At 38.6% G+C, this 250,289-nt stretch overlaps 5 protein-coding genes, 1 long non-coding RNA gene and 1 other non-coding gene across 50 annotated transcripts; 4 read left to right on the forward strand and 3 right to left on the reverse strand.

Annotated features, from left to right (window-relative positions):
• Nucleotides 1–374: 374 nt before the first annotated feature.
• CCDC88A (coiled-coil and HOOK domain protein 88A) lies at nt 375–119,192 on the forward strand. 8 transcript variants are annotated; one of them, XM_086326828.1, is made up of 33 exons: nt 375–1,220; nt 1,317–1,417; nt 30,446–30,554; nt 36,071–36,140; nt 38,486–38,544; nt 41,196–41,279; nt 42,804–42,944; nt 47,954–48,126; nt 58,064–58,145; nt 60,106–60,264; nt 62,052–62,198; nt 62,786–62,930; nt 67,499–67,683; nt 73,555–73,692; nt 75,154–76,224; nt 77,519–77,646; nt 79,307–79,445; nt 82,763–82,924; nt 89,811–89,972; nt 91,395–91,672; nt 91,909–92,052; nt 94,691–94,877; nt 99,677–99,822; nt 100,942–101,034; nt 101,163–101,377; nt 104,892–104,975; nt 105,946–106,149; nt 106,742–106,813; nt 107,806–107,886; nt 110,033–110,292; nt 110,496–110,958; nt 115,386–115,486; nt 116,201–119,192. In XM_086326828.1, the coding sequence occupies exons 1-32, from the start codon at nt 1,158–1,160 to the stop codon at nt 115,448–115,450; spliced, it is 5,610 nt and encodes a 1,869-aa protein (XP_086182954.1). In that variant the 5' UTR covers nt 375–1,157; the 3' UTR covers nt 115,451–115,486; nt 116,201–119,192. The 8 variants fall into 8 exon arrangements, with proteins under 8 accessions (XP_086182954.1, XP_086182955.1, XP_086182956.1 ...); XM_086326829.1 differs by having other exon boundaries at nt 110,036–110,292; XM_086326830.1 differs by lacking the exon at nt 104,892–104,975.
• Nucleotides 119,193–121,206: 2,014 nt separating this feature from the next.
• Nucleotides 121,207–124,418, reverse strand: LOC147363296 (prolyl-tRNA synthetase associated domain-containing protein 1). Its single transcript, XM_086326833.1, has 2 exons — nt 123,288–124,418; nt 121,207–121,726 (listed from the first exon to the last, which is right to left on the reverse strand). The coding sequence occupies exons 1-2, from the start codon at nt 123,654–123,656 to the stop codon at nt 121,295–121,297; spliced, it is 801 nt and encodes a 266-aa protein (XP_086182959.1). The 5' UTR covers nt 123,657–124,418; the 3' UTR covers nt 121,207–121,294.
• Nucleotides 124,419–133,083: 8,665 nt separating this feature from the next.
• Nucleotides 133,084–155,770, forward strand: MTIF2 (mitochondrial translational initiation factor 2). Of its 7 annotated transcripts, none has more exons than XM_086326834.1 (15): nt 133,084–133,281; nt 133,707–133,797; nt 135,581–135,806; nt 136,166–136,277; nt 136,899–137,070; nt 137,545–137,705; nt 138,628–138,804; nt 144,767–144,906; nt 147,639–147,763; nt 149,131–149,335; nt 149,657–149,909; nt 150,543–150,683; nt 152,570–152,734; nt 154,689–154,829; nt 155,551–155,770. In XM_086326834.1, the coding sequence occupies exons 3-15, from the start codon at nt 135,588–135,590 to the stop codon at nt 155,721–155,723; spliced, it is 2,184 nt and encodes a 727-aa protein (XP_086182960.1). In that variant the 5' UTR covers nt 133,084–133,281; nt 133,707–133,797; nt 135,581–135,587; the 3' UTR covers nt 155,724–155,770. The 7 variants fall into 7 exon arrangements, with proteins under 7 accessions (XP_086182960.1, XP_086182963.1, XP_086182966.1 ...); XM_086326837.1 differs by having other exon boundaries at nt 133,109–133,238; XM_086326838.1 differs by having other exon boundaries at nt 133,168–133,281; nt 133,707–133,876.
• An 858-nt stretch (nt 155,771–156,628) lies between these two features.
• Nucleotides 156,629–158,664, reverse strand: RPS27A (ribosomal protein S27a). The gene is made up of 5 exons (XM_086326863.1): nt 158,602–158,664; nt 158,154–158,208; nt 157,720–157,805; nt 157,214–157,345; nt 156,629–156,817 (listed from the first exon to the last, which is right to left on the reverse strand). Exons 1-5 carry the CDS (start codon nt 158,647–158,649, stop codon nt 156,668–156,670), a joined length of 471 nt encoding a protein of 156 aa, XP_086182989.1. The 5' UTR covers nt 158,650–158,664; the 3' UTR covers nt 156,629–156,667.
• Nucleotides 158,665–159,129: 465 nt separating this feature from the next.
• Nucleotides 159,130–193,722, forward strand: CLHC1 (clathrin heavy chain linker domain containing 1). Of its 26 annotated transcripts, none has more exons than XM_086326846.1 (12): nt 159,130–159,454; nt 162,172–162,364; nt 166,758–166,945; nt 168,891–169,024; nt 169,394–169,595; nt 169,706–169,818; nt 170,167–170,251; nt 172,437–172,543; nt 177,782–177,956; nt 188,280–188,482; nt 191,876–192,055; nt 193,393–193,722. In XM_086326846.1, the coding sequence occupies exons 2-12, from the start codon at nt 162,188–162,190 to the stop codon at nt 193,587–193,589; spliced, it is 1,761 nt and encodes a 586-aa protein (XP_086182972.1). In that variant the 5' UTR covers nt 159,130–159,454; nt 162,172–162,187; the 3' UTR covers nt 193,590–193,722. The 26 variants fall into 26 exon arrangements, 18 of the variants coding, with proteins under 18 accessions (XP_086182972.1, XP_086182970.1, XP_086182971.1 ...); XM_086326844.1 differs by having other exon boundaries at nt 159,130–159,239; nt 162,108–162,364; XM_086326845.1 differs by having other exon boundaries at nt 159,130–159,239.
• On the reverse strand, nt 177,300–177,372 carry TRNAE-CUC (transfer RNA glutamic acid (anticodon CUC)). The gene has a single exon. It is a non-coding gene; the product is annotated as a tRNA-Glu (tRNA).
• A 2,239-nt stretch (nt 193,723–195,961) lies between the features above and the next one.
• On the forward strand, nt 195,962–249,014 carry LOC147363301 (uncharacterized). Of its 6 annotated transcripts, XR_015136900.1 has the most exons (5): nt 207,575–207,712; nt 241,634–241,760; nt 242,412–242,761; nt 248,276–248,351; nt 248,462–249,014. It is a non-coding gene; the product is annotated as an uncharacterized LOC147363301 (long non-coding RNA). The 6 variants fall into 6 exon arrangements; XR_015136905.1 differs by lacking the exons at nt 207,575–207,712; nt 241,634–241,760; nt 242,412–242,761 and adding an exon at nt 195,962–196,098; XR_015136903.1 differs by lacking the exons at nt 207,575–207,712; nt 241,634–241,760; nt 242,412–242,761 and adding an exon at nt 204,711–204,848.
• Nucleotides 249,015–250,289: the final 1,275 nt, after the last annotated feature.

Consider the following 250,289-nt stretch of genomic DNA (forward strand, 5'->3'; position numbering starts at 1 on the left):
AGGCATGAGCAAGCGAGCAGACCGACCCCTTCCTCTCCCTTTCCCATCCCCGCCCCCCAGGCCCTGGCAACCATCCTGGGCGCGAGCGAGGAGCCGGCCACCGCAGCAGCTGCAGCGAGCGCGCGTCCACGCCGCGCCCGCCGCTAGGATCTGGGCGGCGGCGGGGCCGGCCCGGGGTCGCGCGTACTCGGGAGCGCGCTCATGCAGCGGTTTTCTTCTCCCACAATCCAGAGGCTTGCGGCGCGGGAGGGGCGGGGAGTCGGCGGAAGGATATGGCCGCGGAGGGAGCTGCACGCTCCCTTTGACGGCTGGCTGGAGGCACTAGTTTGAGCGGCAAGGAGCGGGGTGTGATGCGGCACTGCGGTTCTGAGGCCGTTACTCCGGCTCCTCTAGAGAGGGCGGAGGAGGAGGCTGGAGCTCGGCGGTGATTTTGTGCCAGGGCTTCCCAGAGGCGCACTGAAAAGGCTGGCGGGGCTCGGGAAGCTGGGGGGTTAGGGACACTGATTCAAGCCCCCACCCCCCGGGAGGGGAAGGGGGCAGGCGGCGAGGCTCCAAGCGGTTGAGAGATGGTGTGTGCTCGGGGGGAAGGAGCGAGCGCTGCCTGTCGTTGGTGAGGGGCTGCAGGCAGGGAAAGCTCCGTGGGTCAAAGCTGTTCCATGCCCACTGGTGGGTGGAACGTGTTGAGCGGAACACTGAGGTCTAGCCTGGCGGCCGCTCGGACCCCTTAACGTGGTATCTAACGTGGGATTTCATTTAGCCCACTGTGGGATTAATTCGTTGGGGGCAGCCTCGCTGTTCTGGCTCCTCCAGGAGGAGCTGGGCAACCTTGACGGGCTTTTTGTCTTGCTGCTCCAGCCCCTTCTCCCTTCCTCCTCCTCCAGATGCCTTTTCTCTGCCCCTCCTCGCCCGGTACAGACATTTCCAGCGCAGGCTGCCGCTCGTGGCTGCTGTCGAAGCCACTTTTCGGGATTTCGATTCGTTTCCCTCTGGGGTGTTTTTTGAGGAGGGAGAGTTTTTCTCCCCTCCACGATGGGATTTTCTTCCCGTGCCAAAGTGGACTTTCATTGATTTCTACTTACTTCTTCAACGTTTAGTGACCAATTCTCTAGGCGTTTTTTTGTGGTGGTTCCTTTTTTTTCAAGTACATTCTCTGTAAAATGGAGAACGAGGTTTTTACTCCCCTTCTGGAGCAGTTCATGACCAGCCCCTTGGTCACTTGGGTAAGTGGGGTGTTATTTGTTGCATATTTTGCTGCATTATTTGTGGCTGCAGAGATGGAGGTGGGCGTTCGTGTCGTAATGATCATTCTGTTCTAGGTTAAAACGTTTGGACCTCTGGCTGCAGGAAATGGGACCAACCTGGATGAATATGTGGCTTTGGTGGATGGGGTATTCTTGAACCAAGTCATGCTTCAAATGTAAGTGCTCTGTTTTTTCTTTCTAGGCAGCTTTTTTTTTTTTTTTTAATTGCATACTGTGAACTTAGAGACTGTGTTTTAAGATCTTTGGTCAGAAAAATTCAGGTGGTTTAAGAACTGCACCTTGAAAGGTGATAATCTTACGTGCCCACCACATTTATCACAAGCCAGTAATTATACCTGTTAAAATTGTGGAACTTTAATTTTTCATTCTGCAAATCATGTATTGTCACTTACTGTCTTCAGTGCTGAAATCCAAACCACATTGTGGCCTTTTTGATAATTTGGTAAAATGAGGAGAATTAGAATAGTTTCCTGAGGTGGGGGGCTGGGGGGGGAGAGCGTTTACTGTAAAGTTATGTGCATTTGGTACAGAATGTTTCTTATTAACCTTTGTGTCTAAAAATAAATGGCTCAAATTTTGAAACTGGTGAAGTAACAGATTTCAGAGAAAAGAATTTCAAATAGCAGTTCTGATTGGTGAAGACTTGCTGTAGGAAGTAATTTAAATGCATCTAATAACTAAAGTCTGATTAGATGATTGTGTGAATTATTTGATTAATATTTGGGAAATCATTTTAAGGTGTTCTTAGAGCTTGTTTTGAAATGCAGGTGATTGAAATCTTGATGACAATTAGCTAATGATTTAGTAGGCAAATCTTTGTTTTTTATATTTATAATGTTAGCTTTAAATTAAGTAGAAAAGTGTTTCTGAGGTGGCAGTTGAATATCGAAATCACATTGGTAGCTGGATCAATGAAATAAAAACTCTATTTTTATCATAGATATTGTAGCATTAGGTGCATTCTTAGCACATCAGTGTAGTGAGTATTACAGCTGTGCTCAAAATTATGTGTATTAGCCTTATTTCTCTTGAATACTACCTGATTACAAGAGTAGTTTGAAACTTTCTATTTTAAGATATTCTTTGTGTTAGATATGTGGGGAATTTAGTGCATTATTAGTAAATGTTACCAGAGAATAAGTCTACTGTTAATAGAATAATACCCTAACATAAAAGTGATCAATTCTGTATATTTTTGATATTAGTTTTCTCTTTAGATTTTTCTACTTAAAAGAAGGTATAGTGAAATCCATAAATAACTGTTCCACTTGTAACTTCAGTCTGTGTACTCAGAGTCTTGTAGTCTGTATGCTCAGAGACTTTGCTGTTTTTCATATATGTGTTGATCCTACAGCAAAGTATTATACTACTACATGTTTCCAAAAGTGTTTTTTTTTGTATAGGCACCCAAAGAAATATGTTATCTGAATGTATTTTTTTTTTCTTAAGAAAGGAAAAGGGAATGTGGACATAATTATTTCCAGGGATAATAAATATATTTTGGGCAGCTTTCCCATGGAAGTATCTTTAATCTTTGAAATATCCCTCTATTTCCCAAGCAAAATGGTAGAATAATTAAACCAACTTCTATTTTAGGGAACACAAGTGACAGGAAGGGTAGCCATTACAGTAGATACTCAGAACTTGTTCCCCTGTGTCTCTTTTCTTATTTGTTTTTAGACAGATTTTGAGTTTGTATGTTGAACCCTAAAAAAACAGGTGTGCTCGTAAATGTAGGAAAATACATTAGTTTTCCCCTTTAATGGTTTTTATTTGAATGATTCTTTTTCCAAAAAATAGTAGATTTTTTTTGAAGCCAGAATAGTTAGCCGAGGTGCTAAAAACAGACACTTTAGCTTGTTTCCACTTTGGGTACAGTTTTATACTTAAAATATATATGTGTGTGTATATTTTGAAGTAATGGTGTTCCAAAATAGTGGTTGCCAGGTTGTTTTTTTTTGGGAAGACTAGCTTCATTCCAAACCTCAAATCTGCTTCTGTTTTTAATTCCACCTTTTAGTTTCTTTAAAAGTTTTTTCGGTGTCCTAATTCTGTTCTGAATGACCTGTATAAATTAAAGGAAAAGAAAATTAAGAAAAAAAGAAAGACATATGTTTTAGTTTTTTTAAAAGTGTCTTATGAGATCAGCACAAATTTATTGTAATTTATTACCTAATTATTTACCCCATAGGGCAACAAAATACACATTGTTTTAAGCTATATTTTGTTAATTTTGAAATCATTAAGATTTCTACTGAGCACTTTGCTCAAATTAACTTTTGATATATTATATTAAATTGTCAGTTGAAATTGTGCCTAGTAAGTTAACCTAAAAATAATTTCTAGATTAAGTTTGGTTATAGAATTTGTGGGTGAGAACTGTTTGTAAATGCAGCATATGGATTTTTGTGTGTGTGTGATGTTTCTTGTGCTTGGAGTTCATTGAGCTTCTTGGATCTGTGGTTTTATAGTTTTTATCAAATTTGGAAAAAATCTGGCCATTATTTCTTAAGTATATATGTATATATGTCTTTTCTTTGCCCCCTTTCCTCCTCTTGGAAGTCCAGTTACATGTAAATCAGGGTACTTGATGTTTGTTGATATACCATTCAGTTTTCTTTTCAGTCTTTTTCTGTTTCACTTTGGGTAATCTTGCTAAATTCATTAATCCTTTTTTTCTGTAATGTTTAATCTGCTGTTAGTCCCATCCAGTGTGTTTTTCATTTTAGAAACTGTAGTTCCAGCTCCAAAAATTCAGTCTTTTTTATATTTTCCATGTTTATAGATTTCATGTTTTGTCTTTTCTATAGCTTCTTGAACATAGAGAATACAGTAATAACTGGCTTAATGTTCATGTCTTCTAATGTTGTCTGTGCCGTTTCTTGGTTGGTTTTGATTGATTTTTCTTCTCACTATGGATTGTACTTCTTTTTGCATACCTGGTAATTTTTTATTAGATGCCAGACATTTGAAATTTTACTTTGTTGTTGGGTGCAGGATTTTTTTGCATCTCATTAAAAATATTTTTGAGCTTTGTTTTGGAATGCAGTTAAGTTACTTGGAAACAGTGGTCTTTTTAGATCTTGCTTTTAAGTTGTGTTAGGCATCACCACTTTGCTTTGTTGCACTGTTGAGGCAAAACCCTTGTGAGTACTCTGGCAGTGGGAACGGGACCTAGTCCTGACTTTTGTGCGCTCTGGGTGGTGTTCCCTCTAATCCTTTTTAGTGGTTCTTTCACTGTCCCTGGATGGTTTCTTCACACACATGTACTGGTAAGTACTCAGCTAAAGACTTGAAGGATAACCTGTGCAGATCTCTGGATCTTTCTGAGCAGCTCTCTCTTAGGTGCTCTGCTGTGTATATGAAGGTCACCTTGCTGTCCCCAGACTAAGTTCTGTGTCCTGGATTCAGGGAGACCACTGTGCTCTGCCTCTGTTCCCCATTCCTGTTCTGCGGCCTAGAAACTCTTTCAAGGCAATAAACTGGTACAATGGTAGGATTTGTTTTGTATGTTTCCCATCTATGAAGGATCTACTGTTCTTTGTTGCCTGATGTCCATTGTTTTCAAAAATGCTTCGTATGTTTTGTGTCCTTCCCCACCACCCCCGCAGTTGTTTCAGGCAGGAGGGTAAGTTTGGTTCCTTTAATTTCATCTTGGCCAGATATGAAAATCTGTTTATATCTTTAAAACCTGTCTTGTATTCCTGCTTTCAGATGTGACAGAATTTTATTATAGGATCCTTATGGTAGAATTTTTTTTTTTTTCATCTAAAGAGTAAGAATATTCATTAATTTAGTGACTTCTGGATTTGCCATTTTTGACCCAGAATTTGAAAGTAAAGAGTGGACCTCTTCATTGTAGTTTATGACTCTGCCTTATAATTTCGGAGTCTGTTCACTGGTTTGGGATTCACTGTATTCAGAGATGAATCCTGAATTTCATTGAGTAGCTCCTTGAATCAAAGAATCTCTGTAAGAGCCTGTGACAAGGCATCAGTCCTCTAACTAATGGGAAGAGGAAGCTATTTAGAGATCTGTAATGATGGCCAGCTCTTCTGCATGCTGCAGGGCATTTTCCTACTTCAACCAGATGAAATCTTTTTTCTTCAGTGCTAGTTATCAGACATAGGGCTTGGTGACAGTGAAGTGGAAATAATCATTTTCCTGTTTGAGATGTCATGCAGTTTTGCAGCCAATTTAGGATATTACTTGCTGTGAATTTTTAAGGTATTTGTGACATTGTAGTTGATTTCATTAATTTTAGTCATACTACCTAAGCAATTGAAAATATGGTTATGTTAGGGTTTTAAGTACTGAAAAGTTGTTAATAGTGTCAAAACCATATTTGGAAATTCTGTGATTCAACCCCATTAGATAGACCCCTACAGAAATCTGTACTTGAATTATGTAGTAATTGTGATATACTTGTTTATGGCATTTCTTCTTTTAGAAATCTTGAATTTGAAGGGATTTTAGAAATCATCTACCATGAAAATCATTCTTACATGACACATGGTCATCCAATTTCTGCTTAAGTATTTCCCGAGAAGCAGCTTCATAAAGTATACGTAAAGAAGGCATTAAATAGAGGAAGTTGACTGAGAAATCTTCCTTCATTCTACTAGTGCTTAAGATTCAAAAATACAGTGTGCTGACTTTATGACTAAGTAACCGCCAGATGTCTAATAAATTACATGTTTTCTTACCAAGTATGGCATTGACTCTGAATTTTGGTATGGTCTCTCACACAGGTTTTGTTCAGTTTTGTTTTTGTTTTGACTTCTTTAAGAACATACTCATGATATAGTCAGAGTTGCTCTCTTACTACCTGGTTTTTGATTTACCTCCCAAATATTTCTCAGATGTGTCCTTGACTTGGCTTAATGCAATAGCCCCTGACTGGTTTTCTTACCTTTGGCTTGCCCCCCTTCAAGTTGTCTCCTCATGTAATCATGGGAAATTTTTTAACACGCAGATTTTATCATGTCGCTCCCATCTTTAAGATGGCTCAGCATCCTTCTTCTGCCTTCAGAGTAAACATGTTACTTGAATGTCTAGACTCCTTTGAGATCTGGCTGCTGCCCGATTCTCTGTTTTTATCTTTGCATAGTACCAGTCTTCAGTGCATGCCCTAAGATTGAGCAAACTTAGAGTTCCCAAAGATAAGCGGTGTTCTCACATGTCTCTGTGCCTTTCTATACACATTTCCCTTCCTTAGAACACACTCTACCTCCTTACTAGTGCTTTCTTTAGCTTTGCAGCCATTCCTGGGCCCATCTGAGGCTTAGCACTCCTTGTGCTTCCGTAGGACCCTATTTTTACCTTGGTAATAGCAGTTTTTGGTATGCTAGACTCTACTGACTAACCTGTGTCTTGGTACCAAAGACTATATCTTTTATATCTCTGTTCCTAACACAGTGCTTGATACACAGTAGGTTCTTGATACACTTATCTTGAATGAATGAATAATAGGCTGTGTGGTGAAGTGGAATGAATTTGGGCTTTGCATCAGATGGACTTGGTTTCATGTCACCATACCTGCCTGTTCATGTTTCCTCAAACAAGTCATGATCTTTCACAGCTCAGTTTTGTATGATCTCTATTGGTGTCATCTCACTTAAATTCTCAGTTTTCTCATTTATAAGCAGGATAGAAAGAGAATCATAGTGTTATTATAAGAATCAAATAGGATGGTTTGTGCACAATGCTTAGCATATAGCGAGTGCTAAGTAGATGTTAGCTGTTGAAATCTTTTATTTCTATTATAATAATAACTGTCTTCTAGACTTCCCTTCCTCCCCCCCGACTTTTTTTTTGTGCCAGCAAATTCCTACTCATCCTTTAACATGCTGAGAAGCCCCTTGGCAGAGTTAATTGCCCTCTCCTATGTGATTCCTTAGCTACCTTTACTAAATTGTTAAATTGTTGTTACTACTAGACAGTTAGCATTTAGAGGCTAGAGATTTAGTGTTACGAATCACCAGCACTTAGCATAGTGCCTGGCATGTGTCACCAGCATGTAGCATAGATTGGTACATCTAAGTTTTCAGTAAATGTCAAAGGAATGAATGCACGCTTTGTAATTTTATTAATTGTCAGAATTTTGAGGACACTCTCTAGTTTTAGTGTTGTACAATTTTGTTTTACTTTTTAGTTTGTCTCCCTTTTTTCCCTAAGTTAAAAAAAATTATTTGTTTTTGGCTTTCTAGGTCTTCCTTGCTGCCCTGGTTTTTCTTGAGTTGTGGAGAGCGGGGGCTAGTCTCTGGTTGTGGTGCCTGGACTTCTTATTGCAGTGGTTTCTCTTCTGGCGGAGCGCAGACCCTGGGGTGTGCTGGCTTCAGTAGTCACGGTTCCTGGGCTCTCAAGCACTGGCTCCGTAGTCGTGCTACACTGATTCTTTACCACTGAGTCACCAGGGAAGCCCTTTAGTTTGTCTTCCATTTCTCCTTGCTTTTGTTTCCCCTCTGTCCCCTTATTTATTTTAATTACCTTTATTGGAGTTTTTCCCCACCTATGTTATGTCTTGCTGAGGTGAGGTGGTAAGAACAAGTCATAGTTGGTGATTTTGTATGGTATTAGAATATAGAGAGCCTTCAGTTTGTGTTACAGTAACTTTCTTGTTGATGTTCAACATACTGAGATTTTTTTTGTCCACAGCTCAACAGTAAAAATTCAAATTAATAATTTGTGGAATTTAGAATTCATAAACTCACAGTTTTGTATCTGAAGAGGTGAATCTCAACCTCCTATCACCATCCCTGACTCTGGCACCACAAAGAGGTCTCTGTGCATGCCTGTGGACATCTTGCATGTACCTGAGATCCAGGCTCTTGTACGCCCTCTTCCAAACAGCTACTCCTTGGCCCAAGGATGTATACATGTGTAGCATTGAACACATGCTCAGAACAGATGGGAAAAGAGGCCTGTGCAGGTGCTGAAATTGGGTTCAGTTCAGTCGCTCAGTCGTGTCTGACTCTTTGCGACCCCACGAATCGCAGCACACCAAGCCTCCCTGTCCATCACCAACTCCTGGAGTTCACTCAAACTCACGTCCATCGAGTCAGTGATGCCATCCAGCCATCTCATCCTCTGTCGTCCCCTTCTCCTCCTGCCCCCAGTCCCTCCCAGCATCAGAGTCTTTTCCAATGAGTCAACTCTTCGCGTGAGGTGGCCAAAGTACTGGAGTTTCAGCTTTAGCATCATTCCTTCCAAAGAACACCCAGGACTGATCTCCTTTAGAATGGACTGGTTGGATCTTCTTACAGTCCAAGGGACTCTCAAGAGTCTTCTCCAACACCACAGTTCAAAAGCATCAATTCTTCGGCGCTCAGCCTTCTTCACAGTCCAACTCTCACATCCATACATGACCACTGGAAAAACCATAGCCTTGACTAGACGAACCTTTGTTGGCAAAGTAATGTCTCTGCTTTTCAATATGCTATCTAGGTTGGTCATAACTTTGCTTCCAAGGAGTAAGCGTCTTTTAATTTCATGGCTGTAATCACCATCTGCAGTGATTTTGGAGCCCAAAAAAATAAAGTCTGACACTGTTTCCACTGTTCCCCATCTATTTGCCGTGAAGTGATGGGACCAGATGCGATGATCTTCGTTTTCTGAATGTTGAGCTTTAAGCCAACTTTTTCACTCTCCTCTTTCACTTTCATCAAGATGCTTTTTTGTTCCTCTTCACTTTCTGCCATAAGGGTGGTGTCATCTGCATATCTGAGGTTATTTATATTTCTCCTGGCAATCTTGATTCCAGCTTATGCTTCTTCCAGCTCAGCGTTTCTCATGATGTACTCTGCATATAAGTTAAATAAGCAGGGTGACAATATACAGCCTTGACGTACTCCTTTTCCTAATTGGAACCAGTCTGTTGTTCCATGTCCAGTTCTAACTGTTGCTTCCTGATCTGCATACAGATTTCTCAAGAGGCAGGTCAGGTGATCTGGTATTCCCATCTCCTTCAGAATTTTCCACAGTTTATTGTGATCTACACAGTCAAAGGCTTTGGCATAGTCAATAAAGCAGAAATAGATGTTTTTTGGAACTCTCATGCTTTTTCCATGATCCAGCAGATGTTGGGAATTTGATCTCTGGTTCCTCTGCCTTTTCTAAAACCAGCTTGAACATCTGGAAGTTCACGGTTCACGTATTGCTGAAGCCTGGCTTGGAGAATTTTGAGCATTATTTTACTAGCGTGTGAGATGAGTGCAATTAGGTTAGAGGTATTTTAATAAGAAATTCCATAGTTCCAGATAAATGGGAGTAAGAAGTGGTGGTGTAGAGGTTTGTCTTCTTGTTTTCATGGACTTCTTGCCCAGTGGTGAGGGGCGTGTCCTGAGGAGGGCCACAGTGCCACTCTGGACAGAGACCTCTTTTGCCAGGATCTATAAACATAGTGAAAAGGATAAAAGGGATGGTTCATTCAGAGATCAGTTCATTCATTTAATAGCAAAGTCTGTATGACAAACTATCTGATAGGTGTTTGGGATGTGATGCTGAGTAAGATACAGTCTTTTGCCCAGTAGTAACGGAGACGACATGTAAACAAATTGCAGTGTGACATACGTGCCATGTAGTGGAATTATGTTCTTGGTACAGTGTTGGCACAGAGAGGTAATCATTTACATTGAGTAGGAGCAGTGAAGTGAATAGAAGTGACAAATAGTGGCGGTAAGAGGGAGGATGTTTTAAATAAAATAACATGAAACATGAAAATGTGAATAAAAATGGTGGCATTGGGGAACTGTAGGATATTTTATGTGGCCAGAGCAGAGATTGTATGCTTCTTGCACATGGGAAATGAATTTGAAGAGGTGGAGAGTGGCAAGCTGTCCTTAAGAAGCCGCATTGAGAGTATCAAGTGTTTTCCTGGAGAGATGAATATTTGTTCAGGTCCTCTCCAGAGAAACGGAACTGACAAGATTGTGTCTTCGTGAGTGTGTCTGTATGTGTATGTGTGTACATGTGTGTGGAGAGAGAGAGAGAGATGTATAATAGATTTATTTTAAAGAATTGGCTCAGGAGATTGTGGAGGCTTAGTCTGAAATCTAATGGAATGGGCCTGCGTGAACTCAGGGAAGAAATGCACTAAGTTCAAAGGCAATTTTCTAGCAGAAAGTTCTGTTTGTTCCATTAAGGTCTTCAAATGGTTGGACAGTGTCCATCCACATTATGGAGGATAATCTGCTCTACTTAAAATCAGTTGACTTAACATGTTAATCTTGTCCAGAAAACACCTTCACAAAACATGCAGAATAGTATTTGACCAAATATCTGGGCACTGTGTGTTCCAGCCAAGTTAACATATATAATTAGCCATCATAACTAGTGTTTCTTTAACCAGGTCCACAGGTATTCTTGGGAATCTTTAGAAATTTTAACTTTTTTGTTTCCATGTCATTAATTTAAATTCTTTTTCAAGTGGTAATAATAAAGCATTTCTTTTACAGTAGTTATTCCCTACTGAAAGTTGTTTTTTTTTTAATCATAGATTTTAAATTAGTTTCTTCAGTGACATTTTTCAGACAGGCGCCTAAGACTCTTAGGATGTCTATGGACAGATACTCAGAGATTCTTGATAATTTATTTCTTTAAAATGTGTCATTCACTACTTTACTTATCTTGAAAAGCATTAATATAAACTAAAGAACATTGGAGTAATTAAGCAGATAGCATTTGCATATTAGAAGGACTGAGTCTCAGGCCAGAACAGAGATAGAAACCACATTGATGTAGAAATGATATGGAAGAGAGAGAATGCTGATGTGATGGGACTGGGCTACCAGTTTGGTATGGAGAATGAGAAAGTGATGTGTTTAAGATGATTATCAAGCTTTTTGCTTGGGTGGAGAATGGATGGTAGAGGGGCTTCCCTGGTGGTGCTGTGTTAAGAATTCATCTTGCAGTGCATGGAATGTGGGTTTAACCCAGGGATCCAAGATCTCACATGCAACTAAGTCTACATGCCATAATAAGACCTGATGCAGCTATATAAACAGATATTAAAAAAAAAGAATGGATGATAGTGGTAGTGCCTTTTGTAAGTAAGGCATTATGAAAAGTTAAGGGGACGGAAAGTGTGGAAAATAATTTTATTTTGGAATGTCTGGTGAACAATGAGAAATATCTTGTGGGCAGGTGGATATACATAGGTTTGTGCTCAGGAGAAAGGCTTAGAATAGAGATAGAAATACGGGAATTAGCTTTTAAGTTTGTAATAGAAATTAAGGACATGATGTCAAAAAATAAACAGAAGGGCCAATGACATGTCCTAGGAAGCAGCAACATTTAAAGGCTGGAAGTTAGAGGAAAGTGGAAAATTTCACAAGGCTGCTGGGAGGAAATCACAAAGGGAGTCAGTTAAAAATGAATACAAGTATTGTCTTGCAGGGTTGATGGCTTATTTGAGATTTGGAAACCACACATTTTAGCAAGCCAGTCAGCATGGTTGAGTTCAGTGATGCTTAGCACTCAGAAACTGACCCAGAAGATCTGGGGAGTTTATTCAAAATTAGGGATTGATTCAGATATGTGGAGTAGGAACATTTTCAGGTGAGAAGTGAAATGAATAGAATGTGAGCATTAAAGTGAGTAGGGAAGTGTTAGGGGAGGTTGATAGAGTTTGCAGTAATGAAGAGTTGGTTAGAAGGAGTGAAGAAGTGAGACAGAGTGGTGTGTGCTGTTGAGGTCAGAGGGGACTTTTGGAATTTGAGCTTTTGGAGGTTGCAATTGTGAGTGGTCATTTAGAGCCAAACTTACACCGTAGTAATGGGTGAATAAAATAAAATAGAGTGAAGGTAACTAAAGTTGAAAAGGAACTTATTTGCTTATTCTTTATGAAGCTATGGTCTCTTGATCACCATTAGAGGTAGGCAAAAGTATTTTGAATTAAAAAAGAAAGCTGGATAATAAATAGCTCATTTTAACAATGTTACAATGTAAGAAAATTTTAATAGTAGGGAAAGAAGACCAGTATTGGAAATTTTATTAGCATAACCCTTGTATTAAAAATCAAACTTTGTGGAATATCTAATAGTTTTTTGGGAATTTTTTTTAAATGATGTATTCTTAATGTGACTTACTTTCCTAGTGATAGCCAGAAAAAAATTTGAACTTCACATTACCATTGACAACATGACTGTTGCCTTTCCCTCGCGTGGTAAAGGACCAAGGATGATGGCTTAGGTTTTAGGTGTTGAGTTCTAGTCCTTGGTAAGATCTGGATTATTTATTATAAAGTGGTAGTGGATAAGACCTGGTGGGCTGCAGTCCATGGGGTCGCTAGGAGTCGGACATGACTGAGCGACTTCACTTTCATGCATTGGAGAAGGAAATGGCAACCCACTCCAGTGTTCCTGCTCCCCCAGGGACGGGGGAGCCTGGTGGGCTGCCGTCTCTGGGGTCGCACAGAGTCGGACACGACTGAAGCGACTTAGCAGTGGATAAGAAGTGAAGAAAGACCACTGGAGGCAATACTCCAATCCTTCTTATTTTTTTGTAAGATTAAGCAAAATTTTATTTTGCATTATTTCTGAGAGTGTATTTTTTTAAGTATAGTTGATTAACATTATGTTAGTTTCAGGTATGCAGCATAATGATTCAGTATTTGCATATACTGTAAAATGATCACAGAAGTCCAGTGAACATTCATCACTATTGAGTCCATTTTTGCTGAGACTGGTTATGAAAGGGTAAATCACAGTAAAATCCTAGTTGATTTGAATGTTCAGTGAAAATGGAGTGTTGTTTACTTATAATTGAATGCTAATTTCATTTTCTCCAACTCTTTGTTTAAAATCTTGGCAAATGAATTAAACTGTATTTCTACCTCTGTAAATATATTGTATATGTGATGATTCAAAATCTTGCAATATCTCATTTTATTGTTTTAAAGTTAAGTATTTGTGTTAAGTATTGAATGTATATAACTGATGTAGATGAGTGGTGAATGATCCCAAGCATGTGCTTGAAAACAAATCTCTTGTTAGTAGTTTTTTCTCTTTCTTTCTTTAGTTTTCATGAGTTTTATGTTTCTTTTCAGTGAGAGAGTGTGTGTGTATTAGCAGGTTTGGATTAGGAACAAACCTAAAAGAGTAGGGAACCCTACTGTTCATATATATAAGCTAGAAGTTTGGTTTAGCTTCTTGAGTTATGGATAGTCAGGGAAACCTAAATAGGGAGGAAGCTAGATTTGATTCAAATCTTGTAGAATGATTGGACTTGATAGCCATAGATGAGAGGAGGGTGTTTTAAAGTAGGGAAGCAGCTTGAGGGAAAAGTATATTATGTATATTTATTAACTGGAAGGTGGTGAGGGGACTAGCCTTAGCAGAAAATCCAATTTGGGGAACCATAGTAGGCCAGGTTATAGAAAACCTGAAAATTCACTAGTTATGAATTAAACTGCATATACAGTCATTGAAGAGCCATTTAAAATTCCTCATTAGGGGATTAAAAGTAATACTTGAGGAAAATCACTTTGGCATTAATTGGCAGCACAGACTGAGGAAGGAATTCATTTGTTTATTCAGTTTATTGAGTATATACTATTTATAGTATTACAAGTACTGAGAATTACACCAGTGAATTAATGGAGGTTAAGTGAAGTCACTCAGTCGTGTCCAACTCTTTGCGACCCCATGGACTGTAACCTACCAGGCTCCTCTGTCCATGGGATTCTCCAGGCAAGAAATACTGGAGTGTGTTGCCATTTCCTTCTCCAGCGGATCTTCCCGACCCAGGGATTAAACCCTGGTCTCCTGCCTTGCAGGCAGACGCTTTAACCTCTGAGCCACCAGGGAAGCCCCAATAATAGTGCTTGAGGAATAGGTAAGGAAGATAGACGGGTAGTAATGATGTCATTTATGCTTTTGGTGTTGAGGTCCTTGATCAGGGTGAGGTGTATGACTAGAGAAGAAGGAGCAAATTCAAGAATTACTGCAGAAGAATTCATGGAATTCTAGTTACAGTGTGTGAAAAGGAAGAATGAAAGATGATGCGAAGATTAAAGTTGAGCAGACTATATTTAAAATTATGTGCTTATAAGAAAAATGATGTGAAGTTTGAATACTTAATTTTGCTGAAGAAATAAAGATACTTTTATTTTTCATAGCTTGCAACTAAAAACATTTAAATGTGTGAGATAGTGGTGTGTTTAGACAATGAGGCCTAATTTTGTATGAGAAATATTTCAATTGCTATGTGTCTGTGCTCTTGTTTAAATTCTCATTACTATCATTTAGTGCATATTTTGTTTATGAATTTATTTTGTTAAACAGTTTTAGGATGTGTTATTACAGTTCTTTTGGGCTTTTAGAATGCTTTAAAGTGTACATTTATAGGATATAGCTTATCTAGGAGATTAAACAATCCCCTGAAAATCAGGTTGCTTTGTTTTGTTTTTTTCTATTGTGCTGTTCACCTTTCTTGACCAAGAAACTCTCCTTTTGCAGTTTTAACTGTTTAGAACTTAGCTATCTTTATGACATACATCTGGTAATTGTAAGGATTTAAAGTTTTGTCTCTGCTAATAGAGGTTAAAACAGTGCTTCAGAGTTTAGGTAGTGCTGTCTTCAAATTTTTCTGTTATCTGAGAATATTTGTATATTACACATTATTCTGAAGACATAGGCTATTACACAGTTATTTACTCTGGTCTTTTTTGCATAGTTCTCCAGAGGTTTTTTTGTTCTTAATTCTATTTTAAAAATGAAAGTCTTAAATTTATAGAGAAATTAAATTCCGTATTTATTGAATATTGTATGTTTTTCCTCTGAACATCCCATTATCCCTCAACTTTGCTGTTCCTAGGCACTTTTAAAATATTCTGAAATCTTAAGTCATATGTTCCTCTATTAAAAACTAGTGATCCGTATTTATGAAATTGGAGGTCCTGGAACAGTTTACTCCTCCCATTTGTAGACCATCTTGCCTATTAATAATTTCTTACCTCCCTATTTGTGCTTTTCTTCTTACTTGGTTTTCAGTTGATCACATCTTTTTCAATACTGTGCTTGTCATATGTGTGGCTGTTTTTTCCCCTTCTGTTTTACTTCTTTTTACTGTATTTTTTCTTTCATTTCAGTCTGTCCTTACCAGTGCCTTTTTAAAAGGCATCTATTGTTTTGCCTTTAATTAGTGGACTTATAAAGAAGTTAGCTTGTGATTCTTTTGGATCAGTTTTATGGTATACTGAAAAGGGCATATATTAAACCAGTATCATTTAGTAGAATTCTGCTCTTAATAGAATTCATATTCTTAGAGTTATCCCTAGAGTTATGGGAACTATTTTTGTTTAATATTAGAGAAACTGATGATGAAAAGGCATTTTCTTGTCAAATTTTAAAACTTCTTACTTGAGGTAAGTTTCTCTGACTGTGTATTTTAGTTCATCAATTAGAAGAGATTGTACTTTGGAAAATACTTTTTAAAGTTTTTCCTTATTTTAGAGGGCTTTATTACTTCTCAAAAATGACAATGATACATGTCATTGATAATTAATCAGATGAACTATTTAAATTACCCTAGGAGAATTTATGGACTTCAGGTTAAGTATCTTTAGTGAATTGATAGTGTGGGAGTGAAAGCCATGCTAGTTAATAAGTTGGTCACTGATCGAGGAAAATACCTAACTGCACATCAGCTCTGGAGAAGGCAATGGCACCCCACTCCAGTACTCTTGCCTAGAAAATCCCGTGGATGGAGGAGCCTGGTAGGCTGCAGTTCATGGGGTTGCGAAGAGTCGGACACGACTGAGCGACTTCCCTTTCACTTTTCACTTTCATGCATTGGAGAAGGAAATGGCAACCCACTCCAGTATTCTTGCTTGGAGAATCCCATGGACGGGGGAGCCTGGTGGGCTGCCATCTATGGGATCGCACAGAGTCGGACACGACTGAAGCGACTTAGCAGCAGCAGCAGCAGCACATCAACTCAGTTTGAGATTTCTTGAGTCTCTAGGGTAACTGGATCTGGAGTATATACTACCCTGGAATACTGATTTAGACCGACACCTGTGACCCTTTCTTAAGGCTTAAGGGCAGTGGATGAAAGTTCCACCACTGGTCGGTGATGCCCCTTGGTACTATATAAACAATTTTTGTTTCAGTGACTCGCCATGTGGTTGATCACTGAGTACATGAAGATTCTGTTACTTTATGAAGGCACTGATACTAAGTCCTCAGAGTTCCATAGTCAAGAACAGAAGTTGATTAGCCTAACACAGTAGTCTCAAAGTGAGACCAGCAGATAGCTGGGAGTCTCTCTGGTTGTCTCTCAAGTCAGAATTATTTTCATAATAATATTAAGATATCATTTGCCTTTCTTGCCTGTGTTGCAAAAGCAATAATGGCAGAAGAGCAAAAGTGGGTAAAACTCCTCACATCTTAGCATGAACAGTGAAGTAGCACCAGATTTTGCTGGTAGTCATATTTTCCACACTATATACTTATATATGTACTTATAGTCTTCACACTATGTACTTGCAGTTAAAAAGAAATCCAGCTTTACTTTAAAATGTCTTGATAAAGTAAAATTTACCTTGTTTAGTCTTGACTCTTGAGTGTGTGTCTTTTTTACATTCTGAAGGACAAAATGGGAAGTACGCCTGAAACACTTTTGTTGTATAATAGGGTATGATGATTATTTCAAGAAAAAATACTCATGATTTTTTGAGTTTCAAGGCGGAGCAAGTCTCTGTTTTGTGGAACGCTGTTTTTACTTGAGAGAATGACTGATGGGCAAACTATAGTTATTCAAGCTTGCTGCTACTGCTACTTCGCTTCAGTCGTGTCCGACTCTGTACGACCCCATAGACGGCAGCCCACCAGGCTCGCCCTGGGAGGGCGTCCCTGGGATTCTCCAGGCAAGAACACTGGAGTGGGTTGCCATTTCCTTCTCCAATGCATGAAAGTGAAAAGTGAAAGTGAAGTCTCTCAGTCGTGTCCGACTCCTAGCAACCCCATGGACTGCAGCCCACCAGGCCCCTCCATCCATGGGATTTGCCAGGCAAGAGTACTGGAGTGGGGTGCCATTGCCTTCTCCATATTCAAGCTTGAGTTCTCTGCAAACACTTTCTCAAAAATGAATAAAGTGAGCCTATCACTTCAAGGAAGATATCTCATACTATGTGTTGTCGGTGATAAGACTGAATTATAGAAATCATGAACTTGGTAGCTTCAATATTTAGACTTTTCTGGTGAGATTGGAGGTGATAATAGTGTAATTTTAAAATACTGAATAATAAAATGTGCAATGTTTGGAAGATCTGTGTAACTCAGTGAAAACAGAATTTTCAAAATGACCGGTGCTTGGTAAGAAATCATGCATATGTAAAAGATCCATTCAACATGTCAGATAAACCAGTAGATTTTAATGTTATAACAGCAAGACAAGTTCATTGATAAGGGCTTGAATTCCAGATTGTGTCCAACCTTTAAAAAAAGTAATATTTCACTGAGTTCTGATAGTATCAAAGAAGAATATCAGTAATTATCTGAAAGGGCTATTAAAGTACTCTTCCTTTTTCTGATTGCATGTTTGTGTAAGGTCAACTTTTTTCATATATTTAGAGCAAAATAATGTGTCACAACACGTTGAATGTAGAAGTGGATTTAAGAATTCAGATGTCTTCTACTAAGCCAAACATTAAAGAGACTTGAAATTTACAAAGTTATGAAAGAATGTCATTCCCTACTAAAAATTTTTTACTGTTTTTGAAAAGAATATCTACTTGTCGTAAAAATGCTCTTTTATGTTAACATTCAGTGAGTTTGTTATTTTTAGATAGACTAACAAATTATTTTTTACTTCTTAATTTTAATATCTAATATAGTAAAATATAGATAGATATAACACATAAATAAGAGCTCCTTAGAGTTATCAATAATTTTTAGGAGTGGAAAAGACATCTTCAGACCGAAAAGTTAGAAAACTGCTAACCTAGTATTTGAAGAGCTCATGTTGTCTCATTCTAACAAGTAAGGGGTGTATCTTTAGTCATTTTATACAATTCAGATAAAACCAGAGTTAAGTGTATTGTAGTTTTATTCTCTTTGGGTCCATTTTCGATTTTTAAATCAGAGCATTAATTCTGTTTGTTAAGGGAAGATTATGCTGTACTGCTAGCTCAGTCTTGGGCTAACTAGAAAATGTCAGATATTTCTTCAACTTTTGAATCTTAAATTCTCTATCTTAAATTATGAAAGTGTTTTAATACATGAAGATGGTTGGGGCTATGTCCATAATCTCAATGCGGTAATTGTGTGTCATATACCTCTTTAAGAATGAATGTTTAGTCATTGTGAAGATCAAATTAGTTAAAATGTGAAAATGTTTTATAGATATATAAAAGATTATATTAATACTACATTTTATTATTGGCCATCATGCATTATGATTGAGTTTGTGAGAAGGGGGAGATGCTAAGGTGAAGGGATACATTCTTTTTTAAAACCACTTAGTTCCCTGATACCTTACTACTTGGATAACCCTAAATGTGATGATATTTTTCCAGTTAATATTTCATAAAGCTATCATTCTGGTATATGTACATTTGAAATTAGATATGCAAATTAGTTATTTCAGAATGTTTCAAGATGACATGTAAATACTATTCATTTATGTTTTATGTGATATATCTCAAAATTAAAAAAAAAAAAAAGCCCTGTGTACAACTATCCTTAAATTAGAATGGCGTTGTCAAAAACATGGGCACATGTAGTTGTTAGGCACCAACACTAAACAGATGGTCCAAGAGGATCCATAACAGGTTTGCAGTCTGGGTAGAAGAGCATAAAGCCATTAAAACTATCAGATTTCTCTTTTTTCATAGATAATAGTCAATGAATAAATAAAGATATAATCCTTCGTTACATAAGGACCAAATCTTAGAATATTAGTTGCAGAATTGCTAACTTTTCCTTCCTCTTTTACTCTAATTTAAAAATTACTATATGCAGTGACAGATAATACTATAGCCTATTTATTGAAATTAATGTATCTTGTCATAAGTAGGTCATTTATAAATGTGAAATTGCTTGAGGCAGTCTTTTACTGCCATGTTGCATTTAACTTGTGGCTGGACAGATTTGAGCTATATTTATATTGCTAGGCTATTTGCCTCTCTCAATTTTCATCTTATAAGAGGAAATAGTTTGAAATTATGTTGACTTAGAGAAAGCTGTGTATGATTAGAAAGGTACTTCCTCACATATTATGTGTGTATCATTCAATAGCTCATCTTTTATTTTCGAAAAAGCTTTTTTCAAAGATAGTCTTTTTTTTTAAGGTGTGCCTTCAAAAACTTAAACAAACCTTCATTAATTATGACTCTTTCTGAATTAATCTTTGTTTAGCATTTTAAGTATTAAACATGAAGAAAAACAGGATTTTAGAATACTGAATAGACTACAGTTTCTTTTTAGAGATTTCTGGACTTATAGTAAGTATGTTTAAATTGCTACACTGTGACCCCTGTATCCTGTAAAGAAATAAACCTTAAAATATTTTCTTATGTTTATGCATAGTATCACACATCTTGTGACTCTGAATCTCTAGCATTGAGTGCCACGTCTTTGACCTCATATTTTTCCTACAAGTAAATAAAAAAGCTTCATGAAACAGCATTTTTTGTGTCGTTTCCCTCTTTAAAAGAATGTTCTACATGGTTAAAAGAATTAGTTAATACCAAAAGGTTCACAGTGAAAAACTATAATCTCTGCCCTAACTTAGCCACATTTAATTTCTGTTCCCCAGAGTAAAACTTTTAACTTTTTTTAAAAAGTAGTTTCCTTGTCTCTTAGCCCTGAATGTAGTGAGAATATACCTGTCCTAGTATTTCTTTTTATTTTTTTTACCCTAGTATTTCTTGATTTATCCCTTTCAGACAGTATCTACTAACTTCCTGATAATGGTAGGTGAGATTTTAGCTTTTTTTATGTCCCATCTGTTTGTTTTCTTACACTAGCCTTCTAATTTATTGCAAGTTAAATCAGTAATCAATATTCATATGTAATGTTTCCTTCAGAGCCAGGTAGCGTATCCTTATTATATTTTTATTCTTTTTAAAAAAATACTTCTTTTCCTAAAGTTACTAATTTTCTTAAATTGCATTATTTTCAGTAGATCCATCCTTAAATGTTTAATAGCTTTTCATGGGAATTGAGATTAAGACTTTTCAGGCAATTTCACCTGAGAGAAGTCCTCTCACATAAAGAGATGACGTTCTTGGGGTCAAGAGGCCTGTTTTCAGGGTCCTAACATATGTCAGTATGACCCTAACTCAAATTAAGCATGAATCAAATGGGAAACCCAAGCCTTGTAATTGAAAGTTTATTGGCTTTCACTCCATGCCTAGAGTGCTTAGCAGTTACCCCCGTCTCCAATTCAGAATTTTATGGGTGGACTGTGATGCAATATCCAATGATTCTAAAGCAGTAGGAACTTTCCAGTTCTGATTGATTACTAAAATAACTCCCCAGAGGTACAGTGTAGATTAGAAACTGAAATTGAGGTCTTGAGTACCTAGGTATCAGCCAGTTCTTACCAAAGAATTGCACTATTCTATTGAAATTGCTCATGAGTCTACTAGATCTACTATATCTAGTATCTTGTAGGATCTACTAATTATCTAGAAATCCCCTCAAACCCCATGTTAATCATAGCAAATATCTATAAACATAAAGCAACTAGAAAACTTTCATTCCCCTGTCTTTTAAGACCCTTGTTGAAAGTGAGGTTAATTTTAGGTGTTGAAGTACTTTCTGTAAATTTTTCAAAATACATTCTCTAACATATCTTAATTGCATATTTCCTATTTTCCTAGATTTCTAAAATAATTTCATCTGCTATGCTTAGTGTATAAAAACTGGACAGTTCCTGCTCTTTATATTCAAAATTGTTTTAATTGTTATACACAGTCTTTCTCAGAGGCTGAAGAAACGATACAGAACTTACATATTTTTTTCTGCAAAACTTTCTTAAAAGAATTTGAGCAAACCAAAATTCTAAATTCTTAAAACTTGCTAATTCTTAGAGAAGAGCTTTATGCAAAGGAGACTATAGGCCTTTCTGGCAATTTAATAAATTTTGAAATATCATACGAGTAATGTTGGACATAAAATTTTAATAGAAACTTTAAGACTTAAGTTTAAAAAGCACTCTAAGAACGCAGAGAAACTTGGTAACAACTCTGTGGAGGTAAAGATAATATTTACATTATAAAATTAGTTAAAGAGAATGAAATCACATGTGTTTATTGGAATATTATGCATCTATTCCAAAGTATAATCTGAATTATGTATTGTCATGTAACAGTGGGCTTGTACTGTAAATTTGTGGGATTTTTGGTTTACGTACCTCTTCAGTAGAACTACTAAAATAGAATTTCTTAAATATTTTTCATGTGAATTAAATACCTAGATTTTTAAATAAAATAGTACTGTAATGAACTGGAGAGGGGAAGGAAATGAATCTTCTTTAGTTTAATTAATCACTATGAAAACAATCAGGAATATGCTCAAACAAAACAAAAAAGCAATGATTTATTGTACACATGGATTTTATAGATGACATTGCCGAAACCATTTTCTATTGGTATTGTCTTTGTTTTCTTGAGTAAGAGAAAAGATTGAAAGAGAGTAAAGGGAAGAATCTATGAGAGCCTAGGCAAATCACTACTTTGGACTTCAATTTTCTGATTTATAGTGAAACTAGATAATCTCTAAAGTATTTTGGGGGTCTAAATGTTATCATTTAGGGGATAGTTATAGGTGAGAGGTAATTTAAGAGAATTCAAATACAGAATAAGGAAAATAGGAATAAAACATGGAAGAAGACTAGAGAGAAAAGATACTTACTGAATGTCTGTGATTACAAATGAAATTTATGTACCTGTAGTATACCTAACATTTTTACTAGAGTTATTCCTACAGTCTTTTCCCAATTACAAATGTACTTTTCTCTACAGTGATAGCTTGACTAAACTAAGCCCTTATACATTAAGTAATAATATAGCTACAGTATGTATGTATAGTATGTAACTTACTGACAAAAAGTATACCAAGTTAGTTACATAAAACAGGATTTTCCCTTCAGCTGTCTGAATTTTTAACCATGACCTGACCTTACTGCTGTTTATCTTTTGTCTGCCATGACACATAATCTGACTTCTGCAATATAGTCTCCTTATTTTTGAGGGTAGCTAGTTCTGGTTGGTACCTTTACCTAAGAGATCTACTTTTCCACTTATACACCCATTTGCTTTGGGCTATTCATTGTTCATAATTAGCTTTAAGTATAAGACAGTCACAAGTCAGATTTATCTTACTTTTCTATTAGTCTTAATTGTTCTGTATGTCTCAAATTGTAGTTTAGAACTGTGTTCTTCAACTGATCTTTGGGACACAAACCTTAGTAGGGAGTGTCTATTCAAGTCTGCCAAATGACTTTAGCTTGGAGAATGTCATCTCGTAACTCTTAATAGTAAGCAACAATTTTTAAAACTCTTTGCTTGCCATACATCAACATGAATCCACCACGGTTATACACGTGTTCCCCATCCTGAACCCCACCAATACATATTGTAATTAGCTTCCAATTAAATAAATTTATATTAAAAAAAACCTCTTTGCTTGGTCTCAGATCATTTATTGTTTTTATCTATTCAAACATTTGCTTAGGATATATGCTGATTTTAGAGAATAATAAGATAATGTCCCTGCTGTCAGGGAGCTTACATTCTGGTGAGAAAGTAAAAGGCATGAAGGCAATTAGTATTGGAAGACCTATAATAGAATGGAGAAGGCACTGGCACGCCACTCCAGTACTGTTGCCTTGAAAATCCCATGGGTGGAGGAGCCTGGAAGGCTGCAGTCCATGGGGTCGCTGAGGGTCGGACACGACTGAGTGACTTCACTTTCACTTTTCACTTTCATGCATTGGAGAAGGAAATGGCAACCCACTCCAGTGTTCTTGCCTGGAGAATCCCAGGGACAGGGGAGCCTGGTGGGCTTCCGTCTATGGGGTCGCACAGAGTCGGACACGACTGAAGTGACTTAGCAGCATGATAGAATGATGTACCAAACATGGGAACAGTAGTTACACTATGGGGTGGGGCTGATGGAGTAATAGTCTAGGATTGTGAGGACAATTCAGTGTTAAAGATGTAACAATGTAATATTCACTACATTAACACATTAAATGAGAAGAATCACATGGAAGTAGATGTTTGAGAAATTCACCAGTTAAGATAGTAAATAGGATTAGGAGGAACCTTAATTTGAAGGAGGGTGTTGATCAGAAAATGACGGTGAACATTAGGTATTTATGGCAAAACATTAAAAGCAGTCTCATGAAATTTGAGAAAAAAATAAGGATAGCTCTTATCTCCATTATTATTTGTTAATACAGTAAGTAAAAAACAGAAATGAGATATACAATTGGAAAGGAGATAAATTGTCATTTACTTAATATTTTTTCAGCTAGAACATCCAAGAAAATGAACTGAATCAACTAAATTTTAAAAGGTGGTTAATCAGAAGTGTTATATACAAAAACTACAGTTTTCCTGTTACACACTAGCAGTGACCAAGAAGACAGTGTGATAGAAAACAAATCCATTTCACACACAAGAACCCAAGGAAAAAAGCCTACTTAAATATGTAAATACCATTCTGCATAAATTTAGAAATTTTACTAATATGAATGTATCAAATTCATTTTATTAATAAAATCACAATAAATCTCAACAAGCTTTTCATAGAATCTTAATAAATATCCTAAAACTCATAGAAAAGAGCAGCAAGCGTGACTAAGCAGGACAATTTACAAAACAAAAACAAAGGAGAAGGACTTGCTCTAACAGAATCAAGATGGCAATAAAGCCATAGTAATATTTAAAGGGTTTTGATGGCACAGGAATAGACAGATGGGTTAAAGAAACAGAATACATGCCAAAAGTATAGCTACACTTACATGGAAATCTAGTATAATCATAGAGATCAGTGGAAAACAATAAGCTCTTTAGTAATTGGTGTTGGGATAATTGATTATCAATATGTAAAAATTATAAACTACATTCTAGAGAACCTGTAAGAGCAGGTTTTCTAAAGGATTTCTAAAGATAAGAGAAATTTCTAAAGGATTTTCACCAACAAACAGGATTTCTAAAGATAAGAGAAATACACAAAAATTGACTGTATTTACATATCAGTAGTAATCTACTAGCAAATGTATTTTTAAAAATTACATTCACATTAACAGCAAAAACTGGAAGGAATTTATGAATATAGCTAATAAAAGCCCTTCCTAGAGAAAATTAAAAAGTGGTTTTGTAGTAAAAATTTTTAGTAAAAATTAAAAGTGGATCATATCAATGGATATGATCTCAAAGCACAGCAAAAAAAGCAAAAATAGGCAATTAGGACTACAGTAAGCTAAAAAATTTATGCATAATTAAGGAAACAGTCAACAAAATGAAAAGGCAATCTATGATAGTTGTAAAAGAAGTTATATACTAATAGATTATGATCACTGATAATTATGGGGAATCATAAGTGTATACTGATATAAACATACATAAATTGAAGATAGATGTAAATCAGATTATTGACATAGTTTCAAAGTATGCACAAAATAATTTCAAAAGGAAAATAGTGACTATCATGGAGAAAACTGGCAGATACCAATTTAATCAAGTGATAAAAGTAAATATTATCAGTAATGGGATAAAGTGAAATCATGTACCTCCTCTTAGCATGCACTGAGAACATCAGAGCATCTCTCCTGCATTTCTCCTGTCAAAGATGTAACCTGAACTTACTTATGAGCAGTATACAATTTAATCAGACAAACCCAATTGAAGGACATTCTATAAAAAATTGGCCTATAACTGGCCTATAACTTTTTAAAGTACATAGGTCATGAATTTCAAGGAAAGATAGAAACTGTTCCAACTGAAAGGGACTGAAGATTGTAATTCAGAATACTGAATGCAAAGTGTGGTTTTGAGCTAGATCCTTTTCCTATAAATCCATTCATAATTGGAGCAAATTTTAATGGATTCTAAAGATTGGATGATAGTAATTATATGATTGTTAATTTCCCAATTTTGATAGTTACATGTGTTTGTACAAGATAAATACTAAAATCTTTGTAGACTCTTGGGTATCAGGCCATCAGTTTATTCTCAAGTGGTTTAGGAAAAAAACTGTACTGTCCATGCAACTTTTTTGTTAATCTGTTGCCCCTTAGCTCCTTTAGTCTTCTTTGTTCATTTCAGGTGTTTTTTTTTTTTTTTTTCCTGTGTTTTTGGAATTTTTTTGTGTGTGTATGTCTTCAAATTCACTGATCTTTTGTAATAGTTTCTTATCTTCTATTACAGAAATACAGTAAAATTTTCATTTCAGATATTATATTTTTTAGCCTTAGAAGTTCCATTTGGGTTTTTAAAAATAGTTAACTTTTTTTTCACATAGTGTTTATTTTTTAAAAGTTCTTTAGTATATTCATAGTAGCTCTTCTGAAATCCTTGTTTGCTGTTTCCATGGTCTCTTAATTTCTGGGTCTGTTTCTGTTAACTGTTTCCATTTTCTTTCCTGTTCACAAATCACAGTATTTATTTATTTGTTTTGCTTCTTTGCATGTCTAGTAATTTTTTACTTTATGTTGGACATTGTGATTATTACATGGTGGTGTCTAGATCTTGTTCTTTAAGCAGTGATGAAGTTTGTTTTGGCAGGTTTTCAAGTTACTTGCAATCAGCTTGATCCTTTCTTTTCTCTTCTTTTTTTTCTTGCCACACCACATGGCATGCGGGATCTGAGTTCCCTGACCAGGGTTCAGTCCTTTGTCCCTTGTAGTGGAAGTTCAGATTCCTAACCACTGGACTGCCTGAGAATTCCCAGCTTGAGCCTTTCAATGCTTGTTTGCAAAGCTTTCTAAGGAGCTTCTGGAATAGCTTTTACTCAACTGCTAGTTTAGTTGCAAGATATGATTCTCCTGAGGACTCTACTGATGCTCTAGGTATTTATTCTGAGTGGTCAGAACTTAAATTTCTCTCTGCACTCTGTGAGCTTTGGGTTTTATCAAGTTTCCAGCTTTTCTGTACTTGTCCTCTGCTCAGCCTCCTGGAGTTTTAGGGTACATTTGTACAACTTAGTATTTAGTCAAAATCTTAAGGGCATATTTTGGGAGTTCTTTGTCTGTATAGCTTCCTTGTCTCTGGTTTTCTTTTCTGAAAATTTCAGTTTTTTAATTCCCCTAAACTTTGTCTCCCTGAGTTCAGGGAGACGTGGGCTACCCTTCCTTGTGTCTCATTCTGGAAAGTACTTACTGTTTCATTAGAGAGAGCTTTGCTAGAGATTATAGTCTTGTATTATTTGCTGTCCAAAGTCTGAAATTAGTTACTGTATGTTTTGTCCAGTTTCTAATTCTTTATGGCAGAGGGCAAATTTGGTGCTAACTGTTCCTCCCTATATGATGTTTTAGCTGAGTTTTAATTGTATTATTTTCTCATCTAGTACTATGGGCAATCTCAGTGTACACAGTTGAGCTGATCCAGTATCAGGGATTGACAGTGTAAATGTGATAAAAAAACAGAAGGATTAGTGTTGAGAGTGCTGGCAAGAGAATAGTTGAAGTAAAGCAGTAGTTCTCACAGTACAGTTTGAGGGTCCTTTCAGAGAGTCCACAGGCTCTGTCTACTTTTAACTGTCTGTGTGATGCTGATTTCTTTTTGTATATATATATAATTTTTTATTGATTTATTTTTGGCTGTGCTGGGTCTTTGGTGCTGCATGGACTTTTCTCTAGTTGCAGTGAGTGGGCTTCTTACTATCTTGGTTTATCTTGTAGCAGAGCAGGGGCTCCAGGCACACGGGCTTCAGTGGTTGCAGCACACGGGCTCAGTGTTGCAATTCCAGGGCTCTGGAGTGCAAGCTCAGTAGTTGTGGCACACGGGCTTAGTTGCTCTGCAGCATGTGGGATCTTCCCGTACCAGGGATTGAACCCATGTCTCCTGCTTTGACAGGCGAATTCTTTACCACTGAGCCACTGGGGAAGCCCCTTATTTCTTCATATACATGAACCAAAATAACAGAAACAGTAGATGGAATGCAGAAGCAAAGATGAACATCAGCCCTCCCCTTTTTTAACATTAAGCTAGATATTAAAGAGATATGTAAAAATAGTAAAACAGTGCCAGTCCTCTCAATAAAATTTTTTTGGTTTGGTGTTTATAAGCATGTAATGGGTTTATTTTGTTTTTTAATGAGTCAATAAGTAAACAAATGTGAAATTTTCTGTTTTATTTTCTGATATGGTAAATATTGATAAATGTAACCCACAAAAGAATTGCTGAAATAAAGCACCATAGAGTGCTATCTAGGGAAGGAACTGAAGGCATCAGGAGTACAATAGACTGTGTAAAAAAGGGAAGGATTAAGGAATGAGAAGTGTTTGTTCAATTCCTATTCTCTACTGGGTTAGTGTCAGTCTTCTCTGCATTCTCCTGTGGAGGTACCTGCACTTAAAGTCTGTAATCATGGGTTAATACTCTGTCCCAGCAACTTCTTAGATTTCTGCTTTATGATATTCTGCACTCAGCCCTTGCATAGGGACATTTCACCTGGCAATGTCATTTTCTAGCTTGACCTCCTTGTCCTAATGAGGAACTAGATCTTCACTAATGTTCTGGCATTAACTTATACCCTTCTGTTCTAGTACCACCCCTTTTACTTAAATTTCCTATTCTTTAAAAAAAAAAAAACAACTTTAATTAAAAATTTTTATTTTCTTCACCTTTATTGACATATAGTTGACAAAATTGTAATTATTTAAAGTGTACGTAGTGGTGGCTTTATGTATGTGTACATGTGAGTGGATTCCCACCATCTAATTAATTAATACATCCATCACCTCACATTTTTAACTGTGTGTCAGAACATTTAAGTTCCACACTCTCAGCAAATTTCAATTATTTAATATAGTGGTTACCATGTTTTTCATTACATCTTCAGGCCTTATTCATCTTATAGCTGAAATTTTATACCCTTTTACCAACCTCTCCCTCTCTCCACCCAACTCTCCCATCCCCAGATGCTGGCAAGTGTTTTTCTACTATTTCTATGAATTTGACATTCTTTTAAAAATTATTTTATTTATTTTAATTGGAGGATAATTTCTTTACAGTATTGTGAAGGTTTTTGCCATACATCGACATGAGTCAGCCACGGGTATACATGTGTCCCCCGATCCCGAACCCTGCTCGAACCTCCCTCCTCACCCTGTCCCTCCAGGTTGTCCCAGAGCACTGGCTTTGGGTGCCCTGTTTCATGCATCTAACTTGGCACTGGTCATCTGTTTTACATATGGTAATATACACGTTCCATTGTTACTCTCCCAAATCATCCCACCCTTGCCTTCTCCCAGAGTCCAAAAGTCTGTTCTTTACATCTGTGTCTCTTTTGCTGCCCTGCATGTAGGATCATTGTTACTGTCTTTCTAAATTCCGTATATATGTGGATTTGTGTTTCTCATTCTGACTTACTTCACTCTGTATGAGTTTGACTTTTTTTTTTTATTTCACATATAAAGAAGAACATACAGTATTTTTCCATCTCTTTCTAGGTTATTTCACTTAGCATGACCCCCTCAAGTTTCATCCATATTTTCGCAAATGGAAGGATTTCCTTCTTTCTCATGTCTGAATAATATTCTGTCTGTGTGCATGCTAAGTCACCTCAGTCTTGTCCGACTCTTTGCGACCACGTGAACCATAGCCCACCAGGCTCCTCTGTCCATGGGATTCTCCTGGCAAGAATACTGGAGTGGGGTGCTGTGTCCTCCTCCAGGGGATCTTCCTGACCCTTGGATTGAAGCTGTGTCTCTTAAGTCTCCTGCATTGGCAGGCAGGCTCTTTACCACTAGTACCACCTAGGAAGTCCCTCTATCTGTGTATGTACCTGTGTGTGTCTGTATGTGTATTTCGTATGTTTTGAATCCACTTATCTATTGTAGGACATTTGGGTTGTTTCTATATCTTGGCTATTGTAAATAATGCTGCAGTGAATATAGGAGCACCATTATCTCTTTGAGATCTTGTTTTTATTCCTTTGTTTTTTATACCCAGAAATGGGATCGCTAGATCATATGTAGTTCTGTTTTTAAGTTTTTGAGGAACTTTCACAGTGGTTGCATGAGTGTATTCTCAAAAGCAGTGCACAAGGGGTCATTTTCTCCACATCCTTACCTACCCTTATCCCTTTTCTTTTAATAACTGTGATTCCAACAGGTATGAGGTAATACTTCTTTGTAGTTCCGATTTGCATTTTACTGATTCTTGACCATCTGTATGGTGTTTTTTTTTTTTTGAAAAATGCCTGTTCAGTTCCTCTGCCTATTTTAAAATCATTTTCACTAGTGAGGTGTATAAATACTTTGTATATTTTGAACATTAACCCCATTAAATAAATGATTTGTACATATTTTCTCCCATTCAATTATGTACCTTATCATTTTTTCTGTATCCTTTGCTGTCCAGAAGCTTTTTAGTATGATGTAGTCACACCTGTTTATTTTTGCTTTTATTGCCTTTGCTTTTGGTGTCATTGAATTTCTTTCTTAACCATGTCCTACCTTTTATTCATTTTCAGCTTATGCTACTTTACAATCATTCATTCCTATGCTTTTATTAAATCTACAAAGTTTATCCAAGATGAAAGTGATATCTTGTGTCATGACTTCACTCTTTAATTTCTCTGGGACATTGCCTGCTCAAGTATAGTCCTCGTTTGCCACTGAGAAGATACAACATTTATTATTAGTCTAAATTTACATTATTGATTTAAATAGATTTATTTTGGGTAGTGGAAGTATATATATTCAAAGGAGATAAAATGTTATTAATTTCAAGAAAGATGAAGAGACAAAATGAGAATGAAGTGCAACATCTGACTTATATTTTACCACTGTCTCTGAAATATCAGATGCATTTATATTAATTAAAACCACAGGATACATGTCAAAATAATCATGTGTCCTTTTGGATCATCTGTCAATGAAGATGAATACACAGTTTGTTTATAGAAAAAATGTATTTTTTGATTATTTTTAGTCATCTATAAATTAATAGGTATATTTCAATATAATTTTTAAAGTATTCCTTTTTTTATTTCTTACAGTAATCCTAAATCAGAGAGTCAGAGAGTAAATAAAAAAGTCAACAATGATGCTTCACTTAGAATTCATAATCTGTCCATTTTGGTGAGACAGATAAAATTTTATTACCAGGTAAGTAGTTCTTTTTTTAATCTAATATTTTAATAACTGCTTTCATAATCACATTTTTGTGTTGCTATTAGTCACCTAATATATACTAAAGGCTTATTATATACCAGGTATTGGTCTATTTGTTGCAGGTAGAGTAGTCATAACAGTTTGTTTCTTATGCAGTGTTAAAGATACAAACATGTACTTCATAATTATCAAATTTACAAATAATTATTCTATGATTTTTTAAATTTCCTGATAATTTGTATAGTGAAACACTTTAGGTGCAAATCAGTTTAGCATTGTTTTATTATTCTGGAGAAATTACACTGTTTATAATTGTTTCTACATGTTTTTCTATATACTGCTTTAAAATTTTTCACCCTACTTCTGTTTTTTTTGGAAACTGCTCTTGAAATTGTACTTTTTATTCTTTTCATAGCAAAGGCCAAAAGTAATCAGTAGCTTACTCTTTTTATGCAATAGTATTATGACCGTAGTTCAGTTCAGTTTCAGTTCAGTCGCTGAGTCGTGTATGACTCTTTGCGACTCCATGAACCACAGCACACCAGGCCTCCCTGTTCATCACCAACCCCCTGAGTCCACAAAACCCATGTGCATTGAGTTGGTGATGCCATCCAACCATCTCATCCTCTGTCGTCCCCTTCCCCTCCTGCCCTCAATCTTTCCTAGCATCAGGGTCTTTTCTAATGAATTGGCTCTTTGCATCAGGTGACCAAAGTATTGGAACTTCAGCTTCAGCATCAGTCTTTCCAATGAATATTCAGAATTGATTTCCTTTAGGACTATTTTGATTTCCTTGCAGTCCAAGGGACTCTCAAGAGTCTTCTCCAACACCACAGTTCAAAAGCATCAATTCTTCAGCACTCAGCTTTCTTTATAGTCCAACTCTCACATCCATACATGACCACTGGAAAAACCATAGCCTTGACTAGACGGACCTTTGTTGGCAAAGTAATGTCTCTGCTTTTTAATATACAGTCTAGGTTGGTCATAATTTTCCTTCCAAGGAGTAAGCGTCTTTTAATTTCATGGATACAATCACCATCTGCATTGATTTTGGAGCCCAGAAAAATCAAGTCAGCCACTGTTTCCACTGTTTCCCCATCTATTTCCCATGAAGTGATGGGACCGGATGCTATCATCTTAGTTTTCTGAATGTTGAGCTTTAAGCCAACTTTTTCAGTCTCCACTTTCACTTTCATCAAGAGGCTTTTTAGTTCTTCTTCACTTTCTGCCATAAGGGTGGTGTCATCTGCATATCTGAGGTTATTGATATTTCTCCCGGCAGTCTTGATTCCAGCTTGTGCTTCCTCCAGCCCAGTGTTTCTGCATATAAGTTAAATAAGCAGGGTGACAATATACAGCCTTGACGTCCTCCTTTTCCTATTTGGAACCAGTCTGTTGTTCCATGTCCAGTTCTAACTGTTGCTTCCTGACCTGCATACAGGTTTCTCAAGAGGCAGGTAAGGTGGTCTGGTATTCCCATCTCTTAAAGAATTTTCCACAGTTTATTGGGATCCACATAGTCAAAGGCTTTGGCATAGTCAATAAAGCAGAAATAGATGTTTTTCTGGAACTCTCTTGCTCTTTTGATGATCCAGCAGATGTTGGGAATTTGATCTCTGGTTCCTCTGCCTTTTCTAAAACTAGCTTGAACATCTGGAAGTTCACGGTTCACGTATTGCTGAAGCCTGGCTTGGAGAATTTTGAGCATTACTTTACTAGTGTGTGAGATGAGTGCAATTGTGCGGTAGTTTGAGCATTCTTTGGCATTGCCTTTCTTTGGGACTGGAATGAAAACTGACTTTTTCCAGTCCTGTGGCCACTGCTGAGTTTTCCAAATGTGCTGGCATATTGAGTGCAGCCCTTTCACAGCATCATCTTTCAGGATTTGAAATAGCTCAACTGGAATTCCATCACCTCCACTAGCTTTGTTCGTAGGGATGCTTCTTAAGGCCCACTTGACTTCACATTCCAGGATGTCTGGCTCTAGGTGAGTGATCACACCATCATGACTATCTTGGTCGTGAAGATCTTTTTTGTACAGTTTCTGTGTATTCTTGGCACCTCTTCTTAATATCTTCTGTTAGGTCCATACCATTTCTGTCCTTTATCGAGCCCATCTTTGCATGAAATGTTCCCTTGGTATCTCTAATTTTCTTGAAGAGATCTCTAATCTTTCCTGTTCTATTGTTTTCCTCTATTTGTTTGCATTGATCGCTGAAGAAGGCTTTCTTATCTCTCCTTGCTATTCTTTGAAACTCTGCATTCAAAGGGGTATATCTTTCCTTTTCTCCTTTGCTTTTCACTTCTCTTCTTTTCACAGCCATTTGTAAGGCCTCCTCAGACAGCCATTTTGCTTTTTTGCATTTTCTTGGGGTTGGTCTTGATTCCTGCTCCTGTACAATGTCACGAACCTCCATCAGTTCATCAGGCACTCTGTCTATCAGATCTAGTCCCTTAAATCTATTTCTCACTTCCACTGTATAATCATAAGGGATTGATTTAGGTCATACCTGAATGGTCTAGTGGTTTTCCTCACTTTCTTCAATTTAAGTCTGAATTTGGCAGTAAGGAGTTCATGATCTGAGCCATAGTCAGCTCCTGGTCTTGTTTTTGCTGACTGTATAGAGCTTCTCCATCTTTGGCTGCCAAGAATATAATCAGTGTGATTTTGGTGTGGATATCACCATTTGGTGATATCCACGTGTAGAGTCTTCTCTTGTGTTGTTGGAAGGGGGTGTTTGCTATAACCAGTGCGTTCTCTTGGCAGAACTCTATTAGGCTTTTCCCTGCTTCATTCTGTACTCCAAAGCCAAATTTGCCTGTTACTCCAGGTGTTTCTTGACTTCCTACTTTTGCATTCCAGTCCCCTGTAATGAAAAGGACATCTTTTTTGAGTGTTAGTTCTAGAAGGTCTTGTCGGTCTTCATAGAACCGTTCAACTTCAGCTTCCTCAGCGTTACTGGTTGGGGCATAGACTTGGATTACTGTGATATTGAATGGTTTGCTTTGGAAACAAACAGATCATTCTGTCGTTTTTGAGATTGCATCCAAGTACTGCATTTCTTTTTTGTTGACTCTTTTGTTGACTATAATGGCTAATCCATTTCTTCTGAGGGATTCCTGCCCGCAGTAGTAGATATAATGGTCATCTGAGTTAAATTCACCCATTCCAGTCCATCTTAGTTTGCTGATTCCTAGATTGTTGATGTTCACTCTTGCCATCTCCTGTTTGACCACTTCCAATTTGCCTTATTTCAGCCATTCCCTGTTAGAGTTTTTAAGCTCTTCTTGTCTTGTATTTTAGTTCTTTTAAAACCCCATTAATTAAATATTAAGCATACTGTTAAATAAATCAAGTCAGTGTTCTTTCTGATCCAGTCACATAGTTTCCTTTTTTCCTCTACATGGTTTTCTGTTGTATCTCAGATCTGCCCTGATAACTGCTTTCTTCCTGAATGAAGTACATCCTTTAGTTGTTTGTGTGGAAAAGGCTTGTTGATAGTAATGTTTATCAGTGTTTGTCTGAAAATGCATTTCTTTCATCCTTGTTCTGAAAAGATAGTTTCATTGGGTATGTAGTGATTGGTTAATAATTACTTTTCTCTCAGTGCTTTTGTGGGTTTTTACCTTCTCCCTCTAAAAGAACAAAAAGAATTCTGAAACTATATACTCAACAAAATCATAAAAAATGAGAAAAAAATAAGAACAAGGAAACTAAAAATTACAATTAATTTGACATTTATTTAAGTCCATTTAGCTGTTATATACTTGGCTATAGCATATTTATCTTGAGATAACTTGCTTTTAACTTGAAAATTCACTTATTAAATACTCCCAAACTCAGTAGTATCTGTTGGAGTAAGTGATTATAGCAGTTTTTGACACTTATTTTTAATATTCTTAACAATATTTACATAATATTTTAACTGTATTCTTTATTGTGTTCAGCATATACTAAATATGTACTTTAAATGTGTGCATATTTTTGGTGTTAGTTTTTTTAAGAACTAGTGAATACTGAAGAAAAAATTTTATAACTTTCTCATACATATCTGTAACAAATTATAGATAAAAGATCAATTCTAACTAGCCTCTGGTATCATGCTGTTCTCTGGCTATAAGAAAACGCTTGTAGATCACACAGTTTTTTAAAAGCAATACAAATTAGGTTTTCATGGTTATTTGCTTCTTTGTCATAGTATTAAAGTAAAGAATGATTCCAAAAGAAATAATTATTTCTTTTCTATTATTTTCTGAGGAAAAAATTATTCCTCAGCAGCTAATATGTCTGTGTAGTGAAAGCCCAGTAGTTAAGCACTTATTAGTATTTAATATTGCAAAGATTCAGTATTACCACATTACAGTGATCAATCTGTAGTCTCTTTCTTCCCAGACTCTTTGTAGTGTGTCATTGTTGGTGGTTGTAATGGTAGACATGGTGTGTTCTTTCATTTGCTCAAAGAACAGAAGATGCATCCTGGGTATATAAATAAAATGAGTAATTCGGAAGCATTCAGTTCTTTCTGAATCATTCTCTACCATCAAAATTTGTATATATTCTTGTCATAAAAAGTTTGACAGAAGTCAAAGGGAGTGAAACATCTGTTTTTGATAGGAGATAAATAATGATTCGCTGAGGAAGAATCATTCACTTTTTTGAAAATGATCATAAGATAGGATTTTTAATGAACTAACTGGCTTTCTTAATTTTACTATCAGTTGTTTTTTTAGTTCTCTTAGAAGTAGTAAAAAATAAAACAACAAAAAGTACACATACTTGAATTTTTATTGAAGAAGCTTGTTTAATTATCTTATACCTAAAATTCAGTTCAACTTGGACATTTTTGTTTTATGGACATCTAATATTATAATTTTAGTTATTTAAGTCATTAACTTATAGTTACAACAGATTTAAGACTTTAGTTACCTTTTTTTCACATTTTGTAAGCTTTTTAATTGCAGTATACCAGTGTAGGTATCAGAGAAGGCAATGGCGACCCACTCCAGTACTCTTGCCTGGAAAATCCCATGGATGGAGGAGCCTGGTAGGCTGCAGTCCATGGGGTCGCAAAGAGTTGGACACAACTGAGCGACTTCACTTTAACTTTTCACTTTCATGCATTGGAGAAGGAAATGGCAACCCACTCTAGTGTTCTTGCCTGGAGAATTCCATGGACTGGGGAGCCTGGTGGGCTGCAGTCTATGGGGTCGCGAAGAGTCAGACACAACTGAGCGACTTCACTTTCACTTTTCACTTTCATGCTTTGGAGAAGGAAATGGCAATCCACTCTAGTGTTCTTGCCTGGAGAATTCCATGGATGGGGGAGCCTGGTGGGCTGCCGTCTATGGGATCGCACAGAGTCGGACGCGACTGGAGCAACTTAGCAGCAGCAGCAGCAGTGTAGGTATAGCATGCCTAAGAGATGTGCAAATGGTAAGTTATAGCTTGTTGAGTAATAACCCTGTCAGCTTTACTCATACGCCAGCCTTTGTGTATCTTTTTATAGGAGACTTTGCAGCAGTTGATCATGATGTCATTGCCAAATGTCTTAATCATTGGCAAAAATCCCTTTTCTGGTAAGTATTAAAATTAGCATAATTTGATAATAAAGATAATACCATCTTTGTGTAGTGTTGTAATGCTTACTAAGATCTTGATTATTTCCATTAACACACTACGTTTTTCATCAGTCTGTAGGGAAAGTTGGAGGTGATAATCCATTCTGTATAGAGAAAATGAACAGAATATTTGTAAGTTGTAGCAGAATCAGACAAGCATAACTAAGCATTGACCTACCAAATTGATACTTTTCTGTGATGATTTTTAGTGCCTTAAAGATAAGTATGGAAGATAAGTACAGTAGTTAAAAGCTTAGAAAAATATAAGCTTTGAAAAGAAGTGATTTAGAAGTGACTTCTAGGATTCTGTTCACTCTGTTCCGGGTGTTTGCTTTGGGCTTCCCAGGTGGCGCTGGTGGTAAAGAACATGTCTGTCAATGCTGGAGATATAAGATATGAGGGTTTGATCACTGGGTGGAAAAGATGCCCTGGAGAAGGAAAGGTAGCCCACTCTAATATTCTTGCCTGGAGAATCCCATGGACAGAGGAGCCGGGTGGACTACAGTCCATAGAATTGCAGAGTTGGACATGACTAATTAGCACACACGCACCATTGCCAGAGTTGTTTGAATCTAAGGTTTTACTGATTAATTCCCAAGTGGTGCTAGTAGTAAACAATCCACCTGCCGAAGCAAGAGAAGAGTTCTATTCCTGGGTTGGGAAGGTCCCCTGGAGGAGGAAATGGTAACCCAGTCCAATATTCTTACCTGGAAAATCCCATGGACAGAGGAGCCTGGCAGGCTATAGTTCATGGGGCCACAAAGAGCTGGACATGACTGAGCATGCATACACATTTTCTAATTTATATTAAACTACTTTTGAATGGAAAAAAGATGAGAAATAGTTTCTTAGATCATTTAAATTATTTTCTTCAAAGTTTCTTCCCTTTACCAGATTTTAATTGTGACATGTTCAGGGTTTTAATTTTTGAACAATTGGGAAAATTAACAGCTACCTAACAGTTTCAACAAAGGACTTAATTCTTACAGGCTACATGTAACCCAAATAAAGTATATCTTCTCCAGTTCCGACCTTCAGTCAAAACAAAGATAAAACCAAAATAAAAACTAAATGCAAGCAGCTGGTTTTGTTGAGGAAACTACCCATTAAATGGGGGTGAATTAGGAGGTTATGTGCTCTTTCAAGACATTCTGGAATGTTTAAATATACAAATAAAAAATGAAAAAGTGTTGTATGTAGAATGAAATTGTTTTCAATTCCACATATATTTAGGATTTACTTACCAAGTTAGAGGGACCAGGAATATAAAGAAAATGGTTTATGTTCTGGAGGATCTTGTGTTTTGGTGGGTGATAAACAGATTACTGGGTCATGTAATAATTAATGCAAAATAGATGTAAAAATGTTAAGACTTATAAAATATGGAGCTATTGATTATTCTTAAAGTTGGCAAATTAGTGAGGGTTGGAGACCACTGGTATTTGGGTCAAGGAAGACTACACAGAGATGTAAGAGCTGTGCATATTATTGTGATTAGTAAGTAGTTCATTAGAGGAGAGGGGTAGCGACGAAAGACAGGCAGAGGGAGTAACAGAAGTTATGGCAGTGGCATGTGTATTTATGTATATTTAGGGAAGGGTGATTATAGCTAAGAAGGTTTCATGGAGAGTAGGAGGAATTATTTGAAAAGAAAATTTGGACTGACTTGTAGACAGATTGGCTTGATGGTGAAATTCTGGAGTGACTCAGTATTTTAAGAAAATTTGGATTGAATACTGTTGGACAGTGAATATACTTTCCAGCTCTGTTACAGACCATTACTTTTATCCTGCTTGTTATATACCTTTATTTTACCAGCCTCACTGTAACTGACATTTAAGATTTTGATTCTGATGACTCTACATAATGGAAAAGCCATTTAAATTTTATAGGTAGATGAATCATATAAGGTAGGTGTTTCAGAAAAAAAAGCCAGTAGGCCTAAAAGAAGCCAAACTTATTCGGGACCATTTTGGCTGACTCTGGCATGTCTCTATAGCAGCAGTTCTTAATTTGGTATCCTGTTGTAACATAATAATTTATGGAGAAGTAGTGGATTTACAGTTAGCATCCTTTATCACATAGAGCTTTGAAAGCTTTTTTATCTGTACTGCAGCCTTTCAAATTTGAGATCCTTGCACATTTCTTCTGCTGTTACGATATTGTGCACATAAAGAGCTGCTCTTTTGAATTCACTGTACTTAGAAACTTAATTCCTTGATCAAGTTGTGAATACCATTCTACCACTATCACAAAGTTGAACTTAAGTAAAATGTTGTACCTAGTAATTATTTTCATTTCAGAACAAGGCACAGAAGAAGTTAAAAAATTGCTTTTGCTTTTACTGGGTTGTGCAGTTCAGGTAAGTTAAAATATTTCATATTTTTATTTTAATAAGTTTTTGTAAATTTTTGAGGCTCTACTTTCTGAAAGACTTAAAGGATGGGCCTTTGCTGTTCAGAGTCCATGTTAGAAATTTTAACATATCTGTGTAAGCTAAGGAGATTCTGAAGAAAAACACTTTTTGTTACTTTATTTCAAATTTATTTATAAATTTGTCATATATGTCAAATATGACACTATTTGTCAGATAGTCATATATGATAGCATAAATTATGTTTATGTTAATTTAATTCTTTTAATTTAATTAAAATTAATTTTTTACAAAATACTGAGGCTTTTAAAGACCCCAGGCTTGACAGGTTCCCTAAAGGTACCCTGAAAACCTCTCCCAAAACATCCTTATGACTTATATGTGTATGTGTTATTGAAGGGAAGAGGAGTGATGATCAAAAGGCAGAAATTATGAAGTCTCAATCATCTGCTGTCTTAGAAGTTAGTTACTGTAATAGAAATCTCTTCAGTGCCCATAACACTTTAAGAACTGTATATAAAGAAAAAAGAGCTTAATTTTAGTGGAAAAAGTTTGCTAATGCTTATTTAGTCTTCATGTGAGTCTTTATAATTGGAAGTAAAACTATTTGTAGTTCTGTTTTTAACACCAGACTTTCTATGCTCTAGAACTGGACTGTCAGTAGAATAGCCACTAGCCACATGTTGCTGTTTAAGCTTAAATTAATTACAGTTAAATAAAATTACAATCTCAATTGCTCATTTGCACTAGTTACATTTCAATACTCAGCCATAGGTAGCTCTTGAGTACTGTGTAGGACAACGCTGATTTTCTGATTTTTCAGTTTCAAAATTTCTGTCTTCTCATTCTGTTTTCCATCTTGGTACTCCTTTCTAGCCTTCAAGAACCTATCAACTTCATCCTATATTCTTTAAGAAAGTCTAGCCTGTTTATTCTTTAAGAAAGTCTAGCCTTCTTAAAACTTCTAAAGTTTGAATAGAGGTGAGATTTAGTACAAATTTTAGGTATTTTAAGGGTAAAGGAAGAATTCTCATTGATTTGTGTTGAGATTGTGTTAAAGGGTGAGCTTTTAAAGATAGTATAAATATAAACAGTGGCTCTAGGACTTAGAAAAGGGAACTGTAGTGTATGTTTAATTTAAACCTAAATCAGCCAGATGTATGGCAGTTGAATTATGACTCTTCATGGAGTCATAGTTATTATAACCCTGCCATTTAATGTATGCTCATTGGCTCAAACTATTTATTGGGCAACACTTTTGGAAGCATAAAATTTAAAAATTGGGGTTACCATACCTAAAAAGTTATTTTATATATGCTACAAAGGTACTATCTGAAAGTCATTCTTAATTGTTCTCACTATGCCTGTCAGATATTAGTCAGTAGACCAAAAATCTTGCTTTTAAACCTGGTAATTTTTATCACATGTTCCCCAAAACTCTGACTTCCTCGTTACAACTGAAAACTTTACATTTCTTGTAATTTAATTTTAAATATTTTTGTATTATCCTATTAATTTTGTTTTTATAGGATGAGGAACTTTCTGCACTGATAGAAATGTGCTTAATTAAGTTAAATTGTGTGGCAATAGAAATAGAATATTATAATGTAATATGTAGAGTATAAATCAGAACCTTACTAAGTTTCTTATTGACCAAAGACCCAGTTTTTCTTTTTTGAGTTTAGTGCCTTCTAGTGAGTTCAGTAATTGGCCCAAAAGATGCAACTAAGCTAGACAAGGCAGTGCTGTCTATTTTGTATGCACTTCTCATTTGATAGCTGTAAAAATACAGTTACACAAACAGTTGGATTACAGTATAAGAGATGTCGAGGGAAGACAGAATAAAACAGTAAGATGCATGTTAAGCTCTTATTCAGTACTGATTGGAAAGGAAAAGATAAGGTTTGCATTATAACATTTTTAGTTTATATCAAGATTTTTTTAACGTACAATGAAGAATTGCTGCCTTTATTCCACTTGCTACATGTGTACTTGTATATACATTCTTAAATTTTGCCCCAGTAACTTTTTGTTAGAAACAGATCAAATATTTATTGTATTATCTTACATGTTTTGAACTGGGCCACAAAAAGAGATTTCTTTCATTGAGACTGATAGGATAAAGATGTGAGAATGAATTGTAAGCTTGAAGTAAAAATTGCTTAGAATTTTTTTTTCCAAGAAGAAAGGCTGTGTTGTTTGATGACAGCCAAAGACTGACTGAGCATTTTGGCTATATTCCGAATTCTGCCACTGACTCACTGTGTTTTTTGGCAAGTAACTTATCCTCCCTGAAACAAGTTCTTGATTCTTTATTTCTCTGTTTGTAAAGTTAGCATAATAATATTGTACTGACCTCACATGAGTTGTGTAATGATTACCTGCTTTAGAACTTTTCAGCATACAAGTAATATGGATTTTCAGTACCTTAGTTTTTAAATAAATATTTCTAAATTTTAATCTTTTTATTAGGTAAGTATATTAGAGAGATCATTTAAATGCAAAACAAAACCCTCATTGTGCTGTTTAAACCCTCATTGTAGCCAAGCTTTTTAGCCTAATGAGTTTTTACTTATTTACAACATATTAACAACTACACCCTATAAAGTATGAGTGATTGTTCTATTCATTTCCCTTAGTGTCAGAAAAAAGAAGAATTTATTGAAAGAATTCAAGGTTTAGATTTTGATACGAAAGCAGCAGTTGCCGCACATATTCAAGAGGTAATAATCTGTATAAAATGTTTATGTGTTTTTTATGAAGCTCATCATACATTATATTTGTGTATCTCCCCAAATACTTAAAGTCATAACTTAAGCAAGAATAAATAAAAATCAAATATAGATGCACTCTGCTTTTAGGCAAATCATCCTCTTTTCTTTAGACATAGCTTCTTAAGTGAATCATCTATAATGGCACAGTGCTGACTACAGATGTACTGTTGACTTTATCCATAGGGATATAGGCAGAAAGTGCTATCTGAGGAATGTATATTTCTTTGTTAGACAGCATAGCATGCATGATATAGTGAATGGAAACAGCATAAAGTGGATCACTGGCTGTAATTCAAATTAAAATGAGCTAAGGTAATGTATTATGTCACTCCAGTGATTTTGTTTTAATGAATGGGCACAGCAGAATTTCTATTCAAGATATTGCTTGAATTATAAATACATTAGTGATTTGTAACATCCATGTAAAAGCTAAATATAGGACATAATGTGCAATGTCAAATAATTGAAGTTAATATTTGTTAAGTTTTTTTTTTAAGCTGTTTCTGCTTTTTTAAAAGCTATTTCTGCATCTTCTTGTCTTGGGCTTTTAATCTTGTATACTTATTAGTTTTTAGAACTACAGTGTGTTAAATTTTACATGTTGATTAGAGAGAACTAAGGAAATGGAAGGGGGAAGAGTTGTATTTAAATAATCTCTATTTAAATCACTTTGTGTTCCATATGTTATCTTTTCTGTTAGTTAATGTCCATAGAACTCTGCTTTCTTGTCAGTAATATGGTCAACAGTAAGCATATTAGTACATAACAAGATACAGTTTTGTTGGTAGTTTCCCTTTATATATATGTTTCCATTAGCTTTGTGATTTGTATTTTATTTTGAATAAATGTTGAGTGCCACACGTTACTGAATTTGCCACCATTCTTGAAAGTGTTATTTTTCTGTTTATTGTGAAAATTAAAGCAAAATATCAGAATCACAGTGAGAAATGGAAAACAAGAAATAAGTATTTCACTTATATAACTTCTCCATTCTTTTAAAAATCTTTATTAGGAGTCCTTTTCTCCTAAGGTGCTATGATAGTGTCACCTCAGAAACTGTAAAAACTTTGCTTTTCAAGAATAAAATTGCAATAATATTATATAGTATAGGATTAGAAAAAACTTTTGCTTTTGATTTCAGTTACAATTAATTTAGTCTTATCTAAGGAAATGATCAATTGATTCTATTAAAGCAGTTGACAGAAATAATAGTATTACCTTTCCTTAGGAATGCCTTGAATTAAATCTTATTTTTTAGTTAGAAGGTAAAAATAAATTCATTTAAAGACTATATTTAGTGAAAATAATTTTTAGTAGAAGCTTTTTCAGCATTCGTTAATTTGAAATGTTTTTATACATGTTTACTTTTCATATTTTTATTATATGGGATATATAATATTTAACCTAATGTACTAAAATTTATTTTTAAGTATTAACTATTTAAAAGTTGTTTATTTTGGTTGCTTTCTAAAGGTAACCCATAATCAGGAAAATGTGTTTGATCTACAATGGATGGAAGTGACTGATATGTCTCAGGAGGAAATAGAACCACTCTTGAAAAATATGGTATTGCATCTAAAAAGGCTTATAGATGAGAGAGATGAACATTCAGAGGTTTGTAAATTTCTTTTTGTATATTACGAAAGTTTCCTTTCCAAAAAACTTCAGAGATTTTTGAGAATTGATAGTCTGTCTCTTAGGGACAGGTAATAAGGTGCTGTATGTCTTTTGTGTAACACAGGAACCAGAAAGGATGCATAAGAGCCCCGAAGTGCTAGTAAACATACTGCAATTAGATTTTATTTTCCCCTTCCTTTTAAATTACTCTGATTTTGTTCTTCTGTGTTTTTTTAAAAACTCATCCCTATAGTTCTGGCAACAAGTATGAAACCAGAGTTCTGGAAAAAGTATAAAACTAAAAATATCGTTGATGTAAGTGGAAAAACCATTGCTTTTTCAAAGTTTAAGAATTTGATTAAGGTTAATTTTGTAGTTTCATTGCCACATTTTGAGACTGTAAAAAATGTGTTAATAAAAGGAGAATAACAGGTGTTCTGAATAAAATGTCCCACAAAAGTTCTCAAATTTTTGTAGCAATTTAATGAGGTGTGATTTTTAAAAAAGAATTATTATAAGCTCTTTTAAGAAAGTACTTTGCTTTTAAAAGGAGTAAAATTGCACCAGACTTTTTGGTTGTATTCTTTGAGAGCAGTTTATAATTTTTAGAGAAGTCTAGACGTTAGTGCATGTGGTGGTGAGTAATATTTTCTTAATAGCAGACCAAAATACTCTGTCATTCTGGAGATTGTAAAACTTTGATCAGTTGTTCAATTTACATGAGAGAAACAGATTTGAGTTTATTTATGGAGAATTTGATTAGTCTTGGGACTAATGAAAGACTATATAGGAGAAATTTCTAGAGATGCTTTTGGAATAAAAAGCTTTCTCATTGCTCTATAAAATATATTCCTTTCTGATGGGAATTTTTAGCTTTTCTTATGGCTTTAAAAGAGAAGAATATATAGGAAATAAAGAAACGTTTTTTAAAGCAACAGCTAAATTTTTAAAAAATTTAAGACAGTGAGACCAAAGGAAGAAAAGAATTGAGTTTCAAAACATTCCTAGAATATATGAAACCACCTACCCTGAGATACTCAGATCACTTTATTTTCAGTCAGTCTTGAACCATATGCTGTATCTTCTTTTTTATATTAGTAATCTTTTTACTGTTTTAGTAAAACCACTTTCAGTATGTATCCTGGCGGGCAGTAGTACTCACACTGGGAGTTCAAGTGGGTATCCTAGCACTCAAATCCTCCACTTGCTGGCATAGCCAGAATTGGGCAGCCACAGGCTATCCACGGGGGGTGCTCCCCCTTGTCAGAACAGAGAGCCCTTTCCTCTGTTTTTATTGAACTTTTGTCATCATTTGTTTCACTTTGATGTAGAAAGTATAATTTGGTCACATTGTTTTTAATTATACTTTTTTTTCCTTAATGCTATGAAACAAGGATCTCTTCAGTCATCTTTTGAAAGTGAAAGTGGCTCAGTTGTGTCAGACTCTTTGTAACCCTGTGGACTGTAGCCTGCCAGGCTCCTCTGTCCATGGAATTCTCCAGACCAGAATACTGGAGTGGGTAGCTGTTCCCTTCTCCAAGGGATCTTCCCAACCCAGGGTTTGAACCTGGGTCTCCTGCACTGCAGGCGGGTTCTTTACCATCTGAGCCGCCAGGGAAGCCCAAGAGTACTGCAGTGGGTAGCATGTCCTCCAGCAGCATTTTCCCAGGCCAGGATCTTCTTTGACTAAACTCCAGCAGGATCGTCTCCTTTTACTAAAAACTAGGTATTTATTGTCACTGTTTAGGCCAAGCTTTGTATTGTAGATTTATTGTGTACTTAATTTTAGTACATCTACACAATAATCTCATTTTATAGATGAAGATTCTAAAGTTCAGAGAGGTTAGGTGACTTGCCCATTCTAACTCCAACACTTGTGATCCTGACCTTTATAATACCTTTGCCTAAATCTCTGCTCTGATACTTTTCCTTAATGATGAATTCTGTAATTATCGTCACCTGAAATTTTTAGCCTTGTTGTATCATATGTTCATTCTTCAACGTATATTGATAAATACCTACTTTTTGTAAGAACTTTTACTAGAGTATGTGAGAGCAACAGACTTTCAAAGAAGAACCAAAGATGGTTACAGTCTAATAGAGAAATTATTTTAATAAGTGAGTTAACTGTAATAAAAGTTGGTAAGTGACAAGTACCGAAAAAGAGACATGGATCTAAATGTTGTACTATGTGTGTGTGTTAGTCGCTCAGTCGTGTCCGCCTCTTTGCGACCCCATGGACTGTATCCCGCCAGGCCTCTCTGTCCATTGAATTCTCCAGGCAAGAATTCTAGAGTGGGTTGCCATTTCCTTCTCCGAAATGTTGTACTATAGGAATTTAAAGAAGAAAGATTACTTGCAACTGGTAGTGGAATACCTAAGATTGGAAGGATCAGAGAAAGCTTTTCAGAAATTAAAAGTATGCCTTAATAACATTTCCTATCAGACTTTTGAAAATGTTTGGAGTTCTTGAGCTCAAGAAACTACCACTATTAGAGAAAAGGCAAAATGGAAAGTACCTCTGGGTACTCTCTTAATTCTTAACACTAGGTTTCTTTCTTTTTATTTTATTTATTTATTTATTTTTATTTTATTTATTTTAGTTGGAGGCTCATTACTTTATAATATTGTAGTGGTTTTTGCCATACAGTGATATGAATCAGCCATGGATTTACATGTGTTCCCCATCCTGAACCCCTCTCCCACCTCCCTACCCATGGTTTCTTTCTTTTTAAAAAATATTTTGCATCCATAGATCTTTTGTGCTCTGTTTGTTTTCAACTGGAAATTGTTGATATACTTTAATTTTACCACCTGCTAATTTCAAATATAATATGTATCTTCAGTACTTTTCTTGAGTTTTCTGTTTTGTGAATAATTTGGTTAAATATTTTTGAGCAGCTTTTTGTATTCACTACTCTGCTGGATAACATCAGGGATACAAAGGAAGTATAAGGAAGGTGGTATCTGATTTATTTTAAAAAAGCACATTGTAAATGAAAAATAAGGTGGCATGTAATTAAGTACTAGTTTCTGTATGAAACAGATATTTAGTAATTACTATATGCAGATACTGATGGTTCACAGGTAAAGAATTTGCCTGCAAATGCTGGAGACATGGGAGACGCAAGTTCAGTTGCTGGGTCAGAAAGATCCCCTGGAGGAGGAAATGGCAACCCACTCCAGTATTCTTGCCTGAAAAAATCCCATGAACAGAGGAGCCTAGCGAGCTACAGTCCAGAGTCACAAAGAATCAGACATGACTGAGCACAGACACACACACATGTATGCAGGTTCTTTTGTTAAAGACAAGAGATGTTATAAGGCAATATTAAAGATAATTGAGACAGTAAGAAAATAGGCAAATAAAAGCTGACTCCGTGAAGTTCGAGCTTGGGCTGCTGTGGAAATTAGTAACACTATTCACAGAGGCAGTGGAGTTGGGCTGGACATACTAAGTAGTAGATAGACAAGATGAAGTAGTGTCAGTGAGCAAACCATCCTTTGAAACGTAACATTGAAAGAGAAATAGAAGGATAATAAAGGGGAAAATGTGACTTTTTTCCCTTCCCTAGATAGTAGAAACTTGTATGTCTTTGAAGAACAAGGAGAAAAAAGCAATAGGAAGAGAGAAACTGAAAATGTTACAGAAGTAAGGAATATGTGTTGGGAATAAGAGATGCATAAAAATGGAGGAATTTATTGCAGGTGGTTCTGTTTCTTTGACAAATTGAAGGAGAGTTCATTTGTTGGAAGTAATGATAGCAGTTTGTAGTTGAGGGCTTATGTAGAGAAAAGGGAATATATTTACATCTGCCTTTATGGGAAAATTTTGCCAGGAAACGATCAAGATTTTCAGTGAAAGAATTGATGGACATTGGAAAGAGCTTAATTGAAAGTGGATGACAACTTCTGTAGTAGGGCTGTAATTTATTTGTTTAGTTTTTTTAGAGTTCTTTATCACCTTGGAACAGGAATAGAAAAATTGATAGTAGGTAAGGAAAATGACATAGCATTTTAAGTCAGACTTGAATTTGAATTTGTGTTATATTCGTGTGTAACTTTAAGTTATTTAATCTATATGTGCCTCAGTTTCCTTAGGTCTAAAATAGATGTACAGCCTCTGTTGCCAATTATAGTATTGGATGGGATCTTGTTGGATCTAGCTAGGAGTTCTATAAATATTTTTTCCCTTTTGTTTTTTCCCCGAAGAGTGAACAAACCATAGTCAAAGAGTGACATAGTAGTGTTAAATTAGAAAGTAAGGGTGACATTTAACAGCCTAATTGCAGTTTCAGGCCAAATAGGAACTCTAGAGTAGCCAATAATAATCTGTTTGACTGGGCAGAAGGGGAGAGTTGAGTGAGTGGAGGTTCAGGCATAGGAATGGTGATACAGGAGTAATGTTCTAGTAAAGAAGGCTAAGGAACTATATTTTTTATTTTTTAAACTTGAAATTAGCCTCTTGTGCTACTGGTTACTCTATTGGACAGAACAGTTACAGACATACTAATCCTGAGTTAATTCCTTTACTGTGTCAACAGATCTTCTATGCCTTTCCAACAGTTACTATTTGTTCTACATGTTTTACCACAATTTATTAATTTTTGTTAGAACACTGGGAAGGGAAAAAAGTATTGTCTTGTTTTTGTGTTATCTACTAAATAACTCAACCATGTACTGTTGAATGAAACTTTTTTAAAAAATGACAGCTAAATATGTCAAAGTTAAGGGACTTACCTGGCGGTGCTGTCTTTAAGTCACCATTCAAGGGGTGTGGGTTTGATCCCTGCTTGGGGAACTAAGATCCCACGTGCTGTGTGGCATAGTCAAAAAACAAAAAGTTCACCATTAATGATGAAGATATTAAATAAATAAGACATTTTTGACCAATGCATTCTTTCTGATATTGTAGTATAACACTTAGAATTAGTGACTAGTGTTGTGTATCTGGTTCTCTGATACGTAAAACACTAAAAGGACTTCTGTGGTCTCTGTCTCCTTAGACTATTGTAGAGCTCTCTGAAGAGCGGGATGGTCTTCATTTTCTACCCCACGCCTCTTCATCTGCACAGTCACCTTGTGGTTCTCCAGGCATGAAGCGAACGGAAAGTCGGCAGCATCTGTCAGTGGAGCTGGCAGATGCTAAGGCCAAGATAAGAAGGCTTAGGCAGGAATTGTAAGTTGCTACTTGTCAAGGCTTGTTGAATTTATATGGTTGCAAAGGTGACCTAATGCAATGTTTTTAGGCTTATGAAATTGCGTGGTTCCCAGTTGCTAGGCTGTGTCACAGTTTTCAGTAGTATTTGTCAAAATGAAGACACTATCAAAGTTTTCTTAATGCTAAATCTTATCAACTTAAAGGATGACCTTTATCCTGTATCTATGTACTTCCTATTCTTCTAGTGTTAGGATGTCCTTTCTTTTATAAAATAATGTTTTTCCTTTGCAAATTAAGGTCTGCTTAATTTTTTTTATTTTTTCATTCCATGAAATCCAAAATACAACCACTGATACAAATGGTTAAGTTTAGCTTTTTCAAAATTAATGTTATAAAATGAATTTTTGGTGTACAGTATTACAGAAAAATAATTTTGTGTATCTTCTGCATGGAGTAATTGAAATGCCTGAGTCACATACCTAAAAATGGTAAATACTCAGATTGGTTAGTGCTGATAAAATTAATATATTTATTTAACTTTCAAAAATCATTACAGGAAAATCAGTATAAATGTCACATTGGTGAATAACTTGTAAAGACCCAACCAGTCTCTGCTGGAGATTTTTTTATATTGCACTTTAAAAAACAAAGGAGTTGTGTGTTATAGGCTTTTTCTTTCCTTGTTTTTTTCATTTTTTGGGGGGGATTTGTTTTCTTGGAATTTAGGCTTTGGGGTGTAGATTTTAAATTTAAAACCACCATATAGCAATTAAGTTTATTGACTGTTTAAAGCAGTTAGTTTTAAGAAAGTGGTTGAATGTGCAAGGTAGAAAAAATATACAGTCCATAGGAAAATTTGAAAACAAGAAAATACAGCTTTCATTGTGAATGTCTGCGGTATTATGTATCTGTTGAAGTGAATACGCCCAAGATATTCTATAAACAGCTGCACCATGAAAATTAGGGAAGAGATTGCTGTTATTAGTTTGACTGGCAGTTAATGGATAGCCTAAACAGTGAACACTAGTTCGTTCCATATAATTTAGCACAATCTTCTTCAGTCTTTAGATAAAGCATGCAATTAGAACTACAGTGATGGCTGTGAATTCATTTAACATTTTGCACTGTATTAAAATTTGATTTTAAAATAAAATTTACTTGAGCATAGTGTTATTAAAATTCCAGACAATTTAAAGAGATTAGTAAAATTTGGTCTCATGCTGACTGGAAAATATAAATGAATATTTTTAATGAATAAATAAATATCCCAGATATAGCAAGTTTTCTCAGTAACTAGCATTACATCAAATACCATCTATATCGTTTGCTGTCCTTTGAAAGTCTGTTCCTTCATGGGTTTATTCTGTTAACATCTGTTTTAAGTGTTTTTGTTGGGATAGATCTTTACTAAAGTGATGGAAGTGTGGAATCATGGTAGATAAAAATAGTTTAGGTTGCCTTATACCTAATGGAAATAAATAATTGTAATAAGAACATGCAGATTGATAGCATACTTGTGGGTGGTACATCATAATATAATTGCTTTCGATTTATTACACTTTCGGTTAATTACACTTTCGAGTAAAAGTGTAATTTGGAATTTGGATGGAAGAAGAAGTAATTCCTTATAAATTTCACTTTTATGCAATAGTTTACACTATCAGATGCTTCCTTTAATAATTCTCTTTGTCTATTGGATCCAGTGTTTCCAAAGAGTTTTTTACTCATGCAAATTATTTTTTTTTTAGGAAAAAACAGCTTTATTGAAATATAATTCATATATCAGAAAATTGAACCTTTTAAAGCATGCAATTCAGTGCTTTTTAGTTTATTCTTAGAGTTGTTCAATCATCCCATGCCATCTAATATTTTTTTTCTTTTTTTTAATTTTATTTAATTTTTAAACTTTACATAATTGTATTAGTTTTGCCAAATATCAAAATGAATCCACCACAGGTATACATGTGTTCCCCATCCTGAACCCTCCTCCCTCCCCCCTCCCCATACCATCCCTCTGGGTCGTCCCAGTGCACTAGCCCCAAGCATCCAGTATCGTGCATCGAACCTGGACTGGCATTTCATTTTATACATGATATTTTACATGTTTCAATACCATTCTCTCAAATCTTCCCACCCTCTCTCTCTCTCCCACAGAGTCCATAAGACTGTTCTATACAACACTGTCTCTTTTGCTGTCTCGTACACAGGGTTATTGTTACCATCTTTCTAAATTCCATATATATGCGTTAGTATACTGTATTGGTGTTTTTCCTTCTGGCTTACTTCACTCTGAATAATAGGCTCCAGTTTCATCCACCTCATTAGAACTGATTCAAATATATTCTTTTTAATGGCTGAGTAATACTCCATTGTGTATATGTACCATAGCTTTCTTATCCATTCATCTGCTGATGGGCATCTAGGTTGCTTCCATGTCCTGGCTATTATAAACAGTGCTGCGATGAACATTGGGGTACACGTGTCTCTTTCCCTTCTGGTTCCCTCAGTGTGTATGCCCAGCAGTGGGATTGCTGGATCATAAGGCAGTTCTATTTCCAGTTTTTTAAGGAATCTCCACACTGTTCTCCATAGTGGCTGTACTAGTTTGCATTCCCACCAACAGTGTAAGAGGATTCCCTTTTCTCCACACCCTCTCCAGCATTTATTATTTGTAGACTTTTGGATCGCAGCCATTCTGACTGATGTGAAATGGTACCTCATAGTGGTTTTGATTTGCATTTCTCTGATAATGAGTGATGTTGAGCATCTTTTCATGTGTTTGTTAGCCATCTGTATGTCTTCTTTGGAGAAATGTCTATTTAGTTCTTTGGCCCATTTTTTGATTGGGTCATTTATTTTTCTGGAATTGAGCTGTAGGAGTTGCTTGTATATTTTTGAGATTAGTTGTTTGTCAGTTGCTTCATTTGCTATTATTTTCTCCCATTCTGAACCATGCCATCTAATATTAAGACATTTTCATCACCCCAGAAAGAAACTGCATACCCATCAACAGTCACTGCATCACCTTTGGCCTTTGGCTCCTCAAAACCACTAATATACTTCCTATTTCTATAGATTTGTCTGTTCTAGACATTTCATATATATAAATGGACTCATACATTATGTGACCTTTTATTTCTGGCTTCTTTCACTTAGCATAATGTTGTCAAGATTCGTCCATGTTGTACGATATAGCAGTACTTCATTCCTTTTGATGGTTGAATAATACTCTCTTTTATGGACATTCTACATTTTGATTACTCATTTATGAGTTGATGGACGTTTGGATTGTATTCTACTTTTTGGCTATTTAAATAATACTCCTATGAACATTCATGTGTGTTCATTTGTATAGACACATATTTTCATTTCTCTTGGGTATTTACTGAGTTGTGGAAATTCTTGGTCATATAGTAGCTCTGTGTTTAACCTTTCGCGGAACTGTCAAACTATTTGGCTGTACCATTTTACATCACCACCAGCAAAGTATGAGGCCTCTAGTGTCTCTGCATCCTCAGCAATACATGTTATTATACGCCCTTTTATTACAACCATAGATTTGATTTGCATTTCCATGACTAATAATGTTGAGTCTCTTTTCATGTGCTTATTGGCCGTTTGTATATCTTCTTTGGAGAGATGTTTATTCAGTTCCTTTGCCCATTTTTTTTTTTTTTTTTGCCCATTTCTAAGTTGAATTTTGAGATAAACTTTTAATCAGTTCAGTTCAGTCACTCAGTCGTGTCTGACTCTTTGCGACCCCATGGACCACAACATGCCAGGCCTTCTGGTCCATCATGAAATTACATGAAAACTGGAGGGATATTAGAAATCTGTATACCCCACAGTTGAGAGTAAGTGAATTTTATTCACTTTTGACTTGGGGGAGAAAAGGGAGTGGTGTCAGGAAAAGTTCATAGAGATAGTAACATTTCACCTGATGTTAGGCATTAAGTAAGTTGAAAAGGCTCAGATGGGTAGAAGCAGAAGAAACAGCAGCAATAGAATATGAAGAGGGACAAGGGGAAATGAAGCTGAAAATGATGGAGTGGATAAGTAGAATGTCATGTATGCAGTGCTGAGAAATTTGAATATTAAACAGTGTGGGCCAACTGAAGATTTTTTTTTTGTATGGGAGAGCACTTTAAAAACAGATTTCTGTTTTAATAAAGATATATCAACCTAGTAGTTGACCTTTAGTGAGTATTCAAATTGGAAAAATAAATTCTGGTGTCATTGTAAAGATAGATTGAAGGACAGTCCAGGCAAGAAGTGGTTTGGGCCTGATCCAGGGTTTTAATGATGAGGTTGAAGAGGAGGTGTTAACGAAGAAATTGGGGTCTTCAGTATAATTCCTAGTTTCCTGTAAGTAGCGTTTGTCTAGATGGTGATGCCGTTCATTCAGACAGGGAACATAAGAGAGAGGAATACTATTAAGGTAAAAGACAAGTTTGGTTTTGACATATTTAGTTTGAGGTGCCTTTGAAATACTTCTGTGGAGATGATCAACTAGATAATTGACTATCTTGCCCATGATGCAGAGTAGAGATTTCAGATCATTAGTATACTCGTGCAGAATAATATATGCAGCAACATGTAAGTCCTAATTGAAACCTTTGGAATGGATCAGACTGCCCACGAGCATGAAGAATGTGAAGGATGTAATCTGAAGAATACAAATATTAGAAAGGTGCTTAAGTGATTCAAGGTAGATGTCACCATTTATTACCCACATTACTCAGTTTCTTCATATACAAAATAACAGGTAGAGCAAATGATTAAGTGCATGAGCTTTAGAGGCACTCTAAAATGTGAATCCTGGCTCTCAACACTTCCTAACTGAGTGACTGCGGCCAAGTTACAGAAACTCTAAGGCTATTCAGTTTCCTAGACTGTTAAATAGGAATAATATTAGTGCTTACTGTAGGGTTGTTGTGTGAGGTAAATATGTAAGTAAACAGTGTGTATTACATAAGCGCTCAACAAAGGTAAGCTGCAATCATGAGCTACTACTTCTTTAGAGTTCTTGTGAGGATTAAGTGCTTGGCAGAGTATAAAATGCATAGCACAAGTGTGTGGCACAGATAATGAGAACTTGATAATTGTTAGCCAAAAGATAGGCACAAAACATGAAATCAGCAAAAGAATCAGAGAATTAGTATGTTGAGAACTAGAAAAATCCTGAGTGTAGAGTCATGGAAACCAAAGGAGAAGCATATTAAGAAGAGTGGCATGAACTGCATTAAGTTTCTCAAAGATCTGAAAATAATGTGTTGGATTCGGCAATAGGTGACTGACTGACTGTGATAAATAGTGTCAGTGGGAAGATGTGAATGGAAGCCTCATCACTGTAGATAGAATGGTCAAATGGGTGCAAAAAGGGATTATTTTATTAGTAAGTGTAGATCCTTCTGGGTAACACTTTTGGAAATTCCAGTAATTAAAGTCATACTTCACAAACTCCAAAGTGAATTTCAGATGGATTAAAGAGCTAAATGTAAAACACAGAATAATGATGAAGAAACTAGTCTAGATGGTGCTGCTGCTGCTGCTGCTAAGTCCCTTCAGTTGTATCCAACTCTATGCGACCCCATAGACAGCAGCTCACCAGGCTCCCCCGTCCCTGGGATTCTCCAGGGAAGAACACCGGAGTGGGTTGCCATTTCCTTCTCCAATGCATGAAAGTGAAAAGTGAAAGTGAAGTCGCTCAGTTGTGTCCGACTCTTAGCAATCCCATGGACTGCAGCCCACCAGGCTCCTCTGTCTATGGGATTTTCCAGGTGAAAGTACTGGAGTGGGGTGTCATTGCCTTCTCCAAGTTTAGATGAGTACGTGTTAATATACTCTTGGTGGGGAAGAATTTTGCACAAAAGTGGTTGCTCTGTTTATATTTTTTAAAATGTTAAATATGTAAACATCCAGAAAAAAATAAGTGTATTAAAAGCATTAGAATATTCCTCAAACAGTTAAATATAGAATTTTTATATAATCTAGCAATTCCACACCTATGTATATCCCACTAAAATTGAAAACAGGAACTCAAACATATACTGGCATGCCATTGTTCACTGAAGCATTATTTCCAATAGCTAAAGAGTAGAAACAACCCAATGGGCATGAACAGATGGACAGATAAACAAAATGTGCTTGTGGGCACACAGTGGATTATTCAGTTCAGTTCAGTCGCTCAGTCGTGTCCGACTCTTTGTGACCCCATGAATTGCAGCACGCCAGGCCTCCCTGTCCATTACCAGCTCCTGGAGTTTACTCAAACTCATGTCCATTGAGTCGGTGATGCCGTCCAGCCATCTCATCCTCTGTCGTCCCTTTCTCCTCCTGCCCCCAATCCCTCCCAGCATCAGAGTCTTTTCCAATGAGTCAACTCTTCGCGTGAGGTAGCCAAAGTATTGGAGTTTCAGCTTTAGCATCAGTCCTTCCAATGAACACCCAGGACTTTTCTCCTTTAGAATGGACTGGTTGGATCTCCTTGCAGTCCAAGGGACTCTAGAGTCTTCTCCAACACCACAGTTCAAAAGCATCAATTCTTCGGCGCTCAGCTTTCTTCACAGTCCAACTCTCACATCCATACATGACCACTGGAAAAACCATAGCCTTGATTAGACGGACCTTTGTTGGCAAAGTAATGTCTCTGCTTTTGAAGATGTCATCTAGCTTGGTCACAACTTTCCTTCCAAGGAGTAAGTATCTTTTAATTTCATGGCTGCAGTCACCATCTACAGTGATTTTGGAGCCCAGAAAAATAGTCAGCCACTGTTTCCCCATCTATTTGCCATGAAGTGATGGGACCCGATGCCATGATTTCAGTTTTCTGAAGTTGAGCTTTAAGCCAACTTTTCACTCTCCTCTTTCACTTTCATCAAGAGGCTCTTTAGTTCTTCTTCACTTTCTGCCGTAAGCGTGGTATCATCTGCATATCTGAGGTTATTGATTTTCTCCTGGCAATCTTGATTCCAGCTTGTGCTTCCTCCAGCCCAGAGTTTCTCATGATGTACTCTGCATAGAAGTTAAATAAGCAGGGTGACAATATACAGCCTTGACATCCTCCTTTTCCTATTTGGAACCAGTCTGTTGTTCCATGTCCAGTTCTAACTGTTGCTTCCTAACTTGCATACAGGTTTCTCAAGAGGCAGGTCAGGTGGTCTGGTATTCCTATCCCTTAAAGAATTTTCCACAGTTTCTTGTGATCCACATAGCCAAAGGCTTTGGCATAGTCAATAAAGCAGAAATAGATGTTTTTCTGGAACTGTCTTGCTTTTTCCATGATCTAGCGGATGTTGGCAATTTGATCTCTGGTTCCTCTGCCTTTTCTAAAACCAGCTTGAACATGTGGAAGTTCACGGTTCACGTATTGCTGAAGCCTGGCTTGGAGAATTTTTAGCATTACTTTACTAGCGTGTGAGATGAGTGGATTATTATTCAGCCATAAAAAATGAAATTTTGATATGCTGCTGCAACATGGATGAGCCATGGAATGAGCCATAAGATGAGCCATCTCAGCTTGCTAAGTGAGATAAGCCAGATAAAAGGATAAATTTGAATAATTCCACTTAAATGAAATATATTTTATGGGCAAATTGAGAGAGATAGAAAATAAATTGGAGAGTTATTGCTTAATGAGTATAGAATTTCTGAATAGGATGAGGAAAAACTTTTGGGAATAAGTAGGGGTGATAGTTTAACATTGTAAAATTAATTAAGGCTTCTGAACTGTACATTTAAAACTAACCATTTTAAAACGGTTAAATTTTTAACCATTCTCTGAGCACCATTCTCCACCTGAGTGGAGGCCTTAGTTCTGCAGAAAAGCTCAAAGATATTGTTACATATATTCCTTGAGGAAGAACCAGAACCCTGCTTTATTGCTGGACTGTTGTTTCTCAGCTGCTCCTCCTCTGTTTCTGCATTCCCTTCCTTCCGTGAGTAGCAGCTGTTTGAATCTGCCCTTTAGATCTCAGGGAGTCTGAAGGCTGAATGAAGTCTATTTCCTACAAAGAAGAAATGGGGGACGAAAAAGATTTGTACCTGGAAGGACCTGCCAGAGTCTTGCTCAGTTTCGTCTGTAGTATGTCATCTGCAGATAGTGACAGTTTTTATTCCTCCTTTAAATTGGCATTCCTTTTCTTTTTCTTGTCTAATTGCTGTGGCTGGGACTATGTTGAATAAAAGTGCCAAGAGTGGGCATTGTTTTTTGTTCCTGATCTTAATGGAAATGTGTTCAGCTTTTCACTGTTGAGTCTGATGTTAGTTCTGGGTTTGTTGGATATAGTTTATTATTCTCTGTGCCCACTTTCTGCAGAGTTTTTTTTTTTTAATCATAAATGAGTATTGAGTTTTGTGAAAAGCTTTTTCTGCACCTACTGAGATGATCGTATGGTTTTTATTAATCAGTTTGTTAATGTGGTGTTCAGAAAGATGCATGTACCCCAGTGTTCATAGTAGCATTATTTATACTTGCCATGATATGGAAGCAACCTAAGTGTCCATCAACAGATGATTAGATTAAGAAGATGTCTAGAAAATATATATATATAGAGAGAGAGAGAGAGAGAGAGAGAATGGTATGCTACTCAGTCATAAAAAGGATAAAATTTGCTATTTTAAAAACATGGAACTTCTCTGGTGGTCCAGTTGTTAAGAATCTGCCTTGAAATCTAGGGGACACAAGTTTGATCCCTGGTCAGGGAACTAAGATCCCACATGCCACAGAGCAGCTAAGCCTGTGCACTGCAGCTACTTAGCTCCTGCACTCCAGAGCCCTCAGGCCACAACTAGAGAGCCTGCACAATGGAATGAAGATCCCTCGTGCAGCAGCTAAGACTCAACACAGCCAAATGAATAAAACAACACTGATGGACTTGGAGGTTGTTATCCTAAGTAAAATAAATCAGACAAGGACAAATGCTGTATGATGCCAATTATATGTGGAATCTAAAAAATAAAACTACTGAATGTAACAAGAAAAACAGATTTTTAGATACAGGAAGCAGGTGATTACTGGTGGGAAGAGGGAGTGGAGAGGGGCAATATAGAGGTAGAGGATTAAAGGTAAAACTTATGTATAAAATAAGCTATATTTATTTATGTATAAAATAAGGATATGTCGTACAATGCAGGAAATATAGCTAATATTTTATGGAGTATAACTTTTAAAAATTGTGAATCACAATAACCTGTAGCTTATATAACATTGTGTATCAGCTGTACTTCAATAAAAATTTTCTCTGTGAAAAAACTTAAATATAAGCACATATGAGATGTCAAAAGCAGATTGTTCTACATAATGAACATTTATTTTTTATTATTTAAGAACAGAAGGTGGACAGTAGAGATAATGAGTGGAGACTTATTTCGAGGAGCTTGGCTCTAAAGGAGAGATAGAAAATGGGAGTTAGAACACAGTGTAAAAAGAAAAAAGTGTTACAGGAGAAATACAAAAGTGTCCAGACTTCAGGGTAGAAACTAATAGAGTCAAAGATTTTACATATCTGTGTGGCACTGTATTATTTTCCTTAGGTCATTGTAAATATTGAAAATAGTCTGGAGACCCTTAAAGTCTCAGACCCAGCTAGTATTGCCTTGCTTAAGAACTCTTCCAGCTGATTTGTCTGTGACAATACAGAGAGGGAGAGAGAGTAAGGAGATGGGAATCAGGAAATGACAGAAGAGATGAAGAAAAAGAAGCTACATTATGAACTATGAGGACATTAATCATTGAGGTTATTAGCATTTGGAGAACTTTAAGGGTGAGTCTGATGACATCCAACCATATAAATTCTTAATACCAATTTCTTTGTCTTTTTCCCCAGCTTGAGGTCATGACCAATATTATGTTAAATTAGATATTTAATAATAATAGTATATTTGTATTAGTTCAGATGATCATAGTTTTCAAAGCACAAAGTTTTTTATTTAATAAATATTTTTTGCATTTCAGGGAGGAAAAGACTGAACAATTGTTGGACTGTAAACAAGAACTAGAGCAAATGGAAATAGAGCTAAAAAGGCTGCAGCAAGAGGTTTGTACCTGGAACTTTCATTATATAATATCAATTGGAAATTGAGTTTTCTCCTTATAATTTACAACATTTGCCTTACTGCTTACTGAGGTTTAATGAAATATAATGACTTTTTCAGTGTTTCTGTCTTTAGAAATGCCAGAGCCAAAACTAGAAATCAAAACTGGAAAGAACTTTGGAGTTTTCTTTTTTCTCTATCAGTGTGCTATTCAAACCTTGCTGAGATTTCAGGGAACCTCTTAGGACTAGGACAGTTCCAGGTTTCCCTTTTTTATGTATTGGCTTCTGTGGACTTGACAGCTGGAACACCTCTACTGCTAAACTGTGCTGCTTATGTATGTTTCCCTAAGTCTCTGCTCTCTTACGGTGCTTTATGTTAACTTCCATAGAATAGAATGCATTTTAATTTTTCTCTTTTTCTACCATGTAGATCCTACACTTTTTAAAATGTCTTTATTTTTTCTGAAGTTTTGTGTTTTTTCATTATGAACTAAGACTATTTAAGAATTTGCTTCTTTTAATTACTCTGTAATGTTTTGTTTTCATTTGAAGGTAGTGCAAGAGGTCTTCTTTAAGCCATAAATGATAGATTGGGATAAGGCTGGAAAATTCTTTCTTGTCCTTACTTCCCCTAAGCCGCCATTTTAAATTCCAGGGTTGCTTCAGTTGTGGGATCATAAACCTGGGACCTTTCTAGGTGAATGAATCTAGGGATCATAACCTTTAGTTTTAGATATGCTGTGGCTGCTGTTCACTGCTTGGTAGCAGGGTTTTTTGTGTTCCATCTAAAACAGTGATTCTCAATCTTTTTTTGTCTCAAGACCCTTCTTTACTCTTAAAAATTAATGAGGATTATTTAATGTGAATTCCCTTTACTGGAATTTACTATATTTGAAATTTAAACTAGTAATTTAAAAATATTTATTAATTCATTTGAAAATAATACTCAGCCCATTCCATGTTAACATAAAAATTGTATGGCAACTAAATAACCATTATTTTCCAAAACAACAAAAAAATTAGAAGCATAGTAATCTTTTATATTTTTGCAAATCTCTTTATTTAATGCCTCCCTTAATTGAAGACTACCAGATTCTCATATCTGTTTCTGCATTCAGTCTGTTAAGTTAATAACATGCCATCTGTGTAGCCTCTGGAAAGTTCCACTGTACCCTCATGAGAGAATGAGAGTGAAACAGCAAGTACAGTCTTAGTATTATTATGAAAATAGTTTTGACCTGATGAACTCCCCAGAAGGCTTTCAGGGACCGACAAATGTCTCTGGATCATGCTTCAATTATAGTTATTCAAAGGATTGCAAGAGGACTTTTTAAAGTTTGTATTTTAATATTTATTTCAAATGATGTAGAGGTGTATACTAATCATATGCAAGTAATCATTCATGTGGAAGTATTTAAAAACTTAGCAGGATTTTGGTAACATATCTGGATAGAAACATTTCTCTAAAGTAACTAATGATCAATTTTTGTAGTAGTTTGCCTCGTCTGTATTTTTACTATCTTATATTTTGAAGTTAGCTTTTAACCTTAAATTCGTTGCAAACAGTTATGTTAAGAGATTTACTTAATTTAAAATGTCCTGAGTATTTTTTACAATCTTAGTAGTGAACATTATATATAAAAACTTGTATGTATGCATGTGTTTTTATATTTGTATAGAAGTGTATATTTTTAAAATACTTCTTACTCTTGGTTTAAAAAAAAAGACTTTATATATCTGCATTAAAAAAAATAAGGTATAATATTTATACCAGAAAATTCACACTTTTAGCAGTCTGTTTCCTTAACCACTCAGCTTCCTCATCCCATAAAAATTCACACTTTTAAAGGACAGAAATAATTGGGGCTTTTTTGTAAATTCATCAGATTGCACAACCTAAGCATTATCAATTTGAAAATAAAGAATAATATTTTAAATATTAGTATGTGTTTATATTTAGAACATGAATTTGCTTTCGGATGCTCGTTCTGCAAGAATGTATCGAGATGAATTAGATGCACTTCGGGAGAAGGCCGTCAGAGTTGATAAGCTTGAAAGTGAAGTCAGCAGATACAAAGAGAGACTACATGATATTGAATTTTATAAGGCAAGAGTTGAGGTATGTTGCATAATTTAAACAATTCACAATTTTTTTCTTGAAAAGTGTTACAATTTTTCAAAATGCATTTAAAATGCATTTTAATAAATGTAAAGAACTCTTGAAACATTGAGCAAACTGTAATACCATCAGGTGATTAACACTGAGCAAACTGTAATACCATCAGGTGATTACTTTATGATAGATCAGCATATTGTTTAGACTTGTCAAAAGGAATTTTTGGTCGCTACTCATTGGAGGTTTTATTTCATTCCTTTGTTTAATTAGCATTACAGGTAGGGAAGACTTGGAAGTTAAAATAAAGTATATATGCCTCTCCTAATTTTAAATTCATGCCTAGAAGTGAATGCTTCTGATTGCTGCTCAACTCAGACTACTAAATTAGGATCAATGAAAGCAAAATCAGTATCTGTCTTCCTCTTCTCCTCTCTCTTCCTTCACCTCCCCAATGTCAGTTGTCTCTTTATATGAACAAGTTCGAAGAAAAGCAATTTTTATTATTTAATGGTTGCAATTCTATGTAACATAAAGTTGAATTTGATAGCAAGAATTTGAAAATCTTTGCTTCTTGCGTTCTTTTTTCCTTTCTCAGTGATTTCTTCTTTGTAAATAGAGGAGATTTTCATCAGTTTCAGTATGGGGATATGAAAGAAGGAGTTTGCAATATCAAGTGAAAACATTGTAAGAGAAAGTTAAAACTTAGCCTGAATGTTACCAGAAAATAGACCCAATAGAGTGCAAGGACAAGCTGCTTGTTAATTCTTTTAATACTTTTTTAAATGGGTGCATGTGTAGGACTATTCAAGGGTCCTCATGTGTGCCATTGTTTTAATATACTTTTGCTTGACCAGCTTATAAACGGTAGGCATATAACTTAGCAATATAGATTTGTGAATATGTCTTCAAAACATACATAGGAATTTTAAGAGGTTTATGCAAAGTATTTTTTGATAAAGCCTTGGTTTATGATTTACTTGAATATTGATTGTAGTCTTGGTATTTTACTCAAAACCCCAAACTCTTCACTTTCAAGTAGAGAGAAACTTAAATCTATTTTATTAAATAAATTAAGCCCCAGTTCTATGTAGATTTGCATCTTAAAAATCTAGACTACTTATATGAGTTCCTTATCCTTGTGACTTAGGAATTTAAATATACCCTGACAATTTCATGTGAAATTATAGTAGTAGTACACATCCTAATATAGGTGCTGAGTATTTGTTTACACAATTTTTTAATTAATTTATTTTTTATTGAAGGATAATTGCTTTACAGAATTTTGCTGTTTTCTGTCAAACCTCAACATGAATCAGTCATAAGTTCAGTTCAGTTTAGTCACTCAGTCGTGTCCGACTCTTTGCGACACGCAAAGGAATCGCACCACGCCAGGCCTCCCTGTCCATCACCAACTCCTGGAGTTCACTCAGACTCATGTCCATCGAGTCGGTGGTGCCATCCAGCCATCTCATCCTCTGTCGTCCCCTTCTCCTCCTGCCCCCAATCCCTCCCAGCATCAGAGTCTTTTCCAATGAGTCAACTCTACACATATATCCCCTCCCTTTTGAAACTTCCATCTCCCTCCCCTGTTTACATAATAATTTAAATTCTGGGAAATAAAATAAAACCAACTATATTTGTTACTCAGTACCTTTACTCTTGCATAGACCTGTTGATAAAGATAGCTTAATGTCTTTATTTTTTAAAAAAGAATTTTTATGTTTCAGAACTTTAAAAATTCTCATATTAACATATTTGTGACCAATAATGCCTACTTGAAATTTTTATAGGAATTAAAAGAAGACAATCAAGTTTTATTGGAAACAAAAACCATGTTGGAAGACCAATTAGAAGGAACTCGAGCTCGTTCTGATAAATTGCATGAATTAGAAAAAGAGAATTTACAACTGAAAGCTAAACTGCATGATATGGAAATGGTAAGTGTATAAGGTAGATCCATTACATAGCTTCTAAGTAAAAATTCTAAGATTCATCTGATTTCCCTATAGTGATAAGGATGGCTAGTGTCCTTAAGGTCTTAACAGAAAAGTGAGAACTAAATAAATTAGATGCTCCTGATTTTATGTAAGTTCAGGAGTAGTAGAAATTTCTGCCTTTATTACAAAGGGGTATTATTTATTAATTTTTCTACTTCTTTTCAGAAAACCCTAATAAGCTATTGTTAAACATTTTTTTAGACTATAGAAATACAACTATCGCTAAAATTTAGCATTGGATTGGAAGTCATTTGTTATGTGACTAGAACAATATAATGACTATGAAGAAGTGTTTTCAGTGTCCCCAAAAATCACTTTAAAAGGAGGTCAGACAACTGATCAGTTGAATGACCAGCAATAATAATTATAATTATTATCAAGAGCTTCAAATTGTAAAAATTTTAAGGAACTCAAAATTTAACTCATACAGTTTCTGATAATTGAAAGTTATAAAGTAATACAATATCAGCTTGAAATTGTACAGTTTCTTAGCTTTCTTTTCTCTCCCTACTCTGCCAATAAAAAAGGAACGTGATATGGATAGAAAAAAGATTGAAGAACTAATGGAAGAAAATATGACTTTGGAAATGGCACAGAAGCAAAGTATGGACGAATCATTACATCTTGGCTGGGAACTGGAACAAATATCTAGAACTAGTGAACTTTCTGAAGGTATTTCTGATACTGTTTTATTTAAATGGATGAATGAATAAATCACATTTATGCTTACATTTTTGGATATTTTCTTACTGTTCTTTATTTTCCTTGAGTGGAAATGTCTCAAAAGACCAGATATCTCCCTAGATAGGATTTCACCAAAGAATATATTAATTTCCACAATTCTGAGTTTTATCCTTTTCTCTGCGTGTCTTACAGCTCAACTTTGAGTGCAGTAACAGATTTGATCCATTGTTTAGGCACTATTTCATGTTAATATCCCAAGAAGTGGGGGTATCAGTTTATTAATGTATTTTGAGAGATATAATCATCTACTAAATAGAACAGAAGAGTCATATTTACTGGTCAACCTGTTCTTTGACTGTAGACAAACCTAAATAGGACATCAGAATGTAATGGGAATATTCTTTGGTGAATATGTAGCCAGAATAAAGCAACTGAAGGATCTTTACAGTTAACTTTCATCCATATGTGTCATCGCCATTTTAGGATTATACTTACCAGTTGCTCAAGCCCACTTATACTTGGGAGGTAATAAAAGACCTCAGATAAATATTTAACTTTTGGCTCTATGTCTCTGCCTCCACATTAACTTGTTCTCTTTATTAAAGCTGGACACACACATAGAATGTGGCCTTTTGTGTTAAAACTTTATTGAAATTATACCCCAGTCACATTTATTTGAATTAGACTGGTTCCCTAATTCCTCAGTTACCCAGTATTTATGTTATTATACCTATTTTATTGTACCAGGCTCTAAGAGCTTATAGCTTGGTGCTTAAAAATGGTAACTTCTGCAGATGACTTGTCATATTTATTACTGTTCAGTTCAGTTCAGTCGCTCAGTAGTGTTCGACTCTTTGCAACCCCATGAATCGCAGCACGCCAGGCCTCCCTGTTCATAACCAACACCCGGAGTTCACTCAGACTCACGTCCATCAAGTCAGTGATGCCATCCAGCCATCTCATCCTCTGTCGTCCCCTTCTCCTCCTGCCCCCAATCCCTCCCAGCATCAGAGTCTTTTCCAATGAGTCAACTCTTCGCATGAGGTGGCCAAAGTACTGGAGTTTCAGCTTTAGCATCATTCCTTCCAAAGAACACCCAGGGCTGATCTCCTTTAGAATAGGCTTTTCCTAATTTTACACTTGGGAACCTAATTCCAAGTTCTAGGACCTCATGTAAATTGACTTGATAGTAAGTGATGATATTCAGCCAGTGAACTTGCCAAGAGGTGTTACATAAAACATTTGTGGAACTTTTTAATTGTATTCCATGTGAATGGAGTTACAAAGAAAACAATTCAGATTTAAATGTTTTCTACTGCGTTCAATATGCCAACAAATTTGGAAAACTCAGCAGTGGCCACAGGACTGGAAAAGGTCCATTTTCATTCCAGTCCCAAAGAAAGGCAATGCCAAAGATTGCTCAAACTACCGCACAATTGCACTCATCTCACACGGTAGAAAAGTAATGCTCAAAATTCTCCAAGCCAGGCTTCAGCAGTACGTGAACTGTGAACTTCCAGATGTTCAAGCTGGTTTTAGAAAAGGCAGAGGAACCAGAGATCAAGTTGCCAACATCCTCTGGATCATGGAAAAAGCAAGAGAGTTCAGAAAAACATCTATTTCTGCTTTATTGACTATGCCAAAGCCTTTGACTGTGTGGATCACAAGAAACTGAGGAAAATTCTGAAGGAGATGGGAATACCAGACCACCTCACCTGCCTCTTGTGAAACCTGTATGCAAGTTAGGAAGCAACAGTTAGAACTGAACATGGAACAACACACTGGTTCCAAATAGGAAAAGGAGGACGTCAAGGCTGTATATTGTCACCCTGCTTATTTAATTTCTATGCAGAGTACATCATGAGAAACTCTGGGCTGGAGGAAGCACAAGCTGGAATCAAGATTGCTGGGAGAAAATCAATAACCTCAGATATCCAGATGATACCACCCTTATGGCAGAAAGTGAAGAAGAACTAAAGAGCCTCTTGATGAAAGTGAAAGAGAAGAGTGAAAAGTTGGCTTAAAGCTCAACTTCAGAAAACTAAGATCATGGCATCCGGTCCCATCACTTCATGGCAAATAGATGGGGAAACAGTGGCTGACTATTTTTCTGGTCTCCAAAATCACTGTAGATGGTGATTGCAGCCATGAAATTAAAAGACGCTTACTCCTTGGAAAGAAAGTTATGACCAACCTAGACAGCATATTAAAAAGCAGAGACATTACTTTGTCAACAAAGGTCCATCTAATCAAGGCTATGGTTTTTCCAGTGGTCATGTATGGATGTGAGAGTTGGACTGTGAAGAAAGCTGAGTGCCAAAGAATTGATACTTTTGACCTGTGGTGTTGGAGAAGACTCTTTAAAGTCCCTTGGACTGCAAGGAGATCCAACCAGTCCATCCTAACGGAGATCAGTCCTGGGTGTTCTTTGGTAGGACTGATGCTGAAGCCAAAACTCCAATACTTCAGCCACCTCATGTGAAGAGCTGACTCATTAGAAAAGACCCTGATGCTAGGAAAGATTGAGGGCAGGAGGAGAAGGGGACGACAGAGGATGAGATGGTTGGATGGCATTACCGACTCAATGGACATGGGTTTGGTGGACTCCAGGAGTTGGTGATGGACACGGAGGCCTGGCATGGTGTGGTTCATGGGGTTCATGTGGTTCAATGAGTTGGACACGACTGAGCAACTGTACTGAACTACTCAAGTAGTTAAAATTACACTGTTAGGAGTTTTCTCGGCTGTTAGGTAGGGACAGTAATAGTAAGGACTATCTGGTTGGGTTGTTGTGAGGGTTGAATTTGTTAATGAAGCTCTTTAGAACACCTTGTAAATAGCATTTGAGTCTTTTATTATTATTATATCAGTTTTGCTGCAGTCATAGAACAGAATATTAGTATAGTGTAGTTTTTTTTTTAACTATACAAGGAACTTTCTAGAAAATTTGTTGAATGTGAAAAATGTAAAGGAAATCAAAGTCATTAATAATTTCTTGACTTTTACATTTCACAAAATTTGCTTCTAGAATTTTTCTACACACACATTTATTTTATATATCATCATCAGTGTTTATGTACAGTCAGGGTTCCTTTTTTCGTCCAAAATATAACACAGACATTCTCCCATGTTAAAAATGTGTTGTATGCATCCTTTTTATTCTCTGTAGGATGGCTTGAAGTTTCTTTGAAGCACGTAGTATTGAAAGTTTTATTAAGGCATATCATGTTTTGTAGCCTAATCTTGTTTAATTGAAATGAGTTTTACTTAAGAAGACATGGACAACTAATAACATTTATGAAGTCAGTGACTATCTATGATACCAGCTTTTAATAAAAGATTAAGAGTGTGTGCTGACTAGAACAAAAACTTGAAATAAGAATTAAGGCTTTCTTAAATCCTAGGAGATATTTTACTCTATCTGATTTTTAAAAAAGAACATATAACTTGTGGGGATACATGGTTTGTGTGTGTGTGTGTGTGTTTGGTTTTTATGATGGAGGATTTCAAACATACACAAAGTAGACAGACCTAGAAATGCCCTCCTGTATTTCTGTTCATTTCCTTTCCTGAAATCTAGGATTTCAAAATAAACTCTAAGTGTCATATTTCTTTTGTGAATCCTAATATATCTTCAAAATATTTAATGAGTCTGTCATACAGTTATTAGAAAATAATTATTTTTGGCTTACTGGAAAACGTTTCCAGAAGTTGAAACTGAGTTTTCTTATATTAAAAAAAATAATTCCAAAAGCTGCTTAGAAAGATGATTTCCATTGGCAAAATGGACTGCATGTTGCTCTTTATACTTAATTAGCTAGATCCTTCATTTAGAGAAAGACTTTTTTGAAGTGACCTGTGTATAGTACTGTCTCGCCTTTCTCAGAATCAGATTGGGAGTTTTTTTCCCCTTCAAACTGTTTTTCTTTTTTAATCTTTGAAGGTGTGGCATAGAATATGCTTTATACTTATTTGAGTCACACAGTGACTCTGTTAGATACACAGGATAGTAACTATATTTGGTCCAAGTAACCTAAGATTCATTGAGGTTAAAGTTGCTTTCTCATGGAATTAGGACTAAAAGTCTAGTCACTTCAGTCTAAATTTTGTACTTTTTTTCCCACTAGAATGCTTGTGGATGCGTATATGTGTGTGTATGCTAAGTCGCTTCAGTTGTGTCTGACTCTTTGCGACCCTATGGACTGTAACCAGGCTCCTCTGTTCATGGGATTCTCCAGGCAAGAATACTGGAGTGGGTTGCCATTTCCTTCTCCAGGGCATCTTCCCGACCCAGGGACTGAACCCTCATCTCCTGCGTCTCCTGCATTGCAGGCGGGTTCTTTACCACTTTACCAGGAAAGCCCCCACTTCTGAATGCTTTAGAATTTAAAGATTTACCTGTATTTATCTCTCTTTTTTCATTGTGTCTATCTTGTATAACTTTATTAATTTTTTATAAAGTTAAGGATCAGATGATTTAGTGTATTTACACTAAATATTTTAAATAGTGAAGAGTAAGCATAGTTTTACCAGTGTCATATTTTTCAATATTACAGCACCACAAAAATCCTTGGGCCATGAGGTGAATGAATTGACATCAAGTAGATTGTTGAAGTTGGAGATGGAAAATCAGAGTTTGACAAAAACTGTAGAAGAGCTTCGGAGTACTATGGATTCTGCTGAAGGCACCACCTCCAAAATCCTGAAAATTGAAAAAGAAAATCAAAGACTAAGTAAGAAGGTATAAAAATTAATTTTCAATATAATGTAAAAAAGATATATGTAAAAGTATAAATAAATAGTGTTTAGATAGAACATTTATTTTACAACTTTTATTGTACCCTCAATATTATTTTAACTGATTATATAGATTTCAAACTTATATAAATATGAAGTGAATGCATTCTTAGACTCAACAGTTATTATCTCACAACTAATCTTACTTCTACCCTTGATACTCTCCGTGCAACCACCAGATAATTTTGAAGTGAGTCCTAGACATGGTAGTGTTTTACCAATAAATATCTCTGTATAAATTTCTAAAAAGGAATTTTAAAAAAGAACAGTGATGATATCACACTTAAAAAATTATAGCTTTTGATCAGCAGATGCTTGGGGCTGGTGCACTGGGACGACCCAGAGGGATGGTATGGGGAGGGAGGAGGGTTCAGGATGGGGAACACATGTATGTATACCTGTGGCGGATTCATTTTGGTATATGGCAAAACCAATACAATATTGTAAAGTTAAAATAAAATAAAATTTAAAAAAATTTTTTAATATTTTTTGAATATAAGTATATTCAAATATTTTTTAAATATAAATCCAAATAAGATTGGTATGTTCAATCTGTTGATGTGTCCCTTAAGTCTGTTTTAGTCTATAGATTTACTCTTGTTTCCTAGTAGTTTTTCTGTTGAAGAAAGTGATGTTTGTAGTCATAGAAAATCATTGGTTTAGATCCCTTAATTAATCAGAGGGTACAAAATCCTGATATTATATCATCCGTTCTTTATTTGGTAGCTAGAGTGTTTCTGTAAGGAAAACTTTTTTTTAAAAAAAATACTGGGTTAAAAATAAACCACTGTTAGTTACTTGGAGGAACAACTCTTAGGGTGGGTTAAGTGGGATGAATGTTTGATTCTTGTCCTTAATTTACCAGTTTCCTAGTAATTAATTGGTTCTCTCATATCCTCCTGAGATAATTATTGAGTTTGTTGTGGTGTCATAATAAACTCACAAATTTAAAAATATTTGATGTATTTTAATACATTGTATTTTTCTTACCCTCCCAACTCTTTTTAAGCCGCTACCTGAATCCTTATGACATGACCTAAGCACTCCTGGAGAGCTTCCTTGCTTTCTGCTGTGACAGCGTGTTCTAGGTTCTTTTGAAACATTCCTGCTTCAGACCTGGACACAGCCATTTCTCTAAAAAGCCCTTCTTTCTTTTAGTCAACAGTGGTATTTAGAGGCCACAGTTTAGGGATTATGAAACCTGAATTTAAGTAGACTTTGAAAAGAAATAACAAGCATACCTTATTTTCTTGCATAATACTTTTATCGCACTCACAGGTAATTGCTGTTGTTGTTTTTTACAACTTGAAAGTTTGAGGCAACCCTGCTTCAAACAAGTCTCTCAGCACTATTTTTCTAATAGCGTTTGCTATTACTTCATGTCTCTGTGTCACATTTTGGTGATTCTCACAATATTTCAAACTCTTTCATTGTTATTGTATTTGTTATGGTGATCTCTGTCAGAAATCCCATGGATGGAGGAACCTGGTAGGCTGCAGTCCATGGGGTCGCTAAGAGTCAGACATGACTGAGCGACTTCGCTTTCACTTTTCACTTTCATGCATTGGAGAAGGAAATGGCAACCCACTCCAGTGTTCTTGCCTGGAGAATCCCAGGGACAGGGGACCCTGGTGGCTGCCGTCTATGGGGTCACACAGAGTCAGACACGACTGAAGTGACTTAGCATAGCATAGCATAGCATGGTGATCTCTGTCAATGATCTTTGATGTTAGTATTTTAATTGTGTTTGGGTGGCATAGACTGCACCCATATAAGACAGTGAACTTAATCAAGTGATGTGGTGTTCCAGCTTCTCCACTGACTGGTGATTTCCCCATCTCTCTCCCTCTCCTTGTACCTCCCTATTCCCTGAGACACAACAGTATTGAAATTAGCAACTAATAACCCTAGAGTGACCTGTATGTGTTCAAGTGAAAGGAGTAGTTGCACATCTCTCACTCTCACAATCGGATCACAAGCTAGAAATGATTAAGAACAGTGAGGAAGGAGTATTGAAAGCTGAGATAGGCTGAAAGGTAGGCTGCCTACACCAGTCAGCCAAGATGTGCATGCAGAGAGGTTCTTGAGTTAAAAGTACTTTCAGTGAACTTTGAATGATAGGAAAATGAGAGAGCATTATTGCTGATATGGAGAAGGTCTTAGTGGTCTGGATAGAAGACATGCCAGCCATAGCATTCCTTTAAGCCAAAGCCTAATCCAGAGCTAGGCCCTCTCTTCAATTCTGTGAAGGCTGAGAGAGGTGAGGAAGCTTCAGAAGAAAACTTTTAATCTTTTAGAGGTTGGTTTGTGAGGTTGAAGGAGAGAGGTTTCCGTAACATAAAAGTACAACATGTACTAATGTAGAAGCTGTATTTAGTTTTCCAGAAGATACAATTACGGTGACTACACTAAACTAGATTTTTAGTGTAGACAAACGACCTTCTATTGGAACAAGATTCCATCTAGGACTTCATAGCTGGAAGAGTTTAATTAATGCCTAGGTTCAAAGCTTCAAAGGACAGGTTTCTTCCCTGGTGGTCCCAGTGGCTAAGACTCCACACTCCCAATGCAGGGGGCCTAGGCTTGATTCCTGGTCAGGGAACTAGATCCCGCATGCCACAGCTAAAGATCCCGCATGCCACAACTAAGACCTGGCATAGCCAAGTAAATAATTTTTTCTTCTTTAAAGGACAGGCTGACTCTCTTGTTAGAGGCTAATGAAGCTGGTGACTTGAAGTCAGTGGTCATTTACAATTTCAAAAATCCTAGGGCCCTTAAGAATTCTGCTTAATCTGTTCTCTATACTTACTTTCCCTGTACTCTCTTGATGGAACAACAAAGCCTGGATGACAACATATCTGTTTACAGTATGGCTTATTGACTATTCTAAGCCCACTTGTGAGGTCTACTGCTCAAACAAAAATTTCTTTCAAAATATGACTGCTCATTGACAGTGTACCTGATCCCCAAGAGCTCTGTTAGAGACTTAGGATTGAGATTCATGTTGTTCCGTGCTTACTAACACAATATCCATTCTGTGGCCCATAGATTAAAGAGTAAGTTGACTTTGAAGTCTTACTCTTTATTTTGTAAGGCTGTAGCTGCCATCAAAAGTGATTCCTCTGATGGATCTGGGCAAAGTCAGTTGAAAACCTTCTGAAAAGAACTTAGCAGTCTAGATGCCATTAAGAACATTCGTGATTCATGGGAAGAGTTAAAAATAACGTTAACAGGTGTTTGGAAGAAGTTGATTCTACCCCTCATGGATGACTTAGAGGCTTCAGTGGAGGAAGTAATTGCAGATGTGGAGGAATTAGCAAGAGAACCAGAACTAGAAATGGAGCTTGAAGATATGATTGATTTGTTGCAATCTCATGATACAGCTATAAATGGATTAGGAGTTACTTCTTGTGCATGAGTAAAGAAAGTTTCTTGAGACAGAGTCTACTGTTAAAGATGTTGTGGAGATGGTTGAAATATCAACAGAGGACTTAGAATATTACATAAAGCTGATAAAACAGTGGCTGTGTTTAAGAGAAGTGACTCCAATTTTGAAAAAAAAAGTTTTTGTAGCCTTGCATGCTACAGAGAAATTGTTCATGAAAGAAAGAGTCAGCTGACAGAGCAGACTTTATTGTTTTATTTTAAGAAATTACATAGCCATCCCAGCCTTCAGCAACCACTACCCTGATCAGTCAGCAGCCATCAACATCTAGGCAAGACACTCCCCCAACAAGATTAAAACTTGCTGAAGGCTCAGGTGATGGTTAACTTTTTTTTAGCAGTGAATTTTTAATGAAGGTATGTACATTGTTTTTTTAGACATAATGGTATGGCACACTTAATAGACTACAGTGTGGGATAAACATAGATTTTAGAATATTCATTTGACTCATTTAATTGCGATACTTACTTTATTGCAGTGGTCTGGATCCAAACTTGCAATATCTCTGAGATACTCTTATTTTCCTGTTGTGGGACAGTTAGACCAAGTAATTTATTTGTGCATATCTTTCTACCTACACAAACACATACACACAGTATCAGTTCAGTTCAGTCGCTCAGTTGTGTCTGATTCTTTGCAACCCCATGAATTGCAGCACACCAGGCCTCCCTGTCCATCACCATCTCCCGGAGTTCACTCAGACTCACGTCCATCAAGTTAGTGATGCCATCCAGCCATCTCATCCTCTGTCGTCCCCTTCTCCTCCTGCCCCCAATCCCTCCCAGCATCAGAGTCTTTTCCAATGAGTCAGCTCTTCGCATGAGGTGGCCAAAGTACTGGAGTCGTATTATAAAGACGTACATGATATTTTTATCTTGAATACCCTCCATCATGTATACCCTTCAAAATGTGCTTTCACTTTTGTTTCCAGTTCTTGGTCGCTGAAAAATATGCTGTAATAAATATTCTTCTACATGTGTCAGCCATGTCTAGTTTTTCCTTTGGATTCTCGGTTTCTAGATTTGGTTATGAAAATCTGCCTAGTTTTTAGACCAGTAGCTTTGAATAGGAAGGTATTCATCACAGTAACCTTCAGCACTTATTAAGATATGGATTGCTGAGCCTCATGCCCAGAGTTTCTAATGTGGTAGGGCTATGGTGGATAAGAATTCTCATTTCCAAGAAGTTCCTAGGTGAGACTCATCCTGCTATTGTGGAACCATGCCATGAGAACCACTGCCTTAGATAATGCAGATAGACATTTTGATTTCCTTGAAATATTTTTTGTCTTTTAAAACATTCTTTGCATCATCTTTAATTCATTAACCAAATAAGCATTTCACAATGAATATAGTGTTAAAATAGAAGTGGCCATTTAGAACTTGGAGTGGTTTTATTTTTGCCGCCACTATAAATCTGGAATTTTGATTTTGAAATTAACTTTAAAGTCTAATTAGTAAATTAGTGATTCCAGCAGTTTTTGATTAATTCTTTGTATATCTTTTGTAAACTGAATGTTTCATTTGAATTCCATTAATACAGGAAATGAGTTTAATTAAATAAATACTGTCCATATATTTCAGTATGTAATGTGAGAACCAGATTAGTTATTAATAGCTTACAGGTTCCTGATTGTGTAAACTTAATGTGAATTATTGAATAAGATTTGTGACTTTATGCTTTTGAGATATTAATATTACTTCTTAGAGTTTCTTACTGTTGTTACAAGGATTTAGGTAATATTTAAACGTGAAGTGGAATGTTTTATATGCCTTAATCTTTCTTTCTTTTTTTGTTTTTGGTTACCTGGTTTGAATATGTTATATAATAATGGGGAAATCACTAGTATGGCATATTTTGAAGTTGAATTTGCTTTTTCATACTTGTTAACCTCATACTTTGCTAGAGTTTTGCTCAAATCTTTTTTTCTCTAGTAGTCTCCTTTTTTTCTCTTTTTAACCCAAGTTCCTTCTCGTCTCATTTTCTCATCTTTTCCTTCTTGTGCACTAAATTCCTTGACTAATTAAATTTGCGTTTTACAAATCCAAGGGAGTTTTTTCAGTATGTTTTGTGTATTCTTCATGTGGCATGTGTGTATGTATGCAATTGTATTTGTGTTTGTGTTTAGAAGTGGAAATTTGCCTTCAGAGATGCAGAGGACAAGAAAGATAATCATGTCTGTATATTTTAGATAGCTGCTAAAATTATCTTGAAATACTACTTGAATTTTTCTATGAAATTCTTAAATTTCACTATTTGAGTATTAAAATTGTTTTCTACCCTTTATTCAGTGATTAGCTTTTGTTTTTACATGCTTCCACTATTTTGAAATACTAATGATATATTTTTTTGTGATTTCATTTTCACCAGGTTGAAATCCTTGAAAATGAGATTATTCAAGAAAAGCAAAGTCTTCAGAATTGTCAGAATTTAAGCAAGGATCTAATGAAGGAAAAAGCTCAGCTTGAAAAAACGATTGAAACACTTCGAGAAAATTCAGAGAGACAGGTTCATAAATTTTTTTATTAAGCAACATATCTTAAAACTTATTAACAAAAGTTATTTTAAAGTTTGTGCAAGTAAAATCTTCATAATAACATTAAATGAAATATTTTAGAAATTTTTAGATTTTAAAGTGACTATAGTTTTACCTCATTTTCTATCCCATGCATTGTTGAAAAGTTGAAGAGAAAACTTAGAATTTTTTAAATTGTCAGTGTGCTTAATAATTATCTGATATAAAATTTCATGGTACCTGTGCATGAATTGGTTTTCAAGTGTCAGTGGAATGAGACTGCAGATATTAAAGGCCCCGAATGAAATTGGGATGAAGTGCAGCTCTACTCTGATCCCACTGAAGTGGTGGCAGCAACTGTTCTGTATATTTTCATACTTGCTCTCAAGTTTTATTGGTCATTCACATGTTATGCTTGAAGAAACTGAGAATCAAATAGATTAAATAACTGGCTGTTTTAAAATTTCTAATTTTTAGAAGTAAAATTATTTACTTCTAAATATTATCGAGCTATAGCCCTCAAAGTGAAAGTGTTAGTTGCTCAGTCATGTCCAACTCTTTGTGACCCTGTAGACTGTAGCCTGCCAGGTTCCTCTGTCCATGGGATTTTCCAGGCAAGAATACTGGAGTGGGCTGCCATCTACTTCTCCAGGGGATCTTCCCGACCCAGGGATTGAACCATGTCTCCTGCATTGCAGGGGAGACTCTCTACCATCTGAACCCCAGGGTTAGTCCTTAGGTCACCTGTAAAAATACGCATTTCCATAGAGCTATGGAACAAAAATTCTAGAGCTAAGCATGAATCTCTATTTTTACAAGTTTCTCGGAATTGATTGTTTAACACACTGAATTTTAAGAACCTTTACCATTATAATAGACCATACTATAAATTGGATGTTTTAGTTTTTAAATGTACCAGGGATATTGTTATTTTGATGTTTCCAAATTAGAATTCTTTTAGGAAATGAATACACACAAATACACACACACACATATATATACACACACATCTACACATAGAATAGAGCAAATACTGTATTTACTGAGGTCTTCCTGTATATATGCATTGTGAAATTTTTTGAATGAATGTAAAAACATGTATCTTCAAGGAGATATGTGTATACATTTCATCTAGACTCATATTTGAATTTGAAACATATCACCACTATATAATCTGAAGATCATTTTGGTTAATATTCATCTCTGTTAACCATTTCTATACATTTCGGACTCCCTAAAGATATGAAATTTAAAGACCTGGCAGTACATGTACGTGGTCATCTCTCAGTAAATATTTGTCAGAATTGAAATTAAAATAGACAATTTTAGCACCTTTTTATGATCTGATTTCCCTGCTAGTTTTTGGAGGAGGAAAACTATGTAATTTTAAAATATTTAGTTCATGTTCCATTAAGTTTTAAATTTTCTTCTTTTTTTTTTTTTTACTAAATTAGATTAAAATATTAGAACAGGAAAATGAACATCTGAATCAAACTGTGTCCTCCTTAAGGCAGCGCTCCCAGATAAGTGCTGAAGCAAGGGTGAAAGACATTGAAAAAGAAAACAAAATTCTCCATGAATCTATCAAAGAAACAAGTAGCAAGCTAAGCAAGACTGAATTTGAAAAAAGGCAAATCAGAAAAGAATTGGAACATTATAAAGAAAAAGGAGAAAGAGCAGAAGAACTTGAAAATGAGTTGCATCATCTTGAAAAAGAAAATGAACTGTTACAGAAAAAGATAACCAATTTAAAAATTACTTGTGAAAAAATTGAGGCCTTAGAACAAGAAAATTCAGAGCTAGAAAGAGAAAATAGGAAGTTTAAAAAAACACTGGATAGCTTTAAAAACCTCACTTTTCAGTTGGAATCCCTGGAAAAAGAGAATTCCCAGCTTGATGAGGAAAACTTAGAACTTCGAAGGAGTGTGGAATCTTTGAAGTGTGCAAGCATGAAGATGGCTCAGCTACAACTAGAGAATAAAGAACTGGAAAGTGAAAAAGAACAACTTAAGAAAGGTTTAGAGCTCATGAAAGCATCTTTCAAGAAAACAGAACGCTTAGAAGTTAGTTATCAGGGTTTAGATACAGAAAATCAAAGGCTACAGAAAGCTCTTGAAAACAGCAATAAAAAAATCCAACAATTGGAAAGTGAGCTACAGGACTTAGAGATGGAAAATCAAACATTGCAGAAAAACCTAGAAGAGTTAAAAATATCTAGCAAAAGACTAGAACAGCTGGAAAAAGAAAATAAATCATTAGAGCAAGAGACTTCTCAACTGGAAAAGGATAAAAAACAACTGGAGAAGGAAAATAAGAGACTCCGGCAACAAGCAGAAATAAAAGATACCACATTAGAAGAAAATAATGTGAAAATTGGAAATTTGGAAAAAGAAAACAAAACCCTTTTCAAAGAGATTGGTATTTATAAAGAATCCTGCATTCGTCTGAAAGAATTAGAGAAAGAAAATAAAGAGCTTGTGAAAAGAGCAACTATTGATATAAAAACTTTGGTTACATTACGAGAGGTAAGTATAGTTAATTAAATTTCACACAAATTTTTAAATTTTTTAAATTTAGAACTTCTTTAAGCTTTATTATGGTAATTTGTATAATCTATTTATGGTTCAAAGTAGAAATTTAGAATTAAAAAGCTTCTAAGTTTCCCACTTCTGTTAAACTAAGAAGTGAATGCAAATTGTATTTTTTAAGAAATTATAGTAATAAGTTATCCATGTAATATCTGACTTATTTCTTATAATTTTACATGTTTGTTTCAAAGTAATATTAAAATATATGATCAAAACTTACTGAATGTGATAATTGCTGGTTATTGAATATTAGCTATGTGCCAAATACTGGATAATTTTTACAACCAATCCTTTATTTCTGTTATCTCCATTAGATTAGAAAACTGAGGTTCAGAGACATTAAGTAACTTATTTAAGAACAAAATGGTAGATTTGGATTTCTGGATTCAAATCTAGATCTTTCAGATTTCAAAGTCCCTTGGATTTTGACTGAGAGAATATAAGCAAGAGAATGCAAATCAGGTCAGCACTGAACAATTGGTAGTTGGTTGGATCTGTGTATCATGAAGAATTCTAAAATTTATAGGAGTAGATTGGCAATAAATGGTTGGTGTAGCTCAGAAGAGAGCAAATAGTGTTTATTTGCTATCCCTGTGCTCTACTATATATGATAACCTTTTAAGTTCAATTTAAAAAAACTTAGCATTCTGGCAGATGCTTGCACTGGGAAATCTGCCTTTCTGCTAAAGAGACATTGAAAAGGAATCATTATTATCCTTTTTCTTTTTCCTTTCTGTTCTACAATCCTACACACATGAACAATAGGTTCCTGGTCCCCACATCTCTAAGAATTCCCCCTAGTTATTCAGATCAATGTCTTAGGCCTTTTCCACTGGGAGAGGTGTGCTTGGGATGGGAGAAGGGTGTTGTATCCAACGTATATTCATGAAAGAAATATGCACTAAAGTTCTAGTTTAGTATGAAAAGTTAATGGATATGTGTTGTTTCCCCCACACTTTTCAAACCTAAGATGTGTAATCACAAGTACGAGTTTCTCCTTTTAGTTTTTAACATTAAAAAGTTAAAAAGTATTAGCAAAATAGAAGAAGGAAAACATTACTGGGTTATAATTTTTTTGCTTGACTATTTTTTATTGATAAAAAGTTCAGCAACAGCCTTTCTGTCTTTCCTGGTTTAAATTTTGTGTATTCCTGGATGAAATCTTGGCTGAATTTCTTGGATGTTTATGTTCACAACACTTATGTGAGTTTTGCATTACTTTTAAAATAAGGATTTGGTGAGTGAAAAATTGAAGACTCAACAAATGAACAATGATCTTGAAAAATTAACTCATGAGCTTGAGAAGATAGGGTTAAATAAAGAGCGACTCTTACATGATGAGCAAAGTACTGATGACCGGTGAGTATTAAGTCTATCTGAAGAACTGTGGAAGTCATTTATTTTGCTCAAGCATTAATTTTGAGACTGTGGAGCAATTAAGGCAGAAAAATAATGTAGAAAACTAGGGCTTAACAAACAATAAAAAATTAACTTATATACACTTTAATTTGAAAATATTCAGTACAGGCTTGAAGAGAATTTCTATTCTTCCATGGTAAATACAGTCTATCAGTTAATTAGATTTTCAAGTAGTCTACTGTTTAGCGTCCAGTTGGCCACATGATTCCAGCTGGAATAGAAGTGTGTATTGTTAAGAATATTGTTATACACTAGATTTTATTTCATTAGAATTTTTGTAATTATATAATTTGTATTTTGTTGCCTATCCATCATTACTGTTCTAGTAAGTATTTATATTTTATAATAAATAAATGTATGTGGGAAAAAATTAATGCAGATTGTATTTATTGGCAAGAATTTATTCTTACCATTGTGGAATATATAGTCTAATTGTGGACTTGAATGTATAAATGTAGCAAAGTGAATTTAGTGGTAGAGTTGAAAACAGTGCCCTTTGATCACTTTTGTCTTTCCCTTTGTAACAGTTTGTTGTCCTGTGCCTTCTCTCTCAATATAGTTTCCTAGAGTTAGGTTCTTAGGCCTCTTATCCATTCCATGAGCATTCTATCCATCATCTCAGCTTACATGCATATTATTCCCTGCTTACTGAACATCTCTACCTGGACAGTCAGAACTCAGGCATCACAAATTTAATACATCCAGAGTCATACACATTACATGCTTTAAAATTGTTTGTTGACTCAAGCCAATATCAAAGTGAGATTTTTTTTCTCTGTTGTCAATGAACTTAAAATCTAATTGAGCAGAAAATATATGCGCACAAATTAATTACAATAAGAGGCAGAATATGATAGAATTTCTCATATATGTACTTCAGGTTTTTATTTGGTTTAGTCATTGAGGTTCTCAGGTGTAAGAAATAGATTAATCTGTAATTCCTAGTTTGTGGTTCCCTCTCAGAGTATGTTCATGGACATCCTTTTTATAAAGAAAAAAATCTTAATATAAATATTCATGAACCCATCAGAAAGATAACTAAAATATTAACACTCAAACCTATCTGCCCCTTTCTGTTCTATTACCAGTATCTTGACTCTTTACTATGTTGTCCCCCCTCTTTATTTTTAATATTCTGCAAGTTCTCCATGCCCTAAAGGTAGTCTTCAGAGTGCTTTAAGTCTTAACTATTCATATGTACTTGTGTAAATATATTATATATTAATATCATAGACAAATGCTTAATAATGTGCTTAATCCATCCACTTACTCTTCCTGTAGATTCTATTCTTATGAAACTAAAAGAAATATTTTGAGACTAAGATCCTCCAGATGCCTTTTTGTAGCATTAATTTTTGCTTTTGACAACCTAGACTGTAATCTGGAGCTGTATACTCAGGGCTTTTTTGTTTTTTTCTCATTACCAGGAATAGTTAAAAAGGCAGAGTAGGCAGGAAGAACAAAATAATTTAATTTGCTTCTTTTTTTAAAAAAGATTATTTTATAAGGCTTATTTATGTATCAGTATCTAATCATAAATTATCTTTAAAAATAATTTTCTGACCTCCAGTAATGAACTCTTTTTATACTTGGATAATAGATACAAACTTCTGGAATCAAAATTAGAATCCACTCTAAAGAAGTCTCTTGAAATAAAAGAAGAAAAAATTGCTGCTTTAGAAGCTCGACTAGAAGAGTCCACAAATTACAACCAGCAGTTGCGCCAAGAACTAAAAACAGTAAGTGATTTTCTTGGAAAGAATTTTGATTGTCAACTTTTTCTCTTTTTTGCACTGCTCAGCTTGTGGGATCTTAGTTCACTGACCAGGGATTAAACCTGGGACCCAGCAGTGAAAGCACCGAGTCCTAACCACTGGACCACCAGGGAATTCCCTGTCAGATATTTGGACAGAAAAGTATAAAGTAGAAAATGAAACATAAAATTTTATTACTGTTTTGTCCATTTCTTTTTCTTAAATTTCTAAAATTTTCTGTATTATGTAGTTTATAACAAACTATTTTGTCTATATGCTATAATTTATTCAATCTTATTTTATGTATGAATGTCCCTCAGTATGTATGACGACACATATTGGAATTGTGAGAGTGGAATGGGGAAGAGGCAGACTTACTTCATTGGGAAAAGCTCTCAATGTGATTTTGACACTTCACTGTCACTCTTTTCCTATTGAGATTCCAGGTAAAAGTTTGATTAAAAAAAAAGTATGGGTGTGAGGATAGCAAGTAGAGGCAAGCAGTATGTGTGGTATAAGAGAGCCCTTGATCTAAAAAATTTGAGGTCTTTTCTAAATTTTTTAATTGTGTTATTTGGAATTATTCAGTGAAATATGTGAGGTAGGGGCTACTGTCTGTTTTCCCTATGTGAATGAATTGAAATTGAAGGGACTTGCCCATTCTATAGGGTTAGTATTTGGCAGATTGGTAGAATCATGTTCTGCCTTTTACTCCCTTTTATTAGCTCTGTAGTCATACCTGGAGTGGTTTTACAGTCAACCAAACATTCAGGCTGACAAGCTTATTATAGGCCACATTTAGAACCATTCAGTTCAGAGCACTATAGGAAGTATAAGCTAATAGTAGGGCACAATCTGGTGTCCCTCTTCACATATTTGTCTGAGAGTCATCTTCTCACTAGATGATAGTTCAGACGCAAGAAGACAAGATTCACATTGGGTAAGTGTGAAAGCTGCTCTGGCTTTGGGACGTCATGCTTAATACCAGTCATCATCCCTTGCAGCATCTCCAAATGCATGGATTTAAGATCTTCACAGTCTTAAGATTTAAGAGTTCCTACACTCAGAGAAGTCCAAAGATGTAGCTTCTTATTAGGTATTTATAGTTCTTGTACAAATACAGTTTACCCATCAGAAGTCATTTTTCTTGACTGGTAGCATGGAACATTGTAGTTTTATCAGGTTTCCAGAGAAAGTTACTCAAAGGTTAATTTCTCATACAGGAGAGGAAAAGGATTGGTTCCTCATTTGCACATCATTGCTGGTGTTTGTCTCAGACATTAACACAGAACATTTTTTTTACAGAAGGAATTTTAGAACTTTGTTTAGTCAGCATAAGTGTTGTCTAAAAAAAATATAAAGTAAAACTTGTTACCACATTTCATTAATCATCTTTCTTTTTCTGAATTTTTGCCCTTTATGCAGTATCACTATATTGCAAATAAAGTCAATTTCATGAAGCTACTAAGCCAGAAAATAAATGGGTTTAAGTATGGATTGGTATATGATGTGTTTCAAGTCTAAAAGTTAGAGACTGTCTTCCACTTTCAGCCATTTGGAAGTGGAAGATTTCCAAATTATTATTATTGGACTAGTTTTCTGCCATAAACATGCATTCAACTGAAATTGCACTGTTCTAGTTTTTAATATATGATTGATTAATTATACTGTTCTAGTTGTTTCATAGTTAACATAGACTATGAAAGCTAAATATGAGTAATAAGTATAAAGTAAACATTAAAATAGTATGACAAAGAAGTATAACTAAAATGCCAGCAAAGGAGATTACATAGAATCGAAAAATCCAACTAAAAGCAGAAAAAGAAAAAAGAGAGAACAAACTACAGGTTGGACAAATGGAAAATAAATAGCAAGATAGCAGTTTTAAACCAAACCATGTCAGTCATCACATTAAATGTAAATGGTCTGTACATCCCAATTAAAAGGCATTTAATTTATTTAAATTAATAAATTAGATAAGAAGGCAACACCCACCTGTACACTGCCTCTGAAAAACCCTGATGGAAAATGTCATTTTCAATATGAACATAAATTAAAGATTCTGATTAATGATATATAAGGTAAAGGACCATTTTTGAAACTTAACAGAACAGTGGACTGAAAATGAGAAGTTCTGAATTTTATTCTCACATCCCCTTCTTTATAATGACATATGTCCGTAACTCTTACAAGCCTTGAAAAAAGAGCCTGTGAGAAATTAATGTAAAATAGACTGGAAATTATGTTATCCATCTATATTTTAGGGTGTCAGAAGTATTTTTTTTTAAAGTGGAAAATCAGGATCTCAGAACATATGTTCAATCATTTGCCAAGATTTAAGTGACACTCTATCTGGGCATCTTATTTTCTGTAATCTCAAATTATTGTCTAACTCAGTAGTAGTAGCAAAGTTTGAGCCATAAAGCTTTCTTGAGGTTGCATTAGACATTGAATTATTTTAAACATCTATATACTTGTCTTGATAGAAAGTTTGGGTTTAAGTTAGAAATTTATGATAATCATTTCCTAGGAAAAACTAGTAATTCAGTATAACAATAATTTAAATTGAAGAGAGCAATTTAGTTAATCATTAATTTTGGATGATGACCAATTTGTTAGTTTTGAGTTTGCTCTGTTAAAGTAGGATTTGGTTATAATCATACCAGAGAACCCTGAATAAGATATATCCTTGGATTATTCACTCTTTATAAAATGAATAATAGTAATTTTATGTGGGTCAATATCTGTATAAAGAAGTCATTTATTTATTAACAGGTCATTCTGGGCAACATAATCCTTTTAAAAAGACCATACATAGATAGATACTTCCTCAGCTTCAGTTATTCTTTTTAAGGGAAATTAATATATGTGTCAAGTTTTTGTTCTTGACATGGGGATCTCTGAAATCTCTAAACCAATTATAAACAGCTCTAAAAACAATTGTTAGTACTTAGCAACAAGTCTATATTCATCTATTCTTCAGTGATATTTTCATCATAAGCAACAGGATCTGAAATTACAAAATAATAGCAACATGACACTTAAGCAGGGTATATTAATATTTCTAGAGGAAAACATTTGCACTTTACAATGCATAAATTGTGATAATGATAATAATGGTAATTGTATATATTATTATATTTTTAAATAAACTGTCTCTCACATTCACCAGACCGTTGTGGAGTTTAATTATGATAAATATAACCTTGGTGGTATGTTTTCTCCCTTTTTAAATAAATGAAAACAATGTTATAAATCAACTATACTTCAATTTTAAAAGATATTTTAAAATAAAATTTTAGGTGAAAAAGAATTATGAGGCTCTCAAACAGAGACAGGATGAGGAAAGAATGGTTCAGAGCTCTCCTCCAGCTGCTGGTGAAGACAAGTGGGAGCGAGAAAGTCAAGAAACAACTAGAGAGCTTCTGAAAGTTAAAGACAGATTAATTGAAGTTGAAAGAAATGTAAGTATTTTAGAAGGAATAAAGTTTTTTAGAAGTCAAGGATCACTGAATATATAACAGAGTTTATCTAATCTGGTTTTGTAGTTTTGTTCATTTTATACTTTCTTGATCAGTTTGTTTCATAGTATTAAGTATAGTATTAAGACAAGAACAGTTTAATATTCTTTTCTTCATCATCGTCATGTAAGCACATCAGCAAGCTTTGTCAACTCTGTCATGTAAATAGAATGCAAACTCATCTATTTCTCTCTGTCTCTGGTGCTAACACTCTAGTCTAAGTTACCCTTATCCCTCATCTGGACTTTTAAAAAAGAGTATCACCCTAACCGGCCTGCCCCTTTCACTTCTCGCCCAAACTGACCCATTCTCAATGTAGTAACCTAGAGTTTTTTTAAATAATTTGTGAGGTTTTTTATTTATTTATTTTTGGCTGCACTGGGTCTTTGTTGCTGCTCACGGGCTTTCTCTAGTTGCAGAGTGGGAGCTGCTCTAGATGCGGCGTGTGGGCTTCTCACTGCGGTGGTGTCTCTTGTGGAGCATGGGCTCTAGGGCTTGCAGGCTTCAGTAGTTGCTGCACATGGGTTTAGTAGTTGCTGCACGTGGGCTTAGTAGCCTGTGGCATGTGGGAACTTCCCAAACCCGGGAGCAAACCAGTGTCCCCTGCATTGCAGCAAGGTGGATTCTTAACCACTGGACCACCAAGGAAACCCTAGAGTTATTTTTAAAACATAATCCAGGTCATGTCATTTTCCTACTTAAAATCTTCAGTGGTTTCCCATTTTATTAATAATGAAATCCCTGGTGACTCAGAAGTAAAGAATAGGCCTGCAGTGCAGGAGACCCAGGTTCAATCCCTGGGTCGGGAAGATCCCCTGGGGAAGGGAATGACTACCAACTCCATGGACAGAGGAGCCTGGCGGGCTACATACAGTCCATGGGATCGCGAAGTCGGACACAAAGTTAGTTAAACTAACACTTTAACTTTCACTTCCATACTTTTTACTATATCCATAAGATCCTATTTGACATTGCCCTGCCTGTATCTCTAGCCTTATACCATATTAGTCTTCTACTTACCTTGTTTATTAATCTGAGGATAATATTGGTATCTGTTAATATGTGGAAAACAGAACAGTGACTGGTACTTAATAAGCAAATTAATTCTAGTCATATTGGCGTTTTCTGTTTATTCCTCTTTCATGGCCTTTCTGTTTGCTTGCCCTAGCTGGAACACGTGACAGGCTTCTGTCAACATTCAGGTCTCACATAACATGTCATCTGTAGGGGGTTTTCCCTGACCCCTTCTCCACTGAAGCAGTTGTCCCCAACCTAAAACCATTTACTCTCACACCACTGCCTTGCTTAGTTTCTTCATGGAACTTTTTACCAGTTAATTTTTTGTATTCACTGATTTACTATTTGACTATAAAAAAGCTCCCTGAATGCAGGTAGCTTGTCTTTCTTTTACATCACTGTGCCTTCTCTGTGTAAAACAGTGCTTGGTAGATAGCAGATTTTTAATAAATATGTACCGAGTGAATTTATTAAATATTTACTGTAGAAAATAATTCAGCAACCATTTTCAAAGATGAGTGAGCCTAAAGAACTTAATGTGCTAACAAGTAAAAGAGTTGTGGTTCAGTTCAGTTCAATTCAGTTGCTCAGTCATGTCCGACTCTTCACAACCCCATGGACCACAGCACGCTAGGCCTCCCTGTCCAACACCAGCTCCCAGAGTTTACTCAAACTCGTCTCCATGGAGTCGGTGATGCCATCTAACTATCTCATCCTCTGTCATCTCCTTCTCCTCCTGCCTTCAGTCTTTCCCAGCATCAGGGTCTTTTCAAATGAATCAGCTCTTTGCATCAGGTGGCCGAAGTATTGGAGTTTCAGCTTCAACATCAGTCCTTCCATTGAACATTCAGGACTGATCTCCTTTAGGATGGACAGGTTGGATCACCTTGCAGTCCAAGGGACTCTCAAGAGTCTTCTCCAACAACACAGTTCAAAAGCATCAATTCTTCGGTGCTCAGCTTTCTTTATAGTCCAACTCTCACATCCATACATGACTACTGGAAAAACCATAGCCTTGATGAGATGGACCTTAGTGGACAAAGTAATGTCTCTGCTTTTTAATATGCTGTCTAGGTTGGTCATAACTTTCCTTCCAAGGAGCAAGCATCTTTTAATTTCATGGCTGCAATCACCATCTGCAGTGATTCTGCAGAAAGAAATAAAGTCAGCCACTGTTTCCAGTTTCCCCGTCTATTTGCCACGAAGTGATGGACGGATGCCATGATTTTAGTTTTCTGAATGTTGAGCGTTAAGCCAACTTTGGTTTTATTGTTTTCTAATTTGTTTATTGAAAACTAAGCCATGAAGACAAAAGTTAATCTCTTACACTACTAATTTCTACTTTTTCATCCAAAAATAATCACTGAAAACTGTTTTATATTTCCAGAAAATGTTTGTGAGGTATCTATTTATAAGAGTTTTATTTCTTTTACAGATTTACATTTTTGAGACCTTATTTCCATTTTTCAATTATTTTATCTTAGATCTATTTTAGCACATACAGAGCTATATAATTTTATTTAATGACCGCATACTGTTCCATTGTGTATATATTACCATAATTGATTTAAATAAATTCCATATCAGTGGACATTCAAGTTATTTTTCAGATTTTGCTGCTGTGAAAATCCATGTTATAACATGTTTCTCCATCCTAATTCTCTTCTATTATGTCCAACTCTTTGTGACCCTATGGACCTTATCCAGCCGAATACTGGAATGGGTTGTTATTTCCTCCTCCAGGGGAATCCCTTGCTCATCCAGGGATTGAATCCCCATCTCTTAAGTCTCCTACATTGGCAGGCGGGTTCTTTACCACTAGTGCCACCTGGGAACCCCTAACATGTTCTGCATGCTAAGTTGCTTCAGCTGAGTCCGACTTTGCAGCCCTATGGACTACAGCCCTCCAGGCACCTCTGTCTGTCAGATTCTCCATGCAAGAATACTGGCTGCTGCTGCTGCTAAGTCACTTCAGTCGTGTCCAACTCTGTGCAACCCTGTAGACGGCAGCCCACCAGGCTCCCCTGTCCCTGGGATTCTCCAGGCAAGAACACTGGAGTGGGTTGCCATTTCCTTCTCCAGTGCATGAAAGTGAAAAGTGAAAGTGAAGTCACTCAGTTGTGTCTGACCCTCAGCGACCCCACGGACTGCAGCCTATCAGGCTGCTCCGTCCATGGGACTTTCCAGGCAAGAGTACTGGAGTGGGTTGCCATTGCCTTCTCCAAACTGCTGGGGGTTGCCATTCCCTCCTTCAGAGGATCTTCCGGACCAAGGGATCAAACCCGAGTCTCTTAATATATCTCTTGCATTGGCAGGTGGATTCTTTACCACTACCACCACCTTGAAAGCCCTAACTTTCTTGGACCCACAGCATGTGAGGTCTTAGTTCCCCAACCAGGGATCGAGCCTGCACCCCCTACATTGGGCTGGCAGAGTCTTAACAGTGGACCGCCAGGGAACGTCCTAGGGTAGTAAATTGCTGACAGTAGAACTAATAGGCCAAAGAGCATATCTAGAGAGAGATTTCTGTGTGTGTATTTAATTTTAATTGATAAACTGTTGTAAAAGCTTTTCAAAAAAGTGAATTTTCAGTTCCACTAATAGAATATCTGTTATTCCAGATTGACATTGGGTATTCCCAACCTTGTAATTTCTATTTAAGTGATAGAAAATATTTTAATTTGTGTGTTTTAAATTATTAGTGAGCTATTTTATATCCTTTTTTGTATTTATCAGCTACATATAAAAATTCATGTTTCATTATTCAGTCATATATATTTATCTATCAATCACCTGGATTAAAAATTAATTTCAGAAAACTTGGTGTGTTATATTCTATAAGATGAATCTCTTTTCCCACTTACTTCATCTGTAAATTTCCACTGGGGAGAAATTACCTGGTTGACATATTGTACTCATTTAGATAATGGGTTTATAAAGATGGCTACCCTATATTAGACTGGTAATTTTTGCTGATTTGCTAGTACATATGTTTGTTAACTTCATCATTTTCCATTGTAAACCTTCTCTTGTTCTTAGATACCCTATCTACTCTCAGTTATCTCTTCCATTCATTATAGACTATAGGAGTTTTTCATATTAAGGATACCCAGACTCATTAGAGCTTGTACATTTTGGTTTCTGAAGAGCTGAACTATAACAGTATAAGTGAATATACTTATATATCTCACATATATAAGTGGAAAATGGTGCACCTTTTTGTTATATCAGAATGGTATGTAAGAAAGTGCTACACTCAATATGCCAGCAAATTTGGAAAACTCAGCAGTGGCCACAGGACTGGAAAAGGTCAGTTTTCATTCCAATCCCAAAGAAAGGCAATGCCAAAGAATGCTCAAACTACCACACAGTTGCACTCATCTCACACGGTAGAAAAGTAATGCTCAAAATTCTCCAAGCCAGGCTTCAGCAGTACGTGAACTGTGAAATTCCAGATGTTCAAGCTGGTTTTAGAAAAGGCAGAGGAACCAGAGATCAAATTCCCAACATCCACTGGATCATCGAAAAGCAAGAGCGTTCTAGAAAAACATCTATTTCTGCTTTATTGACTATGCCAAAGCCTTTGACTGTGTGGATCACAATAAACTCTGGAAAATTCTGAAGGAGATGGGAATACCAGACCACCTGACCTGCCTCTTGAGAAACCTGTATGCAGATCAGGAAGCAACAGTTAGAGCTGGACATGGAACAACACACTGGTTCCAAATAGGAAAAGGAGTACGTCAAGGCTGTATATTGTCACCCTGCTTATTTAACTTATATGCAGAGTACATCATGAGAAATGCTGGGCTGCAAGAAACACAAGCTGGAATCAAGATTGCTGGGAGAAATATCAATCACCTCAGATATGCAGATGACACCACCCTTATGGCAGAAAGTGAAGAGGAATGAAAAAGCCTCTTGATGAAAGTAAAAGAGGAGAGTGAAAAAGTTGGCTTAAAGCTCAACATTCAGAAAACGAAGATCATGGCGTCCAGTCCCATCACTTCATGGGAAATAGATGGGGAAACAGTGGGAACAGTATCAGACTTTATTTTTGGGGGCTCTAAAATCACTGCAGATGGTGACTGCAGCCATGAAATTAAAAGACACTTACTCCTTGGAAGGAAAGTTATGACCAACCTAGATAGCATATTCAAAAGCAGAGACACTACTTTGCCAACAAAGGTCTGTCTAGTCAAGGCTATGGTTTTTCCAGTGGTCATGTATGGATGTGAGAGTTGGACTGTGAAGAAGGCTGAGCACCGAAGAATTGATGCTTTTTAACTGTGGTGTTGGAGAAGACTCTTGAGAGTCCCTTGGACTGCAAGGAGATCCAACCAGTCCATTCTGAAGGAGATCAGCCCTGGGTTTTGTTTGGAAGGACTGATGCTGAAGCTAAAACTCCAGTACTTGGGCCACCTCATGTGAAGAGTTGACTCATTGGAAAAGACTGATGCTGGGAGGGATTGGCGGCAGGAGAAAAAGGGGATGACAGAGGATGAGATGGCTGGATGGCATCACTGACTCGATGGACATGAGTTTGAGTGAATTCCGGGAGTTGATAATGGACAGGGAGGCCTGGCGTGCTGTGATTCATGGGGTCTCAAAGAGTCGGACACGACTGAGCAGCTTAACTGACTGACTGAACTGATCCCATATTATTTTTCTAGTGTAAACTTTTTTTACCCTTTGTGATCAGATGAACAAAAGAGAAGTACAATGTCAACATTTATTTTAAAGCATTTTTCTTTCTCACCTTTGATTTTATAGTATAATATCAATTAATTCATGATTGAACTTTTATACTGTGACATGTAGTATATATAACTTGAAAGCCTATAAAGTGAATGTTGTCATTGTCCAATAATATAAAATAATGATAAAGATATCTGTTGTGATTCAGTTGTAATCTTTTTTGTATGTTGCAATATATATAAATTCTGGCCTTGTATATTAAAGTTTTATTTTGATTTTCTAGACGATTCTTTGTTTATATTTTTTGATGCTAATTTTTAAATGAGTTTTTATTTAGAAATAATCCTGAGAATATAATATTTAAAACAAACATCACATTTTAAATATAATGATTTGCATGGCAGTTCAGCCATTTAATTATAAAATTGAAATATGATCCTATATATTAGGAAAATTGAAAATAGTATGTTTTATTTGGATTCATTCCAGAAGTCATATAGCTAAAACAGTTGTAGTAAGTGTGTTCTACCATGAAAAAAAAAACACTGGAGAAAAGTATGTAACATCTGTTAGGTCTATTATGTACTAAATTTTTTAAACAGATGGTTAAGATTGTTCCTGCCTCTCTTCTAAATAATTGTGTTTGTAAAACACTTAATTTTGCTGCTACCCCAGGGACCGCTACATATTTGTGTATGTGTACATGGGTATTTGCCTCTGGGGAGTTAGCAGAAGGTTCACTGTCTCTTGGCTAGACACAGCCCTGTTTGCTCCGGGCACTTTTGAGTAGCATAAAAATCACAGAACTGACAATCCCATTCTAGTTTTTTTTGTTAATAAATATACTTATAATGGAATATGTTGTTCTTTGGACATTATAAAACAGGCAGAACACAGAGACAATAGTATTAAGGTTTTAGTATTGCTTTCTTTCCTAGATTAAGTATCTTTTTACAATTTGGGTTACAGGGGAAATGTCTTGTCTTTTTCTCTTTTAAGGTTGTTGAGATTTTTTGGATTAGCATGGTAATGAACACTTGTATAACATTCTAGTATCTGTTAAACAGAAATATGTTTGATGCTTTTATTTTTAATATGTTTTTTCTTTATTCAGAATGCTACACTGCAAGCAGAGAAGCAAGCATTGAAAACTCAACTGAAACAACTTGAAACACAGAACAATAATTTGCAGGCTCAGATTCTTGCACTTCAGAGGCAGACAGTATCATTACAGGAGCAGAATACCACTCTTCAAACACAGAACGCCAAGCTTCAGGTTGTAATGTAACATTGTGGGGATATGCAACAAAACTCTTGAATTATGGTTTAAAATAAGGATGAATAGACATAAGCTAACATTTTTTCTTAGTGAGTGAATTTAACAATTAGTTGAAGATAAAGTATTTTTATATAGTACTATGCCAAATTTTTGGATATCAGCATTTTGAAAATGTCAGAGTGTCTAAAGTAATAAATTTACTCATTAAATAAAAATAATTTTATTTACATTGACTTTATGGCCTTTCACCCATTTCAACAAGTTAATTATAATTAATCAGGTAGAAACCCTTGTTTAAAGTATTATTGTAACATATCAGTTAGGTTATTGGAAAATAACAGCATGAGAATTTTGTCTTTAGACTTACCCTTAATTCAAAGGATCCATCTTGCAATTAATACTACTAGTGTCTTTTCAGGGAGAAGGCAATGGCACCCCACTCCAGCACTCTTGCCTGGAAAATCCCATGGAGGAGGAGCCTGGTAGGCTGCAGTCCATGGGGTCGCTAATAGTCGGACACGACTGAGCGACTTCACTTTCACTTTTCACTTTCATGCATTGGAGAAGGAAATGGCAACCCACTCCAGTGTTCTTGCCTGGAGAATCCCAGGGACTAGGGAGCCTGCTGGGCTGCCGTTTATGGGGTCGCACAGAGTCGGACACGACTGAAGTGACTTAGCAGCAGTAGCAGCAGCAGTGTCTTTTCAAATAGAGCAGTCAGGTAGGGGAAAGTACAACTCTCTGAAACCTCTTAAAAAGTGGAGTTGTTCCCCCTCTGAATCCAAAAGTTCTTTCTATAACTCTTTTCCAAATGAAAAAGAATATACTGATTTGATTTAGTTGTTCAGTTGCTAAGTTGTGTGTGACTCTTTTGTGACCCCCATGGACTGTAGCCTACCAGGTGCCTCTGTCCATGGGATTTATCAGGCAAGAATACTGCAGTGGGTTGCCATTTCCTTTTCCAAGGGATCTTCTGAACCCAGGGATTGAACCCATGTCTCCTGCATTTCTTACATTGACAGGTGGATACTTTACCACTGAGCCTCCTGGAAAGCCCTGGTTTAATTTAGACTTGAGAAAATTACCAGTTGAGTTTCACAAGTAGTTTTTCAGCTCTATCAACTGTCAGTCAACTTCTAGAAAATGATAAACTGGCATTTAAAATTTTTTACTCTTATGGGGTTTTTGCTAATCACCTTCATTTAAAATAATCAATTCAAAAAATATGTAACACCTACCAAAAATCAAAATTAAATGGTAGTCTACCTTTTTGGGATCTAAAATCCAAATTTTCTTAGTATAATATGAATATATCTGCTGTGATTTATTTAGTGCTTCCTAAAGTTAACATTCTTTTATTGTAAAAGAATTATAAATAAACTATTTTTCTGATGTCTGATACAGTATACATTCTTGTAGGTTGAAAATTCCACCCTTAATTCCCAAAGTACCTCACTTATGAACCAGAATGCACAACTCCTAATCCAGCAGTCTTCCTTAGAAAATGAAAATGAATCTGTAATCAAAGAGCGAGAAGATCTGAAATCTCTCTATGATTCTCTGGTCAAAGATCATGAAAAGCTGGAACTCCTACATGAACGGCAGGCTTCAGAATATGAGACTCTGATTGCTAAACATGGAACTCTAAAGTCTGCCCACAAAAATCTTGAGGTGGAACATAAAGACCTTGAAGATCGGTAATTTATCATCTTTTCTTGTGTTGTTACCTTAAAACCAATTTAAGAAAACAATTTGAATTGAATAATGTAATAAATTTCATATGTTAAACAGATCTGAGATAATTTATATAGGAAATGTATATAAACTTACATGCTTTATGTGATATTTATTAAATTAAGTCATTTCCATTATTTCTAAAATTTTTTTTTCTAAAGAAATATTATAAACCAAATGCATAACATTTTTTTTCCAGTTACAATCAGTTACTAAAACAGAAAGGACAGTTGGAAGATTTGGAAAAAACACTGAAAGTAGAACAAGAAAAAATGCTGCTTAAAAACAAAAACCATGAGACTGTAGCTGCAGAATTCAAGAAGCTTTGTGGTGAAAATGATAGGTAATAAATATGTATATATATATAATTTTGTATTCATTATATCCAACGGGTATGTTACCCCTTTGCAGTACTACCCGTAACTTAGAATTTTTAAAAAAGACACCAGGGTAATACATAAATTACCCAACAGCATCATTTAGCTAGTTATAAGTGATTCAGACAAGAGTGTGGGTCTTGAACTTTCTCTGATTGTTTCTCTTTTGATTTATTCAAATACTTAAGTTTTTAAGGCACAGTATATAACAAAATTTCTGTATGTTGATTGCATTTGTATACTTTATTGAGACAGAATGTAGTGAAACCTGACTCTCTATATCTTTCTTTCTGCTAGTCTGGTATCATAATTCTTGTCTTTCAGAGTTGCTACAAGTGAGTGGCCTTGTCATTTTCTAGCTAACTCGTTTTGTAGTCTTATTTTTAACTGTCTTACATATTAATAAGCTCATATTACCATGGGGCAGTTATTTTTTAATTTGAAGCCTTGGCAAAATCAAAACTTGTCAACTGGTGATCAGCCTACTCCATAAGGGTACATTTTCAAAAAATTTTTAGAAGCCTTTGAAAAATTTGAACAATCTGAACATTTGTTTACTGTATTTACATTGCCCTAGTGAAAGTGCTAAAAGCACACAAAATTCAAATGGGTATCATTCAGTATTTATCCTATTATGAATTTAATGCAGTTTATTTTTAGAATTAAACATCTATTTCCTTTCTTTTATTAAAAAAAAAATCCCTAAACTTCTCGAGCCATTTTCATACTCTGTAGTTTTTAATTTAGTTGTTACAAATAGAAATTCTGTACTGATGGATTTGAACTTAATAATCTTAACACCAAGCTAGAATCAAGGAGCATGTATTTGTATATTATAAACAATGAAAGACCAAATTGTGACAAGTTATAGGATACAAGGACACAGTTGTTGTTATTATTACAGGTAGAACATTGGGGAATGCATTTACTGTGGAAATCCCATCTTGAACCTAACCTTTTTTCTTGTTGGAATTCAAAACAAACTGGGGCAGCTTGTGAACTTGAGTAGACCTTCCAGAATCTAATTGTATATGTAAATGATGAGTCTCCAGAGAAGGAACTCAACCTAACTGACAAGAAGAATTTGAGCTTGATGAATTTGATTGCAGTTCACCCAATATGCAGTCTTGGAGGGGAAGAATGGTCTTGAGTAGAGTATTTTCTGTGTCTCAGTACTTTGGTTTCTTACCCAGCTTTTGTGCACTCATGGCTGTGTCCTCAGGAAAGAAAATGCTTCAAGTAAAACCTGGAAGAACTCTTTCACAAATAAAAGATATTTGTGGAGACTTAATCTAAAGAACAATAGTTTATTCATTTCTCTAAATCACCTAAGTTTTAATCTTAGATAATGCCAAGACAAGAAAGCTTCTTACATATACTAGGTTATCTTGGCATCTTTGGAATTATGTTATCTGAATTGCATTTCTGTGTTAATGTTCTCAGCTTTGAGGGACAGTGTAAAAAAAACTCTCTTAAAGAGCTGATTTTAGTATCTGCCTTTGGGATGATATTGAGGACATTGTATATTCTTTTTATATCTCCCTCAAAGTATTAAGTAGTTATCTGTATGCCTCTGTGAGGTTTACACAGCTGTCACACACATGGTATGCATTCATACATGGATTCAGCCTGCTAATGGAGCGTTTATGGGATGTTTCTGGTGTTGCCATTTTACTTTTTTACCAAGTCTTATTTTTTTAATGTATTATTTTGTTATTTATAATTATTATAAACAGACTCAAATCCTTTAGGAAATGAGTTGAAATAAATTATTAGATAGTTGTGAGCAAATATCTTGCTGAGAAAAAGTTTGTTTGGCTTTCTCTACCTTGTATGAGTTCCAGATCTTAATGCCGTTAAGATCAAGGTTGGTAAACTACAGCTAACTTAGCAGGCCATATCTAGACTGCAGCCTGCTTTGTATAGCTCCCAAACAAAGAACAGTTTTTAACACCTTAAAATGTGATGGGGAACAAAAAAGAAGAGCACGCTATAGATAGCATGCAACCCATAAAGCCTACGGTATTTATTACTCTGTGGTCCTTTACAGAAAAAATATGCTGATCTCTCTCTTAGAGGTCAGTGGACCTTGTTCTAAAGATGTAATAGTAGAAAGGACAGATAAGGCTATAGTTTGATTTTTTTAAAAAATCCAAAATTTGTCATTAGTAATTGAGGACTGCATAAATATGAATAATTTGCAGAAATCTCAATTACTAGAATTTTGATTTTAGTATGTATATCTTAGTTATCTGGCAACAGATTGATAGGTTACCATCTCTCATACTGGATTGATTATTTGATCTGATTTTTCTTTATTTTTCATGTTGAATTATAGAATCTTTGAATTCTCTAGGTTAATTAATACTGGATTGGTTATTTTCTCCTTTGTCCTTTAAGCTAAATATTTTCTGATTAATGCTTAAAATTTTTTTAATTTAGTTTTTACAGACTTGGAACTGATTCTAGATGAGTTTAGTCACTGGCAAGAGAATCTTTTCTATTCTTTAAGTATGTCTAAATGTGATTTACAGGAGTTTCACATTGTGTAAATTACAATGAAAGCTATGAAGACAGTCTTTCTATCATGATTTCCAATTATAGGTTGAATCATACATATAATCAGCTTTTAAAAGAGACTGAAGTTTTACAAACTGACCATAAAAACTTGAAAAGTCTTCTAAATAATTCGAAACTGGAACAAACAAGATTAGAAGCGGAATTTTCAAAGTTAAAGGAACAGTACCAACAATTGGACATCACATCCACCAAGCTAAATAACCAGTGTGAGGTGAGCTTAACAAATTTAATTGCCGTTTCCTTCCTTTAGGCATTAAGACTAGCCTAAAAAGGTAAACCATCATAATGACAGTAGCAGTACGTTTAATGTTTAATGAGATATTTCTAAAAAAACTAGGGATAATTTAAATTCACAAATAATTTAGAAAAACCTCCTTCTTCCTTCTTTAATTTCAACATTTTTTACTATTAAACTCATATGTTCACATACTTGGACAAATTAACCCTTGTTTAATGAAAAAATGTTTACTGACCACTTGGCATGTAAACCAAAAAGGGAAAAATCTCTTCCTTTGTGGAATTTATATTCTGGTGGAAGGAAGTAGACAATAAATATAATGCATAGTGAAAATATATAGTGTTTCAGTGTTTTGTTACATATGGCTGTATAGCAATTTACCCCAAAATACAGTGGTATATATGAGTGCTCCCATAGCTAGTGGGTCAGCATTTGGACAGGTACATTGGGGCCAGTCTGTCTCCTCCACTTAAATGTGGGCCCTCAGCTGAAAGATTTGAAAGGCTAATTGCATGTTTGGTGGTTGATGCTGGCCATCAGCTGAAAGCGTCAGTCTCCTCTTCTTGTGATCTCTCCCCATGGACTGGTTTGGGCTTTCCAACACCATGGTGAGAACCAGACAGAAGGCATCTCTGTGTTAATGATCAAGCCCCAGAAGTCATGCAGCATCATTTCCCCTGCATTCTAGTCATTGAGGCAGAGTCCCATCCAGGTTAAAGGGAAAGAGAGACTCAGCCTCTTGATGGTGAATGGCAAGATTCTGGAAGAGCACATGGACTGGAAATACTGCTGTAACCATTTTGAAAATTAGTCTGCAACACATATAGTATGTTACAAGATAAAAGTTATGTACAAGTAAAAATGGAGAGAGGTAAAAGGGGATGAGGACTGCCGGAATAGATGAGGAATACAAATTGCAATTTTAACTAGGCATCACTGAACAAAGATTTGAAGGAGATTAGTGTATTGTTTGAAGAAGACAATGGCACCCCACTCCAGTACTCTTGCCTGGAAAATCCCATGGATGGAAGAGCCTGGTAGGCTGCAGTCCATGAGGTCGCAAAGAGTCGGATACGACTAAGCGAATTTACTTCACTTTCTGTAAATCTATTACTTCTATTATATTTTATTTAGATTTCACTTTCACTTTTCACTTTCATGCATTGGAGAAGGAAATGGCAACCCACTCCAGTGTTCTTGCCTGGAGAATCCCAGGGACGGGGGAGCCTGGTGGGCTGCCGTCTATGGGGTCGCACAGAGTCGGATACGACTAAAGCGACTTAGCAGTAGCAGCAGCAGTGTGTTGTTATGTGGACATTGAGGAAGGAACCTTCCAGGCAGTCAGCCCACACAGTTAATCTAGACCAGAGGAATCCTGGTGTGTTTGAGGAACACTCAAGGAAGCTAGTGTGGCTGGAGTAGAATGAGCAAACGAGGAGAGTGGGAGGAGATGAGCTTGGAGATATTCCTGGGCCAGATACATTGCCCTATGTATGTGTTGTTCTCAGTTTTGTCCAACTCTTTACAACCCCCTGGGCTGTAGGCCACCAAGCTCCTCTGCCCATGAAATTTTCCATGCAAGAATACTGGGGTGGGTTGCCATCTCCTACTCCAAGGGATATTCCTGACCCAGGGATCATACCTGCATCTCTTGTTCTCTTGCAGTGGCAGGCAGATTCTTTACCACCACTGCACCACAGGGGAAGCCCATGTTGCCTTATAGGCCATTGTAAAATACTTTTCTGAGTAAAACAGGGGAGCTATTGGGAAATAGCTATTGGGAAATATAGAACAGAAGTGACATCTGCCTTATGTATACAGTTGTGCTCTTAACATGATTCTGGGCTTCTTCCTATGATGAGTTGATAATGTGATAGAAATTTTGAAATAGAAAAAGAATTCTGAAAGCCTTAAATATTATAATTCTTACATTTTGTGATTGGTCTTTAAATCGTTAAAGTTTTGAGTATAGCTTAACATCTGAATTTCTTGAAACTTAGAAAATCAGCACTTAAGCAAAACCCTTAAATAGAATTAGGAATAGACTGAAGAAAAAAAAAGGAATAGACTGTAGCAGAAAATAATACTTAAAAGCTTTTTGTCTGAAATCACAAACTAATGGAAGGAAAAATTAGTTTGATATCATATATATTTAATTATGCAGCAAAGTTCAGAAATTATGGAACCTTCATTCTGCTTGTGATTTATAAAATCTAAATAAAATATAATAGAGGTCATAGATTTACAGAAAGTGAAGTAAATTTGCTCAGTCGTATCTGACTCTTTGCAACCCCATGGACTGTAGCCTACCAGGCTCCTCCGTCCATGGGATTTTCCAGGCAAGAGTACTGGAGTGGGTTGCCATTTCCTTCTCCAGGAGATCTTCCCAACCCAGGGATCAAACCCGGGTCTCCCGCATTGTAGGCAGACGCTTTACCATCTGAGCCACCAGGGAAGTCCAGACTTACAGAAAACATGACAAACAAGGACTGAGATCCTGCATGCTACACAACATGGCCAGAAAGAAAAAAGGAACGTGACAAATCCACTTTCCCGGAAACAACAGAATGGGAAGAAGATATAAAAAGAACCACTTTTAGGGCTCTGGAACTCAATCAGAGACATAAATTGAGAAGAATTAAAGAAAAACTACTCAGCTTTTGGTAGGAATTGCAGTTTATTTTGTGACTTCTCCCATTCTGAGTCTTCTCCTCCCCTTTCTCCATAACTGGGAGTTCAGTCAAGAGGCATGCCTTGAAACCAGCAGCTTTGCTACTGGAGGATTGTCAAAGGCTAACTCAGGTAGCCTGAAACACTGCATGGGGCAAATCACAGATGAACAGACTACTCAGAAATTTAACATGGGAGATCCAGAGAATGAGACAGCTAGCCATAATTGGTCTTGGTAAGATCCTGCATGTCACTGGTGGTCTCAAAGACCGCTCAAGAGAAATTAGAAAGGGCCCTGACTACCTTATGATTGTCCCAACAATCAACCCACCCTTGGCTAGGGATTAAGTCATATAATAAAGTGATTTGAAGGGAATGGAAAAATGAATCCATAGTATTGGAGACTTCTCTATGGGAAGTGTGGTAATTGGAAGAGCACTCAACAGATGTTTCTGGAATACAATTGATGTGCTGTTTCTTGATCTGAGTACTGGTTCACTCTTGAGTTCACTTTATGGTAATTCACTGAGCTGTATGTACACTTAAAATTTGTTCTTTTTTCTATATATCTTTTATGAGTTGTCTGCTGATACAGTAATGCTGTGTAAGAAACATAGAACCTCAGTGGTAAGAGACTGAACATTTACTTTTGCTCTTGAGTCTCTGGGTCAGCTGAGCAGATGTGCTGGTCTGCATTGATGTGTGGTCCAAGATCAGTAGATCTTAGTAGGGCTTGTTTATGTATCTGCAGTGAGCCAGCATGCGCCTTTCGAGCTGGCTGGTCTAAGGTGGCCCCAACTGGTGTAACTTTTCTGTGCCATGTGTGGTCTCTCATCCTTCAAGAGGATTCCAGGAGCCTGAGTGGAAACACATAAACCTTTTGAGGCGTGGGCTTGGAACTATCACACCATCGCTTCTGCCTCCTTCCCTTAGCCAAAGGGATTCCCAAGTCAAGAAGAGACGAAGTATTAATAGATTTCGCTTCTTGATAGGAAAAGTAAGAAGTCACAGCACAAGAGGGTACAGGGAGGAAAACTGCATTCAATTTTGCAGTGAATCTACCACATGTGTTACGTTTCAATTTAACAACATATAGATAAATAAAACGGCACAGTATTGACAGTTGTTAGATCTAGATGGCTATTTATGCATATTCATAGTATTATACTATTTGCTTATTTCTACCTTCTGAAAGTTTTCAGGTTTTTGTCTTTTTTTTTTGTTTGTTTTGAGAAGGGGTTGTTGTTGGCTTTTTTAAAAAAAAATACAGAGCTCTAAAAAAAAATCCAAACTTGCTGAATTCTAATGCTAGAACTCAGAAATCTTTATTATAAAAATATATTCTACAAGTGATATTAAATTTTGATAATCATTGCTTTGGGCTTTCTGACTTCTGCTGGAACCTCTGGCCTGAGACATATTTCTAGTTTCTGCTAACTACAGAGAAGCAGCTCAATCATGCTGGCAGCCTAACTGCCGGTAATAATCAGTAATATGACCACCCATTTACAATATTACCTGACTCCCTTGGTTCAAGCCATAAAAATTATACACAAACTTTTGAGGTTTCTTGACAACAATGGTTAGAGGAAGAATGTGGTAAAGTACCTACTGTGTGTCATAGGCATGACACCAGCTACTTCACATATATTATTTAATCCTTGCAACAGTCTTGGGGGATGAGAGTTGTTATCTTCAGTTTATAGATGGGTGGAGTAGTTAAGATTTAGAGAATTACTAATTTGTTTAGCATTTTATAGCTATTTAAACAGAAGGCCAGAGATATGTATCTAGCTTTGAACTCTTAAGTCAAAACGGTTGTAAAGACAGCAATGGTTTTGGAAGTAGATAGCTTACTATATGTTAAACCCAGTGTTTCTGAGAATTAAGAAAACATAAATGTCTAGCACATAACCCAGTAGTTTAGATGTCATTATTACTAAAATAATCACTAATTCTAATCAAAGGACAACCATCTGATTGTTCACTGGCAGAAGACTTAAAACTTTGTGAAGTACTTTATATTTTTCAGATGCTTTGGGGGATTTGTGTCAAATGTAAATGTTGGTATTTTAAAAAATAAATGTTTGTGTTTGAAACAGTTGCTAAGCCAACTTAAAGGAAATTTAGAAGAAGAAAATCGACATCTACTAGATCAAATTCAGACATTAATGCTACAGAACAGAACACTATTGGAGCAGAATATGGAAAGCAAGGATCTTTTCCATGTTGAACAAAGACAGTACATGTAGGTACCAAATAATTTTTCACTCTGAAATATTACTCAGGTGGCAGAGAGAATGCAATGTTAATTTTTCCTAATTTTCAACATTATTATTTCAGTATATTTTAATGGTTATGTTCTGGGCAGTATACTAATAACCAGAAATACTAAAATGAAAACATATAGATCCAGCTCTTAATGATCTATTAATATAAAACAAGAAGTAAAAATAATTTCTATAATGAAGGTATGTTATAGGAAGCCATAGAAATACAGCAAATAGAGGGGCAGAAGTACCTTAGCTTGCAAGAGAAGCTGGACTTTGTAAAGATGATTGAGCTGAGACTTAAAGATTCAGTAGGATTTTGCCTGAGGAGGCATAACAGGCCAAGAGAGCAGCAAATGCAGAGACAAAAGAGGTGTAATGAAACTGTATTATGATTATGATATATGGTCTAAAAGTTAATTTGTCATACTGGAGCAAAATTGTGGAAGGAGGTGTAGCAGAGAAGTGGCTAAACACTCAGGAGCCACTTTACAAAGGTTTTTCTTTGCTGTACAGAGAACTTGCTGAAAAATTTGAGCAGGGATAATATAATCAGATTTGTGCTGTTTGTTTAAATCACTGATGACATTAGAGTATAGATTGAAGGTTTTAAGAATTAGAGACAAGGAATAAGTTTTAAGGTTGTTGAAATAATCTAGTGAAAAATAATTCACAAGCAGTGGTAGTTAAGATCAAGTACAAGAGAGATGTGAAACAATCGACAGAGCTTGATTATTAGTAAATTGTGGTGAAGCTAGTGTATTTATGCATATAATGTTGTTTAATAACTTTAGAAAGATGTTGAGAGAATTCTTTTGTCATGATAATATTGTAATATAGATGATTTCCTTCAGACAAATAAATCCTGTTGAAAATTGAGATTCTAAGTCCTATATCCTTTTATTTAAGTAAGTTGTAAATTAAAAGACAATGAAAAACTTGAAAACAGTTCTGTTGTTACTCCCTATTAAATTCTTAGTTGTCAACTATGGTATCTGTATTTCTTTGTGTTTTGGGGAGAAGTTAGATTATAGAATCCAAATAATATTCATAACTGTACAAAATATGATGTCCTAAATGTAACTTTATTTTTATAGTGATAAGTTAAATGAATTAAGACGACAAAAGGAGAAATTAGAAGAGAAAATTATGGATCAATACAAATTTTATGACCCATCTCCTCCTAGAAGGTACTATTATCCAGTTGGGGTTTTTTTTTTTTTTTTTTCCATTTTGAGGGAAAAAAAGATTCTGATTTTGAGAGGGATTTATATGCTGAATTTTAAACTGATAAGACTTTTAAAAATTACTTTATTAGGAGAGGCAACTGGATTACTCTAAAAATGAGAAAATTGATAAAGTCTAAGAAAGACGTTAATCGGGAACGACAGAAATCACTAACTTTAACACCAACCCGCTCAGACTCCAGTGAAGGATTTCTTCAACTCCCCCATCAAGATAGTCAAGATAGTTCTTCAGTAGGTTCAAACTCTTTAGAAGATGGCCAAACTTTGGGGACCAAGAAAAGCAGCAGTGAGTGCTTAAACTCTTTAAACATTTGTGATCTCTAGAATTGATTTAGACTCCTTACTAAAGATTTCTTTTAAATAGCTTCCACAGTCCTTTGGGATAATGTCTGATGAATGCATTTCTTTTTAACTTCATATGATTTTAAAATTCATTGCATACTGCAGTACTGCATAGCCACGTTATTTTCTTTATTGTGTATTTAGAGAAATACAAAGAGATACCATCATTTGACCAGGAAGGTAAAATAGTATAGAAAGAACAGTGAAATGAGAGCCAGAATACCCCTGCCACTTGCTAGTTCTGTTAATGTGGGCAGGGCTTTTACTTTTGTGTCCTACTTCACAGGGCAATTATGAGGAGCAACTGAGAAATATTCATAAGATTTCATTTTCATAATTATTTGTAACTAAATAGAGTAATAAGGCTTTTTAGAATGAGGTTTTAATCATACTTTGATGGTATCAAATTGGAAAAAAGTTACATTGAGGGGGAGGAAGCAAAGAAAAATAGCTATGAATTGGAAGAGAATGTTTTTCAATGATTTAGAAATAATTGAAGGTTATAAAAGTTATTGAGGGATTGCTTGGTAAAGGTTCAGTTAAAATGGATTTGGAGATACAAGTTTTTGTATAAACTTGTGATTTAATTTTTTTAATTACAAATGTTGAAGTGTAATATCATAATGTGACTTCCACAATTAATACTCTCTTGATTTCATTACTAGTGTGTTTAGCTAAACATTAAGAGCAAAGTAAAAGCCTAAAGAAGAATATTTTAAGAGAAAAGAATCCAGTGGTAGGCCCTTTGAAGATATAGGAGAATTTGACTACTAGCAATGTTCTTATAACATATGTAAACAGGATATTTTGAATCCACTCACACCCTCACCAGAATCACTAAATTTAAAAGCATATATATGTGTGTATGTTTATACATAAGATGTATGTACAAGATAGATACTATATATATGTATACATTTGTATGTAATAATATATACATTTCAATATTACTCTTTAGAAGTAAATAGCAGGCAAAAGCAGCCACTACTTCTCCCAGGGATAGACTCTGTATGGGCAGCTCTCAAAACACTCAAAAAACTGTATAGACATGGTTTTGTCCTCAGGGGAATTATCTCTGAAAAGACAGTGTTTTAGAGTGTAAGAGATTAGACATTCATTATAGGCTGTATTTAAGAATACAGCTATAGCACCCTAAGAACTAGAATCCACAAGTAAGCAACAAAAAATCATACACGTACATGAGTACCATATTCATACATGCACACATACAAACGTGTTTGTGTTATAAGAAAGTGGTTTAGTTCTATCTGTTCTCATAAAATTAGTCTGGTTTAGATCAAGTTTTCCCTAAAAAGGTGCCAGATGATTCAATTTTATCTACTACCTTTGCATATAAAACATGTTTGTGTTATAAGAAAGTGGTTTAGTTCTATCTGTTCTCATAAGATTAGTCTGGTTTAGATCAAGTTTTCCCTAAAAAGGTGCCAGATGATTCAATTTTATCTACTACCTTTGGATATAAAATATCTGGCATCTGATTTAATGAGAAATGGTCATGGGTATATATAATTTTTTTAATTAAAGGAAGATAATTCAAGTAGGAGAATATATATAAGAAAGGTACAACAGTCTTTTTTAAGGTCATCTTAAATTCTCAGTCTGTCATTCCTTCATACTCTATGCTGGAAACATCCAGAGTAAAAATCAGAAGGAAGTAATACTCTTCTTTCCAGCAGTTATTCAGTTTTAGAATTTTAAAAATAAGCAGAAAACCCCACCATTCTAATGTTCCCATAATTTCAATATAGTTTGGGAAGCGAACATTGTATGTCTACAAACTAATTGCCATAAGAATGATCACTTTCCACCACTGGCAAATATAAAACTCCTCTTATCCTTTCCATTTGGAAGAGTGTCAGTAAAGCAGTCTATGGAAAACAGTTGAAAACAGAAAAAGAAAGTAGCTAAACAAGACATGTGCATGTTGCAACCATTCAGCTTTGTTTTAGCTAAGTGTCCATTTTTACATTGCTTTCAGTTCATTTCTTTTTAATCATTGAAAACAGCTGTGTTTTCCGAGCTAGAAACAAAAAGTTTAAATGAGTCATGACTATTCTTAATAGCAATCAAATAAGTAAGTTAAAAAGCTGTATGTCTGCATTCTCCTTAATGAGTGATACTTGTCAGTTTGTCAAAAGAGCTTCTTATTATTTATAAGATAAGAGCAAACCGTAAGAAAGAGCCTAGTTATTAAGGCTGTATGCAATATGCTTTTAAATCTTAATGTGAGTTTTTTCCCTGCCTCTTAAATTGCAGCTCCAAAGAGGTATAATAATATTTTCCATTAAAATCTTATTAAAGTATAGCTTAAGAATGTTACTCTAGTGAACATTTAAATTTTTATGTTAATGACTCCTACTGTAGTTATAATCCTAATTTTCATTCATATATTGATAATTTCCCTGTGTCGTGCTATGATTGTTTTAAATACACTGACTCCCAAAGCCCTTCAAAATATCTAAAAATGTTATAAATACATAATTTTCTATCATTTTTGCTTGCTTTTTAGGATGCCTCCTTATTTTTTAGGCTATCAGAGCTTAAAAGCTACTATCAAAATACTTCTGTTTTTTCTTCCAGCCAATCTTTTGCAAAATGAAATTAATATAATTGCTCATGCCATCTTTTGAAAGATTTGTCTTAGAAGAATATATATTTCTGTGGTGCTTCTAAATAATGCATCAGAGTTCAGTTTAAACCAAGAAGTAGTTTCCTATTTTCTTTGTTAACATTTAAAGAAATAATGAGAGTTTTAAAAGTTTCTTTAGGTTATTTTAGACATCCTGGAACACCTTAGTTTTTGTTGAGGTATTTTGCTAAAATACAGGATGTACATTTTCCTAAATTATTTTTTTCCAAAATAAAACCTTATAATTTAAAAAGTTAAAGAAAATGGGGACTTCCTGGTGGTCCAGTGGTTCAGACTCCATGTGCTTCCACTGTAGGCAGCACAGGTGCGATCCTTGGTTGGGGAATGAAGATCCCACATGCCACTTGGCATGACAGAAAGCAGAGTTAAAACAGAGGCGTGAAAAGCCTTCTACATTTTCATCACATACGCTCCCTGGTCCACCAAGAGTGGCCCTAGTAATATAGGTCTATCTGTCTTTACAACTTAACTAGAAAAATTGTTCCTTCAGTAAGTAGTTCTTATCATTTCCTGTATTTATAGGACTTCAGTCAGTCCAGGTTTTCTAAGTATATGTTTTTCACCATTGTCTTCAGTGCTTTCCCAAGTATTTTAAAGTATCAAAGTACATATTTCATATTTCATAATCACTCAGCAGCACGAGAATAATAGCTGTAGTGTAGCTTACATAGCTGAAACTCAGACATTCATTTCTGTCCTTAATTTCAACATTTAACTCCCATCTGTTCTTCTCCCTTTTTTCTTTCATTTTTCTGTTTCTGTTTTTTCTCATGCTCTGACATTAAAGTGGTTGCACTGAAAAGACTGCCCTTTTTGAGGAACAGACCGAAGGATAAAGACAAAATGAAGGCCTGCTACCGTCGTTCCATGTGTAAGACTTTATGACAGTTCAGCTTCTTTCAAATGACTACACTGGCTTCCATTACTAATTTTCACTAACCATTCTCTGGACTGTGCCAATTTTCTTATTTTGCAAAGTGCAGTCTTCCTGTAACCCATGGAGCTGGAAGAATTTTTTTTTTCAAAACTGGCACTGAATCTGCATTATATGTATGTTCATTTATACATATACATGCATATGTTTAGTCATACATGTAATATACTTATAAATTTCCAGTGCTTTCTAAAAGTTGGCAGAAAAAAAACTTTAATTTTATATGCCATAAAGATTTCTTCCCAAAGAAATTTGCTTAAAGAAAATATAACAAAACCTTTAGCATTAGGTATTTATTTTCTTAATGAACTAGGATTAAATAAATAAATAAAATGGCCTGTAATCCTTGAAAATGTTTGTCATTCTTTATATACTGATACTCTGGTTTTTCTTTTTTTAAGTGGAATGGGTAATTAATCGCATTAAATGTCTGTCACTGGATATCCTCTCTTTCAGGTTTTTATTGACTGGTATACTTATTTGATTCATAAAATGAATAATTTCTTCAGTAACCTGCTCTGACCAAGGACTCTTTATCATTTTCAGTAGTGATGCTGTAAAGAATTGCTCTCCATCTTACCTTTATTCATTCCATTTTTGTCACCACAAAACCACATTTTGAAGGCTTCTAATTACATTGCACATCACTGCTCAAAAGGCAGTTGTACTGAGTAAAATTCCTTTTCCTACCTCTAAAGGGGGTGGAGGGTGATAAAATTATTTACTGAAGTTTATCAAGCTTTGGCCTCCTCATTTCATACAGCTAAATGCATGTCGTAATTCAAATGACCTTGTGGTTAGTTTTTTATTTCACTTACATTAATCCATAGACAATAATCAATACAAAACAGAAATAAGAGCAAGTACATTAACCATGCTGATTCATTTGCTTTTATTTGCATCCCAGCCATGAATGACCTGGTGCAGTCCATGGTCCTAGCAGGAGGACAGTGGACAGGTAGTACTGAGAATTTGGAGGTTCCTGATGATATTTCAACGGGTAAAAGGAGAAAAGAATTGGGAGCTATGGCCTTCTCTACTACAGCCATCAACTTTTCAACTGTCAACTCTTCTACAGGCTTCAGATCCAAGCAGTTGGTTAATAATAAAGGTATAGGCCGTCTGCTATTTGCACTGTGGTGTAACTGTTGGCAACAGGAATTTTTATTTGACTTTCGATGTTTACTTTTTTTGACAGCAGCAACCTGAAATAATTATCAAAACAGTCTGGATTTAATCTGAGAGAATTTTCAAATCATTTCAAAAATTTAAAACATCATACAGATAACTACATCTTTCCTAGGTCTTTCATAATAAACAGCTAATGAACTAACAAGAAATGGAAATGTAAACCAAGTAAAAGAAAGAAAAGGAGAGAGTGATAGAAGCTTTAAAACAAACAAACAAAAAACCTAGAAACACTACAACATCAGGGAACCACACAGAACAACCCAGGCTCTTGCTTCACTTTGCAGGGTCACAGGGAGGTTGTTTCAGTGCTTCTGGTATTTTCCTTAAGCAAGTCAACTCACATCAGAGTTACTCTGTTTCTTACTCCTATTCCAGTTTCTGATTGAGTATATGAAATATGTTAAATCAAGATGCACTGTACATGATTTAAAAATTTCCATATTCTGCATAAATAAAATGTTACAATTTTTTTTGTTAAAAAAATTTTATATCCATTCTACTATTTTACATAGATACTACATCCTTTGAAGACGTAAGTCCACAAGGTATTAGTGATGATTCTAGTACGGGATCAAGAGTTCATGGTAAGATATGAACTTTATTTAGCAAGTACATATTACATACAGAATGAGAATGCTAAGACTCTTGCATTGACCTCATGAATGTGGCATTGCCAGCAAGCATGTTTTCTCTAACCTGCATCTCATAGCTCCTTCTGCCATTTCTTCAAACCTAATACTCCCTTTTTCCTTTTATAAGGTTATTACTTCATCTAAATAGTCTGTGTCTACTTTAGTCAAGGTCATATATAAAGTATGTCTACACAATGCTTAAAGGTAATTTTGTTGCCATTTTGGCATAAAGTTATTAGAGATAATTTCATATTTCGTTTTAAAAATACTTACTCTGGTAAAGGACAGACTCTAAGAAACCACATTTTCTGCAGTGTTGAGCATTTCAGTTTTTAGTTTCTGACTGGAACGTCTTCTCTTACCAAACTAAATTATTAACCAAAAAAAAAAAAAGGAAAAGGAATGAATTTATATGTAAAGAAATACGTTAAAGAAATTTCATATGTGAGCAGGATTTTAGGAAGCAGGGTGGGCCGTGTTAACGGTGCAGTTGTTTCCCTTGTATGGATAGGAATACAAGACATTAACTCTGCAGATGCTTATATTCCTCCTGTTCGTGGCATCTCTGCAATGTGCAGGGTTCCTTGTCTGATCTTTTGTGACCTAATCACTAGCTTTTTTTTTTTCCTTTGGGGACATGTCATTCTGTTCAACTACAACAGTCCTGTTATCCGTCTAGAAATCCATTTCCAAATGTATTATTCACTTTATCTTCTTTTGTTTGAATCTCAGCTGTTGTCTCAGAAGTGTCCTGTTCTCAATTGTTTAACTGAACTATCTGGAAATGCCTTTGCTCGCTAGTCTATAAGACTCAACTCTCTGTGGGCATGCTCAGTCTGTGAAAGTATGCATGATTGCTTCCTCAAAGCATTCTGTAATCAGAATGTAAAGTTCAGTGTCTTCAGCTGCAAGTTTTATCACTGTCTCCTGATTTTTTCATTTAGCTTCGAGACCAGCCAGCCTTGATAGTGGCAGAACATCCACTAGCAATAGCAATAATAATGCTTCACTCCATGAAGTCAAAGGTATGCTGTAGGTAAATTTACTAATATGCTCCATCCATTTCCAGATTTGTGAAAAAGTGGGAAATTGATTAAGTTTCTGGGTAAAATGAAATCCAAATCATCTGTGTTTGGAACATAGTTCCTTGGAATATTTTATGCTTTTCACATTGTAATACAAATGTATTTCAATGTGTACAAATGTAAAAACAGGAGCAGTTATTTTAGTTTCCATTTTTCATCTTCACAGGTAAAATCTTTTTCTTGTTATCTTTCTATTTCAAAAGTATCTGTAAGTTCTTACTTTCTTACATTTTGTCTTTGTCATGAAAATGGTTGGCCTTAATTTTCTCATGATACTTGTACACTGAACTCACAGAAAATGTTTTAGAAATACTTTTAGCTTTGTTTATCCACGAAATAAGGAGGAATATATTTTTTTAATTTGAGAAGACAATTGTGTTTGTGTGAGTGTAACAAGTGCCAAATGGATGCATATATCTCATATAAAGAAGAAATTAGTTCAAGATACCTTTTTAATGTGCATTCCAAGCTGAAATTTTATGTGAATGTCTGGAAGTATCAACTGATACCTTTTTTCTTAAAGGTATACTGCCTACTCAAATTCTGGAATTATTTAATAGATTATAAAAGTTTGTTAAAGTAGTTATTTTCTACAGAATTGTTAAATTATAATGAGTGCATTTGTTCTATTGCTTTTCTGTATTATAGAATAATTTTGTCTCAGTTATAATTTTAATAGTTGCAATGATCTGAAAATCTGATTTCAAGTGATTATTTTTTCATGTTTATAATCATGTTCTTATATCCTTTAGAAAAATATTACCTGAAGTGTGAAGAAGCCTTTTCTGATTTGAAATTTTAAGAAAATTTTTTTCCTACAAAATGTTACATAGTTTGAGCCAAAATCTTTCATGACCTACTTTATTCTCTGTGATTAGGAAACCGTGGAAAGTTGCGTTTTCCATCTTGATGCTTCTACACAGTTTGCGATTGATCAAAATGAATAAGCACTTTTAAGGAATAGCATAAACTTTGGGGAGCTTTTTTCCAGAACTAGTAACTTGCATTCTTTATCATTGTTCAGCCTCAACTGAGTGTTTAAAGCTATCATACTGACAGTGGAAAGCAGGGAGAATCAGATTTTTCAGACATTAAATAAAGAATGAGATACTACATACTTGATTTTTACTGGAATTTTCTAAGTTAATTATGTCGTGTCTCCATTTGACTTTCCTTAGATGCTTGCTATTTAAATTTTAAAAAATTTTCTTAAGATTATTTTTTTACTTTTTATTGTTGGTTGGAGGATAATGGCTTTACAGTGTTGTGTTGGTTTCTGCCATACATCAGCATGAATCGGCCATAGATAGACATACGTTCGTTCCCTCCCTCTTGAATCTCCCTTCCACCTTCCACCCCTCTAGGTTATCACACTCTTTAAGGTTATTCATTTAGAATGAACAGAGAAGCCTTCAAATAAGGAACATAGACTTCATAGAAAGTCAAAGAATTAGAATTATTAGTGTTTGGTTTTAACATTCTCAATTTAAAATTCATATAATCATATTTTGGGCTTCCCTGGTGGCTCAGTGGTAAAGAATCTGCCTGCCAATCCAGGAGATCTAAAGGTCAAGAAGATCCCTTAGAGAAGGAAATGGCAGCCCACTTCAGAATTCTTGCCTGGAAACCCCATGGAGAGAGGAACCTGGTGGGCTACAGTCCATGGGGTCACAAAAGAGTCAGACGTGACTTCCTGACTAAAACAACAACAAAATTTTTTTTAACAATTATAAGGTGTTTTACAGTTTTTTAACCTGAAATTTTAAAAATGTATTACTGCCTTGTTTATTGATTCATTTACTCATCAAATGTATTGAGTGCCTGATGTATATGTTCAGGTTCTGGGTCTGGTGGTGAAAGCAAGTGTTTGCCCTTGTGGAGCTTACAGTATTTGTCATCGTGACAAATAAGGAAGCGTGCTGTGGTAGACAGTTTTTAGACTGATGAAAGATTAACGTATTTCTGAATAAAGCTTGGAAAGTCATTTTGGCTATTCATAAGAATCCAGTCAATAAATTATCAGAACTTACATAGTATTAATCCTGTGTCTATTATTGAACTTTTAACACACCATTTACTCTTAAAGCAGGTGCAGTTAATATCCAGAGCAGGCCACCAAGCCACAGCAGTGGGGAATTCAGCCTGCTTCATGAGCACGAGGCGTGGTCCAGCAGCGGTAGCAGTCCAGTCCAGTACTTGAAAAGACAGACCAGATCAAGCCCAGCGCTCCAGCACAGAACTCAAGAGAGTCGGGCACATCATAAGACCAAAACTGGTTCCCCTGGAAGTGAAGTTGTTACTCTACAACAGTTTTTGGAAGAAAGCAACAAGCTTACCTCAATGCAGGTTGGTTTTATCTATGGTGACCTTAATTTAAATGGACACTATAAGTTAAATTTCTATGGTTGAACTTTAGAGCCTTTTTTTTTTTTTTAAAGTTAAGGAGTGTTTAGAGACATTAGCAATTTTTTATAGTCTACCATATCAGGAAAGCAAAAGTATGGCTGTATTCACTAATCTGCTTTGATTTTTATTTTTATTTTTAACAGCTAAAGCCCTCAAGTCAAGAGAATCTTTTAGATGAAGTAATGAAAAGTTTGTCTGTCTCTTCTGACTTTTTGGGAAAAAACAAACCAGTTAGCTGTGGTCTGGCCAGGTCAGTAAGTGGAAAAACTCCAGGAGACTTCCATGATAGACGGACAACTAAGCCTGAACAGTTTGTGAGATCTGGTCCTCAGAAGGCTGAAGATGCCTGTTTCATGAGTTCTTCAGGAAAGCCTACACGAGGCGCTCAAGGAAAGATAAAATTAATAAAAGAAACTTCTCTGTCACGACAATCAAAAGATAGTAATCCCTATGCCACTTTACCTCGTGCAAGCAGTGTTATCTCTACTGCCGAAGGAACTACTCGAAGGACAAGCATCCATGACTTTTTGACCAAGGACAGTAGACTACCTATGTCAGTTGATTCACCACCAGCTACTGCTGATAGCAGCATCACTGCGACATCTAGTGAGTACTGTTTACACCAGTGGTCCTCTCATACACTTCACAGTCCGACATCTGCTCTAGGTTCTCAAGCACAAAATTATTTAGCTACAGACAAGCCCCAGTCTCCACATACCCAGGCCAGAAACTCAAGAACTGAAAGGTCACATCTTCTAAATCAAACTTTTGCCATGATTAATATGTCTAATGATGCATTTGGAAGATCAGCTACAGATAGCCTAGAATCCTTTACTGTGGCTCATCCAGCTCAGCCATTTTTATCCCTGAATACAGAATTAGTTAGTAACATAAGTGGGTTACCTCCCAGACCAGTCACCAGAGTAACTGACCAGGCTTCTGCTTCTTTGGAAAAAACCGCTCAGAAAGATAATGAGCAGTTTTCTGATCATCAGAGCCACGGTAGCATTAATCCACAATCCTCTGTAGACAATAGTAATCTTACCACTCCTGCATGCCTCTATCCTGATGACACAGAAGCTGCATTGTTGGTTTCTGAGGATAATCAAACGGTTTGGTATGAATATGGTTGTGTATGATCAAACCTGCACAATGTAATACTGGTGTCATTTGATACACACTATGCTTCTCTAATCTGATTTGAAGAGCTGCTGTTGAAAAGAATCATTTGACTAGGTTTATATTTTTATTTTTAAGTTGTGGCATAGTGTTCAAGTGTACATTGTGGCATGTATATAAATACGATTATGTAACCACAGCAAAGCCTGCATGAACTATTAATTACATTGTACATTTTCTGCATGACTTCAAGAACCTTAACAATACATGCTCCTCTTTCACATTTCTTGTCCCCAGTAAGAGATTGTTACTTTGATACCTGGAAGCATGTTAAAATGGTTGCATGCTATAATTACTAAGAAGGCATTTCCAAGTCACATTTGTTGATTCCAAAAAAGAATGCTCATTGTCCCTTTTGCTCCCCTTTCCCTCTCTCCCTCTCTCTTGTCCTTTCCTTTTTTTCCCCAAAACGTGCAATTCATATTGTACATGTACAGTATTAGTAAGGAAAATATGTTAAAAAGATGTCATTTTCTTTTCCCATTTAATTTTGCCTTCTGCCCTGCTGTTTTATTTTCAAAGAAATAGTTAATAAGTCAACACTTTACATAAAAAATATTAACTACTGCCCATATTTATAAAATTGTTCAGATTTAAAATGTTGTTAGTACTCATAAATTTAGTGTAATTTGAAAAAAAAAAAAAAACATTGAATTTAAATGTGACTTATACAGTGACAAGGAGCATTTATAGTCTATTTCTTCCCTGCACTTTTCTTCATTTGATAAACAGAAGAGTTCAAGTACTATCTTTCTTTCAGGATGACTTTTTTACTTGGAATCAGTTAACACAGTAGTTTTTTCAGGGTTTTTTTTACTGTAGAATCAAAGAGAAATAAAGCAAATCATACTCAGTGTGTGGGAAATTTGCATTTTTACTTCTCTTTTAAAAGGGTAGCAAGTTTACTGAGTAGTGAAGATTGTTACTTAAATAATTCTATAATTTATTGCTAAGTTACATATGTCCTAAAAACAGAATTTTCTAAAATGAGTACATTGTGCTAAAATAAAATGTAAAATTAGTGTTTATAACCATATAAACAAACAGACATGTTTCTAGTAGAAAAAATTTTAAAACTAAGAATAATTGCACCCTCTTAGCTAAAAAATAATCATAAAAGATAGAGAAAATATTTGCTAACTCTGATTCATGTCATAAACTTTAAAATTATCTTCCTGTGGTCATAGCATTTTAAAACAGAATCAGCCAAAATTGAGTTTCTAACTTCCAGAATAAAACAACAAAAAAGAAAGCCCCAAGAAACCCATAACCCTGACTCACTCACTTCTGGAGAAGTATACCTTAGCTCTATCTCTGAAATGTTTTTGCTCTCTTGATTCAGCCTAAATATCACTGACAGTAATGCAGCCTGGCATCTAGAAAAAATGATTTGAAATGTAACTTAATAAACAAGGAGAAAATTATTATTTTACATGTGTTGTTATAGTAAATTTTTTTTTTTTTTTTGCCCGTTTTTGTTTTTACTGGAGGCTCAGGTGGCACATGACAGTTCATAAAATGGCTTCAGAGGTAGGGGGAGCAGGGAAACAAAAAATAAACTGGGGTGGGAAAGAAAAACAACCAGGAGGAGGGAAGAGCTGGCTGGTTCCTTCTCAGCCTGATTTAGGGGAGGGAGTTGATGCCTCTGAACAATAAGGATGGATCCCTTCCTTCAACCCTTGGTAAGGGAGAAAGGAGAAAAAAAAAAAAGCAAAAGGCTGTTGCTTTGGCCCTCCTGAGTCTCAAGGAATGGGGGGAAAAGCCGGTGTTTTTATAGTAAATTATTATTGTTATTCATTGGGCCAGAGAAAGTTTCTAAAGAATCTTTGCTTAATGAAATGTGTGACCCGGGAATTCGCCGGCAGTCCAGTGGTTAGGACTCTGCAAGTTTCGCTGCTGAGGACCTGTGTTCAATCCCTGGTCACAGAATTAAGACCCTGCAAGCCTCACAGCACGGGCAAACATTTTTTTTAAAAAAAAGGAAACGAAAAGAAGGAAATTTGTATCCTTTGTAAATTGCCCTATTCTCTTGTACTTACACAAGATCATTTCAGGCCTAGGCCCCTTCTGTTTATATCTTTGACCATACTTCTTTTCTCACAGCCAGCTCTTACTAAAAATGCTTCCAATGTGTTGGTTTCACTTCAGATCGAATAAATCTTTCGCCTTTTACTTAAAAAAAAAAAAAAAAAAAGCTTCCAGTGCAGATCATCAAATAAACAATCAGAAATTTTCTTATTTTTAGTACCACTTTAATATATTTTATCTACATGAAAACATCAATCCATGTATCGCTTATTTCACAATTAGTCCTAACATTTAAAATATTTTTGGTGTCCCTTTTCTTTCTTCATAACCTGATAATAAGAATTTTTAAAAAGATTATTTATTAAAATACATTGAGAAATTATATGCTACTATATGGTAAACACTGATTATTTTACAATGTTAGAGTTATAGGAAAGAAGCATTTCTAACCCAGATGACTGTAGTAACATATACAGCATGTTTTCCAAAAGAACATATACGTTGTGCATGTAAGACAGAGAGAGACATACCATGTCCATGTGTCTTGAGGACTGTCAGAGAGTATAGGTGATATTTCCTCCAGAAACTGTCACCAGGTGTAAGGTCATAAAATTCCCTTAAAACACTATTTTACCAGTGTTTCTTGATAGCACTTGAAATCACATTTTTAGCAGTGATAAGAGCCTTAGAAATTGTATAGAGCTAGTGTTTCCCAAACTCTTAAAAAAATCAACATAATACCTTCTATAAATGAAATCTTACAAGATGCCCCAATTAAAAAAAAAAAGTTATTTTCCAATCAAAGTGAAGCAGCTCTGACTCGGTTGAATAACTGTACTTTTTTCGAGACAGCTCCATATTCTCCAACTTCACAGAGGATTACAGGCATACCTCGTTTTACTGTGCTTTCTTACACTTCACAAATATTGTGGGGTTTTTTCCCAACAAACTGAAGGTTTGTGGCAGTTCTGTCAGACAAGCCTATCAGTGCCAGTATTCCAACAGTATTTGCTCACTTCATGTCTCTGTCACATTTTGGGAGTTCTCAGAATATTTCTAACTTTCTCATTATTGTTATATTTGTTATGGTGATCGGTGATCTTTGATGTTACTATTGCAAAAAAAATTATGATTTTGCTAAAGGCTCAGATAATGGATAGCTCTTTTTAGCAATAAAGTATTTTGTACTTAGATATGTACATTGTTACTTACATGCATTGGGAAACTAAAAATTCATGTGACTCGCTTTATTGCAAAATTCACTTTATTATAGTAGTCTGGAACCAAACCTGCCATTATCTCCGAGGTATGCCTGTATTAGTACCCTAATTTTAGATGAAATTGAGTAGCTTTCATACTCCTGGCTTAGGTTTCTAGAAATGATACCCTTATTATTTGTGGCATTGTAAATTCATGTTAGGCTTTGGGTCCCCTTTGACCAGAGTAGTTATAACTCTAACAGTGTAAGTAGATATATTTTCCTACAAAGTAAGCCTCAAGGCCTGGTTTTCTTATTAAACAATACAAATATTTCATTGTTGATGTTTCTGCTGCTGCATGCAAGATGATTTTTTACTTTAAAACTATATGTGACCATTTAGTAAATAAACATCATAAACCTATCAGACACCAAGAGGGCATTATTATTTATAGCTTTTAAAACATGTAAATCAGTCTTTAAGTAGAGATGTCTATCAGATTAATAACATTTCCAGAATTAGATTCTTTCTCCTTGCCCTTCACAATGAGAGCTCTTTAGTTTCTTATCTTCATGAATTGTATGTTTAGCTTTTCATTAAATAACATGAAATGCTTTTCTCCTGCAGATGTGGACAAAGTACAAGAAAACAGAAATTCAAAAAGCAGGTCTAGGGAACAACAAAGCTCCTAATTCTATAACCCCACTACATGACATGTGGGCCAAGTGGTGAGTTTCTTGCTTAAAATGTAAATGAGATTAATCTCATTTATACAAACTAACTGCATTAAGTATAAGAACAAGTGCACATTGCATTAACAGATGTAAATATTGCTTGCTTCATTCATGATTTTCTGTCTGTCTGATTAGTAAATCGAAATTACGTGATTCCTCAAAGCTTTTGGCCATCAGTGCACGCTCAGTTGTGTCCGACTCTTTGCAACCCCATGGACTGTAGCCCACCAGGCTCCTCTGTCCATGGAATTTTCCAGGCAAGAATACTGGAGTGGGTTGCCTTGCCCTTCTCCAGGGGATCGTCCCAACATAGGATCAAATCCGGGTCTCCCGCATTGCAGGCAGATTCTTTACCATTCGAGCTACCCGGGAAGCCCTTTAGTGCAGGAAAACAATCTTTAAAAATATTTTTCCCCTCAATTTAAATTTGATTTTACTAATGAATAATGTTTTAGAAATTACTTTTTCAGTTTAAAATCTTTCTAGTAGGAATATAACTTCTGTGCAATGTTCTTGGTAATTGAGGAGAATAAATTAAATGTCTTTTCTATGAAGAGCTGCTTAGACAAATTCTCTGACTCTGTCACTCTTATCCCTGTAAAAGTATCTGGTGCATGCTGTTCTTTTAGTGGTTGCTCTGTATTTTATATCTCTTATCTTCAAACTTTTCTTATATTTTCTTTCTTTCTACTTTCCAACTAAATACAGAGAGAAAAGTGTCCTTCAGTTTCTCAGTGTGAAGCCTTTATTTCTGAAGTAACAAGACACCCAACTATAGGAATCATTTTTTAAAATCTTTAAGGAGACTTAACAATCCTTCGTGACTAGAGCAGGAAAGAAATACAAACCTTCATTCCTTCCTTGAATCAAGGAGCACTACTGGAGTCAACTGCCAAAATTTTTAGAAGGTTTTTATGACTTATTATGTACATTGTACTGTTAAGATCTACTGAATAAAGCATGTTCTCTCGCTAAGGACCAAGTGTTTTAAGGGTTCAAGAAGTACTCCAAGAACAATATACTTCTTTCATCATTTGTTTATGAATTTATCCATGTTTGCTTAATGCTTCTGCTAAGTAGTAGCCTAAGTCTAGCCATTTATATTTAGTTGTGTAAACCTAAATTAAATGCTGTAGTATGCTGTGGAATGTACTATATATCAAGATACAGAGAACATTGTTTAGGCATGTCAGAGCCTTATTTGGTTAGCAGACTGCATGTGTTGGTATTCTCTTATTTTTAAGCCGATTATTTTGATGCACTGCAAAAGAAACTCAGTTTATGAAATAACTGAAAAATCCATGATAGGAGTTATAAAAAAATTTACAATGATATTAATATTTCCATATTCCCTGCTAAGAAACACTAAGTAATTCATTCACACATGGATCCAAGGTAATTAGAATGTGTTTTTCTGAAACGTTTTTTTTAGTAAGGTGGTTTTCTAGAAAAAGACATTCCCAAGATAAAGCTATTGTGTTTGAATTCATTTCCCTTCTTTAGTGTTGGGTTATGTATGTACGTTTTTTTTAACTTGAGAGCTGACTGTTGCTTAAGAAGTTTTCTTATGGCAAAAATAATGTAAATAATTTACTACGATCCTCATTTTGCCAGGAACTCATTTATTATTAAGGTTATCACTTATTAATACGAATTTTTGGTTTTGTCCTTTATAAGACTACATTAAAGTTGGTAACTGTTATCAGTACTTTTGAAATATTTGTATGCATTTGTTTTACATTTGAGAGAAGCACAAAAAAGTAAATTTAGTTAACCCAGGGAAACATCAATTTTTTTGTAGTTCCAATTTTCTATCACAGTTTTATTTTCTTATGAAATCAAAAATTGCATTGATACATATTAATGCAAATTCATTATTTAACATAAATATATGCATAATCTTAAAGGTCTGAAATGAGAAAGATACTGATTTTTTAATTTTAACAATGTACTTCTTAGGCTCTCACTACCAGCTCTAAAAATCTTTTTGGAATAATTCCATAGTGTGTGGTTTATGAACTGTGTGTTTCATCACTAACCTAGTAGCCATGAGAAATGTGTCTCCCTCTCCCCCTCCTTCCTCATGCCCTTCTCTTTTTTTCCCCTCTTTGGTAGGCCAGTAACAGTGTTGTGTTCATAGTCTACTTTCAGAAAGACCATTAATGAAAAGAAATACGGCATGTATAGTTGAAAAGAAACTGAAATGGAAGTTGGGTTTTGCCACCAAATAATGCTGTAAAGTTAAATCACTTTTAAATTCTTGGATGAAAGGTGCTATGTAAATATAAATACAAAGGATTCTTACTAAGATACAAATATTGCACAACAGACATATTTAAAACCTATTCTCTAGACTGTGAAACATGTCTCCATCATGATTTCCTATATTCAAGTATCAGATTGATAATGGGCATCGTGGCAGTCTAGAGATGTCTGCATGTAAAAACTGTAAATTCATTTTTAGGTGGATAAATTGAGAGTAAATATAGAAATTATGTTTTAGCTAAATACAATAAGTGTGTAACTTAGATTTATATTAACTAGCATCTAATTTGCACAACTAGGACACATCCCAGGACATTTGCTTCAAGTTGAAATTTAATGAGTAGGAGGTAGTCCAGTGAGGGTGTGTGACACCACAGCTTGATCTCTCCAGGACACTAATATCCTAAAACAGAGACCCTGCTGACTGAAGCAACACATTATTGCTTCAGTTAGAAAATGCTTAAGGGTAGCCTGTAAAGGGCTGACTCAGAAAATGCAGCAAGACAACCAAGAGAACACTTGAGACTGCAAAAAGTAGGCATATTCTCAAATCACATTGATCACCTTTTTCATACCATTTCAAGAAAGGACTAGATAACCACATGAGTATTTTACCATTTCCAAAACATAGCGTCAGAAGCAAACTTAGTAGGAAGTCATGCTTTTTCCTTAAACTACTTCTGCCAAACAAAACCATGTAGCCAACTAGAAAGTACAATAACTGGGGCCACTTTCCTGACTGGCGCCTGACATGATTTTAATTATCTGGCTCTAATCCCCCTTGGAAACTAAAGAATTTATATACAGGGTAATAGCTTCGGCCCAGAGCTCCGATAAAGTGCTTCAGATCTGGCAATGTGGAAATGTTCAGTCCAAGTTTTTGAACTGGTGGTTACCAAAGAGTTCACGAAACAGGTTTGTATGTAGCACCTTTCATGCAAGGCATGGTAAGAGCCTATTTAAAAATCACTGTGCATATTACAGAATTGCAGCCACCTCACAAATGAAGTATTACAGCCTGTACTGTCTTAACAGTTTATGTCAGGAAGTGAAAAAGATATTGTACCAAATCTGGAATTACAATGAGGAGTAATAATGTATGCTAAATAACTTTTGTACTTTAAGTTACTTTTTTGAGAAAAGTGAAGTTTTGTGGGTTTTTTTTCCTGCTACTCTTAGTCCTGACATGTTTTTTTCTTTAAGCCTTGAATGAATAATACAGACGGAGCCCATTTTATAATATAAACCTTGATGTACAAGTTGAGATATGTGGACAACAGTGAAAATGCCTTAAAAGGAATGCTTATGGATAAAGTTGCACTTATAACACCCTTTAACAAAACCTGATTTTAAATTGTCTTTCTTTTCTAAGGGTTCTCTCTTTCAGTGTTTGCCATTGTACTTAAACTGTTATTAAATACCAAATCAAATAATACAAGAGCTGTAACATTTCCTTTAAAATAACGCTACTGAGAAATCTGGAGTTAAATGGCAAAATGTTTATTACTTGGCTATATTAAAGCCACAGTTGATAACAAAAAATCCAGTTCATAACAAAAAAGACTCCATCATTTGGCTGATCTTTTTTCAAAAACATTTTTCATTTTAGTTTTTAACTTTTATTTCTCCTAAAAAAATTAAGTTGGTTTAACATTCACTTATCAAACTGGTATGAGATGATTTTTATAACAAGTGGTTAGCAATCGTAACATATAATTTAACCAAGTATTATTCTTTCCTTTCTCTTTGCCCTAGAAAACCAATTTTCAGACATAATTTTGTTTACCTCTGTTCTAATCGCTTTGGGATGAGTATGAGAGGTTTTGGGAGAAAGAGAAGAGTCTATTAGTTTTGTCAATCCCAGAAGTGTCATTACAATAATAGATTATACACATCAGTCTCTTTTCATTTTCACATAGACTTTGGGAGGCATAATGTTAAGATAAGAGATGACTTGTGTCATTGGGCAGGTCAGTCTTTCTGGGCCTATTTTCACTCTAAGGTGAGAATAGTTAGACCAGTGTCCTGAGGTCCTCAGTGTCTTTGATTCTATTCAGTAAACCTTCATTTTATATTCAAAGCAACCTAAATTTCCTCTTTCTTAGAGATATAATACCAAGTAGGCAAAAACCAGTGTAGCATCTCAGAATGTTTTCATTGATGGAAGATATTCCTTACTAACTCATCTAACTTACTAACTCACTCATCTATATTTTATAAAAATTCTGCCATCAGTAGACTTGTAGTCTCTAACCACATATGTTGAAAAATGACAAGTTTTACCTTTGCCTTTCAGTAATGCAAATTGGTACAAATTAAATACAATTTCTCTACCAGAGGCAATTACTGCATGTTCAGTCTTAGGAAGAAACGTTTCTCTGTCAAATATCCGATTGTACTAAAGGAAATGAGAATTTTCCTAAGTCCTCTAGGCTGTTTTGTAGCCTACTCAGACCCTCAATTAGGGTCTTATTTGAGTTTAAGAGAGGTGAAAAAGTATATTAATTTTCCTCACTGTTTTTGAACTAGCTTCTATATGGCAACTGACAATACCTAATCCTGGGTTCTTACACATTTTTGTTTATATGTGTATAAAATTTATCTTACACTTTTTAGATGCATAGTTGAAAAATGAGTCAATTTAATATAGCCTAAAGGACAGAAGAAACTTGTTCAAGCATGTTCAAATTTCTAACCTCTGAACAAAGACTAAACAAATCCTTCTTAATGGCCTCTGTATGTTCTGCTCCTGAGTTAAAATGTAATTTCATTAGTATAATGATTATGGCATATTTTCTATCCCTACTTTGAGGGTTTTTCTAGATTAAGATATTCTAAAGATAGAATTTTATTTAAAAAATTAGCTTATTTTTTCACTGGGGAAAAGCATTGGTTTAAAAACAAACACTCAGTAACAGAAAGGTTTTCCCTTGCCCCCTTGTTTAATTATACTGCTGGGAAATTCTTATTCCTTAATCCTCATTCCCTCGAGATAACTACTATTTACAATTTAATGTCTTCCCGTATTATTTTTTATTTTTTCCCCTGTATGTACACTATCACATGTATAATTTTACATATGCTATTTTTGCAACTTGCTTTTTTTCAAGTATAATAAGATGTAAGACAGTTAATCTTAGATAAATAATCTTAGTTTTGATGTTAATTTATTCTTTTTTGGCCACCCTGCTGCGTGCGGGAATCTCAGTTCCTATGACCAGGCACTGAACCTGGGCCAGGCAGTGAAAGCCTGGATTCCTAACCACAAGGCAACCAGGGAACTCCTGATATTAATGAAGGCATTCTTCTAATAAGTAGTAGCCATGGGGATGGGGAGGGTGGAACCTCTGGCCTGACTAAAGCTACCTCAATATATTAAAAAAAAAAAAAAGAACTTTAAGATGAGATAGTCTTTCTCAAATAGTTCAGGTAGTCACCAAACCGAGTGCTAGATATATCTTCCCACTTTTAATGCTTTTTATAATTACAAGTAAGAAAAACAGCTTTCAGAAATAAATACTCTGAACTTCAGCCCAATTAGTTTTTATCAAAGTTTAATATTATGGGATCATGTCCTGTGTTCTTCACAAATGTGAGAAAGTCTTCAGGGCTCAATCCCATGGTTGCAGCATTGGTCATTGGATGAAAGTACACCTTTTCATGTCCACCTTCCAAAAAGGCAGAATCCAGAACAAACTTCACATCTCCATCATCACAGAAGAGTGCCAATGGGGTGGCACAACCTTGGCCAACTTTCAGTTTTTCTAGCATGGCTGCTTCATCAGCAAACCGCAGGTTTCCACTCCCAACACCTAACTGCTTGGCGAGATCATTTAAATTAATTTGTCTATCATGAAGAACTGTCACCAGCCAATAGCCTTTTTTCTTTTTGTCCTTAAGAAATAAGTTCTTACTGTGTGCTCCTTTCAAATGCTGGATATGAGGCATCATTTCTTCAACTGTAAACACCTGTAAAATACCACATGAGAAGTTTAACATGCATGTACACTGCAAACATACAATTATATATACATTGCTTGCTGGGTCTAAACAGCGAGGTTAGGGAGTACTCGGTGTCCTGGATATTACTGGTAGCAACCCATTCCCAGCCTGCTGCTACTGCTGCTAAGTCGCTTCAGTCGTGTCTGACTCTGTGTGACCACACAGACAGCAGCCCACCAGGCTCCCCTGTCCCTGGGATTCTCCAGGCAAGAGTACTAGAGTGGGGTGCCATTGCCTTCTCTGATTCCCAGCGTATTATCAAATAATTATATCTCATCTCGGACCTCAAGTAGTTTCTCTTGGGCCAGTTCTCCATTCCAATATGCTGGCTAAACCTTCACATTTCTAAAATGCTATTTTTGTTTTTCCTTTAGACTTTTAGTCGAGTTTATAGCAGCCCTCACAACACTGTAAATCAACTGTACTCCAATGAAAAGGCGGGGGGGGGGGGGGGGGTTATAGCAGCCCAGACTCCTATTCCTTGGCATTCCATCCAGACCTAAGTACAATCTCCACTCTATAAAATATAACTAGAGATGGACTGAGGGCAGGGAATGAGAGCCTGGACTAATATAAAAAGAACATCAGAAAAGCTGGCAATATGCACAGTAAAAAGGGAGAGAGTATCGACCATAAGGGAGGCAAAAGGGTCAAAGAAAATAATAGTTTTGATGAATTTCTCTACCCTTTGAAGATTATCACCGTTATCTAGCTAGTTATCAGGAGCTGTTACTCAAAAGTTAGGCAAAAACTGTATCTTCCCAACACTCAAGTTATATACTGGCTACGTGAGATACTTGAAAAAACAAAAAATCTCCATCAATCAACTGAATCGTTAAAAGATACCAAACTCTTAACCTTGGTGTCCCGCATGCTTCATAGCCACTGCAGAAACGTTTTACTGCTTGGCAACTTACATACCCAGGCCAGTTTGAGATGCAGAAGTTCTCAATATGTTGCACTGCTACTGCTAAGTCACTTCAGTCATGTCCGACTCTGTGCGACCCCATGGACAGCAGCCCACCAGGCTCCCCCGTCCCTGGGATTCTCCAGTCAAGAACACTGGAGTGGGTTGCCATTTCCTTCTCCAATGCATGAAAATGAAAAGGGAAAGTGAAGTCGCTCAGTCGTATCCGACTCTCAGCGACCCCATAAACTGCAGCCTACCAGGCTCCTCCATCCATGGGGTTTTCCAGGCAAGAGTACTGGAGTGGGGTGCCATTGCCTTCTCCAAATACGTTGCACTAGTTCCCAAAATTTAAAAAAAAAAAAATCGCTCCAAAAGGAAAACAGGTTTTTTCATAATAACAGCAGAGTCCAAGTGGAGATGCACTCAATGGTGCATTCAGATCCCTCTCTACTCTGGATTCCGGGAAATGCCTTAGGAACGGACTTTCTTTCGTGGTACAGTGACACACCACCCCCCGCCCTCCCCCGCCCCGGGACGTCTAGTCTCAGCGGCTCCGCCTCGCAGACGCTGCAGTAGAGCCCACTCCCTCCCGGGGTAGTCCTAGCGGGAGCGTCTCACCTCCGGGTGCTCCACGACCTCTGTGCGGATGGCCAGGGCGGCGAGCCGCTGCTCCAGCGCCGCCCGCAACTCAGCCCCTGCCATGCCGTCCTCGTGGCGGTGGCTAGAGACCGGGCAGAGGAACTGGGCGTGGCTTCCCGCGGACCGCCCACTGCAGGCCGAGGCGGAAGTTCCTGGAGGGACAGGGGCGGTGCCGGAAATCCAGCGCCGGCGTTTTCTGCAGGCGAGGTTGCACAGTGTTCGCTCGGCATCCACCGTTTGTTCCTGAGGTTCGTCCGAGTCCGCAAGGACATCCTTCCTCAGACATGTAGTGTCCTTAGCCCGCGTCCCACAAGAGGGAGGCGCCTGCATTCTCACAGCCCTCTCCATATCCGCCGCAGGTTTCCTAAATCCAGCATGTCTTCGGTTTAAATAGATTTAAACCTAACAACTCAACTTAAGGAATGTTGAGGGAGTGATTCATTGAATGTGGTCTCGGGTTTACCCAGGAAGCAGACTGAGGGAAAGTCTCCTTATCCCTTCTGCCTGGGATATGGAATGTACATTCTACCCACTGTTCTGAGCTAGGTGCTACTTGAAGGATGCAGCCTTGAGAGAGTAATGTGTCATTGAAACCTTCTGGACTCTACGGAAGTGAGGCCCCCTTCGCCCCTTAAGGCCTCTATGTAAATTCTTAAGATGCTGGCAAGTGGATGCCCAAGACAAACCACCAATATAAGTTCCTTTTATTATTACTTATTAAAACTGCCACCTACCAATGAGGAATGCCTTGCCTCTTCATTCTTTCCTTGCCCTTCTGGGGGGTGGGGTCTCTGGGTGTGTGTGTGTGCAGTGGTTTCACCTGGGGAACTTCCTGAGGTTGTGGACCAACAAGGAGAGAAAGGGCCAGAATCTCTATCCTTTTGACTATCTTTTTCAGAGGCATTTTTTCCTGCCTCTTGGTGGGGTGTTTTCCACTATCCTGCAAAACCCTCACTCCCCACCTTGAATGAGGCCTGAAATTCCACTGAGTTTCATTTATGAGTTTAGATTAAGCTTCTAATTGTTACCAAAACTGTTGCCCCAGAATCATACCCCTACCCCTCTCTTGAATGGAAACCAGGTGCTCTTATCTGAAGTTTTGGGAGGAAGCTGCAAAGCAAAAAGCAGGGACTTGGTTAGATCCAATTAGGCACTAGATGGTTGAAGATTTAACTTCCAGTAGACCTAGAGCCTCATTATATAGTCAGTGTAATACCATAGCATGCTAAATGATACACCCATAAGTGCAATGATAGTTGACAGTTGCCATGACAACAACCAGAAAAGGGTTATAAAGACCAAAAAGGAGAGTTATATCAGTGCCAGGTCCAAACCACACTCCTCAGATAAGTCATGAAAATTCCTCTCACTCTTTCCAGTTCCCTCCCTTCTATCTCGACCCTCCTATATAAATAGTGTCTCCCCTTGAATTGGGTTGATTTGTACACAAGATTCTCCATTCTTTAGCCATTGAATAAAGCTTGTGCTGTTCCAGTCTTAGCATAGGATTTATTATTAGCTGTGCAAATCTGATCAGGAAAAAAACCTTCCTGACTGGGACAAGGGTTCTTGGCTGGGGCTAGAACCCAAACACAAGCCACGTATACCAATTCAGTAATAGAATCTGAGCTAAACTGTAGCTATTCCTGCTACAGGAATAGCTGCTAAGTAACATCAGTCGTGTCCGACTCTGTGCAACCCCATAGACAGCGGCCCACCAGGCTCTCCCATCCCTGGGATTCTCCAGGCAAGAACACGGGAGTGGGTTACCATCTCCTTCTCCAATGCATGAAAGTGAAAAGTGAAAGTGAAGTCGCTCAGTCGTGTCTGACTCTTAGCGACCCCATGGACTGCAGCCTACCAGGCTCCCCCATCCATGGGATTTTCCAGGCAAGAGTATTCCTAGGGACATTTAACTCTAGAAGGAATATATTTATGGCATCTCTGGGGTGCAAATGGAAGGCCTGGAGAAGAATGCTCTTAAGAAGATAGTACAGAGTTCAGTTGTCTTGCCATATGCACAGGTCTGAATCCATGAATTCAACCAACAATAGATGGGGGGAAAAAAATTCTAGTAAGTTCCAAAAGCCAAAACTTCAATTTGCCACACACTAGCAACTGTTTAGGAGAAGGCAATGGCACCCCACTCCAGTACTCTTGACTGGAAAATCCCATGGATGGAGGAGCCTGGTAGGCTACAGTCCATGGGGTCACTAAGAGTCAGACACAACTGAGCGACTTCACTTTCACTTTTCACTTTCATGCATTGGAGAAGGAGATGGCAACCCACTCCAGTGTTCTTGCCTGGAGAATCCCAGGGACGGGGGAGCCTGGTGGGCTGCCGTCTATGGGGTCTCGCAGAGTCGGACACGACTGAAGCGACTTAGCGGCAACTGTTTACATAGTTACAATGTATTAGATATTATTTAGAGATTATTTAAAGTATACAGGAGGATGTGTGTAGGTCATGTGCAAACACTGCACCATTTTATATAAGGAACTTCAGCAACTACAAATTTTGGTGTCTGTGGGGGATCCTTGGAACTAACCCCCCTTGGATACCAAAGGTGGACTATATCTGAGTCCTCCCCCACAGGACAGCCTCAGAGTTAGCTGTGAAAGAGAAAATCAGAGCCAACTTCATAATTCACCCAGAATTAGCCCTGGACAGTGCAATTTTGAAAGTTCTCAGTTTAACCAACCTCTTAAAATTATTATGCCATATCTTCCTTCAAACAGTCCATCCAGTTCTTTGATCCTTGATTATGGAACCAACAGGCATCATCTGCTCGTGGCCACCTAAATTCAGATCAACAGCAAAAGAAATGTACCACATTAAAGAGTATTTAGAAAACTTAGATAAGGGGAAAGGGATCACTCAGAACATTTTTTCCATGTTTATTATTTTATTTCCGCTTTTGTGAGTTAGCTCTGTTTCTGTCTTGGCTCATTTAGCTATGGAGTGAATGTTAATGGCTTTCACATTGGTTTATGTGAGCTCTTTAAATAATCAAGTTGTGTGTCTTTCATTTGTCCTATATACTCCAAATATCATATATACTTTTTCCATTAAAGAAGAGGTTCCCCCCACCACCACCACCATGTACCTTTCAGGGATCATAGTTCCCCAACCAAGGATCAAACTGGGCCACCTGGCAGTGAAAGCCCAGGGAATTCAAGAGGGGATTTTTTTTAGTTTGGTTTTACCTACAGATGTTACTTATTTTTGTGTAACCAAATGTGTTTTTTTTTTTTGTTATTCTGATTTAAGTATAGAAAGCTAACCTCTAGCGATAGAATATGCAATCTATTTTTTTTATTCTCTTAGAAATACTCTTTAATTCATTTAAATTTTACTTTGGTGTGGTGAGGCTTATTTTTTTCACTATGTTCTCTCAGAATAAAAATGGAAAGCATCATAATACCAAGGACCACATATATGCTGCTGCTGGTAAGTCGCTTCAGTCGTGTCCGACTCTGTGTGACCCCATAAGACGGCAGCCCACCAGGCTCCCCCGTCCCTGGGATTCTCCAGGCAAGAACACTGGAGTGGGTTGCCATTTCCTTCTCCAATGCATGAAAGAGAAAAGTGAAAGTGAAGTTGCTCAGTCGTGTCCAACTTTTAGCAACCCCATGGACTGCAGCCTACCAGGCTCCTCCGTCCATGGATTTTCCAGGCAAGAGTACTGGAGTGGGGTGCCATTGCCTTCTCCACCACATATATGAAGATGTGGCATATCCCAAATTATTGTCCTTAAATATTTGAAGACTTTCAAGAATACCCAAATTCAATCATGGAGACCTGAGCATTGAAAGAAGGGGAAAAAGAAGAATTGAAAGAAGAATTGAAATCTAAGAATAATCGTAGCTAAGAAATGTGAATCATGAGCCAGAATGGCTATCATCAAAAAATCTACAAACAATAAATACTAGAGGGGATGTGAACAGAAGAGAAGCTTCCAGCACTGTTGGTGGGACTGTAAATTGGTACAGCCACTATGGAGCACATATGGAGGTTTCTTAAAAAACTAAAAACAGAGCTACCATATGACCCTGCAGTCCCACTTGTGGGCATATATCTGGAGAAAAACATGATCCAAAAAGACATATGTACCCCAATGTTCATTGCAACACTGTTTGCAGTAACCAAGAAATGGAGGCAATGTAAATGTCCATCAATGGAGAAATGGATAAAGAAGATGTGTGTATATATATATATATATATATATATATATATATATATATATAATGGAATATTACTCAGCTGTTAAAAAGAATGAAATAATGCCATATTGCAGCAACATGGATGGATATCAGGTCAGTTGCTCAGTCGTGTCTGACTCTTTGCGACCCCATGAACTGCAGCACACCAGGCCTCCCTGTCCATCACCAACTCCTGGAGTCCACCCAAACCCATATCCATTGAGTCGGTGATGCCATCCAACCATCTCATCCTCTGTTGTCCCCTTCTCCTCCTGCCCTCAATCTTTCCCAGCATCAGGGTCTTTTCAAATGAGTCAGCTCTTCGCATCAGGTGGCCAAAGTATTGGAGTTTCAGCTTCAACATCAGTCCTTCCAGAGAACACCCAGGACTGATCTTTAGGATGGACTGGTTGGATCTCCTTGCAGTCCAAGGGACTCTCAAGAGTCTTCTCCAACACCACAGTTCAAAAGCATCAATTCTTTGGCACTCAGCTCTCTTCACAGTCCAACTCTCACATCCATACATGACCACTGGAAAAACCATAGCCTTGACTAGATGGACCTTTGTTGGCAAAGTAATGTCTCTGCTTTTGAATATGCTATCTAGGTTGGTCATAACTTTCCTTCCAAGGAGTAAGCGTCTTTTAATTTCATGGCTGCAGTCACCATCTGCAGTGATTTTGGAGCCCCAAAAAATAAAGTCAGCCACTGTTTCCCCACCTATTTGCCATGAAGTAAGATGGGGAAACAGTGGAAACAGTGTCAGACTTTATTTTGAGGGGATCCAAAATCACTGCAGATGGTGACTGCAGCCATGAAATTAAAAGACGCTTACTCCTTGAAAGGAAAGTTATGACCAACCTAGATAGCATATTCCAAAGCAGGGACATTACTTTGACAACAAAGATCCGTCTAGTCAAGGCTATGGTTTTTCCTGTGTTCATGTATGGATGTAAGAGTTGGACTGTGAAGAAGGCTGAGCGCCGAAGAATCGATGCTTTTGAACTGTGGTGTTGGAGAAGACTCTTGAGAGTCCCTTGGCCTGCAAGGAGATCCAACCAATCCATTCTGAAGGAGATCAGCCCTGGGATTTCTTTGGAAGGAATGATGCTAAAGCTGAAACTCCAGTACTTTGGCCACCTGATGTGAAGAGTTGACTCATTGGAAAAGACTCTGATGCTGGGAGGGATTGGGGGCAGGAGGAGAAGGGGACGACAGAGAATTAGATGGCTGGATGGCATCACTGACTTGAAGGACGTGAGTGTGAGTGAACTCCAGGAGTTGGTGATGGACAGGGAGGCCTGGTGTGCTGCGATTCATGGGGTCGCAAAGAGTCGGACACGACTGAGCAACTGAACTGACTGACTGAATGGGACCAGATGCCATGATCTTCGTTTTCTGAATGTTGAGCTTTAAGCCCACTTTTTCACTCTCCTCTTTCACTTTCATCAAGAGACTCTTTAGTTCTTCTTCACTTTCTGCCATAAGGGTGGTGTCATCTACATATCTGAGGTTATTGATATTTCTCCCTGCAATCTTGATTCCAGCTTGTGCTTCTTCCAGCCCAGTGTTTCTCATGATGTACTCTGCATATAAGTTAAATAAGCATGGTGACAATATACAGCCTTGACATACTCCTTAACCTGTTTGGAACCAGTCTGTTGTTCCATAGCGAGTGTCATACCGAGTGGAGTCAGAGAAGAAAAAATATCACATGACATCTATTATATGTGGAATCTAAAAAGAAAGGATACAAATGAACTTACAAAACAGAAACAGATTCACAGACCTTGAGATCAAGCTTATGGTTGCCGGGGGAAGGATGGAGAGCAGGGACAGTCAGGGAGTTTGGAATGAACATGTATACACTGCTATGTTTAAAATGGATAACCAACAAGGATCTATTGTATAGCACAGGGAACTCTGCTCAGTGTTGTGTGGCAGCCTAGATGAGAGGGGAGTTTGGGTGAGAATGGGTACATGTATATGCATGTCTGAGTCCCTTTACCATTCACCTGAAATTATCATAACATTGTTTGTTAATCGGCTATACCCCAATACAAAATAGAGGTTTTTTAAAAAAGAAATATGAGTCATGTACAAAAGTAAGGAAACAATTAACCAAGAATAAGGTCTGCATGACAGCTACAAAAGAGAAACACAAAGAGCAAAATTGATAATGCCATCCAGCACATTGTCTAGACAAGGAATTGTTCTGACCTGGAAATCTCTTTAGAAATGAACTGCCATCCATCAGTTATGCAAGGTGTGAAGCCCTCCCCCCACCCCACTGACAATCCATCACAATTCAGTTTCTTAAATCCTTCTACTCTAACCACTTCCATCACTCTAACCCAAACTACTATCTCTCCTGGTCTACACTAATGTTCTCTTAATTATACTCTGTGCTGTGTGCTGTGCTTAGTCACTCAGTCATGTCTGACTCCTGGTAACCCCATGGGCTGTAGCCTGCCAGCCTCCTCTGTTCATGAGGATTCCAGGCAAGAATACTGAAATGGGTTGCAATGCCCTTCTCCAGGGAATCTTCTCAATCCAGGGATTGAACACAGGTCTTCTTCTTTGCAGGCAGATTCTTTACTGTCTGAACCACCAGGGAAGCCGTAATTACAGTCTACCTGTGGTGTGATGACCAGGTATCCTGCTCCAAACATGTCTTACAACCAAGGATTTTTATTATAAAATGGAGCTAAATCTGTCTATGGTAAAAGAACCTTATATCACTGTTTAGAAACTATCCTGACCCAAATTCATGCATATTTATTTATCAAACATACATGTCAGCATTGAATTAAATAGAAAAGAAATGCTATCCTTTGCATGGTCCCTTCTTCTTAAAGTAAATACAGTCTCAAATTTACATTAGAAAGAACATCAGACATTAAATCAATATTATCATCATGAACTTGAGCTAGACGTCTAGTCAGAGAACTTGAATATGAAATGTCATGATGCTGGGAGAGGGGTTTAGTCGCTAAGTCATGTCCTTCTCTTTGTGACCCTATGGAGTGTAGCCTGCCAGGCTCCTCTGTTCGTGGGATTTTCCAGGCAAGAATACTGGAGTGGGTTGCCATTTCCTTCTCCAGGGAATCTTCCCAACCCAGGGATCAAACCCATGTCTGCTGCATTGGCAGGCGGATTTTTTGCCACTGAGCCACCAAGGAAGCCCAGGAGAGGGTAGCATCTGATAAATGCAGGTGACTGAACTGTTTTACAAAGGGGGAAAATTTATAAAGAAATCTTTTTAGGGAATTCCCTGGTGATCCAGTGGTTGGGACTCTGGGCTTTCACTGCAGGGGTCTTGGGTTTGGTCTGTGGTTTGGGAGCTAAGATCCTGCAAGTTGAGTGTCAAAATCAAAAAATTTTCAAAATTGTTTTTTCAAATAAATTTTAATTTGCAAAGATAGTAGATAGTTCCTGACTGTCCTTCACTCAGTTTCCTCTAATGTTAACATATTGTGATATGTTTGTGACAATTAAGAAATTAACACTGAGGTATTACAATTAACTACAGATTTTATTTAGATTTCACAAGTTTTTCCACTAGTGTGCTTTTGTGTTCCTGGACTCTATACAGGACCCCACATTGTATTCAGTCATTACGTTTCCTTATTCTTCAGATCTGTCATACTTTCCTTGTCTTTCTTTTTCATGCCCTTGACAACTTTGAAGAATTCTGCTCAGATATTTTGTAGAATGCTCTTTAATTTTGGTTGTCTGATGTTTCCCCCATGATTGTAGTACGGTTTTGGGTTTTGGGGACAAATATTACAGAGATGTAGTGTCCTTATCACATCATTTCAGGGGGTATGTGATATCAACATGACATTACTGATGTTTACCTTGATCAGTTGGTTAAGGTGGTGTCTGCCAGATTTCTCTGTTATGAAGGTACTATTTTTCCTTTCCATATTCTGTTCTTTGGAAGCAAGTCATTAAGTCCAGGCCACACCCAAGGGATTGGAGGTGGGAACTAAGCTTTAACTCATAGTTGAAGTTAATAAACATGGAATTATTCTATAAGGAGGATTTCTCCCTGTCCCTCATTTGTTATTTTGAGTTATAGTCTAATAACTCCATTATTTCGTTGTTCAGAAGTTTCCAGCTTTGACTTTTTCAGGTTGGTGCCTATTTAACTGCCCTCATTCTATTTCCTTTCTCATTTCCTTCCTTCCTTGCTCCTTCCAATTTCTATGTTTTGGTGTACTGCTTGAATTTTCCACATTAGTATGCATATCTTCATGATCAGAAACGTATTGGTTATTTTCACTTTAATATCAGGGAGAATGATATGACCATTACTTTGATGTTCTCCCAATCAATTTCTACTTCTTAACTAATTGGCAAGGCAGAGAGAGCAAAGAATTTCTTACAGAAATTGCACTTCAGTGAGTGTGAAAGGTAAGTAAAATGATGCAAACTGAAACACACTTCAGTAGTTTTCAAGTGTGTTAGGTTCATTAAATAGATTTTCCAGACAGCGGTTTCCACTCAATCATTCAGCAACACTGTCTACACATCTTTGTGGTGACACTGAGGAGACAAAAACAAAGGGGATGGGGCATGAGTTAGGAGTCCACACTAGGGAGGGAGAAAGCAGGTAACAGTAAGAAACTCTTCTATACCTACATCATTAGCCCAGGGTAGTGTTAGACCTTGAGGACAGAAATAAAACAATACTTAAGACTCTTGAGAATAGTGGCGGTTGAGGTCAAGGTGACAAGCCAGAATACAACGTCCAATCAAGGTGTGGAAATGTTCTGGGAGGCAGCTAATAACCACAACAGCAAACCCTTCTGAACCAGCTACTTTATGAACCTTCCTGCTACTGCTATCTTACTAAGCAGTTACTATTATTACCATGGGGCTTCCATCATAGTTCAGTTGGTAAAAAAAAAATGCTTGCAATGCAGGAGACCTGAGTTTAACATCCGGGTCGGGAATATCTCTTGGAGAAGGAAATGGCAACCCACTCCAGTATTCTTGCTTGAGAATCCCGTAGATAGAGGAGCCTGGCAGGCTACAGTCCACTGGGTTCCAAGAGTTGGACACGACTTAGGGACGAAACCACCACCATTACCAGGGCTTCCCTGGTGGCTTAGTCGGTAAAGAATCTGTCTGCAATGCAGGAGACCCAGGTGCGATCTCTGGGTCAGAAAGATCCCTTAAAGAAGGGAATGGATGGCTACCCACTCCAGTATTATTACCATATTGCAAAACTGCAGCACAGGGAGTTTACATAAGGTCCCCGAGTACACAGCTGGGGATGAACTGGGATTGGGGCCCACTCTAGCTTTACCACTTCAAATGCCACCCACAGGAGGCGACTTTTAAAAGAGAAAGCGCTCCTCCCTCATCACTAACTCTATCACCTCCGTCCCTTGCATTTCCCCCTTTTTGGAAGTTATGTGTTTTAAGGACTTATTTCTCCCACATTTCCCCGTTTAACTTTCCCTTGAGCGTACTCACGGAGGCCACTCACGGCCCCAGAGTTGCAGTAATTTACTTTCTAGGAAGGGAAGTGATTTGTAAAAGCGATTATTCATCCACGCACAGCAACGTGCGTACGGCTTCGACAAAGGTTACAACTGCTGTTCCGAAGTAGGGACTTCTGAATTCCGAGTAGAGCCGCTTCCGGCGGCAACGGAAGCCGGAGAGGGACCATTTCAGGGACGGACTGGCTGATGGACTGTCCTGCCGGTCCGGAAGGTGATCTCCGCCCCCTTCAGAATCCCGAAGTCCTGGGTCCTAGGTAGGAGCTAGGTGAGGGGCCGAGGGGTGGGTCCCTTAGCCGGGTCGTACTGGGTGGCGTGTATTGTATTTGGCCTAAAGTGTCAGCGGCACAGACGATGAACATTGCGCATTCGGGAGCCTTTCCATGATGCACCTAATCCGTGCGCGACCCTGCTTTAGGCATGATGAAGGAGTTATCCAGCCGGAAGCAGAGGGCTGCTTCCTTTCCCTGAGCGCCGCGGCAGGTGTTCCCCAGTCCCCCGCCTCCGCTGTATTCAAGGCTTATGGGGCTCGGGTTCCAGGTGAAGCTACCTTAGATCCGTCGTTCTTGTATAGTGACTTCTTTTTACCTTGCATTTGCACATGAAGTCCAAGGTTTTCAACTGTTTCATTCAGATGTTTGGACCAACGCAACTACATTACTTCCAACATCTTTTTTTTCAGGTTTCATAATAAGAATATCCTAGCGGCAAAGGAACGCCGGAATTGGGAGTCAGAAAGCTTGGGTTCTAGTCCTGACTGTCAGCAATTAGCGGTATGACTTTGGAGAAGGCTTTTTGAGCTCTCTGGACTCCATTTTCCTTTTCTATAAAACGAGAGGCTTGGAATAAGTGGCAAGTTTTCCTTCCAGTTTGGGTATTTGGTTTATTGCCGCCCCCCCTGCCCCCGCCATGTGTATTTCGAATATCTGCCTCAGTGAAATATCTGTGCTTTGGTTAATCTCCATGAAGGATCTTTCCTACCACTGCATTAATTCGTGTCCTTGTTAACTCTGGTTTTAGACTCATTTAAAAAAAAAAAGAAAGAAAAACAATCTACCCCCACCCCTCACCCGCCCGAGAAATTCTGTGCTTCCTGAGCGCTCTACTTCATCCTTCAGGGAAATGTACCCAAATAAGATTGTTTAAATGTGCCTTTCTTGAGGTGTTTAAGAATCATTATACTGAAACATTTTAGAGACAGTGAACTCCAGAGGAAGTGACTCTGGCTTCTTAAATTTTGAATCAACAACCTCAAATGCAGTCCCTAGAAGATGGTGCTAAGGAAATGTTTGCCAAGGAGAAAAGTAGTACTTCTTATGTTCTTTTAGTTGCTCCTTGCTTTAAACACTGAAAAAAAAAAAAAAAAAAAACAACACTGTAGAAATGCAGTCTTGTGATCAGAAGAAATAGACGACTCAAGGAGGAAAAGACTGTACTACTGAGTTCTGAGCTATACTGTTGAGTTTGATTGTGAGTTTCTCAATAAACTCTTGTTTCATCTGAAGAGTAGTATTCAGGGGCTTCCCTGTTGGTTTCATGGTTAAGAATCCTACTGCTACTGCAGACACAGGTTTGATCCCTGGTCCGGGATGATTCCACATGCCGAGGAGCAGCTAGGCCCATGCATTGCAACTACTGGGCCAGTGTTCTAGAGCTCCCCAGTCACAACTACAGATCTCACGTGGTGCAGCTGTGGAAACCCTTGTGCCTAGAAGCTGTGCTCTGCAGTGAGAGAAGCCGCCACATTGAGAAGCCTGTGCACCTCAACTAGAGAGTAGCCACCACTCATTACAACTAGAGCCAGCCCATGAGCAGCAACATAGACCAGCACAGGCAAAAATAAATAAATCTTACAAAAAACAAGAGTGATCAAAAAACGTTATTCAATAGGCATTTATTGGATGCCTTCTTCCCACTCTGTTACATCCATTTTTGGGAAACAGCTATGGAAGAACAGAAAATGTTAGGGTTGAAAAGACACTTCCAAGTAGAGGAAGCATATGCAAAGGTTCAAAGATTAGATGACGACCATCAGAGATTATATGTGGGACAGAGCAACAAAAATTGGGGAGGTAGGCGTGAGGGAAATATAAGATTGTAAGAGATGAAGTGAGAGACTAACAGAAGGCAGATAATGAGCCCTTATATAGCATGTTTTGAAGTTGTATATTAAACTGGGGATAATTCCCTTCCAGCCCCCACAAAGGATGTTTAGCAAAGAGTTGATGAGTTCAAATTTGTGTTAAAAAATCACTCTAGTTATTATTTGGTTACTTGATGTTTCAAGAAAAAAGAGCCCTTATAAGTTATTGTATGTCAGTGTTACTGACATACAAAATCATAAGAATACTAATAGTAATAGTTAATATCTAGAGAATACTTGGTACGACATCCCATCTCTCTGACTGGACTGTGAGCTCGCTCACTGTGGGAACCCAGTTTTACTCATTGTTGAAACACGAGCACAGTGCTTTTCGTGCAGTACATATCCTATTAACGTTTCCTAACTTGATTTCAATATTGACCACAATATTCTTTTACAACTTTTTTTCTTAGGAGAAACATGAACCGGAAGATACTGAAGTTGGAGAACTTGCTACGGTTTCACACTATTTGTAGGCAGCTGCACAGCCTGTGTCAAAGAAGAATGTTGGCACAGTGGAGGCACATGTTTTCATCTGCTTATGCAGTGCAGACAGCTCAGCTATACACCCGACCCTGGCAAACAGATGCATTCCTCAGGGCTGCATTATCTCAACGTAGGCTTCTGGTGACAAAGAAGGTATTTAGAGATTTCTCTGTTATTTGGTCTGAGATGAAAGTTCCTAGACTGATGAGTAGAAGTCCATTTTGAGTATTTTGTCATTTATGAAATCTTTATGCCTTAATGTTATACTCCAGGCAATCAATCTTTGTGAGGAAGGGAGGTTCTAGTTAGCTGTCTAGTGATATTGATGAATTTGATGACTTACATCAGTATATAACAGTGAATTAAGAATGCAAGATTTTAAATTTTAGTCTGAGGTTTGACTACTTATGTGAGAGTTGGTAGAACTAGGAGCCATGACTGTGGTATATATTCCAGAATAAATCTCAAAGTTTTTTCTTCCTTCTTCTTTATGCATTCTGAATATTTAATAGGAAAAAAGATCACAGAAATCTCCATTACCTTCAACAAAATCTAAAAAGGAGGTGGAGGTGTGGCTTGGAATGACTGTTGAGGAGTTGGCCAGAGCAATGGAAAAAGACATAGGTGAGCCAGATAATTTTATAAGGAAAAATAGGGAAACATTTTCCTATAAATATGGAATACCTGGTATTTTATTTGCAGTGAGATTCAGGTATTTAAGGATGAAAATTAGACTGGTGGTTTAAAAAGATGTTAAGTAATTCCAATATTTTTCACTTTAGGTGACAGTTCCTAATTAGTTTCTTGGCTCTTTGCCAAATATAGTTCTCCAAGATTTTGTTTTAATAAAAGTGGGAAAGATTTTTTAAAAATTTGAATGAAACTTTCTTTCTCAGAAGTCTTGTGGGCTATTAGAATAAGTCCAAAGGATGTTTTTGGACTGAGAGACTGTTTATACTCATTTACTTTCCCTTTGTTTATCTGTAATTTTCAAATTTTCTTCTTGCACTCATTTTGACAATATTTGTAGTGTAGTACAGGCAAAAAAATATTTGTAGTAATGACTATACAGTACAATAATTACAATACAGTGTAGTAACAATGCAACTTAAAAAAATTATTTATTTGGCTGCTCCACGTCTTGGTTATGGCATGCAGGATCTTTAGTTGCAGCATCTGGGATTTTTTTTTTTTTTAGTTGTGTTTAATTCATGATCCTAAAAGGTTTTATCTTGTTTCACCCAGACTGTGTATATGAATCTTTAATGAACACTGCTATTGACATAGATTCACTAGAAACACACTCACGTTTAGATGAAGTCTGGATCAAAGAAGTGATAAAGAAGTCAGGAATGAAGTTAAAATGGAGCAAATTAAAACAAGACAAAGTCAGAGAAAATAAAGATGCTGTCAAAAGGTAAAATTTAACTGTAAATTGGGGGAAGGAGACAACATTGGTTTTTTTTTTTTTCACACTTTTTAATGGAAAGATTTGACTTAAAATTTCTTTTGCAATTAAAATGATCTGTGAGTATATGTTAACCTTTTATTCAAAGTACTTAAAGCATCAAAAAGTGTATTTTCAGGTTATTATAAAACTCTAAGGGTTATTTTTCTTAGTTTTCTGATTTATGTGTACTGATCCTGAATTTTAAAATTTCATTCAGTTCTGCTCATTGTTATTAAGATGCCAACAGCAGGTGGGCAGTCATTGTATATATTATCGTAAGCCACTGGTATGCATAGAAGAAGAAAATAGTCGTATCTAATCAGAGCTGTATGTTGGGTTTTGTTGTTAAAGGTAGTGCACAGAGGTAACTGCAAATCAGTTCATAGGCTATAAAGTGTATCTGATATTTAAGAAATGAAACTCCTTTGCTGTTAATTGTAGGCCCCAGGCAGATCCAGCTTTATTAATCCCAAGGTCCCCAGTTGTTACTATAATGGGCCATGTTGATCATGGGAAAACGACGTTACTTGACAAACTGCGAAAAACTCAAGTGGCAGCAATGGAAGCTGGAGGCATCACTCAGCACATTGGTGCCTTTCTTGGTATGAACACAAATCACTTTACAATGTGCTTGGGAACCCCACATATTATTTTCTTAAACCAGGTATCATAGTATAAGTATACAAATTTAAAGTAAAAGAAAGGCTAAAGCTTAAAGCCATTAGATGAAATGTACAGCAGGTGGCTGGTAAAGGTTATTTTGTATGTAGTATAAGACGAAAATTATACCTTTTTTATTCTAGCCCATTCTTCAATTCAGTTCAGTTCAGTCGCTCAGTCGTGTCCAACTCTTTGCGACCAATGAGCCTAAGACTCTTCAGTACTAGGTTGGGATAGTGTTACCACTCGTAATTAAATAACAGCTGTCATTTGCTGAACACTTAGCATGTGCCCAGCTGTATTCTGAGAACCTTGTATGCTTTATCTTTTTTATCTTCACAACAGCATCGTGAGGTAGGTATTAGTAGTTCTATATACATGTAAAGAGGCTGAGACTTGTTTAGGTTAAGCTACTTGCTTCAAAGTACACAGCTAGTAAAGTGGCAAAGCCAGGATTTAAACCCAACACTATTGGACTCAAATCCTGAGCTTCTAACTGTGTACTAAGTTACTTGTTGCTCAAAGCAGTTGTGCAGCTCTTGTTTGCTAATGTAGGAGTGGCTGCCTATACAACTATCAGTCTGTTTTTTCCTCTAAATTTCAGTTGGTATTTATATTATATGTATACTGTTATACATTTATATTATAGTCTAGAAATAGGAATAGTTTGAAATGATTACGTAAAAAGAAACTCTAAAGGTCTCACTGGTACGTTATCACTTCATTGTGGATTGATGATCTGTATTGTTCTAATTAAGATTAATGGAAGTAATAAAATTATTTTGAAGAATTATTAATTGTGTTGATAAGGTCATATATGTTCTTATTTGAGTCCTTAGTGATCTTGTATTTCTGTTTCCACAGTCTCTTTGCCCTCTGGGGAAAAGATAACCTTTCTTGATACTCCAGGACATGCTGCTTTCTCAGCAATGCGAGCCAGAGGCACTCAGGTCACTGACATTGTTATATTGGTGGTAGCTGCAGATGATGGAGTGATGAAACAAACTGTAGAATCCATTCAGCATGCCAAAGATGCTCACGGTACTGTGTGGTTCACTTCCTGTATGAGGAAGGAAGTTGCTTTTTTCCTTAAAGGATCTACTAAATAGAGTTACTGTTTTTACATGTTGCTCATTTAGTCTTCTTGGGAATTCCAGGATTATTATACCTGTTTAACAGGTAAGGCTCAAAGAAAGTTGAATTGTTTTGCTAAAGACATTATCTACCAAGAAGAGTGTAGCAGGATTCAACTTGGAACTTGTGACCACAAATATAGTCCTTGCTCTACTGTTTACTTACTTGGCATGGTATAACAATTTTAACAGTCTCAAATGACTTTTGAAAAGATTTTTATCAATGAAATTTAAAACAGATATAAAAAATAAGCCTAGAATAATAAACCCCTATGTATCCATTGACTAAATTCACTAGGAGTTCCAAACAGTGATATTCTGAATTCTTCTCTAAAAAGAGACTTTTCCCTCATCTGCTTTAAATAAGTTTTTATTTGGTCAAAGGTATAAAATTGAAACTTTTGGAAATCACTTGGCTATCTTCTTCCTTTTTTGTCCATTTAAAAATTGTAATAGTAAACACCACACATATATTTTGTACATTCATTCTTATTCTGAAATGACCTTACTTTCACTGAGAAAGTACTGTTGTCTTGAGAAAATGTACCTGACAGAGTGTGTCATGTTCCCTTAGGTTTGTTGGCAAGTTTAAAAAGAAAGGTTGACAGTCATTGATCTAGTCCAGTTTTTTATTTTTCATCTCATAAAGAGGAAAACTAAGACCTAGAAGGTGGCAGGAACTTCTCCCAATTACAGTAAATTTGCATCATGTCTGCATTTGGAATCCAGTCTTCTAGCTTCTGTGTTCCTCTTGTTAATTTTTAATTTCTCAAAGTTGCTTTTGTGGAATGGGCTATGTTCTTAATGATCCTAAGGAATGTAACAAATATGAGTGCGAAATCTGTCAGGGATCCCATAACAAAGCAGTTGGTTGAGACAGGATAAATTCCTTATATCAGCCTTCCTGTACCTGTTCTCTTGGTGTCTGTTAAGTACCAGCTCGTCAATATAGAATGTACTTTTTCCTAAAGTAGGTTGTGGATTGCATAGCTCTTTTGTGTCTGTTCTCAATTTCTGTTCCTTTGATAACTGAGAACATTGTAGACTTGGTGAAACCTAACCAGAGAATTATCTGTATTTTGTGTGAGTTCTCTAATGAGAGGGTATATTTGGTAATGACAAGTAGATGATTAGATTATTTGATTCATTCATTAAGTACACATTTATTGAGACTCTATTATGTGTCAGTCACTGAGCTAAGTGTATGAAGAAAGAGTTGCTGTAAATCCTGAAAGGAAGTTTACAATAATGACCCTTAGCCCTTGGTGAGATGTTGGGTTTTAACAGTGAGTTAAAAGCTTCTGAAAAGAAGAGGCGGATGATCTAGTGGTGGTGGTTGTTGTTCAGTTGCCAAGTCGTATTCAACTCTTTGTGACCCCATGGACTGTAGCATGCCAGGACTTCCTGTTCCTCACCATTTCCCAGAGTTTGTCCAAGTTCATGTCCATTGAAGCAGTGATGCCATCCAACCATCTCATCTTCTGTCACCCTCTTCTCCTTCTGTCTTCAGTCTTTCCAAGCATCAGGGTCTTTTGCAATGACTTGACTGCATCAGTTGGCCAAAGTATTGGAGCTTCAGCTTCAACATTAGTCTTTCCAGTGAGTATTCAGGGTTGATTTCCTTTGGGATTGACTGGTTTGATCTCCTTGCTGCCCATGGGACTCTCAAGAGTCTTCTCCAGCACCACAATTCAGTTCAGTTCAGTTCAGTCAGTCAGTCGTGTCCGACTCTTTGCCACCCCATGAATCACAGCATGCCGGGCCTCCCTGTCCATCACCAACTCCTGCAGTTCACTCAAATTCACATCCATCGAGTCAGTGATGCCATCCAGCCATCTCATCCTCTGTTGTCCCCTTCTCCTCCTGCCCCCAATCCCTCCCAGCATCAGGGTCTTTTCCAATGAGTCAACTCTTCGCATAAGGTGGCCAAAGTACTGGAGTTTCAGCTTCAGCATCAGTCCTTCCAATGAACACCCAGGACTGATCTCCTTTAAGATGGACTGGTTGGATCTCCTTGCAGTCCAAGGGACTCTCAAGAGTCTTCTCCAACACCACAGTTCAAAAGCATCAGCTTTCTTCACAGTCCAGCTCTCATATCCATACATGACCACTGGAAAAACCATAGCCTCGGCTAGACGGACCTTTGTTGGCAAAGTAATATCTCTGCTTTTCAATATGCTGTCTAGGTTGGTCATAACTTTCCTTCCAAGGAGTAAGTGTCTTTTAATTTCATGGCTGCAGTCACCATCTGCAGTGATTTTGGAGCCCCCCAAAATAAAGTCTGACACTGTTTCCACTGTTTCCCCATCTATTTCCCATGCAGTGACGGGACCAGATGCCATGATCTTCGTTTTCTGAATGTTGAGCTTTAAGCCAACTTTTTCACTCTCCTCTTTTACTTTCATCAAGAGGCTTTTTAGTTCCTCTTCACTTTCTGCCATAAGGGTGGTGTCATCTGCATATCTGAGGTGATTGATATTTCTCCTGGTAATCTTGATTCCAGCTTGTGCTTCTTCCAGCCCAGCATTTCTCATGATGTACTCTGCATATAAGTTAAATAAGCAGGGTGACAATATACAGCTAAAAAGCATCAATTCTTTGGCACTCTGCTATCTTTATGATCCGACTCTTACATCCATACATGACTACTGGAAAGACCATTGCCTTGACTATACAGACCTCTGTTGGCAAAGTGATATCTTTACTTTTTAATACACTGTCTAGGTTTGTGATAGCTTTCCTGCCAAGAAGCAATCATTTTCTAATTACATAGCTGCAGTCACCATCTGCAGTGATTTTAGAGCCTAAGAAGAGGAAGTCTCACTGCATGCACATTTTCCCCTTTCTATTTGCTATGAAGTGATGGGACTGGATGACATTATCTTAGTTTTTTGAACGTTGAGTTTTAAACCAGCTTTTTCACTTGCTTCTTTCACCTTCATCAAGACATCTTCACTTTCTGCCATTAGGATGGTATCATCTGCATGTCTGAGGCTGTTGATACTTCTTCCAGCAATCTTGATTCCAGCTTGTAACTCATCCAGCTCAGCATTTCTCATGGTGTACTCTGCATACAAGTTAAATAAACAGGGTGACAATATACAGTCTTATACTCCTTTCAATTTTGAACCAGTCATTTGTTCCAAATGAGGTTCTAACTGCTGCTGCTTGACCTGCATACAGGTTTCTCAGAAGACAGGTAAAGTGTGTGTTAGTCACTCAGTCGTGTCCTACTCTTTTTGACCCCATGGACTGTAGCCCACCAGGCTCCTCTGTCCATGGAATTTTCCAGGCGAGAATACTGGAGTGGGTTGCCATTTCCTTCTCCAGAGATAGGTAAGGCGGTCTGTTATTCCCATCTCCTTAAGAGTTTTCCACAGTTTGTTGTGATCCACACTGTCAGAAGCTTTAGTGTACTCAATGAAACAAAGGTAGATGTTTTTCTGGAGTTCCCTTGCTTTCTCTATGATCCAGCAAATGTTGGTAATTGATCTCTGGTTTCTCTGCCTTTTCCAAACCCACCTTGAACATCGGGAAGTTCTTGGTTCACATACTGCTGAAGCCTAGCTTGAAGGATTTTGAGCATAACCTTACTAGTATAGGAGATGTGTGCAATTGTCTGATTGTTTGAACATTCTTTAGTGTTGCCCTTCTTGGGAACTGGGATGAAGATTGACCTTTTCCAGTTGTGAGGCCATTGCTTAGTTTTCCAAATTTGCTAACATACTGAATGCAGCACCTTAACAGCATCGTCTTTTAGGATTTGCAATGGCTCTGCTGAAATTCCATCACCTCCACTAGCTTTATTGGCAGCAGTGCTTCCTAAGGCCCACTTGACTTCACACTCCAGAATGTCTGGCTCTGGGTGAGTGACCACACCATCTTGGTTATCCAGTTCATTAAGAATTTTTTGTACAGTTGTGTGTATTCTTGCCATCTCTTCTCGATCTCTTCTGCTTCTATTGGGTCTTTACCATTTCTGTCCTTTCTTATACCTGTCTTAGATGGGTTCCTTTGATATTTCCAGTTTTCTTGAAGAGATCTCTAGTCTTTCCCTCCGCTTCTGTTGTTTTCCTCTTATTTCTTTGCATTGTTCACTGAACAACTCCTTGTTATTTTTTGAAACTGTGCGTTCAGTTGGGTGTACCTTTCCCTTTCTCTGTTGCTTTTTGCTTATTTCCTCAGCTATTTGTAAGGCCTCCTCAGACAACCACTTTGCCTTCTTGCGTTTCTTTTTCTTTGGAATGATTTGTTCACTGCCTTCTGTACAGTATTACAAACCTTTGTCCATAGTTCTTCAGGCACTCTGTTTACTAGATCTAATCCCTTGAATCTACTCATCACCTCCACTGTATATTGATAGAAGATTTGATTTAGGTTGTACTTGACTGGCCTAGTGGTTTTCCCTGCGGTTAGTTTAAGTCTGAATTTTCTCTGAGGAGCTGATGATCTGAGCCACAGTCAGGTCCAGGTCTTGTTTTTGCTGACTGTTTAAAGCTTCTCTGTCTTCATCTACAAAGAATGTAATCAATCTTATTTCTGTATTGACCATTTGCTGATGTCTGGACGTAAAGATGTCTCTAGTGTTGTTGAAAAAGATTGTTTGCTATAACCAGTGCATTCTTTTGTCAGAATTCTGTTAGCCTTTACCCTGCTTCATTTTGTACTCCAAGGCCAAACTTGCCTGTTACTCCATGTGTCTGTTGACATCCTACTTTTGCATTCCAATTTTTATGATAAATAGAACACCTTTTTTGGTGTTAGTTCTAGGAGGTCTTGTAGGTCTTCATAGAACTGATCAGCTCTTTTGGCATAGGTGGTTGGGGCATAGATTTGGATTACTGTGAAATTGAATGGTTTGCCTCAGAAATAAAATAAGATCATTCTGTCATTTTTGAGATTGCACCCAAGTACTGCATTTCAGATTCTTGTTGATTATGAGGGCTTCTCCATTTCTTCTATGAGCTTCTTGCTCACAGTAGTAGATTTAATGGTCCTCTGAATTAAATTCTTCCATTCCCGTCCACTTTAGTTCACTGATTCCTAAGATATTGATGTTTACTCTTACCATCTCCTGCTTGACCACCTCCAATTTACTTTGATTCATGGACCTAACATTCCAGGTTCCTATGCAATACTGTTCTTTACAACATCAGATTTTACTTATATCACCAGACACATCCACAACTGAGAGTCATTTCTGCTTTGGCCCAGCTGCTTCATTCTTTCTGGAGTAACTGTCCTCTGCTCTTCCCCAGTAGCCTATTGGGCACCTTCTGTTCTGTGGAGCTCACTTTCAGTGTCATATCTTTTTGTCTTTTCATACTGTTCATGGGGTTCTCCAGGCAAGAATACTGCAGTGGTTTGCCATTCCCTCCTCCAGCGGATCATGTTTTGTCAGAATGCTCCACTGTGACCTGTCCATCTTGGGTGGCCCTGCATAGCTTCATTGAGTTACACAAGCCCCTTCACCACGATAAGGCGATGACCCATGAAACGGTGATCTAGTGGTAGAGTTGGATTAGAGTCTTCTCTTGATCTTTTTTTCTGGAAATTATCTCTAGTGTAGTTGCTGATCCTGCTTTCAGGTCTAAGGATAGGCCTTTCTCTGCCCTTAATACTGTTGTGGTTTTGTTTTTTAATCATCGTTAATTGTCTAGTCTTAATTCAGAATCTTACACTTGCTGTTTTGACATCTCTTATCTGGAATGCTTCATGTGTAGAAAGCAGGGTAGGGTGGGTCTAAAGTGGGTCTTTTGTTAGATAAATACAGTCACTGAGTCAAGAGAAAGCCAGAAAATTTTGTGTTTTGATGTGAATACCTGGAGTTGAAGTGCCATCATTTGCACTCTTAACTCTGTTTCTTTCAGTTCCTATTGTCCTTGCCATAAACAAATGCGACAAAGCTGAGGCGGATCCTGAGAAAGTGAAGAAAGAACTGCTAGCATACGATGTGGTATGTGAGGATTATGGAGGTGATGTTCAAGCAGTGCACGTCTCTGCACTCACGGTGAGTACAGGTGTGTCCAGATAAGAGTGCTGCATGAAGTGCACAGAGTGCCTTGTAGCTCAAGAACATTTTGACCCACAGAATTTCTGTCATCATTTAAAAATTCTCTCAGTACTCAGTAAAGCTGGTGCCTTTATCCTGGTTTGGCAGATTAGAAATTAGTCTCAGAAAGGTCAGTCACCAGTCCACGAGAATCAGGCTTAAAGTGTGCTTTACTTACTATGAGATACTTAGAATGAGGAGAGTAAGTGGTAAATGTTGTAGGGATAGATAGGATAATAGTAGGCTAAAGACTTATTTTAAGCAGAAATTTGGTTGGTAATAAAAAAGTGCCTGTTTTTAAGTGAAAAGTTATAGACTAGGTCTTACGGCACTTAAGAGAGATTTAACAAATAAAACTTTTTACTAATACAGTGTTATAATATTTGGATTCATTCTGTTATTGATTGATCCAATGCTTCTATGAGTTAAATAACTATAAGTTTTATAGTGTTATTTGTGATGAATTCCATTTTCTTTTCATTACCAATTATTCTTTTTAAAATAATTTTATTTATCTGTTTATTTTATTTTTTCTGTGCTGGATCTTCATTGCTGCTCAGGCTTTTATAGTTTTGGCAAGCAGGGGTTACTTTCTAGTTGCGATATGACGGCTTCTCACGGCAGTGACTTCTCTTGTTGCTGTTGCTGGGCTCTGGAGCACAGGTTCAGTAGTTAGGGCGCACCGGCTTAGTTGCTCCTTGGCATGTGAGATCTTCCTAATCAGGGACCGAACCCTTGTCTCCTGCATTGGCAGGCAGATACTTTACCACTGAGCCACCAGGGAAGCCCATTAAATTACCAGTTATTCTTTTCTGGATAAAAAAACACCAAAGAAACTCAGTACCTGTTTTGTGACAGCACTTTCCAATTCTCTTGTCTTCTACAGGTAGCTACTAAGTAACAATTTTCTTTTTTGTTCATTCTGACCATATTCCATGGTTTACTTATATTATGGACTTTTTTCCTTCTGATCATTCACTGAAGAAATTTTACTTTATTTGGCCACTTTCCTCCAGTTAAGTCTCATTTTATCTTTACTTTTCCTAAATTTATTCCTCTAAGATGATTAGAAGTTATGCCTCCATTAATAATAAAACTGCCTCTTTTTTTCTGAAACTCATAAAATGCCACCTTACTTTTTTATCTTTCTACTGTACCTTGATTTTTACTCCACTCTGAAAACTGGATGGCAAGAAGAGAACATTTGAAGACATGACTGCTTTTTCTGCCTAGAGACCATCAGATGAGTGAATAGATAGATGTGACTCTGCTTACATGAATTTGAACGCATGGCAGATATGATTCCTGGGGGGTGGAGGTAAGAGAGTAGCAGGGCAGTAAGATGAGGCCTTCTTTTCCAAGATGGAATAGGGGACTTTACATGCAAAGAAACAACCCCAACTCTGCTTTTCAGAGCAGCATTTTGTAAACTGAAATAAATACTAGGGATTAAGTAGATGGGTAAACGAGACCAGTCCTGGGTGTTCATTGGAAGAACTGATGCTGAGGCTGAAACTACAATACTTTGGCCACCTCGTGTGAAGAACTGACTCATTGGAAAAGACCCTGATGCTGGGAGGGATTGGCGGCAGGAGGAGAAAGGGATGACAGAGGGTGAGATGGCTGGATGGCATCACCGACTCGATGCACATGAGTTTGGGTGAACTCCGGGAGTTTGTGATGGACAGGGAGTCTTGGCGTGCTGTGATTCATGGGGTCGCAAAGAGTCGGACATGACTGAGCAACTGAACTAAGCAGAGTGTTTAGTTAGTTTTGTTAAGGTTGTCTCTATTGTTTCACACTTTGTAACAACTGTGAGCAGTCTCTTAGCTGACATGGACAATGGAAAACTTTTGCTCATCAATTCCAATTACATCACTAGTTAATCAGCTACATGATCTTGGAGCCTTAGAAAGCACAATAAACAGAGATCATTAAAGGTGAAAGAGTCATCTAATCTAGCCCTTTCAATTTACAACTGAGGAAAGGCAATTCAGAGAGTGGAGAAGGAAATGTACACCCACTCCAGTGTTCTTGCCTGGAGAATCCCATGGACAGAGGAGCCGGGCGAGCTGCAGTCAAGTCCATGGGGTCACAAAGAATTGGACATGACTGCGTGACTGAACAACAACAACGAATGCAGAGAGGTGAAGTGATTTTCAAGGTTGCACAGCTGAGTAGAGTGTAGCTTATAGCCTGGGTCTAGTCAGTGCTTTGTCTCCTCATTTATTTAATAAGTAGTATTTCATTGAATTCTTGAGTGATCAAAATGAAATCAGTGAAAACTTATTTAATTGACTAGAACTTCACATGTAAAGTAGCATTGTAAAGTAAGTGAGAGGAAGAAAACTCATCTCTGGAAACTAAGGAATGAGGGTGAAAGAAGCATGTTTATAAAAGGGTATTGACAAGCACTAGTACCTATTCTTTGAAAAATAATACAGCCACCGCTCCTTGCAAGATCTGTCCCAGGGTCAGATTTTTCTTGCGTCTCTCTTTTCTTCCTTCCTTTCCTCTCTCCCTCCCTTCCATCCTTCTTTCCTTCCTTCTTATAGGTTAATTTCTGTTTTTTATGCTTAAAGAGAAAAGTATCGCTGTCAGGGATTGTTTGACTTTCTGATCCTGGTATTTACATTTACAGATAATATTTATTAATGTATATTAACAACTCCTTTTTGTTTGTTTTTAAGGGTGAAAACATGATGGCTTTGGCAGAGGCAACTATTGCTCTTGCAGAAATGTTGGAATTGAAAGCAGACCCTACTGGTGCAGTTGAAGGAACAGTAATAGAATCTTTCACAGACAAAGGAAGAGGGTAGGTCTGTTAAAATGCATACGTTCTAATAATTTTATTTCATTGTTTTTGTGACCTGATTATATAACCATATATTATTATATGGATTGCATATTATTGTTAATACATGAACAGTATTTTCAAAGCATTTGTTTTTAAAAGGTTTTTATTGCACTGCCACACAGAACCCAACATGCAGTTATCAAGAGACCATAGCAACTATGTGTACACATTTAGTAGTCTTATTTGGGTGACTTAGTAGTTCAGTTTGTTTGATTTTTGTTTTTTTCCCCACTGACTTAGCTGAATTGGTAAAATCTTATAGGCTAACATAAATTAGAATGAAATAGCAATTGTTGCATTTTTGGGTTTCTAAATCCTTTATGTCCTTACCCATTAATATATAGTAAGATTGTTGGAATAGTGTTCTCATCTTTAATTTCCCTCCTTATTAGCAGAAGAGGTCTTTTCACTGCTTAACTTATTAGTTATAGAAAGAGGATTAGGATTTTGTCAAAATACTCAGCTATCTGCGCCCTTCACCACCATAACCTTACAAGAAATATTTTTGTGTGTTTTCTTCTTTTTTTAAATTGTGGTAAAAGGTACATAATATTAAATAACCATCTTAACCGTTTTTAAATGTACAGTTCAGTAGTCTTAAGTATATTCATATTGTTGTGCAACAGATCTCTAGAACTCTCATCTTGCGAAACAAACTATTCCCATATAGTGTTAATTTCCCCTTTCCCTTCCCCCACCCTTTGGCAACACCTTTCAGTAGTGTTTCTGTGCTTTTCAGTGCTTTAGATATTTTGTATGAGTGGAATCATATAATATTGTCCTTTTTGGCTAACTCATTTCACTTAGCATAATGTTCATTTAGGAGGTTCACCCATATTCTAGCATGCAACAGGATTTTTTTTTCTTTTTCAAGGTTATATATTACTGCATTATATGTATATACTGCATGTTCTTTATTGATTTTTCCATTAATGGACACTTAGGTTACAATTATGAAAAATGTTTTTATAGTATGAAAATTGAATAGGTTGAAGGCAGGAGGAAAAGGGAACGACATTGGATGAGATGGTTGGGTGGCATCACTGATTCAGTGGACATGAGTATGAGGAAACTCTGAGAGATGGTGAAGGAAGGGGAAGCCTGGCGTGCTGCAATCCATGGGGTCACAAAGAGTTGGACACGAATGAGCAACTGAACAGAAAATAGTATGAAAAATTATTTGAGAAGTTAAGAAGTGATGGAATTAACCCTGTTTGTTCATATTAATAAATATTTTGTAATCTCTTAAAGGTATCTTTACTTGAGAAAGTGCTATTACATCCTGATTATGGCATTAAGAATATATGCTTTTATTCTCATATTAGTCCTGTTACTACAGCTATAATTCAAAGAGGAACTTTGAGAAAAGGCTCCATTCTGGTTGCTGGAAAGAGTTGGGCAAAAGTACGCTTAATGTTTGATGAAAATGGCAGAGCAGTCAATGAGGCCTATCCTAGCATGCCAGTGGGAATCATAGGCTGGAGAGACCTCCCTTCTGCAGGAGATGAAATTCTTGAAGTAGAATCTGAGGTATATTAAGCTTAATTCCTATAATGTAGAATATGATATAGTGATTTAAAATGTCAGTCTATAATGTTACAGTACAAAATAAGTAATGTTAATCCAGTACTATAACATGTGTGAGTGGCCAGTGATGTCATTTTAGAGTTTGGCTGTAGAATTTTTAGCAGTTTGAGATTGGATTTTTAAATAATTTCAAATTTACACAAAGCCTCCATATTAAAGTTTTAATTGGTGGTTTCATATATGAGTTAAGCTAATTTTATAGTGGAGGAAAAAACCAGCAGTTATGGGTTTCTGTTAAGTAATTCCCTTTCTCCCCCTGTAAAGCCAAGGGCACGTGAAGTTGTTGACTGGAGAAAGTATGAGCAAGAACAGGAGAAAAATAAAGAGGATTTAAAATTAATAGAAGAAAAGCGAAAGGAACACCAAGAAGCACATCGGAAAGACCGCGAGAAGTATGGCACTGTGCACTGGAAGGAGAGGTCATATATAAAGTACAGAGAAAAAAGACAGCAGCAGCCCTTAAAGCCGAAAGAGAAACTAGAAAGAGATTCAAATGTGCTTCCTGTAATTGTTAAAGGTGACTTTTAAAAGATTTTATTTTACAACTCATTTTTTGTCATTTTTTCATATTTTGTCATTCTCTTATTAATTTGGGCCATAAGCTGAAATGATTTCAGTATTTTGGAAGGGAATTTTTAAAAGCTGAGATATAATTGACATGTAACATTTTCATAATGATTCAGTATTTGAATATATGGTGAAATGACCACCATAGTAAATCTAGTTAGCATCTCTCACTAATACATAGTTATAAAATTTTTCTTGAACACTTTTAAGATTTGCTCTGTTAGCAGCTTTCAAATAAGCGGTGCAGTATTATTAACTATAGTCACTGTGCTGTATATTACATCCCATGATGTATTTATTTTATAGCTGGAATTTTGTTCCTTTTGACCCTCTTCACCCTTTTCGCCCACCTCCACTGAGGGAGATTTCCTTCAACAATTTTCTTGTGACTTTTGCTGTAAATGTATATCTGGTTCATTATACTTTGTTCAGCTAAGAAGGTATTTATCACGCTAAACCTAAATAAGAATATATTCCATGATAAATGCCATTCTAGTTACTGCTTTAAATAGATTATTACAATTTTGAGTCTGTTAATTCCTAACTCCTAACATCAGTATTTTTAAACTTTCGCTGCATTTAGGTGATGTTGATGGTTCTGTTGAAGCCATTTTGAACGTTATGGATACCTATGATGCTTCACATGAGTGTGAACTAGATTTGGTACATTTCGGTGTGGGTGATATTAGTGAAAATGATGTCAACCTTGCTGAAACATTTCATGGTAAGTTTCCCATTTCCTGTTTAACTGTGTTCCCTAGAACACACTCTGAACCTTTCACTTTTGTCTTTTTTGCTGGGCTGCTGACACCTGACATTTACTCCCCATCCGCATTCCCCTTCCTGTTGGCAGTCCAGTCCCAGCTAGCGATTGCATCCTGCACAGGATGTGCAGTACTGCAGGCACAGCCCCACTGGTCATTGTTGTACTTAACTCTTGGGGAACTATTTCAAGCCCCAGGAGTGTTTCTTGATGTTTTTTTTCCCAGTGTACCATTACTGCCACCTCATCTCGCCCAGATCCCGAACTAAACCAAGCTTGGTTCTCTCTTTCACTTAGATTTTTGAATGCTCCTGAAATCTGCAGTCAGCCTATTCAGTGTTATCTTTTACTTTTGACTGCCTATTTTTGTTCACTTGTAATTTTATAAATTATATTTTTCTTAGATCAAAAGCTCCTTTTAGCTTTAAATACCTCGAAAGCAAGGCGACTATTAATAAGTCAAACTTACGTTATACAGAATGGGGACTCATGACTGCATGACTGTCACTTTGACTAGGTTTAACATCTAGGCAAAGCACCAATTTTACTGAATTAGTGAATCATTTAGGAAGGAGGTAGTTCATGACCTAACTTGATTAGAATTAGTTGTTACCTCTACTACTGAAATGGTGTCTTCCATAATGCCGGCTATTTCAAAGTCCTTTATGGGCACTGACTATACTATTAATGTAAATAGTGTGGTGTGTTGAACGATTTCTTAATGACAAGATTTTCAAGGTGGTTGTGTTTTTCTCCTGACTAAGCCATTTGCTTTAATTTTTTCACTTGTTTAAGGAAAGTGTTTTGCTTTTGCTTCCCCCATTTGTTCTTTGGTAAAATGGTCAGCTCCATGGTACTTTTTTCATTTCTTAAATAACTCTTGACCTTTTCTAATTAAGTAACTACAGTTGACACTTGAACAACATGGTTTTGAACTGTGGGTCCACTTATACATGGATTTTTTTCAGTACTAAATATTATAGTACTACAAGATCTGAGGTTGGCTGACTCCTTGGATGTGGAAGAACCACATTTATATGGAGGGCCAACTATAAGTTACTCTTGGATTTTCAACTGTCTGGAGGATCAGCATCCCTAACACCTGTGTTGCTTAAGGGTCATGTGTTTTTTTAACATCTTTTGGTCGGCTGAATACTTCAGAGCAAAGCACAAAAGTTGTGGGCTATAAGATTGTAATTAATAACAATTATTAAAATAATGTAATAATACTTTAGCTATAATCATTTTTTTTATTTCCCTGGTGTAAAAATTAACATTTAGCGTATCACCTGGCACCTTTTGGGAGAAAGCAATGGCACCCCATTCCAGTACTCTTGCCTGGAGAATCCCATGGACGGAGGAGCCTGGTGGGCTGCAGTCCATGGGGTCGCTAAGAACCGGACACAACTGAGCGACTTCACTTTCACTTTTCACTTTCATGCATTGAAGAAGGAAATGGCAACCCACTCCCGTGTTCTTGCCTGGAGAATCCCAGGGACGGGGGAGCCTGGTGGTATGCCCTATGGGGTCGCACAGAGTCGGACACAACTGAAGCGACTCGGCAGCAGCAGCAGCTGCACCTTTTGGGCACTTTAAATGTTTCCTAAACGAACATTAAACATCATAAAGAACACTTAAAAATCGAAGAAATTTTCCTTGTTTAGTAAGACATAACAAATTATAAAATATTTTTATTAATTTGAAAACTAGCTTTCATGAGAAAATATTATAGAATTTCTCTCTCCTACTTGCTTTTAACTTACATAGAAGCAAAAAATTTAGATTTGAGTTTTTGCTTGAAAGACTGTTTAATGCAATATTTGTGCTACTTTATTTATGCTTTCCAGGTGTTATATACGGCTTCAATGTGAATGCAGGCAATGTTATCCAGCAGTTGGCTGCAAAAAAAGGAGTAAAAATTAAACTTCACAAAATCATTTACCGTCTTATTGAAGATTTGCAGGAGGAACTGAGCAGCAGATTGCCCTGCATTGTGGAAGAGCACCCAATAGGTGAGTGTTCACTGAATGGTACTTCTAAACATTCAAGCAAAGTTTAAGGGGAAATGTATTTCACTGTTTAAATATGTTCACTCTTCCAACACATATCCTGTGTTCTAGAAAAAATGACTACTGTAGATAAGGGTTCAGCATAATTTCATCTGAATTATAAACACCTGGCCTCTGTAAGGTGTTATGCTTTGGCTGTGAGGATATAAAGGCAATAAGGCAGTAAGAACGTGCCCTCTAGTTAGACATAAACAACTCAGAATACAAAGTAGACTGGATGGAGGCATAAAGGTTAATAGTGTTGTGGAAGGAGCCATTGATTGTGTCCTGCAACTGGCAGAGAAATCCACCATAAGAAGAAAACTTACATTAAATATTTAATATTTAAAATTATTTTTTCTAACATATCCTTTGGCCAGATTAAAGGCTAAAGTATACAGACTCACTTCCAGTTCAGTTGTTTAATTTGCTTTAGCCCACCCCCTTCCTCCATACACAGTTTTTTCCTGGGCCATTTAATTGTAAATTTGAGGTATTGTATTCATTTGTCCCTAAATACTGGGTTGACCAAAAAGTTCGTTTGTAAAAACCCAAACGAACATTTTGGCCTACCCAGTGTTATTTTCTAAACACAAGGATGTTTTTATAAAACCACAAATATCAAACTTAGGAAATTGAACATTAATACTGTAAGTCAACAGTCCATGTTGTGTCTATAATGTACTTTATAGCTATATATTTTTCCCCTGGTCCAGGATGACAGATTTAAAAAAAATATTTGGCTGCACCAGGTCTTGGTTGCAGCATGTGGGATCTAGCTCCCCGACCAGGGATTATACCTGGGCCCCTGGCATTGGGAGCATGGAGTCTTAGCCACTGGACCACCAGGGACGTTCCCTGTTCTTGTCTTTTGACCTTGACATTTTTGAAGTGTTATAGGCCAGTGTGGAGAAGGCGATGGCACCCCACTCCAGTACTCTTGCCTGGAAAATCCCATGGACGGAGGAGCCTGGTAGGCTGCAGTCCATGGGGTCGCTAAGAGTTGGACACGACTGAGCAACTTCACTTTCACTTTTCACGCATTGGAGAAGTGGCATCCAGTGCTCTTGCCTGGAGAATCCCAGGGATGGGGGAGCCTGGCGGGCTGCCGTCTGTGGGGGTGCACAGAGTCGGACACGACTGAAGCGACTCAGCACCAGCAGCAGCAGCAGCAGAGGCCAGTGACTTTGTTAAATGTACTTTAATTTGGATTTGTCTGTTTACTCATGATGAGACTCAGTATTTTCATTTTTGGTCCACAATGCAGATTTATTTTAGGCTCTTCTCACCTGCTAAACATGATCACACAGAGATTTATTACGTTCTTGTGGTAAGAGCAATTTAGAAATGTCATGAGGATTTCTAGGAGGAAGTGAACACCAAATAGCACTAACCCTAGAAAACTAGTACATTCTAGTGTGTGATACCATGTCGTATTCGAATGTTTCAAATTTCAGTCAGTAAAAAAACTGAGTTGAATCAGAGATTTAGTACTCTTAAGTGTGTATAATCTACCAGTGGTGAGCTTAATAAGATGATCCAGTTGAGAAACTGTATTGAAGGATGACTGAGAACTAGCTTTTCACGAAGTAGACAGAAATTACACTCAATTTACAATCAACTATTAGCATCTTCTGCATTTTATTCAGCCAAAACAGTAAACGTGTTTCTTTTATTCATTCTTTTGGTAAGTACATTTCCAAATTCTTTTGGTAAGTACATTTCCAAGGATTTTTATGCTTTTATTTCTAATATTGGCCAGGAAAATAAGTGGTGGAATCAGAGAAAATCGAGACTTCTTTACCAGAGTTTGTATTTTTTCCTCACGCCTTTAATTTTTGCTGTGCAGAATGTCAGAAATTATGTATTTGTCAGAATTTCTGTTTTCAGTATACTTAACATTCTTGTCTTCCTAAAGGTGAGGCTTCTATACTAGCTACCTTCTCTATAACAGAAGGGAAGAAAAAAGTTCCTGTGGCTGGCTGCAGAGTCCAAAAGGGACAGATAGAAAAGCAAAAAAAATTTAAGTTAATCCGCAATGGACATGTTATTTGGAAGGGTAAGCAACATAAAACTGTTTCTTTCATATCCAGTCACTAAAAACCTGATTGCGGGTTACCATCTGAGGTCTTTCTCTACCCTAGTCTTGGCTCAGGTCACCTCTTGCTAACTCGTATCTGGCCTCCGGTCCCAATGATTCCCACAGGATTGTTAGTTCCCGTCTTAATTTTCTAAGGTTCTAAAAATTGACCCCAAACTACCTTTCCAGCCATGTGTGCTAAGTTGCTTCAGTTGTGTCCGGCTCTTTGTGACCCTGCAGACTAAGGCCCACCAGACTGTCCAGTTTTTCAGCAAGAATACTGGAGTGGGTTGCCATGCCCTTCTCCAGGGGATCTCCCAGACCCAGGGACTGAACCCATGTCTTATATCCTGCACCAGGCAGGCAGGTTCTTAACTAGGGCCACCTGGGAAGCCCTTTGAGCCATGTCTACTTATTTCCATCCTCTAACCACCTTTGCCTGCAGTGTCATCCTGGTTTAGCTCATCCAAGTCCTGAGAACCACCCCATCCCTTGCAGTGTTACCTTTAAAAAGGAAGATTACTACAGCCACGTAACTTTTCTACCCTTTTCCTTGGTATTTAGCCCCATCATGTAACGTGGAAGAAGTGTAAAACCTGTGTAATTTTCCTTGTAGTCTGCTGTTGTAGCAGACAACAGTACTTGCTGGATACTTATTTGTTGACTATATGAACCCTATATTTTCTTTTTTCCCCTAAAGGCTCATTAATCTCACTGAAACACCATAAAGATGATACTGCAGTTGTCAAAACTGGAATGGACTGTGGTCTTAGTTTGGATGAAGAAAAGATAGAATTTAAAGTGGGAGATGCTATTATTTGTTACGAAGAAAAAGAAGTTCCAGCCAAGACTTCTTGGGATCCAGGATTTTAAAATTATTTAAAAATATATAAATGATTAAATGTTTTTGTCTTATTATAGAGCAACTAGTTTTGTTTTACTGAAAGTATAGTTCACCACTCACTACTGGTCAAGAAGCTCTACCAAGCTTTAACTGATGTTTAACTGTTAAAATACTACAGTCCTAGGAAACCTTATTTAAGAATGCATACAACTAGAAATCCTTGTATGGGAAAATATGGCTAAAGGAAACTATTACTGGTGTATGACTGAATCTTAAAATCTGTTTTAAGTTTCAGGTGCTTTAGTTCAGTGATCCTGAATTGTGCTCTAGAGACAAAATGAGGTACCAATACTAGGAAACCATATTTTTTAGCATCAACACTACCAGTAAGTAAACATTAGAATTTACACACTTAGCACTGAATAATAGCATGTACCCTTTGCATTGCCAACAGCAAATATTGAGCCAAACCACCCAGAGACTTGGGATGGATGAATTGGCAACTCATGAGCTCAGCCTTTAAACTTCATTTGTAGGAAACAAGTATTTTGTTGCTTTTTAAGGCAAGGTTGTAATACCAATTCACACAAACCTGTGTTTCCCAATCTGCAGGGGTGAGGAAGAGCATATATAGTTCTTGCCCACCCTCGGGTCATCTGGCAATGTGGATACTTTTGGCTGTGGGGAGGGATAGTATGCTCATGGCATCAAGTGGGTAGAGGCCAGGAATGCTGTTCATTATCCTACTGATGCACACCAAGGCCCCTACAACCAAGAATTATCAGTCTAAATGTCAATCCTGCTAAGGCCAAAATAACTGGCTTAAATCTAAACAACTGATACTAAATACAACATAATTCTGCAAAGTACAGGTTACTTTAGAAAATCTGATGCTTAAAGTACACTTTTAAAAGCAGTGCAATAAAACCCAACATTTAAATGTTAGCTCATATCTTTATTAACCAATATACAATTACTTGTCTTCTGGTTTGTTGAAACAATAGGTCAGACAACATTTGCCACAATAATGTCTGTCAAAGTGACTGGCCATAAAAACTCCAGCACCACATTCATCTGAGGGACACTCCCGGCGAAGGCGACTGATTTTGCCATTCTCATCCACCTAAAAAGCAGAAACTTGCTATTAAGATAATCTTGCAACATATTCTGAAGTCTAAGTGACTCAAAATATTTATCCTTTAAATTACACGACAATGATAGTTTTTAATATTCACAAACCAAAGCATCCCAAATTCTCACCAGTAATTAGTACAACAAAGAGTTGAGTTTTTAAAGTCCAGCCATGCAAGTAATGGACAGAGTTAAGACCTGAACCCAACTCACATTAGAACCCAAAGCTTAGTTGAAATGAAGTAGCTACAGGTAATCCCCATTACATAAAGCCCAATCAAATACCGAAACAGGAAAAAAACTCCAAACTTCTTTAATAAAAAAGAGTTTGAAACCAGAAATGCAAACAAAATTATTCATCTATAGACAAAAAAGTTATTTGGCCCACCTTATAGTATTTCAGAACAGCCAATTTAACCTTCTTTCTCTTATGCTTGTTCTTCTTGGGAGTGGTGTAAGACTTCTTCTTTCTTTTCTTAGCGCCACCACGAAGTCTCAACACTAGATGAAGAGTGGACTCCTGTTATTGAACAGAGAATGAAACAGGCTTTAAAAATGCCTACATTAATGCTAGTGTTCAGAGAAGAGACAACTAGTATCATGCACCTTCTAACTGGATGTCAAGCACAGCCACAGATGATGGAATGTTGGGGGGGGGGGTTATCTGATTCTTACATAAACTGCTATAGAAAGGTTAAATAACATCATGGGATGCAATGTGCAAAAATCCAAAATGTAGGGGTCTGTAGCAGCACTTCTCAAATGCTGATGCAAGAATCACCTGGGATACTATTGCTAATTGAATGCTATTCTCCCTACTTTTGAATGCTGGTCAAAATTCCCAGTTGTAAGACATATATTTATACTTAAAGGGCTGCTTTCCTCCAAACAGACCTTTTGAATGTTGTAGTCAGACAAAGTACGTCCATCTTCCAGTTGCTTGCCAGCAAAGATCAGTCTTTGCTGGTCAGGAGGAATTCCTAATGGGAAACAAGTTGAATACATAAATTAAGTGATAGCAAATTAAGCATATCTGCTCAAGATTTACAATCCTGAATCAAGTAAATGGTACTGACAGTCATCAGTGAGTACTCACTACAGTAAAGGTGTAACTGTAAATGTTTACACATTTTAATCTCATTTATTCTTAATATAGGTTAACACAGCCACTTTACAGAAGACGCTAAGAGTGTAAATTAGCCAGCTCGTTTGAATTCACACACGTCTACTGTGTTATTCCAAAAGCATTTTCGTACAACGCGTTTCACAGCAAGTATGCCTAGGGCCTGTCTACAGATGAGTTTTTGAATCAGAAAATATCAACTTGCCTTCTTTATCCTGGATCTTGGCCTTTACATTTTCTATTGTATCCGAGGGCTCGACCTATGAGTTTTAAAACGCAAACATTGGTACCAGAGTAAGAAACTTGAAAGTTCCCCAGGAACCGAGCTGGTGGGGGCCGAAGCCTACCTAGCAAACCCCCGGATTGCGTGGCCGGGCCACACGTGCTCGCGCCCACCTACAGGAGCGCCTCCCTCCCACCGCGCGACGCCGGCTCCGGCTACCCTGTCGGAACGCCTTGAGGTGACACGCTCGGACTTCAGTCACAGAAAACGCGCCCTAGGCCGCGGCTCAGCAAACAACCCTCACTTCAAGGTCAGATTTTAGAAGCCCGGCTCACAAACGCGTTGTACGGCGGAAAGCAGCGCGCGTGCAGAAATCCGCCTCAGGCCCTCCCTCCTTCAGGCCGCGGCTTCTCCCCGGCCTGGCCCGTACCTCGAGAGTGATGGTCTTCCCCGTCAGGGTCTTCACGAAAATCTGCATCTTGGCGGCGGTTCCACCTGAGGGTGAGGAAAAGGAGGAGACGGATGAGACCCGGAGACACAGAAGGGGCGATGGCAAGTTACGGGCCAGAGCGCGGCCGCATGCACACACTCACCGCAGATGGCGGATCCGAAAGGAAGGCCGCGCGCTGGTCCAGGAGTTTTCCGGGCGCTCCAGGAGGCCCCGCCTCCTAGGCGGCCACACCAAGTGCCTGAGCACTGTAGCAGCGGCTGTCCAGCCACATGCCAGACTAGGTCGTGACCTCATTTCTCCTCCTTCTAGCTTAGCTTATTTCTCACTTTATCCTTCAGAACTTTCTCGAAATAATAGTTTTAAGCAACTTAAAAATGTCTTTAAAAGACTCCCCCTGTAGTTGACGTGGCTAAGAGGGCCTTTAAAAGGGGGTGGAGTTAAAGGGGCTTCCTGAGGAGAAGGGAGGAAATGGCAGTGTCTTCTGGGAATTGTAGTTTGCATTGCTTTCTTTTCGGCAGGACTACTTGTCCCAAGATGCAGTTCCGCACCTCTCGGCTCCGTAGTTACTATCGCCTAGCGGTGGGTTTGGAGAAAGGGATTAAGGTGAGGAGAAAGAGGCAAGTGCAGTAATGACTTCGGGGAGATGGAAACGGGTCAGAAGTGAAGGGGAGGGAAGGTTAAGAGGCTGGAGAAGAGCAGGGGAACCAAAAGTGTCGTCACACACTAACAGAGGCGGTGAGGGGCGGAGGATCAGCGATCTACCACCAGAAGCTCCCAGGGCCTTCAAGGGAAGGGCCTTCGAGTGACCAGCTCCAGGCCACCAGAAAAATAGGTGGTGTCCTCAACCCCTTAGGCTCTCCTAGTTTGCGAAAGAGCCTATCTAGTATGTCACTACGCAGTGTGAAAAGGTTTAGTATATTAAGTCTCAGGAGTTTTCAGATTTTCAAATGAAGTCATATGGGAAGGAAACCCGATGGAAGTTTATTTACTGCAGAATCTCCAAGTTTGGACGTTGGGAGTTGTAAAAGTCCTAAGAGGAAGTTTTTGGAGTATGTGTAGGGTGCTCTCCTGGCAAGGCAGGCGGGTCAGCGAGCTAAACCTTTGCTACGCGTTTGTGTTTAGTCGTGTCCCGACTCTGCGACCCCATATGCTAAGCCGGCCAGGGCCCTCTGTCCATGGAATTTTTCAGGTCAAAAATACTAGAATGGGTAGCCATTTCCTTCTCCAGGGGATCTTCCCACCCAGGGATCAAACCTAGGTCTCCTGCAGTGCCGGTGGTTTCTTTCCCTGCTGAGCCATTCAGCCACGAAGCTGAATCTCTGGGGGTGCCAAGCACCCCTCAAAACACAACCAAGGAAAACAGGGGCTGTCGGGGTGGGGCTGAGCTGCCGGCGAGGGGCGGTGGGGGGAGGGTGCGCAAGCAGGGGTGGGGGAGGGGGGAGGTGGAAACAAACAACAAAACTGTACATTTTTTTTAAAGTTTGTTGAAAAGAATATTGTCTTATTCTATAAAACATTTCAAACCTAGTTAGATATTTGTAATCAAAAAAAAAAAAAACATTTGCTCAGAAAGCAGCACTTAGGGCTGCCTGTCCTATATACCCTGCAGTCGGACAGGAAAAGAACTGAATATGTCACCCTTCTGATATTCTAAGGCAGCTGGACTGGCAGCTGAGTAAGGGAGAGTGATGGTGAGGTGATGCGGAGAGGGTGGGAAGTGTTCGAGGGTGCCCACTCTCCACAGCAGGCAGGAGCGGGGCAGAGGGCAAGCTTGTGACTGGGGCAGTGAAAATAAACGATTGGCTCTTATCAATCAACGCCTTTTGCCATGCGTACCCTACTAATGTCTTTATCTCTCTGCCGTTCTCTGCTTCCTCATCCCCAAATTCAGGCTTCTTAATTTTCTCTGTCCCCAGTCGTCTTCTAACCCACCTTTATTTTGCCGCCAAAGTATTGTAAAAAGTAAAAATGATTATGTCATTATGCTATTTCACCATCAAGATAAAACCCAAATTCCTTAGTGTGATAGTGAACCTCTGCCTTCCTTAGAGCCTAATCTTCCAAAGCCATTACTCGCTTTATGCTTTATTAACATTGAGCTAATTGAAGTTCCTGACATGTTTTTCCTACTTTGGCACTTCTGAGGAATCCATTTCTTCTCTCTGGTACACTCTTCATCCCATATTCTGCCAATTAATCTCCACTTTTACAGCAAAACTCCTTGAGAGTTGTTTATACTCATTGTCTCTTTAATTCTCTTCCTTCCATTGACTGAACCTACTTCTGGGGACAGGCTTTTTGTCTCCCCTCCTATTCCAACTGAATAACTGTGGGAATAACCTCCGTGTTGCTAAATTCAATATCCATTTAATCTTCTTTGACCTGTCAGCAGCGTTTGACCCAGTGGATCATGCCTTTCCTCTTTGAAACACTTTCTTCACCTGATTGACTTCCATCTCCGTAGACCCTCTTTTCCAGGCTGTTTTGCTGCTTCCTCCTTATCTGCTAGACCTCTAAGCTTTGAAGTGCCCCTCAAGGCCCTGTCCTTGGATATCTGCTTTGCTTACATTTCCCAGATCTTTTTCCATTCTGTCTCATAACTTTTAAATATCATTTATATGCAGATGACTTATAAACCTCTTTCTCACTCAGACTACTCACTTGAACTCCAGCTTCACATACTAGCTGTCAATTCATCATCTCTAATAGGTGGGCCCAAACTCCTGATCTTATGAAATTGATCTTCCCATCTCATAGAAGGCAATTCCATCTTTTCGGCTGCTGAAGCCAGAAACTTTATGGTCCTCATTGACTCTTCTCTCTTTCCCACTTGGCATCCCTCAACAAATCTTTTTGGTTTTATTTTTGATGTATGCAGCGAACACTTCTCACAGCTCTGCTGTTAGCACTGTTTCAAGCCACCATTATCTTTTGCCTGGGCTGTTGTAGTAGCTTCTCAGTAATTCTGAGTTCAACCCTTGTTTTCACGGGGCAGCAAGAGCAATTCTTGGAAATGTAAGTCAGCTGTCAGTCTTCTGCACACAGTTCTCCAGTAGCTTCCTGTCTCAGAGTTAAGCCTAAGTTCCTGTAAGCAAGGCTATCACTCCCACACCAGAATGACTGGAGGCCACAATATTTGACCTTGTTTGTTTCACCAGGATGCTTTCAAACTAGTGTTCCCACATGAAGCAAATAAAATGCTAATTAAACTTCTGTTAGAAAATGTTAAGTTAAACCATTCGATCTTATGAAACAAATGCTTCTTTAGTAAGAAAAGAGCTTTTTATTGTCTGGTGTTTGGTATTTCTATCCCAGAGGTATAGTATAGCACATGACAGTAGAATTTATTAGACCTGTTCACTCAGAGGTTGAAATATTTATTTCATGAGATCCATGAGATTTATTTTCTGATACATTTTATTTAGATCCATATTTGACCTAATTTATGTAAAGCTTTAGATTAATTGATTTTTTTTTTCTTTCAGGCTTATCAAAGTTTTGGCTTTGTTGCAAAAGCAAATCAAGACTTAAATTTTCTCTGGTGAACAGGTGTCTACATTGACGTATGTCCGTCCAGGAAATAAATAAGCATGCTGTTCTCCCTCCTATCATTAGTGGAAGTGACAAGGAATTTTTGGAAAGAATGCAAAGATACGTAATTACAGAAACTGAAAGAGTATGCTGTAATGAGGAAGGACCTGCTGATGAATATTACATCATATACCGAAACGTTTTTGATAAGGTATCGTAATGCTCTAAGACAGTGGAGTTTTTATGTGGTAGAAATGGTCCATCCTGACAATAAGATTCATACCTTAGTAACACCACTGCTTGTTTGACTACTTCTGTTTATCAGTTTTGAAAAATTTGTCCAATTTGTCAGAAAGGGATGAATGTGGGAGATGCTATGCAGGATTTATATTACTAGACAGTTAATGAGTGTTTCAGTTATCATAGCTTAAGGCTATCAGTTTTAGAGCTACAATCTGTGCCTTCAAACATCATTTTGACCTTCCATCTTAAATTATTATCCAATTTGTTAGGAATTGGGCTGTAGCCAGAACCTGGTGATTCTTCATCGTTTTGGGTTGGTTTGTGGTGTCATTAAAACCTTGCTTTAAATTTGATCTGTATTACTGAATTGAGACCCCTCGTAGATTAGCGGTCCAGATAGGCACAGTAAACAAGCAGTTGGTACACGCATGCTCAGTTGCTTCAGTCGTGTCCAACTCTTGGTGACCCTGTGGACTGTATCCCGACAGGCTGCTCTGTCTACAGAATCATCCTGGCAAGAATACTGGAGTGGGTTGCCATTTCCTCCTCCAGGGCGTCTTCCAGACCTGAAAAACAGAGGTCAGAAAATGCTGCAGTTTTAGCTAACATTTGATTTTGCTTTTTAAGATTTTAGAAAAACCATCTTTTCTTTATAAACGATTGCAATATGGCCATGGATCCTCATTTTTTTAACCTCACTTTTTCTTTTTCACCTGTCTTTGAAGATGCCCTTACAGTAAAATAAGTGAAATTAGCATCCTTTCCTCCTTACCTGGAAGAAATAATTACTTATGTTAAGACTTCTGTAAACTATTTGTCTCTGAGTTAAAAAGCCATAGGCAAGATAGAAGAATTCTGTTTTGTTTAATTTTTAAACATTATACACTGAGTCTTATTTCTCCTCTAAAAAAAACTAAAGGAAAAGTGAGCATAAAGTAGTCATAGATACCTAAAAGTGGAATTAAGAAAATTGACGCCTATCCACTGGGCTTCCCCAATAGCTCAGTTGGTAAAGAATCTGCTTGCGATGCAGGAGACCCTGGTTAGATTCCTGGGTTGGGAAGATTGGTTGGGGGATAGGCTACCTAATCCAGTATTCCTGGGCTTCCCTTGTGGCTCAGCTGGTAAAGAATCTGCCTGCAATGTGGGAGACCTGGGTCCTGGGTTCAATCCCTAGGCTGGGAAGATTCTGTGGAGAAGAGAAAGGCTACCCACTCCAGTATTTTGGCCTGGAGAATCCATGGACTGTATAGTCCATGGGGTCACAAAGATTCGGACACAACTGAGTGAATTTTACCTCACTTTACTTCACTTGCATATCCATAAAAGTATAAATTGGAAAAATGAGTCTTTTCTTCCTTTAAAGTCATGTAGAAAATCTGTCTTTAAGAACTGGTACGTTGGCAGGTTAGCTTCATTTTATAAGTTGTCATGGTCAATGAAATTGTTTTGGTGTTTTAGTCATTAAGGAATATATTAGGTGAATGTTTATAGGTAGCATATTGAATAGGTTTTATAAATATCAGAAATCATGCTGAGACTCTACTTGTGTGAAATCAGCAAGGGAAAGTTATAACTGTAGCATACTTATTTTTGCATATACAAATGCTAACACTTGTCACAAATTTTCACACATGAAGAGCTCTCTGCTTTAAATTAGTATAGTTATGGTGAAGTCATTTTGGAGGAGGTGTTGGTAAATTTAATTCCTAGAAAAAAGACAGGAGATTAAATAAAAGATGATTTCTGTATCTTTAGTCCTTTTCTCCCTACCCACCAAGATTTCCATTCGAACTATTTGTACATTATACAGTTATACATTGTACATTGTGAAGAATCCTATTCTTCAAAACTAAGAGGGGATCTGAAATAGAAATCCTGTGGTACTTAGAGAAACCTTTCTTCTAGCTTCTCAATAAAATAATCTGCCTTTCCATTTTCATGTTATTCTAGCACATTTGGTTGTTAATAAACTATTAATGTAGGAGAAGGCAATGGCAACCCACTCCAGCACTCTTGCCTGGAAAATCCCATGGACGGAGGAGCCTGGTGGGCCACAGTCCATGGGGTCGCAACAGAGTTGGACATGACTGAGCGACTTAGCAAACTATTAATGTCTGCCTTCTCTAATCTTCCCTGTCTTTTGGAAGGGTCCTAGTTTGGCAAAAGGTGAAAGTACCAACTTATATCTCTGAGTGCTTAGCGCCAGAGAACAAGTACCAAATTCTGTTTAAAATCAGAGGTAGAGGATTCAGCCTAGAGAACCATGCCTGAATCAAGGCAAGGAGACCTGAGGCTTGTGTAACAAGAATTAAGGGTAGGTTGCAGAGAGAGCGGAGGACTTAATAAGCAAAGAAGATCAAGGCTAGGAAGAGTGAGTTTCAGGAGATATGGGTGAATTATAGAGACAGCCGGACTCTGGAAAGTGGCCTTTTGTGTTCTCGTCGTGTTTTGTGCAAATAGTGTATGTCCCGTGAGTAGGAGCTGAGGTGGAATGAGTGCCATTCCTTTTATTCCTCATAGTTCTGTACCTGGGGAATACGGCTATGTTTTGGAGGAGTTAAGGGAAGCCTTAATATGGAAACTGAAACTTGAATGCCTAAAGGTCAGGAAGGTCATATGAGAGTTCAGTGTATTGGCTTTAAGAGAATAAGGAATCATGGGGACTGTGGTAAAATGAAGAATCCAATTTAAAGCTACAGCTGACTACTGCCATTAAAGGAATGGGAGTTCCATGCTGGTAGATTGTTCAGAGTTTTCAGAAGAAGCTAAAAATATGGGCTTTGGGTGAAATTTCCTAAATTTTAAAATATTTTGCTGGCCAACCAAAACTATTCTACCTCTAGCATACCAGTTTGCCTGCTTTACTCTAATGCATTTTCTGTGCAGTCTTAAAAATTCATGAGTGTCTTTCTGAAATCTGTTTATCCTAGTAAACCCATGGGAGCTGATCATGATGTTACAACAAGTCCGTTTTCTATCCATTAACATATCTGAGTTGTCTTGGATTGTTGCAGCACATCATAGAGGCTTGTGGAGTGGAGGATAGCAGGGAACAGTGAAGTGTTTAGTTTGAAAGACCACAAATTAATTGTCTCCATTTTATTGAAAATTGCTGGGCAGCAGTCTTGATTTTGGTGGATAGGTAGTTTGGTCATGCCAGAAAGATGACCAGTATCTTCCACTCAGAAATCCTCTTCTGGTGCTTGGTGTTGATCGGTTATCTCCTTATACCATTTTTTTTTTTTTTTTTTGCCATACCACTCTTGCGATCTCAGTTTCCCTACCCAGAAGTGAACCTGGGCCACAGCAGTGAAAGCACAAGTCCTAACCACTGGGCCAATGGGGAACTCCCCTTCTTATACCATTTCTTGATAGACCAGATGTCTTTCTGCATTATTTTTTTCTAGGTATTTTCTAGCTATAGTGGAGTATACTACAGACTATATATGTAGCAGGGGTAGAAAGCATAATTGTATCTTTCAGAGGAAATTGTGGATTGGTCACATTTATTCCTTATATCACTTGACACCTGAAATTCTCATGAGTTGGCAACCATAGATTATTTTTAATGTTTTTGTTTTTTAACTTCTTTAAAGTGTTTCTTAGTTATGATTGCTTTTTCATTTGGCTAATGCCTACACAAGGTTAACCAGAGAAAAAAAGTAAAAAACCAATAAGCAGAGTATACAATGAAGTCAGGTCCTTCTCATTTTAGAACCTACTTACCCTTTCTTTCTCTATAGTTTTCTTCTTTCCTCCTCTGTAGGTTTCTATTTTCTTCCATTATTGTTCCAGAGATATGTACATAAACGTCATTTTAAACCACGAATATAAGATGTGAAGGGTTTTCTACAACTGTACTTGACATCTTGGGGATAGAAATGCAGTTTGGTAATTGAGATTATTGATCAACAAGAGCAGATGGGTTAGAAAAACAGGGAGATGAAGGGAGTCTAGGATTTTAAGGTCTGAATGAAGTCAGAGACTAGATTTGGAGATAGTGAGGGATGATATGTAATTGTATTTAAGAGATCCAGAGTTGGGATAGTTAGACCTGGTATTGGTTTTAACTGACTTAATATAATGTATGTGTTAATTCCTGAGTAGAGCAAAAAATGTTTTTTTCTCAAACTCACAGAATTGTAATGATTCACAAAGATCATATATTCAGTAATCATGAACTGTCTTTAATATCCAGGCATATTGCATATAAGTGCAAGCTCAAATTTGTAAAATTTTAGATTTCTAATTGCCCATCATTTCATTAAACAAAATTATAATGCTATTTGCAAGGTTTTTGATCTATAGTCTTCTAGGAAAAAATTCAGTACCATAATCAGAAAAAAATCATGTTTCAGGTAATAGAATATGTCACTGCATACAAATCCATTCTTACTTCAATAAAGAAAGAATACGACACATTTATTGAGACAATAAAGAAAGGCCAAAGAACTGCATTTTATCTTCATGGAAAACTTAAAGTTTTGGCAGGAGAGCCCACAGCATTGGTATATCACAAGAAAAGAATAGCCCAACTTCAGGCAAAGTAAGTATATTCGTAAGTAGCCCAAAAGGTGATAATTGCTACTTGGTTTATTAACTAGCCATTGTAACTGTAACTAGTGATTCTTAGTCATCTTCAACTTTGATTTTATTTTAAAGCCATGTTTTTATGTTACCCTTCCTATTGAAATTACTCTATTTTTACTTGAAAAATAATACTAATTCAGTTTGGGAAATTTATAATATCTCTTAGGATAATTGGAGGCACATTGTAGTATCGTAAAATGAAGGATGCAGATAATTGCTCCAGGTAATTTCTTGCATGGAAGGTTTAATGGTACAATTTCATGATTACCATCTGAAATAGAGCACTTAATCTTGTGATGCAAAAAAAGTAAGTAACCTACTGGGAGATGATAAAACTCTCACTCTTTTTGAACAGTCTCAGATTTTCAGTGTTCCATTTGGTAATTGATGGGTAAATTGTTCTTAGAGATAATTTCAAGTCAACCAGGAAAATTATGTGAAATTTGACCTCCATTTTTGGTAATGTAGCTGGCTAGAGGTTGGGATCACTTCTTGTTGGGAGAAAATGCTACATAAATAGTAAAAAAAAAATGTTTTTTTTGAAAGGGACAGGAGGCGGATAAGATAGTAACAGAAATATTAGGGCAAAATCAGAAGACAAAAGATAGAGGAGCACTAAAGCTTCTTTGGAATCAAGATTGCCGGGAGAAATATCAATCACCTCAGATATGCAGATAACACCACCCTTATGGAAGAAAGTGAAGAGGAACTAAAAAGCCTCTTGATGAAAGTGAAAGAAGAGAGTGAAAAAGTTGGCTTAAAGCTCAACATTCAGAAAACGAAGATCATGGCATCTGGTCCCATCACTTCATGGGAAATAGATGGGGAAACAGTGGAAACAGTGTCAGACTTTATTTTTTTGGGCTCCAAAATCACTGCAGATGGTGACTGCAGCCATGAAATTAAAAGACGCTTACTCCTTGGAAGGAAAGTTATGACCAACCTAGATAGCATATTGAAAAGCAGAGACATTACTTTGCCAGCAAACGTCCGTCTAGTCAAGGCTATGGTTTTTCCAGTGGTCATGGGTGGATGTGAGAGTTGGACTGTGAAGAAGGCTGAGTGCCGAAGAATTGATGCTTTTGAACTGTGGTGTTGGAGAAGACTCTTGAGAGTCCCTTGGACTGCAAGGAGATCCAACCAGTCCATCCTAAAGGAGATCAGTCCTGGGTGTTCATTGGAAGGACTGATGCTGAAGCTAAAACTCCAATACTTTGGCCACCTCATGTGAAGAGTTGACTCATTGGAAAAGACCCTGATGCTGGGAGGGATTGGGGGCAGGAGGAGAAGCGGACGACAGAGGATGAGATGGCTGGATGGCATCACCGACTCGATGGACGTGAGTTTGAGTGAACTCCGGGAGATGGTGATGGACAGGGAGGCCTGGCGTGCTGTGATTCATGGGGTCGCAAAGAGTCGGACACAACTGAGCGACTGAACTGAACTGAATAATATTTGGATTTCTGGGTTCCAGAACTATGAAAGAACAGATTTCTGTTGTTTTAACCCACCAAGTTTGTGGTATTTTGTTGTAGCAGCCACAGGAAACTAATAGGATTACTTAACAAAAATGATGTTTAAATTGCAAATGTAGTTTTCAACTAAAGGGAATGGACCTAGTACTTTGTGGCCAGATTATTCTATTTAACATTTACAAATTTCCAGTAAGGTTACAAATCATAGTCAGTATAAGATTTTATTGATGCTTTGAAAGAGAATGGTTTCTCACTTATGAGGTTAGTTAACTTCTTAGCCATTGTTTTGTAAACTTTCACCCACATTCATGGTACAAAATGATAATTAGCCAAATTAAAGTAATAATTTAACCTGTTTTACTTTGAGTGATATGATTAAATAATTAGTTGAAAGAAACATATTAAAAAAGCCTTTCTGATTTTCAGGATGGGACTTATTGAAAATAATTCCTCAAAGATTCAATTGCAAATAAATGAAATGAAACAAGTCAGGGCAAAGTATGACACAAAAGAAGAACAATATTGTACTTTCTGCAAAGATCCTTTAAAACCTATTCCAGGTACAGAATTTTGTTTAAAATATTTGTGAGAAATTCCAATTGTTTCCTTAGCATGTGGGATCTTCCCAGACCAGGGATCAAAACCTGTGTCCCCTACATTACCTGGAAGATTCTTAACCATTGGACCAGCAGCGAAGTCCCTTCATTAAGTCTTCAGTGATGATTTGTTTAAAACTTCCAGCCATTTAGAAATGTATGCTAATGTTCAGTAATCTACAAGTTCATACTGCCATCTCTTAATTATTTCTTAACATAGTCAACCATCTGACCTATTTTATTAATACTAAGACTTGCTCTTTGAGCACAAGCATCCCACACTGCTTGTGTGGGACACTGCTTGTCTTGTTTGATTTTTTCCCTTTCCCTTAGGCATGACTCTCCAAGAATCTGTCAATTTAGATGCTCTCACTAAATACTTGAAACATCTTGAAGGTAAATACGCAGAAATGGAAGAACTTATGTCCAAAAAATATGTACCTATTCAGAGGAAGGCAGATTTAGATGAGGAAATGACTGTGGTATTAGAACGGCGAGATTCAACTGAAAATCTGAACAATGAATTACAGTTTAGGTATGAAAGTTGCATCTATGTTTTAAAAGTTTGAAGCTTTTATTTGATTTTAATATTCCACTGTTTGATTTTAGGTTCAGTATGTCATTAACGTTTTTTTATCTTTATAGTCATCAAAAACTGCAGGTTATTTCACAGGCACTTACTTTGTGGGTAAAATCTGATATGAGCAGATCATTTCAAGACTTCGTGGAGAACATTCAGAAAAGTAAAGATTTACACGGTAGATGATCTGTATTTTTTAAGTATCATATATAATGGAAAACATTTTGTTTCCCCTTAGGCTGAGTTTTAAAAATGTGAAAATGTACTTACTTTTGTTAGGGATCTGTTACCCTATGGGCTTCTTCCTTCAGCAGTTGGCAGATAATCTGTAAAGAGTAAACTTGGTTAGCCAGGGAGAGAATACCTGAAAATAAGGAAGCAAGAGATGGGGAGGCCATTCAGTTTAGGAAGAGGCTGGTACTATTAGAACTATAGCATTAGATTGTTGGTATTAAACATTTGTGTTTGTTGTTTTTATTGATTGATAACCTTAAATATCATCTGATGATGCTGTTAATATTTACAGATAAACAAGGCATTGTTGAAGAACTACTTGAAGAAGACCCAAGCAAGGCAAAAGAAGCTGAAATTTTGCTGTACTTCATTGAAAGGCAAATATTTTAAAAGCTTTGATCTTCCTTAAGCTATTATAGCATTTATTTAATATTTGCTTAAATGCTTACTCAATATTTAGCATTTTTAGCATCTTTTTGAAATATTAGCATCTTTTTGAGCTGTAGTCTCTAGCTTTTGTATTTTTTAATAGCTACTCTAGTAGACAAATTAGAAAATAAACTAGAATTTTTAGAATATAGATTCTTTATGAAAATAAATACCAGATTGATGGTCTCAGAGATTTTATGGAAGATATAGCTAGACTATAGTGTTAAGTTTTACTTATATTTTTCTTGTATTCCCTAACCATTGACCTGATCTTACAGAATGTTTTTGAGGACATCTCCTTTTATTTGTTTATTTATTTTGGCCTGTGTTCGTTAGGTGTTTGTTGCTGTGCGTGGGCTTTCTCTAGTTGCAGAGAGCTGGGGTTACTCTTCGTTGTGATACACGGGCTTCTCATTCCCACGGCGTCTCTTGTTGTGCAGCAGAGGCTCTAGGGCACTTGGGCTTTGAGCACTGGCACTTCAGCAGTTGTGGTATGTTGGCCTAGGTGGCCCTCGACATGTTTGATCCCCCTAGATCAGGGATCGAATTCATGTCCCCTACGTTGGCAGGTGGATTCTTAACCACTGGACCACCAGGGAAGCCCAGGAACATCTTCCTGAATCAGATTATCCAAGCCAGTTTAGTCCTTCTTTTCCTCATTTGTATCCTATGACATATTAGGAAGGCATATTTCTCTCTAATATGTATTAAATTATTATATAGTGTATGCTACTGCTGCTAAGTCGCTTCAGCCGTGTCCGACTCTGTGCGACCCCGTAGACGGCAGCCCACTAGGCTCCTCTGTCCCTGGGATTCTCCAGGCAAGAATACTGGAGTGGGTTGCCATTTCCTTCTCCAATGCATGAAAGTGAAGAGTGAAAGTGAAGTCGCTCAGTCGTGTCCGACTCTTAGTGACTCCATGGACTTCAGCCTACGAGGCTCCTCCTCCATGGGATTTTCAGGCAAGAGTACTGGAGTGGGGTGCCATTGTCTTCTCCAATATAGTGTATAGTAAAGGCTTAAAGAGCTCTGACTTTATTCTTTTTTTTAAATTTTTAAATTAGAGGATAATTGCTTTACAATGTTGGGTTGGTTTCTGCCATAAAACAGCGTGAATCAGCCATAAATATCTGTTTGTCCCCTCCCTCTTGAACCTCCCCCATAAGACTTTATTCTTTATTTATTTATTATTTATGTATTCTTTATTCTTTAAGAGGTTGATTCATAGGCTATGAGGCCAGTCTGTAATGAACATATGTAATATTACTAGTCTTCTATGTTAAACAGTTTTCTCTTGTTGATTTGCTTGTTGATATGATATAAAGAAGGGGTAAAGATCATTTTGAGGCGCCCCAAAGCCTGGATTGTTTCCTCATACTCTGTGCTTCTCTAAGTCTTCCAGCTTCACATATAAGAGAAAAACCCTGAGGATAAAAGTTTTATGTATTTTGCTTAATATTATTTCAGTGTTTTTCCTCCTCTGAGGTTCCACATTCATTTGCAACACTTTAAATCCTCTTTGGCATAGTTGTATTAATAGTGAGGTAAGAGTTGAGCTGGAGACATTTTGCCCTAGGAAGAGGAGTAGAAGCTTAAGTTATCTGAACTATTATCTTTTCTTCTCTCATTTAGTCTCACATTCAGTTGGGAGTCTGGTTACTGGTGGAACAACTTATGCTTCTGAATACCAAGGACTCCTCTTGATTTTCAGCTTTGGCAGCATATGAGTTCAATTAATATTTACCCTACATTGAGCCTCTAAGCAGATTGCCCTTCTTTCCCTGGTTCTCCTTTTCTTCTGGAGATGATATGAGAGGAAAAAAAAATCTGAGCTCACTATAAATTCAGTGAAGTTCTTTCCATTTCCTATGGATTATTCTAAGTACTGAAGAATAAGGTACATAATCAGGTTCAAGTCACCTAGCAGGTGAGAATCTTCTTCTGAAGCTACAAAAAATAATATTAGGGAAGGGAGTGAAAGAATATCTTAGAGAGTGAATGGATCTAGTTATAGTTTATTAGAGGTGTTTTTTGTATTACTATACTACTATGTTTAATATGTATTAGACATTTCTAATCAGTTTTCTTTACTTTTTTTGTATACTATTGTATAATGAAATGCAATGACTGTAGGTTCAATGAATTAATCTCACTTGGGGAATATGAAAAGGCAGTTTATTTTGCAGTGAATGGTCCTAGAAGAATTCTTCAAAACATTGGGACAGTGAACAAATTTAAGGGTAAGCATTTCTCTCTGAATCTTACATGTATATGCTAATTATACTTTTTTTCCCCCCTGATAGAATGGGATGAATATTGAACTGGAAAATAAGATGCAGGCTCCAGCCCTATATCTATCATTTACTCAGTTTCCTTACCTATAAGATTAAGGAGTTTGATTAGGCTTTCCCAATTAAGTTATGAAATATTTCAAGTGTACAGAAAAGTATGAATAACGGCAAAGATTGAGGGCAAGAGGAGAAGGGGGCAACAGAGGATGAGACGGCTGGATGGCATCACCGACTCAATGGACATGAGTTTGAGCAAACTCTGGGGAATAGTGAAGGACAGGGAAGCCTGGAGTGCTGCAGTTCATGGGGTCACAAAGCAGCAGAAACAGCTTAGCGACTGAACAATAACAATTCACTGCCAAGCTTAAAAATGTGAATATTTTGTCAGGTTTGCTCCACTTCCTTTAAAAGCAGCTTTGTTGTAGCGAGTCAACATACATACAATAAACTGTACACTGTTAAAGTATAGAGTTTGTTAGGTTTTGACATATGTATCCTCCAAAAGTTCTCTCTTTGTCCTCAGTGATCCCTCTCTAAATCAAATCCCTTAACGATTATACAGTGGAAGTGACAAATAGATTCAAGGGATTAGATCTGATAGAGTGCCTGAAGAGCTATGGACGGAGGTTTATGACATTGTACAGGAGGCAGTGATCAAGACCATCCCCAAGAAAAAGAAGTGCACAGAGGCAAAATGGTTGTCTGAGGCCTCACAAATAGCTGAGAAAAGAAGAGAAGCTAAAGGCAAAGGAGAAAAGGAAAGATACATCTATTTGAATGCAGAGTTCCAAAGAATAGCAAGGAGAGATAAGAAAACCTTTCTCAGTGATCAATGCAAAGAAATACAGGAAAACAATAGAATGGGAAAGACTAGAGATCTCTTCAAGAAAATTAGAGATACCAAGGGAACATTTCATGTAAAGATGGGCACAATAAAGGACAGAAATGTTATGTACCTAACAGAAGCAGAAGATATTAAGAAGTGGTGGCAAGAATACACAGAAGAACTATACAAAAGAGATCTTCATGACCCAGATAACCACGATGGTGTGATCACTCACCTAGAGCCAGACATCCTGAAATGTGAAGTCAAGTGGGCCTTAGAAAGCATCACTATGAATAAAGCTAGTGGAGGTGATGGAATCCTAATTGAGCTATTTCAAATCCTGAAAGATGATGCTGTGAAAGTGCTCCACTCAATATGCCAGCAAATTTGGAAAACTCAGCAGTGGCCACAGAACTGGAAAAGGTCAATTTTCATTCCAGTCTCTAAGAAAGGCAATGCCAAAGAATGTTCAAACTACCACACAGTTGCACTCATCTCACACACTAGCAAATTAATGCTCAAAATTCTCTAAGCCAGGCTTCAACAGTACGTGAACTCTGAACTTCCACATATTCAAGCTGGTTTTAGAAAAGGCAGAGAAACCAGAGATCAAATTCCGAACATCCATTGGATCATCGAAAAAGCAAGAGAGTCCGAGAAAAACACCTACTTCTGCTTTATTAACTACGCCAAAACCTTTGACTTTGTGGATCACAACAAACTGTGGAAAATTCTGAAGGAGATGGGAATACCAAAACACCTGACCTGCCTCATAAGAAATCTGTATGTAGGTCAAGAAGCAACAGTTAGAACTAGACATGGAACAACAGACTGGTTCCAAATTGAGAAAGGGGTAGGTCAAGGCAGTATATTGTCACCATGCTTATTTAACTTATATGCAGAGTACATCGTGGGAAATGCCAGGCTGGATGAAGCACAAGCTGCAAACAAGATTGCCAGGAGAAATATCAATAACCTCAGATATGCAGATGACACCACCCTTATGGCAGAAAGTGAGGAAGAACTAAAGAGCCTCTTGATGAAAGAGGAGAGTGAAAAATCTGGCTTAATACTCCGCATTCAAAAAATTAAGATCATGGCATCCGGTCCCATCACTTCATGGCAAATAGATGGGGAAACAATGGAAACAGTGAGAAACTTTATTTGGGGGGGCTCCAAAATCACTGCAGATGGTGACTGCAGCCATGAAATTAAAAGACGCTTGCTCCTTGGAAGAAAAGCTATGACCAACCTAGACAGCATATTAAAAAGCAGAGACATTACTTTGCCAACAAAGGTCCATCTAGTCAAAGCTTTGGTTTTTCGAGTGGTCATGTGTGGATGTGAGTTGGACCATACAGAAAGCTAAGCATCAAAGAAATGAACTGTAGTGTTGGAGAAGACTCTTGAAAGTCCCTTGGACTGCAAGGAGATCCAACCAGTCTATCCTAAAGGAAATCAGTCCTGAATATTCATTGAAAGGACTGATGCTGAAGCTGAAACTCCAGTACTTTGGCCACCTGTTGCCAAAAACTGACTCATTGGAAAAAACCCTGATGCTGGGAAAGATTGAAGGTGGGAGGAGAAGGGGACGACAGAGGATGAGATGGTTGGATGGCATCACCGACTCAATGGACATGAGTTTCAGCAAGCTCCAGGAGTTGGTGAAGGACAGGGAAGCCTGGCGTTCTGCAGTCCATGGGGTCACAAAGAGTCGGACATGACTGAGTGACTGAACTGAACTGATCCCTCTTTCCCGCTACTCCCCTCCCTGTCACTGGTCTCCCTCATATGGCTTCTCTCCAGCCCCCAGGCAACTACTTATCTGCTATCAATCACCAAAGATTAGTTTGCATTTTCTAGAATTTCATATAAATGAATTATAATGTAGGTATCCTTTTGTTTTTTATCTACTAAACCCCAAACAGGAACTGCTTATCTAACTGGAATAACCATTCTTGGTTCAATTCTTTACAACAGACTTCTAATATTCCTAGAAAAAGATGTTCTAATGATCAATTTTAAAATTACTTGTTACACAGTATACCACAAACCATAATCTGAAATCACAGAGCAACAAAAAAACGAAGCCTGAAAAACAAAAAAACAAAACCAAAAAGTATAAGTGTAAAATTCTTTTGTTTGTATTTTGAAGTTTATTTCAGAAACAGTGAGAAAATTAATTTCTGTTGTTTTTTAAAGGCACCCAGTATGTGGTGACTTGTTACAGGAACTCTAGGAAACTAATACAGCGTATGTATGTGCAGTGTGTATATGTGTATGAGGGGTGCATATAGCTTCCACAGATGCTTCCAGAGATGTTCATCTTGCTCTTCTCACTCCACACTTGGGACCTTTCCTGCCGTACTACATAAGTATGCACTTATCTTCGGAGATGGCTAATGTAATAGTATTCATGCACTCTCCAGATTCAACTGAAAATAGAGGCTACTAATTTACTGTTCCCTTGGGCGGGAGAAATTGTCTTGAAATAATTGACAGCCTTTTTAGAATGGTGGTTCACTATTGTTTTTCTTCACTTTTGCCCTATTCCATAAGACAGCCAAATGCACTACAAGAAATTTAGTAGGTATGCTTTTTTGACTGATTTCTTGCACTGAGCATAATTATTTTGGAATTCATCCATGTTATTGCATCTATCAATAATTTATTTTTCATTGCTGAGTAGTGTTCTATTCTGTGAATAGAAATGCTTTATCAGATATTTTCTACCAATTTGTGGCTTGTCTTTTCATTTTCTTAACAGTGTCTTTCTAAGAGTAGAAGTCATTCATTATGTTGAAATCTAATTTATGATTTTTTTTTTATGGATTGAGAATTTAGTGTAGTACCTAAGAAATCTATGTCTACTCTGCAGAGATTCTTCTTCTATTTTTTTCCCCTAAGGATTTTATAATTTTAGGTTTACATTTAGGTCTGTGATCCAGTTTGGGTTAATTTTTATATATGATGTGAGGTATGGGTTAAAGTTTTTTTTTTCAAAGTTTATTTTTGCTGATAGCTATCTAGTTATTCCAGGATAATTGATTTAAAAAGACTTTCTCCACTCATTTACCTTTGTACCTTTGTGACAATCAACTGATTGTCTATTCTGTTCATTGATCTGTTTATCTTGAAGCTTGTACTACACTGTCTTGATTAATGTAAGCTTATAGTAAGTCTTGAAATTAGATTGTGTTAGTCTTCAAACTCTGTTCTTCTTTATCAAATTTGGTTTGGCTATTTTAGGTCTTTTATATTTCTGTTTAAATTTTTGAAGTCAGCTTGTAAATTTCTTAGGGAAAAAAAAAGGTCTACTAGGAATTGCATTGAATCTGTAGTTCAACATGGGGAGAATAGACAGTGAACAGTACTGAATATTATGACCCAGTGAACCCATAAATGTGGTCTATCTCTCCATTTTTGCTTTTAGGGTTTTAAAAAAATTTAGCAGTGTTTTATAGGTTATAGTGTTCTGTTTTTTGTTTTTAACATTGAAATGTTCAATTTTTACTCAGAAATTTTGAGACATCTTGCAAGTAACTAGGAACTCTTTCTTTGAATGTGCTCTCAACTTAGTATAAGTTAAAAGTGATAAAAATTTTTAAGTGATATTGGTATAGTCCTGAGTTTCTTTCTCTTCTCCCTTTGTCTTGGTCTACTCAAATTATGGCTTGCAAGTTTCAGTAAAAATAAGTGCTTGCAATTAATGCTTAAATAGTATAATTACCAGTGAAATTGAAAAACAGCCAACTTTTATTCATTTACTAGGTATGTGGATCTTACTCTAAGAAATTCACCAAAACTAGATTGGTGATAACTCACTGAGTGTTTTGTAGAATCACAGAATATTAAGTAAGACATTAAGTGAGATCCTAGTTCCCTGACCAGGGATTGAACCTGGGCCCACAGCAGTGAGAGCACTAAGACCTAACCACTGGACCACCAGGGAATTCCCATCTTTCACCTCCTTCTGGAGGCTCTGAATAGATTTCCATTCCATGCTGCTCTCATAACTTTTAAGTCAGCAAACTTTGGCATTCCTTGACTTGTAGACTCATCTCTCTAATCTCTGCCTTGGTTTTCACATAGCATATGCTATTTAGTCATTGTTGTTCAGTTGCTAAGTCATATCCAACTCTTTGCAACCCCATGGACTGCAGCACACCTGACTTCCCTGTCCATTATCCAAAATATAAAGTTTAATCCACAAGCATTAGTTAAAAATTACAAATGTTAATATATAACTTTAGATTAAAATTTTTAGAAAATGATATGAGATGAAAATAAGAATATGAAGTAAGAAAAAGTAAATTATTACTTAAAAGTATTTGACTCAAAACCTTTTCTTCTCTTTGTAGCTGTTGGAAAAATTAGAGGAAAACCTTCCCCATTACTTTTATTTTTTGAGGCTATCTTTAGCATAAGTCATGCTTTTAGACATCCTGTTGATGCAGTGCTAACTCTGGAAGGAATCAAGTGTGGATTGTCTGAAAAACGTTTAGACTTAGTCATCAACTGGGTCACCCAAGAAAGGTAAGCAAAGTTATGCTTTTAACTTAATTTTGAAATTTGCTTGATAAAGCATTTATCAAGCATAAAAAGTTCTCAAAATTTTAATGGTTTTCTTGTCAGTACATTATTTGAGCATTTATTTCAGATCTCTATTGCAATTTATCCAAAAGTATTTACTAAGCATTCATGGATGAAGTAATAAGGCCTAGTCACAATGAGCTCAGAGGTCAGGAGTTGCCTCAAGGCAATTGACAAGATGATTTGTGACCAGTTATTGGTACATGGAAGTTGATCAATAAGGATAGAAAAGGGTTGATCAGTATCATGCTGCTCAAAGGGATAACTTTATTTCAGACAGGCTATGGATACATGTAAAGGATAAGCCCAGGAGAAAATGTAAAAGCAGGAGGGATGTGAACCAAGGTAACATTTAAAAGAACATACAAACCAGCAAGCACAGGCAGGAAGTGGCTTCTTGGAGTTGAGTCTTGGCACAAATTGGCAGACTTGTACCAGGGTTGCCTTGGATTGGGTTCCCTGGAACCTAGGCCTAAGACAGGAATTTGGGTGTTCATGAAGGATGGCTTCTCAGGAAAAACCCGTAAGGGACTGAGTAAAGCAGAATAGGGAAATGAAAAGAGCCAAGCAAGGATGTGACCTCAGGCAAGTATTGACCTTATTTACAGAGGGACGCCTCTGAAGCATAAAGCACATCACAGAGCTGTTCCCACTTGACGGAAGGGGCCAGGCTTCCGTGCTTCTCCATCAGTTAGTCAAGGGCTGTGGGCTGCCTGGATAGGGTAGGAATACATAACTTTCTGGGCATGGTGGCTCCCACTAGCCCTGGGTAATCCCTTATGGAAGGCAAGCACCTGTGAGCCACTGAGAGCCAATACCTAGAGCAGCTGGGGAAGGGTATGCTGACTCAGTAAGGAGGATTTGGGCAGGACACCAAAACAGCATCTGCCTTAGTCAACCATTTGCATAATACAGATCTCTTTGCTTTTCACATTAAGTTCACTCCATCCAGGCACAGCTCCTCTAGGATTCTGTGGTCATAATTCTTGGGGAAACTTATAAGAGGAGGGTGAGCAGGATGAATTATAGCCCTTGTTACTAAGTCCTAGAACTGTAATTTGCTTTTTTACAGCTTTATTGAGATATAGTTTATATATAATAACCTATATTTATTTAAAGTGTACAATTTGATGAGTTGTTTAAAAACAGCATTATGGAGATATAATTGATACACAGTAGGCTGCACATATTTAGGTGTGTAATTTGACAAGTATTGACATATAGTTGCTCAGTCGTGTCTGACTTTGTGATCTCATGGACTGTAGCCTGCCAGGCTCCTCTGTCCATGGGATTTCCCAGGCAAGAATACTAGAGTGAGTTGCCATTTTCTTCTCTAGGGGATCTTCCCAACATAGGGATCAAACCTGAGTCTCCTGCATTGCAGGCAGATTCTTTACTGCTGAGCCACCAGAGAAACCCTGTTTTGTCATATGCATGCATCCTTGAAATAATCAGCACAATCAAGATGCTAAATACATCCACGACTCTGAAATGTTTCCTTATGTCCCTTTGTAATGCCTCTTCTTTCCTTCTACCACCTCATTCTACCTCCTCCCCATCTCTAGATAACCACTGATCTACTTTATATTATCCTAGTTTCATTTTCATTTCCTAAAATTTTATATATATATATATATATATATATTATTGGAATCACACATTGTATATTCTTTTTTTTCCTTGGTCTGGCTGCTTTCACTTATAATTACTTTGAGATTCATCCATATTAATTGATACTGATTATTTTTCTTCTCTATCACCCATTTCAGAGTCTTCTTACTTATATTTCTTTTGATCTTGATGGCTTGTCTAGTAGAATGACTGTGGTTACCATGCCTTTATCAAACCATGGGTTTTGTTTTTTTTTTAATTATTTTATGTTGGAGTATAACTGATTAACAATGTTGTGTTAGTTTCAGGTGTACAGCAAAGTGATTCAGCTATACATATACATGAATCTGTTCTTTTTCAAATTGTTTTCTCGTTTAGCAACCATGGTTCTTGATTTACCCGCTAACTGATTTCATTTGGCATGGGACTACCCAGAGATATAATAGTAGATCATCTGTCAATTGTAACAGACAACATTTGTATAACAAATGAATAACATTTGAAAAACAGCTATTGGGTTGTGCTAAAGATGGAGTATTTATCCATGGAGTATCAAAGACTGTTTAACTAGAAATGCTTATCATGAATCTGTATTCTGACAGACTCACCAAGTCATAAGTTCAGATTGGCTCAGAAGAGTCCATCCAAAATCAAGCATGACCAAGATAGTGCTCAGTCAGGCCCAGAGCACACAAGTAAGCTTCATGAATAAGTGGCCCAGACCCCATGTCAATTCCTACCGTCTTATGGGTACTGATACTACTTCCACAGCTTGTAACGAAGGGCTCATGCAAGGGTGAGGTTACCTAAGATAAGCATAAAGGAGAAGGAAAAAAACCAAACTTTGTTCCTGGAAGGTTAAGATGGTGTCTGGGTGATGCCCCAGGTAAATAGCAAGGAGAGAACACAGCACCACCCATCAGGAAAATTGGATTAAAGATTTACTGAGCACAGCCCCACCCATCAGAACAAGACCCAGTATCCCCCTCAGTCAGTCTATCCCATGAGGAAGCTTTCTAAGCCTCTTATCCTTCTCCATCAGAGGGCAGACAGAATGAAAACCACAATCACTGAAAACCAATCTAATCATATGGACCACAGCCTTGTCTAACTCAGTGAAACTATGAGCCATGACATGTAGGGCCACCCAATATGGACATGTCATGGTGGAGAGTTCTGACTCCAAAATGTGGTCCACTGGAGAAGGGAATGACAAACCACTTCAGTATTCTTGCCTTGAGAACCCCATGAACAGTATGAAAAGGCAAAAAGATAGGACACTGAAAGATGAACTCCCCAGGTCGGTAGGTGCCTAGTATGCTACTAGAGATCAGTGGAGAAATGACTCCAGAAAGAATGAAGAGATGGAGCCAAAGCAAAAACAACACCCAGTTGTGGATGTGACTGGTGATGGAAGCAAGGTCTGATGCTATAAAGAGCAATATTGCATAGGAACCTGGAATGTTAGGTCCACGAATCAAGGAAAATTAGAAGTGGTCAAACAGGAGATGGCAAGAGTGAATGTCGACATTTTAGAAATCAGCAAACTAAAATGGACTGGAATGGGTGAATTTAACTCAGATGACCATTATTATATCTACTACTGTGGGCAAGAATCCCTTAGAAGAAATGGAGTAGCCATCATAGTCAACAGAAGAGTCTGAAATGCAGTACTTGGATGCAATCTCAAAAAAGACAGAATGATCTCTGTTCATTTCCAAGGCAAACCATTCATTATCACGGTACTCCAAGTCTATGCCCCAACTAGTAATGCTGAACAAAACTGAAGTTGAACGGGTCTATGAAGACCTACAAGACTTTCTAGAACTAACACCCAAAAAGATGTCCTTTTCATTATAGGGGACTTGACTGCAAAAGAAGGAAGTCAAGAAAAACTTGGAGTAGCAGGCAAATTTGGCCTTGGAGTACAGAATGAAGCAGGGAAAAGGCTAATAGAGTTCTGCCAAGAGAATGCACTGGTCATAGCAAACCTCTTCCAACAACACAAGAGAAGACTCTACACATGGACATCACCAGATGGTCAGCACCAAAATCAGATTGATTATATTCTTTGCACCTAAAAATGGAGAAGCCCTATACAGGAAGCAAAAACAAGACCAGAGGCCGACTGTCTCAGATCAAGAATTCCTTATGCCAAATTCAGAGTTAAATTGAAGAAAGTAGGGAAAAACCACTAGACCATTCAGGTATGACCTAAATCAAATTCCTAACGATTATACAGTGGAAGTGAGAAATAGATTTAAGGGACTAGATCTGATAGACAGAGTGCTTGATGAACTATGGACGGAGGTTCGTGACATTGTACAGGAGACAGGGAGCAAGACTATCCCCAAGAAAAAGAAATGCAAAATGGCTGTCTGAGGAGGCCTTACAAATGGCTGTGAAAAGAAGAGAAGCGAAAAGCAAAGGAGAAAAGGAAAGATATACCCATTTGAATGCAGAGTTCCAGAGAATAGCAAGGAGAGATTAGAAAGCCTTCCTCAGAGATCTGTGCAAAGAAATAGAGGAAAACATAGAATGGGAAAGACTAGAGATCTTTTCAAGAAATTAGAGAAACCAAGGGAACATTTCATGCAAAGATGGTCTCAATAAAGGACAGAAATGTTATGGACCTAACAGAAGCATAAGATATTAAGAAGAGGTGGCAAGAATACATAGAAGAACTGTACAAAAAAGATCTTCACGACCCAGATAATCATGGTGGTGTGATCACTCACACTTACCTAGAGCCAGACATCCTGGAATATGAAGTCAAGTGGGCCTTAGGAAGCATCACTATGAACAAAGCTAGTGGAGGTGATGGAATCCTAGTTGAGCTATTTCAAATACTAAAAGATGATGCTGTGAAAGTGCTGCACTCAATATGCCAGCAAATTTGGAAAACTCAGCAGTGGCCACAGGACAGGAAAAGGTCAGTTTTCATTCCAATCCCAAAGAAAGGCAATGCCAAAAAATGTTCAAACTGCCACACAATTGCACTCATCTCACACACTAGCAAATTAATGCTCAAAATTCTCCAAGCCAGGCTTCAACAGTACATGAACCGTGAACTTCCAGATGTTCAACCTGGTTGTAGAAAAGGCAGAGGAACCAGAAATCAAATTCCCAACATCTGTTGGATCATCGAAAAAGCAAGAGAGTTCCAGAAAAACATCTATTTCTGCTTTATTGACTATGCCAAAGCCTTTGACTGTGTGGATCGCAATAAACTGTGGAAAATTCTGAAAGAGATGGGAATACCAGACCACCTGACCTGCTTCTTGAGAAATCTGTATGCAGGTCAGGAAGCAACAGTTAGAACTGGACATGGAACAACAGACTGGTTCCAAATAGGAAAAGGAGTACATCAAGGCTGTATATTGTCACCCTGCTTATTTAAGTTAATGATGCAGAGTACATCATGAGAAATGCTGGGCTGCATGAAGCACAAGCTGGAATCAAGATTGCTGGAAGAAATATCAATCACCTCAGATATGCAGATGACACCACCCTTAAGGCAGAAAGTGAAGAGAAACTAAAGAGCTTCTTGATAAAAGTGAAAGAGGAGAGTGAAAAAGTTGGCTTAAAGCTCAACATTCAGAAAACAAAGATCATGGCATCTGGTCCCATTTCTTCATGGCAAACGGATGGAGAAACAATGGAAACAGTGGCAGACTTTATTTTTCTGGGCTCCAAAATCACTGCAGATGGTGACTGCAGCCATGAAATTAAAAGACGCTTACTCCTTGGAAGGAAAGTTATGACCAACCTAGACAGCCTATTAAAAAGCAGAGACATTACTTTGCCAACAAAGGTCTGCCTAGTCAAAGCTATGTTTTTTCCAGTAGTCATGTATGGATGTGAGAGTTGGATTATAAAGAAAGCTGAGCGTCAAAGAATTGATGCTTTTGAACTGTGGTGTTGAAGAAGACTCTTGAGAGTCCCTTGGACTGCAGGGAGATCCAACCAGTCCATCCTAAAGGAAATCAGTCCTGAATGTTCATTGGAAGGACTGATGTTGAAGCTGAAACTCCAATACTTTGGCCACCTGATGTGAAGAGCTGACTCATTTGAAAAGACCCTGATGCTGGGAAAGATTGAAGGCAAGAGGAGAAGGGGATGACAGAGGATGAGACGGTTGGATGGCATCACCGACTCAATGGACACGAGTTTGAGTAACCTCCAGGAAATGGTGATGGACAGGGAAGCCTGGCATGCTGTGATTCATGGGGTCGCAGAGTCGGACATGACTGAGCAACTGAACTGAACTGAAGTGATGCCAACTTATCTCTTCATCTTTTAGCATGAAGGGTACTCTTTAAACTAATGATCATTATATGGTGCTGTATTCTCAATAGATCTGAGAAATAGAGTGGCCCTGATCAACTATAACTCCCAGGAGCCTGCTTGGAGAGTGTGTTAGCCAGTGTTCTCCAGAGAAACAGAAAGAATAAAATAAGAAATGGGCTCATGATTGTATAGGCTGAGAAGTCCCCACATCTGCAGTTGGCAATCTGGAGACTCAAGATCATCAGTGGTTTAAGTTCCAGTCTAAAAACTGGCAGCCTTGAGACCCAAAGGCAGGAGAAGACTGGTTTCCCAGCTAAGTAGTCAGGCAGGAAGAGTTCCCTTTTACCTGAGTCGATGTCATTCTTTTTGTACAATTCAGACCTTCAACTGAATGGTTGAGGGCCACCCACATTCAGGAGAGCAATCTGCTTTACTCAGACTGCCATTTAAAGTGTTACGCTCTTTAAATACATTCTCACAGACATACCCCAAATAATATTTGACCAAATACCTGGGCCCTCTGTGTCCCAGTCAACTTGACCATTGAGCATAAATTTCTTTATTCTAAATAGGACAATTTGATTTAACTCTAGAGCACTCAACTCAACTCTAGAGCACTTATAAGCTAATCAACATTGTTTGGATTTTCCATGTTTGGGATTTCTTCTATTTAGATACCTTAGTTTCAGTTCAGTTCAGTTCAGTCACTCAGTCGTGTCCAGCTCTTTGCGACCCCATGAATTGCAGCACGCCAGGCCTCCCTGTCCATCACCAACTCCTGGAGTTCACTCAGACTCATGTCCATTGAGTCAGTGATGCCATCCAGCCATCTCATCCTCTGTCGTCCCCTTTTGCTCCTGCCCGCAATCCCTCCCAGCATCAGAGTCTTTCCCAATGAGTCAACTCTTCACATGAGGTGGCCAAAGTACTGGAGTTTCAGCTTTAGCATCATTCCTTCCAAAGAACACCCAGGACTGATCTACCTTAGTTTAGACACTATAAAAATCATTACAACTTTACTCCATACGATATTGGCAACAATTGATTTTAAAATGTTAGATTTCAGTCTTCTGGCAGTATTTTCATTTTTTCTTAAGCTTTGATGGAACTATGTGGTAAAACTATGCACTAAAATTAGAAGACTGTGGATAACTATGGATTATACCTATTCATACATTTCAAGTCTCCATTAGGAACTCATAGAAACAAAAATCTTACCTTTTCCCCAAAAAATGATTGGATGAACTACTACTGAAAATATGCTACAAATTAAAAGTAAGGCAAAGCCTTTTAAGAGTATGAACTCAATATACTAGTTTATAGAAAAAGCCTTTAGGTTATTTATAAACCATTATAAATGATGCCCATTCTTATGAAACATGCCATATAGAAAGAAGGATTCCCAATGATTTTTAATGAATTATTAAAAATGTGTGAAGATAAACTGCACATCAGTAAAAATATGTGAAGATAAGCTGCATTTTATCTTTATTTAATCTACGTTTTTTCTTAATCTCTATTTAGATAGAATACTGTTTTTTATATATTAGAATGTTTCCTTTTTTTTTTTTTTTTTGGATCCAGAGATGATAGAAAAGAATACTCAAGGCAAATCACACTTTTTATTCTTAGCCTCTGTCCCCTGATCTCTGACTCTGATGACCTGGCCCTTACCACATAGCTGCCTTTAAAAGTGCTTCAGTTCTTTTCCTGAAGCTCAGCACAGAGCCAGCCCTAGAGCAACCTGGGTTATGGACTAAACTTGGCTCTCTTAGTCATTCCTACCAGGAAAAGTCTAATCACTTGACCCACAAAGCCTAAATTTAAGAAATGGTGCTTTGTTGATATTAATATCTCCAAATTGCAGACGTTGCCCCTAGAAAGGAAAAATACTCTAGAATATTAACTTTACAAACCCAATCCTGTAAGATAACAATAAATGAATATCATGTGTAGATTTGGTGATTACCTTTATTTTGACTTCTGAAAAATTTACAGCACTGGAGTGGGTGACTCTCCCTTCTGCAGGGGATCTTCCTGACCCAGGAATCAAACCAGGGCCTCCTGCATTGCAGGTGGATTCTTTGACCAACAAAGTTATCAGGGAAGCCCACAGTCTGGCTTATAATCAAGTATACCTTAGTTTACCTGTGGAGTTAACATATTTTATTTATTAGTCATTTGTATTCCCTAGAGCTAGTCTGGTCTTGGGTCCACTTTCAGAAGTCTTTCAGAACTTCTTTAGAGTTGGAAGTTGAGGTTGGAAGAGCCAAGAAGGGGCTTTGTGTTCGTTGCTCTGTCATGTCTGACTCTTTGCAACCCTCTGGACTGTAGCCTGTCAGGCTCCTCTGTCCATGGGATTTTTCAGGCAAGAATACTGAAGTGGGTTGCCATGATGAGGTAATTAGGGAGAGAAGAGGGGAGGGAGGTTCCCAGGCTCATTTCCCAGCCTGGTTCAGGGTGCCTCTTGTACCCCCAGAGCTAGCATCCATAATTTTCTTCCCCTCCTTTTCCTTCAGGGACAATTCCATTCTTTTGGGGCTTGATCCTCCTTCTCCCTTTGGATAATTTTCTTTTTAATCATACTCTTTGTGTCTCATCATCCTTTTGGAAAGTGACAAGCAAAGACAGAACAGTCTTTTTCTCAACTCTGGCCTTCTCTCAGGTGGGACAGCATCGTGAGGGTGACCACTGAAAATAATGAAATAATAGTATTAATAAGAGAAATAAATACTAAAGTACTTATATTTTCATGTTGCTTCAGTAATGTAGTCACTAAAAACAACAGAAATAATGACTTGTTCAACCTCAGGAAACGCTGTGACTGTAGCTACCAAAACCAGTATTTTGGTATTGAAATGTGGAAGTCAGGGAATTGCTTATTACATAATTAATTTGTACTCAGAACCTGCCTTTTGATTTTAGACCCACCTGTCTGCTGTCCCCACCAGCAAACACAGAGGGCTTTACTTAATTTTCAATAAAGAGACATTTTGTAGGGGTTTCAGAATTTCATTTTATTATTATTGGTGTTTTATTACATATATGCCAGAGAAGGCAATGGCAACCCACTCCAGTACTCTTGCCTGGAGAATCCCATGGACGGAGGAGCCTGGTGGGCTGCAGTTCATGGGGTCGCGAAGAGTCGGACACGACTGAGTGACTTCACTTTCACTTTTCACTTTCATGCATTGGAGAAGGAAATGGCAACCCACTCCAGTGTTCTTGCCTGGAGAATCCCAGGAACGGGGGAGCCTGGTGGGCTACCCTCTATGGGGTCGCACAGAGTTGGACACGACTGAAGCAACTTAGCAGCAGCAGCAGCATTACATATATGCAGGCACTAATATTATGATTAATATTACATAATTGATATTATATAATATTCTGCAGCTATTAAATAAAAATTTAACTAAAGCACAATTTTAGTATAGCCAGTAATTAGAAGTGGTTTCTTTCAGTTCAGTTCAGTCGCTCAGTCATGTCCGACTCTTTGCGACCCCATGAATTGCGGCGCGCCAGGCCTCCCTGTCCATCCAAATCTTTTTTGGCTTATGCTTATAGTTTCTGTCTTCCCTGGTGGCTTAGATGATAAAGAACCTGCCTGCAACTCAGGAGACCCAGGTTCAATGCCTATGTCAGGAAGATCCCCTGGAGAAGGAAATAACAGCCCACTCCAGTGTTCTTGCCTGGAGTTGCTGTGTAGTACATATGATTTCCTTCAATTGTATCTGAAGATGGTGCACTAAAATTGATGGAAAGTGAAATCTATTTAGTCGAACCATCTCAAAAGAGCTGCTTCTTTAGTCTCCCCTAATAGACACAGTTAAGTTCATTTATGCCCCTCCGCTTTGTTTCTTACAAATCTGCAACAATAAAAAACAAAATACTGCTGTCATACTTTCTGTTTCACTTTTTATAGTGCTTACAAGATGTGATGCTAATTTCAAGCTAAAAACTTTGTCACTGTCTTTAACCAACACTTAATAAGTTCTTACATTCTACAGGGTTTTGGAATCTATATAACAGCTAAAAACATTGAGAGCCTCAATTAAGAGAGAATTTTTGTTTACCTTGAAAATTTAAACCCCACCAGTCTTTTCAGGAGAGTTTTAACCTTATTTGTAGATTTTTTAAAAAGCTGAGCTCAGTTTCACCAAAATGACTTCCCCCAAAGGAATACATGCTGATTGTTTTTGTTCTTATGAGTAAATCTTAAATATGTTTAATTTCATCAATTGCCTAACATGGGATTTTTACAGACCATAGAAAATCCAGTTCTACTGTGCTGAATTTTCAAATATTTCATCTCATCTATTCATTAAGAACTCACTAACGTGTGCCCTATTGATCTGCTTGCTCTAGGCTGACATTTTCTGAGGAGGCTGGGGATGTGATTTTTGATTATGGGGAGCAGGATACTTATAACAAGGCCAAATGTCTGGCTTTAGCTCAGATTATCTACAGTGAATGTGGCTTGCACAAGAAGGCTCTTCTTTGCCTATGTAAACAGGGTCAGATTCATGGGGCCATGGAATACATACAACAATTCAAGGATTTTACTTCTGGTGAGTGAAAAAGCCTATTATTTGTATATGTTCAGATTCTGGACTTCAATTGTAAGATCACCCATAATATTAGGCAATATTTTGGATTTACATTGTAAAACTTGTTTTATATATACTGGTAAGTAGATTTCTTGAGTAATTTTTAGTGAAAACAGATAAGCTGGAACTGATTGACTTTGATGCCAGACTTTCAAATACATTATGTATTTCCTCAATACATAGACATTTAGTAAACTTTAGATATTTGGACCATGCTATTTAAGAATTAAAAAAAACGTATATAATTTCTTTTTTTTTTTAACATATATAATTTCTGAACTATAATATAAGCATTAGAATTAGTGAAATAATGTTGATTTTAAAAGTTTAAAACACCTAGGTTGCAGCTAACCAGTGATCTGAGAGAATTGAGGCCCTTAGAGTGACCCAGTTGAATGAGCTGATCTCTTACTATAGTCCAGTTCAGCATTAACCTTAATGTACAGGCAGTCCTGACAAATCCCTATACCCCAGGCTTGTGTCAATCCTGATTTTGCAAGCTATATACTCCAGTTCTAAGAAATCACAAAATGGAACAAAATATAGCACTTTTAGGTCACATTTTTTCCAGATAAACAATCTTTTATGGTTGTTGAATCTAATCATTTTTGAAGAAAAAATTAACTTTTACTTAGAATCTGGTTTTTAAAGTTATTAGTTTTTTTCATGCATTATGTAATAGCATGCCTGATACAGTTAGTGTAATAATAGCTTAGTCCACCTTTTTACATCCCTGTCTCACTTAAGCCTTATGTTAACTCTATGAACTAGGTTTTGTTATTACCCCTATTTTATCAATGAAAAATAACTATGTGTTCACAGAGAGGCTAAGGCACAGAGAGGTAAGTAATTCTCCTGTATACACACAGCAGCGGATCAGAATCTGGCAAGAATAGTTACAACATAATATTTGTTGAATGAATAATTATTTTAATAGTTAAATTATACAGATTCAGTTTCTGTTTTATTGTTTTTCCTTAGAATTATTTTAGTCAAGGTTTAGACATGGAATGTAAGTTTTCAGTACTCTTGGAATTTTTATTGAATGAAATGTGAAGCTTCTTTTTTGGCTTGCAAAATTTGCCTAACATGAGTACATAGAAATATGATTGACTCATTCTCATATTATCTTGTTCTTCTAGTAATGCATTACACTAGAAAATAATTAAATTCACAATCAGCTGTCCATATTCCTGGGTTTCACATCTGTGGATTCAAAGAACTTTAGATTGAAAATATTTGAGGGGAAAAAAATTCTAGAAAGTTCCACAAAGCAGAACTTGTGTTTGCTGTGCACCAGCAATTATTTACATAACATTTACATTGTATTTACAACTATTTACGTAGTATTTACATTGTGTTAGGTAACCCAGAGATGATTTAAAGTATATGGAAGGATGTGTGTAGGTTATATGCAAATACTATGCCATTTTGTGTTAGAGACTTTTTATATGAGACTTGAGTATCCTCAGCTTTTGGTATCTGCAAGGGGTCCTGCAACCAATACCCCATGGACATCAAGGGACAACTGTATATTGTACTAATTTAAGAAATAATAATACTTCTTTGTAAATAGAACCTTGTTACTTATCCTCAGAATTTATTTCGCACAGCATCATAAGATAATAATAATCTGAGGAAAATTAAGCTTAGAAGGTAGAAACAATGTTTGAAAGATTACTTTGCTTATTTTACATTTTAGTGACAAATAGCCACAGCTTTCCAAAGTATCATCCTTGGCCTTAGGAGACATTTGTTGCTGTTGTTCAGTCACTCAGTCATGTCTGACTGTTTGTGACCTCATAACTGCAGCACACCAGGCTTCCCTGTCCATTACCAGCTCCTAGAGCTTGCTCAAACTCATGTCCATTCAATTGGTGATGCTGTCCAGCCATCTCATCCTCTGTCGTCCCCTTCTCCTCCTGCCTTCAATCTTCCCCAGCATCAGGGTCTTGTCTAATGAGTCAGCTCTTTGCATCAGGTGGCCAAAGTATTGGAACTTTGCCTTCAGCATCAGTCCAGGATTGACTGGTTTGATCTTCTTGCAGTCCAAGGAACTCTTAAGAGTCTTCTCCAATACCACAATTCAAAAGCATCAATTCTTCGCCTAACCCTAACCCTTCTTTATGGTCCAGCTCTCACATCCATACATGACTACTGGAAAAACTATAGCTATGACTATATGGACCTTTGTCAGCAAAGTAGTGTCTCTGCTTTTTAATATGTTGTCTAGGTTTGTCGTAACTTTTCTTCCAAGGAGCAAGCGTATTTTAATTTCATGGCTGCAGTCACCATCTGCAGTAATTTTGGAGCCCCAGAAAATAGTCTGTCACTGTTTCCATTGTTTCCCATCTATTTGCCAATAAGTGATGGAACCGGATGCCATGATCTTAGTTTTTTGAATGTTGAGTTTTAAGCCAGCTTTTTCCACTCTCCTCTCTCACCTTCATCTAGAGTCTCTTTAGTTCTTTTTCACTTTCTGCTGTAAGGGGACATACTCAGTTTGTTAATACTTTGTGGTTTGAGAAGAAAATGGTCTCTCTCAGATTTAGACTGTCAGCTTTCTATTTACATTTACAAATCAAAGAAAACAAAAGCAGTACTTCTAAAAAAAAGTCTTTTGTTCCAAAAGGAAAATCTGACTCATAGTGCATCTGTTTTTAGAAGGAAAAATTCTTTTTGTCCTGCTCCTCTACCCACCTCCCACCAATGATTTATAGAATAAAACTGAGATCCAAAAGATTAAGTGACTGATCAAGCTATGATTAAAATTCAGGTTTCTTGATTGTCAACCTGGTCTTTTTTTTAATACCACATTTCTTTTCATGACAATTTTTGGAAAAATTTTTGCTTGTACTCTTTGTTTAGGTAGTTTTCCTTTGTTTTTTCTATACTGAGTAGGATTTTTTTTTTTTTTTTTTTGGATTGGAGATAGTAGTGTTGAATTCATTGAGAGCTTTGGAAGGATTGGAAAACGAAGAGTTGATTGACAAAGATAAACATTAGCTAGTCCCTCATCATGTTAAGCGGAGAAAGCAGTGGCACCCCACTCCAGTACTCTTACCTGGAAAATCCCGTGGATGGAGGAGCCAGGTGGGCTGCAGTCCATGGGGTCATGAAGAGTCCATGGGGACATGACTGAGCGACTTCACTTTCACTTTTCCTTTTTCATGCATTGGAGAAAGAAATGGCAACCCGCTCCAGTGTTCTTGCCTGGAGAATCCCAGGGATGGGGGAGCCTGGTGGGCTGCCGTCTATGGGGTCGCACAGAGTCGGACACGACTGAAGCAACTTAGCAGCAGCAGCAGCATCATATTAGGATGTTGAGATACAGTTTTTCATTTTTGCTTTTAGATGACCTGATGCAGCTAATAAAGTCATGTCCCAACATTGAATTGATTCAGTGTCTCACTAAAGAATGGAATGGGAAACCACCGTATTTATCTTTTGGTCTTGCTGTACTTCACCTGTTCTCTGTAGACATGAAAAAAGTTGGGATTAAGCTACTTCAAGAAATAAGTAAAGGTGGGAAAGGTAAGTGAAGTAAAATTTTGTTGTAGAAGAAATAGTAGTGCGTTATTTAAGGAAAGGTTCGAGATTATTATGTTTGAGTTAACTCTGTCTTCCTCAGAGTTCTTTCTTGGCATGTTAGGAATTTATAAAGATTACCATGTCAATAATACTCTGTTGGCAATAGTGTATATTTGTTGAGAGGAATGAAGAGAGATTCTTTATGAAGCTTGAGGAGAACATCACAATAATTATAACTGCTATGACTACTCTAAAAACTTTATATATTTTAACATGCATATATTTAATAATTTTCATATATACTTTAAATGTTATTTAGACAAACTTTGTTTCTTATTCCCAAACGGCCAAAGTAAAATGGCATTTACCTTGAACCTCACTCTGCTGTGCAATCAAGAATAATTAGATCTCAGTTTTTTTATTTCCTTTCTCTAATTTAATATAGAAATTTGAGCAGATACCTTGATTTTAAATTATTACATGGGGCCAAAGAATGAAGAGTAAATTACATGAAAACATATTTGGGAAGATAATTTAGAAATTATCATTACAGATATCAACTAAAATATTTTATTTGATAGAAAAATAGTAATCATGGTAGGAATAAAATAACAGTGATTACAATATGCTAAATAGAGATCCTCGATTCATTAAGTATCATAAGTAATGAAGGTAATAAATGAATGAGTTCCATAAATAGTCCCAAAGAGGATGACTGTAATTGATTTTAAAAAGTAATTATGAAAACAATTTCTTTTTTAAATAAATAATATCATTAGTTTTCCTTAATAAACTAAATCCTTCTTTTATTTCCTTTAGAAAAACATTTGTTATAGAGGCCTCATCATTAAAATCTCTCTGACTAGAGGCTGGATGGAGGTTTTGCTAGAGATTTTTTTAAATCCTTAGGTTAGCACTATTAGGGCATTTATGAAAGTGAAGGATCATAAAAAGTTGACCATCAGATTTGTTAGCTAGTTCCTAGTGGTACTTTAGAGACTGTGAATGAAGCTGGTCCCACAGTCTTCACTTTCTGAGTTCCCTACATCTCAGCCTTCAGCATCTGCTGACCTTACCGAGAAGGAGATGAGTGGAAGAATAGGGAATGTGAGAAATGGTGGAGGATTGAATTGAGGCATAGAAAGGTTAATGAAAAAGAAGGAGAAAGAACTAACACTTGAGTACTTACTATGAGCTCAGCTGGGAACTCCACATGACACTTAAAGGAATTGGATCTAACAGGAATGGAGTTGAAATGATATCTCTTTATTTTTGAAGAATTGCTAAGTATGAATTATCAGATGAATGCCGTACTATAATATTGGATTTTATTTCCTCAGATGCAGTTGAACATCTCCTGATAAATGATCCGTTTTGCTCCCTAGAAAAGTGGCAAGAAGTAGCAAATATATGTTTACAGAATGGCTTTGACCAATTGTCTAATGACATCATGTCTGTTCTTCGATCTCAAGCTGGGGTTACAGAAATTTCTGAAGAGGATGATACAGTCAACTTAATGCAGCATGTTTTTTGGTAGTTCTACATCTTAACCAGTTGAGGGAGCCTGTATAACATTTTATGTATATTGGTTGGGCAAACTGATTCTGGTATAACTTATAAATAAATCTGGAGTGTGAAGGTCTTAGAAATAAATCATGCTTCTTTTATTATGATGATGTTTAGATTTGTCCTTGAAATATTTATACATTTGCTTTCTTTTTTTTTTAATATGGTCATTTTGTATATTGAATCTTTTAGAAAATTTTCCTATTTTTTCCTTTAAAAATGTTTTAATTTAATTTTTATTTTCTATTGAAGTATAGTTGATTTACATCATTGTGTTAGTTTCAGGTATATAGCAAAGTGATTCACTTATACATCTATATATTCTTTTTCAGATTCTTTTCCCATATAGGTTATTATAGAATATTGAGTATAATTCCCTATGCTAGGGTTCTTATTATCTATTTTATATATAATAGTGGATATATGCTAGTGTCAAACTCCTAATGTATCCCTCTCATATATTGACTGGATAAAAATCCAAGAGCGTAAGTCTGTATAAATCTCAGTTTAAGTATTACTAAAGGCATAAGTTAATATCTAAATATACTCCATTCTGGTGATCTGATTTAACAGCAAGAACTGAGGAAGGTGTAGTAGTATCCTGTCTGTTAGGTGATTTCCCAAACATTAAATGCTATAAGCCTGACTTTAAAGGCAGGATGTCAATTCAAGGTTTTCACTGGTGAAAACCTCAAATATAGTAATTTTGTACCACTGACTCAAAGATGTTTTCCAAGCTCTGGTGTTTATAAATGGCAGTGTTAAGCTTCTACTATAAAATGAGAGTTTCAGCATGTTCTTATTTAGAGAAAGAATAGCCAAATTTTGCGAATAGATAGACCTGGGATACCTGTAGGCATGGAAAATGGCATTCAAAGCAGTTTTGGATAATTTCAAGTCTCTAAGTATTTGATTGAAAACTCAGAGTTCTGTGTCTTGGACAGGTGTTGATATTCAAAATATTTAATGATCAGCATGGCATAGGCATCAATCAAAACAGAACGGATACCTAACTAATCAGAATAGCTTTCAGCCCTTATGCCATACCGGAGCATGATAGCTGAATGTCAGCCTTGATCATGGAACATGGTAAACATGAGCTGCTATTAGATAGAATAAAAGAGCATAAGTATTTCCCTCCTAAATTATTGAATATACATTTTATTTTATGGGCTTCCCCAGTGGCTCAGATGGTAAAAATCAGCCTGTAATGCAGGAGACCTGGGTTCTATCTCTGGGTTGGGGAGACCTCCTGGAAAAGAGAATGGCAAACTTGAAATCAGATAGCTTCATAGTCAAATTCAAATTCTTCCTCTAACTCTGTGTAAAATATGGGCTATTTACCTCCCCTAAAGGTTTAGTGACGTGTATGTTTAGTGTATTATGTAGTAAAAGAACTTAGAAGATAACCCTTATTTTGATGTAATAGGTCCCAGAAACACATAGTCCTCTGGTTTATACTTACTAAATCCCATATATCTGTCCATTTATACTTGTATAATTATCCCTCTTTGGAGTATTTCATATAACACACCTTACTGCCTATATTAAGTTATCTGTTTACACAAATATGAAGGTTGTTGGGCTTACCTTATAAATCCAGAAGAGTATTGACTGAGTTCTCAATTTTCCATATATTGGTAAGCACAGTACTGGAGAATTATAATTCAGTTTTCTAAAATGTAATATTTTTTAAAGTAATACATATGCACAATTTAAAAACCAACAGAAGTGCTGAAAGAATAATATCTAATAATATTTTTATTTCTGTCCTTCATGTTAGCTATGATTTTTGAAAATAAAAGATGAAGGATGGAAAAAAGGAAGAGGAGGAGAGAGGGTATTTCAACAGCATTGATTCTTTATGTACTCTGGCTTCAGACCTTTTTTCCTTTGAGGCGTATATGATTGATAGAAAGGTACTATGTTATTCATTGACAGACTTGGGGGAAAATGTATACATGAAGGCCAGTAGGATGGATTAGGTACATAAATCTGGAAAAAAGCTTGAAACAGCAGCTGTTGTTGTTATTACTGTTAATTTTCCTTTGGTTTTAACCAAAATGCTTTTCCTCCACTCATTATTCTTCTTCTTTGTTAGCATTACTTTTGGCAGTTTTCCCAAGGAAAGTGAAATTTGTCAAGTGAATCTAAATTAAAACACCTGGAGATGGAGCTAGGAGGAAGAACAAGAATATAAAGTCAAGTAGGGGAAGGACAAAGAGTTGAGCTGTGAACTGTACAGGACTGGAAGCTGTGAGAACCTCCCTGTAAGCTGCCCTGAAAGAAGTATAACATGAACGTCATGGCATAGGAGCCCATGTTGTAGACCGGCTCTACCATGATCTATCTAGCTTTGTGTCTTTTTCCTCTTGAATTTATTTCAACTAGATAATTCCTTTTGTCATTTACAACTCAAAACTTCAGTAATTCCATAAAGGAATAATGATTTTCCAGTGCTTTTGACCTCTGCCTAAATTGTAAGTATCAAGAGTCAACATCACTGTCAATAACACCTTCTGAATACCTATTTTATGTATGGTCTCTGTTGTCAAGATTACAGCTACAATGGGAAGAGACTGCATATTGTAAAAATAACAATAATTCCTTAGTATTATCTAATATCCAGTCTATATTCAGATTTCACCAGTTGCTTAAACGTGACTTTTTACCGTTGAGCTGTTCCAATTAGGATCTAAACAAGGTTCATGCATTCTATTGTTGTGTCTCTGCATATATTCTTCCTTCCTCTCTTTTTTCCTCTCTTGCCATTGACTGATTAGACTGGCTTGTTTGTTATTGGCAATGTTCCACGTTCTAGATTTGTCTGATTACTTCCTTTTGGTATTATTTAACTTGATTTTCTTTTTCCTATATTTCCTGTAAATGGAAGTTAGCTGTAAAGACTTAACTAGATTTAGGTTCAACTACATTGGCAAGGATGCGCGTAGGTGATACTGCTAGTGCTAGTGCTAAATTGCTTTCAGTCGTGTCTGACTCTTTGTGACCCCATGGACTGTAGCCCACCAGGCTCCTCTGTCCATGGGATTCTCCAGGCAAGAATACTGGAGTGGGTTGCCATTTCTTTTTCCAGGGGATCTTCCTGACCCAGGAATTGAACCTATGTCTCTTAGGTCTCCTGCATTGGCAGGCAGGTGCTTTAGCGTGCCACCTGGGAAGCCCTCCAGGGTCCTCTGCCCATGGGATTCTCCAAGCAAGAATGCTAGAGTGGGTTGCCATTCTGTTCTCCAGGCGCTCTTCTCGACCCAGGGGTAGAACCCAGGTCTTCTGCATTGTGCGCAGATTCTTTTACTGTCTGAGCCACCAGGGAAGCCTGTTCTTGTAAGGGGCTTGAAAATATGCTGCTGCTTCTACCTGGAAGGTTCATCCCTTTCTTTTTTACCTAGTTAAGAATTTAATTCCAGTCTTACCTTGGTTAAAAAGTCCTCAGGGAAGCCTTTTATGACTTCCTTAATTATGCCATGTTTCTTTTTTCTAGGCTGTCCTTTATTGCCATTATCATGGTTACAGTCAGGGATAGTACTTTTTATTGATGGCAAGGACAGAGCATTTTGAGGGTGTGGAAAATGGGGGAAGGATACTGTGTTAGTTTTCTAGAGTTGCTGAAACAAAGTACCACAAACTGAATGGCTTAACCACACAGATTTATTGCTCACAGTACTGGAGGCCAGAAGTCTGGGATAAGGTGTTGGCAGGGTTGGTTCCTTTAGAGGATTGTAAGGGAATGATTGGCTCTAGGACTTTGCCTCTCTCTATGGCTTATAGGTGACCACCTTCTCTATATTTCTAATGTCATCTTCCCTCTGTCTGTGTCCAAATTTCCTTGTATGTACACCAGTCATACGAGATTTGGGCCCACCCTAATGACCTCATTTTAACTCTGTAAAGACCCTATCTCCAAGTAAGGTCACATCTTAAGGTACTGGGATTAGGGCTGCAACATAATAATTTTGGGAGGACACATATGATTCAACCCGTAACAGTTACCATTATATCACCAAATCAAACACAGCATTGGCTACAGAGTAAATTTCAATAAGTAGTTCAATGAATAAATTTCAGGCTGGACCTGGAATCTTTCATATTTAGTACCAATTTTGTGAATTAGCTTTACTCTTGCTTTATTTTATTGGTAAATTTGATTGATAACTATATATATATACAATAATACATTCTAAAAATTGCACAGTTTTGACTGTAGAGTACAATAATTTTTCATGAAGTCAACATATTTGTGTAACCAACTCCCAGATGAAGAAACAACACCCCTGGAATCCTAGAAGCCCCCTTTCAGTCATTACTGTCCCCCTCCCAGAGACAGCCATGCCTGACTTCTTATACCTCAGATGAGTTTTGCCTCTTACTGACTTTTAGGTAAGTGAAATCAAAATGTATTTATTTTTATGGTATTCATCCATGTCATGTAAATTTGTTTATTCTCATAGCTCTTTATTATTCCATTGAATAAATACACCACAATTCTACCTAGATGGGCATTTACATTGTTTTTAGCATGGGACATACAAATAGTACTTTCATAAACATTTTGTACATGTCTTGTACATGAACACATGTGTGCATTTCTATTGGATTCCTGCTTTGTTTTTTAGGTTGCATATTAATAGGTATTAGGTCATATTAGTAGCTCTAGTTTTTTGGGTCAGTACTGCATTAATGTTTGATTTATGACATTGTTCTCTGACAGCTGTAATGAAATAGCTATAATAGAAATTTTCCATTGGGTTAGAAATAGCCAAAATCCATCATATTTTTCTAAACACATGACTTTAAAAAGTAGATTTTTTTTTTTTTTTTGCAGCTGTAGGTTCAAAGCAATATTGAGCAGAACAAACAGAGATTTCCCATATACCCCCTTTCCCTACATATGAACAGCCTCTCTTGTCATCAACACCCCTGCATACCAGAGTGGTACATTTGTTACAGTTGATGAGCCTACAGTTCTATATCATTATCACCCAAAGTCCATAGTTTACATTAGGGTTCACTCTTGGTGGTGTATGTACTGTGGGTTTGGACAAGTTTGTAATGACATGTATCTACCATTATAGTATCAGACACAATAGTTTCACTGCCCTAAAATTCCTCTGTGCTTTACCTATTCATCTCCCATGGCATTTTCATTTTTATACAAGGCATCTCTGCCTACCATGTTTGAAGAGAAATATTTTTAAAGTGTTCTCTATGTGCCAGACACTGTGCTAGTAACAAATTCCATCCACTTTCATTTATCTGAGAATATCTTAATTTCTCCCTCACTGTGTCTTAATTTCTTCCTCACTCTTGAAGAACAGTTTTTCTGGATCTAGAATTCTTGCTTGACAGTTTTGTTTTTGTTTTTGTTTTTGTTTTTAGCATTTTGAATAGCACTGCCTCTGAGCTCCAAAGCTTGTTTCTGATGAGAAGTCGTCTTATAGTCAAATTGAAGTTCCCTTGTATTTGATGAATCACTTCTTTCTTGCTGTTTTCAAGATTCTTTGTTTTTGTCTTTTGAAAGTTTGATTATAATGTCTCAGTGTGTGTCTCTTTGAGTTCATCTTGTTTGGAGGTCTTTGAACTTTTTGGATGTTTATTTCATGTCTTTCATCAAATTTGGGGAGTTTTCAACCATTATTTCATCAGATATTTTCTCTGCTCTTTTCTCTCTCTCTTTGGGATTTCCACAATGCATATTTTGGTCCCCTTAATGGTGTCCCATAGGTCCCTTAGGCTCTGTTTTTCCTTCTTCAGTTTTTTTTTTTTTTCCTTTCTTTTTCTCAGACTCGGTATTTCCATTGTTCTATCTGCAGCTGAAATCTGCCTTTGAATCCCTCTAGTGAATTTTTTATTTCAATTATTGTACTTTTCAGCTCCAAAATTTCTTTTTCGTTTATTTTTAGGTTTTCTATCTCTTTATTGGCATTTTCATTTTGCTCAGCCATCATTTTCTTGTCTTTCTTCACCTCTCCCTTTAGTTTTTTTTGCACATTTAAGACAGTTGTTTTAAAGTTTTTGTCTAGTAGACCTGATATCAGTTATTTTTCAGGGGTAGTTTCTCTTGAATTTTTTCTTCCTTTGAATGGGCAATACTTTTCTATTTCTTTTATATACCTTGTGGGCTTTTTTTTGAAAACTGGATATTTGAATCTAATAATTTGGTGACCCTGGAAATCAGCTTCTCTCTGGTCCCCAGGGTTTTCTGTTTTAATTGTTATAGGCCATCTCTATGCCAGAGATCTGTTTGAGGTGTAAACTTACAGTCTTCTCACATCTTTTCTGAGCCCATGCCTTAGTGTGCACAATGACTTTCTAACTTCCACTATATATGGAGTTGCTTTTGAATGTCCTACTCTTTTGTAACTGTCCTTCAAAAAAGGAAAAAGAAAAAAATGGAAGGAGGAAAAGAATGAGTTTTGGGCCTTTAAATCCCCTGGAAGTCACTTCAGCTGGAGCAGGGAGGGACTTGCAACAATGGAGGGAGGTGAAACAATAATAGTCAAAGGCCTGTTTATTGAGCTCAACTAGTGAGTGGCAGTCAGAGTTCAGAGCACCCTGTATTTGGAAGACAGGGTTCTTCTTGCCCAACATGGCTTCTGCAAGCTATCTGCAGGTGCTGCAGGAACAGGTGCACAGCTGCCTGCCATGGGACTAGGGGTGTGGAATGGGTAGCTGCTACTGTACTAAGAGCTAAAATTGACTGAAATCAATTGCACTTTACTGTCCAACCCTTCCCCTGGAAGTTGCAAGCCTTCAGTAGACTCCAGAGTCCCAGAATAGTTATGTCAGATAGATTCTGCAATTGTCATCTAGGTGGGGAGACAGATTCCTTGTGCTCCCTGGTCAGCCAGCTTCCCAGAAGCCTCCTTGAGGACTGTTCCCAGGGGATTTGTATTCTTAAGGAGATTGCCCTTAAAAAAAAATTATTCTACATTAAAATGTTTTAAATTCTAGCACTTTTTCTCTTTTTGAGCTTTTCAGTTGATGTAGGGATGAGAGTGGGATGAGTGGGGTGAGTTCAGGCCTGGAGTTGAGGGCTTTATTTTCTAGACATAAGATTGCTTGGCAAGGCATTTCAAAGGCAGTATTGTAGTGGATCCTGCCTGTCATTCAGTGATCCCACAGTGTCATATGCTTGACCAGGCCCTCCTAGCCTGGCTGACTTTCCTGTTTCTGCTTTTGCATGTTGAAGCACAGGCTGCCTACAGAGTTGTTGCTTATACCATAATTTTAGCTTTGAAAAATTCTGGCATACCAGTCTTTTCTTCAGAAAAGTAAGAAATGTATATGCAAAAATATCCCAAGCTGGTCAATTTACTGCCAGATTGTAGAAAGTCTGTTTTCTTAAAATCACTGAAGTGGTTTCAAAACCAACTGAAGAGAGTACCTGGTTATTGTGCTTACACCATATTCAATCCTTGATTCAGAGTTTGGGGATGAGATTATGACAGAGTTGAAAACAAAAGCCATGTCTTTGTGCCTGTAAACAAAACCCTGATCTAGGAAGTAATTATAAGAATTCCTTGTTATTTTCTTATCAGCCCTCTGCTCATGTGTGCTATGCTGTGCTGTACTCAGTCACTCAGTTGTGTCCAACTCCTTGTGACCCTTTGGACTGTAGCCCACCAGCCTCCTCTGTTCATGGGATTCTCCAGGTGAGATTACTGAAGTGGCCATGCCCTCCTCCAGGGGATCTTCGTGATCCAGGGATCAAGCCCGCATTTCTTACATTTCCTGCATTGGCAGGCAGGTTCTTCACCACTAGCTCCAGCTCTTCTGCTCACAGATTCCTACACATGAAGTATATAATTGCTTTTGAAGGGAACCCGTGAGCCAAGGTCAGCTTGCTTTCACTTCACATTTGGGTTTCACTTGTCTTTGATCCTCAGCTCTGCCTCCATCAAAAATAAGACAGTGCATTGTCAGTCAAGCAGCTTGTAATTTTCCCAGGCCCACTGAGTATGAAGAGTAGGAAAATCAGCAGTGCTCGAAGCTTCCTGAAGATGTGGGTACATGGACATGAAATTATTTGTAAGTCAGACTTTCTCAATCGCAGAACTATAACATTTTAGGCAGGTGCTTCCCTGTGGCTCAGTGGTAAAGAATCCACCTGCCAATGCATTAGACTTGGGTTCAATCCCTGGTCTGGGAAGATAAAGCAACTAAGCCTTAGCACCACAACTGCTTGGCACACAAACTAGCCTCTGTGCTCTGCAACAAGAGAAGCCACCGCAGTGAGAAGCCCGTGCACCACAACTAGAGAGTAACCTCCCGTTCGCCACAACTAGAGAAAAGCCTGTGCAGCAATGAAAACCCAGCACAGCCCAAACCAAACCAAAACAAAACATTTAAGACAGATAATTCTTTGTTGTGTGAGGCTGTCCTTGCCCTGTAGGGTGTTTAGCGGCATTCTGGCCTTTATCCACTAGATGGCGGTAGCGCGCCCTGCTTCCCCACCCCCTGCGCCACAACTAGCGGGGTCAAGCAGAAATGTCTCCGGGCCTTGCCATGTCATTAAAACCACTGGTGTAAATTTTCCTAATTAGTGTAAAAACCCTACCAATCCACAGTAAAACATAATGATTATTCTGTGGGTCAAAGATAGCCAAATAATTGAATGTACTTCCTTTATTTCTCTCCCCTACCTAAATCGTTATTTTACCACACGGATCCAGGAAACATCCTGAGATAAGTGCAGGAAAACAAGCAAATAAAATAGGGCTTATCTCACTTTCAGTTCATAACTCAGAAATATAAATATTTCAAGGATTCTTGGCAAGAAATAAATAACTGAGGTGCCTCAATTTCTCTCATAGGCAGCAGCACACAACCCCAGAACCTGAGCTGCCTGCCCCTGGCAAGTTCTGCAGAATACCACCCTACTTCAGTTATCTGGGGGGCACAGTAGCTTCTCTGTTCTTGGGAATTGTGCAGCCTCAAGTTTATCCTTTTTGCTTCCCACCTCTTCAGTTAGAAGCCCTGTTATGTTTTCAGGCTGTGGGAATGCTGACTTTGAAGAGTAGAAACCAAGGACAGTGCCCTTGTTGGCTTGTTGATGGTGCCTTATTATTTTGCTGTTTGCCATGCAGGATGATAAAGCTAACTCTAAGAGAAGAGAAATGGACAAAACCATTGAATTGACTGAGATTTGAGAGAGATTTCTTTATGGCCATTAAAGAAAGCCACAGACATGGTGACAGGATGAAAAGTATAACTGTTTGCAAAAAGAAAAAAAACAGTGGAAATAGGATTGTTCACCTTGAAGAAGAGATTGAAGGTGAATCATGAATTGTCACTAAACAAGCTTATGTTTTCTACCTCTGCCTAAGAGAGCAAAAAGAAAACCTACAGGGTATGAAGAATTTAAATTTATTGTAGGGGAACATTTCTGATAATTAAGGTTTCTCAGCTTTACATGGGGTGCCAGCTATAAGAGTGGTTCTGGAATCTTCTTTAAAGGTGTTTAAGAATTACCTGAACTTGATTCTGTCTGGTTGGCTCAGGTAGGGTGTGGCCCTGCAAGGGAAGGAATGGCCTGTTCTGTCTCATTGCTCCAGGATTTGAATGGCGGTGAGATGACAATCTGTCACCTAGACAGAGCCTTAACTGCATCTCCAAATCCATATGCTTTCACAGGTGGGAGTTACTTGACCAACTTCACAGAGTTTTATCTCTGCCTTCAGTGGCACCCTGTGTGTTTTACTTAGATATGCAGTGTTGCCATTTGGGTTCCCTCAGGCTAATTCTGGGGGCTTCTCTAGTGCCTCAGATGGTAAAGAGTCTGCCTGCAATGTAGGAGCTGCAGGAGGTGCGGGTTTGATCCCTGGGTCGGGAAGATCCCCTGGAGAAGGAAATGGCAACCCACTCCAGTATTCTTGCCTGGAGAATCCCATGGACACAGGAGCCTGGCAGGCTGCAGTCCATGGGGTTGCAAAGAGTGGGATACGACTCAGCTACTTAGCACACAAGCTGAGTCTGAGATGAAGATTTGTGTGCAGGCTGTTTTCTAGAGGGCGCTCTTGGTATCAATGCTGTGGAAGGGAAGGGGAGGAAGTAGGATCAGGCTGAGGGAGAAGGTAAGCTTTGAAGCAACCCCAACAGAGAACTCAGCTGACTACCTGGAAAGCTCTGAGGCTGCGCTGGCCCCTCTCAGGTGTCCCCAGTCGGGGCAAGAGGGTTGGGCCACTGAAGAAGTGGCAGCCACTGAAGAAAAAGCATGACCTTGGGCAGAGCAGCTTCCTTTAGCTCAGGCATTCCCCAAAGGAGGCTGACAGCTGGGGGGGGGGTCTCCTTCCAGCAGCATTTCCACCACGTGAGGGAGTAAACCCTCCATTCAGGAAAGGGGACCTAGGGGTGCATCCCCATGTTAACCACAGGCAGCTTTCCCTACCTTCTACTCGCATTTAAGATTACTTTTGCCCTTATTATATAAGAAGCATTTTCCCTCCTGCAGGAACATATGTCCCTTACTCTTGTTCCTATCCAACCCTTGTCACCCTAGTTAGTACAGAGAGTCACAGATTCTGTTGATTCTGAAATGTATTCTTTCCTCTCTCTGCCCCTCCCTGCTTCCTGCTCTTCCCCACTTCCCTCTTTCAACTCTCATCAGGCAGATTCACCTGCTTCCAATTTGAGCCTCGTGACAGCCAGCTTGGATGACAAGCTGAGTATCAGCTGATTTCGTCCTCCTCAGAGTTTTTCCATTATTCCCCTAATGGCCACACATTCCCCCTCTACCCTCTGCCAATACCGTGTGCGTGAATTCCCAGGGCAGTAGTGCAGCTGGCCTGGAGCCTGGGTCAGCTCAGCCCCTAGCTTGTGGGACTTTGATCACAGCCTGTTTTCTCCATTAGCTGTCTGAAATGTGGACAGGCCACTGGACCAAGTGATCCCCAACATCTTTTTTCACCTCCAACATTCAATGACTTTTTGATTTGAAGGGTTTTCACAAAGGAAAATGGGAACGAAAGGGGGTACTAGATTCCCTAGTCTTCACTTCCTATCCCACCCACATAGAAGATTGGTGCCTCCTTTCCCAAATAAATGCAAGATGTGTGAATTAGTTATGGCATAACCTGAAATGGCTGGGAGAGTAAAAGCTTAGACTCCCCAGATAATTTTGGAAAGCAGCCTGAACTGAAACCAGAAAATTCTTAGCAGCCCATCTTCTGGCCGTCCTTAGCCTCTGTGAGGCTCTCCTGTGAGGCCAGTGAAGGTGAGTCAGGACTTGAGTTGCATCTGAAATGCTCAGGGAGTCCACTGGGGCAAGAGTGGTTTCCTGCTGAATTTACTCTACTGTTTCCCAACCCTCCCCCCGCCGCTCCCCACCCTTTTCTTAATCTTAGTGGAGTCGGCATTTTCTGCAGTCTTTGTCTTTTGTTGTTTTTTTTTTTGCATGAGACTGGGCCAGGGTAACCATTGGCCCCTGAAGGGAACCCAGGAACATCAGATCAGATCAGTCACTCAGTCGTGTCCGACTCTTTGCGACCCCATGAATTGCAGCATGCCAGGCCTCCCTGTCCATCACCAACTCCTGGAGTTCACTCAGACTCACGTCCATCGACTCAGTGATGCCATCCAGCCATCTCACCCTCTGTCATCGCCTTCTCCTCTTGCCCCCAATCCCTCCCAGCATCAGAGTCTTTTCCAATGAGTCAACTCTTAGCATGAGGTGGCCAAAGTACTGGAGTTTCAGCTTTAGCATCATTCCTTCCAAAGAAATCCCAGGGCTGATCTCCTTCAGAATGGACTGGTTGGATCTCCTTGCAGTCCAAGGGACTCTCAAGAGTCTTCTCCAACATCACAGTTCAAAAGCATCAATTCTTCAGCGCTCAGCCTTCTTCACAGTCCAACTCTCACATCCATACATGACCACTGGAAAAACCATAGCCTTGACTAGACGAACCTTTGTTGGCAGAGTAATGTCTCTGCTTTTGAATATGCTATCTAGGTTGGTCATAACTTTCCTTCCAAGGAGTAAGCGTCTTTTAATTTCATGGCTGCAGTCACCATCTGCAGTGATTTTGGAGCCCCCCAAAATAAAGTCAGACACTGTTTCCACTGTTTCCCCATCTTATTTGCCATGAAGTGATGGGACTGGATGCCATGATCTTCATTTTCTGAATGTTGAGCTTTAAGCCCACTTTTTCACTCTCCACTTTCACTTTCATCAAGAGGCTTTTTAGTTCCTCTTCACTTTCTGCCATAAGGGTGGTGTCATCTGCATATCTGAGGTGATTGATATTTCTCCCAGCAATCTTGATTCCAGCTTGTGTTTCTTCCAGTCCAGCGTTTCTCATGATGTACTCTGCATATAAGTTAAATAAACAGCGTGACAATATACAGCCTTGACATACTCCTTTTCCTATTTGGAACCAGTCTGTTGTTCCATGTCCAGTTCTAACTGTTGCTTCCTGACCTGCACAGAAATTTCTCAAGAGGCAGATCAGGTGGTCTGGTATTCCCATCTCTTTCAGAATTTTCCATAGTTTATTGTGATCCACACAGTCAAAGGCTTTGGCATAGTCAATAAAGCAGAAATAGATGTTTGTAAAGGAGCTTCAAATGGTCCTTTCTTTTTGAGGTTGGCTGTCTCATTCAGTAACTAAAGACTGTGATAAATAACAGCACAGAATGTGGAAGCTGGAGAGAAAAGGCTAGTGGAAATGTGAACCTGGCTGTTCAAGAGCAGAGCTGAGCTTATTTGCATAGTAGCAGGTGTGGTTACTTATTTATGAAGCACATTTCCTCTGAGGTGTGGAAAATGAGCTAGCTGTGAACCTGATCCCGGCCTTAGAACGCTGACAGTGAGGAGGCAGAGCCCAGCCTGACCCCCCACAGCTCTCCCCCTCTGGTGCTCCTGGTAATTCCCTGAGCTTCCCTTGTATTTCCTTCTTGCTAGACAATGAGGTCCTGAAGGGCAGGGACAGTGTTTGGTCACCATTGTTTTCCTGTGCCCAGAGTCTCCCTGGCAATAGGCAGGCCTTCAGTAAATACATATATCATGAGTGAATTTGGCAGACAAGCTTGCAACTACCCGGAAGCTGGAGGGAGGTAAATACAAAAGAGGAGGCGAGGCCTTGGAGCTCCCAGACACCCACCCTGAAACAAGGAAGTAATGCTAGAAACAGATGGACAGAAGAAGCACCATTTGAAGAAAGCTGTGGACCTCCTATAGGAGAAAAGCCCCAAACAAACTTGACACTCTTTCAAGCGCATGGTCTGACTCCTCCAGAACAAGGAAAACAAAACAAAACAGCCTTAAGTAATCCACTCCCCCCAGTAAAAACGCCTACCCCAGACAGCAATTGCTCCAGACTCATAGAGCGTCCTAGTTACACAGTGGAAAGAACAAAGACATGATTTAAGCATCTTGAAATTGAAATAGCAATTGCCAAACACCAGAGGGTCAGCAGAATCATTAGATTCCAGAAAATGCAGAACCTCTGAGGCCTCTGTATTCTTCCATTCTGATGTCGGACTACTGGCAGCCCACGCTGAGCTGCCTTATAAGAAAGTGCAGCTAGGCCACTAGAAAGAAGCAGAGGAAGGAGGGGCCAGCTGGCATTGCTGGGGTTTGGAAGCTCTGCACTGCAGATTCTGTTAACCAACACTGGACACTGTCTTCCTCTGCTCTCAGTGACCAGTGAGGCCAAGGCGGGCCACTTCAGCTGACTAGACACAGATGTAGATGTCTATAAGTTTATCAGTCAGGGGCCTGCCAGGAAAACAGAATTTATCCCAGGTGGTTCAAATAGAAAGACTAATAAAAAGGATCGACAGCAGTGAGCATGAGGGAAACAGATAAGGAGCATTGTGGTACCTGAAGACTTGTGTCAGGGGGCGCCATTACTTCTGTAAGGGCAAAGAGCAGGAGGAAGTCTCAGTGCCTGACCTGGCAGGACTGCAGCTATGAGGAAGGGCTTCCAGAGATGGGGCTCCAGAACAGGGAGGGAGTGGAGAAGAAATCCTTGCCCATTTCTCCCGATTCCTGCTGACAAAAGCAGAAGCCAGCCAGCGAGGGTGCTCACAATGGCACTTTCCTCAAGGGTCAGCTCCTGGAGCTGAGAATACATGGAGGTGAGTCAAATGGAAAAAATCTAGCACAGTGACAACTAAGCTGGCTACCACATGGCTACATTACCTGTGTTTCTTACATGTTATCTCACTTCATCTTCAAAATTACTCTAAAACAGGCTGAGCCCGGGGCTCTTCAGAATACCAGGGCTTGTGGGCACAGTGGCACTTGCATGCCCGACGCTGTGTCTGGGCTGGTGAGCCAACAGGAGGGAAGTGGGTTGACGCCCATCAGGAGCTTGAGGCCAAAAGGATTCTCAGGGTCAATTAGGAAGGAATCCCTGGGACAGTGCCTGTGAACAATCTTCCCTCCTTCTTCAGACTTTGTAACCTATGCTTTTTACCCTGAATGTTTCCCAACAATAAGAAGGTTGTCTTCTGCTCACTAGGCAGCCCTTTCGGGGAGAGGATCTTGTGGGTTGCTGCAGGCAGTGACAGTGATTTGCAGAAAGGTCAGGCCAGTTCCAAGAGAGGGAAAGGCCAGAGCTGGTGGGTTCTGAGCGGGTGGGTGTCTGGGGTCCAGAGGTACAAGGCCTGTGCTCTGTCTCTTACTCCTCAGAGCCAGGAATCTTCCTCCTGGTAGTTCTGCCTCCCTGCCAGAGGGTTGAGGTGGGGGGCAGTTCTCTGTGCAAGCTGGAGTGGGTGACCTTCCAGCACGTGGGGGCAGCAGACACTGACACTGGGTCTACTTTACTGTAAGGTAATCTGGCTGTGGGGCACTAGAGCGACTTTGAGGAGATACCCCACATCTAAGGGCAAAGGAGAAGCCCCAGCAAGATGGTAGGAGGGGCAAAATCACATTTAGAATCAAACCCCATACCCACTAGAGATGCTCAGAGGCTCAAAAAAACCTTGTGCACAGCGGAACCCAGAGACCCCCACAGAGACTAATACAAAACTGTGTTTGAGTTTCTCCTGCAGAGGTATGGGTCAGCAGTGGACTGCTGCAGGGGCAGGGACTCTGGGTGCAGTAGACCTGGGTGTGGCTAAGCCCTCTTGGAGGAGGTCGCCGTTAACCCGACCATAGAGCTGCCAGAACTTACACAGGACTGGGAAACAGACTCTGGGAGGGCACAAACAAAACCTTGTGTGCACCAGGACCCAGGAGAAAGGAGCAGTGACCCCACAAGAGACTGACCCAGACTTGCCCATGAATGTCCAGAAGTCTCCAGCGGTGGCGTGTGTCGGCAGTGGCCTGCAGCAGGGTTGGGGGGTTGAGTGTAGCAGTGCATGCATGGGACCTTTTGAAGAAGGTTGCCATTATCTTCATTACCTCCACCATAGTTTGGCCTCAGGGCAAATAAGAGGGAGGGAACACAGCGCCCGCGCCCCTCCCCTCCCCGGTCCCCGCCCCCCCCCAACCCCCCCCCCCAGCACTCCCCCCACCCCACCCTCATCAACAGAAAATTGGATTAAAGATACACTGAGCACAGCCCCACCCATCAGAACAAGACCCAGTTTCCCCCTCAGTCAGTCTCTCCCATCAGGAAGCTTCCGTAAGCCTCTTATCCTTCTCCATCAGAGGGCAGACAGACTGAAAACCACAATCACAGAAAACTAACCAGTCTGATTACATGGACCACAGCCTTGTCTAACTCAGTGAAACTATGAGCCATGCCATGTAGGGCCACTGAAGACGGCAGGTCATGGAGAGTTCTGACAAAACATGGTCCACTGGAGAAAGGAATGGCAAACTGCTTCAGTATTCTTGCCTTGAGAATGCCATGAACAGTACGAAAAGGCAAAAAGATAGGACACTGAAAGATGAACTCCCCAGGTCGGTAGGTGCCCAATATGCTACTGGAGATCAGTGGAGAAATAACTCCAAAAAGAATGAAGAGATGGAGCCAAAGCAAAAACAACACCCAGTTGTGGATGTGACTGGTGATAGAAGCAAGGTCTGATGCTATAAAGAACAATATTGCATAGGGACCTCTAATGTTAGGTCCGTAAATCAAGGCAAATTGGAAATGGTCAAACAGGAGACGGCAAGAGTGAACGTCGACATTATGGGAATCAGCAAACTAAAATGGACTGGAATGGGTGAATTTAACTCAGATGACCATTATATCTACTACTGTGGGCAAGAATCCCTTAGAAGAAATGGAGTAGCCATCATAGTCAACAGAAGAGTCTGAAATGCAGTACTTGGATGCAATCTCAAAAACGACAGAATGATCTCTGTTCGTTTCCAAAGCAAACCATTCAGTATCACAGTAATCCAAGACCATGCCCCGACCAGTAATGCTGAAGAAGTTGAAGTTGAATAAGTCTATGAAGACCTACAAGACCTTCTAGAAGTAATACCCAAAAAAAGATGTCCTTTTCATTATAGAGGACTGGAATGCAAAAGAAGGAAGTCAAGAAATATCTGGAGTAACAGGCAAATTTGGCCTAGGAGTACAGAATGAAGCAGAGAAAAGGCTAATAGAGTTCTGCCAAGAGAATGCACTGGTCATAGCAAATACCCTCTTCCAACAACACAAGAGAAGACTCTACACATGGACATCACCAGATGGTCAGCACCGAAATCAGATTAATTATATTCTTTGCAGCCAAAGATGGAGAAGCTCTATATAGTCAACAAAAACAAGACCGGAGGCTGACTGTGGCTCGGATCATGAACTCCTTATTGCCAAATTCAGAGTTAAATTGAAGAAAGTAGGGAAAACCACTAGACCATTCAGGTATGACCTAAATCAAATCCCTTACGATTATACAGTGGAAGTGACCAATAGATTCAAGGGATTAGATCTGATAGAGTGCCTGAAGAGCTATGGATGGAGGTTTGTGACATTGTACAGGAGGCAGTGATCAAGACCATCCACAGGAAAAAGAAATGCAAAAAGGCAAAATGGCTGTCTAAGGAGGCCTTACAAATGGCTGTGAAAAGAAAAGAAGCTAAAGGCAAAGGAGAAAAGGAAAGATATACCCATCTGAATGCAGAGTTCCAAAGAATAGCAAGGAGAGATAAGAAAGCCTTCCTCAGTGATCAATGCAAAGAAATAAAGGAAAACAATAGAATGGGAAAGACTAGCGATCTCTTCAAGAAAATTAGAGATACCAAGAGAACATTTCATGCAAAGATGGGCACAATAAAGGATAGAAATGGTATGGCCCTAACAGAAGCACAAGATATTAAGAAGAGGTGGCAAGAATACACAGAAGAACTGTACAAAAGATCTTCACGACCCAGATAATCACGATAGTGTGATCACTGACCTAGAGCCAGACATCCTGGAATGTGAAGTTAAGTGGGCCTCAGAAAGCATCACTACGAACAAAACTAGTGGAGGTGATGGAATTTCAGTTGAGCTATTTCAAATGCTAAAAGATATGCAAAGATATTTCAAATGCACTCAATATGCCAGCAAATTTGGAAAACTCAGCAATGGCTACAGGACTGGAAAAGGTCAGTTTTCATTCCAATCCCAAAGAAAGGCAATGCCAAAGAATGTTCAAACTACCACACAATTGCACTCATCTCACACGCTAGTAAAGTAATGCTCAAAATTCTCCAAGCCAGGCTTCAACAGTATGTGAACTGTGAACTTCCAGATGTCCAAGCTGGTTTTAGAAAAAGCAGAGGAATGAGAGATCAAATTGCCAACATCCACTGGATCATCGAAAAAGGAATGGAGTTCCAGAAAAACATCTACTTTTGCTTTATTGCCTATGCCAAAGCTTTTGACTGTGTGGATCACAACAAACTGTGGAAATTTCTTCAAGAGATGAGAATACCAGACCACCAGACCACCTGCCTCCTAAGAAATCTGTATGTAGGTCAAGAAGCAACAGTTAGAACTGGACATGGAACAACGGACTGGTTCCAAATTGGGAAAGGAATATGTCAAGACTGTATATTGTCACCATGCTTATTTAACTTATATGCAGAGTACATCATGAGAAATGCTAGACTGGATGAAGCACAAGCTTTAATCAAGGTTGCTGGGAGCAATATTAATAACCTCAGATATGCAGATGACACCACCCTTATGACAGAAAGTGAAGAAGAACTAAAGAGCCTCTTGATGAAAGTGAAAGAGGAGAGTAAAAAAGTTGGCTTAAACCTCAATATTCAGAAAACTAAGATCATGGCATCCGGTTCCATCCTTTCATGGCAAATAGATGCGGAAACAATGGAAACAGTGAGAAACTTTATTTTGGGGGGCTCCAAAATCACTGCAGATGGTGACTGCAGCCATGAAATTAGAAGACGCTTGCTCCTTGGAAGAAAAGTTATGACCAACCTAGATAGCATATTAAAAAGCAGAGACATCACTTTGCCAACAAAGATCTGTCTAGTCAAAGCTATGGTTTTTCCAGTGGTCATGTATGGATGTGAGAGTTGGACTGTGAAGAAGGCTGAGCACTGAAGAATTGATGCTTTTGAACTGTGGTGTTGGAGAAGACTCTTGAGAGTCCCTTGGACTGAAAGGAGATCCAACCAGTCCATCCTAAAGGAAATCAGTCCTGAATGTTCATTGGAAGGACTGATGCTGAAGCTGAAATTCCAGTACTGTGGCCACCTGATCCAAAGAACTGACTCATGAAAAGATCCTGATGCTGGGAAAGATTGAAGGTGGGAGGAGAAGGGGAAGACAGAGGATGAGATGTTTGGATGGCATCACCAACTTGATGGACATGAGTTTAAGTAATCTCCAGGAGTTGGTGATGGACAGGTAAGCCTGGCATACTGCAGCCACAAAGAGTTGGACATGACTGAGAAACTGAACTGAATCCAGGCAAGAGCAGCCATTTGATCTGAAGGGCATGGTCTTATCACCAAATAAATATTTCATTGTTTGAGGCCCCAGAGAGTGGAGGCATGGACTCCATGGAGGCATGGAGGAGGGCTTTGGGACACCTGAGTCCCCAGCAGCCCCTCAGGTGTTCAGTGGCTCCTGCTGGGGCTGGGGGCTGGGGAGGGCCTGTGGCTGAGCCTTTACAGGAGGTGGGAGAGGGCTTCCCTCCAAGACCTCCACCCGAGTGGTGAGTTGCTCAGATTGGGAAACTCTTCATGCCTTCCTTTTCTCAGCTGCAAAATGAAAATAATTTCCCAGCCCAGTTCTAATGCCCTTTCTTGTTTCAGAGACCAAGTGTGATAACACAGGAAAGCATTTTGGAAGGCAGAAAATGACACATCAAGCATACCAATTATTAATATCAACCATATCTTTTCAGAAAATGTCCCTTAAGAGGCCTATGCCATACATGAGCTGCTTGTATTTGTTCATTTATACATTAAACAGATATTTACAGTTCCCAGGGGCTTATTTTCTGTCTTACGGAATGGCAGGTGCTTTGTATGCTCTTCTCCTTTCATCAGTCCTGCCCTCTAGAGCTCTTATTTTAGCCCCTAGTGACCAGGGTTGATAGGAAGTATGTAAGTCGAATGCTTGGTGGGGTTGACTGAAATGAGATTTCAATGCCTCTGCTCATTATCTTAAGGGCATTCTGCCTTTTTGCCTAAGGAGCTGCAGGCTGAGTGTGAGGAGGGAGCTGAGTGGCCCTCCAGGGCACCATGGCAACCACGAGGGACTGCCACCAGGGCAGTTTTAATGTCACGTTGCACCTTGAAACTCATCAGATGTAGGCTCAGCAGAAAAGAAACCGTTCCTCATTCTGGGAGGTGGAGAAAAGGGAAAGAGGCAGGTGTGATGGAGGGCTATGTCAGCATCTGATGAATGTGGTGATATTCATCTGAGGGGGCTTTTCGCTTTCAGTGGAACCTCTGCTTGCTGGGAACTCGGGAGGCCAGGCCCCAGCGTGGGGAAAGGCACAAATGGAGCTTGGTTGTTAAATCCTGGGATGTCTTCTTAGGACATTAGCCTCAGAGCAAGAAGCATGGGGGTGGGGTAGAGATGAATTAACTTGGAATTAACATAAATACTACTGTATATAAAATAGGCAAGGACCTACCCTATAGCACAGGAACTCTACCCTATCTTGTTGTTGAGTTGCTCAGTTGTGTCCAGCTGTTTGCAGCTCCATGGAACTGAAGCACGCCAGGCCTCTGTCCTTCACCATCTCCCAGAGTTCACTCAAACTCATGTCCATTGAGTCGGTGATGCCATCCAACCATCTCATCCTCTGTTGACCCCTTCTCCTCCTGCCCTCAATCTTTTCCAGCATCAGGGTTTTTTTTTTTCCTATGAGTCAGCTCTTTGAATCAGGTGGCCAAAGTATTGGAGCTTCAGCATCAGTCCTTCCAATGAATATTCAGGGCAATTTCCTTTAGGATCGACTGGTTGGATCTCCTTGCAGTCCAAGAGTCTCTCAAGAGTTTTCTCCAGCACCACAGTTCGAAGGCTGTGGTGCTCAGCCTTTTTTTTTATTGTCCAGCTCTCATATCCATACATGACTACTGGAAAAACCATAGCTTTTGACTATATGGACCTTTGTTGGCAAAGTAATGTCTCTGCTTTTTAATATGCTGTCTAGTTTGGTCATAGATTTTCTTCCAAGGAGCAAGTGTCTTAATTTCATGGCTGCAGTCATCATCCACAGTGATTTTGGAGCCCAAGAAAATAAAGTCTGTCACTGTTTCCATTGTTTCCCCATCTGTTTGCCATGAGATGATGGGACCTGACGTCATGATCTTCGTCTTTTGAATGTTGAGTTTTAAGCCAGCTTTTTCACTCTCCTCTTTCACCATCATCAAGAGGCACTTTAGTTCCTCTTCATTTTCTGCCATAAGGGTGGTGTCATCTGCATACCTGGGGTTACTGATATTTCTTCTGGCAATCTTGATTCCAGCTTGTGTTTTACCCAGCCTGGCATTTCACATAATGTACTCTACATACAAGTTTAAAAAGCAGGGTGACAATATACAATATACAGCTCTTACAATATCTTGTAATATCCTATAACGGAAAACAATCTGAAAATATATATGTATAACTGAATCACTTTGTATATTTGAAACTAACACATTATAAATTAACTTTCAATACATAAAATTCCTAGACAAAAATAAAGAAGCATAGGAGTAGAGGGGCTCCCACATGCTGGTGAAGTTCAGGATTCACTGTCTGTCCTAAGGTGAATCCTTCGAGTTAGCCCTGCCTCCCTGTCCAGGGGGCCCACTGCCTATGGGTGTGTGATATTTTGCTGTTCCTTTGTTTACTTAATGAATCAACACTCTTACACCATCCATTTCGTAGTAGGACATGTTGGTGGGCACCCAGTAGATGCCTGAATTATCTGGTAAAACCATCCTTTGTCCACAAGAAAACTATCTTGAAAATCTCACTAAACAAGCACAAAACAGTGTCCTTGTTGAACTAGAAAAGGAAATAAATGTGGGACAGTGTCTGGGGAACTTGGTGCCCCTTGGTATTTTCAAAAATCTGCTGTAATTCAAAGATCCTGGTGGTGGTAGGGAATAGGCAAGAAAGCCCTTGCCTCAGTCCACCCATCCACTCATGTTTCTGGCAAAATTAGCTGAGTCTCAAATACTTGGTAGTAGGCTTTGTCTCGGAGAAGGCAATGGCACCCCACTCCAGTACTCTTGCCTGGAAAATCCCATGGACAGAGGAGCCTGGTAGGCTGCAATCCATGGGGTCGCTAAAAGTCAGACACGACTGAGCTACTTCACTTTCACTTTTCACTTTCATGCATTGGAGAAGGAAATGGCAACCCACTCCAGTGTTCTTGCCTGGAAAACCTGAGGGACGGGGGAGCCTGGTGGGCTGCCGTCCGTTGGGTCCACAGAGTCGGACACAACTGAAGCGACTTAGCAGCAGCAGCAGGCTTTGCTAGGAATTTGTGCTTCTGCCTCTCTTTTTATCTTGCTTTCTTGTTGCCCCCACACTGACCTCTTTAAGCAAATTTAGCCTCCTCTTTTTGCCTCATCAAACTTGCAGGCACGTCCAGAGACTGAGCAGGAGCTGATTCCAATGGTGAAGGTGGGCCTTGATGAGGAGGGGAAGAAGGGGTGGAGGAAGATGAGGTGAAGGAGGGGGAAAAGGATGGGAGACGGAAAAGATGATGGTGAGGATGAGGGGATGGTGAGGAGGATCAGGGAGGGAGAAGATGATGGTGATGATGAAGGGGATGATGGAGAGGAGGATGAGGAGCATGATGATAGAGCCTCCTTCTTGTCACTATCATGATTTAATAGGAGCATAATGATGATGGGGGTGGTGGGAAAATGACAGCCCTTCAGCAGGTTTATCTTATTTAAGTTTCTCTCTGCAGAGATGCTTTAGGCCTTTATAAAATACCCTTCCCTGAGCTTTGGCATTTGTCTTTCATTGTTCCTCAGACCCAGGATACTATTTTGGTTTAAAAAAGTTCCCGTTTGTGCTGCCCCAGGTAGCAGCTGCCAGCTCCTGGGAGAAGAAGACCTAATGGTTGTCTGTTTTCAGAGGCGCTGCACTGGCTGCCTGTTTAAGACTGATTTTTTATATTGTTCCCTGTAATCACACTGCATTACGCTGCCCTGGCCCAGGGCCTGTATAAGGTTTTGACTTGAAATGTCTTGCTTCGTTCTCTGGAAGCTGCTGACGCTTACCCCTCCGGCTGCGGCCCTCACCTAGTTACTGATGTCCTCCGTAGCTGAGCCGAGAGGCCTGAGAGGAGAGGGCGTCCACGCTCTGCATTTGCTGGCGCAGCAGTTTGGCTTCTGCTCTTGAGGTTGCTTCAGTCCTGGAATGTCTGGTGGGAGGGGCTGAGCCCAAGAAGGTTCTTAAAGAAAGATAACACATTAACATCAGAAATCTGCAGAATAAGAGTTTGAAAACACCCCAGAGAAGACATACATTGTATTCGGAAGTAGAGACAAGGGTTAGCCACCAAATTTTCCTTAGCACTTCTTGTGTCCTGTTGGGAGCATTAGGGGGAAAGCCCAATTTAGGTGATGATTAAGGAGAAAGGGGTGGCACCGAGGTGCTGTCCCTCTGACCACAGAAGCCCAAACAAAGTGTGGCTTGTTTGTGCTCCTCCCCAGTGCAACTGGGACTGGCATCTTGAAAAACAGATTTGTTAAGGTCTCAGAAAGTGCTGGGTCTGTAGTGAATGTGATATACCTGCTTGGTAGATAAAATATCCGGTAGAACTAAGGGCTAGAAATGCCAGAGAGACACACAGGAATTCAAAACTGGGGTAGAGAGAAATGTGTCTGGGCTTCAGAGAAAAATGTATTTGATACAGAACAAGATATTTGAGGGGCTGAGGTCACGGGATTCAGAACATCTGCTGGGAGAAGGGGACAATGGCTGCTAGTCAAGTGCCTGAGGTGCTGGGTGCTTCAGCCACAGTCACCATAGTATTCTATGGAGGAGGTGTTGCTGTCACTCTTTTCCAGGTGAGGAAACTGCCCAGGGTCACACAGCAAGGGACTGCTTTTTCCTTTCAGGGGTAGAGGACACATGTGGGCCTCTTGGCCTCTGGACACTTTGCTAAGGGAAGGGGCACAGCCTCAACGCCCACCCTTCCCCAGTGGCCTCAGGCCAGGCTGTGGAAAGTGGAGCCTCTTTCCCATGGAGGTGGAAGAGGGGCCAGGCCAGTGATCCTGCTGTAGCCTGAGCTCAGGGGCTGAGACCACCCCCTCACTGGAGCCCAGGAGTCCCCAAAGTGGGGACACCAGTTCTCTACAGCTGCCTCCAACTCATTCTTCCTCCCTCCAGGGACCTGTTGGCTGGAGGCCCAGGCTCTGCTGATAGAGAACTGACAGATTTCCTAAAATAGGAAGCCCTGTCACTCACCCATTCTCTCCCTTTGGCTAGCTGATTGGGGCCTCCCGAGGAGAAATCTCTTTATAGATGTGTTTTACTAGAAGCAGCTTTGGCATAAAGGAGTAAGGCTGACCTCATGCCTTTGGTGGAGGGCCAGTTCATGGCCATCGAAAGTCTATTGAGCCCGGGGGCTGCACTGGAATAATAGGGCTGGTTGGGAGCTGGCCGGAAGTCTGTTCTCTCACTTCCTGTTTAGAAGGGGTGAAAAAAAGCCCAGGGGACCTCACCAACTACTCAGCTGAGTTCCTTCCCTTCCAGCAGAGGCCCCAGGGCCCCCCAGCCTGTGCAGGGAGCTCTAAACTTGGCATTAGAACAGCAAAATTCAAGTTCTGGTTATCTTATTTTTCTTTTAGAAGACCTGGAACAAATCTTTCTGGGACTTGGTTTTCTCATCTATGTAATTAATGAATTCAGCAGCCCCTGTGCTCCCTACCCACAGGGTTGTAGTCCCAATCCTGAGCAGGAGTCTCCATGTGCATCAAGTGCTGGGTCAGCACTGTCCTCTGATAAGAGACCAGCTTGTGTTTGCTCAGAGATAACGCCCAGGGCCTGGAACAGGAAAGGTGAGTCCCAGCCACCTGTCTGCTCAGGGAGCTGCTTCTCTGAGGCTGTGACCCGGTTCACCTCTCTTTCCCGTAGACCTGCCTCTTTCTCGTTGATTATGAAAATAACCACGCGCCTCCCCCATTTTGCCATTTGGGTTTTGCTTGGCTGCTTTAATTCACTCTTTTGTAACATGGGCTTTTTTTTTCTGTTTCTACACTCAGTTGATCTGAAATCAGGTTTCACTGAATGAGCAGAACTTTCCATTCATTTATTTATAAGGGATTTGGATTTTGTTTTTACTGCTCAGAATTCCCCTGATACACTTATTTTACCAATTTTGCATGTGGTTAGAGGGAGGGGCGGGAGAAGGCAATGGCACCCCAAACCAGTACTATTGCCTGGAAAATCCAATGGATGGAGGAGCCTGGTAGGCTGCAGTCCATGGAGTCGCTAAGAGTCAGAAATGACTGAGTGACTTCACTTTCACTCATTGGAAAAGGAAATGGCAACCCACTCCAATGTTCTTGCCTGGAGAATCCCATGGACGGAGAAGCCTGGTAGGCTGCAGTCCATGGGGTCACACAGAGTCAGACACGACTGAAGCGACTTAGCAGCAGTAGCAGCAGAGGGAGGGGCATCATGATACTAACATTCCTTTCCCATAGGTGTGATTCTGCCTTGAAAAACAGTAAGGAGAGAGATGGGGCAGGCCCAGGCTCAAGTCACGCTCAGACCATGTCCATTTTTGGTGCACTTGGCAGTGAAAAGTTTGGGAGGACTCGGATGGGGCCATTAACATGGACCTGGGGTGATTCTGCTAATGGCTGTGAGAAGGATCATGAGACAGTCCCCTACCTCCACCCTTAAATAGAGATCTGGGGAAAGCTTATTGGAGGCAGATGGCACTGCTCCCCTCTTGGCATAGTTGTCTTTGTGTGTTCTGGGTAGGATGGAGAATGAGGCAACTGTGGAAAACTAGGCAAAGGCAGAGTGTCTGAACTCACAACAGTGTCCCAGTCGCCCTTGCTTAACTGGAAGCAGAGTCTTGCCCAGAGCCCCTTGTGAGCAGTGCAGTGAGACCCCATGCTTGAGGCTGGAACCAGCACCTGTTTCCTCAGAGATAGGAATCTCTTTTTCCACCAAGATTGTGTTTGCTCAGAGATAACACACAGGGTCTGGAACAGGAAAAGTGAGTTCCAGCCACCTGGGGTAGATACAAAAAAGAGTTGAAGTCCCTGTGCTTGAGAAACCCAAAACCTTCCAAAGAGATTAAAGCAATCCCCCAAGCATGAAAGAAGTGGCAGCTATTAAAGACAAGTGGATGTGAGGGTGGTGGATGCCTGGGTTCACTCTGGCCTTCTGAACTGGCTGAGGGGAGTGGACCAACGATCCGCTCATCTCCCTTCTGCCCTCTCTGCTTCCTTTCCTTCCTGCTGTGTGTACAGCACTGTGTAAGATCCCAGGTGAGGATGGAAGTATTCTAATAAGGGATCAGCAATTCCTACTGGGCAGTGTCAGTGTGGAGGACTGGGGAGGACTGCTTTAAGGGCCAGGTCATCCTGCCTGATGGGGCAGGACCTGGACTTTCAACATCAGTATCATGGCCAACAAGCCTTGTCCTAGGGCATCCTTCTGGACAGACCACATCCTAACCTCAGCTTCTGTACCCATTCTGTTCCTTCACTTGTGCCTTTGAGTCTGAGTCACTTGCATAGATTCCACCTCCAGGTAGGCATCTTTCATTTGTTATCCCAGTGTCTGATTTGGAAAGACCCCAGACATCACCCCTGAGGCAAACGTTTGGCCCTGGACCCCCTTTCTCACTTGGTTTTGGTTCTGGCAAGTTGCTTCAGTCCACATGGAGTTTACAGGACTTCAGATTAACTGTGGAGACAACTTGTAGACCCAAACTAATTGGAAAAAAAAAAGTGCTTTGTTTATGAGATTTCAGAGGGCTTGATTTTGGTCCCCAGGGACAGTCAGGATTTGCATAAATGGGAAAGAGAAGAGAGTGCATTCTTGGCAGGAGGCAAGGCTTCATCGAGAACTCAGAGATGGGAACGTGCTTCAGGGAGCAATGAACAGACCAGTTTGCTGACAATATTTATCGAGTGCCTCCTGTGTGTGAGGCACAGAGAAGACACAAAGGAAAGGTAACGAGTGATCCTTGTCCTCAAGGATTCTGCAAGGTTCGATTTCTGAAATCAGAACAGAAAGGCCTGGGGAGAGGCTGAGGAGTGAAGGTGGAGGCGGGAACTGAGGGTGCAGGAAGGCATCGGCTCCCTTAGCACAGATACAGATGACGAAAAAAATGTGTGCTCAGGACATAATCTTAGTAAAGCTGCAGATTACGTTTAAAACAAACATTTACAAAGAGGATTGGCAGGAGGAATGTGGGGGGAGAGGGAGCAGTTCCGCGTCGCAGAGCTTCTGAACTACTGCCATAAATTTAGCAAAAGTGGAGAGAGGATACCAGGGGCCGAGCCCAGATGGATTTTAACAGCAAGCTCTCCAGCCAGCTGATGCTCTGATGTTTGTTATGTTGCTATTGTGTCGGTGACCGTGGCAGCAAAGTCGTCCAGGCCTGTGGAGAGACCTTCCTAGGTTGTGAGCTTTTTGGCTTTTTGAACTTGTGGCAAGAAGTTGCTTTGGTTTCCTCTCCCTGACTACAGAGGAATGTCTGTGGTCTCTGAAATGTAGTAACAGCTGACGGAACTCTGCGTCAAATCAGCAGAAAAAAATGACTAATCAGATAGGTGATTGGGCCTTGCATTTGCTGTCCTGAATATAGCTACATTCCGATGGTTTCTCTAAAGGTTTCTCATAATTTGAATTTGCATTTCTAAAGAACTGGTACATCATCACTTCAGGTACAATTAAAAATAGCAAGATACGAAATAAGAGTATAGGTTAACAAGAAAAGGAACATTCATTCATTCAGCAGACATTTTGTTCCGTATTATAGTTAAGTCACTTTGCTACATGCAAAGCCAGTTGCCTATTTATAAGTGCCTCCCTTGTACTATGCTCTTAAATGCGTAAGATCAGGATACTACCCTACTAAGTGAGCAAAGAATTCCAGGTTCAAGTTCTTCCAGTGGAAGACCATCTAATAGAGGGATTTGAGAGAAGGGATTTCTTTAGTGGTCTCTGGTAGCCATTTGGTCTCACCCTCTCTGAACTTTGTGAGGCTACCAAGTTTCATAAGAAAAGGCCCTTGTCCAGGGCTGTGTATGCAGGAGGCCATTAGACCGCAAGAATTGGGAGAATAATCTAACCAGCAGGAAACAAAACCCAAGATCAAATCCTGCAGAGTGATGGAAGCGAACTCCCCTGATGAAGCTGGTTCCTTTTACAACAACAAGCAGGGGCCCTGCAGGTTCTCAGCTCAGGCTCAGTGAACTGAATCCAAATTAGCCTACTGCATGGAAAGGTGTGTGCTCAAGAACTGGCCAGGGGAGCCTGAGAGCCAGAATCTGAGGATAGGCAGGTGCCCAGCATGGACATGGTCCTCTGGTTGACTCCAGAAGGCCTTAGAGAGGAAGGTGTGCTGTGGGTTCTATTTGTCTATAATCCTTCTCAACTCCTTTGAGAACCAGACACAATCAAAAGAGGAAGAGTTGGCACAGAATGGGGTTGGAGCCCAGCCTGGGGTTTCTGCATGTGAACTTCCTGGTGGCCCCAAACATAGTGCTCTCCATTGTAGGACTAATCTTTTTTTTTTTTTTAATTGGGATTTCTACAAAGATGAATCATTTGTTAAAACAGTTCAGGTCCAGAAAGAGTGAGCACTGTGATGCCCCTGGGTTTCTGTTTGGGTAGTGCTTCTGACTCACTCAGAGAATCGGGTCATCTTGTGTACCTCAGTTTCTCCTACCCACGTAAACAGGATGCAACTTGTCAGCTGCAGATCACAAGGTTGTGGGAAACTTAATTAAAGAATGTGTTCATACTTGTGATACCCTTGAGGGGGGCAGGGTTTCTATAGGAGAGATGCATGGCGGTCTGAAAAGTCTTCCTTACAAGTGAAGCACATTTCATTGTTTGTGCTAACGTCTCTTTTCTCCCCTCCCCACTTCAAATCATCTCCATGTAGTCATACACTCCCAAGGATAATATATTAGTAATAATAATAGCTATTATTTATTGACCATAAGGGCTTCCCTTGTGGCTCAGCTGGTAAAGAATCCACCTGCAGTGTGGGAGACCTTGTTTCAATCCCTGGGTTGGGAAGATCCCCTGGAGAAGGGAAAGGCTACCCACTCTAGTATTCTGGCCTGGAGAATTCCATGGGCTGTGTAGTCCACGGGGTCACAAAGAGTCACACGACTGAGCAACTTTCACTTTCATTGACCAACTCTGTGCCAATCACTTTGCTATATATTATCTTGAATTCTTAAAACAGACATGAAAGATAAGTATTATTAATCCCTCTTTATACTTGTGGAAGCTGAGGCCTAGGGAGGTGAATGGAAAGGGAAAAAGTGACCCAGCAATTACGTAAGTAGTGAGCCAGGATCGTGACTCAGGTTCACCCAGCTCCAAGGCCATACACTCTCCACTACGCCCCACCAGCTCCTAGCCACTCTTCTCAGACTGCTGAGGGCAGATGAATGGAATCTGCCCAGAGGAGGCAGCTCCTAGTAGAAAGGTGACCGCAGGGTAGTGTTCAGCACAACGTCAGCAGTGCCCACACTCAACCCACAGATGTGGCCGAGGCTGCTAGTGGTGGGCCCAGTGCAGTGTCTTTTCCTTGGTCTTTGGCAGAAATGCCATCTGAGACTGAACCCACCCTTTCTTGTGTAAAAGCCTGCCTGTTCCTAGTTCCTAGCTGTGTGGAGGAGCTCAGGAAAGGAATGAATTATTTCTTGGGGCAGGGTCATCCCTCATCCAGGTCCCTCCACCTTCCTGTACTCTGGGGATCCAGCAAGCCCCCTACATGCCCACCTGATCGCTTGTTCAGAGGGAGGAAGGCAGGTTGGTGACATGGGGCGCCAGGGACTGGGCCTCTGTCCTGCTGCTGCTCGAAGGCCCAGCTTTCTGGCACTGTAGCTTACCTGGAAGCTGTTAACTCTGCCCTAGTTTATTTTACTGCAGGCGTATTTATCCTTTCTGTGATGGCTTTCAGACAATAGGCGTGGTGGCTGATGAGTTGAAACCCGTCTTAATTATGCATCGAAGCAGACTTAAGAAGTGTTATTACTTGCTTAATGATAACAGCTTGCAAAACAGTTTCCAAGGCTCTCAGTATAACCAGGTCCTAATGGTCATACATCTGCTCCTGAAAGGGATTTGCCATTTGGAAATGCAAGTGCTTGGCTCTGACAAATGGCACCCTGACACAATCATTCAAGTGCTCAATGTCCTCTGAATGTCATTGTCTAATGATTGGTATTGATTTTGGTAGCTCTTTCAAAGGCTGGGCTGTCAGCAGCCCCTTTGAGGGGCGATCATAGCCTTTGATTCCTGGGGAGTTGCTGCTGGTTTTATTGATGCTTTGTTAGAACCAGAATTCCCTAGGGTCTATCATTAGCTCTCCAGAGGAGTTTTTATATACACCAGCCAGAATACTTATGAAATTTCTATACTATGTAATCACCATCAGTGTTGTATAAGACTTTCTTTTTCCTACTTGCACTGATCACCACCTTAATATTTAGTTTCTTAGGTAAGGATGCATGAAAAGGCAGAAATTTAGAGCTCATTCTTATATACAAGTAACATTCTATTTTTCCAACTTTCTAGCCTTCTCCCGCAATGATGTATTCCAAATAACATGTTTCTTTCCTGGTATCTAAAGTTTACCTCTTTAAGTAAAAAAATTAATTTTTCAACATTTAAAAATTAGCTGTTAAGATTTTATAGTCTTGGTTTCTTAAATATTACATATCTAGTGTAATTTTTAATTTAATGACTGGAGACATTCACTACCAGAGACTGGGCAGTACTGCTGTCGGTCAATGGTAGTCTGAGGGCAACTGAAACGCGTGGGGTTGGCCCTTTTCCCCTGATAGTTAGAGTGCTTGAGCTCTTACCTCCATCTGCAGGTAAGCAAAGCATTCCCAGAGGTAGACAAGAGAGTGTCGAATGCTACCTTCCCATGCATTACTCCTACCAACCGTGAGCTAAAGTCCAACGTCAGGATGGATAAGAATGTAACTTTTCTCCTATCCCTCAGTAAGTTCCTTCTCCACCTAAGGGTATTAGGATTACCCAGGAGATGTCTCCTCTCTTAATTTATAATTATGAACATAAGTGAGTTGCTTACAATGTAAGAGCTCAATTTAAGTCCCAAAATCCTTCTGTTTTTTTCCCTCGGAAAGTTTTAGTAGAAACTTCAGTAGAAACTTCAGTAGAAGCAAGTTTCTTGTTTCTCTGAATCTTTCGCCTCCTCCACTCTCATTTCTCCCTGCTGCCACATGTTCTGTTGCTTCTAATCCACAGCCTTATTTCTCAAACAGGAGCAAGAACTCGGCCATAGCTCTTCTCTCCTGGAGGAGTTCAGCGCATGGGCTTTGTGACAGCAGCCTACTGCTTACAGGTCCTCTGCATTTACTTCAGAATTCACAGCTTTGCTGTCGATGTGGGGCAGGGCAGGGGGAGGGGGCGGGTGGGGAGGCCGAGCCCCAGCTCTCCTCAACACTGTGGCCTCAACACTGAGCGGAGCTGCCATTTGGGGAAATGCATCCCAGCCTGCCTGGGGACCTGACAGGTTAGAGATCTGTGGTATGGATGAAGTGTCCTTTATTTCCTGGCCTGACTTTGACAGAGCCAGTGCTCTCATTTCTGTTGGTCTCACAGCTGATGGTTTGTGGAACAATGTGAGCTTTCCCCCTCCAGTCTCTGTTTTGGCCCTTCTATGCCACCCCTTGGATGGGCGGTAGATGCCATTATCATAGCAAAGAACTGGCTGCCCAACTTCTGAGCACTTCTGAGGACCCTTTGGTAACCCATTCTCCAACCTTCCATCTGTCATTTAAAAAAATTTTTTTTTTAATTTATTTACTTGGCTGCACTGAGTCTTAGTTGCAGTCTTCAGGATATTCCATCCTTGTTGCAGCATGCAGGATCTTTTTAGTGGCATGCGAACTCTCAGTTGCAGCATGCGGTTGTGGCATGTGGGATCTAGTTACTTGACTAGGATTCGAACCCGGGCCCCTGAATTGGGAGCTGAGTCTTAGCCACTGGACCACCAGGGAAGTCCCCTCTTACCTGTCTTTAGAGGACAGAGTCATCTATCTGTACAGTATCCACCTCATTTTCTAACTTGTTTGCACTGCCATTTCTCTCTTTTTACACTGGGAATCTTTTCTGTGAGATAGCTGTAGGCTGGGCCAGATGGGTACGTGGTATCTGCCCACTTTGATTGCCTCTTTTCCTGTCTCATTTTTTCACACCGTTGTTTTCCTCTTCAGCCAAGTGTTTCAGTTTTCTTCACATGCCCTTTCCTACCTTCCCAGTTCCCAGGCCTCCAGTCTCCTTTCCCCTCCACACCCCACTGCCTGTCTGAACATGTATGGCCCAGGCAAGAGTCTGTTCACCTTCCCTACTACTCACCTTTTCCTACAATCTGACTACTCCATGCTCACTCACTTGTGAGCTTTGCATTTTCCAAGAGGAGAGTGAATTATTTGACACATGTATTTGCTTGTGAAATATGTATCTTCTGCAATCAAGGTGTTGTGAAAGGCACCACAGAGGAGTAATGTTTTGAAGATACACCTTTCCAGAAACTCAAAACAGACTGTTGGCTGTTATTTTTTCTGAGAATCTACTAAAACTTTCCGAGGGAAAAAAACAGAAGAATTTTGGGACTTAAATTGAGCTCTTACATTGTAAGCAACTCACTTATGTTCATAATTATAAATTAAGAGAGGAGACATCTCCTGGGTAATCCTAATACCCTTAGGTGGAGAAGGAACTTACTGAGGGATAGGAGAAAAGTTATATTCTTATCCATCCTGACGTTGGACTTTAGCTCACGGTTGGTAGGAGTAATGCATGGGAAGGTAGCATTCAACACTCTCTTGTCTACCTCTGGGAATGCTTTGCTTACCTGCAGATGGAACTGTATATGAAGAATATCAGGTTTCCTTGGGAGGTGGGAGGAGTCTTATAGGAATGAGCAACTCTTATCACTGGTGAAGAAAGGAGCTTTCCTTTCTGTGATGAGAGCCAGGAGCAAAAACTGTGAGAGCAGACCCATGGTGAGCACTGGACCAGGCAGGGACAGGGCCCTGGTCTCCTGCTGCCAGTGGCAGTGAGCTCCAGGACTCCTCCACCCGCGGTGGCAGTGAAGGGTTACAGAGACGGGCTGCTGTCCTGTTGGGCTGTGGAATAAAGAGGCATGTTTGGGAATGGTGGGAACCCATGGGGATCTTAGACTCCCAGCAACAGGTGGAGAATCAGGACTTAAACGTATTACAGTTGTGCCCATAATCGTTTTCCAAGTCATGGTGGATAGAGAAAACTACAATTAGGTAAAGAACAAACGATGTCACTGGTCCTCAAAGAGGTGGTTAGGGAAACAGACACATACACACGTAATACAGGGGAGTGGACAGAGTTGGGGTGATGAGTAGGGAGAGGAATCATTGCCTGTGAGCTGAGTGTAGGGTTGGCCAACCTTTGTGATCTGAATGGGAAGAGCCGTGTTGAGGCTTCCTTGGAAATCCCTTAAAGTGATTGATAGTGTTTGTTCCTCTTTGTGGCTTAAATGCTTTTGATACTGCTGATGAGGAGATGAGGACTGAACCTTCCTCGTTCACTCTAGCCAGAGGAGATCATTAGTATCCTAGAGTATTTTCTTACTAATTAGTATGGAAACTTTCCCATCTGGTTTTCTCTGGCCAGCACAGAGATAAATGCTAATGACACTAGGGCCTTAAACTTAGCAGAGTTCAGGTAAGACCAGCTGTCTTGGGGGACGGAGCCATGACCACCAGTCAGCGTGCTCTCATTCCATATGATTGGCATCTGCTAGGTGGTGCGGAGTCTAGAAGACCAGTGATGGAGGGGATCATATAGACAACCAGATATGACTTCCATTTTCTCTCACATGAAGAATTTGAGGTCCAGTGAAGATAAAGTGAAAGTGTTACTAGTTCAGTTGTGTCTAACTCTTTGCAAATCCATGGACTGTAGCCTACCAGGCTCCTCTGTCCATGGAATTCTCCAGACAAGAATACTGGTGTGGGTTGCCATTCCTTTCTCCAGGGGCTCTTTCCAACACAGGGATCAAACCTGGGTTTCCTGCATTGCAGGCAGATTCTTAACCATAAAATCTTGCCCAAATTCAGGGTTGCAGAACCAAGGAAAAAACTCAAGTCCTACAGTTGCTGGGTCACTTTTTCACCTCTACTGTGGTGTAGCCTTAGAATACAGTGTTCCCCAGTTAGACAGGGCTATAGCGCTTGACTCAAGAAGAGCCTTCATAGAATATAGAATGAAGTCATGCATTCAGCTTCAATCATCAATAATACTTTAAAGCAGAGAGTAATAGCTTTCTCTTACATCAACCAGACATAGGATAGGATTTAAGACTAACTTGTTCCCATCCCTCCTACTGGTAGAAAACCTTCCCCCTTCTTTCCTCTGGCTCTGCCCTAAAGCACATGCCCACCTTGGATAGGGCAGCATCTTTGTTAGTGTTGAGCCTAGAAGAACACCATGCTAACACTTCTCTTCGGACCATGTCAGGATTTCCTAGATAAGACATGTCTTTGAGCCTTTTCTGTATTTTTCTAATTGCCATTTCTGTGATAGAAGTGAAACTCAAGATGTTTCAGATTAAATCTCATAATCCCTTATTCTTCTTCATACCTAAGAAATCAAGAATAGAGAAGGAAAAGCTAAAATGTATTCCTCTGCCAGCCGATGGGGTCATTGATGACTAACATGGTCAGTGTCTTTAGAAAAACCGACACTAAGAAAATGCATTTGGACAAGTCCTACCCTATAGCACAGGGGGCTACAGCCAATATCCTAAGATAAGCTGTAATGGAAAAGAATATAAAAAAGAATATATATATATATGTATAACTGAATCGCTTTGCTGTATGGCAGAAATTGTCACAACATGGTAAATCAACTGTTTTTCAGTTGCTCATTCCGACTCTTTGAGACTCCATGGACTGCAGCTCACCAAGCTACCCTGTCCTTCACTATCTCTCAGAGTTTGTGCAAACTCATGTTCATTGAGTTGATGATGCCACCCAACCATCTCATCCTCTGTCGTCCCCTTCTTCTCCTGCCTTCAATCTTTGCCAGCATCAGAGTCTTTTCCAGTGAGTCAGCTCTTCGAATCACACAGCCAAAGTATTGGAGCTTCGTCACCAGTCCTTCCAATAAATATTCAGAGTTGATTTCCTTTAGGAATGACTGGTATGATCTCCTTGCTGCTTCAAAAAAAAAAGAAAATAAAATTTGAGGAGTTAAAAACTCCATTCTAGAGCTTTATAAATGATATGGTTATCGGGTAACTTAAAGACCTTTTGACATTCCTCTGTTCTCCTGTGAGGAACATGGGTCATGTGGTTCACCCTCCTTAGTTCCTTCTGCCAGATGGGTGAAAAATGAGACATTTTGAATCAAATCTCACCACTGAACATATATTAATTCCTTGAGCCAATTCCTTTTCCCACAAATTCCTTTCCTTACACACCTTCTCACAGAAGTATCGGCTCTTCAAACTGGTCAAAAAAGACAGTAAGCACACAGCTCTGATCACCTCACTTCCCCATTCAAAGCAGTTATCAACTGCTGTTCACTATAGCAATTGTTCCCAAAGAGTGGCCCCTGGATCAGCAGCATCAGCATCAACTGGGAGCTTGTTAGAAATGCACAGTCTTGGGCCCACCACAGACCCACTGGGTCAGGAGCTCTGCAGAGGGGACCAGAAAGCTGAGCTTTAACAAGCCCTCCCGCTGATTTTGATACCTGTCTGACAAGCACTGGACCCCAACATTAAGTATTCTCTGGAGCTTGCTGTCAGAGGGACACCCTATTATGGCCCCCAGGCCAACTGTTCAGCCTCTGGTGTGTGTGCACCCCTGTGTGCACTCTGTACTCTGTTACAGAGAAGAGGCTCTTCATTTTCATGCCTTCCTGCCTTTACTCAGGTGGCTCCTTTGCCTGGAATGTTCTCCCCTGCCTTACCCTCTATCTCCCTACCTGATGCTTTACCTAAATGCTTTGCCTGGCTTAAATGCTGGAAGGCGTGTTTCTGATGAGGGATGTTCTTTGTTTTTAGAAGCAAAGATGGTCATCTCCAGTTATTCCTGGGCCCTTTAATTAGTCTAATAGAACCCCAGCAACATGGAGGGTTTCTCCAGGCGACAGTGAGTGCACATCCTCTAATCCCCACACAGGCTAGCTAACATGTGCACACTGTTTTCCTTCCAGAAGCCTCCACAGGTATTGTGACAGAAGAGGGGGTGATTCAGTCCAGACCTGATTGGGCATATGGGATACAAAATCCAGTGCTGCTGATGGGAGCTGTGAATGATAATGACGACCTGTGTGTAGATGGCATGAACCTTAATAATTATCTCTTGCAGTGTCTAGCCTCCTAACCTCAATGCATCCTCAGGATGTGAAACTCATCCTGATAACGGAAACACTGGCAAACACTGGTAGCTTTGTAAAAAGTATATACTGTAAATACATAATGTTCTGAGCAATGCACTCACTTCTGCTACGTTTTGTGTGCCAAAATGGCTACCTCCATTACAAAAACTGTGAACAAATTTAAATGGATAACCCTAAACTCTTGGCTAGTCTCTGTAGGACGTGAATCAAAATGGTATCTATCAAGGTGGTCCCTTCTGTCTTGGAGTGTCACTCAGTAGGTCTGTAGCCATCTGGGGGAACCGGGCAACCTCTTCCTGTACCAATGTCTGATAATGACTAGCATGGTAACAGGGTTGTTGTGAAGATTAACTGGATCATAGATTTCCCTGTAAATGGCAAAGTTAGTGTAAATATTAGCTAATATTATTATTTTGACCACCCACTCACTCCCTGCTGCCTCCTCCAAAACCAGAGATCTTACAATTTCACTTGGCAAACTAAAAAATCATTCTTATAGTTATGTCATAAATATTCAGTTAGTCCTGGAATATGATCATAGGTGCCCAGGGCTTCGTTGGAAAGAGCCACTTGCTCTTAGTGAGATGTTGTGATTAGAATGTGGATAGAGTTAGAGCATTAATATTTGGTTCAAAGTGCTGATTTTCCTAGTGTGATCTCAGGCTGATCTCTTTGTTTACAGAATTTTGGGCTCTTTGAATTGGAGGGTGCTGTGGAGGTGAGCTAGTCTAACATTCATACTTTTCAGAAATCCGTACCAGAGCATCCCTGCTGTCATTTGCTCTTGCTTGGACATCTCCAGAGGTGGGTGGGCTCATTATCTCAAAAGTCCCTTCCTTTGTTAGATTCCAGTTGTTGGAACAGTCTTTCAACCTTTGAGCCAAAATTGGCTTTCATTTTACTTCTATTGTTATACATTCTCAAGTCTGACAGAGCACACAGAATGCTGCTCTTCTCAATATGGCAGGGCTTCTTGAAGGCATAATGCACAGCTAGCCAGCTTCTCTCCTTTGAACTAAACACTGCCTGGTCTTGTAAATTTCCTTTATTGTTGATGTAGTTGCCAGAACTGCCTCACAATCCTGGTTCCCTTGTCTGGATGAGGAGTGTACATTTTTATGATGTGATTACTAGGGTAATAATAGCCTGCCAGGAAGCAACTATGTCTTTGATGGTCTCACAATAAGGCAAACTTTCCCCTTTTGCCCACACCCTCACTGCAGTACACAACTGTAGGAATTCAAAAAGAACCCAATGGTAACTGACTCTCTAATCTTCCAAGTCTCCAAGGGCCCAAACAGTGCATTGGCCTATCGGGCAGCCTAATACTGTCAGTTAGTGGATTCAGTTGTGGTAGTTCCTATTGATTATCTCTTTATCCAAAGTTATAGAATTCTCCTCAGTAATCCTGTAGAAATGTTTAAGCAGCAGACAGAGTAGGAATTTGGATATAGTGATTTCACACATTCCCAGACAGATCTACTTTCAAATAGGGCTCTTCCACTTCAACAATTTACATCTCTGAGCCTCTGTTTTCTCATGTGTAAAATCAGGATGATTATTCCTACCTCACAAAGTGAGGGCTGAGTGTATTGATATTTCTAAAACAGTGCCTGGCTCACAGGAGGGGCTCATGTGTACACTCTGATGTTCTTAGCACATGGACATCTCTTGAGGTTTCGATCCTCCTTCCTCCAAAGCAGCCCAGGTAAGTGTTTAAAGACATTCTGGTGTAGTGCTAAGAGTACCGATGGCTCTGAAGCAAGGGGTGGCAAAATTCTCTTTGTGAAAGCCCAGACTCCCAGGTGCCTCAGTTGGTAAAGAATCTGCCTGCAATGCAGGAGACTTATGTTTGATCCCTGGTTCAGGAAGATCCCCTGGAGAAGGAAATGGCTACCCACTGCAGTATTCTTTCCTGGGAAATGCCATGGACAGAGGAGCCTGGTGGGCTACAGTCCACAGGATCACAAAAAGTCAGACATAACTGAGCGAGTAAACCACCGCCACCACCAGAAGTAATTAGTTTAAATTTGCATTTAAATAGTCACATGTGTCCAGTGACCAGTAGCAAGCTAGAAGCTTGTGAATTAGAATTGTGGCAAAAAGAAAAGGCTAAGCCCAGTCAGTGGATTCAGGGACAGACTAATGAGCAGTATGGAAAAGATTCAAGTTTTCCTGTAGGAAAACAGCAAGAACAGAAATGTGGAGAATCTGAAGACAGCCAACAGCTGAACCCTTGTACACGGTGGTCATTTTAGCCTTTGTAGGTCATGCACCCTCTGGTACAACCACTCAGCTCTGCTGTTGTAGTGCCAAAGAACCACAGATAATATGTAAATGAAATGTGGCTGGGTTGCAATAAAGCTTTATGTACAAAAACAGGTGGCAGGCTGGGTTTGACTGTAGGCCACAGGTGGTCAACTCCTGATCTAAAGTTCTATCTTTCTTTTCTCTTTCCTTTTTTCCCCGGTTTTATTTCCTTTCCTTTTCCTCTTCTTTAATTTCTATCTTCCTTCCTTTCTCTCTCTCTGTAAGAACATTTAACTTAAGATCTACCCTCTTTAACAAACTGTGAGCAATGCTGTGAACAATAACACAATACTGTCAGCTATAGTCACAGTGTTGAACAGCAGATCTCTACAACTTTGTAAGTTACTCATCTTGCATAACTGAAATTTTATACCTGTAGAACAGCAATTCCATTTCTCCCTCCTCCCAGCCCCTGGCAACCACCATACTACTCTCTTCTGTGAATCTGGCTATTTTATGTATCTCATTTAACTGGAATCATGCAATATTTGTTCTTCTATGACCATCTTATTTCTCTCAATATAACGTCCTCAAGGCTTATCCATGTTGTTGTCAACAGCTGGAGGTCAAGTTTTTCTTTTGGCATATAGCAGGCATTCCTTCTTTTTGGAGGTGCCACCTTTTCCTTATGCAGTCGTCCATTGCTGGACATTTAGGTTGTTTCCATATCTTCAGCGTTACTCTTCTGAGTAATGCTGCAGTGAACGTGGAAGTACAAACCTCTCTTTGGGATCCTGACTTTAATGCTTTTGGATGAATACCCAGAAGTAGGATTGCTGGATCATATGGTGGTTCAATTTGTAATTTGGGGGGGAGCCTCCTATACTGTTTTCCATAGCAGCCATACCATTTTATATTCCCTCCAAAAATGTGCAAGGTTCCAGTTTTTTCACATCCTTGCCAACATTTGTTCTTTTGCTTTTTTGGTAATAGACTCTAGGTGGCTAGAGTCTTATTTTCTCATCTCAGCTCCTGGGACCTGTTTCTATTGCTTTCATCTTTCCAAGAGCACCCCTCTCCTGTCCTCTGGGCCTCTAGGATTCCCTTTGGGCTTACTGGGCACACACTTTGACAACCTGCTGGCAGATGTGCTTCAAATAATTGTAGGTCCTAGAGGGGCAAGATCTCTATCCTTGAGAAAGGAGAGGGAGTATATATAAAACCTTCAGAGGAGACTCATTGGACATTTCATCATCACTGGGGGCAAAGTACCTATTTCCTTTATTTCCATCCATATCATCTCCTAGGTATGCAAGAGCCTTGTGTGTGATTCCACAACTGTCCATGCTCTTGCTTTGTACCACTTAGCTCAACTACAATTACTTGTGTGATAGTCAGTTTACCATCTCCTCTCCTCCATCTCTATGAAGGGCCATGTCTGAATTTCTGTCCCTGCTGTACTCTTGATATTCAGTAGAGTGACCCATGCAAGGTACACACTCAACAAATACCTGCCCTTCAACCGATCCATAGACGTTTTTCAGACCACATTTGCCAGACTTCCTCTTCCTAGCACTGTAGAGAAAAGTTTGACTTTCAACTATTAATTTGTTAATGAACTCCAGGCCTAAAAACAAGACCTAAGGACATGTTATTGGAGAAGGAAATGGAAACTCACTCCAGTATTCTTGCCTGGAGAATTCCCATGGACAGAGGAGCCTGGTGGGTTACAGTCCATAGGGTAACAAAGAGTTGGACATGACTAAAGTGACTTAACACACACACACATGTACAAGGATGTGTTATAGGCAGGGCCTTGACTGAAGGCCTGACATCTCAGACTCAGACGCTTTATTGGTAGCTATCACTGACACATCTTCTCTATCTATTTACACACTGCAGGGATTTCTTTGAAGGGAAACTTAAGGAACTGTTCCTTTGAAACTTGGGAATGGTGATTCACTCAGTATTTTCTTCCTGGGAGAAAGGATCTTTTAGAATTTTTATACACGGTGTACCTTTTTTTGATCCTTAAATTGGGATTTTGTGCACTAAGTTTTGGAGGGCTTTTCCTTTGGTAAACATGAACAGCAGCAGAAGACAGTTAAGTGCTGCATCTGTGTTCACAAACCAAGCACGAAAGTGTGGTCATCTGAGCAGCCTCTCAGTGGACAGAGCTGACTGACTTTCACAAGGCAGGCAGGCAAAGTTCATTAACAGGCTTCTGGGAGAGTTTCCAGGGCTCAGCCCAGGATGCCATCTCGCTTAATCCCCTAGGGAATTAAAAAAAGACGGGTGATTCATAGGTTACCCAGTCGGGGTAAATGAAGCAGGAGGAAGAGGGTGGGTAAGTGGGAGCAAGGGATGGATGAGGTGGCTCTTTGCCAGTGACTCTGCTGTTGCAGCTGCATGGTGCCCTCTCAGTGGTGGTCTCAGTGGAGGGCACCCTTCTTCCCTACTGCAGCCATGCTGAATGTCCATTCAGTACTCCACAGCCCTTGTTACCATAATTTGGCTGAATAACTCCCCTCCCCACTTTGCCCCACGAATTCTTGAAGGTTTCAACAGTTTCAGGGTAGTTTCCTCCTCGTCTCCCTTTCCCTTTGTTTAGGTGCTCATCTGCCTTTCCCTTTGTCGTGGATCGAATAGGGGTCACCCCAAAGATGTGTCTCTGGAACCTGCAAAGTTGACTTCATTGGAAAAAAAGATCTTTGCAGATACAAAGATTCAAGATCATCTTGGACTTAGAGTGGGTGCTAGGTCCACTGACAGGTGTCCTCAAAAGAGAGAAGGACACAGACTCAAAAAGGAAAAGGTCATATGAACTCAGAGGCAGGAATTAGAGCCATAGAGCCCCAAGCCAAGCAGTGCCATCAAGTGCCCCCGGTGGAGACATGGAATGGATTTTCCTCCAGAGCCTCCAGCAGGAACCAACCCTGTCCACACCTTGACTTTGAACTTCTGGCTTCCACAATTGTGAGATAATACATTTCTGTGGTTTTTTTTTTTTTTTTTGGCAGGAATAGAAACTTTATTTATTTGTATGAGCAGCTGCCATTTAAATGTCAGCCACTTCACCTGGGGGAAGCAAGTCACTTTGGAGTAGATTAGGGGAAAATGTGAGACCAAAAAATGGTCAGCACCTGGAAACTTCTGTTGGTGTCTTTTTTTTTTTTTTTTTAATTTACATAATTGTATTAGTTTTGCCAAATATCAAAATGAATCTGCCACAGGTATACATGTGTTCCCCATCCTGAACCCTCCTCCCTCCTCCCTCCCCATACCATCTCTCTGGGTCGTCCCAGTGCACTAGCCCCAAGCATCCAGTATCGTTCATCGAACCTGGACTGGCAACTCGTTTCTTACATGATATTTTACATGTTTCAATGTCATCCTCCCAAATCTTCCCACCCTCTCCCTCTCCCACAGAGTCCATAAGACTGTTCTATACATCAGTGTCTCTTTTGCTGTCTCGTACACAGGGTTATTGTTACCATCTTTCTAAACTCCATTTCTGTAGTTTTAAGCCACCCAGGTTGTGGTAATTTGTTGTGGCAGCCGTAGGAAGTTCTCACAAGTAATGATGTGAGTGTGGTTTGGAAAAGACCTGAGCATATCAACCCCACCTTGTTATCTTTTCAGCAGCATTGTCCAGGGCAGCCAGGGCTTGGAAGTGTTGAGGAAAATAGTGCTGGGTCATGTGCTGTTACCCAACAGTGCTATGGTTGTCCTCTCCTAAAGCTGAGGGTGTCTGTGGCAGATAGCACCTCCCTTATCCTTATCAACTGGGAAAATGAGAGAATAACTATAGAGCTCTGTGACCACCCAGCTGGCTGGGGAGGGTAGAAAGGGCAGTCTGGTCATGAGCCTTTCATATCTCTCTCTGCTCCCCCTTTGCTTCTTAGGATATAAGCGGGAAGAACACAAGGCCTTCATCCACAGCAGCTGCCCTCACTGAGACTGCAAACGCAGTTCATTTTCTAAATGATGGACTCCTCCATAAACGGGCAAAGTAAAGCAACACCCAGAGCAGGAGAAAAAAAAAAATTCTCTCCTCCTCAGCACGCTGTTTGGTCTTTGCTTCTCCCAGGCACCAGCCCTTTGGCTTGATGTCAGATCAGTGTGGCTAGAAGCATTAACTGGGTGAAGCAGAGTGTGAGTACCAGGCACGTGCTGCTGAGATAATCTGGGGAACCACAAAGGGACCAAAGTAGGGGGTGGCTCGCTTTCGCTGTTTGGCTTTCTATCATTTAAAAATGTTGGGAGTTCCTTCTGATATTGATGTGCAAGAATTTTCATTTGTCCTACTGGCTAAAAAAAGAAGTCTCATTTAACAATAGATTTTTGGTAGTCACTAAATGGTCGAGTGCTATAGCCTCAACTAAGGCATTTCTGTGTAACTATAAATATTTGTGCCATTTGTAGTTACTTCACATTCATTTCATTTGAGTCTCCCAATAGCCCATGAGATGAGGGCTGCTGCTGCTAAGTCGCTTCAGGCGTGTCCGACTCTGTGCGACCCCGTAAACGGCAGCCCACCAGGCTCCCCCGTCCCTGGGATTCTCCAGGCAAGAACACTGCAGTGGGTTGCCATTCCCTTCTCCAGTGCATGAAAGTGAAAAGTGAAAGTGAAGTCGCTCAGTTGTGTCCGACCCTCAGAGACCCCATGGACTGCAGTTTTCCAGGCTCCTCCGTCCACGGGATTTTCCAGGCAAGAGTGCTGGAGTGGGGTGCCATTGCCTTCTCCGATGAGATGAGTAGAGCAAAGATTATTGAGAAAACATGAGGTTCATGAGGTGAAGATGATGTAGGAGGACAGCAGGGGAATAGTAGGGAATTCCAAGCTTGGGGAGGAGTGTGGGTTGGGGGGATGAGTGTAAAAGGATCTGGAACTGTGACGAAATCTTCCTGGCTGCGGAGTAGGGTGTATGGATGAATGATACAGTTGAAGACACTGTCACTAGAAGAGGTTTCTGGCATGGCCTAAGTGATTAGAAATACGAACCAAGTGGGAAAAAAAATCAGGGAGGCGTATAGTTTATGAGCAGAGATCCCCTCTGGAGCTTGAATGTTCAACCAGTGGTGGATTTTGGTAATACTGTGTTTCCTCACACCAGTGATTCCCCAGCTTAAAGAGGCTTCATGATAATACAGCCAGTGAACTCTGTCCTCTGCAATATACAGGAGAGGCTGCCACAGTAGTGAGTGGTTGCACACTGGGTCTGGCTGTTGGGTAGGTCCTCTTGCATGAGGTGGCATGTGGGGAAATTGGCTCTTTCGGGCACTGGGAGATCTGGCTGGTTCATGTGACCGTTGGGTTGTTATCCGGCTGCGCCCAACCTTGAGAGGAGGGACTTGGCACCTCCGCGATCCCCAGCGGGAGGCCCATCCTCAGCTAGTCTGACACATCACATTTGCTTTTTGATTTACACACATAAAATGAATCTCCCCAACGACCCTCTCCCCAGAGCCTCATCAATTAGAACTGCTTTTGTCCTTAGCCTCCTTTTGTTGATCAGCTTGGAAATTCGTTAGGAGGGAAAAGAAAGAGAAGTTGTCTTTGTGGGCAGTGGTGCTGGAGAGCTGGCTTCTAATGAAAGAGCCCTGAATGGTGCAATTGTGCGGCTGTTTATATAGTTTTTATTTTAATTTGCATCCGTACCAGGCTCGGATCCCGAGAGCCACTTGGCTGTGTTTGGAACTTTTATCTCCTCCCATAGAGCCAGACCTGCCAGCTTATCATTTGCCTCAAGGAAATTAATGTGGGTCCCCCCTCCCCTTGCTTTTATCATGTGCTGTGGAATTGTTTATACATTCACGGAAAGAAAGAAAGGCTGTGCAGAACCGTAGAAGGTTTCTTTCCTCATGTTCATGGATCATCTGAGACTTGAAAGGCTTCTAGAGCCAAAAGACTCAGGGGGCAGGGCCTGGATTTAGGCAAAGAGATGGAGGGTAGGGGTGGGAACATGGAAACAAAGAGCTGACCTCAGTGTCTTAAAGTAAGGAGTGAGAGGAACCATGTTCTATTTCACCTCCTCCTCTGTGTGGATATATATATTCCTTACTTTTCCCTCTATTTTTCCTGAATGTGTCAACTAAATATGACTCAAGAACCAACTCCAGCTCAGTTTCCCCTTTTGAATTAAATTGCAGCTCTTGAGTGTGGCATTTAAGACTCCACATAATTCAGTCCTGTCCCACTCCTGCCGCTGGCTAATGAGTATTTTCACTTCCAGCCTATGGACTTCCTGTACCAGGGTTCTCTCCTGTTGTGAGCTTGCCTCTGTCCCACGTCCCTGTTTAGGCTGCCCTCCCCGGATGCCCCCCTGCTTTGTCCAGTCCCCCTCTCCTTCAGTTCTGTGTGTGGAGCTTTCCCAGCTCACGTGGTTCTCTTCATCACTAAGGTCCTGGCTATTCAAAGTGGGGCCCAGACCCACAGCTGGGGCCTCTGCTAGGAACCTGTGAGAAAGGCAGCATCTTGAGCCCCAGAACTACTGGATCAGAATCTGCTTTTGGGAACTGCAAATGCACAGAAAAGTTGGGAAGCCCCTTTCCAGACACCTGTAATATTGATTTACTGGGCCTCCTCACCTGGGGATGGGTTGATCCCCAAATGTCCTCCTGAGCATGGACCTTGCTTCCTAGTATGAGTGGTAACACTTGGAGACAAGGGAGGACAACTTAGGTTCACTTGTGGCATCATTTACAGCTTGAGGACGACCTGATGACATTGCAGGAGCTCAATAAATATTCAGTTAATTTCATGCAGACTTGACCTGTAAATCACATTTTTTGTTGCTCTTTTTAAAATGGTGGATATCCAATGTTTCTTTGTCCTTTTACGTACGCTTATTCTATCATGCTATTCTATGCTATGCTAAGTCACTTCAGTCGTGTCGGACTCTGTGCGACCCCATAGACGGCAGCCCACTAGGCTCCCCTGTCCCTGGGATTCTCCAAGCAAGAACACTGCAGTGGGTTGCCATTTCCTTCTCCAATGCATGAAAGTGAAAAGTGAAAGTAAGTCGCTCAGTCGTGTCCGACTCTTAGCAACCCCGTGGACTGCAGCCTACCAGTCTCCTCCGTCCATGGGATTTTCCAAGCTAGAGTACTGGAGTGGGGTGCCATTGCCTTCTCCGTTATTCTATCATAGTCACCTTAATTACTAACATGTTAATGGCAGGGACCTCTGGTTGTCTTTTCTTGTCTCCATACAGCTTTTTCCCCTTTGACAAAATAAGCCTTCCCAGGACTTTGCAGAGTAGAGAATGGAGAGATGACCTCTGACCCTCTTTTCATGTTGCGTTGGGTCAGAAATTCTGTTGCCTGGAGTGTTGTCTTGGGGCTCTGCCCTCATCTCTGCTTTCCCAAGGCAATTACTGCCAGCACCAGGTTATTCTCACATCTATTTCCAGCAATCCAGTTCCAGAAACAAAAGACTTAGACATTGCCCTCAAGAAGTGACAGTTTAGTGAGCATGAAAGAGGTTAGAGCTGCACAGAGTGCCTCGGATGCAGAGGTCGGAAGGCCTCAGGAGCCTAAACCATGCCTGGAAGGAGGAGGGTTTTGTGTTCAGTCTGGGCGAAGCCATGTGACAAGACCCTCACGCCAAGAGATCATGGAGTTGGAAAGCCAGGGCTCTGGTGTGTATGAGTACGTGTATGTGTGTGTACATGAACATGTATGTACACATGTGTACTTGCGCATGTGGGTAGGTGGGCCCAGCTTGCCCAGGGCTTCATGAACATTTAAGGAAGTGAGATTTCATCTTATAGGTGGTAGAAAGCCACAGGGGGAACTGCTAGGAGACACTTGTGGAGTTTAAATCTCTCTGTACCAGCAGTGGGGTGGGTGGTCTTGACAGGGTGAGAGGGACACCTTTGGGGGATGTTGTAGCCAGAATCTATGCAGGAGAGGATGACTTCCACCCCAGAGCCCAGCTGTAGGGGACCCCAGGGTGGTGCTCTTCTGTGGGCCTCACATCAGCTAGTTGCCAATTCGTGTTCAATCAGCTTCTGAACTCTCCAGAACTTAGTCCTTGTCTGTACACCAGCACTGCCCAAGTAGTCATCACTCCTGTTTTCTTCCCCGACCCTGGGGTTTTTCTAAAGTGCCTTCTGGCCTGGCTCTCTTCCCTAGCTTGTGAGTATCACTGCATGGATACTCTGCATGGCAGAGCAGACCCTTCATTCTGACTGCCAGCCCCTCTCCAGCCTGTGCTCTCACCACCTTCATCTCATGCCCTCCTCTCTGTCCAGAGTTCCCAGTCCATGGCACCAGCCTTGCTCCAGGGAATTTCAGAGCTTTCTCTTGTACTTAGAAACTCCTCCCCCTACTCTGGTTTGTGAATTCTCTCCCTCCAAGACCCAGTGCCAGTGTCGTCTCCTGGGAAAACCTTCCCAGACTCCCTAGACACACGTGCCTCCTACTCTACCTCAACTGAGCCTTTATGCAGCTCTTTCTGGCTTCTGATTTTGAATTCAAGGTGACCGTTTATGCATCTGCTTCCCTCCTCCATGTCCCATCGCCAGTGCCTTGAGGCAGTCCCTGGAAAGGCCAGGAGGGCACACAGCAGTGATGTATTCAGGGTCCCCCCCTCCCTGGGCCCTTCACCTCTCTGCTCTGGCTCCACACCTGGCCCAGGGCACCAGCTGGTTGAATTAAACACAAATTAAGCAGGCAGTTGGCCCAAGCCAGGAAAGCAGAGGGCTGAGAAGAGAATCTAGGTGTGCCCTGTCTAATAGAAATACAACATGAGCACATTTTACATTTCGTAGTTGACGTATTTTAAAAAAGTGGAAGTTATAAGAAACAGATAAACAAATGTTCGTAGCTACTTTATCTGTGCTATGCTCAGTCACTCAGTTATGTTAGACTCTTTGTGGCCCTATGGACTCTAGCCTGCCAGGTTCCTCTGCCCATGGAATTTTCCAGGCAAGAGTATTGGAATGGGTGCCATTTTCTACTCCAGGGGATCTTTCCAACCCAGGAATCGAACCCTAGTCTCTTGTGTCTCCTGAATTGGCAGGTGGATTCTTTACCACTAGCGCCACCTGAGAAGCCCACTTTATCTGGAATAGCACCCAATTAGAAACAACCCCAATGTCTATCAACAGATGAATGGATAAAAAAACAAACAAACAAAAAACTATGATAGATTTATATAACGAAATACTACTTAGCAATGTGAAAAAATGAACTCCTGATATATGCAGCAACATGAATGAATCTCACAAGAATTATGCTGAGTGAAAGCAGTAAAAAATTATGCATACTCTCTGGTTCCACTTACATAAAATTCTAGAAAACGCAAACTATTCTATAGAGACAGAATGAATATCAGTAATTATCGAGGGGTGGGAAGGCAGGACAACAAAGGGGCATGAGGAAACCTTTTGGGGGGGTGATGGACATGTTCATTATATTGGTGTACTGATGGCTTCCCAGTATATACATGTCAAACTGGACTCTTTAAATAACACTTTAAATACAGGTAGTTGATTGCATGTCCAGTATATTTCAGTAAAGTGATAGAAATGAAACAGAATAACTTATATAATATATTTTAACCCCATATATCCAAAATACTGAAATGGCAATCTATTCCAGTATTCTTGTCTGGAGAATTCCATGGACACAGGAGCCTGGCAGGCTACTTTCCAAGGAGTCATAGAGTCAGACACGACAGAGCGACTATCACTCACTCATCATTTTAACATATCAACATAAAAATTGTTAATGAGATCTTTTTACATTCTTATTTTTGTACTGTTTTTGAAATCTGGTGTGTATTTCATAGTGACTCAACATCTTACTCGGGACTGGATATTTCAAGTGTTCAGTCGCCACATGTAACCAGTGGCTACTGCGCTGACAGCACAGATCTAGACCCTCCAGTGAAACCCCCTCTCCTCGGCTCAGGTTGGGTGAGTTCTGGGTCAATAACTCAAATCTGCAGCTGAATAGTTTTGAGCTGGCCCTTTCTGTGCCCCTGAAGATCTTGGGTCCTGTGGGGTTCTGGATCAGAGAATGGATCTCATGAATCTAGATCATAAACCTAGGATTTTGTGTGAATTCCCATCTGCCACTCCACCCTCTGTTTAAGCCTGACAAGCAGCCCAACTGTTTGCTTTAAGAGAACACATTCTTACTTTCCCTTTTGCATCAAATTGCAAGTTTACTTCACTGACTGCATGCAGGGGGCGGGTGTGGAGTCGGAAGAGGGGCTGTGGGAGCTAAGGAGGGCACCCACTGGGTGGGCATCAGCCCCTGAGAGGTGGAGTGAGTGGGGCTGAGCTGGGGAGAGTGCTGGTGCAGAGTGGGCTTGCAGCTCACCCAGGCCTTCTTTCAGTCTGGGATCTGCCCTCTCATGCCCCCAGCTTCTGTCCAGAAGAAGTCAGAAGGGTGGGGGGAATGGGCAGTGCTGGTGACAGAACAAATGGGGGCTTTACCAGCCCTATGGTTGAGGGGTCTCCTTGAGAGTTACCCAGCAAAGGTTGCCTTAAGGATTGTGAGAGATTTTTGTAATTTTGCCACTAACTAGCTCAGGGACACTGACCAATTTACCTTCTCCTCAGGGTGTCAGTTTTCCCATCTGTGCAATGAAGGAATCAGAGTAGACAACTGCAAAGGTCCCTTCTGGGCTCGTGTGAGGAACAGTGATCCTAACTGCATTAAATGGAGCACACACCAGCACTGGGCAGAGTCCTGCATAAGGAAGTTTTGTTGTTTGTGCTTAGTTGCTCAGTCATGTCTGATTCTTTGGGAGCCCATGGACTGCACCCCACCGGGCTTCTCTGTCCATGGGATTCTCCAGGCAAGAATAGCAGAGTGGGTTGCCATTTCTTTCTCCAGGGGCTTCTAGGCCCCGGGATTGAACCCACATCTCCTGCATTGGAAGCCAGATTCTTTACCACTGAGCCACCAGGTAAGTGACAAGAAACACATGACATAGTTCTTACTTGTATTAATGAAAAGTAGATTTACAGTGCTTGTATTGCTTGACATTTTTATAAGAATATATTACATTTGTAAGTGAAAAAAGGCAGAGAAAGGGAAACAAAAAAGGTATCTATGTGTGGTGAGAAACTAAAGATCTCAGTTTTAAATTTTTTAAAGTCTTCAAACATACCCAAAAGTGTAGGACAAGGAGACCCATGCACCCACCACCTGGCTTCAGCAATGAACATACTGCCAGTTTTGTTTTATTCACTCCTCCCACCACTACTTTGTTTTGTTGGTGGTTTTTAAAGCAAATTCCTAATGTCATATCATTCTATGGATAAATATTGAATAAGTATTCTAACAGGTAAGGACTTCTGAAAGAACAAAATAAGACCATTAGCACACCCAACACAATTAACAGTAGTTTAAAAAAATATTAGATAATGATATGTTAGTTTTCCTGGTTGATTTAACCTTTTTTTTTTCCATTGGTTTGTTTGAATCAGTGAAAGAATTATTGGAGCTTTACAAAATATTTTAAAAAACACTTTAAAAACAGCTGTCTTGATTTTGGTCTGTGAGCCGTCTGCTTGGAGGTTATTTCCTGTTGTCCTGCATGGCGCTCACTGGCTTGTGGGTGATTGGCGCATGCTGAGCCAGACGTCACAGGTGACAGTGTGGTTCCCAGCCAGTTTCCCCGAGGGGCCCGCACGGGAACTCAGAGGCCCCAAGGAGCCAAGGGAATTGGTGTCCCCAACACTCCAGATTCTTACAGGAATGGGCTGCCTCAGAGATCCAGGTGTCTCTGGGCTTTTACTCCCCAAGAGCAGCATGGGGTATGCTCTTCACCTCTAGTTTCTGCACCCCCTTCTCCACTGTCCCTCATGCAGGAACGCTACCTCGAGCACTTCTGCCATGCAATCCTAAGAGGAGGAAGCTGGGTCATCTGTAGCCCAGGAGAGTTAGGGATGTGCTTAGGGATTAGAGGAGACCCTGGGCAGCTGGTGAGGCAGGTGGAACCTGTGTATTTGGAGACAAGAAACCTAATGTACTGTGCCCTGCACAGGGGCAGACTGTGACAGAACGAAGGGCTGTGGATCACATGCATCACGGTGTGTGGGGGAGGGCGGGCATTGGCTTCCTGTGTGAACACCTGCAGACTGAAGAACAAGGCCTGTCAATCTGGTGTGTACATTACATGTCAATCCTGTGTGTATTTTTATCCTATTTCCATAAAAGATCCAGGTGGGCAATAGGTACATCATTAGAATGGGTTAAAGACTTGACACATGGGCCATCCTTTGCACACACTCAGCAGGATTTTTCAATGATAAGTCTTTGTTAAAGGATCTGCACATTTATTAATATACATCTTCTATTTTTAAGTCATATAACACCTCAAATTAGAGTAAGGATTAAAATAAACAAGTACCAAGTACAAGTTTAAATAATGTGCTTAGCTATTATAAGCTTTCTTATCTGAACACTTTCCTTTTGGAAAAACAATTTTATGAAGTGTTTCACAATCCAAAAGGTATTAAATTATCCTTTCTACCTTTTGTAGAGACAATTATATAATAAATATTGTTGTACTTCTCACCCAGTTTAAGAATTAGTATGATATGAATATATATGGAAGCTTCTTAAATGGCTTCTCATCCAGCCCCCATCACTCCACAGGTGTTTCTCTCCTACATGTCTTTATACTTATTTGTTTGTATTAAAAGTAATATATATCAATAATAAATAATAGTAAATATTAATAATAAATAGTAAATATTTGCCTGCCTCTTGAGAAACCTATATGCAGGTCAGGAAGCAACAGTTAGAACTGGACATGGAACAACAGACTGGTTCCAAATAGAGAAAGGAGTACGTCAAGGCTGTATATTGTCACCCTGCTTATTTAACTTATATGCAGAGTACATCATGAGAAACGCTGGGCTGGAAGAAGCACAAGCTGGAATCGAGATTTCTAGGAGAAATATCAATAACCTCAGATATGCAGATGACACCACCCTTATGGCAGAAAGTAAAAAGCCTCTTGATGAAAGTGAAAGAGGAGAGTGAAAAAGTTGGCTTAAAGCTCAACATTCAGAAAACTAAGATCATGGCATCTGGTCCCATCACTTCATGGGAAATAGATGGGGAAACAGTGGAAACATTGTCAGACTTTATTTTGGGGGCTCCAAAATCACTGCAGATGGTGACTGCAGCCATGAAATTAAAATAAGCTTACTCCTTGGAAGAAAAGTTATGACCAACCTAGATAGCATATTCAAAAGCAGAGATATTACTTTGCCAACAAAAGTCCATTTAGTCAAAGCTATGGTTTTTCCAGTAGTCATGTATGCATGTGAGAGTTGGACTGTGAAGAAAGCTGAGCACCGAAGAATTGATGCTTTTGAACTGTGGTGTTGGAGAAGACTCTTGAGAGTCCCTTGAACTGCAAGGAGATTCAACCAGTCCATTCTAAAGGAGATCAGTCCTGGTATTCTTTGGAAGGACTGATGCTAAAGCTGAAACTCCAATACTTTGGCCACCTGATGCGAAGAGTTGACTCATTGGAAAAGACCCTGATGCTGGGAGGGATTGGGGGCAGGAGGAGAAGGGGACGATAGAGGATGAGATGGCTCAATGGCATCACCAACTAGATGGAATCACCGATTCGATGGACATGAGTTTGGGTGAACTCTGGGAGTTGGTGATGGACAGGGAGGCCTGGCGTGCTGTGATTCATGGGGTTGCAAAGAGTCAGACACGACTGAGCGACTGAACTGACTGACTGATTTGCATGTTTTAAAACATGCTAACTTTAGCATCATACAATATGTAGAGAATTACATACTTGATTTTCTTTATACAATGAAGGGGCCCGGGACTTCTGTGTGGCACCTGGACATCTCTTTTCCAACCTGCTATTCCGAAGAATGGCACTAATTACCTTCTTGACGCCTCTCAGTTGTTGCTCTTATTTTTCTCTGTCCTGGCTGAGCGTTTTGAGTCTTTGTAAACCACCTCCCCTCTTGGTGGCTCTGGACTCTGCCAGACCTAGACTGAAACCTTTCTGTGTTACTCAACAGCTCTATAACTTTTGGCAAATTACTTCACTTCTCTGAGCTTTCAAGTTCCTCTGCATTGTATAATTTTTGTATAATTTCTTCAATTTCATCTATAAACCAAATTATATTAGTACTTGTAAAACAGAATATTGGTACTCACCCCAGACTTGTGAGGTTTAAAGAAGCCAGTGCAGGTTAGGGGCTTAGCACTGGTGCTAGGTCCATCTGGATTTTTTCCTCATTTTTGCAATCTGACATCTTTGAAGGAATCAGAGTTGAGACAAATGCTCCCTTAGCTCCAGATTCCCCAAGACATGGTGCACTTCCTAGACTCCCCTTCAGGACTGAGGTGTTCATTCCTCCAGCTGCTGCCCACAGCTGGGTCTATCCCAGAATCGGCCCCTCAGCTGAAGAGGGCTGCTTTGGCCAAAGTTTCACTTCTTCCCAGAGGCAGCCCACATCCAGTGACTGGTCTGTGAAGAAGGAGGTGCAAAGGCCCAGCCCCCTTCCCCCACGCGGGGACACCTCTGAAGAACCCTCTGGCTCCAGAGCTGCTTCTGGGTCTGCTCAGGCCTTTGTTGCGACATAGCCCAGCCTCTCCCTCTGCTCAGTCCTGTCTTCTTTCCCAGAGGTGTTGTTCTCAAGAGCTCTTCTCAGTAAACCTCTTGTGTGCAGATGTCTCAGAGTCTGTTTCTCAAGGGACCTGACCTGAGACACAGCGGAAAATAAAATCACCAAGTCAGCGGACTCACTGGCACGTGGGTGGGGCTGGCACTGCTTTTCTCTACCTCACTCTCCATCTCCAGACCCTGGTCAGTCTTTGTGGGCCCCCAGAGGGAAGGCAGACCTAATGGATTTTATAGGTCTGCTCTTCAGCAACCCTGGGCCTATGCTAGTTCTTTTCTACTTTAAAATTGCAGGAGTAATATGTGAATACATACTTTTTGTAAAAATATCAACCAGCAGAATAGCCAGAGCAAGAGCCTCTCCACTGGGCTACCTGGAGACAAACCCACTCTGCTCCCCAGAGACAACTTTCCAGATGTATTTCTATGCATTTATGCAGACATGTATGTACATATAAAAATGGGTGGTTTCACAGGGTTACATGTTTAAAATAGGAATAGATTACACCATGCGTATTGATAAGCAGCTCACTGTTTTCACTTCCTGTGTCTTGGAAACCTTTCCATGTCAGTGCTCAGCATATCATTTTCATCTGTTCTTTCTAATGGCTGTGTGACATTCCCTGAGATGACTATCTCCTGCCTTATTAGGCCACACCTTTACTAGAGGACTTTTATTCCCAGTGGTATGCTTTGATAAACAGTGTTGTGATTAACATTTCTGTCTGTGCTTTTAAACATTTCTTCTCTGTGCATACATTTCTCTAGGTTAACTGTTAGAATGCTGAGTCAAGGAGCACAGCATATTTTAAAATTTGATCCGACATAACTGCCCTCCTAACTCCCAACACTGGATATTTTCTTTCTCTTTCCTTCTATTTTTATTGAGATATAATTGATGTATAATATTCTGTAAGTTTAAGGTATACAAGTGATGATCTGATACACAAAGATTATGAAATTGTTATCACAATAAGGTTAGTTAGCACAACTATCACCTCACATAGTTACTATTTTGTTATTGTTGTTATGGTGAGAACATATAAAGATTTACTCTTAGCAACTTACAAGTATGTAATACAGTATTGTTAACTATGGAAGAATTGATGCTTTTGAACTGTGGTGTTAGAGAGGACTCTTGAGAGTCCCTTGGACTACAAGGAGATCCAACCAGTCCATTCTAAAGGAGATCAGCCCTGGGTGTTCTTTGGAAGGAATGATGCTAAAGCTGAAACTCCAGTACTTTGGCAACCTCATGCGAAGAGTTGACTCATTGGAAAAGACTCTGATGCTGGGAGGGACTGGGGACAGGATGAGAAGGGAACGACAGAGGATGAGATGGCTGGATGGCATCACCGACCTGATGGACGTGAGTTTGAGTAAACTCCAGGAGTTGGCTATGGACAGGGAGGCCTGGCGTGCTGCGATTCATGGGGTCACAAAGAGTCGGACACGGCTGAGTGACTGAACTGAACTGAACTATGGTCACCATGCTGTACATTAGATCCCTAGAACTCAGTCCTCTTACAACTGATAGTTTATATTCTGACCATAATGTCCTCATTTTCCCCACCCTGTAAGCCCCTGGAACCACCAGTCTACTTTGTTTCAATGAGTTTGGCTTTTTTAGGTTCCACATGTAAGTGAGATTATATAGTATTTGTCTTATCACCTGTCTTTTTGAGAATAAAAATTCTAACAGATTTAAATGATATCTCATGGTAGTTTTGATTTACATTTCCCTGATAATTGAGTACCTTTTCATGTACTACTTGGCCATTTATATGTCTTCTTTGGAATTCTATTCAGGTCAATTATTTGGAAGAGTTTAAAAAGGATTGGAATTCACCAGTGGAGCTACCTAGTCCTGAACTTTTCTTTGTTGGTAAGTTTTAAATTATTGATTTAATCTCCTTATTCATTACCAGCAGTTCAGATTTTCTAATTCTTCATGATTCAGTGTTGATTGGTTGTATATTTATCAATTTATTCCAGGTTGTCCAATTTGCTGGGCTATAACGTGGCACTGTGATAAAGAGACTGCCTGCCAAAGCAAGAGATGTGGTCTCGATCTCTGGGTTGTGAAGATCCCCTGGAGTAGGAAATGGCAATCCATTCCAGTATTCTTGCCTGGGAAATTCCATGGACAGAGAAGCCTGGTAGGCTGCAGTCCATGGGGCCACAAAGAGTCAGACATGACTGAGCGACTGAACACAGCACAGTTGTTCGTAGTTGTCTCTTAGGATCCTTTGTATTTCTGTGGTATCAGTTGTAATGTCTCCTCTTTCCTTTATAATTTTATTTATTTGAATTCTCTGTCTTCTTTTTTTCTTGGTAGGTCAAACTGAAATTCCAACACTGGGTATTACCTGTTTTTTTTAATGTTTGCTAGTTTGATGAACTATAACATTTTAGTGTTTTAATTGTATTTTTGTTTACCGTGAGAAATGGAATATTTTCCTTTGCCGTTTTCCATTTCTATTTCTTTTACTATGAAGTACCTCTTTATATTCTTTCCCCCTTTTTATTAAATGGTTCACCTTATTAATGAATTGTAAGAATTATTGACATACTGAATATTAGCCTTAGCTTGTTCTACATGCTGCAGACATTTAAATGTTATTTTAACTTTGTGATGTTTTTATGGCTCCAAATTTTGGATGATTGTGTAGCCCAGGTTTTTAATCTCTTTTCTTTGTGGCTTCGGTGCTTTTCTACCCTCAGTAGGCCTCCCTCACCCCATGGTTATAAACAAATGAAGACATTTATTAAAGTCGCAGTGAGCTGTAGGCCAGCATTTCCTTGGCTGTAGAGACTTAGGAGAGAAGCCCAGGTGGGGTTGGCTCTGCCTGGAGGCCAAAAGTTCCACACTTCCTTCATCCAGGGCAAAGAAAAGAGGCCACAGCTTGTGGATGGTCACCACTGCCATGAAGCAAGTCTAGACAGAGTCCTTCAAGCTGCTGTTGCTGTCCGCTCCATCCTGGGAGGTGGCAGGAAGCATGAGGCCACTGGGAAGACTGAGTCATGGAAAGTCCCATGCCTTCCTGCCCAAAGCCCCTGACATGCTCAGCAGTCCCAGAACAGTGCAGGCAAGCTTCACAAGAGAGAGATTTTGAGGATGCGCTGTCAAGTAGTAGAAAAAGCAGACATAGAGTTGTGGTTCTGATGGTAAACGTGAAAACATCTGTTGTCACAAGGTCTCGCTCAAGCATCCATATTTGTTGTTTTTTGTTTTTTTTTAATTTTTATCATTTAGTAGCATTTTAAAATTTTTATTTATTTTTTTTAATTGGAGATTAATTACTTTACAATATTGTGGTGGTTTTTGCCATACATTGACATGAATCAGCCATGGGTATACATCTGTTCTCCATCCTGAAGCCCGCCTCCCACCTCCTTCCCCATCCAATCCCTCTGGGTCATCCCAGTGCACTAGCCCTGAGCACCCTGCCTCAGGCACTAAAGCGTGGACTGGCGTGCATGGACTGGCAATCTATTTCACATATGATAATATACATGTTTCAATGCTCTTCTCTCAAATCATCCCGCCCTTGCCTTCTCCCACAGAGTCCAACAGTCTGTTCTTTACATGTTTCTTTCACTGTCTCGCATATAGGGTCATCGTTACCATCTTTATAAATTCCATATATATTGATTAATATACTGTATTGGTGTTTTTCTTTCTGACTTTGCTCTGTATAATAGGCTCCAGTTTCATCCACCTCATCATAACTGATTCAAATGCATTCTTTTTAAAATCTGAGTAATATTCCATTGTGTATATGTACCACAGCTTTCTTATCCATTCGTCTGCCGATGGACA

The sequence above is a fragment of the Bos grunniens genome, chromosome 11 (assembly GCF_055505025.1).
Source record: "Bos grunniens cultivar Pamir isolate PY7600 chromosome 11, Bosgru_T2T1.0, whole genome shotgun sequence".
Taxonomy (NCBI): domain Eukaryota; kingdom Metazoa; phylum Chordata; class Mammalia; order Artiodactyla; family Bovidae; genus Bos; species Bos grunniens.

Excerpts from the sequence above, each read along its gene's own strand:
- CCDC88A (XM_086326824.1), top strand. The coding sequence starts at position 1,158 with ATGGAGAACGAGGTTTTTACTCCCCTTCTGGAGCAGTTCATGACCAGC. Across the intron at positions 101,035-101,162 it reads GACCCATCTCCTCCTAGAAG|GAGAGGCAACTGGATTACTC; the intron begins GTACTATTATCC and ends TTACTTTATTAG. Across the intron at positions 101,378-104,891 it reads GGGGACCAAGAAAAGCAGCA|TGGTTGCACTGAAAAGACTG; the intron begins GTGAGTGCTTAA and ends CTGACATTAAAG.
- LOC147363296 (XM_086326833.1), bottom strand. The coding sequence starts at position 123,656 with ATGGAGAGGGCTGTGAGAATGCAGGCGCCTCCCTCTTGTGGGACGCGG. Across the intron at positions 121,727-123,287 it reads AGGTCGTGGAGCACCCGGAG|GTGTTTACAGTTGAAGAAAT; the intron begins GTGAGACGCTCC and ends GGTATTTTACAG.
- MTIF2 (XM_086326840.1), top strand. The coding sequence starts at position 133,214 with ATGGACTGTCCTGCCGGTCCGGAAGGTGATCTCCGCCCCCTTCAGAAT. Across the intron at positions 144,907-147,638 it reads TGCACGTCTCTGCACTCACG|GGTGAAAACATGATGGCTTT; the intron begins GTGAGTACAGGT and ends TTTGTTTTTAAG. Across the intron at positions 149,336-149,656 it reads TTCTTGAAGTAGAATCTGAG|CCAAGGGCACGTGAAGTTGT; the intron begins GTATATTAAGCT and ends CCCCCTGTAAAG.
- RPS27A (XM_086326863.1), bottom strand. The coding sequence starts at position 158,649 with ATGCAGATTTTCGTGAAGACCCTGACGGGGAAGACCATCACTCTCGAG. Across the intron at positions 157,346-157,719 it reads CTGACTACAACATTCAAAAG|GAGTCCACTCTTCATCTAGT; the intron begins GTCTGTTTGGAG and ends GTTCAATAACAG. Across the intron at positions 156,818-157,213 it reads CTGTTCTGAAATACTATAAG|GTGGATGAGAATGGCAAAAT; the intron begins GTGGGCCAAATA and ends TCTGCTTTTTAG.
- CLHC1 (XM_086326846.1), top strand. The coding sequence starts at position 162,188 with ATGTCCGTCCAGGAAATAAATAAGCATGCTGTTCTCCCTCCTATCATT. Across the intron at positions 169,819-170,166 it reads GAAAAGTAAAGATTTACACG|ATAAACAAGGCATTGTTGAA; the intron begins GTAGATGATCTG and ends TAATATTTACAG. Across the intron at positions 188,483-191,875 it reads ATTCAAGGATTTTACTTCTG|ATGACCTGATGCAGCTAATA; the intron begins GTGAGTGAAAAA and ends TTTTGCTTTTAG.